The sequence below is a fragment of the Drosophila bipectinata genome, chromosome 2L (assembly GCF_030179905.1).
Source record: "Drosophila bipectinata strain 14024-0381.07 chromosome 2L, DbipHiC1v2, whole genome shotgun sequence".
NCBI classification, from domain to species: domain Eukaryota; kingdom Metazoa; phylum Arthropoda; class Insecta; order Diptera; family Drosophilidae; genus Drosophila; species Drosophila bipectinata.
Genome location: NC_091736.1, coordinates 1,135,900 through 1,409,212, shown reverse-complemented (window position 1 = coordinate 1,409,212; position 273,313 = coordinate 1,135,900). Strand labels below are relative to the sequence as shown.

At 42.4% G+C, this 273,313-nt stretch overlaps 47 protein-coding genes and 1 long non-coding RNA gene across 66 annotated transcripts; 28 read left to right on the top strand and 20 right to left on the bottom strand.

Moving 5' to 3' along the window:
• The first annotated feature begins 15,668 nt into the window (after positions 1–15,668).
• LOC108131371 (deoxyribose-phosphate aldolase) lies at positions 15,669–17,263 on the top strand. Its single transcript, XM_017250234.3, has 3 exons — positions 15,669–15,981; positions 16,041–16,624; positions 16,683–17,263. The coding sequence occupies exons 1-3, from the start codon at positions 15,939–15,941 to the stop codon at positions 17,103–17,105; spliced, it is 1,050 nt and encodes a 349-aa protein (XP_017105723.2). The 5' UTR covers positions 15,669–15,938; the 3' UTR covers positions 17,106–17,263.
• A 3,526-nt stretch (positions 17,264–20,789) lies between these two features.
• Positions 20,790–22,110, top strand: LOC122321797 (deoxyribose-phosphate aldolase-like). The gene is made up of 2 exons (XM_043212736.2): positions 20,790–21,260; positions 21,321–22,110. Exons 1-2 carry the CDS (start codon positions 20,796–20,798, stop codon positions 21,741–21,743), a joined length of 888 nt encoding a protein of 295 aa, XP_043068671.1. The 5' UTR covers positions 20,790–20,795; the 3' UTR covers positions 21,744–22,110.
• Positions 22,111–25,448: 3,338 nt separating this feature from the next.
• Positions 25,449–26,488, top strand: LOC108131372 (deoxyribose-phosphate aldolase-like). Its single transcript, XM_017250235.3, has 2 exons — positions 25,449–25,919; positions 25,981–26,488. The coding sequence occupies exons 1-2, from the start codon at positions 25,455–25,457 to the stop codon at positions 26,401–26,403; spliced, it is 888 nt and encodes a 295-aa protein (XP_017105724.2). The 5' UTR covers positions 25,449–25,454; the 3' UTR covers positions 26,404–26,488.
• Positions 26,489–26,901: 413 nt separating this feature from the next.
• On the bottom strand, positions 26,902–29,489 carry LOC108131370 (uncharacterized). Its single transcript, XM_017250232.3, has 2 exons — positions 28,382–29,489; positions 26,902–28,316 (listed from the first exon to the last, which is right to left on the bottom strand). Exons 1-2 carry the CDS (start codon positions 29,470–29,472, stop codon positions 26,906–26,908), a joined length of 2,502 nt encoding a protein of 833 aa, XP_017105721.3. The 5' UTR covers positions 29,473–29,489; the 3' UTR covers positions 26,902–26,905.
• Positions 29,490–40,534: 11,045 nt separating this feature from the next.
• Positions 40,535–41,720, top strand: LOC108131127 (uncharacterized). The gene has a single exon (XM_017249858.3). It carries the CDS (start codon positions 40,573–40,575, stop codon positions 41,593–41,595), a length of 1,023 nt encoding a protein of 340 aa, XP_017105347.2. The 5' UTR covers positions 40,535–40,572; the 3' UTR covers positions 41,596–41,720.
• Positions 41,721–43,240: 1,520 nt separating this feature from the next.
• LOC108131392 (uncharacterized) lies at positions 43,241–52,315 on the bottom strand. Its single transcript, XM_017250261.3, has 8 exons — positions 51,281–52,315; positions 48,544–48,660; positions 48,297–48,384; positions 47,696–48,114; positions 46,945–47,642; positions 46,719–46,889; positions 46,506–46,659; positions 43,241–44,416 (listed from the first exon to the last, which is right to left on the bottom strand). Exons 1-8 carry the CDS (start codon positions 51,632–51,634, stop codon positions 43,871–43,873), a joined length of 2,547 nt encoding a protein of 848 aa, XP_017105750.2. The 5' UTR covers positions 51,635–52,315; the 3' UTR covers positions 43,241–43,870.
• On the top strand, positions 50,548–51,124 carry LOC138925845 (uncharacterized). Its single transcript, XR_011442082.1, has 3 exons — positions 50,548–50,683; positions 50,749–50,933; positions 50,988–51,124. It is a non-coding gene; the product is annotated as an uncharacterized lncRNA (long non-coding RNA).
• Positions 52,316–56,527: 4,212 nt separating the features above from the next.
• LOC108131113 (phenoloxidase-activating factor 2) lies at positions 56,528–58,334 on the bottom strand. Of its 2 annotated transcripts, none has more exons than XM_017249846.3 (2): positions 58,133–58,334; positions 56,528–58,086 (listed from the first exon to the last, which is right to left on the bottom strand). In XM_017249846.3, exons 1-2 carry the CDS (start codon positions 58,289–58,291, stop codon positions 57,226–57,228), a joined length of 1,020 nt encoding a protein of 339 aa, XP_017105335.2. In that variant the 5' UTR covers positions 58,292–58,334; the 3' UTR covers positions 56,528–57,225. The 2 variants fall into 2 exon arrangements, with proteins under 2 accessions (XP_017105335.2, XP_017105336.2); XM_017249847.3 differs by having other exon boundaries at positions 56,528–58,077.
• A 1,401-nt stretch (positions 58,335–59,735) lies between these two features.
• Nnp-1 (Ribosomal RNA processing protein 1 homolog Nnp-1) lies at positions 59,736–62,331 on the bottom strand. Its single transcript, XM_017250249.3, has one exon. The coding sequence runs from the start codon at positions 62,210–62,212 to the stop codon at positions 60,218–60,220; it is 1,995 nt and encodes a 664-aa protein (XP_017105738.2). The 5' UTR covers positions 62,213–62,331; the 3' UTR covers positions 59,736–60,217.
• Positions 62,332–62,378: 47 nt separating this feature from the next.
• On the top strand, positions 62,379–63,366 carry Grx3 (Glutaredoxin 3). The gene is made up of 3 exons (XM_017250250.3): positions 62,379–62,696; positions 62,756–63,018; positions 63,079–63,366. Exons 1-3 carry the CDS (start codon positions 62,487–62,489, stop codon positions 63,254–63,256), a joined length of 651 nt encoding a protein of 216 aa, XP_017105739.2. The 5' UTR covers positions 62,379–62,486; the 3' UTR covers positions 63,257–63,366.
• Positions 63,367–63,559: 193 nt separating this feature from the next.
• On the top strand, positions 63,560–64,950 carry Tap42 (immunoglobulin binding protein Tap42). Its single transcript, XM_017249850.3, has 2 exons — positions 63,560–63,805; positions 63,859–64,950. Exons 1-2 carry the CDS (start codon positions 63,671–63,673, stop codon positions 64,870–64,872), a joined length of 1,149 nt encoding a protein of 382 aa, XP_017105339.2. The 5' UTR covers positions 63,560–63,670; the 3' UTR covers positions 64,873–64,950.
• Positions 64,951–65,104: 154 nt separating this feature from the next.
• Positions 65,105–65,800, top strand: LOC108131098 (DET1- and DDB1-associated protein 1). Its single transcript, XM_017249827.3, has 2 exons — positions 65,105–65,256; positions 65,328–65,800. The coding sequence occupies exon 2, from the start codon at positions 65,343–65,345 to the stop codon at positions 65,673–65,675; it is 333 nt and encodes a 110-aa protein (XP_017105316.1). The 5' UTR covers positions 65,105–65,256; positions 65,328–65,342; the 3' UTR covers positions 65,676–65,800.
• A 476-nt stretch (positions 65,801–66,276) lies between these two features.
• On the bottom strand, positions 66,277–67,108 carry ND-B22 (NADH dehydrogenase (ubiquinone) B22 subunit). Its single transcript, XM_017249826.3, has 3 exons — positions 66,821–67,108; positions 66,600–66,739; positions 66,277–66,543 (listed from the first exon to the last, which is right to left on the bottom strand). Exons 1-3 carry the CDS (start codon positions 66,916–66,918, stop codon positions 66,347–66,349), a joined length of 435 nt encoding a protein of 144 aa, XP_017105315.1. The 5' UTR covers positions 66,919–67,108; the 3' UTR covers positions 66,277–66,346.
• A 2,953-nt stretch (positions 67,109–70,061) lies between these two features.
• Bdp1 (transcription factor TFIIIB component B'' homolog Bdp1) lies at positions 70,062–72,685 on the bottom strand. 3 transcript variants are annotated; one of them, XM_070277552.1, is made up of 4 exons: positions 71,362–72,589; positions 70,977–71,305; positions 70,559–70,912; positions 70,062–70,504 (listed from the first exon to the last, which is right to left on the bottom strand). In XM_070277552.1, the coding sequence occupies exons 1-4, from the start codon at positions 72,335–72,337 to the stop codon at positions 70,148–70,150; spliced, it is 2,016 nt and encodes a 671-aa protein (XP_070133653.1). In that variant the 5' UTR covers positions 72,338–72,589; the 3' UTR covers positions 70,062–70,147. The 3 variants fall into 3 exon arrangements, with proteins under 3 accessions (XP_070133653.1, XP_070133652.1, XP_017105575.2); XM_070277551.1 differs by having other exon boundaries at positions 70,063–70,912; positions 71,362–72,487; positions 72,546–72,685; XM_017250086.3 differs by having other exon boundaries at positions 70,063–70,912; positions 71,362–72,580.
• A 10-nt stretch (positions 72,686–72,695) lies between these two features.
• On the top strand, positions 72,696–74,883 carry LOC108131276 (stAR-related lipid transfer protein 7, mitochondrial). The gene is made up of 2 exons (XM_017250088.3): positions 72,696–73,853; positions 73,912–74,883. Exons 1-2 carry the CDS (start codon positions 73,194–73,196, stop codon positions 74,539–74,541), a joined length of 1,290 nt encoding a protein of 429 aa, XP_017105577.1. The 5' UTR covers positions 72,696–73,193; the 3' UTR covers positions 74,542–74,883.
• Positions 74,884–75,033: 150 nt separating this feature from the next.
• Positions 75,034–77,174, bottom strand: LOC108131275 (protein disulfide-isomerase A5). The gene is made up of 3 exons (XM_017250087.3): positions 76,332–77,174; positions 75,659–76,270; positions 75,034–75,594 (listed from the first exon to the last, which is right to left on the bottom strand). The coding sequence occupies exons 1-3, from the start codon at positions 76,990–76,992 to the stop codon at positions 75,332–75,334; spliced, it is 1,536 nt and encodes a 511-aa protein (XP_017105576.2). The 5' UTR covers positions 76,993–77,174; the 3' UTR covers positions 75,034–75,331.
• Positions 77,175–77,453: 279 nt separating this feature from the next.
• Positions 77,454–80,830, top strand: beta'COP (coatomer subunit beta'). The gene is made up of 3 exons (XM_017250085.3): positions 77,454–77,940; positions 78,067–79,269; positions 79,404–80,830. Exons 1-3 carry the CDS (start codon positions 77,586–77,588, stop codon positions 80,585–80,587), a joined length of 2,742 nt encoding a protein of 913 aa, XP_017105574.2. The 5' UTR covers positions 77,454–77,585; the 3' UTR covers positions 80,588–80,830.
• A 128-nt stretch (positions 80,831–80,958) lies between these two features.
• On the top strand, positions 80,959–84,099 carry loqs (loquacious). 2 transcript variants are annotated; one of them, XM_017250040.3, is made up of 5 exons: positions 80,959–81,119; positions 81,253–82,037; positions 82,097–82,382; positions 83,070–83,207; positions 83,447–84,099. In XM_017250040.3, the coding sequence occupies exons 2-5, from the start codon at positions 81,298–81,300 to the stop codon at positions 83,693–83,695; spliced, it is 1,413 nt and encodes a 470-aa protein (XP_017105529.2). In that variant the 5' UTR covers positions 80,959–81,119; positions 81,253–81,297; the 3' UTR covers positions 83,696–84,099. The 2 variants fall into 2 exon arrangements, with proteins under 2 accessions (XP_017105529.2, XP_017105530.2); XM_017250041.3 differs by lacking the exon at positions 83,070–83,207.
• Positions 84,100–84,167: 68 nt separating this feature from the next.
• Ing5 (inhibitor of growth protein 5) lies at positions 84,168–85,663 on the bottom strand. Of its 2 annotated transcripts, none has more exons than XM_017250042.3 (5): positions 85,511–85,663; positions 85,089–85,445; positions 84,832–85,034; positions 84,431–84,586; positions 84,168–84,369 (listed from the first exon to the last, which is right to left on the bottom strand). In XM_017250042.3, exons 1-5 carry the CDS (start codon positions 85,545–85,547, stop codon positions 84,268–84,270), a joined length of 855 nt encoding a protein of 284 aa, XP_017105531.2. In that variant the 5' UTR covers positions 85,548–85,663; the 3' UTR covers positions 84,168–84,267. The 2 variants fall into 2 exon arrangements, with proteins under 2 accessions (XP_017105531.2, XP_017105532.2); XM_017250043.3 differs by having other exon boundaries at positions 84,874–85,034.
• Positions 85,664–85,907: 244 nt separating this feature from the next.
• Positions 85,908–92,401, top strand: LOC108131252 (general transcription factor 3C polypeptide 1). Its single transcript, XM_017250039.3, has 6 exons — positions 85,908–86,060; positions 86,120–86,672; positions 86,727–87,465; positions 87,522–89,549; positions 89,615–90,987; positions 91,052–92,401. Exons 1-6 carry the CDS (start codon positions 85,976–85,978, stop codon positions 92,010–92,012), a joined length of 5,739 nt encoding a protein of 1,912 aa, XP_017105528.2. The 5' UTR covers positions 85,908–85,975; the 3' UTR covers positions 92,013–92,401.
• On the bottom strand, positions 92,089–92,963 carry RpL24 (ribosomal protein L24). Its single transcript, XM_017250045.3, has 4 exons — positions 92,911–92,963; positions 92,802–92,831; positions 92,616–92,691; positions 92,089–92,551 (listed from the first exon to the last, which is right to left on the bottom strand). The coding sequence occupies exons 2-4, from the start codon at positions 92,804–92,806 to the stop codon at positions 92,165–92,167; spliced, it is 468 nt and encodes a 155-aa protein (XP_017105534.1). The 5' UTR covers positions 92,807–92,831; positions 92,911–92,963; the 3' UTR covers positions 92,089–92,164.
• A 540-nt stretch (positions 92,964–93,503) lies between these two features.
• On the bottom strand, positions 93,504–94,499 carry LOC108131159 (membrane-associated progesterone receptor component 1). The gene has a single exon (XM_017249896.3). The coding sequence runs from the start codon at positions 94,399–94,401 to the stop codon at positions 93,577–93,579; it is 825 nt and encodes a 274-aa protein (XP_017105385.2). The 5' UTR covers positions 94,402–94,499; the 3' UTR covers positions 93,504–93,576.
• Positions 94,500–94,579: 80 nt separating this feature from the next.
• On the bottom strand, positions 94,580–96,145 carry LOC108131120 (uncharacterized). Its single transcript, XM_070277327.1, has 2 exons — positions 95,165–96,145; positions 94,580–95,109 (listed from the first exon to the last, which is right to left on the bottom strand). Exons 1-2 carry the CDS (start codon positions 96,071–96,073, stop codon positions 94,714–94,716), a joined length of 1,305 nt encoding a protein of 434 aa, XP_070133428.1. The 5' UTR covers positions 96,074–96,145; the 3' UTR covers positions 94,580–94,713.
• Positions 96,146–101,900: 5,755 nt separating this feature from the next.
• On the top strand, positions 101,901–103,208 carry LOC108131114 (uncharacterized). The gene is made up of 2 exons (XM_017249848.3): positions 101,901–102,862; positions 102,918–103,208. The coding sequence occupies exons 1-2, from the start codon at positions 101,957–101,959 to the stop codon at positions 103,089–103,091; spliced, it is 1,080 nt and encodes a 359-aa protein (XP_017105337.2). The 5' UTR covers positions 101,901–101,956; the 3' UTR covers positions 103,092–103,208.
• A 1,217-nt stretch (positions 103,209–104,425) lies between these two features.
• On the top strand, positions 104,426–106,000 carry LOC108131117 (uncharacterized). Its single transcript, XM_070277407.1, has 2 exons — positions 104,426–105,383; positions 105,459–106,000. The coding sequence occupies exons 1-2, from the start codon at positions 104,475–104,477 to the stop codon at positions 105,873–105,875; spliced, it is 1,326 nt and encodes a 441-aa protein (XP_070133508.1). The 5' UTR covers positions 104,426–104,474; the 3' UTR covers positions 105,876–106,000.
• Positions 106,001–106,505: 505 nt separating this feature from the next.
• Positions 106,506–114,392, bottom strand: LOC108131126 (dynein axonemal intermediate chain 2). Its single transcript, XM_017249857.3, has 2 exons — positions 112,651–114,392; positions 106,506–106,932 (listed from the first exon to the last, which is right to left on the bottom strand). The coding sequence occupies exons 1-2, from the start codon at positions 114,217–114,219 to the stop codon at positions 106,600–106,602; spliced, it is 1,902 nt and encodes a 633-aa protein (XP_017105346.2). The 5' UTR covers positions 114,220–114,392; the 3' UTR covers positions 106,506–106,599.
• A 27-nt stretch (positions 114,393–114,419) lies between these two features.
• Positions 114,420–121,551, top strand: LOC108131388 (calponin homology domain-containing protein DDB_G0272472). The gene is made up of 7 exons (XM_017250257.3): positions 114,420–114,759; positions 114,820–115,286; positions 118,577–118,708; positions 118,828–119,246; positions 119,313–119,385; positions 119,758–121,029; positions 121,090–121,551. The coding sequence occupies exons 2-7, from the start codon at positions 114,822–114,824 to the stop codon at positions 121,216–121,218; spliced, it is 2,490 nt and encodes an 829-aa protein (XP_017105746.2). The 5' UTR covers positions 114,420–114,759; positions 114,820–114,821; the 3' UTR covers positions 121,219–121,551.
• A 75-nt stretch (positions 121,552–121,626) lies between these two features.
• On the bottom strand, positions 121,627–122,127 carry Vm34Ca (Vitelline membrane 34Ca). Its single transcript, XM_017250258.3, has one exon. The coding sequence runs from the start codon at positions 122,070–122,072 to the stop codon at positions 121,716–121,718; it is 357 nt and encodes a 118-aa protein (XP_017105747.2). The 5' UTR covers positions 122,073–122,127; the 3' UTR covers positions 121,627–121,715.
• Positions 122,128–122,873: 746 nt separating this feature from the next.
• Positions 122,874–124,259, top strand: Flad2 (Flavin adenine dinucleotide synthetase 2). The gene is made up of 2 exons (XM_017249883.3): positions 122,874–122,965; positions 123,043–124,259. The coding sequence occupies exon 2, from the start codon at positions 123,052–123,054 to the stop codon at positions 123,826–123,828; it is 777 nt and encodes a 258-aa protein (XP_017105372.2). The 5' UTR covers positions 122,874–122,965; positions 123,043–123,051; the 3' UTR covers positions 123,829–124,259.
• A 206-nt stretch (positions 124,260–124,465) lies between these two features.
• LOC108131078 (uncharacterized) lies at positions 124,466–125,188 on the bottom strand. Its single transcript, XM_017249807.3, has 2 exons — positions 125,057–125,188; positions 124,466–124,996 (listed from the first exon to the last, which is right to left on the bottom strand). The coding sequence occupies exons 1-2, from the start codon at positions 125,152–125,154 to the stop codon at positions 124,468–124,470; spliced, it is 627 nt and encodes a 208-aa protein (XP_017105296.3). The 5' UTR covers positions 125,155–125,188; the 3' UTR covers positions 124,466–124,467.
• A 9,573-nt stretch (positions 125,189–134,761) lies between these two features.
• On the top strand, positions 134,762–135,322 carry LOC108131237 (uncharacterized). The gene has a single exon (XM_017250022.3). It carries the CDS (start codon positions 135,082–135,084, stop codon positions 135,313–135,315), a length of 234 nt encoding a protein of 77 aa, XP_017105511.2. The 5' UTR covers positions 134,762–135,081; the 3' UTR covers positions 135,316–135,322.
• A 15,325-nt stretch (positions 135,323–150,647) lies between these two features.
• Tehao (tehao) lies at positions 150,648–154,841 on the top strand. Its single transcript, XM_017250016.3, has 2 exons — positions 150,648–151,787; positions 152,998–154,841. The coding sequence occupies exons 1-2, from the start codon at positions 150,733–150,735 to the stop codon at positions 154,337–154,339; spliced, it is 2,397 nt and encodes a 798-aa protein (XP_017105505.2). The 5' UTR covers positions 150,648–150,732; the 3' UTR covers positions 154,340–154,841.
• Positions 154,842–158,841: 4,000 nt separating this feature from the next.
• LOC108131231 (streptococcal hemagglutinin) lies at positions 158,842–213,308 on the top strand. 5 transcript variants are annotated; one of them, XM_043212738.1, is made up of 7 exons: positions 197,624–197,830; positions 199,564–199,626; positions 209,405–209,512; positions 210,072–210,270; positions 210,338–210,516; positions 210,583–210,742; positions 210,807–213,308. In XM_043212738.1, exons 1-7 carry the CDS (start codon positions 197,687–197,689, stop codon positions 211,928–211,930), a joined length of 1,977 nt encoding a protein of 658 aa, XP_043068673.1. In that variant the 5' UTR covers positions 197,624–197,686; the 3' UTR covers positions 211,931–213,308. The 5 variants fall into 5 exon arrangements, with proteins under 5 accessions (XP_043068672.1, XP_017105503.2, XP_017105502.2 ...); XM_043212737.2 differs by lacking the exons at positions 197,624–197,830; positions 199,564–199,626 and adding an exon at positions 158,842–159,059; XM_017250014.2 differs by lacking the exons at positions 197,624–197,830; positions 199,564–199,626 and adding an exon at positions 169,411–169,656.
• Positions 159,664–161,288, bottom strand: Hacd2 (3-hydroxyacyl-CoA dehydratase 2). Its single transcript, XM_017250018.3, has 5 exons — positions 161,124–161,288; positions 160,898–161,056; positions 160,613–160,805; positions 160,209–160,554; positions 159,664–160,151 (listed from the first exon to the last, which is right to left on the bottom strand). Exons 1-5 carry the CDS (start codon positions 161,202–161,204, stop codon positions 159,815–159,817), a joined length of 1,116 nt encoding a protein of 371 aa, XP_017105507.1. The 5' UTR covers positions 161,205–161,288; the 3' UTR covers positions 159,664–159,814.
• On the bottom strand, positions 163,515–165,501 carry Hsp60D (Heat shock protein 60D). Its single transcript, XM_017250017.3, has one exon. The coding sequence runs from the start codon at positions 165,366–165,368 to the stop codon at positions 163,686–163,688; it is 1,683 nt and encodes a 560-aa protein (XP_017105506.2). The 5' UTR covers positions 165,369–165,501; the 3' UTR covers positions 163,515–163,685.
• On the top strand, positions 171,941–172,906 carry LOC108131235 (uncharacterized). Of its 2 annotated transcripts, none has more exons than XM_070277277.1 (2): positions 171,941–172,437; positions 172,522–172,906. In XM_070277277.1, exons 1-2 carry the CDS (start codon positions 172,046–172,048, stop codon positions 172,538–172,540), a joined length of 411 nt encoding a protein of 136 aa, XP_070133378.1. In that variant the 5' UTR covers positions 171,941–172,045; the 3' UTR covers positions 172,541–172,906. The 2 variants fall into 2 exon arrangements, with proteins under 2 accessions (XP_070133378.1, XP_017105510.1); XM_017250021.3 differs by lacking the exon at positions 172,522–172,906 and having other exon boundaries at positions 171,965–172,201; positions 172,276–172,417.
• A 5,337-nt stretch (positions 213,309–218,645) lies between the features above and the next one.
• Positions 218,646–261,038, bottom strand: B4 (imaginal disc development protein B4). Of its 7 annotated transcripts, none has more exons than XM_070276857.1 (7): positions 260,854–261,038; positions 258,587–259,050; positions 245,540–245,629; positions 227,128–227,602; positions 224,669–225,015; positions 224,159–224,615; positions 218,646–222,658 (listed from the first exon to the last, which is right to left on the bottom strand). In XM_070276857.1, the coding sequence occupies exons 4-7, from the start codon at positions 227,432–227,434 to the stop codon at positions 220,473–220,475; spliced, it is 3,297 nt and encodes a 1,098-aa protein (XP_070132958.1). In that variant the 5' UTR covers positions 227,435–227,602; positions 245,540–245,629; positions 258,587–259,050; positions 260,854–261,038; the 3' UTR covers positions 218,646–220,472. The 7 variants fall into 7 exon arrangements, with proteins under 7 accessions (XP_070132958.1, XP_017105562.2, XP_070132959.1 ...); XM_017250073.3 differs by having other exon boundaries at positions 258,587–258,910; XM_070276858.1 differs by lacking the exon at positions 260,854–261,038 and adding an exon at positions 259,347–259,361 and having other exon boundaries at positions 258,587–258,910.
• Positions 237,399–238,309, top strand: LOC108131266 (uncharacterized). The gene is made up of 2 exons (XM_017250079.3): positions 237,399–238,077; positions 238,154–238,309. The coding sequence occupies exons 1-2, from the start codon at positions 237,697–237,699 to the stop codon at positions 238,307–238,309; spliced, it is 537 nt and encodes a 178-aa protein (XP_017105568.2). The 5' UTR covers positions 237,399–237,696.
• On the top strand, positions 239,527–240,196 carry LOC108131074 (uncharacterized). Its single transcript, XM_017249804.2, has 2 exons — positions 239,527–239,976; positions 240,038–240,196. The coding sequence occupies exons 1-2, from the start codon at positions 239,527–239,529 to the stop codon at positions 240,194–240,196; spliced, it is 609 nt and encodes a 202-aa protein (XP_017105293.2).
• Positions 241,352–241,887, top strand: LOC108131073 (uncharacterized). The gene is made up of 2 exons (XM_017249803.2): positions 241,352–241,645; positions 241,702–241,887. The coding sequence occupies exons 1-2, from the start codon at positions 241,352–241,354 to the stop codon at positions 241,885–241,887; spliced, it is 480 nt and encodes a 159-aa protein (XP_017105292.2).
• Positions 242,916–243,633, top strand: LOC108131265 (uncharacterized). The gene is made up of 2 exons (XM_017250078.3): positions 242,916–243,314; positions 243,368–243,633. Exons 1-2 carry the CDS (start codon positions 242,931–242,933, stop codon positions 243,518–243,520), a joined length of 537 nt encoding a protein of 178 aa, XP_017105567.2. The 5' UTR covers positions 242,916–242,930; the 3' UTR covers positions 243,521–243,633.
• On the top strand, positions 243,599–244,430 carry LOC108131072 (uncharacterized). Of its 3 annotated transcripts, none has more exons than XM_070277393.1 (3): positions 243,599–243,705; positions 243,782–244,176; positions 244,229–244,430. In XM_070277393.1, the coding sequence occupies exons 1-3, from the start codon at positions 243,621–243,623 to the stop codon at positions 244,379–244,381; spliced, it is 633 nt and encodes a 210-aa protein (XP_070133494.1). In that variant the 5' UTR covers positions 243,599–243,620; the 3' UTR covers positions 244,382–244,430. The 3 variants fall into 3 exon arrangements, with proteins under 3 accessions (XP_070133494.1, XP_070133493.1, XP_017105291.2); XM_070277392.1 differs by having other exon boundaries at positions 243,621–243,705; positions 243,776–244,176; XM_017249802.3 differs by lacking the exon at positions 243,599–243,705 and having other exon boundaries at positions 243,793–244,176.
• On the bottom strand, positions 245,731–246,364 carry LOC108131267 (uncharacterized). Its single transcript, XM_017250080.3, has one exon. The coding sequence runs from the start codon at positions 246,162–246,164 to the stop codon at positions 245,802–245,804; it is 363 nt and encodes a 120-aa protein (XP_017105569.2). The 5' UTR covers positions 246,165–246,364; the 3' UTR covers positions 245,731–245,801.
• On the top strand, positions 250,546–252,254 carry LOC108131263 (uncharacterized). The gene is made up of 2 exons (XM_017250076.3): positions 250,546–251,029; positions 251,682–252,254. The coding sequence occupies exons 1-2, from the start codon at positions 250,717–250,719 to the stop codon at positions 252,194–252,196; spliced, it is 828 nt and encodes a 275-aa protein (XP_017105565.3). The 5' UTR covers positions 250,546–250,716; the 3' UTR covers positions 252,197–252,254.
• On the bottom strand, positions 252,200–252,973 carry LOC108131264 (uncharacterized). The gene is made up of 2 exons (XM_017250077.3): positions 252,685–252,973; positions 252,200–252,633 (listed from the first exon to the last, which is right to left on the bottom strand). The coding sequence occupies exons 1-2, from the start codon at positions 252,971–252,973 to the stop codon at positions 252,293–252,295; spliced, it is 630 nt and encodes a 209-aa protein (XP_017105566.2). The 3' UTR covers positions 252,200–252,292.
• On the top strand, positions 253,140–254,329 carry LOC108131262 (uncharacterized). Its single transcript, XM_017250075.2, has one exon. It carries the CDS (start codon positions 253,140–253,142, stop codon positions 254,235–254,237), a length of 1,098 nt encoding a protein of 365 aa, XP_017105564.2. The 3' UTR covers positions 254,238–254,329.
• Positions 261,039–261,704: 666 nt separating the features above from the next.
• On the top strand, positions 261,705–265,496 carry LOC108131348 (U4/U6.U5 tri-snRNP-associated protein 1). Its single transcript, XM_070277191.1, has 6 exons — positions 261,705–262,053; positions 262,391–263,361; positions 263,419–263,966; positions 264,025–264,780; positions 264,870–265,095; positions 265,153–265,496. Exons 1-6 carry the CDS (start codon positions 261,774–261,776, stop codon positions 265,306–265,308), a joined length of 2,937 nt encoding a protein of 978 aa, XP_070133292.1. The 5' UTR covers positions 261,705–261,773; the 3' UTR covers positions 265,309–265,496.
• Positions 265,480–268,127, bottom strand: LOC108131349 (protein-glucosylgalactosylhydroxylysine glucosidase). Its single transcript, XM_043212758.2, has 6 exons — positions 268,013–268,127; positions 267,445–267,821; positions 266,697–267,387; positions 266,125–266,643; positions 265,581–266,068; positions 265,480–265,523 (listed from the first exon to the last, which is right to left on the bottom strand). The coding sequence occupies exons 1-6, from the start codon at positions 268,102–268,104 to the stop codon at positions 265,480–265,482; spliced, it is 2,211 nt and encodes a 736-aa protein (XP_043068693.1). The 5' UTR covers positions 268,105–268,127.
• Between the last annotated feature and the right edge of the window lie 5,186 nt (positions 268,128–273,313).

Genomic DNA, 273,313 nt, shown 5'->3' with positions numbered 1-273,313 from the left:
TTCCATGGCATGTGGCACTTGCCGGCTAATCAGTATGATGTGGGTGGGAGGGCATTGATTTATGGAAAATCGAAGAACAAAAATCAAATATTCGAATAAAAGATAACAAGCCAAATGCATTTATCGGAGGCTGCAGGGATTTTCTGTTTTATTTCCAACATGACAGGGAACAGGCTACACAACATTGAGTGACCCATTGTCCTAGGGCTATGCCAAAACAAAGGCCCCTAATCAAGGGATTCAAGGGAGTTGGGATTCGTTTTGCAAAAATAGTGAATTAAAGGAAACTATTTTATATGGACGGGAGTCTAATTTGACTCCTATTGTCTATTGATTTCACAACCTACTTTTTATGAAAATAGTATCATAATACCTTGTTGACGGACTTCTTGTTTTTTTTGAAAAGTTGTAGAATTTTTCTTGATTTTGCATCCCAGCAGGGAATGTATATTATTTCTGGTATTTGACCCGACCTAACCAATTCACGCCCAGCTTAACTCAAAACATACCTTGCCAAACAGCCAAGGGAGAGAGAGGTGGCCTGGCCAAAACTAAAATACAGCAAAAAAAAACACAGCAAAAAGTTGAAATTCTATGGCAAGAAACTTTTGCTAGGACTCGTGTGTATAGTAGGTATATATAGACTCATCCGTGTAGCTGTGTGTGGCCTAGTGGGTGTGTGTGCCGCCCCTATGCCGCTGCGCTTTTGCATTTTGATGCAAATATTTTTGAATGCAGCACAAGCGTAAATGCGTAGGTGTTCTCTCTTGGCTCCGGCGAGCGTGAGATTGTGCCAAAATGTGTGTGCATTTCGGCGGTATTTCATTTCGTAGCATCCCCCTGGCGGTTCGGGGCCAATTATTTGAGCTCCGACCCAAAAAAGTTTAACATTACAATTTAACTGGAAGGAGGTAGGCATACAGATTTCCACACAAACCACACACGCTCGCCCACATAATAATGAATATCCGAATGGTATTCGCAACATAATATTGCTCTTGTAAAGTTAAAATGCTTTTTAATGTCAAATAAATAAAGTGCTTTATTAAATGAAAAGTGAGTGTATTATGTATCAGAATGTGTCTGAAAGCTGGCTGGAAATTCTTTTAATTTTTATTCACTATTCAGTGAGTTTATTAAGGATTTTGGTCTTTAATATAACTCTTGATTTTCTGATAGGTCCTATCCAGGTATTGCGTTAAAAAAAGGGGATATTTCCTATTGCTATCCATTCTTTTATATTCTATTCTATTATTTGCGAGAAACTGAGCCAAATGGCAGATGACAAAAAAGACGCTTGACCTTAGGGCGCAAAAGGCAAGTCCTGAGTGCCACTCACAGGACGAAGGCGAACGGCGATGGGGTGGCGAGCATGTTTGTCGCCAAAAGAAAATTCGTTAAAGTGACACATTTGCTGTGAGATGCGAACTGCGACTGCGACTGCGACTGCTACTGTGACTGCCACGCCCCATCGCCCTTTTTTCCGTGCTCATAATGATGAGATGCTGTTTTTTTCTCCAAGGCAGTGTGCGCCTTCTGTATGGTCCTTCCTCTCGCTATCTTTTTCGCAACAACTGCGAAAATTTTCAATGTTGTACGCGAAATTGTTGACAAAGTTCGCCTCAAGGCAAACAATGGCAACTAGGCTGGATGGCAGGGCAGGAGGTGGCATGCGTCTCAGTTTCAAGGCAGTCGCCAGCGTCGCCTTCGCTGTCTACATAAAAATAAAATTACACAAGAAATTAAATTAGCGCAAATAAGAGTGAGTGCAAAAAAACCGAAAACAACAAAAAAGTGAGAGAATCTTTTGCAATAAAAACGACTGCGACACTGTTGTGACACTTGAAACGAGGGGCGGCCGGGGCGTGGCTGGCGTGGCAGCATGGCAGGCTAGCAGGCTGGCCAAGAATGGCAAACAAACAGCGGCAACAAACGAAAACAATAAATTAAATTCAGAGAAGCAGGGCCGCCCGGCCACGTCAAAGGCGACTGAGTATCCCAAGTGGCAGGCTCAAGGATCTGCAGTCCCAGGAGCCCACTCATGCCCACCTCCCCCCATCCTATCGCTTAGACGTCTCGGTATCAGCTCTCGGACTCAAGTGGCCTCATAATAAACAGACAAGTGCAACAGTGACGCATTTCAGGACTTAAGGAAAAACCACAAGAGCGATGGCTGAGAGTATTGAGGTAATTGTGTTTCCAATGGCCACCTGTGGCCTTTCAAACAGCCTCCATTTAAAGAATTAAATCAAAACTAAAATAATAAATATAAGAAGTATAAATTCAATAAGTTTCCTTATTTTGAAACAAATAGCCAACTTCTGCCTTTTGACAAAATCCATAAATAACATTTTCCAATTTGTTTCGATGACATCTGCTCACTAAGCATTTTAATTTACCAAAATTGTTCTAATTGATATTCGTTTTTGGCCAGAAAACTTCCCTGCCCGCTGGCCATTTTCAAAATCTTGACAACAATTTGGCAAATGGATTTTAGTCGGCTATTTTTGGCCAACGTTGAATACCTCCGGGAAAGTTCATTTGAAGGCCGAGAGGTAGCGTTCCCTTTCCATTACTCTGGGTGGGTTTCTGGGTTTTAGGAATAGGTATGTAATACGTACATATGTCTGTGGCAAACGTATGTCAATTTAAAATGCAATTTGCATTGCGACAGCAAACTGGTAGTTGGTAGCTGGTAACTGGCAACTGCATCTGAGGCGTGGGAGGATGGCAAATACATAGTTTATCCTTGACGCGGCATGCGGCAATGCGGTGTCAGGCTCGGTTGGGTCTGTAACTCAGTAATGAAACAGAGCATCAAATATTAGCCAATGGAGGCAAAAGTTTTTGCAATACTGCAACATCGTGGGTGTTCAGGTCCGGGGATTTATTTTTCTTAGAAAACACATTCTCTCTGCTCATTCCATTAACCATTTTTTCAATTTATTCAAGCAGACACACCAACTGCCTGTATCAGAAATGTCGATATATGAATATTTACACATTTTAAAAAACTTTAAAAAAAAATACCATCCAAAAGATTAAATGGAAATGCATTTTATTCCATTTTAAAATAAATAAACATTTGCTTATCAACTGTCTGTGGGACTTATTCAATAAAAAATGTATGAGCGTTTACAGAGCTTTCAACATCATTCAATTGTGAAATATATTTTTATTGACGCTACAATCCATAGGTTGGCCAAAAAAAAGTTCAGCTTTTGATATTCAAAATGTAAACAGAGTTTTATGGGAATGTTTACAACGCCTTTCTAAATATTTTAAGCTATTGATTAAACAACAAAGTTGTCTAAATAATAATTCAGAAAACATATAATCATTGGATTTTGTAATCCTTGAACGTCCTTGTTTGGCGAGCTGACATAGCAATCAATATCGGAACATATCCGGCGGCACACTCGCAATCCTCACGGGAAAACTAATTAAATTAACAAAAGCCCGACAGGGGGCCTGCCAGCCCGGCACACACACCAACTGGCACACAATATTAACCACAATTCAAATCCAAAACATGGCACACAAAGTATAACTCAATAAAAGTTCAATATATACTTGTTTATATATATATATACAGACATTGTGAACACTCGCACAGCAAAGCCACAAAACAGCCTGATCCCATCCAGAACTCTAAATAAAAATCAGCCTCGCAGCCATTTTCTTTTCAAAAATTCAGGGGCATATGCGAGGAAGATGAGGTTGGATTCAAATTGAAACAAAATGTAAACGAATTCCATGGCAATGGCATGACGAGAGGATGTGAAGGAATGCCGGGAAGGACGATGATGAGCCTGGGCCTGGGCGGCTGGTTTAAAGTGTTTGGAAATGTTGCCTACATTTCGGGCTGATGCGCAATCAATCATGGGCGAATTCAATTTCCAAAAGCCCGAACACAAACACATCCACATCCACACCCATACCCATACCCATACCCATACCCACAGGATGAGGCAAAGTGATGGCAATTGCGTAGTTTTTCGAATGCCATCCCGGCTTCATCGCAGTGGCCTTGGTTTTGTCTATTTTAGCAGATGCTCCAGCCTCCAGCCCGAATCGGGGCTGCAGCGACACAAACAATGCTCATTAAAATTGGCAAATCATGCGGAAAATGTGTAAATAGCAATTACAATGATACCTACACGGCACACATGGCGTATGTGTGATATTGCGACACATTGTTTTTTTTTTCAGCTGTGAGATTGGAGGAATGTTGTTGACACATCAGACCAAATTAGTGTCCAAGTGGATAATCTAAAGTCAATATAATTGAAGCCTTTTCTTATATAATTCAAAAAAGAAAGCAAATTTGGGAAGAAGTCCTTAGAAAGGTCCCGGGTTTTTAATTACTTTTATACGGATTATTGGGGGAAAATGAAAGTCAGCCTCCATGATTGATTGCCTATTAAGCGGCTTTTGTTCGGCTGGTCAAACTTTTTCAAGCATAATATGTCGGTTTATTTGCTTCTGGCTTGAATAACCAAATAAAAAAAACCACCTTATGGTATGTATGCCTGGTTTGAGGGGGAAAATGACAGAAAATTTGTTTTAAATTATAGTCAATTATATAACGGCACATTAGCTTTGAAATATTTAGGCAATTTTAACGCTCGAGTGCCGATTTTAATGGCCAGGCCGAGGTTTAGTAGCTGGGGTGTAATTAGTATTGATATTTTGATTAAGATAACAGTGTAATTTACATACGAGAGTGTATCTTTAAGAGTTTAGCTCGGAATTTAAGCCAGGGGTTAACCAATTAAGTTTTATATCCTGTCACGGTCCATTAGAGCGCCTTGTCTTTCATTTCCGCACCTATTCGGCAATTAATTGGAACACCCCACCGCCCAGCCAGCGCGCGCCAAAAGCGCAAAGGATATGGGCCAGAGAGCCTGGGCCGGAGGCAGATGGCCATAAAATCAATGCCACATGTTAAATATCGTGGGAAAAACACAAATACAAGTGGCGCTACGGGGCCAAGGGGCTGACAGTCCACAGCCCGTGGGCGTGGCAGGCAGGAGTTAAATGTTGAATGAGAGCTGCCAGCGAGTTTGCACAGCGCCGAGCATAATGAACATTGTTGTCGCTGTGTTGGGCCATAAAAGATGGAAATACTGCTGCCGCAGTAGCATTGACGAGGAGAAGTCACATCGTCCTTCGTCCTGCCTTCGTCCTGGTGTGCCCTTAAGTGTGCAATATTTATTTTGTATAAAACGCGTGCCAGGCATAACAACGGCGCGGAGACCGAATCCATTAACTGAGACGCCAAAAAGGTAGAGGCCTTGTGCCAGGAAGGGATATTTTTAAGGATACGATTGTTATCCGTTTGGTTGCCAGAAAAAAAGAACCAAAAAAATTAGACTATAGGAGCCTTATAAACCATTATCACATATTAGGTTAAAAATTGGTTTTACTTTTTAAAGAGTATCCTCTTTTCAACTTTAGTTTTAGGTCCATTTTTTGTGAAAGTCTTGTTTTCTTTTGGCATTGTTTGGAGTGGCTGTGATTCGGTCCAACATTAATTGAAATATTCATGCCTGAATTCCTGATGTGGGTTATTTTTAGCCGGGTTATGTCCCGGCTTAAGAAGAGGCAATATTTTTGTAGTAATTATTTATTTATTCAGCTCTCTGAATAATGGTTTTCGTGTTTTTTTTTTTGCGTAGGGCCCACATACATAACACAAAAGTTAGTCAACCGCGTGAGTGATTGTGGCCACTTTTTTTTTAACCATTAGTGACTGAAAAATATTGACTTTAAATATTATTTTGTTTTCAGCAAACCATTCAAGCGACTAACCGATGTAGAGATTTAATGTTGGAGTTAATTGTTGCATGATGTGACCTTAACTAAAGGTAGTTCATGTTAAGTTATATCTATATTTATTTTCTTACAATAAAGAACTTGTATATTTTCCCAAAATCTTTCCTCTCATTCAATTAACTTTGAGACCCCGGTTCGATTAATTGAAATTGCCTTAGTCCCGGGTCTTGATCGCACGCACTTTACGGTTTTCCCACCATTCAGATTGCAATTTGGATGCCATTTGTCAATATCAACAGATAATTCAATATATATTTAATTGACTCAATTGAATCAGTTGGCGGTGCCCCTCATAAATTTAAAATCAGACCAATTATGCAGACGTGATCGATATCAGGAGTGGGGCTGCATTGACTTTGACACTGGGTGGCGATCGACCCCTACTCCGAGTTGCCCCTCGGGGCAAGGCCACAAAGGTAAACCGGACAGAGCCCTGTGTGTCAATTGGAGGTGATGTGGCATGCCTGCCACACATGTGCCGCCCCTCCGCCAATTTGGGGCATGTTGATCAATCGAGCGATCGTGACGGCGATAGTTTATTTCTCGACTTGGTTCAATTAAATTGACCGTGCCGTGCCGATGACGTCGCACATGCAATAAACTCATCGGCGTGGGAGCTCAGACGCCGGCGATCTCGTTAGAGAAAGTGCCGCATAATTGAACCGTGTGGCATGGAAAGAAGCCCACACTCACCCTTACCCACCACAAGGTCGAACGGATGTCAATTGTCGAAAGGTGCGTGAGCCGGTGGCATGCAACATTTACTGAGAGGCCTGTAGCAAATTTATGCCCTACCCTCCGCTTAAATAATTCCGGCTCTCCAGCTGGCTCTCAAGGACACCGCACCACCACCGCGGTGCACCGGGTGGTTCCAAAAATAGCAGGAACCCTCCCAGAAGTATGCTGTGCGGCAAGCGGACACAGATGCACTCCCGAGCAACGAAAATAAAATGCCATTTTAATTTCATTGCACCGCGCTTCACTAATTTGTTTTGGTTTCACTTCTAGCTTTCTGTTGCATTCCTCTAGCCGCATTTTACGAGTCCTGGCAAGCACTGTCAAGGATTTCCCAGCACTGCCAAAACATTTCATTTTCATTTGTCGGCCATTAAAATGCATTAAGCGGAATGCTGTTTCTGAAGTGATGATAAAAGGGGCAAAAAAAGGAAATTTTTAGACAGAATCTTAAAGAAATGCACTACTTGAATATTAAATATTAGGAAACTGAATAAAGAACTGCTTATAATTAAATTACTTGATCAGAATTTTAAAGCAAAACGCTATTCAATTATTAATTACTGGCCTCTGGTGCCTTCTTTCAGGTAACCATTAAGATTCAGCTTTGGGAAGCAGCCTGCTTATTACCCAAAAGTTTTTTGAAGCTATGTAGTTTTATAAATTTTTAATTTATTCCTTCTTTTATTTTTGTTGGCCAACAGACTTGCAAAAAACACACAAAAAAAAACAACTTTTGGCATTTTTGGTAATTATGCGCTTATCTTTGTTGCCTGCTTGGACCGCCTTGCTCTTGCCCCGGCCCGACCACAAGAAGGACCTCCAGATTTTACCAAACCCTGGTCTAATTTCATTACGCATGCAAATCGCGCAGTTCTCGCCAGCTGCTGATTGCTGTTGAGTCTTTTAAAAGCATTCCGGCTGTTCGATTGTTGGGAAAAGTGAAACAAGGAAGAGCGTTCTGTCTGGTCTTTTGTGGAGAAACGAAAAAAGGATACCCTGCTTTGATATAAAGCTTAAAGAACTTTAAATAAGAGATTATAATATTTTAATAAAAAGTATCTCTATATTAACTGTAGTCTTTTTTGTGATTTCCATTCTTTCTTAAATAGTTGCCTTAAAAAAAACCAAAACATCCGATATCCCTTCCGATATCCTGACAAACATATACCCACTACCATCCGAGTTGAAAACAACTTGAAGCAAAAATCTCATTAAAAGTTTTCGGCATTCTTGGCTCGTCTTTGTTGTGCCTCGAATTTGGCTCACAATTATTTGGCATAATCAGCCAAGAAGTCGCGTGTTAACCTGTCCAGGACCTAAACAGGGTTTGTTTTTGCCCATTCATGCGTGCAGGGGGTTTGGGCGAGCAATGCGGGCTACAAAAAAGGTTCAGCTATAATTTGTTTTTATGTTTTTAATTCCTTATTTTTCTGTTTTTTCGACAGCCGGCAACTGGAAACTCGTGCAACACGCAATAGGCGTAAAAAATATTTTTAAAATTATATCTTTAAGATATTTTTTCTTTTTCTATATATTTTAGGATGATTTTTTTTATTAGAAATACTATAAGGATGAGTGAAATTTGCTCCCATATCCTCGACAACTGGGTGCACATGCCCCTGACATTTAAGCAGGAACAACAACGCCAGCAACCAACTTGCTACCAGCATTTGTGGCAGCCAATGTCAGAGAACGCCACTCGCTGATTGGCTGCCGCGCTGCATGCTGCAAGCCCAATTGTTTTTGTTCATATTTTCATTAGTTGTGGCATAGTGGGACGACAGTGGAAAGACACATTCCACCGTTCATCGAATTGGCATCTCGGCCCTCTTACCTGGACTTTTGGCGCTACATTTGATGGATGGCACTCGTCTGCTGATTGCTGCTAAATGGATTTTTCACTAATTTCTCACAAATAACCGAGCACTTGGCATGTTAATTATGTTCTGGTTTGTATAACAGTTTGTATTACTGAGCTTGCGAAACGCAATTACGGTGCAGGATCCTTTGGGCCAGCTAGCTGGCTAACCGTTGCAAGAATATCCTTTTTCTTTCTTTATTTTTTTTTTTGTGGGACAGGTGAGCGTTTGCGTTTGCGTTTGCATCAGTTTTCACCAAACATTTCCAAGCACAACTATGACCGCAATTTGTCCAGCTCTCGATTTTCTGTCGAGTCCAGCGTTTGCAGAGTCTGTCGCCCAACTGAGCTCACGAGCGAAGCGGCAAAGCAGAAAAAGCAGAAAAGCTGAGCCATTGCCGTGAGCTCGAGGGTGTCTGTCTTAGTGTGCGTGTGGCAGCGAGAGAGGTGCCACAAGGGGTACACTTGTCAAAAGAGTCCTGCAACTCAAAGGTCCTTTTCAGGAACATAAGATATTTTAGGACTCTAATATAAACTAACTTTTATAGATAGGTAATATTAGTATAGTTATAGTTCATGCAAGAAATTTAAGAACTACTATGTATATTATTTTCAACATAAGGTGGTATGATGTTTTATAAAATAATTATATTTTCGATTAACTTCGATTTTTCTTCAGTGCTCGGTGTGGCTGCAAGTGTATTTGTGGCAGGACCCACGTGAACGCGCGTCAGCTGTGTCGGGCGAAAGGGGGCTGGAGGCCCAGCGCTGAGGTGCGAGAGCGCCAAGCATAATTGGCTCTCTGTCTAAGCCGCTCTCAAAGCTCTGGCGCCACCAATATTACTCATTCACTCTCCCTTGCTGCCCAAGCTTCACGTCACCTGATGTGGCGTCAGTTCCTTCTATTTGTTTTCGTGTTGTTGTTTGTTGCAAAAAGCCGGTTTAGTGCCTGTGTATGGGTGATTTTAGGGATACAGGGATACAAATATAAAGGCAAGCTCCTGGCTGGAAGGGTAGGTCAAAATAAAGCGATTTTTGGCAGGTGAGGTTGCCAATATATTGAATGAATCATGGGGTTGCAATGAAAGGGTTTACATTAACAAGCAAAATCTAGTAGAGGATAAGATCTAAATTATTTTGTCCAAGTTTTTAAAAAAGATTTAAAAATCTAAAGAATATTTCCAAACAAAATCTAGTTTATTGAGGTATAAAATAGGGATAGGGATAACGGAGATGTAATTCACATTTGGGAACATCCTTTGCTGGCTGCAAGGATTCGTGTTCAACGCATTTTGTCAGACACAGCGGCGTCTCTCACCAATCCTCTCGCCAGCTTGGCTCTCCTGCTAAACCCCTCTCAGGGTCCTTTCTCCCACTCAGCGTGGCCAAAATCTCATCTCGCACTTAAGGTCTCCACTGCCAGAGCTTTTGCTTCTCGGCTGATACGAAACACCGAGTGCTTCCTGCTTTTTTGTTTGTTTTGCGGGGCGGCCTTAAAGGGGCGAGCGGTCGGCTGAAGGCCGTCGCAATCATTTTTTATTAGGAAAGGTTAGTTGTGGTTGTTGTTATGTTTGGCCCGGTTCTTCAAAGCTGTGCACTGTGCTTTTTGCGAAAGGCGTGGGCGTGGCCGTTGCAACATTCGGTTGCAACCGAGCCAGATAAAAAAGCGAAAGCCCACCCATCCCCGAAATAGTTTTAACTGTCCTCTTGTTTTTCAGTCGGCGCTTAGAAAATGTAAAAGTGAAAGTGTCCTTCCTTTTAACAAAGAGACAACTTCTCATAACTATCTGGAAATAAATAGTTAAATTTTAAAATAAATTGTAATTTAACCGCTTGTTTTTTTTTATATATTTTGTTAGATTGTTAGATTGTTTGATTTTTTCAGTTTAAAACTTCATAATATATTTATTTATTTAGTTTTATAATCAAGGACTCTATAATGGACATTCTCTTTTTATGTTTCAATAAGCTTTTTTCAATCTGTTTTTAAAATTGTATTATAAATTGTTTAGAGTCTAATCATTGTTGAATTTTTTTACTTTGCCGCCTTGGTTTTTAACCAACACTGTTGTTCACATAAGCTCTACTACCCATCAAAGGCACTTACCAAAACACGAGCTTTAATATAACGTGTTTTCGATGTTTCACACACATTTGAAAGCTTTTAAGAATCGGATAAAGGAAATGGAACTTTCAGTTTTTAAAAATTTTAACATTTTATTTTATTTTATATACAAATTATATATTTGCACAACTTATATTTTGTTTTCGAAGCTCTACTGAAATGAAAGTCGGTAAATTTAATTAAAAATCTCAAGGTCATAAGAATATACAATAATATTAGGGCCTAATATAAAAAGAGCTTCCATTTGATGTCTGGTTTTTTAAATCTGAGTCTAAATTTCAAAATAAATATTATGAGCATGACATATTTTTTATGCAAAATAAGAAACAAGCACATTTGGTAAGAAGCTTTGAATATTTTATTTATTAGTTTTAAAAAGATATCAGTTAAAAACAAAGAAATAACTAATTGTTAAAAAGAGAAAACAAGAATAATGTTGATAGTACTATAACTATTTTCTTCCGTTGCCTAGAGCTACCATTCAAGAGGGATAAGTAGTCCTGTCAATTACAAACGTACGATGTACATATTACAGCAATTAATTTTTGAATTTTTCGCAAGCGAAAATATGCTAAATATAATTAATATGAGATAGTTTTGTTGCACTAAAAAAATTAAAAAAAAAAAAATTGTATACAAAAAAATGTGTAGCAAAGTAAAATGAGTCAACAAAAAGCATTTTGATAGGCTTTTACGTCAATAAAAATGTCTAATACAATTATAATTTTTGTTTACTGCGATAGACTTTTTTTCTTGGTGCACCTTTTAAGTTTTGAGTATTTTTTGCAAACAGAAACCTTTGTTTATTTGCGTGGAAATCGTGTTTGCGGTAGTTAATTATATTTTACAGCTAATGGCGAAATGTCAAAATAATTAAAATGCCCACCGCAGCTCACAGGAAGAGCTGTCCGACGAGATACTCGTATGTAAATGTTGGCGTGGCACGTATTCGGGGCATAATGGCCGATCGGTTGTCAACTGTCGTCACCGATTAAAGTGCAAAGCCGCTTAATAATAAATTAAATTTAAATAAATACTGTTAGTCACACCACAAACAGCATTTGAATGCCAGCATATATTCCGTTTAAAGGTAGAATTTTTCGTTTGAAGCAAAAGCAAGCACAGGCGACCTTTAGAAACAATAATTTAAGTTGTAGTTGCTAAAGCATTTCAAAGCCAAAATTAAATGAAGCAATTAAGTCATGACATCCAGATCCGGTGTGAGAAATTTATTATTAATAGCCAAACACTTCATAGAGCTCGGTGCGTATTTAAAATGTTTTGTAATTAGCCGGCTGGAATAATGCAGCCACGGCAGCCAAAGCATAAAAGCCAAAGCGATAAAAATTGATAATTACACGGCATGAACGGGAAAGCGTGATTATAAATTTAAATCTAATTAAATTAGCAGTCAGGCAGACAATTGACAAACCGAATGAATAGATGGCGGGGGTGGGATGGGAGGTGGGGCTCATATGTGAATGCTTAGGGTAAAGGTCAACACATCACGCGTCAATAACGTCGAATAAAGAATTGAATTATTCAATGAATCTGCTTTGGCTGACAGGCTTTCTGCGGAGAGACATTTAATTGCACTTCACGGTTCAAGGATAATGCATCAAACCACCGATTATATAGGGAGTTTGTTTCAAGCCACCAATATACTTGTCTAATTTCCGACAAAGCTCATTACCAATGCTCTCCATCTTGCGTTTTAGGTACATACATATGTATTCCCAAATATATGTACATATCTATGCACATTTGTTTTTGCACTTATGTGAGTCTCATTAGCATAGTGATATTGATTTTCCGGCTAACCGTCAATCAACAAAACGTTGGACACACAAACCAAAGATATTGCTATGCAATTGAGGCTCCAAACCGCAGCACGCCATGCTCGGATGCCTTAAAGCGCCTGCCTGGCATGCAACAATTTATGTTGCATGCTACATCCCACTCATCCACCCACCCACACCCACACACGCATCGCAACAATAGTGTGGGTTTTCGGGATGTTTTGGATGCATCTAACAGAGGGCCTTGATAAACAATTACGGCAGCCCTTTAGGCATCCAAGAGAATTAATATCATGACAGGAACAATTAATTCGCCAATTTAAAAATAAAATAGAACTTATTCAAGAAATCAGTTTAGTAACCAATAAAAAATTCTTTTAAAGTCTATATATGTACTTACCATAGAGTTGTCATATATAAATAAATGATCTTTAAGATGTTACACAATTGTCAATAATTTTTATCACCATTTACCACCTATTGTTTAGCAAAATTGTTTAGAAAAAGTCTAAAAAATAAGTGTAACCTCCTAGCTGGTCTAACTAAGCAACCAGACTAAAATTTTCCCTTGAAATGGGAGCTGAAATATTTCTTAAAAGGGTCAAATATATTGACCCTAAAGCTGCGTCAAAAACCTTATATAAAGAGTTGTTTAACACATTTATTTTTTTGGTTTTTAAAAGCTTAATTAAAAAACAAAGAATTAAGTTTAAACACTTTGACAATCATACTTCCAAATATTGACAAAATCAAGATACTTAACAGTATCTTGGTCAAGGTATCTATCTTAGTAACATAGGGATCCCTTCTAAATGGGGGTTTCCCCTATTTTTTAGATTATTTAAATATTTTTTTGATTTTTTGTCCATTTTTCGTGATGGGACCCTTTGAAAATGGCGTTTTCCCATATAGGGCCCACAGTGATGGCTATATCTTCTCCAATTCTCATCCGATTCTCAAGCGGAGTACCTTTAACGATTTTTTGGATCGATTCTCCACCATTATGCATATAAATCCCGAGACAAAATATTTTTTAGATTTTTTGTCCATTTTTCGTGATGGGATCCCTTGAAAATGGGGTTTTCCCATATAGGGCCCACAGTATGGCTATATCTTCTTCAATTCTCATCCGATTCTCAAGCGGAGTACCTTAAACGATTTCTGGATCGATTCTCCACCATTATGCATCAAAATCCCGAAACAAAATATTTTTTAGATTTTTTGTCCATTTTTCGTGATGGGATCCCTTGAAAATGAGGTTTTCCCATATAGGGCCCACAGTGATGGCTATATCTTCTCCAATTCTCATCCGATTCTCAAGCGGAGTACCTTTAACGATTTCTGGATCGATTCTCCACCATTATGCATATAAATCCCGAGACAAAATATTTTTTAGATTTTTTGTCCATTTTTCGTGATGGGATCCCTTGAAAATGGGGTTTTCCCATATAGGGCCCACAGTATGGCTATATCTTCTTCAATTCTCATCCGATTCTCAAGCGGAGTACCTTAAACGATTTCTGGATCGATTCTCCACCATTATGCATCAAAATCCCGAGACCAAATATTTTTTAGATTTTTTGTCCATTTTTCGTGATGGGATCCCTTGAAAATGGGGTTTTCCCATATAGGGCCCACAGTGATGGCTATATCTTCTCCAATTCTCATCCGATCCTCAAGCGAAGTACCTTGAACGATTTCTACATCGATTCTCCACCATTCTGCATCAAAATCCCGAGACAAAATATTTTTTAGATTTTTTGTCCATTTTTCGTGATGGGACCCTTTGAAAATGGCGTTTTCCCCTATATGGCGCACAGTAAAGGCTAGATCTTCCCCAATTCTCATCCGATCCTCAAGCGGAGTACCTTAAACGATTTCTGGATCGATTCTTCACCATTATGCATATAAATCCCAAGACAAAATATTTTTTAGATTTTTTGTCCATTTTTCGGGATGGGATACCCTGAAAATGGGGTTTTCTCCTATATAGCCAACAGTGATGGCTATATCTTCTCCAATTCTCATCCGATCCTCAAGCGAAGTACCTTAAACGATTTCTACATCGATTCTCCACCATTCTGCATCAAAATCCCGAGACAAAATATTTTTTAGATTTTTTGTCCATTTTTCGTGATGGGATCCCTTGAAAATGGGGTTTTCCCATATAGGGCCCACAGTGATGGCTATATCTTCTCCAATTCTCATCCGATCCTCAAGCGGAGTACCTTAAACGATTTCTACATCGATTCTCCACCATTCTGCATCAAAATCCCGAGACAAAATATTTTTTAGATTTTTTGTCCATTTTTCGTGATGGGATACCTTGAAAATGGGGTTTTCCTCTATATAGCCAACAGTGATGGCTATATCTTCTCCAATTCTCATCCGATACTCAAGCGGAGTACCTTAAACGATTTCTACATCGATTCTCCACCATTCTGCATCAAAATCCCGAGACAAAATATTTTTTATTTTATTTCTCCAATATTTTATTTCTCCAATTCTCATCCGATCCTCAAGCGGAGTACCTTAAACGATTTCTACATCGATTCTCCACCATTATGCATATAAATCCCAAGACAAAATATTTTTTAGATTTTTTGTCCATTTTTCGTGATGGGATACCCTGAAAATGGGGTTTTCTCCTATATAGCCAACAGTGATGGCTATATCTTCTCCAATTCTCATCCGATGCTCAAGCGGAGTACCTTAAACGATTTCTACATCGATTCTCCACCATTCTGCATCAAAATCCCGAGACAAAATATTTTTTAGATTTTTTGTCCATTTTTCGTGATGGGATACCTTGAACGATTTCTACATCGATTCTGCACCATTCTGCATCAAAATCCCGAGACAAAATATTTGTTAGATTTTTTGTCCATTTTTCGTGATGGGATCCCTTGAAAATGGGGTTTTCCCCTATATGGCGCACAGTGAAGGCTAGATCTTCCCCAATTCTCATCCGATTCTCAAGCGGAGTACCTTAAACGATTTCTACATCGATTCTCCACCATTCTGCATCAAAATCCCGAGACAAAATATTTTTTAGATTTTTTGTCCATTTTTCGTGATGGGATCCCTTGAAAATGGGGTTTTCCCCTATATGGCGCACAGGGATGGCTATATCTTCTCCAATCCTGATCCGATTCTTAAGCGGAGTACCTTAAACGATTTCTACATTTTCTACATACCATTCTGTTAATAATTAACGAATTAATTATGTTAATTACGAAAGTAAGGAAATATTTTACTAGAATATATTTTTCACTAGGTGCCTTTGAAAGTATTTAAGCAATGCAATAAAAGTATAAAAACTCAGTAACATGCCGTCATTGTTCAACTGTTTTATTTTAAAGTAAATATTTATTATTGTTATTGTGATGAATGTATAAATGTTTGGTGATCGTGTAACGGTTTTGCACCCCTGAAATTATCAGTAAATTAAGTGGCAACACTGCGATCAGCTGTTCCATATTCAAATTGATAAGACTGCGTGTTTTCGGGTAAGACTCAGATAGAAGCAGATTGGAAGGTCAAGTTCGCTGGGGAGGAAAACAAGAAACTGATAGACAAGATGGAGACCAAGGAACTTGAAGTCAACAAAACCCTGCCATTTGGTAATTTATACATCAAAATGTATGTAAACCCCTTATTTTATTTAATGTTTATGTTTCAGACCCCTACCTGTTCACGGTCAACATTTCGTTGCGCCAGATCGAGGAGATTGCCATGACCGTTTCCCAACGCTGCCATGTGAGCGGGGTCAACGAGGTTGCGTGGGCACTCAGAGCTCTGATGCTGACCGATCTGACCACACTGGCCGGAGATGATACCGCGGCAAATGTCCGGAGACTTTGCCTGCGTGCCTGCTATCCTTTCGAGCCGCAGTTCTTTGACAAATTCTTTGACCGCGCCCTAATCTCTGAGATGCACACCGCAGCTGTCTGCGTTTATCCGGCAAGAGTGAAGGACGCCTACCAAACCCTACTGCAATACGACAAACTGGATAAGGTTGCTATTGCAGCAGTCGCCACAGGATTCCCAACTGGTCAGTACGGCCTACAGACGCGCCTCCAGGAGATAAGCCATGCCATTCTGGCCGGAGCCACCGAGATCGACATTGTGATCAACCGGCAACTAGCTTTGGTGGGAGACTGGGAAGGAGTCTACAACGAGGTGGTGCTCATGCGTAGTGCCTGCGGCCAGCAGGCTCACCTCAAGACTATCTTGGCAATTGGTGAACTGGGCACAATGGAGAATGTATGCATATCCACCACCATGTCGACTCAAAGATTTATGTTTAAATACCATTTTGCAGGTCTATAAAGCGGCCATGGCTTGCATGTTGGCCGGAGCCGATTTCATTAAGACCTCCACAGGCAAGGAGACCGTTAATGCTACTCTCCCCGTCGGCCTGGTTATGATTTTTGCCATACAGGAGTTTAAACGCCGAACCTGCCAGATTGTGGGTCTCAAGCCAGCGGGAGGAGTGAGGACAGTTCGAGATGCCATTGCCTGGATGACGCTTGTCAATGAAACGCTTGGACCCCGCTGGTTGCAACCCGAACGATTCCGCTTTGGGGCTTCCGGACTGCTGGACGATATCGAACGCGTGGTGCGCGAGGGAGTGGCCAGAATGGAGGCCGAAGAGGCCCTCAAGAACCAGGTAGTTCCTGCCGAGGTTGCTGCTGCCGAAGGCTTCTGCAAGGAACTTAAGAAGAAGCAAAAGGAGGCAAAGTAACGAGCTCTTCTGTACCCACAACTCATTGAAATTGCATATAATTGTAGCATTTTTTAAACTGACTTAACCTAGCAAAAAATACCCTAAGAGTGACGTTTTTTGGTCAAATCCTTGGTCTGCTCCTCGCCATAAATAAACTTGTGAGGTGTGGACCCGCACATAGTCGTCTTCTTGTAGGTGTTTAGCCACTTTAGATGGAGGTTTATGCGGTGGTGTCCATCGCGGTGTTGATTTTTTTTTGCATCTTTGGCTTACCACCGAACATAAACGGAAGCCTTAAAATCTCCGTCAACCGGCACCCCAGAAGCCGGGTTGGCTAAGAGAAAACGAGTTGCCCACATAAGGAAATAAACAAGAAACTAAACTAGACAGTATATTAGACATATATCGGACGGGAAATGTGGTATATATTTGGCCGATCCTTACAGAATTTCAGTATCAGACCCATTTTTATAGACACTAGACTTTTATTGTTGCCTTCAGAACACTCATCTTTTTGAGGGAAGTGTAGTGTAAGATTCTGTGACTTTTGAAGTCCCCGGGGACTTTTCCTTAACTGGGCACAAGGTGTGTAATCCTGGGGAAATCGATGATTCTGTTGTTCTTAAAGGACTTTCCTTATCAGGACATAAGCTGTCAGGTCCTCTTCTTTCCGAGGGCCTTTCCTTAACTGGGCACAAGCTGTATGCTCCTGCGGCAATTGATGTCAGATTCAAAGTCTTTTCCCTATCGGGGAATAAACTGTGCGATCTGACAGGGACTCTCATTTCGAAGCTATTTTCCTTAACTGGGCCCAAGCTGTATGCTCCTGTGGCAATTGTTGATTCTGTCAGATTCAAAGTCTTTTCCCTATCGGGGAATAAACTGTGCGATCTGACAGGGCCTCTCATTTCGAAGCTATTTTCCTTAGCTGGGCCCAAGCTGTATGATCCTGAAGCCATCGAAGATTCTTTATTATCAGGAGGTGAACTGCACGATCCAGCAAAGCCTCTGGCAATAGGAAAATGTGTCATTTCGCAATAGTTTCCTTGAACTTCATTGAAACACTTTTCCTGAGTAGAGGAGCTGTATGATCCTTTGGACACCGATTCCTTTCCATTCTGAGCTTTTTTCGGTTTGGCATTGAATTGTGATTCACTTAGTTTCCGAGCTTGGGATGTTAAAAACTCGAAATTATTGATAGCTCGCGGGGGAAATTTCCTCGGAACTGCAGTTGAATCTGGAATGGCAGTAGCTGCGGATGAAGCAGGGGGAAGGTTCGTCAGTAGGCCTTCAGGAAGCTCCACTCTGATATTAGACATTTTTTTGTATTTTCGATAGCCGAAGAAGATACATATGAGAACGATAGAAACGACAATGGGCGCCAAAGAAAGAATTATTACAGCGCCCAAAGAGTGTAATTTCGAATGGGTCCATCTAGGTCCATTCCATTGCATCCCGCCGCTGACCTGATCCTTGTACCTGGCTGCCACTGCCATATTGGACGAGGCCATTGACGTCGGAAACGAAAATTGAAGCTGGGAAGAGTTCACTGATTCCGTTTTAATGCTTTCCTTTTCGTCACAGATCTGGTAAGTGTTGGTAGAGGCGGAACACCAGTAGACAGTATAACCTTCTAGATTATTTTCGTCGCTAGGAGGCTTCCAGCTCAAAGTGGTATCCTTGTCATTATAAAGAAGGGACCTCGGCAGTCGTGTATGGGAATTGGCAAAGATCGGCAGCTTTAGTTCTCTGAAGTTCCGCGAACGACCCTCGGAGTTTTTGCTCCATATTTTGACAGTGGCTGGTTGCGTGTCATCCCAGTCCAAAAACAGCGCAGACGTGTTGTCCAAAGTAAGACCCGGTTTACTGGAAATAAATGATCCATTAAAGCTAATGGATAAGAGGTTTATAAAATATACCTTTGTTCAGTCATAGCAGTGTATCCGAAATCGGGTCCGTTCCATTGTAGTTCATTCAGATGTTTCCAGAATATGTAAACCTGTCTACTTTCGGATTCGTAAAAATATCCATTCGGCAACAGCCTAGGCGGTGTTTTGGGAAAAGAGGCCCCAGATGTACAATTTCTAATGAGTTCCCGCGAGAAAGGTGATTCGGGGGGATTGTAAAGCCGGCACGATAATCGCATTTCATAGGACTGATATTTTAAAAGGGATTTTTGACGCCGCATACAATAGTGAAGAAATGTGAATTTATTTTTTTTATATTCCAATGAGAATGATTTAACCCAATCGATGTTGGGACTCCAAAGTTTCAGAGTACCATTGCAAATTACCTTGCGCTTCAAAAATATACATGTGCAATAATTTGGAGGATAGAGAAATAATGTCTGCATGTTCGGTACAAGGATTTGATGGATTTTTAGGGCAAACTCTTGTTTCTGAATATCGCCAAGGTATTCCATTTCCATCCTGAAATATTGATCCATAACTTGCTGGTCCATCCGAATTTGATCGCACTGCATCCTCGAAGAGTTGTGTGGCATTTCAGTGCAGTTAGCTCTAGGCGTTCCATTCGCTGATATAAAATAGGTCTCCTCCTGGAAACGCCCGTTTCCCACTCTAGTGAAGCTACACCACCCAAATATTTCTTCGGGATACAAACGACACTCAAAGTCCTGGATATTTAGAAAAGGCACAATATTGATTTTTATATTCGTCCCGCCGCAAGTAAAATTTTCCGCGGATTCTAGGTCGGCCGTTATTTTAGCCCTAATAGTAATATTATTTACGATTTTTGTATCCATTTCCCTAAAGGGTTTCACTGACACTATTGACACTTTTTTAAAATACGTATCGGAAGGATAGCATTCACAGAATATGAAGTCACCCACCCGGGCAACGTCTCCTCGCTCGGACCACACCCGGCATGTTGTATCAGCGCTCCGGCAGAACATCACAAGCCACAGAATACTTGCCCACCTACAGACCATCTTCATGATAAACAAGAATCGGTCCGTTTGCTCCAAACTGATCATAGACTATGAGCTTCAATGTTTGAGGAGTTATGTTTATATATTTGAGAGATAAGACTTATTTCAAAACGGCGCTAAGTATCTTATTGTTGAACTATTGAATTATAGATTGTGCGAGAGATGCGGGACCAGCGGGAAAGTCAGATAATTATGTGACAGTCTAGGAAGCGTCTAACGCCAGAGATGATACAAATAAATAGAAATAGGCATTACAAATTACAATACAATTCAGTTTTTATTTTAAAGAAATATATATACTGGTTGTGCCACAAATTGTGGCATGCCAGAGATATTTCACACATTAAACCATGAATACTCGTCCTCGGAGGCGAATTTGCATTGATTCTGATTGATTCATTGATCCTGCACCCCAATGTAGCATTTACCACCACCCTCTAGTCACTCAAGTCGCCTGAACTTGGTATTGCATTCGTTAACTGACTTCCGCTCTATTTGCTGCGACAAAGTAATAGTAAAATTTCATACTTCCGCAAAATCTTTGTTATCCATCCGCTTGCACGCAAGCCGGGCTCACCCGGCGGGAGAAGGGAGGCTGGTCGGCGGTGCCACGCCCACATTCTACTAGCATCGTCCCTCTCGCCCCCTCCGGCTTCTGTCGCTTGTCGCATATTTTGTGCTCGCTCAATTATACGCTAAAATGAAGCTGCTTTTCAAGTCGCGCCCGGAGGCCAAAGTCAGTCCGGCTCAGAGCTCTGATGCTGACCGATCTGACCACACTGGCCGGAGACGATACCGCGGCAAATGTCCGGAGACTTTGCCTGCGTGCCTGCTATCCTTTCGAGCCGCAGTTCTTTGACAAATTCTTTGACCGCGCCCTAATCTCTGAGATGCACACCGCAGCTGTCTGCGTTTATCCGGCAAGAGTGAAGGACGCCTACCAAACCCTACAGCAATACGACAAACTGGATAAGGTTGCTATTGCAGCAGTCGCCACAGGATTCCCTACTGGTCAGTACGGCCTACAGACGCGCCTCCAGGAGATAAGCCACGCCATTCTGGCCGGAGCCACCGAGATCGACATTGTGATCAACCGGCAACTAGCTTTGGTGGGAGACTGGGAAGGAGTCTACAACGAGGTGGTGCTCATGCGTAGTGCCTGCGGCCAGCAGGCTCACCTCAAGACTATCTTGGCAATTGGTGAACTGGGCACAATGGAGAATGTATGATAATTTCCACCACCATGTCGACTCAAAGATTCATGTTTAAATACCATTTTGCAGGTCTATAAAGCTGCCATGGCATGCATGTTGGCCGGAGCCGATTTCATTAAGACCTCCACAGGCAAGGAGACCGTTAATGCTACTCTCCCCGTCGGCCTGGTTATGATTTTTGCCATACAGGAGTTTAAACGCCGAACCTGCCAGATTGTGGGTCTCAAGCCAGCGGGAGGAGTGAGGACAGTTCGAGATGCCATTGCCTGGATGACGCTTGTCAATGAAACGCTTGGACCCCGCTGGTTGCAACCCGAACGATTCCGCTTTGGGGCTTCCGGACTGCTGGACGATATCGAACGCGTGGTGCGCGAGGGAGTGGCCAGAATGGAGGCCGAAGAGGCCCTCAAGAACCAGGTAGTTCCTGCCGAGGTTGCTGCTGCCGAAGGCTTCTGCAAGGAACTTAAGAAGAAGCAAAAGGAGGCAAAGTAACGAGCTCTTCTGTACCCACAACTCATTGAAATTGCATATAATTGTAGCATTTTTTAAACTGACTTAACCTAGCAAAAAAAACCCTAAGAGTGACGTTTTTTGGTCAAATCCTTGGTCTGCTCCTCGCCATAAATAAACTTGTGAGGTGTGGACCCGCACATAGTCGTCTTCTTGTAGGTGTTTAGCCACTTTAGATGGAGGTTTATGCGGTGGTGTCCATCGCGGTGTTGATTTTTTTTTGCATCTTTGGCTTACCACCGAACATAAACGGAAGCCTTAAAATCTCCGTCAACCGGCACCCCAGAAGCCGGGTTGGCTAAGAGAAAACGAGTTGCCCACATAAGGAAATAAACAAGAAACTAAACTAGACAGTATATTAGACATATATCGGACGGGAAATGTGGTATATATTTGGCCGATCCTTACAGAATTTCAGTATCAGACCCATTTTTATAGACACTAGACTTTTATTGTTGCCTTCAGAACACTCATCTTTTTGAGGGAAGTGTAGTGTAAGATTCTGTGACTTTTGAAGTCCCCGGGGACTTTTCCTTAACTGGGCACAAGGTGTGTAATCCTGGGGAAATCGATGATTCTGTTGTTCTTAAAGGACTTTCCTTATCAGGACATAAGCTGTCAGGTCCTCTTCTTTCCGAGGGCCTTTCCTTAACTGGGCACAAGCTGTATGCTCCTGCGGCAATTGATGTCAGATTCAAAGTCTTTTCCCTATCGGGGAATAAACTGTGCGATCTGACAGGGACTCTCATTTCGAAGCTATTTTCCTTAACTGGGCCCAAGCTGTATGCTCCTGTGGCAATTGTTGATTCTGTCAGATTCAAAGTCTTTTCCCTATCGGGGAATAAACTGTGCGATCTGACAGGGCCTCTCATTTCGAAGCTATTTTCCTTAGCTGGGCCCAAGCTGTATGATCCTGAAGCCATCGAAGATTCTTCATTATCAGGAGGTGAACTGCACGATCCAGCAAAGCCTCTGGCAATAGGAAAATGTGTCGTTTCGCAATAGTTTCCTTGAACTTCATTGAAACACTTTTCCTGAGTAGAGGAGCTGTATGATCCTTTGGACACCGATTCCTTTCCATTCTGAGCTTTTTTCGGTTTGGCATTGAATTGTGATTCACTTAGTTTCCGAGCTTGGGATGTTAAAAACTCGAAATTATTGATAGCTCGCGGGGGAAATTTCCTCGGAACTGCAGTTGAATCTGGAATGGCAGTAGCTGCGGATGAAGCAGGGGGAAGGTTCGTCAGTAGGCCTTCAGGAAGCTCCACTCTGATATTAGACATTTTTTTGTATTTTCGATAGCCGAAGAAGATACATATGAGAACGATAGAAACGACAATGGGCGCCAAAGAAAGAATTATTACAGCGCCCAAAGAGTGTAATTTCGAATGGGTCCATCTAGGTCCATTCCATTGCATCCCGCCGCTGACCTGATCCTTGTACCTGGCTGCCACTGCCATATTGGACGAGGCCATTGACGTCGGAAACGAAAATTGAAGCTGGGAAGAGTTCACTGATTCCGTTTTAATGCTTTCCTTTTCGTCACAGATCTGGTAAGTGTTGGTAGAGGCGGAACACCAGTAGACAGTATAACCTTCTAGATTATTTTCGTCGCTAGGAGGCTTCCAGCTCAAAGTGGTATCCTTGTCATTATAAAGAAGGGACCTCGGCAGTCGTGTATGGGAACTGGCAAAGATCGGCAGCTTTAGTTCTGTGAAGTTCTGCGAAAGACCCACGGAGTTTTTGCTCCATATTTTGACAGTGGCTGGTTGCGTGTCATCCCAGTCCAAAAACAGCGCAGACGTGTTGTCCAAAGTAAGACCCGCTTTACTGGAAATAAATGATCCATTATAGCTAATGGAAAAGTGGTTACCTTTGTGAAAATTAACATATACCTTTGTTCAGTCATAGCCGTATATCCGAATTCGGGTCCGTTCCATTGTAATTCACGCAGATGTTTCCAGAATATGTAAACCCCTCTTATTTCGGGTTCGTAAAAATATCCATTCGGCAACAGCCTAGGCGGTGTTTTGGGAAAAGAGACCTCAGATGTACAATTTCTAATGAGTTCCCGCGAGAAAGGTGATTCGGGGGGATTGTAAAGCCGGCACGATAATCGCATTTCATAGGACTGATAGTTTAAAAGGGATTTTTGAAACAGCATACAATAGTAAAGAATTGTGTATTTATTTTTTGTTAATTCCAATGAGAATGGTCTAACCAAATCGATGTTGGGACTCCAAAGTTTTAGAGTACCATTGCAAATTAACTTGGGGTATTTGCGCTTGAAAAACATACATGTGCAATAATTTGGAGGATAGGGATATAATATCTGCAGGTTCGGTACAAGGATTTGATGGATTTTTAGGGCAAACTCTTGTTTCTGAATATCGCCAAGGTATTCCATTTCCATCCTGAAATATTGATCCATAACTTGCTGGTCCATCCGAATTTGATCGCACTGCATCCTCGAAGAGTTGTGTGGCATTTTAGTGCAGTTAGCTCTAGGCGTTCCATTCACTGATATAAAATAGGTCTCCTCCTGGAAACGCCCGTTTCCCACTCTAGTGAAGCTACACCACCCAAATATTTCTTCGGGATACAAACGACACTCAAAGTCCTGAATATTTAGAAGAGGCACAATATTGATTTTTGTATTCGTCCCGCCGCAAGTAAAATTTTCCGCGGATTCTAGGTCGGTCGTTATTTTAGCTCTAATAGTAATATTATTTACGATTTCTGTATCCAATTCCCTAAAGGGTTTCACTGACACTATTGGCACTTTTCTTAAATACATATCGGAAGTATAGCATTCACAGAATATGAAGTCACCCACCCGGGCAACGTCTCCTCGCTTGGACCACACCCGGCATGTTGTATCAGCGCTCCGGCAGAACATCACAAGCCACAGAAGACTTGCCCACCTACAGACCATCTTCATGATAGACAAGAATCGGTTCGTTTGCTCCAAACTGATCATAGACTATGAGCTTCAATGTTTGAGGAGTTATGTTTATATATTTGAGAGATAAGACTTATTTCAAAACGGCGCTAAGTATCTTATTGTTGAACTATTGAATTATAGATTGTGCGATAGATGCGGGACCAGCGGGATAGTCAGATAATTATGTGACAGTCTAGGAAGCGTCTAACGCCAGAGATGATACAAATAAATAGAAATAGGTATTACAAATTACAATACAATTCAGTTTTTATTTTAAAGAAATATATATACTGGTTGTGCCACAAATTGTGGCATGCCAGAGATATTTCACACATTAAACCATGAATACTCGTCCTCGGAGGCGAATTTGCATTGATTGTAATTGATTCATTGATCCTGCACCCCAATGTAGCATTTACCACCACCCTCTAGTCACTCAAGTCGCCTGAACTTGGTATTGCATTCGTTGACTGACTTCCGCTCTATTTGCTGGAACAAAGTAATAGTAAAATTTCATACTTCCGCAAAATCTTTGTTATCCATCCGCTTGCACGCAAGCCGGGCTCACCCGGCGGGAGAAGGGAGGCTGGTCGGCGGTGCCACGCCCACATTCTACTAGCATCGTCCCTCTCGCCCCCTCCGTCTTCTATCGCTTGTCGCATATTTTGTGCTCGCTCAATTATACGCTAAAATGAAGCTGCTTTTCAAGTCGCACCCGGAGGCCAACGTCAGTCCGGCTCAGAGCTCTGATGCTTACCGATCTGACCACACTGGCCGGAGATGATACCGCGGCAAATGTCCGGAGACTTTGCCTGCGTGCCTGCTATCCTTTCGAGCCGCAGTTCTTTGACAAATTCTTTGACCGCGCCCTAATCTCTGAGATGCACACCGCAGCTGGCTGCGTTTATCCGGCAAGAGTGAAGGACGCCTACCAAACCCTACAGCAATACGACAAACTGGATAAGGTTGCTATTGCAGCAGTCGCCACAGGATTCCCTACTGGTCAGTACGGCCTACAGACGCGCCTCCAGGAGATAAGCCACGCCATTCTGGCCGGAGCCACCGAGATCGACATTGTGATCAACCGGCAACTAGCTTTGGTGGGAGACTGGGAAGGAGTCTACAACGAGGTGGTGCTCATGCGTAGTGCCTGCGGCCAGCAGGCTCACCTCAAGACTATCTTGGCAATTGGTGAACTGGGCACAATGGAGAATGTAAGATAAATTTCTCCACCCTCTCGACTCAAAGAATTCATGTTTAAATATAATTTTTCAGGTCTATAAAGCGGCCATGGCTTGCATGTTGGCTGGAGCAGATTTCATTAAGACCTCCACAGGCAAGGAGACCGTTAATGCTACTCTCCCCGTCGGCCTGGTTATGATTTTTGCCATACAGGAGTTCAAACGCCGCACTTGCCAGATTGTTGGTCTCAAGCCAGCGGGAGGAGTGAGGACAGTTCGAGATGCCATTGCCTGGATGACGCTTGTCAATGAAACTCTTGGACCTCGCTGGTTGCAACCCGAACGATTCCGCTTTGGGGCTTCCGGACTGCTGGACGATATCGAACGCGTGGTGCGCGAGGGAGTGGCCAGAATGGAGGCCGAAGAGGCCCTCAAGAACCAGGTAGTTCCTGCCGAGGTTGCTGCTGCCGAAGGCTTCTGCAAGGAACTTAAGAAGAAGCAAAAGGAGGCAAAGTAACGAGCTCTTCTGTACCCACAACTCATTGAAATTGCATATAATTGTAGCATTTTTTTAAACCGACTTAACCTAGCAAAAAATAAACTAAGTGTGACGTTTTTTGGTCAAATCCTTGGTCTGCTCCTCGCCATAAATAAACTTGTGAGGTGTGGACCCGCACATAGTCGTCTTCTTGTAGGTGTTTAGCCACTGTAGATGGAGGTTTATGCGGTGGTGTCCATCGGGGTGTTGTTTTTTTGTATCTTCGGTTTATCAGCCATCATACACAAAAGCCCTAAAATCTCCGTCAACTGGCAGCCCAGAAGCCAAGATGGCTAAGAAAAAACGATATTCCCACATGAGGAAATAAACAAAATAAACTAGGCATGTGCAGTAGACAGTATATTTAACATATATAGGACTGGAAATGTGGTATATATTTGGTCGATCCTTATAGAATTTCAGTATCAGACCAATTTTTATATGTCTACTATACCAAAACTTTTTTTTGCCTTCAGAACACTCATCTTTTTGAGGGAAGTGTAGTGTAAGATCCTGTGTCTATTGAAGTGCCCGACGACTTTTCCTTATCAGGACATAAGCTGTCAGGTCCTCTTCTTTCCGAGGGCCTTTCCTTAACTGGGCACAAGCTGTATGCTCCCGCGGCAATTGATGTCAGATTCAAAGTCTTTTCCCTATCGGGGAATAAACTGTGGGATCTGACAGGGACTCTCATTTCGAAGCTATTTTCCTTAACTGGGCACAAGCTGTATGCTCCTGCGGCAATTGATGTCAGATTCAAAGTCTTTTCCCTATCGGGGAATAAACTGTGCGATCTGACAGGGACTCTCATTTCGAAGCTATTTTCCTTAACTGGGCCCAAGCTGTATGCTCCTGTGGCAATTGTTGATTCTGTCAGATTCAAAGTCTTTTCCCTATCGGGGAATAAACTGTGCGATCTGACAGGGCCTCTCATTTCGAAGCTATTTTCCTTAGCTGGGCCCAAGCTGTATGATCCTGAAGCCATCGAAGATTCTTCATTATCAGGAGGTGAACTGCACGATCCAGCAGAGCCCCTCGCAATAGGAAAATGTGTCATTTCGCAATAGTTTCCTTGAACTTCATTGAAACACTTTTCCTGAGTAGAGGAGCTGTATGATCCTTTGGACACCGATTCCTTTCCATTCTGAGCTTTTTTCGGCTTGGCATTGATTTGTGATTCACTTAGTTTCCGAGCTTGGGATGTTAAAAACTCGAAATTATTGATAGCTCGCGGGGGAAATTTCCTCGGAACTGCAGTTGAATCAGAAATGGCAGTAGCTGCGGATGAAGCAGGCGGAAGGTTCGTCAGTAGGCCTTCAGGAAGCTCCACTCTGATATTAGACATTTTTTTGTATTTTCGATAGCCCAAGAAGATACATATAAGAACGATTGAAACGACAATGGGCGCCAAAGAAAGAATTATTACAGCGTCCAAAGAGTGTAATTTCGAATGGGTCCACCTAGGTCCATTCCATTGCATCCCGCCGCTGACCTGATCCTTGTACCTGGCTGCCACTGCCACATTGGACGAGGCCATTGACGTCGGAAACGAAAATTGAAGCTGGGAAGAGTTCACTGATTCCGTTTTAATGCTTTCCTTTTCGTCACAGATCTGGTAAGTGTTGGTAGAGGCGGAACACCAGTAGACAGTATAACCTTCTAGATTATTTTCGTCGCTAGGAGGCTTCCAGCTCAAAGTGGTATCCTTGTCATTATAAAGAAGGGACCTCGGCAGTCGTGTATGGGAACTGGCAAAGATCGGCAGCTTTAGTTCTGTGAAGTTCTGCGAAAGACCCACGGAGTTTTTGCTCCATATTTTGACAGTGGCTGGTTGCGTGTCATCCCAGTCCAAAAACACCGCAGACGTGTTGTCCAAAGTAAGACCCGCTTTACTGGAAATAAATGATCCATTATAGCTAATGGAAAAGTGGTTACCTTTGTAAAAGTGAACATATACCTTTGTTCAGTATACCTCATAGCCGTATATCCGAATTCGGGTCCGTTCCATTGTAATTCATGCAGATGTTTCCAGAATATGTAAACCCTTCTTATTTCGGGTTCGTAAAAATATCCATTCGGCAACAGCCTAGGCGGTGTTTTGGGAAAAGAGGCCTCAGATGTACAATTTCTAATGAGTTCCCGCGAGAAAGGTGATTCGGGGGGATTGTAAAGCCGGCACGATAATCGCATTTCATAGGACTGATAGTTTAAAAGGGATTTTTGAAGCTGAATACAATAGTAAAGAAATATGTATTTCTTTATTTTATATTCCAATAAGAATGGTTTAACCCAATCGATGTTGGGACTCCAAAGTTTCAGAGTACCATTGCAAATTAACTCAGGGTAATTGCGCGTTAAAAACATACATGTGCAATAATTTGGAGACAAGGGTTCTAATATCTGCACGTTCGGTACAAGGATTTGATGGATTTTTAGGGCAAACTCTTGTTTCTGAATATCGCCAAGGTATTCCATTTCCATCCTGAAATATTGATCCATAACTTGCTGGTCCATCCGAATTTGATCGCACTGCATCCTCGAAGAGTCGAATGGCATTTTAGTGCAGTTAGCTCTAGGCGTTCCATTCGCTGATATAAAATAGGTCTCCTCCTGGAAACGCCCGTTTCCCACTCCAGTGAAGCTACACCACCCAAATATTTCTTCGGGATACAAACGACACTCAAAGTCCTGAATATTTAGAAGAGGCACAATATTGATTTTTGTATTCGTCCCGCCGCAAGTAAAATTTTCCGCGGATTCTAGGTCGGCCGTTATTTTAGCCCTAATAGTAATATTATTTACGATTTTTGTATCCATTTCCCTAAAGGGTTTCACTGACACTATTGACACTTTTTTAAAATACGTATCGGAAGGATAGCATTCACAGAATATGAAGTCACCCACCCGGGCAACGTCTCCTCGCTCGGACCACACCCGGCATGTTGTATCAGCGCTCCGGCAGAACATCACAAGCCACAGAATACTTGCCCACCTACAGACCATCTTCATGATAGACAAGAATCGGTCCGTTTGCTCCAAACTGATCATAGACTATGAGCTTCAATGTTTGAAGAATAATGCTTATATTTTGGAAAGCTAAGACTTATTTGGAGACGGCGCTAAGTAGCTTATTGTTGAACTATTGAATTCTAGATTGTGCGAGAGATGCGGGACCAGCGAGATAGTCAGATTATTATGTCACAGTCTATCAAGCGTCTAACGCCAGAGATGATACAAATAAATAGAAATAGCCATTACAAATTACAATACAATTCAGTTTTTATTTTAAAGAAATATATATACTGGTTGTGCCACAAATTGTGGCATGCCAGAGATATTTCACACATTAAACCACAAATACTCGTCCTCGGAGGCGAACTTGCATTGATTTCCACCCAGCACCCCAATGTGGCATTTGGCACTTTGCCACCACCCTCTAGTCTCCCTCTACACCACACCAACTTGCTTTCGGCGCCTCAAAGACACAATCAAGTCGCCTGAACTTGGTATTGCATTCGTTGACTGACTTCCGCTCTATTTGCTGCGACAAAGTAATAGTAAAATTTCATACTTCCGCAAAATCTTTGTTATCCATCCGCTTGCACGCAAGCCGGGCTCACCCGGCGGGAGAAGGGAGGCTAGTCGGTGGTTCCACGCCCACATTCTACTAGCATCGTCCCTCTCGCCCCCTCCGGCTTCTGTCGCTTGTCGCATATTTTGTGCTCGCTCAATTATACGCTAAAATGAAGCTGCTTTTCAAGTCGCGCCCGGAGGCCAACGTCAGTCCGGCCCAGAGCCAGCAATCCCGGCAGCCACCTCCCTAGTTTTCGACCTCCCGAGCTTCCGAGCTGCCGAGCTCCTTCGTCCCGAATATCCCTCCAGATATCCAACAGTCGCATTCCAGTCGCAGCCCTCACCCAAGCGATTTAACTGTTTGGTTTTGTTGGCATTTCATTTAAGCACAGCAGCATATTTTGCTGCCATTGTTTGCAATGCGTCCGCATCCGCATTCGCATTTGGTCCTGCCAGTTTTCCCATTTTCCCAGCGGTGCAGGATCGCCGTGGAGCAGGGCAGGAGCAGCTTATTTGGTGTAGATATCTCGGCATGTAAATCAGTTATTGATAGCCAGAACGATTTGTCTTTTCGTTGACTTCTAGATGATCGATCTTAAAATGGATGGAAAAGGTTAATGCTTTTATAGTTTAGTTCTCTGAAATGCTTTGCAAGAAAGTTTCCTATCCTACATCTCATTATGAAAGCAGCTTAGTGGCAAGTTGCAACTGCAAGTGCAACATCAAAGAAATGTGTCAGTCGGGACGCATGGGGTGTCCATGAAAAAGCGCCAGCGAAAGTGTACCAAAAAAATGCAGTAAATCACCATATGATGTACACACGGTGTGTTCTCCGATGCAGAATGACAAAAACAGCGAAGGCAGACCCTTGACACCTGGACAGGTGTGGCGTGGGGCAACTTCGGGGGCAACTGACATTGAGTGTAATATGCCAAACACAAGCCAAAGCCCCACCGAAAAAAAAAACAAAACAGAAAACTGCTACTACGTCGACCGCGTGAATCGTTGCTTATGCGCACAAGTGACTCTGGCAAGGTGTTTCTGGACGAGAGCAAAAACTTTAACTACTTTTTCAATTGTTTGTAAAATGCAAATGTGTCACCAACTACCAGCTACCCACTGCCAGCTCCTGCTCCTCTCCAAGCATGGTGGATTATACACGTTATTCATACAATATTCGTTGATTTTTTTGTCAACTGGCTGCTTTCTAGGACAGTGCTTTTTGTAATTCTTGTATTTAGCAGAACGATAAGAGCGAGTCATACATGTTTTTTTTCCATTCCTGATTAGAAAAGGTCACAAAAAATGAATAGAAATGTTTTTAATTCATTGGCACAGCTTTAAAGTAATTAAAAAATGTTATAATAAATAAAATATAAAAGTAGTCTAGTTAGTGAAAGGACCTTGTAGCTAAAAATTAGAATAGTAAGCTCTTAAAAGTCTGTCTAATGACCAAGCCTCTAAAAAGTATCGGCACATAATTAAGATCAAACCCAGACATGATGGCTCATCATTGAAGCCATTTTGTTCGACGGGAAACATCAATCAGGCGCGAGGCACTGAACCAAGTAGGCAGCTATTTGGAGGCACAAGGATATACATATTGATACCCACATTTGACTAGTTTCGTTCGGCGGGGCAATTATGGCAGCTTTGATCATCAATCAAGGAGCACAGAAGCAGACGCCAACCGGTTGACCCCACAGAACCAGCGGCCTCGGTCTCCAACTAATAAACCAAAGGCTCAAGGACTTTAAGGATCCCTCAGCTCTTTGGCAATCAAGCGCCTCTAGGAGTCGCAGCAGCCTCCCTCTGCCCCGCTCTGTGTGGGCGAGTGTGTGCAAATTTTTGACAGCTGCCAAACAAACGTTGCACATTAACAGCAATTGCTTTTAAATTGATTGATTTGCTCAGGCAAGGCGATAAGCTCCAGTATCTGAGAGTGTGCCGGTTGGGTGTGGGGGTGTGTGTGCTTATGCAAACACAAGCAGAACGTGCAGGCTGGCACTGCACGTCCTGGCACTGACAGAACCACCACCTGATTGCATCCCAGCAACCACCGGAGCCGCCAAACTGCACCACCACCCATGGCTGCGCTTCACTCAAGCAGCCGCCTAGTCCTGCTTTTGGCAAACAAAATATGATTGCCCGCAATTAGGTGCCACGATTTTGGCAAGCTTTCGAAACCAGTCCACCCAGCCAGCCATCCAGCCAGCCAGCCCGCCATCCGTCCATCCAGTCAGCCACACATTGGCTCCGCTAGCCAGTCTATTAAATAAGAAATTTTCAAAAATTGCCCCGCAACACGCCAAAAACTAATTACCCGCGCTGCCCACACGGTTGCACTTTCATCTGCAGCCGAATGCTAATAAGGATTGGTGGGAGGTTCGATGTGGATGTGGTTCTTTGTTTGAGTTTCATCGAAAGTCAAAAAAAGCTGTGCCACAAAAACAAAGCCAAATTGATGCGATAGCCCCCAATAGACCTAATAATAAAACAATGACCAAACCCAGCAACAATGTATCTTGATTGGCAACGTAATTAAGTGTCTCCATCAAAGGTGAGTCTAAAAATAACGGAAAACTTTTATTAAACCAATATTTTGTGGTTTATTTTTCCAAATTAGCCTTCCACATCAATAAAATTCGTATTAAGGATTAGCATGTGAGCCCTTCGAGTGGCTTACTGGAAACTTAAAACGTTGCGAGCCGTCCCACCTTTTTTTTGGATGCGGAGCTCACTTTTAATCAACAATCTGTTGATGCAGCATCGGCAGTGCCACTCGTTTTGGTCAGAGGCGAACGCCTACCTTTGCCACGCCCACAAGGGGCAGTGCCCAATGCAGCAGGGCATCTGAAATTGGCAATTTTGCCGTATCGACAGTTTTGTGAGCAATCAATTTCGATGCAAATGCACTTGTACTTGACTGCTCACTGAATGAGGCGAGACTCTGTGGTCGTGGTGCAACGTGGCGTATGAGTGATGTTGAATGCACCGAAGCTGCAACGCCGGGGCGGGATAAAAGGGCGGCTGCATACATCATCGATGCTCAAAACAATGAAAGGATCCTGCATTCAGCCATCATTACCATAGGCCTATTAGAAAAGGGTTACAGGACCCAGAAAGTACATACTGCATGTTCCCTACAAATATTTATACAAAATTGAAGCCTATTTAAAAACACTAAATAATATATATTTAAGCCTTTTATGAAAGGAAAGCTTAACAAAAACCGTATCATTAATTTGAGTCATATTTATTTTTAATTGTGCATTGGTTTTCCGGCAAAAAAAAAAACGCCAGTTTTCTGCTGCGTTCGTGTGAATTGCATCAAACTTATGCGCCGGTATTTCCACTCCCCACCATGCCTGGCATTTAAATCGTGCTTTAACTTAATTTTTATTGTTGTCGTGATTTTCCCGGTCTCGTTCTGGTCATCATCTCTGCCAGCAGCCGCCAGCCTCATCGTCAGCCTCATCATCCCTGGTATGTGTGGATTGCATTTTTATTTTAATTAAAAAGTCGCCATCACAAAGCGAATCGGTCGAGTCCATTTCTGCATCGATTCAAGTGGCCATCGTCTGATGCCAAATGTATTTACGGCTTCATTTTGTTTGCTTGTTTATTTCCCCCAGTACTTTTGAGATACTCTCCAGTGCGTTAGTCAATCGTCACGGAAAATTGCGGAAAATGTTCTTGTTTTTTTTTTTAAATGGCTTAATACTGGAGTGTGTGGAGTATTTTGAAATAAAATTAATCATAAATATTATATTGTTATACTATTATTAATATGTACAATCAATAAAGACATATTTTTACTAATTTGAGTTGAGATTTGAATTTGAAAGAGATTAGAAACCATATTCTAAAGGTTTTAATTTGATTTTAATGATTTTCATCATTAAAAGTCAGAAGCAACCACAATTTTACACTAGGGATAAAATTTAAGTTTCTTATAACGCTACGAATGCGTTAGAGCTTAGTCTATAAAAGTTACTAAGAGATGAATACGAGAACCACTAATATGAACAATATAAATACTATTTGGTAAACAAGGTATATTTGGTACATTTGGCGTATTGGTCTATTTAAAAAATTTAAATATAGTAATTTTTAACATCACTAAAAACTTTAGCATTGAGATTTATGAACACTTTCAAGGACCTCTGTTAAAAAAAGGACTCCTCCTTTTAACTCACATTTAAAAGCACTCATTCAGAGTCTCAATTTCTCTTAGCATAGTTTAAGAGTACAAGAATAAACATTTCGACTCAAATAAGGACTCTGAGTCCTGTTAAATACAATCGCTCATTTAAGGACTCTGAGTCCTGTGAGTCCTGTTAAATTCAATCGCTCACTCATTTTCAAGAGTCTTTACTTAAAACTCAAGTTATCCTTTCCATTTGCACTCACTGCACATTTCCATAGCATACATTTCAGCGCCACATTGCGAACATTTCAGCACCGCATGTATTGAGAAATGATGGCGCCCACGCACATGCACACGCACACATCTCCACGATGCGATGCATACGTGAATGCAGGTGAATAAAGAATTGCAGCAATTTGCAATGATTTATGATTTTGATAAATTTTCTTCGTGAGACTTTATTATTTTTCCTAATAATGATCAATGGCGAACGAAGATGATAATCATTTTGCAAGTGATGACAATAAAAAATGTGCAAAAATGTCAAACCGAAAAGAGATTCATTATCATTTGAATCAGTCATATGCAATAAAAGAAACAATTTCTACCGTTTAATCATTAAATTGGTTAAAAAAAGAACATATATTTGAAAGAAACTTTCAATTTTTAGGTTCACTATCATGATTTTCACACATTGAACAAAAAAATAAATACAATGTTAGCAATAAAATATGAATTTTCATGTAATTGGGTAGTAGTCGCAGGCCAACCGATGCCACCCACTTGCCAAAAATATCAAAACTTTATTGAGGCAAAAAGTTTGGCTTGTCAGCAAAAAGTGTTCGAGGGCAAATAACTACAACTGCAATAATAACAAAAACGCCATACAACCGCCATACTATGAAGCATAAATAATGAAACATTTGAACTATGGCCCCAAAAACAAGAACAACTTCCGACCAACAAAAAAAATAAGGAGGAAAAAACAACAACAGGACGATGTAGGAAAACTTGCCTAGTCAGAGCGACAAATTACGGCGAAAATAGAGCAACGAAAGGCCAAAATAAAGCCCAAAACAAACACATCCGCAAAAACATGCGAAAATCCACATGAAACCATTAAAAAACAACAAACAAGTGGCCTAAACGCAAAAATTTAGTAGCACTCATGATGGATTCGAAATATATCGAATTCAAAGCGGAAATAAAATTGACGCAGACTTTATGAAAGTGAAATTCTAACAATTAGTACCGAGTTAGTGTGCTGAGTTAGTAACAAAAATTGCAAATTGTTCAGGCTTGCCCGGTTGACACTTAATTTTCTAAATAAAACCCAATGATTCGACCCTGGGCTGCTGCCAACAGGCTGAGAGCCCCGACTTGGCCCACCACCAGGATGCCAGAGACCAGGATATTTGGCATGTCAACATAATTGCCACGAATTAACTTTTCGTTTTTGTCCAGAAACAAACAGCCAGCAACAGGGAAATGCTGTCCAAAAGCGCTGTTTTTGTTTGGTGCGAGCCGAAGCATTTTACATGCGAAAAATAATTTGGCTCCGACAAAAGTTTGATCACATTTTCGGGCCAAAAATGTTGTGTCACTCGTTGTTCTGGTTTGCCTTCTGTTTTTTGGTTTGGATTTCGTCCTTTTTTGTTGCGTTGATTTATGCTGCACAATTAAATGCGAACGCAGTTGCTGGGGCTTACTAATTTAATTAGCGACTTTTATGAAGATCCTCTAAACAAACGCCACGGCTATTTAGTGTAATTATACCCAGTACTCGTGGACTACAAGGATAACACACACCTTCGTGTAAGTAATTTCTACGCAAAGGATACATCGATTTTCTGAAGCTCCTGCTAAAGATCATTGTAGATCCTTAAAGATCCTTATTTTACCTTTAAATCATAAAATTACAGAAACAACTTTAAAATAATATCCATAAACATGAAGCATGCATAAAAATGTCCTTATTAAGACAGTGCTTAACCAGGATATTATCGATTGACTTTCCTTGCCATCGGTATGTGTGTCCAACTTTCCATATTCAGATCTTTAATGAACGAATTTCAATATACACAGGCATACACAGAAATTCATTTATTGGTCAGATTTTCGTTTTTATTTTTTTTTTAATAAAGCGCCATGCATACAGAATGCGTTTGCTTATGTCATACAAGCAGACACAGAAGAGCACCCGCAGGCCCCAATATTCGCACAAAAACTCATACATATACATACAAGGCCTATCGAGCATCCAGCATTCAGGATTCAGGTTCCAGCATCCAGCAGGACACGACAGCGACAACGACATTCGGCTCAGCTGCCCGGCTCGTGGGCTGATTAAAACTGATTTATTGCTTTAAATGCAATTTACATAAAAATCAGACAATAAGTTCGCCTGAAAATCGACGAAAACTGTACGTTTTTGGCTCAGTAAGTTGTAAATATTCAACACTGTGTATGTGGGTGGTAATTCTACTTTGAAAAGAGGTATTAATCGTACCTTTAATTAAAACTCAAATACTGTCTTATTTGCATTAGTAACTTGATTATTTTTTTGGAGAAACATTTAATTAAATTAATGACCAGGATTTCCGATTGCTACTTTTTTCCATTTCCATTATAAACCAATTAAGTTTCTCGGTTACTCCATAAAAGCCAGCAGATTGCGTTCCAGCGAAATTTTTGGGTAATTTAGGAGGAGAAGCTCCGCAAAATAAAGTGATGGGTCCTGCGGCTGGCCGCATATGTGGGCCAACTTAGTGGCAATAAGTTAAATTAGCATAAACTTAATTAGCATAAGAGTGCCGGGCCAACTGGGAGACAGATAGAGGCCAGGTGGATGCCGGTGGTGCCCGGGTGGGTGGTCGAGTTCAGCCCCCTATGCATATTTCAGAGCAAATCCGCAGCGCATTAAAAGAAAATACGTGGCAAAAAAAAAGAGCGAGTGCAAAAAATAAAATAAAATGCACAGCAAAACAATGAAAACGTGGCAAGCAGCAGCTAGAGCACCGAGTCAAGGGGATTGTTGCCAATGAAGTAACGACCGCACACAATGTTGCCGAGGTTGGAGATTCGAGGTTGCCGGTTCCCAGTTCCCAGCCTCCCAGCTCCCAGCTCCCGGCTCTCAGTATTCAGTTCGCTAAGTGACTGCTGTTACACATTTAGCCGGGACTGATGGGATTGCCCGAGTGCGAAATGGAGAAACAGATACGGCCGGTCCGGAGATACAGATACGTTTACACTAAAAGAGCTGGTGGGAATGGTTGCCCCGCCCGGTTGGCACTTTCATATGAACAAATGTACACAGGACTACCTGTTCTGGCATGTCCTGGCCTGGTCCTGGTCCTGGATCGAGACCGAGCCAGGTCTGCTCCCCAGACGATAGCCAAGCGAATGCGACTAGATAAAAGCTGCCGCACTAAATCTGTTGTATGTGCGCCAAGGGGATCCCAGTTCTGGCATCGCATCTTTGGCAACGCTGCGTATGAGCAACGCTCTTAGAGTGCCGTGTTACGCGTGAATCTCCTCCTGGATTTGGCAACTGCTCCTGCACATGCAAAATAATGCGTTCGCGATTTTTACGCTCGTTGAGTCTACTCAGGCCGAATGTATTTTTAAAAAAACATGTTAGTGGAATCCTCTTATCCAAGAGCTAAGACTTATTGGTTGAGACCTCACTGAGAACTGAAAAGCCTCTTGGGGCTTCACAGGTTGCTTGTCACTAAAGATCCTCCCCCCATTTTTACATCCATTTTTATATCAATTTTTTCATCCGCCGTAAAGGTAGAAGGCCATCATTAATGCAACCATTATTTCACAATTTATTATTGCTTTTTTTTGCTTATCTTTGGCAGGCCTGGTGTGGGCCAAGTTAATTTCAGAGACCATTTTACGTGGCGCTATTGGATAGAGTTGCAGTTGCACTCGGACCCCGGCCAGCAACACATTTGGTAAGCAATAAATTGGCCAAGCAGCCAACGTGGCCATCATCTACTTTAAAAGCATTTGTTGCCGTACCGCCACCCAAACCGGCACACCGCCCTCCGCCTCCAATCAGGAGCACTTTCAGGAATCGCCTCCGCCCTGCCGCCTCTTGCCGCAACACTCGAAGCGGCGACGCTAAAAAGATACCGGAAATGTTACAGGAAACAAAATGACTTAATGGCCGCGATTGCAATGGCAACGGCACGGCATCGTTTCCAGGCACAGTGCCCTGGTCCTTACTCTTGCCGTGGTCCATGGCCTGCTCCTGGCAGTCCAAGCCATTCATGGCAGTTGCCGAGGTCAGCACGAAGCATAAAGGAAAGGTTATCATCTGTATGTGATGCCCGCAATGCCCTTTCGCAGATCGATGTACGGTTTATGGCCTCATTTTTTATGTTTTTTTAACAAGTAATGTTCTGTTAAGTGATTGATTATATAAATTTACAAATTTTCTGAGAAATGTCCTCTATTGTTAGTATATGCTTAAAATTAACTTATCTTATAGGTAACTATTAATTAAAATGTAGTCACATTTTTAAGAATATTAAAAGAAACTCCTACATTTTACAGTAGAATTGTACATATTAGTATTTCTGTTAATATTTTTTCATAATCATTATTATCATTAATCATAAATATTATTATATCTTTATCCATAAGACTTTAATACGACTTTAATTTTATAAGACTTTATTTGGTTTAAGACTTTAAATACTAATTTCGAAAAAAAAGCAATCAATAAAATAACATGCCGCAGAAAAATACAAAGTTTCCTTGCAAAAAAAAAGTTTCTATATAAAAGTCAATTATTTGAGAAAGTAAATTAAAGAATACGCAATCTGAGCTCCAGAAGCTTATTGAAAAGCTGGAAAATTGTGATGCAACTTCTGCCGCCCTGTCAGATTCAATATGCTCCTTTGGCAGCTCATGTGAATTTCTGCCATTTCTGCCGTTCAATAAAGCACAGACGCCAGCACAAGTTATCCTTTTGAATCGGGCCGATGATGAGCCACAAAATGAACAAGGTGCCGCCCATCCGGTCTATCCCCTACGCCCACTCCACGGCCTTCATCCGTGCCACCTGATCCACCCTTTTCCGCCCCCTTTGGCGACCATGTCGACGTAATTGCAATGGCCGCATAATTATCATAAGCTTAACGGGTCTGCTGGATATTGGAACGGTTTTGAGGTTTGGATTTTCTTTTGTGCCGGAACATATTTCTAATTAAATTAATTAAGCGAAACGAGAATGTGGCAAGTATGCAAGCCAATTAGTTGAAAATGCAAAATTAAATGTCTGCGCTGCCCGACTGCACAAAATAGGAGTGTGATAGAGATAGGAGACAGGAGAGAAAAAAGAGAAAGGAATAGAGCGAAGAGGGGGAGCGCCAACTTATTGTCCCTGGAGCACCACGTTTGTGTCCTTCGTCCTTCGAGGCTCTTTGTTGGACGCTCCGACAATAATTACGTTGAGACATGTAAGCTTTTGTCCGTTTTTGCAGAAATGCGTGTGTCTGTGTGCGGCAAAGTTAATGACAGCATAATTAAACAAAACTAACAGCAGACTAATAAAATGTTTATACTGCATGTCGCTCAAGGCCTCGCCACATCGCCACGTCGCCACATTGCCCCATGCCTCGCCCCTGCCTCACCTCCTGCCTCAGATTGTACCTGCCGCCCAAACATTTGTCAAGCGGCAATTAAAGCCATCATAAAAGCAAGCACAAGACAATCACTACACTTTCCCCGCCCTGGGATGACTTTTGCATCCTTTGAGATGGGGCATGCCACAAACTACACCCACCACACCCACACCTTTTGTATGCCAGCCTGGCGGGCTTCGAAATACCATATACATTTCAGATTTACTATACAGCAAAGTTTAACCTTTGCTTTGTGACCCAATATGTGGGTGAGTGTATTTATGATTTTGAAAATGCATGAATTCCAGGAATGTGCTTATCTTCCGCATAGTGGGCCACAATATTATTCAGACGCTTGCCAACGAGATAATATGAGTTTCAGGAACTCTTTAGGTCATATTTGAGGTCAAATAATAGGAATTAATCTCTAGATGACGACTCTAAAAATTCTTAGAAAGTATAAGTATGTTTAATATTAAAAAAAATTACATCACAGCCGGACATTCACTTTACTCTCCAAATATACATATTTGCATTTTGAAGAAATGTTTCATTCGATTACTTTGATGGACCGTTATCCAACCCGCATACACTATTCGTCGACAGGCGTGACGTTAATCGCGGAAAGCGGCTGTTTAAATATTAACTAATTTAATAAAATGCAGCTACTGGCCAATATTTAATTAGGTGGACCACCTGCATAGATACATAAATGGAATGTACCCGGGGCGGAGCGTATAAAATGGAACTCCAAGCTCGGGGGGTGATTAGGCTTTCCGTGGATCGACAATGCACTCGACCAAGCCAGCACTGATACTGCTCGTTCTGGCCATTGGCGCCAGCTGCGTGGTGGCCACCCCTCGGCCAGGCCTCCTCGACGGCGTCTGGCAGGAGCTGGGCCACGCTGGCCAGACCATCGTCAACGGTCTGGTTGAGGCCGCCACGAACGGATCAGAGATTGCCGGCGATTTCTTTGGCCAGGTGAAGAACTCCACCTCCGAGTACCTGGAGCAGTCGGCGCATTACGCCCAGAAGATCGCCGATGCCCTGCACAATGCCGTTATCCAGAGTCTGGGCGACTTCTCCGACGCTGTTAAGGATGCCGCCGCTGCTCTGCAACGCGGCATCAGTTCCTTGGCCGATAAGGCCAAGCGCCAGGCCCTTCAAGATGCCCTGAGAACCGTGCTGGCCCTTCAGAATGCCACCTCGGATCTGGAGTCTACTCTGGACAACATCACTGCCCAGCTGGAGGAGCAGAAGCAGAAGCACGCAAAGGAGATCGATGTTGCCTGGAATCAATGGGCCGAGGCCCAGTTGGATCGCGTCGATGAGCAGACCAACGGCCAGGGCAACGACGATGCCGAGGATGTCCTCAACGAGTTCCAGAACCGCTACTCCGGCTACATCCACGACTGCCTCCAGCATCTGCAGATCCACGTGGCCCTCTACGAGCAGAGCGTCCACCAGACCGTCTCCGGATACCACAACGCCACCGACGAGCTGATCGTCCAGATCCAGCTGTGCCTGGAGTCCAACTCCGGACGCGGCACCTGCCGTCGTAACATCAACAAGGCCGTGCACAAGCTGCAAGCGGCTCCTAGGGATCTGCGCAGCCTGAAGCTGAAGGGTCTCGGCCTCCTGGCCGTCGGTCTGGATGCCAGCGGCTGTGTGGGCCAGACCCTGGCCGAGCACGAACTGGAGAAGGGCAGTGTGGAGCGCAAGCTGAACGAAATCATCAAACGCAATCAGGCATCAGGAACCACTGAAGCTGATGAGACCACAGCCGACGACTCTGAGTCAGAAGAGGACTAGGAGCACTCCAAGATGAAGATCACAAAAATCGCGACACTATATTAGCCTAGTTATATTTTACTTTATTCGGTGTGGGGTTAAAAGGGAGTAGAATAAAAAATCTTTTTTCAATGCAACAAATCAAAGGTGTTTAACAAAAGAGGTTCTCCTCAATCAAAGTTCAAGATCTGCTGGAAGAAATATACAATTTTAATGATTAAACAACAAGCACACCTATGAGGGAAATAAGGTCCTCGTTCAGCTTACTGAAACCGATTAACTTCGTCAATGAAAGGACACATTTTATGCGGTTTGCTAACGCATTCAGTTTCAATTCAGTTTCAATGCAATTACGGCCATAATGGACACGAGTTGTGCAATTTTTTGGGCTGACCCAAGCACAACGTGCATTGACTGACCAAATGGCTGAAAGCCTTCGATTTCTGGTGCCATTACGATTCAAAAGGCCTTCTGAATAAGAGGGTTAAATACTAATATTACGAAAAAGAGGAACTGGACTTCCCTATACTACATGTTTGGAATTAGTTTTCGTAGTTTTCTTGGAAAAATGTTTATAATGTCAGTAAGTTTCGGACGTGTTATATTCATTTACATTTAATTGATTTATTTTAACCCATATTCAAATATTTGTATGTATGAATTTTTTTTTAAATAACCAAAAACATAAAAACGCACTTGGATAGAAAGACCAGACAACACTGCGTATGAGTGATAATTTTGAGCTTGGAGTTCTGACTATTGAAAGTTTTTAATAAACTTTTTATACATGGGAGTAGCACAAAAGGTAGCACATTGCCTATATTTTTTTATTTTTAATTTTTTTAAATCAAGAATTATAAAAAAAACTACAAGCCAGACTTTTGAAGTCGTTAGCTCTAAAATCGCTAAGAAAAATGGTATAAAAAATACACTCAAGGACGTTCTCCTTTTTATGAACACAATGAATGAACTCTCTAAGGGGATTCCCCTTAATATAAAAGTTACAAGCTTTGCTATAATAAACGGTACAGTTTCAAAGCTTGTACATTTAAGCAAAAGCTTCCTAAGCTCTTTCCAGCAAACTGACATATTTTTTAAGTACTGGAATAAATATACAAGCTTATAACAGACTTGGAACCATTATAATTTTGGCATACTTGTATATGAAATAACTTGCTATAGATTTAGCAAGGATTTAGCACAGTTATACAATTTTTAACCATAAAAAAAGGTCCTTAAAGCTTACGACTTTTGCCAGAAAAAACCATAGTATGTCCTGTTAAAAAAAGTTGTACCTTTATATTATACCTTGTTATAAAAGGTTGAATAAAAGCTTTAAAGTAATTACAAGAAATATCCATCCGCTTCTGATATCCCTTTAATTCAAGAAAAAACAAAATTTCAGTTTGCTTAATTTTAATTGTATTTATTTCTTCAATGTTAGCATCTTACGAACTACTGACCCAGTATGAGGTTATTTTTACTCTTTTTAATGTGGTATTTGATACTCTTTGCGCGCTAAGCCAAACAAATCAGTATTCAAGTTCGAAGCATTGAAAATTCGTTTCAGTTATTTTGTGTGGCGTCTTAACTAATTTATAGTTATATTAATTTATTATTGCCAGACTAGCGATGAGGCCTAAACTATCATTAGCCCACTGATGCATAGCTCGGAGGACCTATTTTTCCCAAACTAAGAGGCAATGATTTGCGATCGAAAGCGTTTTAAAACTAACAGTTCACCGGGAAAATGTGGCATCTTAATTATTCTGTGTAATTTTTATTGCTGCCTTTTCAGTTTTAATTGCTTAGACTACAACACGAAACAATGGCTTATCTTATATATATAAATATACATACATATATAGATGCGTGTTTTGATTTTTAGGAATATTTTGAATTTAGTATAGGAATAATTTTGCATTACGACCACCGAAAACATTCAAAATATAGTCTCCAAATGAAGCTCACAACGCTAAAGAAATTTAAGGATGTGCTTAAATAATTAATACTGTTGGCAATAACGAATAACACAGATGGTATCAATTGCTCCACTTTCGGGGATATCGTTGCTAAAATGTTGCTTTGCTAGTTTCTTATTCTATTGCTTTGGCTTTTCTTGTATTTTGTTTTCAGTGCAGTATGGCCCTTGTTGGTAAAACTTAAAAATGAGCAAATATTCATATATTTTGAAATAGTTTTTGAGCATCGGGGCAATGGACAAATTAAATCGCACAACCTAAACATTTTTACCAAACTAATTGGTAAACTAAATATTGCCAACCATGTCCCACACTCATTGATACTCAACCCGGGCCACGGGCACTCCAAAGTCGTTGATCTCGAAGACGATCAGCTTCCGTTTCTTCCGGACATTGGCCGATGGCTGGGATTGCTTGGGATTCGCCATCGGCTTTGTCGTTGTGTTTGGATTCGATTTCTCCTCCTTCGTTGTTGCCTTGGTTGTCGTCGTTGTCGTCGCAGTAGTTGCTTTTGTGGCTTTCACAGGGTCTTCTGGCTTCAATCCTTCCTTCATATCAGTTTTTATCGTTGTTGGCTTTAGGTTTTCCTTTTTGGGCTGATCCTGTACCTGCCCCTCCGGGGATTTTTGTGGCTGCCCCTCGGCGGACTTCTGAGGCTGCACCTCGGGTGACTTCTGAGGCGGTTCCTCGGGTGCCTTCTGTGGCTTGGGCAGCGGTGGCAGAGACGGCAGGTCACAACGCTGGCGAAGATGCCGATACACGGCATCCACCCGCTGGACCAGGCGGTTCACATACTTCGTAGTCGTGCGATCCACAATCGAGGGCGCCTTAATGCAGTCGTTGCCTCCGAATTCACACACCTGAAGAGAGTATTTTCAAATATATTACCATATTATTAAAAGCAAGAAAAGAAAGCAAGCTTCAAGCGGAGCCGAAGTTAATAAACCCTTGCGGCTAAGATCGGATATTAATCGCAAATATTGCATATAGAAGGCCAGTCGTTTTTAGAAATTTATTATAAAACCTGTTTATTAGAATATGATACCTGAGCTTGGTAAAGCTTTACCAAATACCATTCGATTTTTCATGGCAGCTATAAAATAAAGTCGACTTATCCTTTGAAATTTGGTAGGTCGAATGAAATGACACAAAATAAAATATGTAGGAACTTCCAAAATTCATATCGTTCCCGAAAGTTCAGTTATAGGGCAGCTATAGCATATGGCCCACAGTGATGGCTATATCTTCCCCAATTCTCATCCGATTCTCAAGCGAAGTTCCTTAAACGATTTCTAGATCGATTCTCCACCATTCTGCATCAAAATCCTGAGACAAAATATTTTTTAGATTTTTCGTCCATTTTTCGTGATGGGATCCCTTAAAAATGGTGTTTTCCCCTATATGGCGCACAGGGATGGCTATATCTTCCCCAATTCTCATCCGATTCTCAAGCGGAGTACCTTAAACGATTTCTAGATCGATTCTCCACCATTCTGCATCAAAATCCTAAGACAAAATATTTTTTAAATTTTTTGTCCATTTTTCGCGATGGGATCCCTTGAAAATGGTGTTTTTCCCTATATGGCGCACAGGGATGGCTATATCTTCCCCAATTCTCATCCGATTCTCAAGCGGAGTACCTTAAACGATTTCTAGATCGATTCTCCACCATTCTGCATCAAAATCCTAAGACAAAATATTTTGTAGATTTTTTGTTCATTTTTCGTAAGGGATCCCTTGAAAATGGTGTTTTTCCCTATATGGCGCACAGGGATGGCTATATCTTCCCCAATTCTCATCCGATTCTCAAGCGAAGTACCTTAAACGATTTCTAGATCGATTTGCCACCATTCTGCATCAAAATCCTGAGACAAAATATTTTTTAGATTTTTCGTCCATTTTTCGTGATGGGATTCCTTAAAAATGGTGTTTTCCCCTATAGGGCCCACAGAGATGGCTATATCTTCTCCAATCCTGATCCGATTCCCAAGCGGAGTACCTTAAACGATTTCTAGATCGATTCTCCACCATTCTGCATCAAAATCCTGAGACAAAATATTTTTTAAATTTTTGGTCCATTTTTCGCGATGGGATCCCTTGAAAATGGTGTTTTCCCTATATGGCGCACAGGGATGGCTATATCTTCCCCAATTCTCATCCGATTCTCAAGCGGAGTACCTTAAACGATTTCTAGATCGATTCTCCACCATTCTACATCAAAATCCTAAGACAAAATATTTTTTAAATTTTTTGTCCATTTTTCGTGCTGGGATCCCTTGAAAATGGGGTTTTCCCCTATAGGGCCCACAGAGATGGCTATATCTTCTCCAATCCTGATCCGATTCTCAAGCGGAGTACCTTAAACGATTTCTAGATCGATTCTCCACCATTCTGCATCAAAATCCTGAGACAAAATATTTTTTAGATTTTTTGTTCATTTTTCGTGAGGGATCCCTTGAAAATGGGGTTTTCCCCTATAGGGCCCACAGAGATGGCTATATCTTCCCCAATTCTGATCCGATTCTCAAGCGGAGTACCTTCAACGATTTCTATATCGATTCACCACCATTCTGCATCAAAATCCAGAGACAAAATATTTTTTAAATTTTTCGTCCATTTTTCGTGATGAGGTCTCTTGAAAATGGAGTTTTCCCCTATGTGGCCCACAGCGATGACTATATCTTTCCCAATTCTCATCCGATTCTCAAGCGGATTACCTTAAAAGATTTCTAGATCTCACCCGATTCTTTGACTAGTTCGCGAAGAAACAGACAGACAGACGCACATGCTCATATAACATTATACATAACGCACATTATATAAACTCAGGAGCTGATCCTGATCAAGAATATACTTTATAGGGTCGGAGATGTCTCCTTCACTGCATTGCACACTTAAAAAAAATTATAAGGAGCAATAAGGGTATAAAAATCATTAATATCCTCTTACTCGATAGTGCTGCAATATGGCCTCCTTGGGGGGAACATTCAGAGATCCCTTTCCAGGAGCGAATTCCCAAACAAAGTGATTTCCCGCCTCGACCACTGCCTCCGGTTTGCAAATGTACTTGGATCTCTGCTTCTGGGGATGTAACTTATAACGCCTAGATAGAGGAAAGATGAGTACAAGTTTAATATTAAAAGTTATGTAAGAAATAGCCACCTTCGGGTTTTCCTCTGGGTCACCAGGGATGCACGAACACTGGCCAACTGGTCGCCGCCGCCTTGTATTCCGGAACTGGCCAGCGGGTCGTCCGCAAACTGGAGATAGTAGAAGGCATTCTGGAAGGAGTAGGCTCCAGTATTGCGGTTCCTGAAGCGCTGATTCAGGGAGCTACAAGAAAATAGGGTCTAAGTTAAAGCCAAAACTCTTTTACGGAAAAACTCACCCGATAAGGTCGTTAAGGGTGTCCGTGTACCGTGGAACAATAAACTCATCCAGATCGACCAGGGCCAGATACTTGTAGCGATACATGGTCCGGTAGAGGCAGTCGTTGAGGGCCGCAAAGAGTCCTTCGGTGCGAATCTCCTTCTGGCTGCGCATCCGAAGGTTCCACGGCAGGATACTAACAGTGGGGCGTTGGTAATGTGCCGACTGGAGGATGCGAGGTGTAGCATTGATTGCCGCCTCTGCCGGAAGCAGGGGCTCCAGATCAAAGGCCGTCAGGGAGCCAGGCACCAGGCCCTTCTGGTAGCTCTCCAACACACAGGAGGCATGGGGACCCAGGGTGTGGTTATAAAACGTGAAGTGAGAGACGCCCAGCAAAGCGTAGAACTCCAGGTACTCCATTAGATACAGTGCCTGGTCATAGTTGAAGTGGAAGGGCTTTACGCAGACGGCAATGCGGTCGGGAATATTCTCGCCACTGGGAATCGACCGGGCCGAGGGGGGAACTTTTGGATTACTCGCATTCCGGGGGGCAAAGTCCGGGTCCTGGTCTGTGTTGCGCAACGTGAGGAGGTTTCCCGGCGGCGCCCGAAGACGCGAGACCACACTGACGTACTGGGGCACAGCCAGGGGCGGGGTACGAACCGGGCACAGGATGAAGCAGGCGCTGTACTTAAGGTTCCAGTTCTCACGTATGATCTGCAATGATTCCATTTCAGATTGCCGCTAGATGGAAGATTAACAGAACCTACCTTCACGCGGGCCATGACTGTAGCAGAACTGTATTTGGCACGTGCTGAGGAGCCCGTCTCGGTGGCGTTGGACGGAGCCGGACCATACCAGAACCGGCACCACACCCGCTCCGGACCCCTGGTCTTGGTGGCGCCCACCACTCGCACCAGGCGTGCTCCCTCCCGCCGATCAAAGTAGGCGGAGTAGACAAAAAACTTGAACCTGGTGCCGTTGACAACCTGCCAGGCACCGTCTGTGGGCCGAGTGCCAAATGGGAAGTGTGGCAGCGTCTCCTCCACCTTGCCGGGCAGCACCTGGCCCCAGGGTATTAGCGGTACATTCACACCAAACGGCCCCGCCGCCGCTCCGCCTCCTCCCGCGCCGCCTCCTCCATTGAGCAGCATCCCCGCCAAGCGCTGACCATCGGCGCCTGCGGCTTCTGTGGAAATTGGGAAACGGATGAGACATGCGGCGTATACGTAATGTGCCATTGTCATCGACATCTCCTTTGTTAGCAGCGGAGCACAGGAGCAGCGGAGCATCGAAGCTCCCCAAATTGAATTACTTTGGCTCATTGTGCGCCGCTGATTGCACTGGAGATGATGTGGCGACGCTACTCACCTTGAATTTTTAGTTTATTGTCACGGAGCTGTATAAAACCTAATTTATTATCACTCAAAATGCTGGCATCCAATAGATCATAATCTTCCTGAAATGGAAGGAAATTGTATCTTAAGTTTGCCTTAAAAAACAACTAAAAAATCAAAAAAAAATTAACAATTCTATGGCTTCAACAGAAGGACATCCTTTCCTTTCTCACCGGTATTTGCAAACAGAAAGTAGCCCAAATTTGCATAAAAAATCTTACCTTCACATTATCATAATCCGGCATCGAGTCGCCCATCCGTCCGGCCAGACTGCCGCCTCCGCCGCCCGCCCGCATGGACAGCATGCCGCTGTGGGTTCGCTCGTCGATCATAAAGACCTGCGGGAAAACGAAGGCAGACCATTTTAAAATTCAAGCTAATTCCTCCTGGCTTTTCATCCTTGCTGGCCTTCATTAGAAGCCGACCAACTGACTTTATAATTCTTTTTAATTAAGATACGAACGGTGCACTGTTTTGATTTTATTAACATTTTTTACCAAAAAGTCGAACGGAAAAAGTGACGCAAATTTTTAATTGGAAAAAAGGTAATCTCTTTTGTTTGATTCCTCTTCATAATTAACATTTCAAAAATTATTAAAAACGGTGTAACACATCAAAGAATATGTAAAAAAAATTAACTCAGCTTTTACAATAAGATATGATCATCTGTAGACCATATAGGGAAAAAGACCATTTTCAAGAACAAAGGAAAAAGGACAAAAAAACTAAAAAAATATTTGTCTCAGGACTTTCATGCAGAATGGTGGGGAATCGATCTAGAAATCGTTTAAGATACTCCGCTTGATAATCGGATGAGAATTGGGGAAGATATAGCCATCTCTGTGGGCCCTATAGGGGACTTTATGTTTAGTAAATGACTAATCACCGATTATATAGAAAACACTTGTAGTAAGTATGTATATGTATCTTGTATGTATATTAATAAATATTCCAAACTTTCAGCTAAGATCAATATTTAAAACAAAACCCGAAATTAATCTAACGAATGCATTCGAATGTGACCTTTAATACCCTTGCGAAATTCCGAAAATGTTCTTTTCATAAACGATTACGTGGACATACATAAGCTGTGAGTCACTGTACTTTTCGTTGTTAGACAAGCGCGGATTATTTTTTATTTAAACTTTGCCCAGAGGCCTGGAAGCACGCAATGGATCCGCGAAATTTAGTAGTGATTTTATCCGTTTTAGTCCTGAGTGACTTAATTGTTGGCGATGTACAGTATCCTGAAAATAGTTTAACTGACCAACTGGTTAAGGGTTTGAAGTGCAGTGGGACTTGTTTGGAAGTAGTAAAGCCTGTACTAAATCACTTTCGAGAATTAAAAATGGCTGCCGAAAATAATTATGAATATAAAACCGAGATTATAAAATTGCAAAACAAAGTTGAAATAAAAGATCAGCTAATAAATACATTGAACGCGACGATTCAAATTAAAAATAACCAAATGCAAATATTAAACGATTTATTCAAAAGCAAAGATGATCAAAAAGAAACAATAAACGCTCTGATCAGAAGCAACGAAGCCCTTACAAAAGCAAAAAGTGAAAGTGAAGAGCTGATAAGCTTCAAAAATAATGTTATTAATATTAAAGACAACCTTATAATTTCATTAAAAAAACAAATAGAGGAAAAACATGAAGAACTACAAAAACATCGTAAAGACAAAGACGAAGATAAGAAGAAATTACAAAGCTGTTTGGAAAATGTTATTAAAAACAAACGTACTTTGATTGAAAAGGATCAAGAAATACAGGAGACGACTGACCAAAATAGTCTCATGACCAGTCGAATAAATGATTTATCCCAAAACTTAACTAAAGCAAATAAAAGACTGTTCGAATTTAATGAACAAGTAAACGCCTGTACCACCGCTGAAAAAGGAATTCACAACATAAAGCTTCCGGGAGTTAGTGCATTCGCGGCTCCTTGCAATGGGTCAGGATGGACGGTGATTCAACGACGAATCGATGGAAGCGTGGATTTTAACCGGAGTTGGACCGAATACAGAGATGGGTTCGGCTATTTAACGGGAGAATTCTTCATCGGCCTAGAGAAGTTGTACCAAATAACGCAATCGAGTCAGTACGAACTTCTCATCAGTCTAGGAAAAGTCAATGGGTCCAGAGATTTTGTCAAGTATGATAACTTCAAGATTGGCAGTGAGGAGAATTCCTATCGATTGGAATCGGTTGGAAATCCCACAGGAAAGGCAGGCGATTCATTCATATACCATTTGAACATGAAATTCTCGACATATGATAGGGATAATGACTTAGGGGATGGAAGTTGCGTTAGTAACCATGGTGGTGGCTGGTGGTTTAATAAATGTGGATTTAGGTATACCGTAAAATATACATTTTTTTATATAGTTAAAATATTAAGCTACATTCTTACATTTACAGCTCCCTAAACGGAAGGTTCTACAAAGATGGCAAAATGAAGGATAACATATTCGGCATATATTGGGGCAGTTGGCAGAGTTACGACTATAGCGTTTCACTGACATTTGCCGAAATGATGATAAGACCCAAACCCCTTTGAGAAGATATCGGAATGTGGAATTTCGGAGCTCTCATCGCAATAGCAGGCAAGCCAATCGTAAAAGTGTCTATAACTTTTCTTAAAAAATCGTACATTTCAGGAATATTTATAGGATCGAAGGCCAACTTGTTACCTTGAAACTTGCCTTGAAAAAATGTTTATTTTCTTTATAACGTTGTTTTGTTCAATTTGTCATTTTAATGGCTGCTGATGGTCAATAAAAACAATATAAATGCATTTATTTTTTTTTATTTTTAATGCCAAATTACAGAACCATGCAGCCTATTATATTCCTATTCCTAAATTATGGTCGCATAGGTAAGGTTCTTCAATTCGAGAGTGTAATGTTTGGTTTAACAAGTTAAATTAAGACCCCTGGATTCGGACACTTACCTCGGTCAGGATAATCAACCCGAACACGGCAAAGAAGGTGATGACTATCAGGAAGCTCATTCCGGATCTCTCCCGGGTGCCCCACTGTTTCTTGCCGCGCTTCATGGTCGGAGTGAGCGTAGTGCGTCCTCCGTGGTGGTGTGCCGGTTGGTGGTGATGTTGATGCTGCTGATGTTGCAAGTGGTGCTGGTAACAGGCGTGGGAGTGCCCCTGCTGCCCGTAGGCTGACTGGTAGTGCCCCAGCAAATGGCTGGAGGAGCTGGCGGAGTTCAGGGAGGAGACTGAGCCGATGGAGCCGGCGGAGCCCCCCGTGGATTGCTGTTTATTTCGAGGGGGGCTCCGGCTATATGGCATTTTTTTTGGGGAGGGGGTGCAGGTATCTCAATATTAGTTTCTGGACTCAAGATGACACGATATCCTTTGATTATTTTTGTTGTTTTTATTTTTATGCAACAAATTTTTTAATGATTTTATTTTATTTATTTACATTTTTTATGATTTTTTTGGAAGTGATTTGTTTATTTGCGAATGAGCTTAGCAAAACAAGGAGTAAAAGGAGAGAGAGAGCTGTGATTTGTGATAAAACAACTCGAAAGAGCGCAGGAGAGAGTACTATCTCTCTCGCAGGACACTTTTTCTTGCTGGCCAATTATTGAGGAAAAATCAATAAAATCTGTGCAAAGTTTTGACTGGATTATATCGTGGAAAGCTGATATGTTAAATGATTATCTTCCAGATTACATGTCCGTTGACTCAATTCCAACTTCAAGCGATGCATTTTCAATTATTTTCACTTGGTACTTGTGCTCTTTTCAATGTAATCACCTTTTGGACACAAGCACAAGTTTTCCCGACGACTTCAAATTTCATTGGGCTTTCCCGATCATTTATTGCTTCACTTTTTTTGAAAATAACAACCTTAGAGTTGTGTTTTTAGAATAATTTTATTTAGACTTGTAAATTTTTGGCATTGGTGCGGCACTTGAACAAATTTTATTTGCTTCGGCAACAGCAGGAAAACAATGCGGCACAGCTGGGCAGCTCAAGGCGAAGGACATGCGCACAGGACATGAGGACATAGAAAAGCCAAAGCAGCTGATGCCAGACATTGCCGTACTTTTATGTTATTTAAATTATTCCACAAGTTAATTGATTTTAATTTTTCTGGTTATCTAAAAGGCTTATTAAAAGTACAAAAGAATTCGGGAGAAAAATATATGCTAATAGGTATTGCTTTCTTTACACTTTCTTCTGTAAAAATTCTATTTTAGGATGAACTTTTCGAGAAATCTATATCCAATATAATCTATATTTCAGCTTAATCCTTGGTACTTAGTTTTACTTAGGGGTTTTCTCCCTCAAATAATAGTAGGTATTAGAAAAATGATATATTATATTACATCTATTACATCTAGTATATAATATATAGGAAGTATTCAGTTTCTTTTAGAAATATATTAAATAACCGAAGTGTATTTAAATATTTGGGTATTTTTTTACTCTTTATGTAGTTATAACGTATAACACACATACCTTAAACTATAAATAATGTTTTATATAATATGATATCTTTGTTCTTAACCCAAAATATTAAATATAAAATATTATGACTCCAACTTAAACGCTTAAAATGAAACTAAATAGTTGACGAAAGGACTAATCCACCGACAAGTTACAGTAGCTAGATTGACTGCTTTTGGTATGTTTTGATTAAATATTAAATTATCCCTTACATCTAATATTAACCATACTCTACATAATCATCACTTAAAGTAAAGAAAAAAGTGATGCGAACATCTAAACCCAATGGCCACATGAAGGCAACGTTCCATTCAATGGCTCCCATTTCCGGGCCAACTTTTTGGCCAAGAAAGGCTCTCAGACTGGGTATTCCCACAAAGCATATCATTGCCGGTAGCTGGGTTTTAGCCCCCGCCCCCTCGGCTGGACAAAAGGAATTAGCGGAAACAATAAAATTTGGCAAACTTTTGAAAACCAATAAATTCCAAGTGTTTGGAAATCAATTGGGAACAAATTGCAACAGGCAGACAAAAAGGGGTGTAAGAAAATTGATATGGATGTGGGAATATACACTCCTATGGTGGTATGTGTGCTTTTCTGGCCAACAGACTTTCATATATTCATATATATGTATACGTTTCAGGGCATTTTCCAGGGAAAATGTTCGCCCAGCAATCGCAAAGTTGGCAGAACAAATATTCAAAGAAAAAGGTGCTCCAGCCGTGGGGGAAACAAATACTTTAGTTCTTCCAACTTTTGTCATTCAATGCCTTTGGAATGTACTTGGCTAGTCCCAACAATAGCCGAGTAATCACCAGATCTTGGTATAGAATTATTTCTTTATCTGTCAATCTTCAGGACTTTCATAAGGACTTCCCCCTGCCTTAAAAGCCTCATATTTTGTGGCTTAGAAATAAACAAAATTTTTGGGATGAAATTAATGCATTGCAAATAAACACAACCTGACCAGAATAGACAAATTAATTAAGGTAAAATTGAAATATGGAAACTGAGTAAATATTGTTGGAAGAGTTGCCAAATGATTGCCCAGAAGATACACAGCCCGACATAATTGATTTCATTGAAGGCACTTGATTGCAATCGGTCCAATAGTAAATATCAGTAGATGTTGGCTTCTATTAGGGCTATTTCACCGAAATGCTGCAGCATGTGGTGGGAAAATAACGAAAATAAGGTAAATTTGAGTAAAGACAACCGTACCGAGGATGTGGAGCAACTCATCCCAGGGCTAAGCCCACAAAAACCCACAAACTCTAGTACATCCGAGGCTGCACCTCAAGTGAGATTAAATAAAATTGCAAGAAAATTGAAATGAAAATGCGGCAAGGCAAACACAAATTCGAGACAAGTTATAGCAGCATCTATGCGATACTTGCCCCTGCCACCGCAACTCGGTGGCGAACCGTTTCTGCTTCCCCAAAAATATTTCATTTATACAGATAGAGAGACCTACTTACATATATTTGCTGGCAACTTTCACGTTGAAGTACCGGTGTGGCAGCTTAAGTTAGTGCCACACCACCCTGCTACCATTCCACCTCTCTTCCGATATTGCCCGGGCATAGGCAACTTAACTTTGATGAGTTTGCAAAGTAAAATCCTATCCAGGTGAAGGTACAAGGACCTGCGGACTTCCCTCCACCAACGACTTCCCGCGCCGGTGCTGTGTGCAGTCGAGTGTGTTTGAAATTATGATTAAAATAACGAAAATGATGAGCCTCAGTGGCAAACAAGTGCGAGATATTACCTCGATGGCCAAAATATGAATCCCAACGTGCATTTGGTAGCAGAACCACAAAGCCAAACTAAAACTTTTCCAAACTTTAAAAACCTTGCAATCACTTTTAAGAAAACCAATACATAACCGCCAAGAAACCCACATAGCATGCTTCGAGGCATTTCATTAATTTCACTTCATTTTGATGCTTTCGTTATCCTGCGAGGGAGGGGCAGGATGAGGACAATGATGTCTGGAAATGGCTTACAGGACTGCGGGCGCACATTCGCCGGATGCGCGGGTTGTTTGGTAATTTCCTTAACGGAAGTGCATGGATCTGGTGCAGGATCTGGTGCATTGGGTATCCTGGTCTGGGTCTGGGTCTGGTGATGGCAAGCCCCCAGCTTGGATAGCTGGTCAGTTGGGTATGTTTCGTTTGTCAGACTATGCTGAAATTTGTTAAAAAAAAAAATTTCCTACACAAGTTTCCGTTGCAATAAAAATCCGACTAATCTCGATCCAATGGCCGGTGAACTTTAAGCATTTATTTTCCAATAAATTTTCAATTGATTCGATATTTGTAGACAGTCTACTCAGGGTGAAAATTCAGAAAACTCACAGAAGTGGAAGATTTTGGACTTTAAAGAAAAAGCTTTATAATATTAAATTATATACAAATTTACAAATAAACAGTTTGTTCCTACATGGACTACTATCCCCAGGGATAGAAACAATATTGAATAAGGGCCCATAAATGCCTAAAAAAAAAGGCTGTTAAGTCAAATGAGCAGAATGAGACATAAACTTCATATACATATTTCTATAATATCTTTAACCATACGCTTAGTCTTGTACCTACGCTTAATACAAGTACAAAGTTTATATAAATAAATTAAAATAATACACCCCACAACTTATCAGAAGTCCAATTGGGCCAAGAGCCAAAACTCTACCATAGGCTAAAAGAAAAAATAAAAAAAAAATACAGAAAATCGAGAACAAAAATTAGTAAGTGAGTGGGCGGTTGTCCTCTGGGGGGAAAAAAGCATCAAACGCAGAGGCCACCAGTTCGAGACGATTCCGACATAAATTCAATGGCAACGACGGCAATAAGTGCATTAGCAGCATATTTCACAGATTGGCAGACACGTCGCTAGATGTGGTCCCGTGGCCAGGACCGAACGGGCCAGAACCGAACCGAACGGTCCAGACAGTTGCCAAGACCAGGCAGTAAGCCACAAATTGCATGAGATCATAAATATTTCAAGCATAAAGTACAAAATATGCAAAAGTTTTCCATTTTCCTTTTGGCCCTAAGTTCGCTTATGCTTATGGTTTTCCTGTTGCTTTTTCTCTTCTTTTCCATTTCCATTTGCATCGGTCCATTTTGGCCAGCTTTTACTATTGCCAATGCCAATGGCACTGCCCGACTTGGCTCTGGGATGCTGGATGTTGCCCGGTTACTGTTGGCCAGATAGGGCAAAGGACGTCAAACGGAGTAAGAAAAATATATTGCTAAATTCTCGCACACAGGAAACGGCAACAGCAGTGTAGCAGTGGCAGTGGCAGCATCAGTGAAGCAGTGGCACAGCCAGCGGGTGGACAGCGGACAGGAGCCGATGTCCGTGTCCGTGTCCGAGGTCCTCTGTCCGGCACGTGCATCCACTACTACGCCAAAATGGCAAGCGGAAGTTCAAAAGAGCAAAGAGCATGTAACGGTGGCTCTTCTCCTTTTTGGCCCTTTCCCGGTCCCCGGGTATGGCCAGGCGATTGCGGCCAACAAATTTGCAATAAGCAATTTTTCAATTTTCAATTTAGGCACCAAGGACAACGGCGGCCAGTGGGTGTGGGTGGGACAAGGATATGCAAAACAGCGGCTTCGTATCGCCGGGCCATAACTCAACAGGAGTTGCCAAAATCCGATTGTGACCAAAAAGGACAAACGGGAATCCTGCAATTGACCCAAACCGTCACTCAACCATACCGCGTTATTAATTGAAAATTCTTCTAAAAACTAGAAAATAATTAATTTAATGCCAATCATGGAATTAGTTGATTAAATTTTATGCCAGCGGCGACACATTAATATTTATATTTTAATTTCAATTATTTCTTATATTTTATTTGCCGCCAGCGCTGGACAATCACCAGAAAAGCCAGGAGGAGCCACATGATGGCCGCCACATAGGGATATGCAGAGGCAGCCGCCTCCTCCGCGGTCTCTGAACTTTTCAGGATAAAGACAAAGTTTTTGTACCTCTTCTCGCACTCGATGCAGCCCCCAAAGTCCACGTCCACGAAGTCATCCTCGAACGGCTCGTCCCACGAGAGCATTTTGGACAGAACGGGATCCGGCAAGAGGCCCGTCAAGTGCATCAAAAGGGAAATAAGTGGCAATGCCATGGGAGCCCAGACTAGGTACTATATGAAAGTTCGAAGGAGACTGCATCCGCACAACTGCCATTCGGTTGGGGCCTCACGGTGGCTTTTATATTACGCCAGAGAAGATATGTTTAGAGAATGGCCACCTGGTCAGGTGGTCAGCTGGTCAGGTGGCCAGGTATACCAGCGTATTCCAAGTATTCCCTTTAAAATAAATAAACAATTAAATGCCCTGGAACGGCATTGGTTTTAGGAGTGGCTTTCATTAGGGCTTAGATGTCTGGTAAATAATTTCAGGTTCAGGTTACACCATATATGGCCTTATGTCGAGATCGCGTTCCCTCAGCCTCAGGTCGATCCACTGCCGGTAGAACTGGACGTTTGTGAAAATGGCCAGCAGCTGGGGGCCATCGCACTTTGTCGGCCTGGCCAGCAGTCCCGCCAACACGAACCGATCTCCGTCGCCAGGTAGTGGACACATCAGCGGCACTCCGCTCATGTCCACGTCCTGGCAGATGAAGTCGCCCTTGTCCCCGCCGGCGCACAGGAGGCTGTCGTTGAGGGCGTGGCGTCGGCCCAGGTAGCTCAACCTTAGCTTGGCTCGGCACTGATCGCTGGGCAGGGCGTAGAGTGTCCAGCGTTTGGGCAGGATGGCCGATGCTCCAAAGTCGCGACGCTGCCATCCGGACACATAGCACTGACTGAAGTCGTAGACCATCTGGGGTGGCGGCAGGCAAATCAACTGAATGTTGGGGCTTAGCTGAAAGGGGGAGTCCTTGTCCACCAGCAGCAGGGCAATGTTGTTGACGATCGGAGTGGTTGTGTAGTTGACATGGAGGAGCACCTCAACCACCGTTCGCTCTTGGCGGGGCAGGGGCTCCAGTTCCACGGCTGCGTCCCACTCTCCCGCCACCAGGCGAAGATTCGGGAGGGTCTCGTTCTGCACACAGGACGCTGTCGTGATCATGGCTAGAGGCGTGATGAGGGCACCACTGCACAGGTAGCCTCCAGCTCCAAAGACGGCCACGGTCCACGGAAACTCTCCGAACCTGGCCTCCTGCTGCTTGTAGCCCAGGGGCCGGAGGTAATACCAGAGATCCTGCCGCCCGCCGCAGGACCAAAAGCTTAAATTGACTGGGACTTCTGGGGTGTCCAGCTGTGAATCCTTACCGAGCCTTTCAAAATATTAGTCACATACTTTTATAACTCACTGTGTCATTTTGATTGCAGCACTTTTCCATGTAGTGACACTCCTCGTCCAGCTGTGTCCTGCTGCGATCCGGGTAGAGTATCCCGTCCAGCACCAAGCCCTCCTTGCACTGCTCGTAGGGCACACACTGTCTATCCAATCCGCAGTCCTTAAAGGCCATTACGAAGCCCAGGAAGGGCACAACCACGACGGGAGCGACCCACATATCACCGGATTCTGTCTCACCCTGCACTTGAATTGTGGTATTTATAGGCCCGCCATAGGTCAAGCCGTGGGCCTCAGTCTAATTGGGTTAAATATAGACTAAAGTGCAGCCAGTGTAATAGTGCCGTGCATTAAGGTGCTAAAAATAGCCATCACTTGGGAAAAAAGGGGCTGGACCGGGAGCAATCAAATTTAGTTTCCGACGACAATTGCGAAAAAGAATAAAACAGAATACCTCTGAGAATATGTACTCTCCCCTGAAGGTATAAGGAATATTATAAACTTTTTGAATTTCCAGAAATTTAATAAATAAACACTCAAGATATAAAGATTTAAAGAGCATCTGCTTTATGCTCGATTTCTTGGATGTATCTTTCACAACAACACGTATCCGTATCTATTGCCGAGAAATATATTGGGGACGGGGCAGGACGGAGGTGGATCAGCTGGACACTGGATCAACTTTTGCGTCACATCTTATGTTAATGCACAATCGTCGCCTTAGTGCACGTAAATTGAATAAAATTACGACAAGTTTTAATACACAAAACTTGTTCTTAGACAGAAGTGGCTTCCATTCAGTTCGATAGACATACAACTCAAGTGGAGTACTAAGAGACACATTGTACATGTGTTGCAATTGTAATTTGTTGCAATGTCTTTTGTTTGGCCGAGATTTACCTAACTTGTACAGGTTTCTGAAAGGAGTTATAAAGGATATTGAGGCGGTGGGGCTAGGACACTCGTCAGAACGTGTAGAAAGTTAACGTGTCCTGTGCCTGGACTTAATTTGTTCAATCGTGTAGCAACACAACCGAACAGATGTTATCTTTTAGGAAATGAATACTCTTGTTGTCCACCCACGCAATCATGTTGCATGCAATATTTTTGCAAGGATTTATGTACATTTCGCGCCTCATCCCTGACCACAATTTTGCGGTGAAATACATTCAATTATTATGAAAATTTATTATACGACCGAGTCTATTGTCGGAATCGGATGTTCATTTAACATCCTCGCCAAGAAGCTAGTTTATAATTTGAATAAAAAAATATTTTAATGGAATTTCCGCATCAAAGCTATACAAATTTAAATTTAAATTGAATTAAGAATTATTTAACAAAAAATAACTGCATTGAGTGAGTATCTTTTGCCAGGAAAGTATCTTCAAATAACATTCTGAGCAGGACACTGGTGTCTCTTTGGTGTAATGTAACTCGAGTGAAAGCGTTGAAGAGAGCGCCGAAGAGAGAAAACTGCACTTGCATAGCACTCGTTCTCTCTTAAATGCATTTTATATAAAACTCGACCAACTAGTAACATCACTCGGCAAACTAAAATGAGTGGAGCCACTGGATGGAGCCACATTTTTCATTTTCCCAAACTTGAAACTCGAGTGTTTTCATTACATATACTACTTTTGCTTTTATTTTAATATCAACTCAGAGGATAGCTGGAACATAAAATGGCTTACAAGCAATAGTACATTTAAATGTAATTGAGTCTACTAAATATTTAGGGTTACATCCGGATCCGGTTCGGATCTGTGCAAATATTTAAAATTCATGATATCCTTAAACAAAACACAGCTGCAACCAAACACCAGAATGCAGATTAAGGTAACAAAAAATATGGAAGCGTCGAGTAGATTGCGTAAGACCAACAAAAGACATGATCTAACATATACATTATCCGAGCTGCCCACTCCGCCTCCAGTGCTCCAACCAGGAATGATTTGTAGCGTGGGTCTTCCTTGGTGATTGGCGTGCTTTGGCGGAGAAGTTGGGTGCAGTTGCGGCGTGAATACATTTTTAAAGGATGCAGTTGCCCTTAATGTTCGCGATCCTGTCCCAATCCCAGTCCTAGCCACTCGACGCAACGTCACAGGGTGTCGTTGAAAAGTCGCTTGGCGCCCTTGTAGTTCGGATGAATCGGTCCCGGCAGGACGTGGGGCTTGAGGGCGCTCTTGCCCGGTTGTCGGTCCGCGTCGTAGGGTAGTTGCGGGGACAGCTTCAGCTGGCGGTAGTAGTCGCTCTTGGGGTAGGCGCTGTTGCATTTGGTTACGATCCGGACTCGCTTCGCACCACCCGGCTGAGGGGTGCTGAACTGCGCCCGCGCCGCCGGCTTTGGTGTGCTCTTCTGGATCTTGCTGTTGGCCTGCTTCAGCTGCTGCTTGCGTGACGGAACGAAGATTTCCTCCTCTCCAGGCTCGAGGGGGGCATCCCAACCATTGGATGGTTTCGACTCGGCGGATTTCTCCTCCCCTGTTTCTGATACTTGGACATCCACCTTGGCTTCGTTCTGTTCCTTCACGTCGCTCTTGGGTTGCTCATCCTTCTTATTCTTTGATTGCTCTTCCTTTTTCGCTTTGATCTCCTTCTTGGGCTTGGGCTGGTCTTGTTTCTTGGGTTTCTTCGCCTTCGGCTTGGGCTCAGAGTCCTCTTTGATTTCTGCTGCAACGGCCGCCTCATCGGCCTCGTTGACTTCCTCGACGACCCAGGCATTGTTGATGCTAGAACGCACCTTGGCGTTGTGCTTGACCTTCTTCTGAAGCTCCGGAGGCAGGGCCTTCCCAATGACCTCGTCGTAGTTGTGCTCATCTACTTCCTCAAAGTTAATGGACTGAAGAAGACGTTTGCGCTTGGACTTGTTCAGTTTTTTGAGCTTCCTCCCAGTGCCGAATACCTCATCTTCCATCTCCTCGATGTCGGCGACCTTCTGCTCCACCATCTCCGCCAGGGTTTGCCCCTCTACCTTTGGCATTGTGCGCACTCCCAAAGGAAACTCTCCGCCCTTGTACGTCTCAAAGATCTGGATAAGTTTTCGCAGACTCTTTCGCTTCTTGCTGTTGTATTCATTAGTTCGAATCAAGGTCTGGAGCTCGTCCAGCACGCAGTCCGCATTGAGGGGCAGCTCTGGCATGTGAACGTCCACGTTTCCTGCGCGTGGATCAAGAGAAGTAGGACGCGCGGGTTCCTCCTCAGTGTTTCCCTCATCGTCCTCCTCATCGAAGCCAGAGTCAAGCTTCTCTATGTCATCAATGGAGGCAGTAGGAAATCCCATCAGTTTCCAGGCGTTGTACTTATCGCTGTACTCGCGGCCCAGATCGCTTTGGTAGAGCAGGTGATACAGCACCCTGGTCCGGCATTGAGCTACCAGCTTAACATCCCGCTGAGTGGCCAGATACGTGACGAATGGACGCAAGAAGAGATTAACCTGTGCGGCGGTTATCTCGCCATCGGCCGCCTTTGCCAGTTCCTCAAAGAAAATGTCCAGATAGTGCATAGTGAGTCCTCGGCTCTTAGGCTGCTCGGCCAAGACGGACTGCTGCATGCTGGTGTTGAATTTTTCAATCAGGTCCGCCGACCACTTGTTTTGCTTGAGGAGGCGCAGGACGTAGCGCAGCATTCGACGAACAAGCATCAAGAACTTGTCCACGCGCCACTGGTCGATTCCGAAGAATTCCTGGCACATGGTGCGCATAAAAGCACTGAAGTAAGCCAAGCTACAACTGGTGTTTCCGTCAAAGCTGTCCACCATCTGGGCTAACTGCTCAGCCAGCTCTTCCTGGACGAGCGGCTTGTCTGACATCCACATGTTGTAGTACAGGCCCTTCCAGATCCTCATGAAATCCTCCTCTGTGAATGGAAATGAGCTGCTGGCACGCAGCTTGAACCACTTGCGCAGCTTCCTGATCTGACGGTTACGCTTAACCACATCGTTGCAGGCCAGGGCACGTACAATCTTCACCTCCTGGGCAATAACCAGCACCTCCTTGGGTACCTTGGCTTGGGTCGCCTGCTGCTCATCCTCCTCATCTTTATCGATAGCCGCCACCTCAGCAGTGCGCTTTACTGGCTTTTTGCGTGTCACCATTCTCTGCCTAATTCAACTTTTGCTCAGAAAAAACAAATTTGCTGTGTGTATTATAATGCGGCAGCACGTGTTGAAATAAATTGATTTGTCGGGCCGCCGCGAAAATATGGCAACCTTTTTCGTCAAATTTAGTGTTGCAAAACTAGCAAAAAACAGTGCTCTAAAGTTTGCATAAAACGGCTGTACTCTTTCCAGCTGATCGGCATAAAACATTCGACCTGCTTTTATTCAATTTAAACAGTTTTCTGTAAATTCCAAACAAATATATATCACAATGCCAGTGGTAACCGTAGAAAATGCTGAGGAGTACCAAAAGTTCATCAATGCGGACAAGACCACGGTGGCGCTGTTTGAAGCCGACTGGGCCGAGCAATGTGCTCAGGTGAAAGATGTGCTGGGGGACCTCTCCAAGATATTAGGAGACAAACTGCAATTCATCAACTTGAATGCGGAGAAGTTTCCAGAAATATCAATGAAGCACCAGGTGAGCCTGCTGGAAAGCACCGAAAAACAAAGATCTAAACACTAATTATTCGTTTTCAGATTGAAGCCGTCCCAACGGTCATATTCTTCACTAAGGGTTCGGCAGTAGATCGCGTCGACGGTGTGGATATTGCTTCTATAAGCAGTAAGTCCAAAAAGTTGGCCGAAAGCGCAAGTAGCGCTGCTGCCACCGGCCAAACTCTTGAGGACCGCCTTAAAGCCCTCATCAACAAGGCACCACTTATGATTTTTATGAAAGGCGATCGAAATGCTCCACGGTGTGGCTTTTCCAAGCAACTGATTGCCATTGTCAACGATACAAAGTAAGCCCCAATATCCATTCTCCAATTCTCTTACCGTAATTCACATTTATCTTTAAACAGTTTGCCGTATGAAACCTTTGACATCCTAGGGGATGAAGAAGTCCGTCAGGGCTTGAAGACTTACTCCGATTGGCCCACGTACCCGCAGGTCTATGTCAAGGGAGAGCTTATCGGCGGACTAGACATCATCAAGGAACTTCTGGCCAACAAAGAGTTGGAAGCTACACTCAAGGCCTAATGTTTTCTATTGACCAACTTACCAATACGCACCTCAAGCCCGAAACAAACCAGTCTTCTAAGCCGCAACATTTTTAACGAATAAATAAAGAGAGTTTAGCGAACAATTTATTTATTTGTTTGAATATAATTTTAATAGACTTTCAAAGCAATAAAAGAAGTTTCAGCTTGATTTTTACATTAACGTTGGTTAAATAATTCCAAGTAGTTTCATTTTGATTTTCTATAGTTTGAAAATTTCAATTAATACCATTAAATACCAAATACCATGTAAATGAAATTTCCAACACTTATTTCTCTGTTGGGCATTGACCAACACTTTTTAAACAGCTGTTTGCTTAGCGGCTTGTGTTATTCGCAAATCTTTTGTTTCCCAGATAAAGAATTAAGAAAAAAATTAAATCCCTAGTTATTTATGGCCGAATCAAGTAGTGCTGCTGCCGAGGCTGGTGGCGAGGATAAAAAGCTGTCCGACATCTTTTTGAGTGGCTGGAATCTTCTCGATGAACTCGAAGTTTCGGAGTTGCCTTTCAATGGCACCGAATTTCAGGTGAGACAGCTTACACTGAAAAAAAAAACTTTAAATAACATATTTTACATCAGAACAAGGTAAAGACTGCCATGGGGTTTTTCGAAGAGGCAACCGTAATCGTTAACCAAGTGAGCATGTTCAGTCCTAACGAGCTGATCGACGAGGTCTCAACGGACTCGCTGCCTTTTATGCTGCTTCCCTACTTCCTTGGCAAGCTGAACACCAAGATCAATAATCCGCACAGCACTGAGGCCCTAGACCTCGGTGAAATATATTTTAAAGACCACCTACAGCGATGCCAGGAGTATGAGCTCTGTGAGGCCCCTAAATCTAAAGTAGCTGCGCCCGATAGCCAAGCGGCCGGGAAGAGCGAACAGCGGGAACTCATGGAAGCAGCATTCAATCGGAATGACAAAATCGCTCAGTATCGTAAAATGAAGGAGATAGATGAGTACATGGCCAAGATGCGGGAGGCTGTAAAGAACAAAACGGCTGATGACGAAGTCAGACGAGAGTTCTTCCTTAAATATTTAGATAAGAGCATCATGGACTCTAAGCAGGAGCTGGAGTCTTTACATATGATGAAGGAACTGGCTAAAATGCGTTTAGCCCGTCTGGCCGGCGGAGAAGCAGATACCGCAGTTGCACCCTCACGTCGCTTTACCAATCCCTCCTCACCATCCACTTCTCATGGTCATGGACATAGCCATGGACCCGGACATCATCACCATCATCAAGCCCCTAAACCTAAGCCCCTGCAGCCATTTATCATTACCCGAAATGCAACACAGAAGGCTGTATTCGGTCTGGGCTATCCCAGTTTGCCCATCATGACCGTGGACGAGTTTTACCAGCAGCGCGTGGACGAAGGAATATTCCCCGACGAAGAAAAGGTGGCCAAAATGAACCAGGCACAGGCAATAGCTGCAGCCCGTGATCCAAACGAGCAAGAGGACGAAGAAAAGGCTGCCGAGGAGCAGCAGGTGGAAGAGGATGACCCAGAGTATTTGGCCCGTATGAGGCGAATGGACGAGTACAAGGATGTGGTTCGTCGCGGAGATGGAAACCGTCATAATCGTAGCTAAGAAACTCACTTATACATTTTGTACGCAATCAAAAAAAATAAACTCGATGCTCCATAGGAGTGATTTTTATTAATATAACCATTCAAGACAAATTTTAAAGTTAGCTTAGCTGGTTTCAGAACTAGACTTATTTGGGAAATACATTTTTGAATTTCGGGAGTGCATATTAGAATTTTACGGAAGCTTTCCAACACTGCATCCCAATCGCACATTTCTAGTGCTAGAAAACGCCTACTAGCTATTTCGTCTTTTGCAGCACATTCCATTTCAACCACCAGCAACAACAAAAGATCCAAGGCCTCAGGGCACATAGAAAATTGTCGAAATAATTCGCTAACAAGCAATAATCCAGCATTAAATAACTTTAAATCCATCAAGGTCACAGTAAGTCACAATCGGGCAATATAAATTTTCATTTTAACCCAACGGCTTTATTAATTTTATGCACTCCGCAGTAACTCGGTCGAAGCATGTCTGTGAGCGATTTTATTAAGGGTTTACCCATCCACGACTCAAACAACTTCGCCCACCTAAGCAACGAGCATGGAATAAGGACATCCCAGAAACGAGCTTCCGTTTACCTGCCCACCGAGGATGTTGCCTCGGAGCAGTTGATCGTTATGGACAAGCGATGCGTCCTGCTGCGCTATCTCACACAGCAATGGGACAAAAAGACGCTGCAGCGTAAGCGCGAGCACGGTGGCGACGGAAACGGTAATGGAAACGGCCACGGCAGCAGCTCGACTACAAACGGAAACAATAGCAAAAAGCGTCCGCGGCTGGAGCCCAACGATCTGAACTGAGCGGCAGGCCCGAGCAGTCGGACAATCCCACAGAACCTCGACTCCAGCTCCCCATTCATTGCCAGCTAAAATTATCCCTTCATTTACATGCACATACTTAAATAAATACATTTAGTACAAAAGGATTGATTTGCAGTCGAATATACCCCAAAGGCTAAACAAAATTATAATTTCTTGCAGGCACCAATGTAGGAAACACGTTATTCATTCTTTATCAACTAAAATACTCTCGTTTCATACTAACCTATAATAGTTAAGTGTTTTAATTTCAGAATAAGATAGACATTCTTAATGTGTCAAAGAAATTTTCTAATTAACCCCTTTTAATCGATTAGTTTAATATTTTCATAAATATAAAGCTTTACATAAAAAAAATTGAAAGTTTTTGGAAATTTTCTGTTTTGCACATTAGCTTTTAAGAACCCTACAAATATTAACTTTAAAATAAAATAATTTTTTGAAAAATTAAAACAAGAAATACATATTTAAGGATTAAGGAGTGTTCCTTCTATCTTTTCCACAAAGTTTGGTAATCCAATTAATGTGTAGCACCTTGGGCCAACTTTGACTTTCCCATTGAGAATTTATGAAAACATATATATTGAGGAGCTCCAATTGATTTACTTTCAAAGACAATGATTTGATTTGACTATGGTACTTTAAAGGCTAAATTAGTGGTGCCCCAGGTCCTTGGGGTCCGGCTTGCCGTATTGCTTTTCCCACCAGGTCACGTACTCCTTCTTTCGCTGTTCTCGCTTGGCAAAGTATTCCGGGTACTGAGCCTTCTCCAGAGGGTGCCAGTAGTCCAGGAGCCAGTCGGGAGGGATCACCTCTCGCTCGTAGGCACAGCCACCAGAGCTGTTGGCAACTAAAAAAGAAATACAATATTTATAAACAGTATTCTCGATAGAGTCCTCTGCTTACAGTTTCTCGGTTGGAAGTGCTTCGTCTCGAAGAGTTCTCGTTGCCCGCAGGCTAATAGACGAATGCCTTCGCCCAAGTCCTTGCAGCGATTTTCGTCGAACCGGGCTCGCAACTGCACAGCACGGTAGCGGTAAACATTGCTGGAAAGGGAAAAATGGTCAGGATGCACTTCATCATTATATAATCTATGGTTTCTGCGGGGCAGACTTGCGTGCACTCACCGACGGTCATACCAGGCCTCAAGGTTGCGCAAGGCCCGTTTGTAGAGGCTGCACACCTGGCGCTTGTGCGAAGCAATTGCCAAGGGGACTTGGGCCATCGTTTTGCACTCCTAAATAGTCAAAATCTTTCAATTAGATGCTCTTCTTCGCAGCAACAACAGCTGTTAACGACCAGTGTGCGCAAGACCCTCTGTATGTCCAGTGCTGGATAATGTATAATGACAACAATGTGGCAGCACTGTTCCCATGTATAATTTTCAAAAATGTAAATAAATTTTACAGGATCCAGAAATTAGTTTAGCCTGCCGGTCGTATAATTAAAAAAAAACAGACTACTTTTATATGTTTCATATTTTTTTATATAATAAGAAGATTCAATTTCCTTTTCTAAAAAATGCACCACTACATTGACGGTCCAAAGTGATGAAGGACCTGTGATTGCTATATATTCCTCAATTCTGATCCGATTCTCAAGCGGAGTACCTTAAACGATTTCTAGATCGATTTTGCGCCATTCAGCATTAAAATCCTGAGACAACATATTTTTTAGTTTTTTTGTCAATTTTTTGGGATGGGATCCCTTGAAAATGAGGTTTTCCCCTATAGGGCCCACGGCGATGGCTATATCTTACCCAATTCTCATCCGATTCTCAAGCAGAGTACCTTAAACGATTTCTAGATCGATTCTGCACCATTCTGCATTAAAATCCTGAGACAAAATATTTTTTAGATTTTTCGTCCATTTTTTGGGATGGGATCCCTTGAAAATGAGGTTTTCCCCTATAGGGCCCACGGCGATGGGTATATCTTACCCAATTCTCATCCGATTCTCAAGCGGAGTACCTTAAACGATTTCTAGATCGATTCTGCACCATTCTGCATTAAAATCCTGAGACAAAATATTTTTTAGATTTTTCGTCCATTTTTTGGGATGGGATCCCTTGAAAATGAGGTTTTCCCCTATAGGGCCCACGGCGATGGCTATATCTTACCCAATTCTCATCCGATTCTCAAGCAGAGTACCTTAAACGATTTCTAGATCGATTCTACACCATTCTGCATTAAAATCCTGAGACAAAATATTTTTTAGATTTTTCGTCCATTTTTTGGGATGGGATCCCTTGAAAATGAGGTTTTCCCCTATAGGGTCCACAGTGATGACTATATCTTACCCAATTCTCATCCGATTCTCAAGCGGAGTACCTTAAACGATTTCTAGATCGATTCTGCGCCATTCTGCATTAAAATCCTGAGACAAAGTATTTTTTAGATTTTTTGTCCATTTTTTGGGATGGGATCCCTTGAAAATGAGGTTTTCCCCTATAGGGCCCACGGCGATGGCTATATCTTACCCAATTCTCATCCGATTCTCAAGCAGAGTACCTTAAACGATTTCTAGATCGATTCTGCACCATTCTGCATTAAAATCCTGAGACAAAATATTTTTTAGATTTTTCGTCCATTTTTTGGGATGGGATCCCTTGAAAATGAGGTTTTCCCCTATAGGGTCCACAGTGATGACTATATCTTACCCAATTCTCATCCGATTCTCAAGCGGAGTACCTTAAACGATTTCTAGATCGATTCTGCGCCATTCTGCATTAAAATCCTGAGACAAAGTATTTTTTAGATTTTTTGTCCATTTTTTGGGATGGGATCCCATGAAAATGAGGTTTTCCCCTATAGGGCCCACGGCGATGGCTATATCTTACCCAATTCTCGTCCGATTCTCAAGCAGAGTACCTGAAACGATTTCTAGATCGATTTTGCGCCATTCTGCATTAAAATCCTGAGACAAAATATTTTTTAGTTTTTTTGTCCATTTTTTGGGATGGGATCCCTTGAAAATGAGGTTTTTCCCTATAGGGCCCACGGCGATGGCTATATCTTACCCAATTCTCATCCGATTCTCAAGCGGAGTACCTTAAACGATTTCTAGATCGATTCTGCGCCATTCTGCATTAAAATCCTGAGACAAAATATTTTTTAGATTTTTTGTCCATTTTTTGGGATGGGATCCCTTGAAAATGAGGTTTTCCCCTATAGGGCCCACGGCGATGGCTATATCTTACCCAATTCTCATCCGATTCTCAAGCGGAGTACCTTAAACGATTTCTAGATCGATTCTGCACCATTCTGCATAAAAAACCTGAGACAAAATATTTTTTAAATTTTTTGTCCATTTTTCGTGATGGGGTTCCATGAAAATGGGTTTTTCCCCTATAGGGTCCACAGTGATGACTATATCTTCCTCAATTCTGATCCGATTCTTAAGCGGAGTACCTTAAACGATTTCTAGATCGATTCTGCGCCATTCTGCATTAAAATCCTGAGACAAAATATTTTTTAGATTTTTTGTCCATTTTTTGGGATGGGATCCCTTGAAAATGAGGTTTTCCCCTATAGGGTCCACAGTGATGACTATATCTTCCTCAATTCTGATCCGATTCTCAAGCGGAGTACCTTAAACGATTTCTAGATCGATTCTGCATCATTCTACATTAATATCCTGAGACGAAATTTTTTTTAGATTTTTTGTCCTTTTTTCGTGAGGGGATCCCTTGAAAATGGGGTTTTTCCCTATGGGGTCCACAGTGATGGCTATATCTTCCCCAATTCTCATCCGATTCTCAAGCGGAGTACCTTAAACGATTTATGGATCGATTTGCCACCATTCTGCAGAATATTGAGAAATATACTCTCTAACTGTAAAAATACTGAAGTTATGGCATTTAAGGTTACGGGCATGCTTATATCAACTCAGGAGGTGATGCTGATCTAGATATTCTTGATTACTTCATAGGGTCGCAGATGTCTCTTTCCCTGCGTTGCACACTTCTGACCAAAATTAAAATACTGCAAGGGTATAACAAGTCAAGCTAGACCATAGACTATACTTCTTAAGTTTGCCTTTTCCCATTTTTCCTTCTTATGTGCTAAATAGAAATATCCTTTGACCAAAAAAAATTATTTTAAACGCAAAAAAGCACTATTTAAATGACCATATGTTCTTTAAGTCAAATTTGTTTCAAAATTATTCAATTTACCCATTCTCCCTTTACCTATATTGTACGAAAATCAAACATAATTTTATGAAATGGTACAATTTTTTTAATAAAAAAAACTTTCAATAATTTTGATAAAAAAAATAAAAATAACAGAAAGGTAGAATAACTAAAAAAAGGTTAAGAGTTTCAATAAGAAATTGGAACACTTCCCGTTTTGGTTATATTTTTTAAATAATACAAATAAAAACTTAAATCTATTAACTTGCTTTAATAACTTATATTTAGCAACAAATAATTTGATGTCATATACATAATGCTGTTAGTCCTCCAATTGCATAACTTTCATGATGCACTGTACTATATGTTCGGGTATATTCAGCGGCGTTTCACACAACTCGCCCGTCTTTTTATCCAGCATATAGATTTCGTTGAGTACCCGATCCTCATGCTGCGGATCTAGCGAGGAGACCAGAGCCAAAGATCCCTCCGCCAGTTCGGCGATAATTTGTTCAATGTCCGGCTCAGCAGCCAGTGGCGGAATGGGATCATCTGGCGTTATTATTTCGGCCTGATCTTCATCCGGTTCATCAATAAAGTTAATGTAATAGGTCTCTGATCCCCGGTTGGGCACCTCGTTCCCAGGATTGACTGGATTAACATATGTCGCAGCACTATCCTGTAAGTTGACTACCGTTTTATCACTGGACTTGCCTATAGCTTCTACTTCTACCTCCTCGGGGTCCTCTAAAAGCCCATTGAGCTCGGCTGTCAGAACTTCCTTTGTTGGTAGTTGGCTTAAAATTTGTTCGGTTTTAACCACATCTTCTTGTTTGATAGGCTTAATGGTCGTTGAATCCGGATTAGATTCCACTGGCTTAGGTGTATTCGCGGGCTTCCGACGGGCTTCCCTGGGTTTTCGTTTGGCAGGAATACTTCCGTCGTTTTCGCTTGCTTCCAAGTCCTTGCGTCGTTTCGCCCAGGTCCGCTTTCCGAGCTTCTGCTTGGTTATGTGCTCATTCTCGTAGACGACATCTCCATCGGTCATAGATCGGGAGGCCTTGCTGTTATGCTGGGATCGCGATCGCTGCAAAAAAAAGTATACATTTCAGTTATGCAAGAAAACACAGAGTTTCAACACAGCGTACAACCTTCTTGGAGTTTTCAGGGTTGGCACTGGCTATCTCCTTCCACTGTCGCTCGTTTTCTTCACGTTCGCGATCCTCCTGCGCCAGCTGATCCTTTAGTTCCTGAATGTTGAATGCCTTGGGATAAAGCAGAGCTTTGTTGATCAACTGGCCGTTGGTGCGCTCCTCTTTCTTGTACTTTAGTTTTAGGTCGCGGCGCGATCGTGTCGGGAACATTTGGCACATAAGCGAGAAGTCCGTGCCAATAATCTGCAAGCTACGATAGAAACGGACTGTCTCTTCAGATGTCCAGAATGGCGTCCGCTTATGGCGTTTATAGAAACCGTTATCGCCTGTTGAAATCATTAAATGAATATTAATTCTACTTGAATAGAAATCGCATTCCAACCTGTAGTCTCATCCATTAATATAAGCGACGAATTTGCCAGCACTTTGCGCGCCTCTACCTCAGCTGTGGTCTCAATTTCCAGGGTCTTCTCATCGATAATCATTTCTCCATTGGCGTCCAGCTTCAATTGGGGTACAGGCATGGCAGATGTCGATTCTGTCTTGGCCTCCAGCAACTGATCCGTCGTGGGCTTGGCTTCTTCCCCGTTGGTCTCGTTCTTAATTGTCGTAATAGCCTGCTTTGGCTTCATAGGGTTGTTTCCAGGATTGTAGAAGATCATATCCAACATCTTGAAGGTGGATTTATCGGGCACGCCCTTGTGAAACCGCGTCTCAAAGTCTCGCCTAGCGTTGACCCGTTGGCCGGATTGCGCTGCCTTGTCGTCGCCCTTACGTTTTCCGCCTCCCTCCGAGTAGGTGGAGCAGGTAGACTCGGTACGGATACGTCCCATCCCAGGACTCATCACGGGTGGAAAATATTTGTAGGGAGATGGCGGCATGGGCGATGAAACCTGTTGCAGGGGCGTTCCCGATGATGAACCGCTGAGGTAGCGCTCCCTCCGTGTGGGTGTGGCCGGGGACTGGTACTCGCCGTCATAGTCTGAGGCCATTGGAGAGCCCACAAAGCTGTTGCGCCGCTGGCCAAACACTGGGGTGGGGCGCACACGCTGTCGTGCCTGGGCTTTGCTTGGCGACATGGGAAAACCTCCTGAGGTCTTTTGCAAGTCCATCTGTATTACATTGTCCTCCAGATCCGAGTGAAAGACTTCCTCTAGCTGCCCGACGGAGCTGACAGGCATCTTAAAGGCCGTTGCATCAGCAACCTCCGGCTCGGCCGTCTGCTGCTCCGGCGCCGCCGCCTCCCCATTCTTCACCTCAGGCTCTTCTAGGGGAACAGCCGATTCTTCCTTGCGAGGCTTGCGCTTTATGAGCGACAAATTGGCCGGAGCCTTAATGCGCTGGCGTCGCATTGACATGGTGCCTGCGTTCCGTGAGACACTTTCCAGCCACAGGTGAACTTTCTCACATCAAATCGAAACAAAGATTAGCGCAACAAAAACAATTAGTCGGGCACCACGAGTTTGTGGGGTTCAGTGCTGGGTAACGTAAAAGTAATGCACACTGGGCTAATAATATGAAGTTCGGTCATCAAAGTTTAAGGTATTTATTAAGCAAATTGCTTACATTAAAATGTTCTTATTATTAATTTTATATACTTTTTTTTAGGATAAACATAGATGCCTTTTCGGTATTTTAATATTCAAAATTCGAGTCCCTTACAGAGCTACCCTAGGGTTTTAAATAAACTGAATAATCTGCTTGTGTGTTTCATGAAGCAACAAATGTGGTTTTGGTTTTCATATTTTGTAATTATTGTAATATTTTTAGTAATATTGGTCTGCAGAATTTTATCAAGAAAGCAGCTGTCAAAGCTCAGCAGGCGGCCGCCTCCGTTTCGCAACACTGCTCCCCTGTAACGACACAACCTACAACAACACCATCCACAACAACAAAGGCAATAACATACCCGAAGACAAATTGCAAGTTGCACGTTTTTTCTAATCGGCCAAAGATGATAAGCCGGACAACGGCAACATAACCCCAGTCGCCAGTCGCCGTGCATCGAGGCATCTTTTCTCTCAAACCGATAGCCGATAGGCCGAAAGTACAAAATTCTCCAAAATTTCAAAGGAAGCCAATGTGACAAGTGTGTGAGCTGAAAGTAATAGCGGAGGAACATAAATATCGCCGCTGCCTCTGCTGCCGCTGTCGCTGCCACTGAGTTGTTATGCAAGCGGGCGGCAGACAGCTACCCAAATTGAATTAGCCGGCATGCTTCTCAATCGATTTGTGTCAGCAATTAAAAACCAGTCGAAGGAGACCCTGCGCGCCTGGAGCTACCAGTGCGAGTCGATCTTCGCGCAGCGCTCGCGGCGCATCCAGCAGCTGCTGAGCTTCTACCAGTCGGTCTACGGGACCCAGGGCCTGAAGCAACTATGGCGAGCCTACTACCGCCGGGAGCTGCAGCCGCCTTTGCGGGGCATGATTATGAGTGCGGTGGGCCTGATGGGTCTGAACATCAAGCGCCTTGGCAGCGATGGCTTTGACTGGAACAAGGAGCGTCTGTCGCTGGCCAACTTCGATCTGTGCCATCGGGACATTGAGTTTATCAACACTCTGACCCAGAACCAACTATGCGACCGATGCCAGGCCAAGAAAATGAAATACTGCTACTGCCAGCTGGGAAACCAGCGTTGTCGCAAGTCCCAGTCCGCTAAGAGCCCATCCACATCTACGTCGCCGTCGACCAGCAAGGAGACCGATGAAAGCATCGGCTACTGCCAGAAGTCGATGGACTTGGACGTGCGCGGTGCCCCGGCTGGATCAGTTCGCATCCAGGCCCAGGATGACCATTCGTGGGAACCGTACTTCAGCAAGAACGAGTTCAGCATATGGCGGCGGGAGGAGCGCTCGTCCCTTTACTCATACAAGGTTGAATATACCTATAATCTCTCCAATTTCAATTATAATTAGTGGATTTAATTTCCAGGTTTATGCTCGATTCGACGACATTACGGCCGACGATTTCCTCCATGTGCAAACTGACCTGGACTACCGCCGTCAGTGGGACGACACTGCTCTTAGACTAGAGCTCATCAGCGAGGACCCTGTGCCGGGAAGCAACTCTCACCTAATCTATTGGGAGATGCAGTGGCCGCGGTTGTTTGCCAACCGTGATTATGTTTATTGTCGGCGCTACATTAGGGATGACAACAAGAAGCTCATTTTCATCTGCAACCGCGGCGCCAAACACAACACTTATCCAGCCTTGTCTGGAAAAGTGCGGGTCACTGACTATTGGAGCCTCATGGTCATCAAACCCTTCCGAGGGTTTCACGAGCCAGGCTTGCACTTTGTGCTCACCTACTACGATGATCCCGGCGTACCCATTCCCCAAAACATAAAATCGTGGGTGACGCAAAAGCAGATGCCCGAGTTTCTTACCAAAATGTACGTGGCCACCAAGAACTATGCATGCTCCAGGGCCATCAAGATGAAGGACATGTTCAATGGCTTTTCCCTGATCAACGAAGACTACACAGCCAATGCTCAGCGAGGCAGCTGGCTGGGCAGCTTGGGCCGGCGCAAGGTGAACCGCGGCAGCGAAGCAGAGCGCTGATAAGTGCTTCCTTTCCAAACCCCATCCTTATTAAACCCTTCCCACACACTCCCAAGTTTCATCTTCGGTTCCATTCACCTGCGACTCTATAAACAACTATTCAGGAGAGAATACCACTTCTAGCATTAGAAACTATCAAATCGAACCACAGAACTACAGAGCAAGTGTGCAATAGCTGTTGGCATTTCGCGCTCATAGAATGTGTGCCACACGGATGGGATACCTTAAATATACTGATTGTATCTAACTATTAAATACATAATATCTTAAGTTTAGAAATTGTTTTAAAAGCAAATAGAAAATATGGAAATTACTTGTACAATAAAGGAAATTCAGAATATATACATCACGGTGAGGCATTAAAATGATTCAGTTTATCTACATAGGTCAGTCACTATATACTAAAATTAGTATGTTATATAAGATTCTAATCAAACCATGTTATGCCACAGGTTATCAGTGTCCATACACTCACGAGTGAAGATTATAAAATCATATTTTAAAATGCTTTTATTGGTAAGTCGATAATACAAAGCATTTATTTATTGGATTAGCTACAATTATAACCCAAATAAACACTTGGGTGTATGCTATCGTTTGTATTCTTCAAAGATTGAGAAGAGTTTCTTAAAAGATTCCTTTCTAGCTGAATACCATTTTTAGATTAGTTTTATAATAAAATAATTCAGAATTTGACGACTAATAGGTTGATTAGTAACGATATCAGTATAATACACAATTAATACAAAATTAGAGATTGCCGAGATTCAAGTATAGATATCTAGTCTTGTCACAGTTCACTACGATCTACCGCACTCGGCGGGTTGTTCACGAACGCGATAAAGTCCTTGCTGGTGCGCCCACCGTTGTAGTCCAGCCTGGTTTTAAGGTAAGAGAAGTATAAAATGGTGGGATAGCCGCGAACACTGTACTTGGCGCAGAGAGCAGCCTGCTTCGTACAGTCCACGGCCGCAAACGCCACGCGAGGATCATCCTGCAAAGCAGTGGCGGCTGCAGTGAACTCCGGCTTAGTGCTCTTGCAGTGGCCACACCCTAAAATGCACAAAGATATATCGTTGGTTAGGTACATTATGAGTATTTATACAAATATACTTACAGGGAGCATAGAACATCACCAGTGCGTGCTTCTTTCGCTTCAGGGTCGTGCTGAAAGTTTCTTCATCAAGGAACAGTACCTCCTTGCTGTCCTCCTCCTCCTCCCAGTTCTTCTCTGGCGGTGGCGGTGGTGGCGGCTCTTTCGGATTCCGCATAAACTCGACAATTTTCGATGCGTCTCGAACATTAACTTCGAACTTGAAGACCCCGTACGAGAAAAACTTCACTGTGGGGTAGCCCTTCACCTTGTATTTCTCAGCCACAGATTGCTCCTTCGTGGCGTCCAGGGCAGCCAACAGTCCAGGAATCTTCTGCTGCTTCATTTCCAGAGCGGCCTTTTCATACTCAGGCTTCATGCGCTTGCAGTGCCCGCACCAGGGAGCATAGAACATGACCAGAGCCGACTTCTCATCCTTCAGCGCAGGCTCAAAGCCCTGGTTGGTAAGGTGCACTATTTCGGAGTTTGTATCTGCCGACCATTCCGGCTCCTTAGGCTTCGGCGTGGGCTTGGCATTTGGGTTTAGCATAAAAGCGACAAGGGCATCCTTTGTGTTGTCCCCTTCGTAGGTGAAGCGCAGCTTGCCATTTTCAAAGTAAATAAGAGTAGGGAAGCCTGTAAAATTATATTTTTATATTAGTTGAGATCGTGGTTAATAGCATTAGACATGGCTTACCAGTTATGTTGAACAACTTGCGAATGGGAGCGTTTTCCTGCCGCTCAACGTTCATCGCCGCCAACAAATACCCTCCCTTGGCCTTTAGTTCCGTTGCTGCCTTGCCATAATCTGGCTTCATTTTCTTGCAGAAACCACACCACGGCACATGAAACATGACCAGCATGGGGCGGATGTCCTTCCGCAGGTGTTTCGTAAACGAGCCTGCGTCGCTAAAGTGCAGGACATCATCACCGGCGGGGTCCTCCTCCCAGGGCAAATCTCCAGAGGGATCCCGCATGAACGTAACCATTGAAGCTACACTTAGTTGCCGGTCGTAGTCCTTGTGGTAGTCCCCGTCCTTGTAGTGCTTAATAGCATAGGGATCTGGGGATACCTTGAGCTTTTTGCACAGCTTCTTGCGATCCGCTTGACCACAGTCTAAAAGTAGCATCGTCCCCGTTCCTCGTATCGCCTCCGCAGCTTCCCGAAATACTTTCAGTTCGGCAGCAGCAGCCTTGGCACTGGTCACGTACAGTGCCAGGACATTGTTCTTGGTGCGTAGCAGCTTCTTGAAGTCCTTGTACTCGGCAATGTCGTCCTGGACCGGTGATGTTTTTGTCTTAGCGGCAACAAGTGCCGTCAACAGGAGGAGCACAACAAGCTGGGTTGAGATCCCCATGGTGGTCTCACAAACTATCGACTTACTGGACTAACTTTGTGTACTTGAAGCTATTATTTCCAGTGGGCTCTGCGAGATTGCAGGTTTCATACAGATTCAATGCAGCATTTTTATTTTTCCGGAAAACTACAGGTAGAAGACGTGGAACGGAGAGGCGAGTCTATCGATAGGTGGCTTGGAAGAGAAGTTAAGTTCAGCGACTTCCAAAGAGCCGGCTGCAAGAAATACCTTAATGTCATCACTAGCCATAATACGAAACGGCTTTTATTTTATATTATGTATAATGGCTTTTGTAAGATTTATCTAAAATGGTTGGATTAACTTAAGTAAAATTAATTTAAAATAAAAATTAAAAAAAAAAATTTGGCAAGAAAATTTTTAATATTTCAAAAAAATTCCGTTTTTCCATCTCTTTTCGATAATAAAACTCCGCAGCCGTACGTGGCAGGCGACAACCCTAGACCATCGCTGACACATTAGCAATAGGGGAAGAAGAAGAGCGCCTAGGCAGCAAAAGAGTTTTCCTCAAATTGCCGCAATTCAAAATAATTGTTTTCGCATAGATTCCTTGTGGAGAGCCAGAGCCGTGAAAGATGCCCCTTAAACTGGACATCAAGCGCCGCCTGACGTCGCGCTCCGACCGAGTCAAGTGCGTCGACCTGCATCCGGCGGAGCCGTGGATGTTGTGCGCTTTGTACAATGGCCACGTACACATCATGAATTACGAGAACCAGCAGATGGTGAAGGACTTCGAGGTATGCGATGTCCCTGTACGCTCCGCACGATTCGTGGCGCGGAAGAACTGGATCCTTACCGGATCGGATGACATGCAGATCCGCGTCTTCAACTACAACACCCTGGAGAAGGTGCACATGTTCGAGGCCCACTCGGATTACCTGCGATGCATCGCCGTGCATCCCACACAACCCCTTGTGCTGACCAGCAGTGGTAAGTGATATAGGGTCCTGTCCCCCACCTTCCTCCCCCCATTCTCTGTTTACTTTATAAATTGCCTACATATCCCGCTGGGAAGTATGCTTTAGATTTTTCACCTGCAATTTCACATATTCTCAGACGATATGCTCATTAAGCTGTGGAACTGGGAGAAAATGTGGGCCTGCCAGCGCGTCTTCGAAGGCCACACCCACTACGTCATGCAGATCGTATTCAATCCAAAGGACAACAACACCTTCGCATCCGCCTCTCTCGACCGCACGGTCAAGGTGTGGCAGCTGGGCTCCAACTTTGCCAACTTCACCCTAGAGGGCCACGAGAAAGGAGTCAACTGCGTGGACTATTACCATGGCGGAGACAAGCCGTACTTGATTTCCGGCGCCGATGATCGTCTTGTGAAGATCTGGGACTACCAGAACAAGACCTGCGTTCAGACCCTCGAGGGTCACGCCCAGAATATATCCGCCGTGTGTTTCCACCCCGAATTGCCGATCGTACTGACTGGTTCTGAGGACGGCACAGTCAGGATCTGGCACTCCGGAACCTACCGCCTGGAGACATGCCTCAACTATGGATTTGAGCGCGTCTGGACCATTTCCAGTATGCGTGGCACCAATAACGTTGCCCTGGGCTACGACGAGGGCTCCATTATCATCAAGGTGGGTCGCGAGGAGCCAGCCATGTCCATGGATGTCGTCGGCGGCAAGATCATCTGGGCCAAACATTCCGAAATGCAACAAGTTAATTTGAAAACCATCGCTGATGGTACGGAAATAAAGGATGGCGAACGCCTTCCGGTCGCAGTGAAAGACATGGGTGCCTGCGAGATCTATCCGCAGACTATTGCCCACAATCCCAATGGTCGGTTTGTGGTGGTCTGCGGCGATGGCGAGTACATCATTTACACTTCGATGGCTCTCCGAAACAAGGCCTTCGGATCCGCACAGGAGTTCGTTTGGGCTCTGGAGAGCAACGAGTACGCCATCCGGGAGAACAACGGAACTGTGCGTCTCTTCCGCAACTTTAAGGAGCGCAAGAGTTTTACGCCCGAATACGGGGCGGAGAGCATTTACGGTGGATACTACTTCGGCGTGAAGACCTCCTCCGGGCTGGCCTTCTACGACTGGGAAACCCTGCAGCTGGTTCGCCGCATCGAGGTGCAGCCAAAGAACGTCTTCTGGAACGAAAGCGGCAGTCTCGTCTGCCTGGCCACCGACGACTCATACTTTGTGCTCGGCGTGGATACTGCTCTGGTGGCGAACGCAGTGGAAACCAAGGAAGGCCTGGAGGATGATGGAGTCGAGAGTGCCTTCAATGTATTAGGTGAGTTCTTAGGAAAGCTCTTATCTTTGAAGATAAACGAAGAACACAATCATGTGTTGTCACAGTTTCACTTTCAAACAAAGAATCGATTGCTTTTGATAACGATTTTGTTATTGGTATTTTTTCTGTTGCAGGCGAGACATCTGAATCTGTGAAGACGGGCCTCTGGGTGGGCGACTGCTTCATCTACACAAACTCAGTGAATCGGATAAACTACTATGTGGGCGGCGAGATTGTTACAGTGTCCCACCTGGACCGCACCATGTATCTCCTCGGATATGTTCCCAAGGATAACCGCCTGTACCTGGGTGACAAAGAGCTGAACGTAATTAGCTTCTGCCTGCAACTATCTGTGCTGGAGTACCAGACAGCCGTAATGCGGCGCGATTTTGAGCGGGCTGACTTGGTGTTGCCCACCATTCCGAAGGAGCACCGCACCCGCGTCGCGCACTTCTTGGAGAAGCAGGGCTTCAAGTCACAGGCCCTGCAAGTATCGACGGACGGCGACCACAAGTTCGACCTAGCCTTGCAGATAGGAGAGTTGGAGATCGCAGTGAAGCTGGCTCGCGAGGCAGAGAACTCACAGAAATGGACGCAGCTGGCTGACGTGGCTGCGCGCAAGAACAACATGGCCCTGGTCAAGGAGTGCATGCAGAAGGCTAATGATTTCAGTGGCTTGCTACTGCTCTCCACCGCATCGGGCGATGCCCAGATGCTGGAGGATGTGGGCACCGCTGGCTCGGCTCAGGGCCGCCACAACATTGCCTTCCTGGCTGCTTTTCTGCGCTCAGACGTACAGCGCTGTCTGGATATCCTCATTGAAACGAACCGTCTGCCGGAGGCGGCCTTCTTTGCCAGAACTTACCTGCCCAGCCAGATGTCCCGAGTTGTGGAGCTGTGGCGCGAAGAGCTGGGCAAGGTCAACGAAAAAGCTGGCCAATCGCTGGCGGATCCGGCACAGTATACAAATCTCTTCCCCGGCCTAGCCGACGCGCTGCGTGTGGAGCAGCATTTGCAAGCGGAGCGGTCTCGCAAAGCGCCCGCCCTCATAGCCGCCCAGCTGCCTCTGAACAGCGAGCGAAATCCCCTCGAGGAGCTGCATGCCGCTGAGCAGGGCGGACCAGGACTGGAGGAGAAGGCAAAGCCGGTCTTTGTTCCTGCTCACGATACCGCCGTTAGCACCAACCAGGTGGCCAAGCCTACTTCTGCCGTTGATGATGACGATGATCTGGACCTGGAGATCGATGGCATCACGCTAGACGACAACATCGACACGACGGATGTCAACTTGGATGATGACTTCTTGAGCGACGATTAGGGTGGGCCGAGATCACAGCCAGATCTAGATTACCATATACACCTTTGTTTACTGCTAAGGGAGTCCCACATTTCGAGCACTTCGAGCCACACAATTCCGCGCATACATTCGCATTTGATTTGATTGAATGTTATTTCCCGTGCATTACCTATAAAAGTCTAAAATTATAAATATATTTCTAATAATTATATGTACAACAGTAATGGATCAAGAGAAATGCAATAAATACTTATTAAAAATGAAGGTTTGTGTCAATTTGGTATCATTTCATTGTTGAGCGTATTTAAAACAGTTTTTTTAAAACCAAATTAGAAAAGTCGTTATTTCAGTGTTGGAAATAGTGTTTGAAATATCATCCGCTGAGTAGGCTAGTCGTCAACAGTCTGGCCACACTGTACCGCTGAATACATACATATTTATCATTCGTGTGTGCGTCTGGATTTTGCTGTATTTTTTATTTAAGAATGAATTATTAACTAACCATTAATAAATTATTATTAAATAAAAAACAGTTAAAAACCGCAAGTCTACCGTAAGTATTCAAATCACTTCCCATTATCTATATATTTTTAAATTCTGGTTCGATTACCATTTGAAAAGCTCCGCCGGTTCTAATTATTGATTTTTCAACCGAACCACATTTAAATCTTTTCCGTAAATCGTAGATACACACCGCGATCTCCTTGAAGACAGAAACACCAAGAACAGCAATGGAGCAGGAGAACTTCCCCGGCCATCGGTTGCCCCCGCAGCACCAGCACCTGCAACACCTCCAGCAGCAGCCCGTCCAGACGGGATTCGCTCCGAGGCGGCAATATGACAGTCTAGGTGGCCCATCGGCAGCGGTGATGGCCGCCGCCTGTTTGGGTAATGGCACCGCCCAGGCTGGGAGTGGAGGACCATCTGGGGGCAGTCCGGGAAAGAGCGTTCCAATGTTGCAGCGCCCCATAAAGATCAAGAAGGAGAAGATATCGGCGAGCCAGCAGCTGGCCCAACCGACACAGCTCTTGGAGCTTAGTGAGTCGGGAACAGGAGGGGGCGGGGGTGTTGGCCTCCTGCCCAACGACGAAGCCCTTAAATTCGTTAGCGAGACGGATGCCAATGGGCTGGCCATGAAAACTCCCGTCAGCGTTCTGCAGGAGCTGCTCAGCCGACGTGGCATCACGCCGGGCTATGAGCTTGTCCAAATCGAGGGCGCTATCCATGAGCCAACGTTCCGGTTTCGTGTGTCCTTTAAAGACAAGGACACGCCGTTTACGGCCATGGGTGCCGGGCGTTCCAAAAAAGAGGCTAAGCATGCAGCAGCACGGGCACTTATCGACAAACTGACCGGTGTACAGCTGCCAGAATCGCCCAACAGCGGTGCTGCTGGGAGCAGTGCAGCTGCTGCGGGACTCACTTCTGTTGGTAGCGGAGGAGACGGTAGTGCCGGTGCAGCGGGAGGTGGAGAGTAAGATTATATGACTCCAGAATTATTCTGATCCCTTTGTAACATGTTGTATTTCTCAGTGCCGGCGACAGGATCGTGGGTAATCCCATAGGCTGGCTGCAGGAGATGTGCATGCAACGCCGCTGGCCACCGCCATCCTATGAAACCGAGACCGAGGTGGGACTGCCACATGAGCGTCTGTTTACGATTGCCTGCTCGATTCTTAACTACCGGGAGATGGGCAAGGGCAAGAGCAAGAAGATAGCCAAACGCCTGGCAGCCCACCGGATGTGGGTGCGCCTGCAGGAGACGCCTATCGATTCGGCCAAGATCAGTGACAGCATCTGTGGCGAGCTGGAGGGCGAAGTGAGTAGAACCACCACAACTATGAGCAATCATTATGAGCGTCTACCGGCTGCGTTTGAGTTGTTGGAGATCTAATCCTTCTATCTTGATACTTACCCCGCAATATCCCTGCATGTCTTAATCTATCTAGCCAATATTTTACAAGCTTTACGACCGAATTTACCAGACATGTTAATTGTTGTTCTGTTATCTGTTATGCAGTTCTTGGAATATATATATTACAAAATATATTTTTTTCCATTTTCTGTAAGTGTCTTCCGTCGTGTCAAAAAATAGTAGCATCTTGTTTTTTAGATTTTATTTCAAACTAACCATAAAAAAGAATACTTTTTGTAAAAAGATTTTACTTAGAATCGAATATATATTAGGCAATTTTATCTTTACTAACCAATCTTTTCTAACCCGAAATTCTGTGCAATTATACAAATGTTTTTTTGAAAATATTAAAACGCTGTTTTATTAATGAAGAATTTTGATTTTTAGGCTTTGTTGGTTATGGCTTATGTTGGTTTTGGTAGCTCTTTGGTTTTGGTAGCCGAACATTTGTATTATATTGAGCACCCATTATCCCAGCACCCATTGTCATGCATCCCTTCACCGCACCTACAACATAAGTGATATGTTTCAACTCACCATTTGGCGTGGGTTTTTCAAAAAAACACACACACTTTGCGCTCTTATTTACAGCCCCGCAGTAGCGATAATTATTATGGTGAATTGAAAGATATCTCTGTGCCGACACTGACCACGCAGCACAGTAACAAAGTCTCCCAGTTCCATAAGACCCTGAAAAATGCAACGGGCAAAAAACTTCTCAAATTACAGGTAAATGACAATGACCTCAAGGATAGAAAGCCTTTGGAATCAAAATTTGAATTTCAAAATTATAACTGGCATGTACTCATCCACTTCTATTAAGAATTTCAAATATTTTCTAATTATTTCAAACTAATTTTCCCATTATCAGGCAGTTTAAGACAAATTATTCGAGATATCAGGTCCATTTTCGTATCTATTTCATTGAAAGCCCCATATAATGTGACTATCGGAATTTGTAATTTCAGAAAACATGCCTGAAGAGCGCCAAGATGGACTACATCAAGCTGCTGGGCGAGATCGCAACCGAAAATCAGTTTGAGGTCACCTACGTGGACATCGAGGAGAAGACCTATACCGGCCAGTTTCAGTGCCTGGTGCAGCTTTCCACGCTACCCGTAGGTGTCTGTCACGGTACCGGTCCGACGGCAGTCGACGCCCAGCGGCATGCCGCCCAGAATGCACTCGAGTATCTGAAGATCATGACCAAGAAATAGGGGCAGCCAACTGGATAGCAAAATCTGAACGCACACCACGACCACGACGATAAGCCGACGATGCCAATTCCAATTCAATACCGATCGTGAATGCAACCCAAAGAGTCGAGTGCGAAACCTGAGCCTTCGCAAGAGGAGCAGCAAAACACCATCATCATCATGTGGAAATATTGTGTTTATTTGTTTTCTTAACGATTCCTTCGATTAGACAGTTGACTTTATCCACTATATATGTAAATGTTCATATACGTCCACCAATGTGCGCGTATATGGTTATATCCACACTTGCATATACAGACAAGTGTGTAATATGTTCGGGAATCTTAGAATCGCTTTATAACTGTGAAAAACTCCAAAAAAAAACCTTAAGAAATACAAAAAATAAATAGCTATCTATGCTTAAAGGATTGTTTCCTTCGGTGGGATGGGTCGAGGCTGGAAAATCATTACTTAAATATGACACAAGTCCAGGTTATTGAAAAAACATGCACGCCTAGGCGTGCTATAATAGTATTTATTTTAGTTCTTATTCTAGTTTATGAATATTTTACAAACAATATGGACAATTGAGTCTACTTCTTTTTGCGGTCTTGGGTACACTTGGGGCAGAACCACTTTCCTTTGGGTTTCGTGGTGAGCCCGACGCACGCAAAGTGGAACCACTCGATGGGACACTGCAATGTGGTCGATTTTTTAATACTACCTCTTTAGTATAAGATTATATGTTCTACTTACATCGGGATTGTCGCAGCCAATCATTTCGCCATAGGATACCTGGTGGCAGAGGCAGTAAGTGGGCTCGTTTGGATCCACGGGCATGTCCATAACATCGCTCGGTACGGCGGCCGCGTGACTCGATTCCTTCTCGGAGTCTTCCACATCGGCGGTTTTCTGCTCGAATTACACAGATGGCATGAGTAATAGGCTTGACTTGGTTCTAGCATGCAGGTACAATAGTGAAAATCAAATGAAGGGGTGAAGCGAATGGAAAATGCACAGTCGAAGGGGGAAGGAGTATATATTACCGGGAATATAAACATTACGCTACAAGGGTACAACGAAAAAGCAGTAAAGTAATTCGAACTAAAATCAAACAGTCTCACAGGCAAAATGTTATGATAATGATGATGGTTTACCTTTTGAACGCCCCCCTTGCGTGTATCTTTTTCTTGATTTACCTTGGACTTTTTCTTTTTGGTACCTTGTCCCGTATTGCTACTTGAATTGAGGGTTACGCTGCTGTTGTTTTGGTTGCTGCCACGCCCAGTTTCCTCGTCCGACGAAGCTGACTTTTTCTTTTTACCCGTGGTCTTGCTGTCCTTTGTCTTCTTGCGACCCTCTGAAAAACGGAGACGGGCTTAGCGAAACAGCTATCACAAGAGGCTTCACTTACTCTTGGCCACAACTTCCTCGGACTTGGCCCGAGTGGAGGACGCTTTCTCCTGAATCTCGCCCTCAAACCGGGCCAAATCGTTGTCGAGACGGCGAATTTGTTTGTCGACCAGCTCGTACGTCTGGATAGCTAGTTGCACCTTGTCGTCGCTATACTCCTTGGCTTTTCCGAACAAAGCCTTTATGTCCTCCAGTCGTTCCTTGCGCTCCTCGTCCCCCATGGCTCCACTGTCGGCCAGCTTGCGCATAAAGTCCTTGGCGTGGCTGTCGATGCTCTTCATGGCCGTTTGGGCACGATCGTCCAGTTTTCGCATCAGCTTAAAGTTCCTCTCCAGCTCAGTGGGAAGGCTTTCCAAGCCTGCATTTATGGTTTTAAAATATTGTTACAGAAATATTGTTATCTCTGCGTGTTTATACGCTTACCGTCCAGGTAGTTCTCCAAATAAATGGCTGAGGACATTTTCGTACTCCGCCCTATCCTTTAAATTAAAATATTTCACTTGTAGCCGACCAACAAGCGTCTATTTACGGTCTAGCCAAACATTTAGAGTTGTCACCCTTCTGGAAATCACAAAGAAATCGAAATGGATGGAAGCGTGAGATACCTATCGCTAAAATAGGAATATGTTGTTATTAAAAAGTTGTTTTAAGGTAAAAGCAATAGCTTAAGATTAAATTTGGGAGAAATAAAATTAAGACTTTAATATAATACCTGCCTGCGGAGTTATTAATGTATTTGTAAAATTGAAATTGAAATAGGAATAACAAAAATGTCATCCCTAACATAAGAAGCATACCATCACTAAGGATGGTTACAACAACAACAAGTTTAAACCATTGTTTTGATTTTGTTAGTGAAACGTTTCTGTTTATAATTGCATATTAAAAATGTGCTCGACATCAGGAGGATCTTGGATCAATGCTGTCTTCGACGAGATCGCCCTGGAGGGCTTGGAAGGAGTGACATTGCCCTGTAGGAGAATGATAGATTGTTTTATGAATTCCATTAACTTTTTAATAATTTCTTTGAAGATCTCTGGGACTTGTTGGCACGGCGTCTTAATTTCGCACCGAATCCATTGCCTGATCGAATTCTAAGCCAGGTGTGGACGTTGCTTGTACGGTCATCTCCGCAGAAAGTTCAATTTTTCGAATTGCCCACGCCGCGTTCTACCCTGCCTTATTATGATCGCCAGAATGATCTGGACAAGGATGTGGGTTATCCAGTGGTGCCGGAAAAATGCCCCTTTCAGTTTCTCACCAATGCACCAGTGCAGGAAGGCGGCGTCATGGGTAGTTGTGTAGACTTCAAGACCAGGAAAGTGATTCCGGCTAGCGATCTCATGAAGCTGAACTGCTCCCAGGCCACCGAGCAGTGGGACGGACGATTGGTGGTAGTCGCTTCACAAGACCTGCGGAATGCAGCCCTGTCGCCCAGGCACATGTTGTTGCCAAAGGAAATGTCGCTGCGCAACTACGTCTACCTGGAGGCGATCGGGCGCACCCGGAACAGCGGACATACGACGGCAGGGCCGTGGTCGTTAATTCACTACTGCCGGGATCCTGGATTTGTGTTCTTCATCAAGTAGGTCGAATAAGGGACTTTTAAGTAAAATGTTCATGTTTATTGCCGTTTAAGGAACAAGCTACTGAACTTGCAACTGATTACCGCCCAGACGTATGTGGAGCAAAACAAGGGCCGTCTCCTGACATCATCGCTGTTGATCTTACCTCGTTTTCATCGCATCTACAAAAACAGAACCCAGGAGAATCTGGAAAACCTATATTTCGAAATAATGCGCACCAGTGAACGGTACATTCCCGTCTCCGAGATATGCGCCCGCCTCGGCAATCCCCCCCACTTGAAGACCAAGAAGTTGCTTGTTACGCATGTGTTCCGAAAGTTTTTCGAAACCAAACAGGTAGAACGGCCACCCACTCTAACCAAATCGGGAAAGGTGTCCAAGTCAACTAACCGCAAGGTGACTGTTGTGCATCTGCGAAATCCTGACATGCAGGTGATGGATCTATATCAAAGCAACAGCGACGTCGGCGAGGAAAGGACGATACCGGAGTTCCTCGACCTGGGTCACTGCCTTCTGGATATACCGCCGGAGGAGGAGATAAGACGGGCAGTATCTCGGTTTGGCCAACGCGGACTCACTGCCTCTGAAATATCCCAGTACACAGGCATTAACTTCAACACCATGCGCCACTTTATTAAGCATTTACAGAGCTCCAACATGGCCAAGGTTTACTCGGAGCACGCCGGCAAGAGCCGTCAGTATCGTTTCGTCGCCATAGAGCATGTCGCTGAATCCGAGAAAAAAAAGGAACTCAAGCAAAAAGAAGAGGAGATCAAGTGTAAGGACGAGCCGGTAAGTGAAGGACATTTAAATATGAATTCCATGGTCATATCCGGGTCTGTTTACAGAATGTTCCGGAAAACGTGTCCATTCCCATTCGGGACCTGCCGGAGATTGTGGCGAATATTCGACCCGCTGAGTTTAAGGTGAAACTGACGAGAGTGACCAACCAAACTCAGCGGCTCATTGACCGCCAGAAGCTGATTGTAAACCTGCTCGACGAACTGTGCCTTGTACACCTGCACGCCCTGACGAAGCGCATCCAGCAGATAGAAAGCACTGCTGGCTTCAAGGACGCTATTTGTCGGCGCTCCTTACACCGCCTACTGCTTCCCATGATCAAGGACAAGAAGGTGAACTCGTATGACCTCACGCTGCAGTATAACCAGCGAGTCCGCCTCTACCGGTTCGCCACCCACCCGAAAATTGGAATTGACCACCTGGTAGTGAAACGTGAAATTCTCAAGCTGAAGAGCAACTTCCATCTCATGACCGAAGAGCAGTTGAGGCGGCCCTCCCAGCTACTCCCAAAGGAACGCAAAGAGGTGCTGGCGCGGCGCAAGCAGATGCCCAGTCTGCCGGTGTCCAAAGCGCGGGCCCCGAAGCTGCTGCTGGCCAGGACACTGCACGAGTTCCTCTACTATCTTCAGAACGAGCTGGCGAGGGATCAGAAACCTTTGGACATGTCTGCCGATCTAGTCCAGCAGTGGCAGAAGACGGAACCGTCGCTGCAGCCTCGACAGTTTCTCGAGGAATGGGCGGCGGAGGAGAATGGAAGAGTCCTGCCCTACACCTCTGACATCAGCTGGCGCACATTCATTCCGCCTCTTCCACGTTACGAGGACAAGCCGCCGGGGTGGCTTTACTTTATGGACGCCATGGAGCGAATGCCGCTATCGCTGTTTCTACGCATCTGCCGCATCGATCGGGAGGCCAACGACCAGCTGCGTCTGCAGCTGCAGCACCCTGTCCGGCAACACTATCTGCTCCATCAGTTGCGATTGGAGGCCATTGTGCCTCGCCTGAAGCTGCAGCAGCTGTATGTGGCAACGCTGCGGCTATTGAGCAACATGGGCCTCATCCAGGTCAGCGAGTGCAAGGTGGGGCGGGATTACTTGCATCGCTGGGTGTTCCTCAACCGGCGCAGCCGCCTGCTGGACACCACTGCCAGTACCGAGCACAACTACAAGAAGGTCAGCTCAGATCGGTCCTACACGCAGCTGGACTTTGAGTTCGTCGACAAGGAACAGGTGGCCCAATACTGGGCCAAGTTGCAGCACATCTGCATCTACACAAAGCTTGGCTATCGGAACCATCTGAAAGTTCCCAACCGAATGCCAGCTCCCCGCCTGGAGAATCTTGCCTTTACACCGGCCGTGGAATTCGACCAGGCGGTGGCGCTGGACAACGGATCAGTGCCGGGGGACAACCTGGGCGCCGCTGGTCTAGGCTCCCACTTGTACGCCCACCAGTTTCGACACTGGTCCTGGGTGCAACGGCAGAACGGGCCAGTGCGCCCGGTGATTGGCACGAAGAAACCAAAGAAGCTGTTGACCAACAGACGGACCACCGTGCGAATAAAGGTGAGCAACCGGGCCGGGGTTCGCAAGCAGATCGGTGGTCTGTCTGGCACCAAGTATCCCAAGAAAAAGAGCGGGCCCAGGGACGACATCGACCGGGATGCGTTGCGCAATATGCGCACTCTTCGTGTCAAGTGGTCGCCCGAGGAAGATCGTCTGCTGTGGATAGGCCGAGCAGTCTATACCTTCTTCGATGCGCCCGTCTTGGCTCTGGCCCTGTGCGACGTCGGTTTGGTGTGCCGGGACTTGATCCGACGATACCTAGGCATCTGCAACAAGACCACTCAGGCTGTCGTGAGGCGCATTCAGTTCATGATGAAGACGAAGCGCGACGCCCCGGACATGGCCGGTTGGATCTACATGATGCAAACGCAGCCGCAGTTCAGGGATGTCTACAACGAAAGCTTTCTCACCGAGCTGAAGCGGGAGTACCCCAACAAATCCGAATTCCATGATGTCCTGATTGTACATTTTGTCCTTGTGATGACCAAGCTCCACCGCATTGTGTCCAAATCGGTAAGTCCACCCTGTAACCATGTCTCCAAATGTAATTTAATGATAGATGTCCATATCCAAACTAGCAACGATCCATGCGGACTCAGTTCCTGCTGCCGGACACGCTAGACTCCATTCAAAGCCGCTGCCGTCCAGCCGTGGAGGAGACGCAACTGTACCATCAAGATCCCACCACCGAGACAGAACTGCAGGTGGCAGTGGCTCACGGGGTGCTCCACAGTACTGTGTGTTGTGCGAAGGACAAGACCCTGTTGAACCTGCAGACTTTCGAGATCTACAAGCACTTCTCCGAGGAGGTGCTGAACGAGGCGTTCAACAAAGCCCGGGCCGACTCCCTGATCGTGGCGGTGAAGCGGCGCAATATCCAGTGCGCTTCCAGCCGCCAGATCACCGGCCCGGGCCATCTGCTCAGCTCGAAGTACAAGTACCGCTTTATGTACACCAAGCTCCCGCACACCGTTTACGAGGGATACTTCGATCTGGATCGAAAGCTGCAAACGGAGGGGGAACTGCAACTATCCTCACCGCACTTTGCCCAGCTCCTGCTCATCGGCGAGTGGTCGGCGCGCAAAAGACTGGTCCTGTCGCTACAACTGCCCACCAATATCCTCACAGTCGACACTAGCACGATAGCGCGGCAAAGCGTCTCCTCCTCAGACCGCATCCTGGATCACTTTAGCTGCATTTTCGACAACGCCCCTCAGACAGAGTACTCCAAGCGATTGGAGAGCGAGTGCAGCACCCGTCCCCTGTCCCGGGTACGCTTCCATCCGGCAAACCTGAGCTACCGACTGCCCGCCAGTGCCTACAACCAACTATCCAAGCTGCCGCTGCGCGCCATGCACTTTTTTTGTGCCCTGGATGCCTTGGGCGAGTCGGTTACCATTAACGTGGCCCGTTTGGATGTGGGGGAGTGCCCCTTTGTCAACTGCATCATGCGTAGCAGTAACTACCTCAACGCCGTGGAGCGGATAGCCCACGAACAGCGGCCGGTTCTGCGCCAGCTGGTGGCCGATGCCCTGGCCTCCTCCCAGCCCTTGAAACTGGAGACTCTTACGGCGGATAACTCCCTAACGATGACCATCACGAATTTCATGCCCTTCACCCAGCAGTTGGAAATGCACTGGCGGCAGCAACAGCAGCCCTTGGAGATCAAGGACCTGGGTCGTGCTCTGGCTGAACAAAATCGGAGCAAACTCACAGACTGGCGAGCCATTTGCGCAGAACTGCTTGAGGACGAGACCCATGCCTGGGATACGGACAGGGTGCAGGAGTACGAGCCAACTCTAAACAAGGAGGAACGCGCCCGTGCCCAGGATGTTTTCGTGGTCCACCTACCTACAATTGGAATTCGGGTTGCGGAAAGCTCGGAGCAGCAACAGCTTGCCAAGCAGGAGATGGATGCTCTGGGATCCGCGGTGCTAGACAAGGTCCTGAAGTAAGTTTTGAAGGAGAACCAGTTCCTTGGGCTTTTCTTACTGGTTTTCTTTCTGTTTCGGCAGGGCTTCTTACTGGCAGTACACAGAGAACACCTTCGACACGTTGCGACCCATCCTGCTGGACAAGGGATACAACACCAGTGCCACTCAGCATATGGAGGACATTCTCCACTGCATCGATCAGCATCCACTGGGTGTGCAAGGCTTGGAGCTGCGGAGGATCTTCCCTCTTGGCGATTTCCTGCTCGAAGCTTTGCATCTTCTGGCCGATCACGGCCTGGTGAAGAGGGTGGGCGTAGTCAGCCACATGTATGTCCATAAGAACCACATCCGCAACTGGGTGGTGCACACGTTCCACATCAAGCGGCTGGAAAGGGAGCGAGTTCAACCACTGGTGGCGGCTGCACCGGCCACTCTGCAAGCAATCGTTGGCCACAAACGTAAGCTAGAGGCGATGGAAGCTTCCAGTAGCGCTGTGCCCGAAAAGAAGTCAAAGCTGGAGGAGCCCAACAGTACTGACAGTGAGAGCGACGAAGTTGAAGATCCAGTCCCAAAGCGTCCCAGGAGAAACACGAGAAAAAAGGATCCCCCGCCAGATCTAGTTAATCGTCCCCTGGAAGCGCAGCGCGACGCGATAGCTATGCGGCCGCAGCCATGGATCCGGGTGAATGCATCTCTCAACCGCCGCGTCCTCGATCGCTGGCTAAGCACAATCCTGGGTGATTGCCTCTTACGCTTCGGATGCACCGTCCAGTCGGTCTTCTTTCGATTTCCGCACTTGGTGCCAGTGGACACAATGTTCTTGCTGGAGCTGCTTGGCCAAATCGGCTGCGTACATCTAATGGAAATAAGACAGCACAAGGTGCACGTGGAGGCTCTGCTGGACGACGACGGGCCAGACGAGGAGCAGCTCGTTACGGAGTTGTATGACCCGAATCAGACATACATTCAAGTGCACGGCGATGCCATCGGTCGGCTTACTAGCTTCATAGGTCTCAAAAAATACAGCACCGAGTTCGTATAAGAGGCAGAATGGATAAAATCAAGAAATTAAAAGCACGCGCAACTTTTTTTCTTAACCGCAAAGCAACTTTGTGGCGTTTATTTAAATTTTTGTGTCACTTCTGTTCCTTAATCCTGTTAAGCTTTAGCACTTCACTACACGAAGGGTTTTGTTTACCGCTTTCCACCGACGCGGGGAGCAGCCTTCTGCGTCACCTTGGCGGCCTTCTGCTTGGGCGCAGCCTTCTTGGCGGGGGCGGGGGCAGCAGCCTTCTTGGCAGCCTTGGCGGCGCGCTTCTGCTCCTTGGCCACCTTGATGGCTTGATCGCGCTGAGCCTTACGGACCTCAGGCTTCATGTTACGCTTGGCCAAGATTTCGGCCAGCGAGGCACCAACGATGGCGCGCTGGAACTTCTGGGTGCGGCGGGTGCGCTTCTTGGAGGCCTCCTCCTCGATACCCTTGCGGTGCTTCCTGCGGTACAGCACGGTCCAGGTGACCTTGCGGGGGTTGCGCTTCATCAGGTACGAGCGCTCGCACTTCTTGTCCAGGAAGGTGAAGGTCTGCAAAGAAGGCATCCAAGATTAGCTTGCGCATCATTGTAAGGAGTTTCAAGAGCACACTTACCTTGCCGTCAACCTTAACCATGGTCTTGCCATGGCCGGGGTAGATTTTGTACCCACTGAACGAACACAAACCGATTCTGGAAAAGAAAACACCCAATTAACAGTCTTATCGGACAAAGCATACACGACAAATCCGCTGCAGTTTTTCATGCCTCAGATCCTGGCGCGCTCGGTTTGGGTGACTTACTTCATCTTGCAGGGACCACGTTTGCGTCTGCTGTTAAAAAGAAGAAAAAAGAGAGCTAAATTCTATCGGTTTTGGCAAATAAAAGCAGGGCCACGTGGAGCGCACATACCTTGGTAGTAAGAGAGGTTAAAAAGAAAGGAAAATGGCTGGCTGGTTTGAGAGGAGAGAAAACTAGAGGTGGGATACTGCCAAAATATCGATTTCGGGCCAAGCGATATCGGCGACTATCGATCTGCTAAGTTTTGCATTTTTACAACTGGTATTTTAGCAGATAGATAGCAAACCATAGACACTCGTCCTCTTAAGTGTACTACACAAATGTTTTACCAAATTTACACAAACAACAGATAAATGTCTCAACACTATCGCACATAACATCACTATTGTGAATAGCTATCGATTTTTGGTAACTTACATTTTGCCATCTCTATAACAGTATGAACATATTGTGGTTTTTTTTACCACCGCCTTAAGTGTTGTAAAACTTCATAAAGAAATTGTAATTTAGTAAACTTTAAAAAAGTTTTCATGTTTTTAGCCATTTTCAGCCAAAATTTAATCTTTGATTGCCGACTTCAAATTGTACAGGACCATTACATCGTATAAAAAGAAATAAAATTTTAATATCACAATTTCCTTTACACTTTGCCGTTAAACTATTATATACGAAAAATTAAATGATTTTTTTTATAGTTTGACGTGTAAACATTTGAATTTAGCTTTTAATTTTCACACAAAAAAAATATACATAAGTTAACCTAAGTAATGGAGCTTATTATATGTTTTGGTTTTCTTCATGAGTATTTTCGTTGTCCATCTCCCCGTTCTCGTTGGTATTGGAATCCTCCTTTTCTTCGTTAACATTAATGTTTTCATCAACGAAATTTTGTACGATATCCTCTACATTATCCACATTATTTTCTTTATTATTTACTTCATCCTTCTCGTTATCCAGCGCAGTAACATCCATTTTGTAGTCCTCGTTATCCTCTATTTTGTCTTCCTCGTCATACTCGTCAGTCTCCTCGTCTGCATAATTTGTGTGAGGGATGCCATCACGTAAAAGTTTGCCAACATAAGGATACTTTTCACTGTACTGTTGATCCCACTCCCGTAGTATATTCATTTGGCCAATTGAAAGGTCACTTAAATCGTCAAAATCCGCACTTTCGTTAGACTCTACGGAAAAATTGATCAAGTTTCGTGAAATATCTCTACCGGCGTAGTTGGGATAGACGCCATGGGGGCCATAGTAGTGCGGGGAATTGGAGACATCGTACACGTTGAAGTTGATAGCCACCAGAATGCGACCGTCGTGTCGTGATCCATCGAATTCTCTTAGCTCGCCCACCGTAAAGTCGCTATGCAGCGCAGGAAGTCCACAATCCCGGTTTGATTTAATATCAGAGCTAATCGGATTCGAGCCGAGTGCTTTCTGATCCCGAGGAAGACGTCGCCGCCGGGTCAGACTCACCACCTTGTAGAAGACAATTGCCGACACAACCAGGAGGGTCACATTTGTGGGAGTCTGCTTAATCGAGTTGTAGAAGCTGGAGTACCATGGAGAGGCCTGCTCATCCATCTTGGCTCTGACCGCCATTTGGGCTCTGAAGGTTTTATTTTTGACCTAAGAACACAAAATAATGCTGCCAAGTCTACTTAATACATTCTAAACACGAATATGTCAGGGTCAGACGCCTACTGTTTTAAATCATTTATACAACCAAGATTACTTAAAAGTTTACTACGTCAGTTGATTTGAAATAAAATAATGTAAATTCATAAATGCTCATTTTGCGCGGGCTGCGAATTTTATTGCAACTAAAGGAAAGCTAAGCTTTAAGATATATGTACATAATTCAATTTTTAAAATCGTACAAAAGGATAAAGTGTTTAAATCTTCAAATTTCCACTAAACAAATTTGATATGTTTTACAACTAAATCCATGTTCATGGATTTTAAAAGTGGAGTAGCCCGGGTGGTTATTTCCTCATTTGCGATTTCGGATGCAGTAGGTCCATTTTCTACAGGGGAATCACAATTCACTTCGCTCATCACTTGAGAAACAGCGGAAACCACCATATTGAAATTGTAATTTTCCGGTAGGGATTTGAGTAATCGCCTTATCCTTCCCGTTTCGCAAGATTCGGGTGCTTGACGTTTGGTCCTAACTTGGTTGTAAAGATAGTTCTTTGAACCATGCCCGTGCCAAATAACGTACTCATAGCACTGGTGACCCATATCATTCAGTTTGGGAATTATCTGAGCTCGGAGATTTGGATCCGCAAGGAGCAGCAATTGATTGTTCTAAAAAATAAAGTTATTTTAATAAAAATTATTTATTTTTTCACGGTTTACTAACCTGGTTTGCGATATCAATTAAGGTAGCCAGAGAATCCAAGTTCTTATGATCCTCTTTTAGAGCCGCGTCGACTTCCAGAGCTATTTTCTTAGCATAGGTTATCTTTTCAGTCAGCGTTTTGAAGAAAACTTCAATTGCCTTCAGTTGTTGATCAATGGTAGCCTTCTCCCGGAGCTGCATCACGACTCCCAATCCTTGATCCACAAATGTCGGCAACATAGTCAAGGCCTCACCAATATTGCCTGTCACAACACGGACGACTGTCTCGAAAATTGATGTAATAAGTTTGGCAATGGCCTTGGCGACAACAGTGCCTTTACCATCCAAAGCCTCCTGCAGGGACTGTTTCTGCTTTCCATAATATCCTTCAGGGGCGAAATCATTGTCCAGCTCCCGCATAATAACATCCAGCAACTGTTTCAAATTTTCAACTTTGCTCTGCACCAGCTCCAATAATTCCAATGAGACGCTCGTCTTGCTGAGCCCTGAAGCTAGAGCAGTCACAGTCATGTTCCACAGCATATCCCTGTCCTCGGCCGTCGACTTCGGGTCAGTAATATATGGTGTGATAGATACCAGTGTACTATTGATGGCAACGCACCACTCGTAGACAGGGCCTACACACTTTTTATATGTGAGATGGGCATCTGTATTCAACTGACGTACTTCATCCAGATGCTTTTTAGCTTCTCCTTGGTAGCCAAACATAGCTTTATCGATTGCATCGATGGCTTCCTGCAGGACATCAAATTTGACTTTCTTGTCAAATTCAGCGTTGTATGTGCCAACAACATTGGACAAACTACTGACTGCCTTCTCCAGGGCCACGTACTCCTCCTGGGTTGCACTGCACAGGACGAGCAAAGTGCAAGAAATAATCCCGAAGAAAAGGGATGTTTTATTTTCCATTATGAAATCGATTGATTGAAGTCCTTAGATGATAGAAGTCCTTAGAAAGAACTGGTACTATTGCTGGCAGCGGTCAAAATTAAACTGATCTTACTTAAAAAAATTACTGAACCATGTAAACTTTTACTGCATTAGTTTTTGTGCATATTACAGAAATAAGTATATACACATAAACGATTTTCACAAGATTAGGAGCAGGAAATGATTTACATTTTTCGGCGAACTAGTCTTATCTCATATGAACACCTAGTCATTTGAAACATTTCCTATCATTTGATTTTAAAATCTATTTTACACAGTAATAAATTAATTTTGAATAATGGATGTCTGTATGTGCTATGCACCACCATATATATGTATCTAAATATACATTAAACACATTAATATATTGTTATTTAAACTATTTTAAATAAGTTCCCATAAAAACAAATATTGCATGAGAAACTCAGGAATTACGGAAGAAAATATTTTCTGTGTAGGATTAAAAATATTCAAGAAGACCTTGTCAAGGTTATCTTTGACAGGTAGTACTGGCACAACTAATTTAATGCTAACCCCATCCTTTTTCGTATAAACTTATATGTATATGTACATATAAATGTATAACAACTTAATACAAAGATTTGTAAATATTTTTCAAAAGTGTGAATTAAAAAAAATGAGAGCAGTGTAAGGTTTTTTCATGAAAAATAAGAAAGATTTTTTTAATTTCTTTACAAAAATAGCTTACTGTTGCATTCTGTGAAAAATATTTTCTTGGAAGTACTCGAATGAAAATTCATAGTATTCTCGGAAATAGGTCATTTATAATATGAATATTTTCTGTCTTATCTGAAAAATTAAAGCAGGACGAAACGAATACCTTTATTGGAGTGGGCGGAAAAACTATTATATTAACGGTCCCATAGGATATGTAAGAATACTTTAAGATACAGACATTCGACTTTTATCGACTTTTTTATTTCTGGGCGTTCACAGTAGGTATTAAAATTTTGGTCAAAAAGTGAAATGCGGGCATCTCCGACACTATGAAGGATATATATTCATATATACATTCTTAATCATGAAGTATTGACCTTCAACCTTCGAATAATATGAAAAATATAAATACGTTTGTGATAAAGTGTATCTATGGATCTATAATGTATCTATAGTTATAATTTATTTAAGCATATTGTAAAATTCTACAAAAATTAACTAGAAAACTAATGTAGAAAATAAAGTACCCGGTACAATATTAGGATGATGCAATGCACGCTTGTATGGTCCTAAGAAATAGAGAATAAGAAAATTATGTATAACAACTTTTTCATTTTTCTTTCGCTACATTTGTCAGTCACAAATAAAGTTCCGAAGCATACACACGGTTTTCTGATTTTGGTGGCTTCGAATTCTGCCGCTCAATAGGTTATGGGCCCAGGCACTAGAGAGTTCAAGTTATTCGGTGTGTGACTCAAGATTAAGAACAATGAGTGCTCTTTATCAAATTGATAAGTTAGAGGAGACAAACTATGATACATGGAAAATACAGATGCGATCTGTATTAGTGCATTCCGGTCTGTGGAGTGTTACGTCTGGAGAGCTAACTGAAACGAATGTTCCGGAAGGACAACAGTTTGCGGCCTTGGACAGTAAGGCGTTGGCGACAATAACATTGAGTGTCAAGACATCTCAATTGGCCTACATCAAGAATTGCTTAACGGCTGTGGAGGCATGGACCAAGTTGAAGGAAGTTCATCAACCAAGCGGACCTGTACGAAAAGTACAGTTATACAAGAAACTGCTCAATAAACGGATGGAGCAAGGGCAGAGCATAACGACCTACATAAGTGAATTTGTGGAAATTCTGGATTGTCTAACTGGAGTTGGAATAGACATAAACGACGAACTTCGCACTATCGTTTTGCTATCAAGTCTTCCAGAGCAATTTGAACATTTCGTGGTCGCTATGGAAACACGAGATCAGTTACCTTCGTTCGAAATTCTCACCATAAAGTTAAAGGAGGAGAGCGAAAGAAAAGGAATAACAGAGGAACGAGTCGACACTAAAGCATTTGCTGCAATACACAAGCACAACTCACAGACAAAAACGTATGGACAGAAGAAACGAAAAAATATCGTTTGTTTCAAGTGTGGTGAGCAAGGGCACATTAAGTCCCAGTGTCGAAGAGAGGGTGAGGGAGATCATCGTATGGAATCAAGAAGTATGGTGAATCGACAAAGCAGCCTGTTGCACGCCTGTGACGTCAACAAAATTGACAATTCAACATGGTGCTTAGATAGTGGCGCAACAAGCCATATGTGTTGCGCAAGAGAGCTATTCACAAAGTTTGAGAAGCACACTGAACAGATCGGACTGGCCGATGCTGGTTTCCTTCAAGCAGAAGGTATAGGTGACGTCAAGATACAGACAGGCCAGTGCATGTTGACACTAAAAGATGTTCTCTACGTTCCGAAGATGACCGGAAATTTCTATTCCGTGAGCAGTGCTGTCCAGAACAGGTGCAAGGTGACCTTTGACATAGAGAATGCCAAGGTGATGCAAGATGGAGAATGCATAGTGAAAGCCAAAAAGATTGGCAACTTGTACTTATTTGAAGGTGGCCGAAGTAAATGTTTTGCCATGTCAGCTGTTGATGGAATTTTGCTACACAAGAGATACGGACATATTAATTTCTCTAGCTTGAAAGAGATGGTATCCAAAGGGATAGTTCGAGGAATAGAAAATATTCGGTTGCCAGAGAATATTAATTGCAAAACGTGTATGGTTAGCAAAATCCATGTTCAACCTTTTCCATCTGCAACGAGTAATCGGGCTAAGGAGCTTTTGGAGCTGATACACGCAGATGTTTGTGGACCTTTTCCAACACCATCCCTCGGAGGTTCCAAGTATTTTCTGACGTTCATTGACGATAAGTCCAGGAGGATTTTTGTTTATTTCCTGCATGGAAAGAACGAGGTGCTATCTAAATTCATCGAATTCAAGAATCTGGTGGAACGGCAGACAGGAAAAAGATTGAAATGCCTGCGGAGTGATAATGGCGGAGAATTTGTCAATAAACAGTTTGACGAATGTCTAAAGCAGCATGGAATCGACAGACAGCTAACAATAGCATATACTCCCCAGCAAAATGGAGTTGCGGAACGGGCAAATCGTACGCTAGTGGAGATGTCAAGATGCCTTCTGGTCCAGGCGGGACTGGGAGATCGTTTTTGGGCAGAAGCTGTCAACACTTCGGTTTATCTGCGAAATCGTTCCCCTACCAGCGCATTAGAGAGTATGACTCCTATGGAAGCGTGGACGGGTAAGAGACCTTATGCAAAACATCTAAAGGTTTTTGGATCTCTTGCAGTTGCTCTGGACAAGGGTCCGAGGAAGGGCAGCAAATTTCAACCTAAGGGAAAGGAGTACATTATGGTTGGGTATTCTGTTGCAGCCAAAGGTTATCGACTGTATGACCCATCAACTGGACAATTGGTCGAAAAACGGGATGTATTATTTGATGAACATCATGACGTGGCATCCAAGGATGATACTGTGACGATCGAGCTGGAGGACCTGGAGGAGGACCGTCAGCAGCAGGGACTCGGAGATGCAGAAGTCGTTTCTGACTCATCCATCGACGCCGACAGCTCCGATGATAGCACGGATCAGTACGAGAGTGCTGAAGAAAAGGGTGAGCATGTCGAGGAGGAGGCACGCAGGGGCCCCGGCCGCCCTAAGATCATTCGGACTGGAAAACCTGGACGTCCAAAGAAGCAGTACAATATCCTAGGCGCCCTTATTTCGGAAAATGTTCCGATTCCGTTAACTTGCAAAGAGGCGCTGGAGAGTAATAATGCAAAGGAGTGGCGTGAAGCCATGGAAAGAGAATATGATTCTCTGGTTTCCAACCAGACTTGGCAAGTCACTGATTTACCCAAAGATCAGCGAGCCATTGGATGCAAGTGGGTGTTCAACGTGAAGCGTGATAAAAATGGCCAAATAGAACGTTTCAAGGCTCGACTGGTAGCAAAAGGATGCGCTCAGCAGTTTGGCGTAAATTACCAAGAAACATTTTCGCCAGTATGCCGATTGGAGAGTGTTCGCTTTATTATAGCACTGGCGGCGGAGCTTAAGCTACATCTTCATCAAATGGATGTATGCACCGCGTATCTCAACAGCAATCTGAGTGAGACGGTCTACATGAAGCAGCCGGAAGGGTACTCAGATGAATCGAATCCTGACAAAGTATTGCTTTTGAAGAGAGCAATATATGGCTTGAAACAATCAGGAAGGGCCTGGAACGAGAAGCTAAATGGCGTATTGGTCAATATGGGATTCGTTGCCTGTGATAACGAACCATGTTTGTACAAACATTGTGGCGAAGGTAATCTTGTACTAATCCTTGTATATGTTGACGATATAATTATAGCTTGCCAATCGCACGAGGATTTGCTGAAAATCAAGAGCAGCATTTCACAATCATTCGAGTGTGTTGACAAGGGTCAACTTAACCATTTCCTGGGCATGGAAATCGAACGAGACGGTGATCTTGGAGCAATTACTTTGGGACATACGCAATATATCAAGGATCTTTTGCATACCCATGGAAGTGATTTTTGCAAGTCGGCGAAGACACCTTTGGATCCTGGTTTCCAAGTAGACTGTACAAGCCCTCAATGCAAAAAGGTGGATCCCACTACGTATCAGTCCATAGTAGGAGAGCTTATGTGGCTAGCTCTTACAACAAGGCCAGACATATTGCATTCGGTGTCAAAATTGGCACAGCGGAATCAAAACCCGCATGCTGAACACATGGCTGGCATAAAGCACATCTTTAGATACCTCTCATCTACGATTGACATGAAACTACACTATCGGCAATGTGGTCAGTCGTTCTGTGGATACGTGGATGCGGATTGGGCAGGCGATAGGCTTGACAGGAAATCATATACTGGTTTCATCTACTTGTTAGCAGGTGGTCCGATTTCTTGGCGTTCGGAAAAGCAGCGAAGTGTGGCGTTAAGCAGTACCGAGGCGGAATACATGGCACTTTCGGCGGCATTTAAGGAGGCGATAGTCATGCGAAGGCTGATTATGGAGATCGGTTGCGGAGACAACGACACCCCGATCGTCGTGTATGGGGATAATCTGAGTGCGCAGGCGTTAACCAAGAATCCTGTTCATCATTCCAAAACTAAGCACATTGATATACGTTATCATTTTGTTAGAGAAGTTGTAAAGAAAGGGCAAGTTTTGTTGAAATACAAATGTACAACTGAAATGATTGCAGATATTTTGACAAAAAAATCTTCCTAAAACAAAACACGAAGAGTTTACAAAAATGTTTAATTTGTTTTGATAATAATTTTTTGTAAACAAGCTTGCATTGAGGAAGGGTGTAGAAAATAAAGTACCCGGTACAATATTAGGATGATGCAATGCACGCTTGTATGGTCCTAAGAAATAGAGAATAAGAAAATTATGTATAACAACTTTTTCATTTTTCTTTCGCTACATTTGTCAGTCACAAATAAAGTTCCGAAGCATACACACGGTTTTCTGATTTTGGTGGCTTCGAATTCTGCCGCTCAATAACTAACAGATTAAAGATTTAAATTTTCGTAGGTACGCAACAGTTTAAATTCGTGTGAAAACCTTTTGAGTCTTTTGGAAAATATTGGCTAGGTAACACCAAAAAGCTTGTATTTCTTTATATAAATAAGATTTTCTTAGTAAATAAAATTTCATTGCATATAAAAGATTAGGTAGCTGCCTATCAATGATTTACATTATCGGCAAGCTTCGTGAAACTTCCAGCTTCCATGCAATGAAATATCAAGCTCAGTTTAATCCGAACAGTCTACGGAGCATAACAACCTCCACTGTGAACCATTATCATGAAGAGAAAAATAAACTTGATATTTTTAATGGTGTCATGTACATTGTTTGCGGCGTATAACGCGGAGGAAAATGAGGAATTCGAAACTGTTAAGAACTTGACTCAAAGTTTAGCCAAACTTGTCAGAAAGTACAACAACGAGTTTGAATCAAATGGCAACTTGGATGAGTTGAAAGCAGTGGTTTCAACCATTGACCAGTCGATGCTTGATTACCAGGGATTGGCCAAAAACCAATTGGATTCGTTGCGTACATCGTACAGTGCGGCGCAAATCACTTACCGGGAAACTGTCGATCCGGTGTTTGAGTGGTGTGTAGCCATCAACAGCACCCTTGACCTGTTCATATCCCAAATAGACAATATAAGCTTGTCACAGTCGGATCGCAATACAATTTGGAAAATTATGGCCCAAGGAGTACTTGTCAGCGGCATCAATAAAGCTGGTAGCTCCTTAAAGGAGCTGAATTACTTGCAAAGTAAAACGAAAACCCTCAACGAAATATTGGGCGAAATGCTGAAAAATATTGAAGCCGATTTCCGCCCAAATGGCTACTATGAAAAGCGGAGACAGGAGATATTGGATAGAACTACACCGAAACCATGGGACCCCGCATCTAAAGTTGTGGACGTCATTTCTCGTTTCTTTAATGCCATCATCGCTTTCTTGAAGGCCCCTCACAGAGGAGTGGCACCTTTTAAAGAGGAATTTTGTCGGAAAGGACTAGATGATGTCGTGGATGAACGCCGTAATCCAACGTACCAGGAGGAACTTGCTGCTATTCAACTGTTTTTCAAAGTTCTGGGTGATGAGATCAAGAATGCAGTCTTAATTTCCGAGAAGGTATCTGGCGATTTTGAGAAAGACAAAAGAAACTTGGAACAGCTTTCGCAGATCAATAAGGAAGTAAGTTGAATATTGGGACAATGAATATCAATTATAAACCTAAATATTTTTGCAGAACATTTCAAAGTGGCTGGAAAGCAATCCTGAACTCAGAGGTCGACTTATTCCAAGCTTCCAGGAATTGGGAAAAGTCTGCGCAGATTATCAAATTCTACGTTCAAACCCAGGACCTCGGAGGCCCCAAACGACACCCACACCGCCACAGCGGCTTAACGCATTTAAATACTAACAATATCAGCAAATTTATATAAAATTTTAAATTTTTCTAATATTTCTTCAATTATTTTAGTTTTCAAAATGTTTTGATTTTAAATAAATATGAAATAACGAATGGTAAATAAAGAAATATTTTTGTTTTATTAGCGATTTTGTAGGTCATTTTAAGCGACTTTTTAATTTTGGTATTGTATAAAAAAAATTGTACAGGGAACTTCTTTGTTTTTCCCAGTTATATAAATTTGATTAAAATTTTAAATTTTATATAAAGACTCAATATATCCGCATTTTGGTTTACTTTGTTCTTTTTAAGAAGTTGCCTTGGTGGATTTCCCAAATCTTTGATGACAAATCTTATAAGCATATTTTATTTTTAAATCTTATATATTTTTACTGACAAAAATATGTATATAATACGACAATATAATGGTTTTGTTTTAATCTGTGGGAGAACCCAAATACAAATTCACATAATACATGTGTGAACTCAAGTGACCCATAGAACATACGCGAGCTTTCTGAGGAGGACATGATTATTAGAAGGAATATAAATTATTTGCTTAGTCTTAAAATCTTCAAAGGTTTAAAGAAAATACTTTAGCTTTTTACTATTAAGAAAGGTTTAATATTCAAATTTTTGTTTTAAAATGGGTAATATATTTTATATTTTGTGATATTTTAAATAGAAAAACATATATAGGATATACGAATATAAAATATAAATAGTTGTACTTAGATCATAATTTTGAATAAAGTGTTTTTAAAAACTGGGCTCCTCTCTGATGTTTAAGGTAGAACTAGCTTGCATATATACAATTCCTAGAAGCAACAAACAGTTGCATTCAATGGAAAACAATAAAATTCAGGAGAAAACCCAAAGGCAATTCTTCCTATATGAGCTATTAATGTGAGATTAGATTAAGACATTAAGATTAGACTGGTCGACATGTATTTCCATACTTACGACCCAAGGTCATGAGGACTTTTAAAAATCTAAATATGTATGTATAAAAACCTTAATTTGTATATATATTTTACAGTGGCTTTGACTTTTGTATTTTTGTCATTTAAGGTAAAAGACTTAAGATTAAAAATATATTTGTATTAGGGGAAAAAATTGGTGGATTTTAGTTAGGATCAATTTAATGTATATATTTTGTATACCTCTATGTTGATATAATACTCGGCCCACGGTAACTAAACCATAATGAGTACTTATGTATACTATAAAAAGCTTTTGATTTTTTTTGATAAACAAATACATGCATTGCATTAGTACAAAAGTCCGTAAAGCTAGGTATTATCTCTGAATGCTAGCTTACGTTGAGAAGTGAATTCTCAATCAAGCTCAGTTAAACTTGGACTTTCTGAAGGTTAACATCAAGTGATTTGCACCATGGAAACTAAAGTATCCCTTTTTCTGGGGATTATTTCCTGCACTCTGCTCGTCCTGTGCAGTGCCAGCCCGGAAGAGTACGTCACGCTGGAGAAGGCAGTCAGTAGTTTGTCCAACGTTGTTGGCACATACAATGCTGAATTTGACAAGAAAGTCAAATTCGAGGTCCTGCAGGATGCCATCGAGGCAATTGACAAAGCTATGTTCGGGTACCATGGAGAAGCTAAAAATCATCTGGATGAAGTACGTCAGTTGAATACAGATGCCCATCTCACATATAAAAAGTGTGTGGGTCCTGTCTACGAGTGGTGCGTTGCCATTAATAGTACACTGGAAACCATCACACCATATATCACTGACCCGAAGGCGACTGCCGAGGATAGGGATATGCTGTGGAACATGACTGTGAAGGCTCTGGCTGCAGGACTCAGCAAGACGAGTGTATCATTAGAATTATTGGAGCAGGTGCAAAGTAAAGTGGAAAATTTGAGACGATTGCTGGACGTCATTCTCGGCGAAATGCACAACGATTTCAGCCCGGAGGGTTATTATGGTAAGCAGAAGCAGTCCCTGCAGGAGGCGTTGGAGGGTAAAGGAAGTGTTGTCGCTAAGGCCATAGCCGATGTTATTGGCACTATCTTTCGTACCGTCGTGACTATAGTAACTGGCAATATAGGTATGGCCTTAACCATGTTACCCACATTCGTTGATCAAGGATTAGCTGCCGTGATGCATCTGCGCGAGCAGGCTACCATTGGGCAACAACTGAAGGCTATTGAAGTGTTCTTCCAGACCCTGGAGGATAAGATTAACTATGCCAAGAAAATAGCTGTGGAAGTCGACGCGGCTCTAGAAGAGGATCATAGGAACCTGCATTCCCTGGCTACCTTAATTGATATTGCAAACAGGGTGAGTTCAAGCAAGGGTGAAGGCATCCTCCAATTCAATTTATTTCAAAATTTTAATAAATTTATTTTTTTGCAGAACAATCAATTGCTGCTTCTTGCGAATCCGAATCTTCGGGCTCAGATAATTCCGAAACTGAACGATATGGGCCACCAGTGCTACGAGTACGTTATATGGCACGGCTATGGATCGTCGGCATACGTTCGAAATCAAGTAAGGACGAAACGTCAGGCAACCAATTCTTTCGGAATGGAAAGGATTTCGCGTCTAATCCGATCACTGCCGGAAAATTACAATTTCAAAACGCTGGTTTCGGCTGCTTCTCAAATTATGAGCGACGACAGTCTGATTGATTCTCATCAGATTTCCTCATCAGAATACGAGAATTTCCCATTGAACGATGAAAACTTAAGTGAGAAACTATCCAACCTCGGTTCCCCACTGGTAAAATCCATGAATATGGATTCAATTTTAAAACATTTAAAATACGTTTAATTGGCGATTTTATTTATAAGGGATTAACTTTTAAGTTTCCCTGAATTTAAAATTTTTCAATAAAATCGGGCCCAATTTAATTTCTTTAATAAATAAAAATATGTATGTAAATTCATAATAAAAAATGGGTAAATAAAATTATTCTTGGCGTTTAGCTTGGGGAAATTTCCAAACGAAAGCAATTAGAATTTATACATTCCCTAGCAGAGGGTATTACTATTTTGGACAAAAATATGCAACGCAGTGGAGACATAGCCGAATATACTTTATATTTCTTCTTGATCAGGATCATCATAGGTTTCCTTTCTTGTCCAATAAAATTTAATGGGACAGTTAATACATTTTCTTTGGAACAGTGACTCATTCTATAATCAGCTTGACCTCTGCTAATCAGCTTGACCTAATCATTTAAATCTATATAAAAGTCGTGCAAAAAAAAGTTAAAAAATCCCTGCCTTTTTTAAGCTTTTATTCTAAAAGCCTTCTTATCAAGAAGCCATACATTATCTCCGGGGAATTCACGGAACCTTAACATATTTATGATGAATGTTAGTATATAAGTCGAGTATTCTCGGGAATTTTAATATTTAGCTGCTTTCTAGCTAAAAAATAAGTAGGGGAAAATGAAATTTCCATAACGATTATATTTAAATGCATATTCAAGATACAATGTAGACATATCCGTGCGAAAATGCTTGCCAAAAATGTAAACTATAGTCTATTATTAATAATAAATATCTCTCTCAAATAAGGTACGTTCCATTGAATTGATCCTCTTGGACCGTTTGGCCGTAACGATGTCCACAATCTCGTTAAAGTCCATCATGGCCTTGCTGAACTCCTCGTCGCCCTCAATGAGTCGCAGGAGTAATGTGGCTTCGTCTTCGACTTGAGGAGCAGCCTCTTTCTTGGCCTGCATCTTCTTCTTCTTGGCTTCCAGTTTGGCCAGGGTTTTGCGGGTCTCTTCCTCTTGAAGAATGGTTAGACGCTTCTTCAACTTCATCTCCTCCTCTCGGGCCTCCAAGAGCTTGCATCGTGTAATTTCCCGTTCAAACATCTACATTATATAAAAAAAAGTATATTTTATAAAACAATCATTAATCAAAAGTTTTTATGCTTAAATCTGATTTTTAGGCGCCCTCAAATATGAGTGTTTAGATTTATAACTTATAAACAATCATGTTTTCCTTTACAAATTATAGATTATTTATGTTAATTAGGGATATACATATAGGGAATAAATGTATAAATTTAGGATATAGTACTATAGCTTAGCATTTATTTGAATTTAAGATAAAGACGGTCTTAGTATTATGGCCCAATGAATATTTTGGGTCTCTGTACTTTTAAAATTTAAGATTTAAAATTTAAAAGTTTAATAAGCTATTTATAATTCAAAAGATTTAAAGCGAACCTAATAAATATGCTCATATGTATATGTTGATAATTATTAATCTGTTCTTTCTTTCGGTGATAAGCCGAAATAAGCCAAAAATTATTCAGTTTTTTTAAGTCTTCTGAATAATCTTCTATTTTGCTTCGTCTGGAATTATGAATTAGTCGTTTCTTGGATTTCATTTGTGAAAGTGTGTATTTTTCTACGAGCAAGTGCTTTGATTTTGTTTCGCTATGGCGAGAATAATGAACTTATCGCTCCTGATGTGGCTTTGCATACTATTAGCTGCAACAAGTGCTAGAAGAACTCGTCCCACCAAATATCCTTCAAATGTTGAAAATGAATACCAGACTATACAAAATTTGTCAAACAGTTTGACAAAAATTGTCAAGAGGTTCAAAGGAAAATTTTTGTCCGAAGCCAACCTGCCAGAGTTACAAGTCGTCTTTGCAACAATAGACTCTTCAATGGTTGACTATCAAGGATTAGCAAGAAACCATTTGGATTCCTTGCGTTCAGAGTACAATTCAGCCCGCGTAACATACCAGCAAGTGGTCGATCCAGTGTTCGAATGGTGTGATTCTATCGAGGACCCCCTTCACGACTTTATACAAGACTTAAACGATCCAGCGCTGAGTCAGTCGGACCTCATCATAAATTGGAATATTACAGCCGATGCCGTACTGATAGAAGGAATAATCACCGCTTTTAATTCCTTCGAAAATATGAATCTTTTGAAATCAAAAGTGCCTTAGTAAGACATTGAACGGAATGCTGGAAAGTGTTCAGACGGATTTTGGGGCGAACGGTTTCTATTTTAGAGAGCAACAGCCTTCAGAGGCACACTGTCGAAAAAAACCATGTGTCAGCACCATTACGCGATTCTTCAATGAGATCCTAGAGTTTCACAAATCATATCCCAATTATTTCTTGGAGCCACTTTTTCAGAAGTTCAATAGCCTTGGCCTAAGGGGAGTTATAGATAAACATCGACTCCCGTCTTACAAAGATCAACTTGATACCGTGAGATTCTTTTTCGAAGTCCTAAATGATAAAATACAAAGGGCTGATATAATCAATGGACAGGTTATCGAAGATTTGGAGAATGAATATTTCTTGAAAAGCCCTACCCAGTTAAGATCCAAGGTATGTTTTGACCTACACTGTATACCCCCAAAATGTGTATAATAATTATAATTTTAAATATCTTCAGAATATTGGATTGATAACCAGAAATCGTGATCATATACTCCACCTTGCGCCCAAATTCCGGGCTTTGCGAAAGGCCTGCGTTGATTTCAAAAGTCTGCGAGATAGCAAGTCGGATAATCCTGATGATCAGATGAGCGCTTATGGGACTACAACCACACCATCTACACCCGAGACCCAACCTTTCGCTTCATCCGAACATAGTAATGATAATTCGATAAGTCCTCATTCAACCGAGATCCAACCTTCGCATTTACCTAACGATGGTAGATATATTCCGAAGAAAAACTATGGGATTCAAACTGAGGCTTCTAATGTAACTGAGAGTCAACCTTTAAATCAATTTGGAAATATAACTAAGGAACTTCATCCAATCTCAAAAGATACTCAAACCATCACCTTTCTTCCAGTCACAAAGCCTTTCCAGTCTATTAACGATTTGACCAACAGCTTGACCAAAGTTGTCAGTAAGCTCACAAGTAAATTTGAGCCCAAAGCTAACATGAGAGAGTTACAAGTCGTCATTTCAACAATTGACAGAACAATGGTGGACTATCAAGGATCAGCAAAAATTCATTTGGATCCCATGCGAAACGAGTACAGTTCGGCGCGCCTCACATATCAGCAAGTGGTCGATCCGGTGTTCGAATGGTGTGTTTCCATTAACAGCACCCTTCACGACTTTATTCAAGACTTAGATGATCCATCGCTGAAACAGTCTGACCCCAACATAACTTGGTACAATAGAGCCGATGCCGTACTGATCAAAGGAATAAAGACCGCTATAAATTCTTTGGAAAAGATGAATCTTTTGGAATCCGAAGTGAGCAGCCTTAGTACGACATTGGACAGAATGCTAGAAAGTGTTCAGGCGGATTTTGGGGCGAATGGTTTGTATTTTAGAGAGCAACATCCTTCAGAAGCACACTGTCAAGGAGAACCATGTGTCAACACCATCACGCGATTCTTCAATGAGATCCTAGAGTTTCACAAATCATATCCCAATTATTTCTTGGAGCCACTTCTTCAGAAGTTAAACAGCCTTGGCCTAAGAGGAGTTATAAATAAAAGTCGACGCCCGTCTTACAAAGATCAACTTGATACCGTGAGATCCTTTTTCGAAGTCCTAAATGATAAAATTCATTATGCAGCAGTGACCAATGGCCAGGTTATCGCAGATTTGGAGCAGGACCAGCATAGCTTGGAAAAATTTCCCCAGCTAGGAACCGAGGTGGGTTTTGAGCCACACTTTAGAAAAATATTTTCATACAATTTTAATTAAACATTTTCAGAATATGGCGTCGTTATTAAGCATAAGTAGTCATCTTAGACCCCAACTTGTGGCCCAATTCCAGAATTTGCGAAAAGCCTGTGATGAGTATAAAAGTTTGCGTGCACCAAGAAATATCCCAATAGACTATACGAGTCCTGAGCAACCAAGTCATCTATCTCCGGCCGATCCTACGATCCGGCCGAATCCTCAAACCGGACATCCTCCACCTGTTAATAATGAGTACCAGACCGTTGAAAATGTGACTAACAGCTTGACCAAAGTAGTCAGGAGGTTCACAACCGAATTTGAGTCCGAAAGTAACCTGGAAAAGTTACAAGGCGTCCTTGCAACAATAGATATGTCCTTGCAACATACAAATTGCAACTATCAAGGACCAGCAAAGATCTATTTGGATTCCTTGCGCATAGATTATAGTTCGGCGCGCCTCACATACCAGCAAGTGGTCGATCCGGTGTTCGAATGGTGCGTTTCCATCAACAGCACCCTTGACAACTTCATAAATGACACAGACGATCCAAAGCTGATACAGTCGGACAGTGAAATAATTTGGAGTATTACAGCCAACGCCGTGCTGATCGAAGGAATAAGGACGGCTAGTAGTTCCTTAGAAAAGCTTCATCACTTAAAATCCATAATAAAAAGCCTAGATATGACATTGGAACGAATGCTGCTAATTGTTTATACCGGTTTTAGTAGGAATACAATCTCGAGATTCTTCAATAACATCCTAACTTTGTCCAAAACCAATCTAACCGACTTCTTGGAGCCTTTTTTCCAAAAGTTGGATCTTCTTAGATTGAGAGATGTTGTAAATGAACGGCGAAAGCCGTATTTCCAAGAGAAACTGGATACCGTGAGATCGTTTTTCGAAGTTCTGAAGGATAAAATAAAAAGTGATGCTGAGACCAATTCCCTGGTTAGTGAAGAACTAGAGCAGGACCAACATTACTTGGATAGCCTTTCCCAGCAAGGAACCAAGGTATGATCGAATTCACGCAATAGTAAAATAATTCTACAAAATAATTGTTATTATTTTCAGAATGTCCAGTCGTTGTTGAGAAGCAATCCTGGGGATACACTTCACCTTGTGCCGAAAATGCAAGATTTGCAAAAAGCGTGTGATGATTATAAAAGTTGGCGAGAACCAAGAAGTTTCCAAGAAGGCAAATCGACTCCTGAGCAGCAAGCACCTCATTCAACTAAAGTCAACACACAACCTTTGTATTCCCCTAACGATAGAACAGATATTTCGATTAACTCTTATGGGGGGGACTCTTCGTCTTCATCTAACTTAAGACGTTATGAAAGTAATTCGTTGAACTCTTATGTGACACCAACCAGACCTTCTTATGTATCCGAGACACAGCCTTCGTCTTCAACTAACCATAGAAGTCAAATGGTGATTAACCCTTATGAGACCTTTATTAGACCTTCTAATTTAGACAGTGCTTGGCCTTGGCATTCATCAGTCCCAAATGGTGACATTTTAATGTACCCTTTTGGGACTCTACCTATGGACTCATCTGACACCTATGGTTATATATCCGAGACCCAACCTTCATCTTCATCAAACAGTAGAAGTCATAATTCATGGAACCCTTATGTGACACCAACTAGACCTTCTTATGTATCCGAGACACAGCCTTCGTCTTCAACTAACCATAGAAGTCAAATGGTGATTAACCCTTATGAGACCTTTATTAGACCTTCTAATTTAGACAGTGCTTGGCCTTGGCATTCATCAATCCCAAATGGTGATATTTTAATGTACCCTTTTGGGACTCTACCTATGGACTCATCTGACACCTATGGTTATATATCCGAGACCCAACCTTCATCTTCATCTTGGTATTCATCAAACCCAAATGATATTTTAATGAACCTTTTTGGGACTCTGCCTATGGACTCATCTGACACCTATGGAACATACAAATAGACCTTTCAATTTACATTAGACATTATCCTTGTATCTAATTATTAGATATTTATATTCCGCAGAAAACTTTTGAATCTATGTATCGAACTTTTAAAGCAATAAAATATAAAAAGAATAACGTTTGAATTTTCAACCATGTTTTTTTTAAACCTAAGACAATGTTTGGGATAAAATCTGGAATGGGATCTGGATCTGTATCTGATAAACTTCTACTCGAAGTGAACGAGACGTAACCTCGAGAGATTATCCTAATTTAAAATAGAAGTACTATATGTACTGAGCGGAGATGTTTCTTGGCCGTGTTTCTTATTTTTTTAACAAACTTATGATCTATGAAAAACGAATTTCGAAGAGTTTAAAGATAGTATATGCGATTATTTGAATTTATAAAATATTCGGCAGATATCTTTTCAGGCTCAGCTCAACTACAATTACCTAACCTTAACAACTAACCTAAAGATCTTCAGGAGAGTCTATTTTTTTGAGAATAGAAAATTGTAATTTATAATATAGTATAATTTATAGTAGTAATTTAAGTTTAATTTAAGTAATAATATAGTATAATTTATAATGTCTAATACTTTAACTCTGCCTAACGACAGCTTTTATTTTATGGTTTATTATGAATTTAATTTTTTATATAGTTGTTAATTCTGCTGAACTTATGATATGTATTTATTTCCTATGTATGAACTACATTTTTTACAATAGAAACTAGAGCTACAGAGAGCACTGAAGAAAAAATAAAAATATTTCTAAATCTGTATTTGCTGCTAATAAGGGAATTTTTATGGCAGTCGTTAGGGGACTAAAGAATGAACCAGAAGAACTCTTCTTAAGAACCTTAAGAACTTAAGTTAATCATTCTTAATCATTCTTACATATACATGTATAATGATATTAAAAATATTACGATTATATTATGTGACCAGTCACTTACCGCCATCATGAGAGATTTTTCCTTGACGGTGGCTGAGCGCATGCCCTCCTCCATCCGCAACATTATACAATCCCCATTGCCAAGGCCCACGGAGAGGACGTGGCCATCTGGACGAAAAATTAGATGGACCACCGGATACTTAAACTTCATGGCGAATATGGGTCTGCTATGCAACATGATTAGGTCCCAGAACTCGAGGTTTCCACAAATATCGCCGAGGACGAAAAGAGAGCAGCGGCCAGTGCTCCAGGCACCGCTTATGATTTGGTGGCGCCGCCGGAAATAGAAAGTGCTTGGTGCGTTCTTTACTTCCTCCGACCAGACACGCATCCGCCAGTCGCCGATGAGCATAAAGTTTTTCACGAAGAACGGATTCCGCATAATGGTGCGAATAGGACCACAGAACATCGGGTAACATGCAGCGATTGTTTCCGAGGCGGTGGTGCCTTTGCGGTTGCAGGCAAACACCCATCCCATGTCGCTGCCAATGATGTATCGAATGGGGATAGTGTACTCAAACTCCAGCACGGTGACGCCGTGTGAATTCTTTCGGATTTGCACATCTTCAGGATATGGCTCGCAAAGAAGCTCATGAACAGGCATCTTTAGATCCCGAGTGTCCCAGTACTTTACAGAACCATCGAGCGAACCCGAATAGAACTCGGTGTTTAACTTGGAGTGAACCCAGCAGACGGCGGTGGTTGCCTCGCGGTGTGAGGCCTCGAGGGGACATATTTTTTTTGGCGGACCATTCTCGTCGGAGTTCCAGTAACACACCTGGCCGCTATTGAAGCCGCCGACCATGTAGTTTTCCTCCCTCATGCAGACCTTGACTATAAGCACCATCGTATTCAACATGCCATATGTGGGCGAAGAGCGGTAGTGGGCTATCGGCCGGATGGGATCGTCCAAGTCCCATTTGAAGAACTCATTGGGATTGTCGTTGCCAAAGTCAGGCATCTGGTTCTCGGGCGGCACGTAGTCGAGTTTCATGCTGCGCGGCTCGCAGAAGGTAAGATTGAACGACCAAGGTTCTGTGGTGCTCCATTCGCAGGCAATTAGTTTCCGGGCCGGAAACCACAAATCGTGAAAGACACTGATGATCTTGGCAGAAATTTTAATTTTTATGCCACGACCCAAATCCTCCGGCAAATCAATAAAAAACTCTTGATAAATGTTGATTGAGTTGTTCTGCGAACTAATGGTCATCACGTCGCGAAGTAGCTGGTTAACCTCTATGCCCCAGGTGTCGTCGCGCTCGACTTTCTTGCGGTAGCGCAGCGTGGCCTCCTCGTCCATAACGTTCACCTCCTTGACGTTCCAGCCACCTTCATAGTGGTTTAATCCGTGGTTGTCCAAGGTTACGTTCTGGGTGATTGCTGTGGACAGTGCATACTGTGGAGAGAGCTGAGTCCGCTCGTCAATTGGATTCCGGAGAATGTACTTGAGGCGCAGCCGTCCGCTCGGCTGGACACTGAGGATCATCTCGTTGCGGTCGGTGAAGAGGCACTGGCGTCCAAAGCGACGCCGCTCCCGCGACAGGATAAATTGATTGCCCAATGTACCCATTTTGGTGAAGGTTACTCAATGGATCGTGATTGTGACCGGTGGGCTTAAAAAATGTGCTTGTTTGGTGTGGAACAAATATCTTTGAAATTGTAAGCGTGTCAGTCGGATACACATATATCTGTGACTGCTGAAATTTTTCACTATAAGTGCGATGAATAAAAACTAAAACTGAACCCAGCCCTGAATTCTGACAAGTTTCTGTTGTTTTAACAGTTAAACATTTAAACAGTTCCATAGTATTAATTTAAGTAGCATATTATAAATAACAAGCCAAAAGAGAGTTGGTTTGAAAATTTAAAGTTCCCGCCTTTCTCTCAAGTGTTTACCAGCACTGTTCAACAAAAGTCACGTTTTTTATATGAACTTACCAAAACTATAATTTTGGCTAAACCGCTACACTAACAAAAGGTCACACTAAACGCGGAAAACATTCAACACTTTCGAACCGACGCCAATTAAATAGAATAAAGAAAAATAAACGTTTGTACATACTTGTTGCGTTGGCAATAAGCAAAAACCCCCTTCATTATCTGCAATATGGTATGATTGTATAAATGGTCGATGGACTAGGAACTAAGCGCACATCATTCACTATTCCAGAAATGGACCTACAACAATTCCTTTCCCTGGAGCGCCAGCAATTGCAAAAGGAGCGCGAACGTCTTTCCAACCACAAAAATGGCACGGCTGCTTGCCCTGCGGCGGTGCTGATGCATTCCCCCAACCTTAAAGTGCAATGTCGCCGGGCGAAGCCGTCCAATGAACCCGAACCCGCTAAGGAGTCGACTTCCTTGGCAACCAGCGACCAAAACGCAAGCACAACAATCGAAGAACTTCACTTGGACTTGGACTTAAGCAACCTCAATTCAGTTGACGAGGAGTTGGGGGAGGAAGCGGAGGAGTTCGGCTCCGGCAGCAGTCCATCGAAATCGACCAAGGAATTCGCCAACCAGCGCCAACTGCTCGTAGGCAGCGCCCGTCAGTACAAGTCCCCTAATGAGTCGCTGCGACGCAATTTGGATAGCGGGCGACCGCTAAGCGAGAATCGCTTGCCAATCCGGCGGAAGGTGAGTAGATTCGATCCATATATCCAATGAATACGTGCGTTGCGCTTCACTGACTGACGCATCACAACGCATCGGATTGCCAATTTTTTGGGCGGTTTGCCATAAATGCGAAAAATTAGTTTCTCTACGCCTCGTTGAATCTATTGGATATTTGAACCGTTTCAAAATCTTAAGAAATTTTTATATCAGTTGCCTCTCAGCTTTAATAGTGTTCTTTACTTCAGCTTGCGGCATGCAGTTGGGTGAGTTGCGATATAGTACATGGAAATATAGTACTTCACATAGCAATGATGGCAGTTCTAATATAAAATTTATTACTATAAGTGTACTGGTCCTATTCATTAGGTTTTAATTAAAAAAGACTGTAAATAGGTTCATATATAGGCTTGATAAATGAAAAATGTTGTCTAAACATCATAATAGGGTTATTATTAAGTTTTATTGTTAAGTTATATGCTATCTACTTGGATCATTGAATTGCAAACATCGTGATTGAGGATTCAGCGATTGCCAATTCCCGTTTTCACTTTTCAGTTTGCATTATTTATTTGATTTGAGTGGCTCTAAGGGTTACCGGTCATAGCAGCTGGTTTGTAAATAATTGCCTGTCTGGCTAACACCCTACGGCTGAGATGGCAGGGCTTATGGATTCGACGTGGGTAGCTCGAGCGCAGCAAAATTAGTTGGGCATTTTAATTATTCAGATTATTTCTTTTCGCTTTTCCGTGTTTCGTTGCGTTTTCAGCGGAGTGGCCTCGTTTCCTTCCGCTATCAATGTTGCATGGGCCATTGTTGGAGCCGTCATCGATGTTGGTGTTGTTATAGCCACTACTGTTGCTATAACTGGTGTAAGTCCGACCATTCCGTGCTCCAGTTACCATTCTGGCCCGGCTGTGAGCGACTCATTGGTTTAATGAATTTGCTGGCACCGCTCTCAGTTGTAATTTGAAGCTCGTTTGTTGCGTTGGCTTTTGTTTGGCCTGAACTTGAAATTACTTTGCATACATTTCGTTATTCCATTATATATATATACCACCAAAAAATACCTATATGAGGTGAGCAAAATGTGGGGGTGTGTTCCTGATTGCCGGCGAATCGAACCCAGCGAACGGAACGGACCAAGGGAACCATTCTAATTGACTTAATTTGGCCAACCGGCAAACGTTAGCTAGTTAACCCAAAAATCAGAGTGACGTAAACTAAATATTGAACGAATTCTAAATATATATGCTCTAGCTGCCTTAAATTGATTGACCTCAAAAGAGTGTAACATTTTAAATTGTTTGTTATTTTAATAACACAATAATTCCCAAAGTTTTATAGAGAAAAGTATCTCTATCTTTATTCAATTGAAAACTATAAAACTATAAACTATATATACTTTCTTCTTGATAAATTTGAAATTGGGGCTTTCGATTATTCACTTCCATATTTAATGGCCAGCTTTGTGAAGGTGGCATGTATGGGACACGCCCAAGTGTCAACTCCGCCTTCTGATGCCTTTTGTGAGTCGCTAATGATAATGCTCAGCTTGTAGGTAGGCTCCCAACCTTGCAGGTATTTATAGGAATTTATTTTCTCTAAAATTTTTACTCTTATTCTAAAAAATGTATGCCCTTACAAGAGCTTTTGTTTCCGGGTTGGTGTATTACAAATGAAAGTCATGACCTAGGCAAAGGTTGAAAGCAGACAAGTAGTAATTAAACAGCCTGTCGGGAATAGGACTAATGACTGAACTAATCGGACCTCGTGAGTCCAACAATGTGACAGTTTATTGGATAAGTGAGGTCATGCCTATGGTTTTCTATCACTTGACCATCTCTGCATTGGAATTAACATTTTGGCCTGCCCTTGAACTTATGAATGGCAGGGACAACAAAGACTTCCAAACCCATTCAGCTTTCACACGCATTTTCATTAAATTTCGCACTTTCCGCACACCTGCTAGCTGGCACTTAGTTAACCCAATTTTGATATCACACGCAAGCGAGTCCAATGAATGGGCGTAGTAAACAACCCCTGGAACAGTTAACTTACAGTGGGTGTAACATGCTCTCAAATATTTGAATTATAAGATGGCTTAAAATTAATCACAAAAGTATGTTGTCATCTAATAAGAAAAGCTGCTAAATATCTTAAAAAAAATCCCATAATAAGAAGTATTAAAAAAATCCCATTGTATTGAGTCCCTCGTAGGACTGCGTAAGAATAATTAACGCCAGACTTTCCACCCTTCCCCACCTGAGATGAACTGCGTGACCCCGTACTTAAGTCCCCTTGCCCGTCTGTTTCGTAGTCTTCATTTTGATAGTTTCCTTGACCTGAATTACTGGCAAGTTATGGTTTTTGCGCCTTCGTTTTGTGACAGAACACTTCAGTAACTATTAACAAACTGCTACTTAATAGCAAATTGCACTTAATTATGCAAAGTTAAAACATTTACTCAGATGTCCTCGCTCGCCACTGAAGCCACTCCGTTTGAATGATGGAAACGTTAAAACCGTTCTTAATTAAGGCGCCCATCCTCAGGACTAATAAAGAGTGAAGCGTAATGCATGCAGCTAATAAATGGAAGTGCAGGTTCAGGCTCTTCAGGCCTCGGGTAGCGTAGTAGGCCGAAACAGCTGGGCCAGGTTGATAAAATGGTAGGGAGGAACGTCTCAGCCGAGTGGCAAAGGCGCCTTCATCAGTCGTGCTACGAAGCGTCTCGTCCTTTATATTATTATATTTGTTACCCTTTGTGTATAGGAGTTGTTTAGGCAGATGGTCATGAAACGAGAAGGTTTCAGCTACTATAACTTTCTTGTTTTGTACTTTAAGGCTCAAGGCTTCTGCTACTTTTGACTTCTCAAGAGGGGGTATTGGCCAGTTCGAACCCTTGTCTTCAAGAGATTGTTTGGAATATATATAATTTTGTTGATGCCATCGGTGCACGCGATTTTCCCCGTCGACGGCATAAAAATTATGTGCAAAAATGGCAGTAGGCATTGTGGAGTGTTCGCTGGAGCAGCTCCTGCTTCGCGAAGCGCTGGTGCTACGGTGCTACTGACCCCAAAAAAGCGAACCGAGAACAGAACGGAGCTGGAATAATTTGTTGCCTTACTCAGTCCCACGTCTAAAAATGTATACAAGCTTCTTGCTGGTGGTTAGTGTCGCCAAAGGAAACAGGCGGGCGGGGTATTAGAAAAAAGGAGTCCAGCGATAAGGAATATATAATAAATATATACATGCAAGCATACGCCAAGGCATAGAGGACGAATGTTAACAAAGGCTTTCTCTTTTCCACACAGGATGATATGGAGCAATGGGTTACGGACACATTTTATTCGTACTTCCCCGGCTTTAACAATGAAAATCAGAAGCGGCAGAATTATTTGCGTGAGCGCCAGCGCGAGAACCAGCAGAACTTTCTTAAGCACCAGGTGAGCGCCTCGATATTACCATAAAAAATATTCCAATTATGTGCGAAATCTCGTTACACTAAGCAGTGTGAAATTTATGGCCAGATAGTAAATATTTGTTTTATTTTCACCATCGACAGATGCTCCATCCAGCGGTCACCAAGCACCAGAGACCGGGACAAGTGAGGAAGCCATCGCAGTTGGCGGCGGCGGCTCCAGTGGAGAAACGTTCCAGCCAATCCAGCACCAGCCCCTCAAACCACAGCACAACGGATAAGACTGACTTAGAGTTAATTGTAAATAGCAATCCCAACTATGTGCCGCCCAAAATTAGGCCAGGCACGACGCGACACAGGCTGCTCCAGGACCTGGGACATGTTGAGCTATCGAATATTGTAACCGGTGACGGCATTATGGAGCGAAATCTACGCAGTGCTGAGCTGGAAACGGCGCGGAAAAAGGACTACCAGCGGGATCTCATGCAACAGATTGAGGAGAAGCGTCGGTCCATAGAGCTGCTGAGGGAAAAGGAGCGACGCCAGGAGGAGGCCCTGACCAGGTAGTACTCCATTTTCTACTCTATTACCCTTTAAATGCTCAAATTTTTGTTTATTTTTGTCAACAGACGTCTCGAGGCCCAGCTGAAGACCATAAAACTGGAGGAACAGTTGGAGAAAGAACGTTTACGGGCTGAAAAGGTGATACTTGACACCTAAACAAGTTATAATTGGGGCTTATTATTAGCTAAGAGTTTGAATTTCACTTTTATTTTGGATTTTATCTACTTGAATCAATTGTTTAGACAGCTTATTAATTACTGCTAGTAACACTACGGAACCTTGAGTTTATTTTTACGACTAAGTGTTGATCTGATTAGTCCTAATTGCCTCTGATTGGCATTGCCATTCGATTTATGAACTGGGTCTCCACCAAGAACCATTCGACAGGGAAAATTAATTGTAATTGAGAGTAATATTGATAGTATTATTAGGTGATTTAGATTTCCCACGCAATGGCACTATGTTGTAATTGAATTAAAATTCTCCCAACTTTGTTCATTGTGTTGGCAGGCTCGCATCGACTCGGAACAAAATCGCTTGATGCGGGAACAGTTGCTGGCTAAGCTGGAACAGGACGCCCAGTTGCTGCACGCCAAGGAGACCAATAATCTCGCTGAATCGCGCACTAAAACCAAAAGCAACCAGAACATCAACATCAGCACAGAACCCAACGCCAATAGGGTGTACAAGTACTTCAGTAACTCCGCACATCACGAGTATAGACGTGGTCAGCCCTTGCCGCCAGCAGTGGAGCTGGACTTTGAGGTGCCCCAAATGGCTAAGATCGAGCGCGAGTGCTTCCATCTGTGCGAGAAGATCTGTCCCCTTTGCGATGAACCGCTTAAGAGCTACGAGAGCTGTTGTCTGCGATGCCAGCGGAAGCTCGCACTGAAAATGAAACAAAAGGAGCCGCGCCGCGACGGGGAAAATGGAGGAAAAAATAGTGATGACTCAGCTAGGAGCAAGGAGGATGCCGACCAAGACGAAATGGATGCCGAAGATGATGGGAATGCCAGCCATCGTTGCCAGAGCAGCTACGCCCTGGTGTGTCACAAATGTGAGCGTCTGTACGCCATGTGCGCCCAGTGCTTGGCCAAGAGCGATGTGTGTCGGGCATGTCAACGGGAGCGTAATGTCTGCATGAACTGTCGCCGCAACCTGTGCTCGTTTTGCCTGGAGGAGATCGCTTGCGGCAGGGACGCTGAACGTGCCCACATCAATGACAAGGAACCGCCCTCGGATAATGCTTTTCAAGTGCTCGAACTCAACTATGCTGTGCCGGCAGCCAAGGATTCTACGGACAGTAATCATGCGGAAGTCTCTCCGCCGTATTCCCTCAACATTGCGCGCAATTCCGTGTTCCATGCCGACTACAAGCCCACTCCAGTCAAACCGTCAATTGTCGAAGAACTGCCCGCGGCCTCGGGAAGTGCCAATACCAGTTTTGAGCTGGATAGTGCCGATGAGCAAACCGTGGAACGAGTGCGTCGCCAGACAGACCAGCGTTTGTCGCGCTACCTTAAGAACTACGGTGATCTGGCGGCCAAGCAGCAGCACCAACAACAGCAGCTGGAGCGTAGCAAAAGCGAATCTCGTAACCGGGGCACTCAGACCCAGCCGCAGAGCTTGGCCAGAAGAGATGTGGTTCTCAGAGAGGCCGCAGGCCATAATCTGTCCATGCCCCTACTTCGAGAAATGCCTAAAATGACTCGCCAGGAGACGGGAACAACGCTGGCGGGGAATGGCCAGCGGAAGATGGATAACCTCAAAAAGCGATGGGAGGTAAGGACTTGATATTACATTATTTTTGTTTAATAGCATTTAATAATGATCCTTTCACAGGTTCCCGCTGTGCAGAAGTTCACTGTTTCCACAACATCACCCAAAATCCTGACCCAGGTGGGAGCCATTCGAAAGCAACTGCAAGCTGCGCGGTTCTTTGACGAGGTGGCGGAGCCAGAAGATTATTAGGAGGAAATCAATGACACTTTTTCTTAAAAAGTTAAAAAATGTTTAAATTGATTTCCCTTTAACACTTCTTTTTAAATCAAAGCAAAAACGAATTTACTTCTCTCGGAAGTCTTCACATTTTTAAACAATTACCATTCTTGTTTTACTTTGATTTGTTTCGAAACTCATAGTTACATTATTATAGTAAGCTGATTCCAAGTGCTTCGGCTGTATCGTGCAGCGATTTTAATACATAAGCCATAAAGTTTGTTAACGTTAATTTTTCTTATTTTTTTTACAAATGTATATTAACGGCAACGATGTTAATTAGAACAATAAAGGGCAGCTGTCCTAAACTAACTCAATCTTAAGAAATGTTTTTTTTTTCCCCACTTTACTATCTTCCCAATTTTAAAAAAGAAAGCATAATTTGTTTATGTTTTAACATAATTTTTTTGTATTTTTATTTTCTGATAGTGGTTGTCTGTATCTGCGATCAGTGGAATCCTTTGATCAGATTACCATTGGGCGGCCTGGTGGGCGTAGACGGGGGCGTACTGCGAGTAGGCACCGGCGGATCCGTAGCTGGGAGCTGGGGCGCTGCATGGGACTGGGGCCAGGTTGGGCTGGCAGCTGAACAGGTAGTTCTTGGGGCAGGGTGGGGCTGGGATGGAGACTGGAGCCGAGTAGGCGGGGGCGGCCGGGGCAGCGGGGGCAGCCGAGTAAGCGGGAGCTGCAGGGGCGGCGTAGGCCGGAGCAGCGGCGGGCTTGCCGTATCCACCACCGTAGGAGGAGCCCAGCATCTTGTCTTCCTTGTCGGCGGCGACGTAAGCGGCCAGCAGGCAGAAGGTGGCGACGACGGCGATGCACTTCATGTTGATTGATTGATGGTTTCTTAGACTGGTTGGAAGCAGACTGTGATGCTTTCCACTTGGCTCCGTGGGCTTTATATACACCGATAGCTCCGACATCTGCATCGAAAACTGCCGATCCAAGCACTGACCAAGTTTTCAGTTCACCCAACGACGACCCCCCAGTCCAATGGGTGTGTGCACTGAGGCTTTTTGCATGGCCAACAGAAAGTGAAAAGAACAAACATTTCCTCCACTTTTTTGGGCCACTGAACTTGTTGAGTAAACAAATTGTCATATGCCAAATTTATAAACTGAATATGATGAATTATGGAAATAGCGGAACCAAACTTTCGGTGGAAATGCCAACTTTTTACTTAGGTGGAAAAAAGTTGAAGAGCGTCTAAAATAATTTTGTCCATTATTATGGACAAAATATTTTTTTATGTTAATTTTTTTTTTTTAAATTTTTTTTTTTTTATTTTAATGTTGAATATAATGCATTAAAATATACAATATATATATTTAAAAAAAAAAAAAATAAAATAAAATGAATTAGAATTATATTATAAATATTTATGTTCCATGTCTATCAGTGTCTTTTTTAATATAATCCACGATGTCATAAATATGTTGAAATAAATATTTATTTTGGGGCTTAATAGTTTAAAGGTATTTAAAAACGCTTTAATACATTTATACTAAATATAAACCGCGAAGAATTAGTTTAAATGTTAAATAAAGTTTGCTTCTTTTTGTAAAAAATATAAAAATTATTATTGAAAAGGATGAAAAGTTCCTTTCCCACAGTTTCATTTTGCTATAGTTAGTTGCTATTTACTATTCAATGTATTTATAAAATTGTATTAGTAAATATTTAACATTAAAATAAAGTTCTCGAAGAAAACTTATCCAAAGTAAGCTGAGCGAAAATATCTTAAACTTATCCAAACTTTCGGTAAATGTAATGTCTATAACACCAAACCCACTCTAGATTATTGAAATGAAATTGGCTTCGCAGTTGGGGCATAGCGTCTTCAACTTCTACCTAAAGCACCGACGGTTTCACGTTCCGCCAGCGGAAAGCGTTATGGAGAAGACCAATCTGAATGTGGAGCTCCAAGACAAGCTGAACCGCACCAGGGGATTGATAAAGCGGGCACTGGACCTGTACAGTCCCAGCGAGTGGATAGTTAGCTTCAACGGTGGCAAGGATTGCACGGTGCTGCTGGACATTGTGTCCAAGATGAAGCCCCCTGCTGTGACACTGCGGGCCGTTTATGTAAGGTCACTGGATCCCTTCGAGGAAATGGAGAGTTTCATCGATGCCAGTTCCCAGCGCTATGGAATCCAGCTGTGGCGCTACAATGGAATTATCAAGCTGGCCATTGAGCAACTGGTGGCTGAGGAGCCGCAGTTGAAAGCGGTCTTCCTCGGGTGTCGGCACAGCGATCCCGGTTGCTCCGATCTGCCGGAGATGATACCTTGTGATAATGGCTGGCCGCCATTGATGCGGATTTTCCCCCTGCTGGAGTGGAGCTACCACGACATCTGGAGCTATTTGCGGGCCAATAGCCTGCCCTACTGCACTCTCTACGACCAGGGTTACACGTCACTGGGGGACCGCCATTCGACACACCTCAATCCCAGTCTGTTGGTTTACGACAAGAAGCAGGACAAGCTCACCTATCGGGCAGCTTACGAGCTGGAGGACTCTCGCCTGGAACGGGCCAACAGGATTGAGGCGGGCCAGGTGGCGGCGAAGTCCGAAAAAAAGTAGTTTTCTTTGTCGAGGTCAAGCTCAAAGCGCTTTCATCCATTGCTCTTGACTTTATGTTATTTTTAAACTTTTTTGATGCAATTTTTTACTTAAAACCAAATGCCAATGTGAGCCAGAAGTGGCATAGCAAGCACCAGCTAACTGGGCCGCCAACTTTTGGCAAGACCTCATTTGACTTGGCCACGTTTCGCTTATCAGGCAGTATGCTCAAAATCCAACCATCCGGCTTATAATCCCTTATAAAAAATACCATTTGCTTATAAGAGAAAGTTTGGTGAAAGTAACCGGCGTTTGGTGAATTTTGTGAAAAGCTTTTAGGACTAACTTGGCGGCGAAAGCTTTCCAGAAACCTCTTCAAATTCTTTGTTCTATATTTTATGTTATTTAAATTTCTAATGAAAATGAAAACGAATAATAAACTGTTAAGAATGTATATGCACTCTTCAGGTTCCAGTTTATAAAAAGTATAATATTAATCTTCAAAACTATCTTATGACTGAAGTGAAGTTTGACCTAACGTAGGTAAAAGACAAATCTACTTGAAAATCCACTTTAATAATATTTAATAAAAACTTGAATTTAACATATCTTAATTAATTTTAAAGTTTTTTTTGCCAAAACGAAAATAATTTTATCAAGTCACTTAAGTCCTTTAATGAAATAAACAAAATTATTGGCTGTCTTGGATGAATCGTCATTTGGTGGCTGTGATGTGGAAGTGGTTGTATCCGTTGCCTCATCTCCCACCAACAGAAGTTGCTGATTCTGATCCGGACATGGTGGCTTTCTTGTGATTTGTTCTTGATTTTCAATCTTTTTGGCACCGGGAAGGTGTTCTGTTGAAGGGCCTAAAAGGTCCCTGTATACTTTCCACAGACTTTGATCTTCGGCACGGTCGAGCCAGTTGAGTAGATCCTGAATGGTTTTGTCGTGTCGGTGAGCCATTTCCTGATCGAAAGGAGGATGCTTCCGGGTGGCAAACTGTGCTCGGTATCCAGTTTTGTTAGTCTTCGGGGTGAGACTTACTCGATACCAGTCCTGATCTTTTGGATCCTGACCCAGCAAGGCATACTCGAAATCGGGCACCACTGAAGTGGACTCCTTTGGGTATCCCAGTTGGAGGTTGGCAGCCGCAAAACTGTTGTTCAAAGCAGCAGGCGGTCCTTGCCTATTAAGTTATGAAGTTTTTAATATTTATGTTAAAATAAATAAAGTCTTTTATTAATACCCCAATTGATTGTATCTGGGTAAGCCAGCTGGTATGCAATTTCCACTGCTTGCCAGCACACAAAACAGAAATACTCCCAGATACGATTTGCTCCACATTTCAACAATTTTCGCTGAGTGCTACGAAGTTTTCAAATTTTCTGGGTTATATACTCCATCCATAGTTTCTACTTTTCTTTTGTCTTATTCACCACTTGCCCGAGTTTCGTTTTCGGCGTAGAAACCGTCATGTAAATGTATCTACGAGTATAATGATTTTATTTCCCCAAGCGGAACTTCTCAAATAACCAATGTTCGCGATAGACGGTCACGTTTATGCTTTGAATTGCAGTTTGTAGAAAGGTTCTAATATAGAGTAAATTTTCAAATAATGTAATTTATATATATTTAAATGAATATATACTTAAAATTTAAATTTTGATTACAACCTCAGTAAGAGCAACTTAACTTATTATATAGAATGAAATAACTTTTCTAACAATATCTCAGCTGTTTCTTAGATTTCATGTCAGTATCGGATCAGTATTGGGGAAGCTATAAGGATCCCATCACGAAAAATGGACAAAGCTGTTGGGATCCCATCACAAAAAAATGGACAAAAACTCTAACAAATATTTTGTCTTGGGATTTTGACGCAGAAAGGTGGAGAATCGATCCAGAAATGCTTAAAGGTACTCCGCTTGAGAATCGGATCAGTATTGGGGATGATGATATAGCTATCGCCGTGGACCATATAGGGGAAAGCCGCATTTCCAAGGGATCCCATCACGAAAAATGGACAAAAAATCTAAAAAATATTTTGGCTTGGGATTTTGATGCAGAATGGTGCAGAATCGATCTATAAATCGTTTAAGGTACTCCGCTTGAGAATTGGATCAATGTTGGGGAAGATATAGCCATCGCCGTGGGCCCTATAGGGGAAAACCGCATCTTCAAGGGATCCCATCACGAAAAATGGACAAAAAATCTAAAAAATATTTTGGCTTGGGATTTTGATGCAGAATGGTGCAGAATCGATCTATAAATCGTTTAAGGTACTCCGCTTGAGAATCGGATAAGTATTGGGGAAGATATAGCCATCGCCGAGGGCCCTATGGTGGAAACCGCATTTCCAAGGGATCCCATCACGAAAAATGGACAAAAAATGTAAAAAATATTTTGTCTCGAGATTTTAATGCAGAATGGTGCAGAATCGATCTAGAAATCGTTTAAGGTACTCCGCTTGAGAATTGGATCAATGTTGGGGAAGATATAGCCATCGCCGTGGGCCCTATAGGGGAAAACCGCATCTTCAAGGGATCCCATCACGAAAAATGGACAAAAAATCTAAAAAATATTTTGGATTGGGATTTTGATGCAGAATGGTGCAGAATCGATCTAGAAATCGTTTAAGGTAATCCGCTTGAGAATCGGATCAGTATTGGGGAAGATAAAGCCATCGCCGTGGGCCCTATAGGGGAAAACCGCATCTTCAAGGGATCCCATCACGAAAAATGGACAAAAAATCTAAAATATATTTTGGCTTGGGATTTTGATGCAGAATGGTGCAGAATCGATCTATAAATCGTTTAAGGTACTCCGCTTGAGAATCGGATAAGTATTGGGGAAGATATAGCCATCGCCGAGGGCCCTATGGGGGAAACCGCATTTCCAAGGGATCCCATCACGAAAAATGGACAAAAAATGTAAAAAATATTTTGTCTTGGGATTTTGATGCAGAATGGTGCAGAATCAATCTAGAAATCGTTTAAAGTACTCCGCTTGAGAATCGGATCAATGTTGGGGAAGATATAGCCATCGCCGAGGGCCCTATAGGGGAAACCGCATTTCCAAGGGATCCCATCACGAAAAATGGACAAAAAATCTAAAAAATATTTTGGCTTGGGATTTTGATGCAGAATGGTGCAGAATCAATCTAGAAATCGTTTAAGGTACTCCGCTTGAGAATCGGATCAGTATTGGGGAAGATATAGCCATCGCCGTGGGCCCTATAGGGGAAACCGCATTTCCAAGGGATCCCATCACGAAAAATGGACAAAAAATGTAAAAAATATTTTGTCTCGAGATTTTAATGCAGAATGGTGCAGAATCGATCTAGAAATCGTTTAAGGTACTCCGCTTGAGAATTGGATCAATGTTGGGGAAGATATAGCCATCGCCGTGGGCCCTATAGGGGAAAACCGCATCTTCAAGGGATCCCATCACGAAAAATGGACAAAAAATCTAAAAAATATTTTGGCTTGGGATTTTGATGCAGAATGGTGCAGAATCGATCTATAAATCGTTTAAGGTACTCCGCTTGAGAATTGGATCAATGTTGGGGAAGATATAGCCATCGCCGTGGGCCCTATAGGGGAAAACCGCATCTTCAAGGGATCCCATCACGAAAAATGGACAAAAAATCTAAAAAATATTTTGGCTTGGGATTTTGATGCAGAATGGTGCAGAATCGATCTATAAATCGTTTAAGGTACTCCGCTTGAGAATCGGATAAGTATTGGGGAAGATATAGCCATCGCCGAGGGCCCTATGGTGGAAACCGCATTTCCAAGGGATCCCATCACGAAAAATGGACAAAAAATGTAAAAAATATTTTGTCTCGAGATTTTAATGCAGAATGGTGCAGAATCGATCTAGAAATCGTTTAAGGTACTCCGCTTGAGAATTGGATCAATGTTGGGGAAGATATAGCCATCGCCGTGGGCCCTATAGGGGAAAACCGCATCTTCAAGGGATCCCATCACGAAAAATGGACAAAAAATGTAAAAAATATTTTGTCTCGAGATTTTAATGCAGAATGGTGCAGAATCGATCTAGAAATCGTTTAAGGTACTCCGCTTGAGAATTGGATCAATGTTGGGGAAGATATAGCCATCGCCGTGGGCCCTATAGGGGAAAACCGCATCTTCAAGGGATCCCATCACGAAAAATGGACAAAAAATCTAAAAAATATTTTGGCTTGGGATTTTGATGCAGAATGGTGCAGAATCGATCTATAAATCGTTTAAGGTACTCCGCTTGAGAATTGGATCAATGTTGGGGAAGATATAGCCATCGCCGTGGGCCCTATAGGGGAAAACCGCATCTTCAAGGGATCCCATCACGAAAAATGGACAAAAAATCTAAAATATATTTTGGCTTGGGATTTTGATGCAGAATGGTGCAGAATCGATCTATAAATCGTTTAAGGTACTCCGCTTGAGAATCGGATAAGTATTGGGGAAGATATAGCCATCGCCGAGGGCCCTATAGGGGAAAACCGCATCTTCAAGGGATCCCATCACGAAAAATGGACAAAAAATCTAAAAAATATTTTGTCTTGGGATTTTGATGCAGAATGGTGCAGAATCGATCTAGAAATCGTTTAAGGTACTCCGCTTGGGAATCGGATAAGTATTGGGGAAGATATAGCCATCGCCGTGGGCCCTATAGGGAAAACCCCATTTTCAAGGGATCCCATCAGGAAAAATGGACGAAAAATCTAAAAAATATTTTGGATTGGGATTTTGATGCAGAATGGTGCAGAATCGATCTAGAAATCGTTTAAGGTACTCTGCTTGAGAATCGGATAAGTATTGGGGAAGATATAGCCATCGCCGTGGGCCCTATAGGGGAAAACCGCATCTTCAAGGGATCCCATCACGAAAAATGGACAAAAAATCTAAAAAATATTTTGGATTGGGATTTTGATGCAGAATGGTGCAGAATTGATCTAGAAATCGTTTAGGGTACTCCGCTTGAGAATTGGATCAATGTTGGGGAAGATATAGCCATCGCCGTGGGCCCTATAGGGGAAAACCGCATCTTCAAGGGATCCCATCACGAAAAATGGACAAAAAATCTAAAAAATATTTTGTCTTGGGATTTTGATGCAGAATGGTGCAGAATCGATCTAGAAATCGTTTAAGGTACTCCGCTTGGGAATCGGATAAGTATTGGGGAAGATATAGCCATCGCCGTGGGCCCTATAGGGAAAACCCCATTTTCAAGGGATCCCATCAGGAAAAATGGACGAAAAATCTAAAAAATATTTTGGATTGGGATTTTGATGCAGAATGGTGCAGAATCGATCTAGAAATCGTTTAAGGTACTCTGCTTGAGAATCGGATAAGTATTGGGGAAGATATAGCCATCGCCGTGGGCCCTATAGGGGAAAACCGCATCTTCAAGGGATCCCATCACGAAAAATGGACAAAAAATCTAAAAAATATTTTGGATTGGGATTTTGATGCAGAATGGTGCAGAATCGATCTAGAAATCGTTTAGGGTACTCCGCTTGAGAATCGGATCAGTATTGGGGAAGATATAGCCATCGCCGTGAGCCTTATAGGGGAAAAGCCCATTTCCGAGGGATCCCATCAGGAAAAATGGACAAAAAACCCTAGCTAAAACATCTTCGCTAATACAATCTAATACAATATAATATAATATACATATATATCTTTTGACTAGTTTTTTAATAGGCTCCACCATGAAATTTGAGTTCCCACTTTCTTTCTTTCCCAATATTCCCGAACCATATGGAATAATGTCTAATTTGTACTATTGTAAATCGTAAATCGTTTCTTTGCAAAAGAATTTTCCCGTTTCTAAAATTAAAGTAAAATATAAATATTTTCTAATGGGAAATGCCACTTACTCAACTTCCGGTCACTTCCGGTCTGCTTCGCTCTCCTAGTTTCTCTCGTAACAGCTGTTGCAGCATTGCCAGGTCGGAGAAATGTTATTATCAGTGAAATTGGCGACCTTACCAATGTGGGTAAACTCTGAAGGATGTTAATCAACAAGACTACTTTCACTTTAACATCCACACACATACTTACTGGCCCACACACATGTACACATTATCATCGCGTCGGTGAGCGTGCGCCCGAATCGCCACTTTCTCTCGGCTTTCTCCATTTCTCTCTCTCGGCAGCAGCTGAGACATCACAGCTGTTGTGTTGCCTTGGCCGTTGTTGTTGGACGTTGGCTGTTGGCATTTTGCGCGCGCACTTTCCCTAAACAAAAAAAAAAAACCGAAAAAGGACCAGAAAGAAGCAGATGGAAACACGAAACGCATATCACACATACGCACGGTTGTACGGCGAAGGCAACTCTCTGGTCCTTTTGGGTCGTCGGGACTCGGACAACTTTTGCACACTCAGTAGACAATCTTTCCTCATTTCGTTAACACACTCACAGCACTTTTAACCGAACCAATAATATACAGAAGAATTTCCCCAAAGCAACAAACAGCAACAGTAGCTAAAATACATATACTATAACCAACAACAAAATCAGAAATATATAAATGTACATATATTATATATCTAATTTATCACTAACATACAAAATAAACATCTAATTTAAAGAGCTTGTCTATCTATATCCGTGTGTGTTGTTCGCCGATTGATAAAATCCTTAGAAATTCATTTAAAAAAGACTCAAAATTAAATTAAATTTAAACGTGCGTGTCTAGTGGAAATATCTAAATCGTAAACCCACTCCTTCGAATTCATCTTGTTGTTGTGGCTGTCGTCGCTAGAGCTTTAACCGAAAGTATGTAAAAAAAAATGTATCTCTTATCAGGCAGCTTCGTTTATGCGTGGCACTTTAATGGCAAAAGTGGCAGAAAGCCAGAAATGGCCTGATAAAAATGCCTCTGGTCTCTGGCCCTGCTTGAAACACGGCCAAATTGCTTCTATTTAACAATTTTATTTCCTGAGCTGTACTTTGAATAAATGGCCATTTATCTGTTGAAAAAAAATTGGCTACTATGGGTAATAGTTTGTTTGCAAAGTAATTGCAGTGTTCGGTGTCTGATAACAATCAATTCTTGCGATTGAAAAGTAATTGCCATTATAATTGATGGGTTGTCATCGTCGGTTAGATGGGAAAGTATATACTTCGGTCAGATACATTCTACGTAGCCATTTCTTAGTGACTTTAACTTAATTTATTTTAGTTCTTTTGTATTATCTGTTATTTTTAATTTAATTAAATTCCTTGCGATTGTCGGTTAGCTTGTTCACTGCCTGCGTGCTCAAGTGGCATGTAAAGTAATTTACCAAACCCACAAACAAACTTTTCGTGGCCGCTTAATTTTTAGCGTAAAACAAATAAGCAATTGCAAAAGGGCAGAAGCCAAACAAAACCAAAAACCCAAAAAAAAAAAACGAGAAAAAGATGAAATAAAAGCGAGAAAATGCGGACCAAAAGTCCTTCAGAATGAGCTGAGCAGAGTAGAGTTTTAGTCGAGTTAGTTAAGCGAAGAAAAAGTTTTCAGCCTGCCCATTACTTTCACTTTCTCCGCCTTGCCCATCCTGCTCCGGCCACTCTCACCACTGCAGTATTCGCCTGTTTCTGCCACTTTCTAAGGCATGTCGGAGCTTCACCTTAGGTGTGTCTACAGCAAGGATCCTAGTCCTGTTTTTATGTATGTGCGTTTGAGTTTGTGTGAGGTGCGCGAATGCGTCCTTCAATAATTCTGCCGTTAGCAATTCTCATTCACATCCTCTTCAAAGGTTTTTGCGCAATGTTTTTTTTATTTATCTTTATATAAGGATTATTCCCCATTAAAAAATAATTGGTAAAAAATTCTATACTTAAGAGTAAAGTTACATTTGTAAAGTCGTCTTTTAGGCAAGGCTTTTCTTTAAATTTTATATATTTTTGTAAAAAGTATTTCTAACATTTTTATTAAACGTTTTTAGCTTGAAAGCGGTGTGTTCTAATATCCTTTATTTTAAAGATTTAATCACTATATACTTTTCTTTTATGTTTTGGTTATTTTTTTTATTTTTAAAGCTATCGGCTTGCGGCCATTTTGTACGATATCAAGGAGAAAGTGGAGAAAGAGGTGCCTTTTGTGTGAGGTGAGCTGTGGCAACCATAAAAAACTCGACCTACTCGGTTTGGAATCGTAAATTGTTGATGTTGCTGCTTGCTGGCTGTTGTGGCTGGTTGTTGTTTGTTGTGGTAGTTTCTGTTGCCGTTGGCTGTTGTTGTTTCTTCTCCTGCAGCCTGACTCGTAATGAATATAAAACTGCCTTTTAACTGCCTTAGTACAACTGTTCTCCTTCCCCTTTCCCCAAAGCCAAATGGTCAGTTTTTATGCATGTACCAGAGTATTGCAAATTCCTTTTTCCGAATTGTTTTATGACCACTTCCTAAGGAGACCCACAGGCTTACAGCTAGCCAGGCCAAAAGCCAGTCTCCCACGTGGTACTTGTTGAAGCAAAAGTCACAGCAAACAATTGAAAAAAACTAAACACAAAAGTAGGAAAATCTAGAAAAAAAACTAGGATTTTGGCACGCCATAAACTTGTATATAATTTCTATGAATTTATTTTTCCTTCTCGCCTTTGAATAGCAAAGATTTCGACATTTCACTTTTGCAATTTTTTGCTCCAATTCCTGTTTGGCAAGTCTCGTCGTTTTCTTTTTCAAAAAGCAACCAGTGTTTTGTGTGAGATAAGCAGCTTGACCATGGGCAGGGGGTTGCGAGTGGTAGTGGGTGTGGCATGGAGCATCGGCTATGGGGAATGGGGCCCCGTCCAAGGCGCAAGGACGCACAACAGCTCGAGCTATCCTGGCGACGGCACGTACGGAGCCGAAGCGTGCACAGCGAGATGATAATTTCGATGAATACCCCATCCAGCCTCGACTCTATGCATTTGAAAACAGAATGGGGTGTTGGGGGGTGTCTAGGGTGTCCGGGGGCTGTCGGGTGGTTGGGGGCTTTGGGAGTGCTAAGTGCTGAGCTGATATGCAAAACAGCTATACGAGTGTGTATTGCTTTTGCAAAATCCACACTAAACCGCAAAGTCTATAAGTTCAGGCATCGGCACATTCATGAGTTGCAGCAAAGACGTTTTTGGGATTTTTCAAGGACGAGCCCACAAAAGAAATTTTTGTTCAACTTGCAAGGGAATTCGATCTCAAAGAAAGAGAAAACTTTTCTTTTATTTTGAAAATTTAATTTAAACTTAGGGTAAGGTGTATTTTGTATTCTCAAACATTTTAGTATGATTTAATAGGAATACAATGTGTAGAAGAAATTTTAGTCTAACTTTCTTTCAAGAATAAAAAACACAATCAACACTATATACATAAAAGGCTCCATCATAAGCTATTAGTTTCTTTTTCCCCTAACACTTGTAGACCGATTTTGGTCTCATCTCTGAGCCTTTCGACATTTGTTTTGTGGCTTTATTAAGGAGCCATTTGACGGACACTAAGCTGAAAGCATCAAATTAGTCAACTTGATGGGCTGAATGTCTTGGATATATATTTGCAAAATTTCATTCGGCGAGTATGTGCCAAACAAGACTATAACTTCTGGCATTAATGAGACTGGCCAATGCCAAAGCCAAAGGCCAACGTGAATTTGTTTCAAAGTCGTTTCGTGGGCGTGTGAGGACGCGCAAGGATGTGGCTGAGGAGCCACACCAGCCACATATGGGTGTGTGCCATTGTGTGTTGGTGGAGTGGGGTGTTTTTGGCCTGGCGGCCAACGCCTGAATGTCTCAGCATGAAGTGAAATCTTTTCCAAAATTCCTTGAAGTTGTCCGCTGCCAACTTTTCGACAAGCAAGCTCCAAAAGTTCAAGTTAAGTGCAGTAAGCAATAGCAACAGCATACCAGCAGCAGCTCGCAAAACAAAAACTAAAAATAAAAAACATGGCCAAGCCAGGCAACAACAATAGGCACTTTCGACGATATACTCCCTAGTCCTTGTTGTTGGCTCCTACAGTTGTTGTTATAAACAAAAAAGCCAAGCGAACTGGCCAACTTGGCAGCTCCAGCTCTCCCGACACTCCTGCGCGCGCAACTGACAGAAACCACAGGCTGAAGCCGAACAGAGAGTGAGAGCGAGGCTCTCTTCCCGCAGGACTCGAGGACGCAGCTGCTCGGCATCCAGTGTTCGCCGCCTTCAGGCCGTGTCCGTGTCCTTTAGTATACAAAACGGCTGCAAAGGGAGCGTGTGGCACACGGACTTGGGTCACCAGCTGGCTGATTGAGCAACAATATCAGCGCCAAAAGTTCGCGTCAAATGAAGTGAAAAGTGAAAGTGGCAAACTCGTCCGAAATCATTCCCCACTCCCGTTTCTTGCCCAGGTGGGCCCACGTGGCGTATGTGTGATATTTCCCAATGAGATTGAAATAAACGCGTTTGTCTTTGCCAAAGCCCAAAGGAGTCCCTGGAGCATCCTTGCTCTTGGCCATATAAAACTTTTAATGTCCCATCGTTCTATTGGATAGATGGATAGATTGAATCGTGTGTGTGATTAAGTTAACAGCTTAAGGCCAAACAATGAAGCTTTAAGACTAGAAATATTATACGACCTTAGTTTGCAGTTTAAATTTTTAAGAACGATAGATATAGATATGTAGTAGAACAGATGGTTGTTTTATTTTAATTATTTTCTTCCAATGTTTTGTCTTAACGTATTATCCGATAATTAAATAAGATAATCCGTAAAGTGAAATTCTAAAAGAAAATATCCGATTATCTGCTCAAGGAAGATAACCCATTAAAATCCTTGAAAACTTTCAAGCATGCCATTACCCAAAGAACCTGTTTGGACTACACACCCATCATCTTAATCCGCAGTTCAAATATTTTCCCTCTGAAATCCAATACGCAAAATGTCCGAAAAAGTAGGCTCCTTCACCCCAAGAAATGTGCTTCCCTTGGCAGTCGCTTCCTCGATGAGCCGTCATTGTATTTCTATTCACTTTGAGTTTGTGCTTCCGTTTTATGTTTATTAACCTCTTAGATGTTTGATCAACTGACTTTAACTGGAGTTCTTCTTTTAGCGTTTTTTTTTCATACACATATTTTATGGAACTGCTACAAGCAAAGTTTCAAAGCCATGAAAACCCCTGACTTTGATAACAAACGGCCCCATATAAACTGCAAAGGGAAATGAGCTCACAGGGAAGCAAAGCCATTCGTGAAACTGTGAAAGTGTAATCAAATAAATTCGCCAGCACAATAATACCACTGACTGCCGAGGAGTACAAAGGTCATCCGTAGAAAATGTGCATAAAAAACTGCGAAAACATCAAATTCGGGGACAGTAACGATGGAGACAACTGCGAAGGTGGAAAGAATAACGTCATCCATACTTCCGGTCCGGGCTACGAGTATTTTCAATTGCAATTGCAACTGCAGTCCAAGCTAAACAAACAAAACAAAAAGGGTTCGAAATTGCCCAACTTAAAGATTCTAATGTGTTGTTGCTACTTCATAATAATAGTATTGATGATTTAAATAGAACTCAAAAAACTTAAAATAATTTAATGTAAAACGGCAAACTCATCAAACAATAGTGAATAAAGAAAACTAAAACTGGAGTTCAATAACAAGGTAAACAAAACATTGCCTACTTTTAGGTACAAGATAGTGTTTAGCTCTAATATCATTTACCTAATTGTCTAAAATTAGTCCCTTCGTGCTAATCCCGACGGCCGACAGCCGACGGCAAGGTCATTTGAAAATAGTTATAGCCAATAAACTGGCTAGCCACTTGTTTTAACGGCAATCTTTTCTACTTATCGAATTATATCATTGGTGCTTTTTATAGGCCTGTTCGGTTTATTGAAATTAGCGCTAAATTGATTTATATCGCAATATGTTACCGCCATCCAATACACGAATGCCACACATATGTACGTACTACGTACTCCTATTTGTGATGGGGCTCTTTGTCTGGGCCAGGCTTTGTTTGTTTGGCTTGTCCCCGCTGATTACTCATACGACGCATGGCACATTTCATGAAAATTGATTTTACACTGCGGCACAAAACACAAAGTACACACACTCATTTCCCTCCCGCCCGACATGTGTGAGTTTTGTTGTTTTTCTTCTGATTTTCAATTCACATTGCTGACCTACATTTTCACTTTGCGTGGGTGAGGTTTCTGATATTTTTTTATGGTTTTCCATTTTTTTATTTTGGGCCACAGGTTTCTGGCCGACTGGCCGAATGGTCGAGCACCAGAAAATATGACCAGAGACTATTATTTATTTGCCATGCAAATTCGTTTACAGCCAAGAAATTAATTAATCCGGCAAGCCACACATTTTTAAATATTTTCCCTGAATAATTCAAGATGCGCTTAAACTTTGACAACAAGGGTTAAAACGATTGCACAAATAATTCAGTTCGTTTTGGGGACGCAAAGGATGCACGTGTTTTCTGGCATCCTGCGAAAAAATATAACGACCAAAAAAGAAATTGGAATTGGTGAATTTCTGAATTTATTTCCTTTTATTTTCGGTCATAAGAAGCGACACTCGTAAATGTTAAAAACCTTATTTCGCTGATATTGTCGTCTTTGAGTTTTTATATTTTTGGACTTTATGGCAGGAGCAGCAGTAAATATGCAGTTTGCGTGCTTTCTCCAGCTTTCGGTGCTTTTATGAGACTTTTTAAATCCTTAAAGGACATGTAAGGTCCCTAGGTTTTGGTAATTTAATGCACATTTTTATGTAAATCGCTCTAGCCAGAAGGCATAACGCAAACCAAACCAAATTCACTCCGAATTCGTTAAATATGTCGGGAACGTGCATTAAATATAAAAGGGGATCTCAATCGAAGGACCTCAATCTCAGCTGAAGCTGGTCGACAGGCGATGTCACATCTGTGCCCGCAAAACAAGGCGAAATGGAATAAAAGTATTACAAAGGGCAAAAAAAAGGGAGTGAGCGGCCAAAGGACCTTTACAGTGTGGGCACAGTGCCACATTAACAATGAAAGGAGATGTGAGAATAAGGAGCAGAGAAATGGTTTTCATTTGGTTGGCGTTCAAGTAGCAGTTTATTAAAGCCCTGTAGATTTTTTTCAAGCGGCTTATAAATAATAGAAAGTTTACTTATTATTTTTTCTTCTATATCTTAGTTATTGGCCCTTAAATAAGGTTTAGTGACCAATATACCTTTAAAATAACTTTGTGAAATTATAATACACTTTATTATACTTTATAAACAGCCATTATACGAAGTAATATTATTTATTTATTTTATTATTTATTATTTATTATCCATGTACTGACATATTTTGTATTAAACGCTCTGATAATTTCCTAATTAAATAATTTAGGAAGAAACAAAATCATAAGGTAGTACACATTACACAGAGAAAGGCTTGTAGCTCTGATAAATATCACATTACAATTAGACGTCAAAATTATATTTTCTAGACTCAACCACTGTGCATCACGAAACTTTTCACCCAAAAATTGTAGCTCACAGACCCATAAGAGTAGACACGTGTGAATATGTATTCGTTGTCGTTTGTATGCGCAACTAAACCCTTTATTAGCCTTCATGTTTTTTGTACAATATTCACGCACTCATCCAATGCCAGGCATATCCTTTCAAAATATTTTTGTTGCCCCTGTCTAGCCATTGTGCAATCAAATTGGTTGATGGGCGTTGCTTTTGGGCCAGAGCCGCTTACGCATGCATTTACAACAAATTATATGTGGGAGAATTGTTATTAATGCTTTTGGCAAGGTCGTGGAATTGCTTTTTGGGAAATTAGATAAAGGGTTAGAGCCCGTTGGTATACGTTGGTCACGTATGTGACTAAAATGTTTATGAGATTACTTTGTTCCTCTGGGGTATTGCATAAGCTAATACATTATCCTTTCTTTCTTTTTCCTTTCAGTCCTTTCGATTCTATTGGTGTCTATAATATAATCCATCAGTTATACATATACATAAGGTGGCATATCCTAACGTGTGTCCAAAAATACAAATTCCATATTCTTCCTGCAAAGAAAAGTGTGTGTGCAAAGTGAAATATTTTACCCACCATAATCGATAGGCTAAACTGCAATGCTTAAATACCAATCACGCCTATGCTAATGAAATGAAAACGTCGAATTAAAAACCAACAATTTGATGGCCACGCCGAATGCAGCGATTTGGAAAAGTAACACAGACCTAAAGTGAGTAAATTGATTTTAATTTTAACATTCACATATAGTGTGTATAAATTATTTTCTAATATTGGTTTTGGTAGGTTTTATGATAAATATTCTGTAATATTATAAAGTGAACTTCAACTGGGTTTGAGTGGAATTTGATTTATTACACAACCAGTGAAAAATAAATCAACTTTATTGGCAAAAATTGAACCAAAATCAAACCTTGTTGGAGGGCTTTCGGAAGCGTAGTATTTTTAGAATAAAAAACCTATAGAATTTTTTGATTAAAAACTTTTAAAGACAAATCATACGTATGTTCCATTGTATATTTAGTAAATCATTTAAAAATAGTCAAACCTTTTAGAAAAACTTGTACAAATTCGAAGTAGCGATACTTGAGTAATGTGTTTAAATACCTAATAAATCAAAAATGTACTATTATCAAATTATACTCTTTGCTCCATTGGGTTTTTAGTACAATAAATTATTCAAAACCTTTTAAAAAACATATGTAAAATCTCGGTAAAGCGACACACAAGGCGTATGAGTAATATGTTCAAACGATAATCCATATTACGCATACGCCTAGTGGTACTGGGAAGTATGAACCACTCGAGTCAACATGGCTCGACTAAAAATGTTTGACAAACAACAATATTGAATGACAGAGTATATTTGTGAATTGTGTTGACAGACATGCGAGAATTGGCCCAGGGCTGTGCAAACCGAATGCTTCGAACGGAAAATCAGAGGCACATCCATTTCAGTGATTGAGTTTGTGTGAACGTCCTGTGTCCAGTTTGCCATTTCCAGCTTGCCTCTTGTCAATATCAAATACGGTTTTAAGCAGGTCCTGGTAATTGTTTTATTGCACTCCAAGGAGTCACAAACAAAATCAAACTGAATAACAAAAAAACAACCCAGACTCCTGTGGCAAAGATTTATGGGAGGATTGCCTCAGTGCGCTGAGCGGGCATTATAAAGTCATAAAGAATGTAAGGCAGAAAAGACCACACTTGGCAATTTGGCTTATCAAAAAGCCAATAAATAATAAGCCAAAGAGCTCGTTGCACGGCTACATGAAAAGCAGATGAAGATTATGACGGAGGAAACTTGTTTTTTCGCTTTTCTTCCACGTCGAACGGTACGTCCTTACGTACGTGGAATGGAATTAAAGTGTATATGCGTACATGTGACATGTTGACACTTTTTATGGCCTATTTGCTGGCTACACAAAAAATTCCTCTAATTGGCAATGTCTGCATATTTGATCGCCCTAATGGAGGCCTGTCAATTTCGGCCACAAAGTTCCACGATTTCTGATTCTGTTGCTGACAGAACCTGTGCGTGGCTTTGTTTCTATTTCCAATTCTGGTTCCAATTGATTTTTCCACAAAAAAAAATAACAAAAGTTTAAACTGCCGAATGACGATATCGGCGAGGTCAAGAGGTCAAGTTGTCACCGAAATGCCAATCTCGTTGACATTTACACACAATTCAGGCAGTTCTTGGCTAGTTTTTTCAACAAGGTCGAGGTCTCCGAATGCAGAACACTTTTTGACACAAACTTGACTGACGGAGAGCAAGTTTGCCTTTGTCGGAGAAGTGCGTTAATTAAGTAATTTACCTGGTCACGCTCTCCTGTCCTTAGTAGAATAGAACACACCTTTAATGACCGGCGTGGTTGGTCAAAAATCGATTTGCGTCCTTTTTTTCCGTTCGTGTCGAGGCAACGAAATAAACGTTGGCTTTTCTCAAAATCGATGGTGTTTTTTTGGGGCGCGTATCCATTTAACAATTGCTATAATTTGTCCAGGGATATCTATGTATTTAATATTTTTAAAACTAGTCACGCCAAGCCTTTATATTCTATAATATATTAAAGCTCTCCTATATGGTTATACCTTTTTAAGAATTTCATTTCAGCAAAGCTATTATTTTCTACAACGAAGAGAAAAAATTGCCTGTTTTATCAACATCACATTTTTTGATTGGATTTTATCCTGATTCTATGTTTTTGCACAAAAGTGTCTGTTTGAAGAGCAATTTCTATTTTTCAGAAACTTTTTTTGTTTCAGCCATTTTGCATTTTATGCTGAAAACTACTTTGCCTTTTAGCTCCAGCCCCAAAAAAATTTGCAAGACAAATTAATTTGCTTTAGAAATTTGAATTCTGTATGAATAAAAAATGGTTGAAAAAGTGAACTCGGACTTTTTCTGCCTTGACTCCGGCTCATTGCATTCATTTGCGGGTCGTACTTTTGGGTGGCTGCCCCAGGACATACCTCTTTGACCCTGTCAGGAGGAGAAAGTGCAGTGGAAAATACCATGGCGTCCTTTCACTTTTCACCCAGCAAATGGCACATTTTTCGCATTTTCCCCTGACACAATTTTACCTTTTGCCGATTTCGTCCTATTTTATTGCATTCCTTCTTGCATTTGCCACTTGAGCTAAAATGTTTTTCTTTAATTAAAATTGGCTTATTGGTTAGAAGGTGACTTGTGGCTGCTTGTGGTTTGGGGCACATTCTTGTTCATAAATCAGACGCTATGCCACACAACACACACACTCGCAACTCGCACACTCGAAGCGACATCGAAAACGCTTACATAATTTGTTAGGCGCGACCAAGTAGCAGCCACTAAAAGCAATTTTGTGTTAAAGTAAATACGAAATCGTATTTCATTCCATGTTCCGACAGCCGAAAGACATATGCAAATCATTACTCTAGTGCCTGCTTAGAAATGTTTGCTTCTAAGCGAGGTTAGGAGCTTTTTAGGAGCCGCAGGAGTTCGGGCTCTGTAATGGCAAATTAGCTAAATAAAAATGCCTAAGAAGTTGGTCTAGAAAACATAATGTAGATATAACTTAATGTTTGGTGTATACATTTTTTAAAGAATCTGTTAGTAAAGATCTCTGTAAAATTTGTTTTAAATTCCGAAAATACCTATTCTCTTTATATATTTTTCGATTAAAAAAAATGTTTGGTAGCTGGTTGTAATTTTCATAATCATAAATAAGAAACACCGGTAGTGGCAAAAAATTGTTCTCTCTGTTTTTTTAAATGGTAATTGATGGGATGTTTTTGTGTTTCGATTGTATAACAGTTTTCAATGTATACAAAAAATTGCATTGCTTTTGATTATTTTAAGTTTTTTCTTGTATTTTTAATCCATAATTTGTGGCATTCATTGGCTCTTTAAAACAACAGACCAAAATTTATGGAACTTTAATAGATTATCATTTTAAAGATTTTAATTCCCTGGTTAAAAATGTCTAGGTGGCAAGCTTTTCATTAATTTCCTTTTTCAAAAAATTCACTTTCGAGGCAACCTCTCCGTAAAATTAAAAATACTTTAGATTTGAAGTTGATGTTTTGCTAGTGTCGCATTTTCAGGATTTCCCAACTCGAGGCCCATGGCCGGAAACGGAAGTGTGCACATTGAAGAATGGCGTCGGACGAAGAAAGACTTTGAATGGGCCAAAGTAAGTAGTTGGCTTAGGGAATTTTGCCAACTTGCCAGGCCAAAGAAGAGGCCACTTAAATACCTGCAAAAGTTTTTCGCGCTTCCGCCGGAAATTGCTGTGGGTGGGAGATATACTAAGAAATAGAGAGAGCCAAGTAGTTTGTAGTTGTGTAGTTTTTAGTTGAGAGCTTGTGTGCGTTTCACATCAAATCTTCTATAAATGCACAGCGAGACAGTCCTGCCAGGAAACGCTGAAGGAAATTCATTTTCTTTTGAGACAGGACGAGCGCTACTAAAAAACAGTCGAAAGGAAACTGGCTGGAAAAAAACACGAGCAAAAAACAAAACATTGAATGTGTATAGAGGAAAGGCCTTTGAGCTGGTAGCTGCTAGCTTCTTGCATCATGTCGCGCTTGCTGCAAATATTGCACAAGTGCCCGACACTCGTCGAGCTGCACAAACAGTAAGCAAAATAGCAAGAGCAGGAGCAGGAGCCGGAGCAAAACAAAAAACAAAGCACGGACAGGGCCAAAAGCAAGCTCGTTAAAATTACAAATAGAAGGCAAGTGGCAGAAAAGTGCGCTCAAGGACGCGTTGGCGTCTCGTGGCGCCCAGTCAGCCATGTGGTCCTTCCGCCCACCAACCGCCCGTCACTCTGCCAGTCCCTTCCCTTCAACCCTTTCTGATCTGCCCATGTGTGTGGCATTGTGTGGCAGTCATGCGAGGCGTTCAGGCAAGACGAAGCTGCATTTGAACTTATCATGCCATCAAAAACTTGCGCCTCAATTACGAAATGTTATGCTCCTCGTTGCGAGTCCTGCTGCCTGCCTGCTAGCCTGCCATCCTGCCAGCCTTCTTGCTAGTGGGCGTGGCACTTTGTGCATGCGTGTTTACCCTTGCATTAGCAAAAACAGAAACTTTTTGTTTCGGTAACTGGTTTTTTTTTTTTTTGCTAGCTCTTGTTTGAACTGTTGCATTTGATACGGTTCTTCGGTTGGCATTTGAAGGTCACTCCTGCCATTGACAGGACCTCATGGGCAGCAAAGACGAGGAGGTAGAGGCGGCTCCTTGCCCATTTGAAAGTCAAGTCAGCTTTCAAATTCCATCTGGCCTTGCTGCAGCCATGCAATTGCAATGAGAAATTAAAATGTAAATTGAAGATTTCGCAGAAACTTTTAAGTTAACTAGAAATGGCAAGCAAGGCTTCAAGGCGCTGCCACTTTTAAGGTTAAAAGTTGAGTTAAAAACTTGCAGATCCCTTCGACTGTTCCTCGATACAAATTCCTCGAGTAATTCGCTCAATTAGGCAGCAAATTAACGACAGCGAAGCCACAAAACCAAGCCCCCCCCGATTCAATCCAATCGCAACCAAGTCTGGAAAACCCAATCCGACCGGCAGACGCCGAGGATTTATGTCGACAAATTATGCACATTTATTTCAGCATAAAAGCCAATGGCAAATGATGCAGCCCCCCAGTGAAGAGGAGAAGTCCCTGCAAGGACTACCATCGCGAATGGAGTGCACCGAGGCCAAAAGAGCACATAATAAACTTATAATGCGTGACAGGATGCGTGTCAGCCAGTGGAAAGTGAGTGCCGAATCCGGGCGAAAGCCATAAGTGGTTGCGCCTCATTTGGCACTCCATGCATCTTTATTTCCGTCGCAGGACAACCGGGAAGCTGGCAGGACAAACTGGTTGCCCTTTAGTCCACTCGCATCGTTTCGATAGGGATTTATGAGCATTGCGTTTTTATTCAAATTTAATTGATATTTGTTTATGGCAATAATAACGATGTCGGCCCTAATTTAATGACATTGCGTATATGTCACTACTTAGCATAAGCGAATTTATAGCCGCGGGCTGTTGCCAGCAACTCGACCGACACTCCAAATGGCCTCCAATCGAGTGGCGTCAACAATGCTGCCACGCCACCAGACAATGGCGGACATAAAATCGTATTAATTTTTCTCAGCGAAAAATGAGCAATTTCTGTTTGCAAAATGCGGGTACTGGGTATGATTTTAATTGGAAATTAAAGTTTGAGTTTATTATTTTTGGAATTTTAGTTGGGTATTAGGGTAGAACAATTAGGAAAATAATAATTTTTAATAATTATTAAAAATTAAAAGAAGAAGAATATCGTTCTAGAATCTAGATCATGAAAGTTAAATACTAACTAAGAATTTACAATTGTAAGAAATTGTCTATGTAAGCGTTCATACATAGAGTACATACATAGTTTAGCTTATAGCCCTTTTTAGCTAATCTTTTAATTTAATAACTTAAAGCTTACAAGTATGTATTTGCTTTTATAAAATACGAAATTATTATAATTAATTTTATTCCCCTTCAGAGGCTTTCAAGAAACCCCAGAAAACATTTCATTGCAAAATATAGTACTTTAAAGGTCTAAGAATAACAAATAAATAAGATCATTTTCGATGATATTGGTACCTCCTAATGGTACCTTTTTAGTGGCATGATTATTTTGTGTAAATTATGGAGCTTCCCGTTTTGTCACGTTAATGAAGTTGTAAACACAGGGAATATTTGAACTTAACACCTCCAGCTTGCCTTCACTGGCGTGTACTTTAGAGTTTATAACAAGGCTAACAAGCCAGGGCTAACAGAGAAACAGAATACATGTTGCGTGTTGCTGGCGGGGTGGCTCTGGTGTTGTCGATGCGGCAGATAAGACATGCATTATGGCGATATAACAAATATGGGCAATGGGTTGGGGCTCCAATGACATAATCGACGCTGCAGTTTCCGCACTCTCGACAGACTGGGTCCTGCTCCAGGATACTGGATGTGGATGAGGATGTGGATGCTGTGCCGTTGCTGTCGGTTGGCTTCCTGTTATGATGACATGTCACACAAGTCCCAGCTGATGACAGTTATGCTGTCGGCAGTTTCTCCCATTATATAACACGTAACATGAACAAATATACATATATATTTTATGATTATATATGTGTATGCTGGCATCATGGAAAAGTTCCTAATTAGGCAGTCGAGTGTGTGAGTGGGTGGGTGGCAACCAAATTAAAGCTGCAAAGTTTTTCCTTGTCGCAGCTAATTGCATTTGAAGCTGATGCTGCTGCCTTTGCTGCGGATGATAATGATAATTATGATGATTAGCTTTTATTTGGTTTCAGCCAACTTATTGTTGTCTATTTATTGGCTAAAAGTTATCAGGCCCGAAGACATAAAACTGGAAAATAAGTTGAAGGCGATGAAACCGAATAATGAACTTTAATATTTGCCTTTAATCTATTGATTTGGATGATATTGTAAATACTTGAAATCAATTAGAAATTCAGCAAATAAAATAGTGCAGCTTCAGTAGGTTTCACAGTTCACCGGATTTCGACTAATATTTCGCCTAATTCGTATTCCCAAAAGTTATTACTGCTGCAGGCCAATTTACAGAGATAGGCAATTCTCACGAAAGTCCTGGGAAAAGTCAAATGCAACGAGAATTTTTCAGCTCGCTGAATCGAATAATGTTGCAGCTAAACTGCAGAACTTGAAGCATTTTGTGGAGCGCACCTTTCCATCACGTCTCATTAATTTCCACTGGCATTGCAATGGCAGTGTGTGTGGGCGGTGTGCTCTTATAATTTATTGTATGTTTACTTTACACTCGAGCGCATCCGAAATGTGGTATGCAAAATGCCCAACTGCCAGAATGCCAGATGCCGGGGTGGGCATGAGTCTACGGCATGAGTGACGTTCCCCAGGATTGGGGCACGCACCGATTTTCGAGGCAACTTTCGCCGAGGCTTATGCAAATACCCGTAAGAGTGCAAAAAGATGCAGATGCACACGCTAGTTGCCGAGTTTGCATAATTTATGCGCTGCAGTTGTTTTGGGCATCAGGCAAAAAGTAATCTTTGCGTGCTTGAGAAAGCAACTTCCTATGTTAATGTACAGTGGAATAGAACTTTATAGACTAAAATATTTGTTCATAAATTTTAGGTAAATTTTATTATTCATACGCAAACACATTAGTAGATTAATAAAACGGGCGCATAAATTACCACATTTTTAATGGAGCCCTCATGTTTTTTGCCACAAACATTATTCTAATCAGTATATTGGTTTTTCGTAAATTAAAGTAAGATTAGACCCCCTTTTAAAAGAGTAGTTTTGACTAATTAATTGGCTTAAAAATTTTGCTTCTTTTTTTTTAACTAAACCTCGGAATAAGTCAAGACAACTTGTAGTAACTTGTAGTAAAAATATTGCATATATTTTCTTTAATATTTTGAAGATCTACTCATATTTTTTTCTATAAAGGGCTTTAAAACGGACCTTACTTTTTACAAAATTGTATCTCTGTTGTTGGATTCAAGACAACAGAGAAAAGGACAGCCCTTCAACCATAATGGCACCATTTTTTTAATTTCCCTAATTATATTTCGCTGACCATTGTCCCGAACATCTGGAAAGTGTTTCCACCTGCAAGTTTCAGGGGTCGTGCCTCTCAGCAGTTGGAGCTTAAGCACAATATTATTATTATTATTTTCCGCCTGTCGAATTTTAAGTAAAAAGTTTATCCTTCGCATCGGATGAGATGGCCGAAGAGCTTGTCCGTGCAGTTGTTTAAACTTGGCCCCGAATTGCGAGGGAAAAAGTGCTCTGGCTCTGGGAGAAGAGCAGAGTAAAGAACTGCACCGGCGGATGGACCACGAGGATGGCGGATGAGGGAGAACTCGGCTGGCAGGCACTTGAAAAAGTTGCAGATCCCCTCGTTTTCGTTTCGAGCATCTCTGGGCCATCTCGTCAGCGCCATATAGCCACAGGTAGGGGAGCGAGATACAGAGATACAAAGATACAAATGTGTATGCGAATATATAAAATGTTCGCTACATAGAGCTGCCTGCTCGCCACCCAGCAGGCAGGCGCTGTGTGCTGTTTGCTGAACTCAACTTGCAACTTTGTTGCCCTGGCATCTCGTAGTATTTTTTCTCTATTTTTATTGTTCACATTTTTTTTTTGTTCGTCTTTTCTTTTCATGCAGGCTACTGTCGAATTTCCTTTTTTTTTATTTTTTGCCGTAGTTGCTTCATGCTCCGATGCATTCGAACACTTGCAATGTCGCCTGGCCTGCATCTGCATCTAAAAATAAGAAGAAAAGTTGACATCCAGTTTATACGGGTAAGGGATACATGGGTTGGCTCAACAGCATCTGTTTAATTTCTGTAGAAAGTTGAAATACGTTTCGAATACTTTTTTACAAAAAAAACCTTTCATTGGCACGTGTGCCTTTCATGTCCCAGAGGTACATGTTCCATCTTATCAGAACTCAAGTAGAAAGAGTTTCTCAGGGACACAATTTTAAATTGATTTATGTTTTGTGGAGTAATACTTCCCCCAAAGTATGTCCCATATTCGTCAAAGCTCTAAAGAAACGCCAAATGTAGCGAAAAATAAATAACAAAATGCAATTCTTCGTGCTCCTTTTGCCAAAAAGATAAAAGGACGAAGTCTAAGACAAAGGACCACACATGCGGCTGGCCACAAGAAATGCTGACAATAATGTTGACGACATTTTCTGCTGTTGCACACAACAATGGCGGAGCAATGCGAGCAGCAACACCAGCAAACAAACTGGAACGACAATCGCCAACGGGCGATCCACACACGGATGCAGTGGCACATGCCACACCACATCCTCCTCCCCTTCCACACACGCTACTTTTCTTTCTATTTTTCAGCATTTAGACAGTGCCACACCTACAACAAAGAGGCGGCTGCTTTACGAAGCAACAAAAAAAATACACAGAAATATAAAGAAAATGTTGCAAATAACAAGACAACACAAACAAAAACACCGGACGTGCCACGGTCGCCATTTGTTGCGGCATTTTGACAATTTTGCCATTTAATGTGGCGCAAGTAGTAGATTGTGGGTGGCAGGGTTTTGGGGGCAGGCTGGATGGCATGGGGGTGCTGCAAAATAATGATGATGGGATGACTCGCGCATGTGGTGTAGGATGGCGGTTGGGCAGACGTGGCGTATGCTTAATACATAACCCTGGGCCACAATGAAAAATGAGTTGTCTGGATTGTAGCATAGAAGGAAAGTGGTTTGACCCCAAGAAACTGATGGTTAATTTTACTAGATTGGGGGTTTCTAGAAAATAACATATATTTTGTATGTAGGGGCACCCTTTGCAGATGCAATGGCTTAAGTTTAAAGAGCTTACTTCCACGATAAATAAATCCCAAAAAACTCTTGGAAAATTGTAAGCCCTTACTAGAGAAACCAATTTCCTAAAAAAAAAAAATAAGTACTGATAAGTTTCAAGAAAATCTACTAATCTCGACAAATTTTCGCTCATGTTCCGAGAACTCGCTTGGCCTTTTTGCTTTTCCAATTACCACCCCAAAGCAACTGAGTTAAGTGCATTTTGTACTGAATCCAGATGTAAATTCCTAGTAACAAAACAAATTGCACTTACCCAGTTGTTTGCTCCTCCGCCCTGGCCCAGATTGCGTATACGCAACGTTGCCCATTTCGATGAGCTGCCAAGATGCCTCCCAGTCAGTAGTCAGTAGCCAGCAGCCAGCCAGAAGCAATCTGCTAACAAAACACAAAACTTTATTGATTTGTTGCTAAAAGTTGATCTTGTTCACTATTCTTATTGCATTCTATTCGAGGGATTCTTTTCGGATGGGATTTGATTTGATTTTTCGAGTACACCCAGGCACACACACACAAAGTAAAGCCACTCATCTGTGGAATGGAAAAGGAAAATGTATTTGCGGTTGGAAAAGTGCAAGCAAGCACAATTTGGACGATGTTTATACTGATGTTGTTGCCATTCGTTTATTTATCCACAGAACTAAGCTGTTGTCGGGGGGTTTCTGTGTGTTTATTTTGATTTAATTCGCAATGTGCTACTCAAAATGCATTTCCTTTTTTGGCTGGCTGGATGGCATGGCATGCAATTTGCCAAACGTCAAATAGGTTAGGACCAATCTGAGCTACATGCCTGCCAACACAATGGTCGGGCTTGACAGTTGACAGAGGATGGCAAATCCTGTTTCGGTCGTCCCTGAACATAATTTAGCAGCCAGCCTTTTGCTTGTGCGAGTTTTGTGTTAATTTAGTGTTGACATTTATGAGATACGACCCTTTAAATGCTACTACCCAGTCTGGCCCTGATTGATGGGCCTTCAGGCTTCTAATTACCATTTCCAGCACCAGTCCTGCACCCCATTGTGGCGCTGAAAAGTCAAAAGTCAAGTGCCCTTTGGTTTCCCACTGCCGTTTACCAGAATCCAAATTGCCGGTTAGATGAGAGCAGCTGCAGTGCATTTGTGGTATTGAAAGGGAGAGTGTTTTGGAAAAGATAAGGGTGCAGTTCAGAGTAGCTACATTAGACCATGGGGGCAGCCTCATTTCAGGCCTCGATATAAATGAAACAAAAGCATACAATTGGAGTTTAAAACAAGGAATACTTCCAAAAATATATGCATATATCTCTGAAACGTTTTCGTCATCACTGCCAGGATATGTATGTTAGCCTATAAACACACAAGTGACGAAGGGATATGCGGGTCTGGGCGCACAAAAAGGTGCACTACCCAGCCCATGCGTAATGCGAACAACGGTGCGTATACGTGATGGGGGACAGGACCTTGGTACTTGGGTAATTGGGCGTGTAATTGTGTTTGCCTTTTCACATTTAGCCAGCCAAAAAGGTCACTTCTGATGTGTGTCCTGTGGCGATGCTGCACTGCATGAGTAGGTCGACCTCACCCAATTAAAATGTCGTTCCAAACTTTTCGGCAACGGCACTGGAACAAAGTTTTTTTTGGCGGTGTGGGGTGGCTGGAGAAAAACTGTTAATTGAGTTGGTACCGCCAACGCGAAATGAATTATGGCCAATGTATAATGAAGACGGCTCAATGAAGAACGTGGCCCGATTGACAAGCTGCCTATGTGCCAGAGTCCATAACGATGTCTGAGTATGTCCTTGACGCGTTCAAGGCCATTTAAGTGATTGACTTGGCCCTTATTTATTTTTGAGCGTTGTGTGGCTCTTGTCTGGACCCACACCCGGATCACCCAGAGGGCCCCAGGAGCGTGGCTGCCACACACCTGTCAACCTGCCAGGATGTGTTCCATGCGTGACAGTTCGAGGCGCGGCTTAGCCTAAATATTGCTCGCTCTCATCGGATATTCATGGCCGGGCCCCTCTTTAATAGATGATATTTATTTTAAACTTCCATCAGTTATTTATTTCCCGGTTGATAGCGATTCAAAAGTGATTCCCAATTCAATAAATAAACAAACGGAAATGCCTGAAAATATGCAAAGGTGCTTGGAAGCTAAATCGCGTGTGACTCCCAGGTTATTTTCCTCTTGTTGACTCACCGCAAATGTTTATTAACGTACAAACACTTGAAAGTAACCGCTTTCTTTGATAAAAAAAAAATTGCCAAATGTCTGTACGAGGGCCAAGAAATATATAAACAATTCTTATCAACAACTACACAGCCACGAACAAGCCAAGAGCATGAGCGCGCAATTAACATTATGGCATTTCGGCATAAATAAATTCCTTCTGATAGCCAAAGCCCAAGGCATTAAAAAACATTATCTGAACAGTGATGTGTGTTTTTTAAAAAACTGGGATGAATGATAAATTATATTATCCATTTTTAAGAAATACAAATCAGACATAAAGTTAAACATGAATCATATTTTTTTTTTTGAAGAGGAGCTCGTAAATTTTAAATCGTAGAGTCGATTGAGTGTGGTGTTGGGTGAAATTTATAAAAAATGGACTTTAACTTCTGTTTGAAAAATATAGACCCAAGGTAGTTATTTCATTATAATTATTTTAGAAATTAAAGATATTTGAAGCTTCTATAGAAAAACTAAGCTTTTAAACCAAGCAAAGTGGCTCTAAAAAGATTAAAAAAATGTCTGAACTTTATTTAAATGAAATCACTTTCTAAATAAACCAAATATTTAAATTAATGTTAGTTTTCTACTTGCCACCTCTAATATTTTGATAAGTGCGCCTCACATGGCTCTCATGTCGACCACTCCGATACGGCTAAAAGGCTGATAAGAAATACAAAATACAACCAAACCAAAAACGTCTGCAGACCTGGCCTATGGGCCGTAGCTACTACCCCAAAAAACAGCTGTGATTTAGTCACTGTCGGAGCGTTGCCGTGTTAACTTGCCGGCTCGTGTCGCGTCTAAAATATAAAAAAATAACAGAATAGATAATAAATGCCCAGAAAGTGCCTACAAAATGCTTTGCTACTCGGCGATAGTGTGGCTCGTGTGGGCCCTTTCGGGAGTCGTGATGCCATCGTCGGTTATTGGCCAAATCATTCCGTTGAACACCTTCTGCTACGGCCTGAGTGACCCGTGCACCTGTGCCGCTGAGGGCAACGTGGTTCGGTTCCACTGCCCGGACGAGTACGCTATGCTCCTGGAGGTCTCCGAGTCGGGACCGTCGGTCTACATGAGCTACTACGCCCAAGGAGACATCCACTGGCTGCCGCGCTTCAACATCAGCGATGTGGTGAAGCTCGAGTTCGACGCCTACACCTTCTGGCCGGAGGTCTTCCTCAGCAACCTGCTGCAGGAGATCGGAGTACTGAATGTGAAGACGATTCTGTTCAGGGACCGCACCTCGGAGACGGTGGTTACCCGGGACAGCTACAATGTGGATGGCATCTATGAGGGATCAGGTAGTCTTCTAAACATAACCACTTGGCATTTTGGCTCTGTGCCGGGCCTGAAGAAATTCCGCTTCTTCAGCGACGTGAAGGAGCTGCAGGAGAACATCTTCTTGGGCTTCGACAGCCTCACAGACCTGCAGCTGAACGTGGATGTGGAAATGCTGCCAGGCAACTTGCTCTCCTCCGTAACGGGCACCTTGGAAACGCTGATCATTGAGACCCCGGGCATGGTCAGCTTCGGATATCCGTTGCTCCGGGAACTACAGCAGTTACGGAACTTGAGTCTGACCCTCACGGATCCGCTCCGGGGTCGACACAGCGAGCTGCAGCCCCATCTGTTCGGGGCCATGAAGCAGCTGGTGGAAGTGCGTCTGGCCCAGGCCACCACCCAGGTGACCCCCAAGATGTTTCAGGGCTCCAGGAAGCTGCAGCTCATCAAGATCAATGGAAACGATGATCTGACTATGCTACCGCCAAGGATATTCCTGGATCAAGGCGAGCTCTCGACTCTGGATCTATCCTGCAATGCCATCAGTCAGGTGGCCGACGAAGCCTTCAGGGGGCTGTTCAACCTAACCCTTTTGGATCTGAGCAAAAACAAGCTCACGGATATATCGAGGTTCGTTGCTCGCCCCTTTGTTGCTATTTTTTTTGCGCCTTGCTATTGTTGATTAAAAGATGGCCCACGGTGCGATAAGGTCAGAGTCAAGAAGTTCGAAACGAAATAATTAGTCGGTTTCGCGGAACAGAGGAGTCTCCGCCTTATCGCCCGGCTGCTGTTGCTTCGACTTATCAGCCCTCCTCCGGCACGGGCGATAGCTCCGTAGGTGTTCCGTGTCTCCTCCGACAGCTAAGTGGGGCTATCAGAGTGCTATCATCAGGTTACCATTTAATAATAATAATGTTAGATAATTCTAGAAAGGGTCCACCCAAAAGTATGCCAAATAATAATAGTTTTTTTATCAAACTTACTTTTTTTTTAACTTTATCTAAGGTAAGGTGTTAGGGACCTTTACTTTCTTTGAACAAACTCTACAAAATATAGTTTGTTAATTTATTACTAATCAGACTCTGATAAGATGCAGGATTAAGAAAATTAATTACTTATTTTGTACTTGCCAGATTGTAAATATAAATAAATAAAGCCGTTTTCCTGGCAGATACTTAGAGAGCTCTTATAAAAGTCAACTGACATAGTATTTATAAAAATGTTGATAAAAAAGATTGTGAAATAGTTTTTATTAGAGATTTAATGGTATACTAAATAATCTTTTTATTTGACTAAAAATGTAAAAACAAACTAAGAGTATCGTTGTTTATAATATGTTTCTAAGATAGATAGATATTTCAGTACAAGTTTTAAAAGCATATTGGTATAATATTTGTACTATATTTATAAGAAAAGCTTTCGTATTTAAAGATTAAATATTTCTTCACTAGATTCCACTATATTTAAATGAATTATTTTATAGTTGCTTGGTTTTGCTTATTTTGGTTCCTACTTTCCTAATTATACAACAATGTTATAAGATAGCCACTACAAGACAGCAACTGGAAGTAATCTATCTTAGTTCTTTATAATCCATACACAACCTAGTCTTGTCATCATAATAGTCTTAATTAAAAACCACATAGCAACAAAAATATTTCATTTCCTAAATAGAATTTTTAGAGATTTTAGATGATTTTAGACTTTACTTTAAATCACAATATACCTATAATGTACAGCATAGTGAGTAATAGCTTTGATAGCCCCACTGAGCTTCGTAGAACCACCTAGTCCCGATTAATGACAATCTAATCCTCCTGAGATCTCCTCCATTCTGCAGCAAAATATTCGAGCCACTCGTCAAGCTGAATGTCCTGCGGCTGAACAAAAACTCTCTGACCGCCATGTCGCCCCGGGTGTTCGAGAACGTTATCAGCCTGAACTACATCGAAATGGTGAACACCCAGTTCTACGGGGCCACCCTGAACATGTCCTACGAGGCGGTTGTGTGCACCAACGACGAGTCCTGCCAGTACAAGTCCGCCGACTGGCAGTGCAACCAGCGCTGCATCTGCTGGGTGCAGCGGAGCATGGGTAGTCTGATCGTGGATTGTCGCGGCACCGACCTAAACGAGCTGCCCCTCCTGCCACGAACCACGCTGGTGCAAACGGTGCTGAAAGTGGGCAACAATAGCCTCACCGAACTACCCGGGGTGGGTGAGCATCCGGGCTACGCGAATGTGAGTGGCCTCTTCCTGTCGGACAACAAGCTGACCGACTTGGGAACCGGAGACCAGCTGCCCGACAATCTCACCTATTTGGACGTGAGTCGCAATAGTATTTCGGCCATCAGCGAACAGTTTGTAGAGTTCCTCCAAATGGAGAACAACACGATGACGATGTCCCTATCGGGTAATCCTCTGGCCTGCGACTGTGATGCCCTGTCCCTGCTGTTCTTCGTTCGATCCAATCCGCAGCGAGTGAAAGACATCGGTGACGTGATGTGCCCACGCCAGAAGAAGCCCCTCCAGCAGATGGAGGCCTTTGAGCTGTGTCCGTCTTACGTCCTGCTGGTCAGCTGCGTGATTGGCGGCCTCGTGATAGTTGCCTGCCTGATCACAGTCTTCTATCTGATGTTCCAAAAGGAGCTCAAGATCTGGCTGTACAACAACAACCTCTGTCTGTGGTGGGTCTCCGAGGAGGAGCTGGACAAGGACAAGACCTACGACGCCTTCATATCGTACTCGCACAAGGACGAGGAGCTAATCAGCAAGATGCTGCCCAAGCTGGAAAGTGGTCCGCATCCCTTCCGCATTTGTTTGCACGACCGGGACTGGCTGGTGGGTGACTGCATTCCAGAGCAGATAGTCCGGACTGTGGACGACTCCAAGCGGGTGATCATCGTGCTCTCGCAGCACTTTATCGACTCGGTGTGGGCGCGAATGGAGTTCCGTATCGCTTACCAGGCCACCTTGCAGGACAAGCGCAAGCGCATCATCATCATCCTGTACAAGGAGCTGGAGCACATGAACGGCATCGACAGCGAACTGAAGGCGTACCTCAAACTGAACACCTACCTGAAGTGGGGAGACCCGCTCTTCTGGAGCAAGCTCTGCTACGCCATGCCCCACAACCGACGAGTCCTCAAGGGCCAAAAGAAACACGCGGGTCCTCTCATCTGAGTCCTTGTTAGGACTCTGGATATAGAAATATACTCATCCTCTTCCGCAGCCTCAATATATTCTAAAATAGTATTTATTTTACCCAAAACATAGATAGGATTTAGTTATTAAGTCAACATTCGGATGAGCTTTATTTCGAATTTAAATCTTAACAATTTCAACGAAATTATTCCAGTGATTGGAGTACAACTTAAAGTGATAATTTTTCAAATAATTTTAATAAAATTAGGCAATTTTAATGTATTAATGTAACTAGACAACTGCGTCACACTTAGGTACTTATTCATAATCAAAATTACACTAATTGAACTGAGAACTATAGATAAAAGTCGCTATTACGTCGCAGGCAATAAAAAAATTAATTTTGTTCATATCTATGATAAGGAATATTGGCCACAAAAATCATAGATTGTGGCTATTATTTGAGCACTGATATGTTGTTTATTATACCTACATATTACCAGAGATTATGCAATAAAATCAAGTGTAGTTGAAACCAAAATCAAGACACATTTATATTCAAATCCAACCTGCCAGGAAATTAATAGAATCTTTTAAAAGCTGCCAAGCCGACCAACAAAAGCTGGAGGGACAAAGAATTTAAAATTCATCATTTTAAAAATGTTTCTGAGTCGCGTTGAATAATTAAACCTCCAAGGGGACTATCCAAATGGACACTGTTGGCACCCAGGACTAAATATCCCAGCTGGCCAGGTCCTTGGATAAGCTGGGATTTGGGACTCTTGCCTTTGTCTCCTTGGCCTTCGAAACTTTTGCCTTCGGGATGATTGTGTCATTTTTGCCATGAAATTTTAATTAAATTTTAAATTTCAAAGCATTCCTTAGTCATAAATTTTGTTTGTTCGTTTTGGTGAGCTAAAGTTTGGACAGATGCCATTTAATCCTGGCATCCTGGGAGCAAACATGGAATGCATCCACAAGTGATAATTAATTGCTGTCATTTCCCAGGACTGCAAATTAATAAACAAACGCCGGTAATTGTTATTTTGCATTAATGTTTGCTAACATCATAATTATCTGGACCAGGCATATTTGCCATTCATATGGACCAGGCCCGAAACCGCTTTCCGTTCAATAAAGTTGGCTAAATATTTATTCAGGCACATGCTTTAATTTCGCAAAGTTCGCGTCAAACTCAAATTATCCAGTTCAGTAATTGTATTGGCCCAAGTTGAGTATTTTGGGCCGGGACCTTGGATCGGTCTAGGCCTAAAGTGGTGGCCAGGCCAATTTCCAGCCAGAAATAAGTGAAAATATATGTATTAAAAAAATAAAAGAGGGGAAGGCATTTGGCCAAGTTACGCTCTTTACGCTGTCAGCCCTTTTTCGCCACACGATTGCCTTGCCACTTTTAATGTGGGTTGTGGGTGGTTGAGGGTGGTTGGGTGGCCTGGTTTGGCCCTGGGTCGTCGGCGGAGGGTCTTTGAAGATTCATGGCCTGCCCGCCGGCCAACGCTTTGTGGGCGAGGCGCCTGAAAAAGCGAGTGTCATAAGGCAAACGGCATTGGAGCGGGGCCAGTTTAGAGAAGTGAACTGTTTTAAAAACTTTAAGTATTCCAGTTAAGCAAAATCTCAATTAAGTGGTTTCTGTTGGCCAAGAAGAGAATGATAACTATCAGGTCATAAAGAGTTAATTGGTTTCTGCTACTTAAGTCTGGGAAACATCTGCCAGTTGGATTGCACTTTCTCATTCAACTCCTATCCTAAGCCTTTGGATATTATTTAAAACGAAAAATAAACCCACAAATAATAATTTAACTTCTCGGTTTAAATAAATGGCTTTTTCTCTGCAAACTGAAAGTCTGAAATTCAATCTATTGGCAATTTCTGAATAGAATTGATTCCGTGCTCTATATCCAGTTCAGTTTCAATTGTAGTTTCTTTGTATCTTCCTGAATTGTATGGATTTCTATTTCCACTCGGCTTTTGTGCCCTTTTGTGTAGTTTTGTAAGTAATGACACTTGATTGCCGGCCGAACACTTTGCAGCTGCCATCGAATAATCATCTTGGCTCATTTTTCATAAACTTGGAAGCCAGAGTCCCAAGTCCAGAGCCCCAGCCTTGGATGCTGGGTGTGAGTAGTTATCACAAACATCTGTTTGCAACTGCCCGACCATCTATCATAACTTTTGTGAGAAGGAGCTATAAAAATCAGTTTGTAGCCGCCGGAAGTTACTGCCCTGAGACTTTCGGCTACGTGACCCGATGCTCCTGATAGTTTCCTTTCCGGCTGAAGCCGAAATTCAAACTAGGAAGCTCCCTACTTAGCAGCCATAAAATAAGGATATGTGTGGCTCACAAGGGGCTAAGACGGGCTTAAGGACTTCAGGGGGTGGGGTGGCTGGACACCAATGGATTCTGGCCTGGCGCCATCACCAGCCCGGATCGAAAGCGGATGCAAAGATTGTTGCTGGCCCTGAGTCAGATTTGGCGGCTCCATTGACGATGTCTCCAGCCATTTGGGTACACAAATCATGGCACATCTACACACATGAAGTACGTACTCCCAATATACGTATTTCTTAGATGCAGTGTTTGCTGATGCTTGGCTTTCACTCGTACATATTATAGAGTTGTTGGCTTTTATTACATTGCATTTTATGGGTTTGCATTCGCCAGCTCTTTCCGCACTTTCACGATATGTATTTCAGAAAGTTTGATTCAGTCTCTATATCTGGATCTCCGATGAATTTATACAAATTAGCATCTTTAAGTTTTGCTTCGATTTAAGGTCATCCTTCAAGTCTTTCAAGAGGACTTGACATTTTCCGGATATTTGATTTTAATTGTTTTGGCTGCATTTTGTTACTCGGTTGCTTTTCAATCACCTTACATCCTGGGCCAGGAGTGGAAGTCTGTCCACCTCACCACCGACCACATGAATTTGGGCAATCAATCACAATCGATTTTGCTTACTGACCTACATGAACAGGGCCTCCAGCCGGTATTCCTTAATATATAGACTTTAATTGGTATCTCACCCGCTCGACCAAACCTGAGTGTTATTGGATTTTTCGTACACTGACATTATAGTCATTATAAGTTTCTAGTTTGAATTTCTGACCATGTAAGTTCTTTTCATAAAGAAAAAGTTTGTAGGAAACCTTTAAGAAAACCCCCATTAAATCCTTTTGTAATTCAGCATGTTATATAAATTACAGCTTTCGGCACCTTTAGTATCCTCTTTGCGGGCTTGTCCTGCAATTAGTGTAAATTTTATAGCATACTTTCGTGGCGTGTGGCAGGCTCGGAGAATGCATTTCGATGTCGGACACAAAGAGGTCATTAACAAGTGCAGAGTTGGTTGGTTTGCGGTTTCCCTTTTCTTCGGTTTTGCTCTCGTCTCCAGCGGCAGTGGAAATGGAAGTCCCTCACCCATATATCGACAGGAAATCACACATTTGCCAAGGATATCGACATCCTGAAATGCAATAAAAGAAAGGATTTTTATATGGTTATTCCTCAAGCTATTCGACCTAGATGGAATGAAAGTTCAGACTCTTCAATCTTAATTTAAATCAAGTTTACAGATTCTTTAGTTCTTTTGGCAGCAGACTATCCACCCTCTAATTAAGGATTTTCCACTAGCCCCTATTTAAGCTGCTGACAAATATTTGAATTAATTTTTCTTTGATGTTTTTTTAACACGGATATGATTTGGAGTCCCTGTAATTTTTTGTCCTTTGTTGGGTTAGGACCTGGGTGCCTGGCAACCAGCTTACTTATCTGTGATTGCGTGCAATTCCTGGGGACCTGGGGCACTTGGGCTACTTTCTGACCTCTGACAGCACCAGTCCAGTGCCTGTTCGGTTGATAAATCACCTATCCAACAGGGGGTGTCCGATGAGAAACTATAACTGGCTGTAAATCATGACGGCGAACAGTTGCTGATGCCTGCACTTTTTGGCTGCATCTCCAGATGCACCCGAGACCGCTCTCCATCTGGCATAAATCCGGATATTTTTCCAGCCAGAAGGAGGCCAGAAACCGCCAGTGGCCAGTGCTCTGGTGGCCGAAAATCAATCGCGGTCGGCATTAATCAAAAACTCATTTATCAGCAAGTGGGCAGGCCTGTGTCGGTGCTTTATTAGCTGCCAGCTGGCCATGGTCGGTGATTAGTTGAGCGTTAACCCCGGCTCGGGTCAGTTCCATGCCAGCACCAGCCCCAGTGCCGGTGCCAGTATCCGTTCAAAAAAAAGAAGGACAAAAAAAGACCACCTATCCAAACCGAATGAGAGTGCAAATTGCAATGAATATTTCACGCGAAACGGTGCTTGATGGGGATAAATTTCGCTGGCTTGTTGGACGAATTGCTGGCCCGGCCGGGAGTCATTAATCTCGGCCTCAGCAGGTGACAATTGCCGGCTGCACTATCGTCGAAACCATTAGGACTCCACTTTGTCCCATGTCGGTTCACGAATCTAATTAAAGTTCTATTCCACGCGATATTGCTTATAAATAATAAGTGGCCTGCATGTGAAAGACACTCACGCGGAAATGACAGCGTCAGAAGTCCCGGGCCCTAACGAGCTCCATTCAGAAATCGAATCCAGTTTCGGGTCGAGTGGATCACCAATAACTTGTGCAACGTCCTCGAGTGCAAATTGGATTACCACCCATCATCAAATGGCAAAGGAGCCCGAGGGCGAGGAGTCAAAGCCTGACAGGATGTTAACGCTCAATGCACGCGGTCTTTTGGTATGTTGGCTAGGAAATACATCCATGATACATATCTATGTAATACTTTATAAATCCCTTTGATAAGAGTGCTTACTTTGTGGTGATGTAATTTTCACAAAAAGGAATAAATCCGTACAGGTTACCTGCAACATTGCACTGAGAAAACAATGTATTTCAACGTTAAACAATAATAGAATTATTCTCATAAATATTCAGTGAAAATCATAGGAAAAAGTGGCATTAATATTCAATTGAGTTAAACAGGTTTGAATGGAAGATTTTCACATAAATAATTCCCTTAAAATTCTCATCAAAATATAATTGAAAAGGTTTATTAGTTATAGTAATTTATACGGGTGATTTAACCTATTGTTATTCTTATATAATGGCATTATTTAGCCTCAAAAAGGATTAATTAATAATAATCCATTTCAGATGATATGTGAAGTTCCAAAATGGATGGCAGTTATCTATTATAAATATTCAAATCTTACAAAACCCTTGAATTTAAGAAATGCATACAAAAATCTCAGTTAAGGTTTAGGTCTACAATAACACCATTCTAAACCACGAAACTACACCTACACTACGTATCCTTAAAATGAAATGAAAACAATTTACATTTGCAATATGATAAAAATGTTTAATGAACGTCAAAAGTTGAATAGTTTGGTGGATCTCTAGAGTTCTTTGGACTGTTTGCTTATGCTAAACGAAAATAGGAAATAGGTACTGCCACAGTGCGAACGAACCTGCTCCGGGCAGTGGGTCGATTAGTCGGCGTGAAGGTGCTGCCGGCGCTTGGCACGCCCTCGTCCCAGCTTCTTAGCCCGCAACTTGGCCATGTGCGACATGACAAGGTAGCTGCCAGGCAGGATCAGTAGCAGGAGGTAGATTTTCAGGAAAAGAACCATGTCGAAAGTGATGTTCCAGCGGTTGGGCATGTCGACGCAAAACCGTTTCGTCTCCTCAATGAAGGGAATATTGCGGAGAACAATGATTCCCTCACACAGAATGCCCATGGGGTAAAGCGGTATCCAGATGGTGTAGCGTAGCCAGGTGAGCAAGCCCACTTCGCGACCCAGCAGCTGACTTAGATAGAAAGGATAGCTGGCGGAGAAAGGACTCATTAGAAGATACATAATCTCATGCAATAAGCTGACTTACCGAACGAGTTCCACTAGAGACCAAATGATAAACACATAGAATACCACTGGCTTGGTGTACATGCGCGGTTCCATTTCAATCATTAGAAAGAGCACAAAGTTGCGGCCCGATACCTGGAAAAATGGTACCAGCGGACTGCCCTTCGTGTAGCCGAACAGCGGATGCATCACCTCAAGATACTGCAGCAATTGCACAAACTTGAAGGCGTTGCCCACGTTGGCGTATGTCTTGGCAATGCTCTCAGCCCCATCGCGGTAGTAGAGCACTCCCATGACGGCCACTATGTACAGGTATCCTATAAACATGGCCAGATTGTAGAATATCATGTAGACTTTCTTCGTTTTCTCTAAAAGTAAAGAGTTAAGAGTTATATACTGTTCTAAAATATCACAGAGAGATCTTACCCTTAATGTAGCCCAGCTCGCGCTTCTGCAGGTCTGCGTACTCCTGCTGATAGTCCTGGCGCACGTCCCGCGGCTTCTCCTCCAGTTCGGCATCGTCCTCGGTGCGCCAGCGATCGAAGTCTATCTTCAGCCAGTGTGGTTTCTGAGGAGTGGCCACTAGCCGGGGCCACCATTCCGGTTCTAGTTTTCTAATCTGCGCAGGCGAAAGATATTCAAACGATTAGATAGCGACGTCTTGGTTTTTATCCAATATTGATTCAATTTTATCCAATATGATTCCCTTACCTGTAATTCGATTTTGTTGTCGCTGACCACAAATGTGGCGTTCTCGTCGTCTATCAAGGCATAGAAGTGCAATTGAAACTTGTAGGCATTCATGCCCCGGGCTCCGTGGCCATTGGCACTAAAATTCACCGCAACCGGCGAAAAGTCTGCGATAGCGCCCTATAAAAATTTTGATTATTGATTTTTCGTTTCGGAAGAGTTGGCTTTTAACACCATTCCTACATACCTTGGCATCTTTGAGGTCGACTTTAAGTAAGAGTGTCTGTTTGGTCTGCGACCAGAAAACAAACGGGCTGAGGCTTTCCATTTAATTAGCTAAAAATTAAAACATCTCTGTATACTTTTAGAGGGGCTTGTTATCAATGGGAGATAGTGGCAAGGATTTTCTGTGTGACCAGTCTGGGAACATACTTTTTCCCAGATGGAACATAGTTGCCAGATGACCAGCAACATTGTTGACAGACCATAAATAAATTCAAAATTTACCAAAATTAAAAATTTGTTGCTTGTTTATTTAAAAAAACTTGACGTCAGTGACTTAAATAATTTCTGTTGGATATAAAACAAATATATAAACGAATGCTTAAGAAGCTTTACAAAGTAAGGGAAGTACCATTAATTTTTTAATATTATAGCATCTATGAATATTTTCAAAAAAATAAAGGATTATGCATTTGGGATTACGTAAAAGTTCTCGTCAAGAGAGCTTTATTCATTTTTAAAAAATATGTAACGTCAGCTATTATCTTTTCCACCACGTGGTGGAAATATATTTGAATGCTGTCAGACACCAAATGCTGACTGCTATGGCACTTGGTTGCTTAAAGGTGAAAGTTTGAAGGACCTCTATGGCGCGAGCTTAAAAAACTTAAATTAGAGTGAGGATTTGTAAGTAAAAAGAACACTCTTAACAAAAAAACGGTTTCAAAATGAAAAAACTCCAAGGGGAAATGCAATTTATATGAAGACAAGGCTAATAAATATCGCATAAAAAGCTTAAAAATACGTTAATCACAGTCTTAACTGCACAAATTACTCAAATTCTTCTGGACTGGGACAGGATAATTGTGATCAACTTTTTGTTGGCGATTTCTCTTTGCAACGCCTTACCGTTTCGTGGCGCGTTTTGGGTCATTTTGATTTATGAGCCGCCACCGCAAAAGTCGGAAGTTGTCAGACAACAGGGAAAAAACAGGAGCAAAAACCGACAAAAAAAATCCTTCGGCACAGTCGAGGACCTTGGCTTGGTGTGAGTGCTTATGGGTTGTCTCTGTGTAAATGTGTGTGCTGGGGGTGTGTGTATCCTTGTTCTATGACCAGACATGACAATGTGATGTTTACGCTGTTGTTGTCCTTTTTAGCTTCCTTCCTTTCAGCTTTTTTTTCAGTTTCGGGTGGGGTATCGAGGGGGTTTCGTTGCTAAAACAAGAGGCGACAACTTGTCAGGCTTGTTTTGCCATTGGATTTGATATTTTGTATTTACGAACAATAAACCCCAGCAACCGAAAACAGAACCAAAAACAAAACCAACAATGGAGCATACGTGTTGTCGTGAGAGTCTAGGGCTTGAGAAATCACAACTGCTAATCCAGATGAGTATTTTCCGAATCTCTTTCACAGCCAGCACGATTCCATATCATTTTGCACACAACATAACCGACATTGCTACAAAACTGGGCGCCGCAAAATGCTGCGCTTCCTCAAGAACCGTTAGAGCCCCGGCTCTGGTATCGTACCGCCCATCTATGTATCTATATAGTAAATGTATGTGTATGCTTAGCTATATCTTCGCCTCAAGGTAAGTACTAATTTTAAGCGAATATAGAACCAGAAACATCGTTTAAATTGCAAAGTTCTCAGGCAACTCAGGCCACGCCGTATACATTATCCTGATTTCCGCCTTTAAGTAACTCTGTTGCATTATTCAGATTGCAATTTTGTGGGCCTGCAAAAACGAACAACGACCCTCGAAGGTGGCAGTGACCCATAAAAATAACCAATGGCAGTTAATTATGCATGCGTTAAGGGCTTGACCCTCTTAATAAACAGATGTTTCTGTTTGTGCGGCCAACGTGACGTATACGTGTTGCCAGCTCCCCTCTGGCTTTTTCCCTTCATTTAATTGCCCCTAACCACCGTTAATGACATCGCTACATGCTTACATAACTGACATACACGACTCCAATATATAACGCATATATATCAAGATAAATAGAATTGCGCTCGCTGACATTACCCCCTCCACGCCGCCGCCAGGACTCCCTTTTTGTGTAACATTATTTGAGGTCTCTTTCCTTGTTTGTGTTGCCGGCGCCCAAACAAAGCGCAGCAAATGGTTAAGGTCAAGTCGAAATGAGTGAACAGGAGCAGGAGCATGTACAAGGACATGTGGGTGTTTGGATGGATGGGGGCAGGACGCCGAGGGACGAGCGATAGGAATTTCCATTCTGTCTATTGAAAGCGGTACGGCATGCGTGCCTCTACGAGCTTAAATTATGGTTTCCACTGGAAAAACAAGGATACCCTTAAGTGCACTGTGGAAATTTTTAGCAAGGAGTAGAATTTAACAATTAATTAATAAATAATTGAAATAAATACAATTAATTAAAGAAAACAATTTATTTGAGCTATATATGCTATAATTTTGTTTTATTCGCTTTAATTTTAATAATAATTCCTTGCTATCCAAATATTTTTCAAGTCACATAAGTCAAAGAAATTTAGATATTGAAATAATTTGTAATCGCACATGCACGTCTCAAAAAAAAATGGAAGGAAACATACTGGTCTACATGCCAACCAGACTTGCCAAATCCCTCGTGACCTGGTTTTGGGGAACCTTTGGCTTGACCGGCTCCTCTGTGATCACCACCTCTGTGGTGGCCATCATGGCGGCAATACCGGTGGCACAGACTACGGCATGCCGCATCACATCTGTGGGGTCCATGATTTCGCGTTCGATCAGATCTCCGTACTCCCCGGCGGCGGCATCGTAACCGAAGTTGCCACTGCCTTGCAGGACGTTGCGAGTGACCTCGTCGGGATCAACGCCTGCATTGCGAGCGATGGTGTAGCAGGGCAGGCGCAGTGCATCCCGCACGATCTCCCTGCCCATTTGCTGCTCCTTCGTTTTCGCAGGCTTAAGCTTATCCAGGATCGGAATGCAACGCAGGTAGGCAGTACCACCGCCAGGCAGGACACCATCGCTCATGGCCTTGCGCACGGCGTTAATGGAGTCCTTGAGGCGCTCCTTACGTTCCGTTATTTCCATTTCGCTGACCCCGCCCACCCGGACAACGGCCAGTCGTCCCAGCAGCCTGCCCTCCCGCTGATGCAGTCGCTCCATTTCCTCGTCGGTGAAGGCCTTCTTCTTGAGCTCTGCGATTTCAAAGAAGCGGCGTTTCTTCAGTTTCTTGTCCACGTTCAGCGGCTTCAGAAGGTGCGTCTCTTTGGAATTCACAAAGACTTCCTCCACTTCGCCCAATTGGTCCTCTTCAAGGTTGGCCAGCCAGCTCTCATCCTCCAGGAGGGTGGCTCCCATGCATATAGCCAGATCCTCCATATCGTCGCGCCTATTATCCACGCATCCTGGAGCATTAATGGCGCACACCTGGACGCACCCTTTCAGCTGATTCAGAACCAATGCCTTCAGAACATCGTTCGAGAACTCCTTGGCAATGATCACCAGGGGCTGACCCTTGGCCTTGGCCAACTCCAAGGCGGGTAATACTTGGGAAACCTCTTGAATCCTGGCCAGGGTGATCAACAGCAGGCAGTCGTGAAACTCCAGGAGGCCGTCTTCCTTATCCAATGCAAAGAATGGAGAGGCATAGCTCGAATCTATGTGCACGCCCTCCTGGAAAGTAACCTCGTCCTTTCCGCTGGATGAATCCTTGACCAGGATAACTCCACTCTCGCCCAGCTCCATTATTATGTCCCCTATCAGGCCGGAAAGGCTTTCGTCCCCGTTGAGTGCCACCTTGGCCACAGCCTCCACCTCGCCGATGGTGTCGATCGATTGGGACATGTCCTGGAGGGCGTCGCTCACCACCTGCGCCGCACTCAGCATTCCCTCCCGCAGTAGCTGGACATTGATGTTCGGCTGGCGGAGAGTGTGCATGCCTTGGCAGGTCATGGCCCGAGCAAGGATCGTGGCCGTCGTGGTGCCATCTCCGATCTCGTTGTTGGTTTTGTTGGTGGCCTGGCGAATGAGCTGGACGCCCAGGTTGCGGCGTCGATCGTGCATCTCGACATTATTGGCCACCGTGATGCCGTCCTTGGTGATCTTCGGTGACACCAGCAGCTGCTCGATCAGCACGTTCCGGCCCTTCGGTCCCAGAGTGGTGGCCACTGCATTGGCCATCACATTTACTCCCTGCAGAAGCAGATTGCGAGCCTCGGACCCAAAGCGAATGTCCTTGGCATAGGTGCGGACTAGGGCACAGCTTTTAAGACCAAATCGGCGCATCATCTTTCTTCTTGATCCTAACTATTTAATTTTGCAGCTTTCGATCCGAACCAAGGAATTTGTGTGTATTTTCGAGCAATAAAATGAGGCCCCAAAAAATGAGGAATTTATGTGATTGTGTGCCTACATGAAAGGAAATAAAAAGAAGGGTATTTTTTAATTTTTGTATGTTTGATATAAGGGCCATATGGGAAAAACCCCATTTCCAAGGGATCTCATCACGAAAATTCGACAAAAAATCTAAAAAATATTTTGTCTTGGGATTTTGATGCAGAATGGTGGAGAATCGATCTAGAAATCGTTTAAGGTACTCCGCTTGAGAATCGGATGAGAATTGGGGAAGATAGAGCCATCACTGTGGGCCATATAGGGGAAAACCCCATTTTCAAGGGATCCCACCACGAAGAATGGACAAAAAATTTAAAAAATATTTTGTCTCAAGATTTTGATGCAGAATAGTGGAGAATCGATCTAGAAATGGTTTAAGGTACTCCGCTTGAGAATCGGATCAGGATTGAGGAAGATATAGCCATCACCGTGGGCCATATAGGGGAAAACCCCATTTCCAAGGGATCCCATCACGAAAAATGGACAAAAAATTAAAAAAATATTTTGTCTCAGGGTTTTGATGCAGAATAGTGGAGAATCGATCTAGAAATCGTTTAAGGTACTCCGCTTGTGAATCGGATCAGGATTGAGGAAGATATAGCCATCACCGTGGGCCATATAGGGGAAAATCCCCATTTTCAAGGGATTCCATCACAAAAAATGGACAAAAAATTTCAAAAATATTTTCTCTTAGGATTTTGATGCAGAGTGGTGGAGAATCGATCTAGAAATCGTTTAAGGTACTCCGCTTGAGAATCGGATGAGAATTGAGGAAGATATAGCCATCACCGTGGGCCATATAGGGGAAAACCGCATTTTCAAGGGATCCCATCACGAAAAATGGACAAACAATGTAAAAAATATTTTGTCTCAGGATTTTGATGCAGAGTGGTGGAGAATCGATCTAGAAATCGTTTAAGGTGCTCCGCTTGAGAATCGGATCAGGATTGAGGAAGATATAGCCATCACCGTGGGCCATATAGGGGAAAACCCCATTTTCAAGGGATCCACCACGAAAAATGGACAAAAAATTTAAAAAATATTTTGTCTCAGGATTTTGATGCAGAGTGGTGGAGAATCGATCTAGAAATCGTTTAAGGTACTCCGCTTGAGAATCGGATCAGGATTGAGGAAGATATAGCCATCACTATGGGCCATATATGGGAAACCGCATTTTCAAGGGATCCCATCACGAAAAATGGACAAAAAATTTAAAAAATATTTTGTCTCAGGATTTTGATGAAGAATAGTAGAGAATCGATCTAGAAATCGTTTAAGGTACTCCGCTTGTGAATCGGATCAGGATTGAGGAAGATATAGCCATCACCGTGGGCCATATAGGGGAAAACCCCATTTTCAAGGGATCCCACCACGAAAAATGGACAAAAAATTTAAAAAATATTTTGTCTCAGGATTTTGATGCAGAGTGGTGGAGAATCGATCTAGAAATCGTTTAAGGTACTCCGCTTGAGAATCGGATCAAGATTGAGGAAGATATAGCCATCACTATGGGCCATATAGGGGAAACCCCATTTTCAAAGGATCCCATCACGAAAAATGGACAAAAAATTTAAAAAATATTTTGTCTCAGGATTTTGATGCAGAATAGTGGAGAATCGATCTAGAAATCGTTTAAGGTACTCCGCTTGAGAATCGGATCAGGATTGAGGAAGATATAGCCATCACTATGGGCCATATAGGGGAAACCCCATTTTCAAAGGATCCCATCACGAAAAATGGACAAAAAATTTAAAAAATATTTTGTCTCAGGATTTTGATGCAGAATAGTGGAGAATCGATCTAGAAATCGTTTAAGGTACTCCGCTTGAGAATCGGATCAGGATTGAGGAAGATATAGCCATCACCGTGGGCCATATAGGGGAAAACCGCATTTTCAAGGGATCCCATCACGAAAAATGGACAAAAAATTTAAAAAATATTTTGTCTCAGGATTTTAATGCAGAATAGTGGAGAATCGATCTAGAAATCGTTTAAGGTACTCCGCTTGAGAATCGGATCAGGATTGAGGAAGATATAGCCATCACCGTGGGCCATATAGGGGACTATATCCTATAGCCATATGATCAACCTACCAAATTTTATAACGCTCGGTCGACTATATCCTTTAGCTGCCGTATAACTGAACAATCGAAAAAAGAGTTTAATATTTGGGACAAATACTTATTTTTAAAGATAGAATGATATTCAATACAATTAAAAATTTTGTAAGGATATGGCCTGTAAGGATATAGATTCTAGTTTATTTTCTAATATATAGTTTTTCAGATATTACCCGATTTCCAATACTTTTACCCAAGCTATACGAAGGGTGTTATGAAGTCGCGCATGTCAATATCGCTTTTTATTATGTTACAACTTGTTTTCCTTTTCGTCATTTTATTTTAACAACAAATAATACATTTGCGCCATGTTTCCTGCTTGTTTTTCGGCATTCGTTTATTAAATGTGGCGTGCACGTGTTGGTAAACTAACACACACACAGAGCCAGATACTCTCACAACCACGGCGGCACACAGACACTGGCAGACACGACAGTCGCCGAGACATTCCACTATAGGAAATTTGACCACTTTTTCTGGCCAAAAACCATTTTTTGAAAGTTAAAGGATTTAAATAATTTTAACTGCATATCATTCACAATAGATTAATTTTTAATGTTGCATACCAGAAATTTTCATAGATGGCGCCACTGCGAAGAAAACAGCTGTTAAAAACAGCTGTTGATGTTAACATTTACATGAGAATTTACGATTTTTTGGTGCGATTTTAAAAACACGAATACTTAAAATTTTATGGACAAAATAAAAAGTTTTGAAATAAATACTTTTTTAAGTGGTTTGTATTGTGTGTTTGTGTATGTGAAGTGTCCAAAAAACTTGTGTTGTCTTTTTAATAAAGTGAAAATGTAAGCAGTCTAGCATTAGAAATTTTTAGAAATAAATCACATTTTTAAAAAGAGATTTAAACCAAGTCTGGCGGAGTCGGACAATGTAATTTAGTCCATGTTGTAGATTGTTTAATTTTCTTCAAATGAGTGAAATATGAATATGCATAAAAATGCACTTTCGAAGAAATTTATAATTTAAGGAGGCAACCTCAACACCTTTAATGTGAATCTGTTAGCTGTGAGACTAGTGCAAAACCGAACAGTTAGAATGTTATTTTTAAATAGGGGGCGGTGCCACGCCCACAATTTTTTCATTTCTGAGTTCTTTTGACCATATAAACTCAAATCAAAAATCAAAATTTAAATATCTTGCTTAGTTTTTGAGTTAGAATGTGTTTCTTAAAAAGTGGGCGGTGCCACGCCCACATTTTTTTAAAATATTGAATCTATTGACCATGTGAACTCAAATCAAAAATCAGAACTTAAATATCTTGTTTCGTTCTTGAGATATTATTTTTGGCCAGAAAAAGTGGTCATATTTCCTATAGTGCATTCACTGCCACACACACACTCACCCGAACAAGGATACACTCGAAGCAGACAATGTGATTCCTACATTAATATTAACGTTAAAGGAGCAACAACAAAAACGTTCATCAAACATGCGGCGTTTAGTACGCAAACACACACACACACAGACACACACCCACCGACCGACCCACTGACGAGCTCCAAATGGCGGAAAATGAGTGCGAGCGAGAGGGCGGACGGCCATTTCCTTTCGCCTCTTTCCGGTGCGTTGAAAGTTTCGCTTTCGTTTTTCGTTCGCCGCTGGTTTTCCTCCATTTTTTTTTAGCTTTTTTGGTTGTCTTTCAGTTGGCGGCGAGCATTTCCTTAAGGCAAACGCGGCATTGATTTGTCCTCCGCAGGATATTCGTTCCGTTGCCCCAAAAAATCCCCAAAAAAAAGTGCAGTGTGTGCTATTTAGTGAGATAACGGTATATCCATCCGACCCTCGGAGCTCCGATCATGGCTCTGGTCGCCCACCGAATGATGCTGCCCTCGCGGCACCGCCGCTCCACCACCCAACAGCAGGTAGCCCGCAACAAGGTGGGTGTCCTGCTGGTGCCCAGCGTGGCGGATTATTGTGCCGGCGGCGGCGAGCAGCTCTCCACGCCCCAGCCCACGCCGGCCGCCTCCCAGCAGAACCTTAACCTGCAAGTGGAGCCGCCACCGGAGCCCGGCGACAGCAACAATAGCAGCGGCAACCTCAAAGTGAGTGCAACAGGTGTTGGTTGCAAGTGCAACGGCCCAGATTCGGATTGTGTTGCATGCAACGTTGAATTGAAGTTCCTCGTGGAAGTCCTTCTAGTGTTTGCTTTCTCGCTTTAGCACTATTGCTTTCTCGCTTTGGCAGCTCAGCTTTTTTTGCCTCAACTGGCGCCAAGTTTATGGCTCGGTTGAGGTTGTTGTTCTTGGTCATGGTTTTGCTGGGATATTGGATATTGGAACTGGGGACTGGGATTGGAGAAGTCGGTTGAGTTTATTAAGTATACGACATGTGGCAGTCAAGCTGTGAGGAATATTAAAGTGTCTGGTTAGCTGGATAGGGCTTTTTCATGTAAATACTTTTTCCAATAACTTTGATTTTAATTTAAGTTAAATGCTATTATTTTGTGTATATTATATTTTGTAAAATACATTATATTTCATTCTGAAAATAATAGAAAAGAATGAGAGTTGAAATATTTGTGATAAATTTATGATAAAAGGGAATCCCTGATTTAATTATATTTGAATTATATTTTAAAAAAGAAAGCATAGTTTGAAAAGCTTACCATATTTTAGTAGTACTACCTAAATTCTCAATAAAAACAAATAAAAAAGCCATCCGGAATAATCCATTTTTAAATATAACCTGTTGTTCAAATGCCTGCATGTCATTGCTTCGAATGTCATTATTTCTCATATCCGCCCACAAAATTTCAGTAAACCTATTATATAGAACTGATTTTGATTGGTTTTCCTTTTGTTTTTATTGTCACCGCCAAGGTGCGTGTCATGTCAGTCTTAATACCTAGGATGTTTAACGCGTACCTTGTCACGACCTTTGGAAACAAATGGAATTTTTAATCCCTATTGTTAAATGGATCGGTGTTGGCCATAATTGAATAGGTTTCGACTGTTTTTGTTTTGGTTTCCCAACTCAATGACACCTGCAATTATTGCGATGTTACGATGCGTGACGAACTTGACGCTGACCGATTGTAATCGCTGAAGCCCATAATTTATTTAATGCAGCAACCGGTTCGGGGTGTTGGGTCCTGCCAACGGCTATACTAATCAATAAGTCCTAATGCGTGTCCTTGACATGTTATAAATAGCCAGAAGGTGCTTAATTTGGCGCAATTTAAATGCAGGCTGTGCAATTTAGTTTTAACTTGAGACTTGTTCAGTGGTAATTAGCAATAGGTTCGAATGCTTAATAGGTTCAATGGCTTAGATATTTGCTACGATTTTAAAAACTCTAATTAATTAAGAACTTAGAGTAATAACTACTTAACTACTAATAGAGCTACTTAGAGTAATAAGCTAAGCGTTTTTTTACTTCGAAGTTATTTTTCTCATTCAAAACCTATCCCAACATGCAGGACTAAAAGAGAAACTCACCTCACTACAGACAAAAACCTTAAAAGCTTTGTTCTCTGGAAAGCTTTCCAACCTTTACCTTCTAAAAAAAAGGTTTGTGTCTCGTCTAGGTTATTAATAAATTTTAAAAAACATTAAATGTTTTTAAACATTGTTTTAAATTTTTTCGAATATCCTTATAAAAAGACTGTCATCGGAATACATATATAGTATTTACAAAGCTATTTAATAGCGACTTGTTGATTTTTGGCTGAGTTCCTTACTTGTACTTTAAGCTTATGCTTAAAACAATTGTGGACTTTGTTTTTTACCAAACTATTTAGTTATTTACAAAAATTTTTAAGATACCTTTAAATATTATTCACAAACAATTATCCATCACAAACAAAAGCAGTTCCAAATTAAACAAAGTGTGAATGCGTTTCGGTATAGGCATATTTTTTCGAGGTGAATTAAGGCAATTTCTATAACTTAATCGAAATTTCAAAATAATAATTTTTTTAAACAGGGCTTTCATGCGCTTGTTACAATTATTATAATTAATATGATTCTACTTCATGATTCTACTTGTAAAAGCGGGGGACTTTTTTCAAAACTATATATTTGAAGAAATTGGTCTGATACCAAAACTCCATAACTCCATACTCCATAAGGATCGGTACATTATATCCGATACTTATGCATGGATTTAATTTCTGAAATTTCAATTTTGGATTAAGTATGGTGCAGTAACCGTAGAACGCCCATTTGATAAAAAGCTAAATGTTGGAATAATGGAAATGAAACATAGGAACTTTGGACCCGTTAAAATCACATTTGTTGCTCCGCTTTATATAAAAAAAATATTTTAGAAGATATCCCAAACACACTTCTCACTCTTTGTTCGATAACTAAAGAGGAATGAAATTATTAATCGATAAATTATGAAAGAAGCCATCAGTAGTTTGACATCTTTCATTCGAGTCGCAAAGAGCTAAGTTGTTAGACGTTTTTTGTACTGCTCCTGAGAACAAAAATGAGTGACGGTTATTCGATTGAAGATGTGGCTGCCTATGAGGAGGTAGATGATGCTCCGGAGAGAGTTCTTACTTTGGAGGAGCAGAACGAACTAGCCGTGCAGATGATTATCAAATTGGCACAAAAGGAGCACGAGGACAAGTCCCAAGATCAAGTAATTTCCGAAATAAAGAAGCGCAAAGAGGAAGATTCAGCGAGGCTATGTGATATTAACAAATTCCATTCAAGTTTTATCAGGGACAATGACCAGACCGAGTATGGCTTCAAGGAACTTATGGAGGATCTTAATGTTTCTTCTTCGGATGAGAGCGATGATGATGACTATGATGATTATTATGCATATGTTAAAAACCAAAAAGGTGTTAGAGGGTTATTTTTTCACAAACTTCTGTAAGTGCATTCGTATTTATTGTAAGGTTTTATGGACTATACTAGGTATACATATGTACATATTTTAATAATCATTTTTTTTAGGAGTGATGACTTATTATAATTTAAAGTGTGTGAAAAATTCATACATGAATATATGTATATAATATTTTAATGGTAATGAATCGAGGAAACAATGAGGCATTTTATGAATTTTAGCTACATAATGATCTCTATGAATTGCCAAATATTATGATTAAGACTTAATTCAAATGACAATCTAATCAAATAAATGTGATATGATAATCTGGCGCATTACAAAAAATAATGTCAAATGTGGGAACAACTTTATGAGCGATATGACTGATTTTAATCTGCGTGAATCGAGGCATTAATGAAGACATTTGAGCGATTTAACAGCAAAATAATCTCCTTGGATTTTCAAATATTTAGATGAAGCTTTTATTTTTAATATTTTTTATTAAATGGAATGCAAACTCAGCATGGTGTTGAAATTTGGGGGATTACTAACCAATCACACAGAAACACTTGAAGGGGATTATACACCTTTCGTTTTCCTGACCAATCTCTTGGGCAAAACCAGAGCATTCTCATTAATAAGAGACTTACAGGGATTTATGCCTAAACGAGAAGAAGGGTGGTATAAATATTACACTAACTACTACAGCTGGCAAATTACCATGATGATAATGATAATAAGGGAAAATAAGCAAGGTCTCGGGTGCATCTTGTAAGCCGCATGGCCAATTGTCATAATTTATGCAACGAGCAGCCCAAAAAACCAGCAGTCACCGTTTTGTCCCTTTTTGAAACTTTAATTAAGTTGAACTTATCTATGCCTTACACATGAGACTTGAGCGTATGCGATGCGATGCGGTCTCTCTCTTTCCCTCTCTCATTCATACACACCCACACAACCATACACTTCACGCATAAGCCAGAAAAGGCTCTCAAATATGCAAATGAATGTGGCACTGGCACGTCAAATGTGGCTTTACACCCGCACATACTGCCACACACACACCCACACGAACACCCAGCCACCTTGGGGAACATGCATTTTGGTCATGTTTACAATGTCAGCTAGGATAACAGGCAGCCGATTGCACTCCCAAATGTAGGAGACTGCGAGCTTTAACACTGTACAAAATAAGAGGTTATATTTTTATTTTATAAGTAATAATTTTAGTCAAGGGTTAGCGTCTTCAGTACCGGAAGTCGATCTTCTCCGATATAAAAGCTGTTAAAACAGCTGATTCGATAATCGAAGCAACCCTGTGCTTAACAGCTCTATGCAGTGCCTAACAGCACTCTGTAATGGCTTTGCGATCACGTTTTTTTTTTTACGACAAGTTTATCTCGCCTCTTTTATTTTTTTGCAAAAGGTAAATATCAATATTAAATTGTATATTACATTTTTTATTTTATTTTAATTTTTTTGAAGCATTCTTCAATATTCAATATTTTTCTGATTGTGCACTAAAGCAATGTCATCAAATTAGGCCAAAGGAGAGCCATCAGCTGTTTGCAACGCCCACGCACAGCTGAGCGGGCGAGAGAGAGCTTTTGGCGGGAGCACCGCTCTCAGCAAGGAGCAGGACATTGTTGGCTCGGCTTTTGCGATTCGGGTCCTGCTCCTTGGCCGCACCTGGCCAAGCTTCGGCTTCGACTTGGCTTTTGTTTACATGCCAGGCAGCAGAGCCCAACATATCGGCAGATCCTGCTCCCGCTCACGAGCTGAGCTCCTGCTGCAATGCAGGGCGAAGGACGAGCGACGAAGCACGCGCCAGCGAGCGACCCACTTCGGGCGGCGGCCGCTTTCAATTTCGTTCAACCTGAAATGTGAAACCTGAAAACTGAAAGCCAAGCCGAAAACGAGTCCGATTCGCAATCGGTTGGAGCGCTCGCTTTCAATTTCGCCTCGTTATTCGTTGGTGGCCGTTGGGCGGCCTCAGTCGTGTTTTTGTTGTGCCCGTTCGCGCGTCTCCTGGCTGGCAGAGTTCGTCCTCGCGTCCTCTCGTCCTCGCCGCTCGACAGACCAGCAAATTACACCAGCAGCAGCAAAAAGGACAAAAACGGCAGCCTGGGCGCTGCAGTTCGCAGTTCGCGACGCGTCCGCGCCTATTAAATAGGGAATTTCTACCATTTTTCTACAACTAATACTCGTCCACTTTCCTTTCCACTTTCCAAACCGAACTTGGCCCATTTTTTGTAAAGAAAAAAATAAAAGAATTCTGAAGGAGAAGTTTAAGTTTAACGCCTACCAGAAAGATAGTTATGTGCGCAAAAGAACGTCGTTAATAATTGATTTGGTTCCCAACTGGCGTGGCGATGGGAGTTCCGTGCCGAATAAATAATGCAAAAATTGCAGTGCAAATGTAATATGGAATTGCAATCACAACCGTATCAAGGTGACCACAACAGCCCGAGTCCACAACAGCCGTAATTGTCACTCGGACGTCGCCGTTGGCCAAGAACCGTGTGTGTGTCCCAGCAGGTAAGCGATCCCAGGACCTGGTCACGGCACGGTACCCGGACACGGTGCACTCGTCCTGCCAAATGGCGACGCATGAGTGACAACTGAAAATATGCAAAACTAACGTAAACAAAAACACAAACAACAACCGAAATCAAATCAATCAATAATGAGATAGAAAGCGACTGCCGATGCGACTGCAAGCAGATCCTTTCAAGTTCCACCTTCAATTACTTTGATTGCTTCGAGTGCATTCTAAAGCGATATCCAAAGGCCAAAAAAATTAAATATTTAAAAAGCATAAACAATAATCGTGACCCAATTGCATTGAAAATGTAATGAGAAATAAATGAAAAGATAATAAAATGTAAAAGCAATCAAATAAAAAGGTAAAGAGTGAAATGAATAAATCAGAATAATAACATCATCAATTTTTGAAGAAAATCCCTCGTTGGGCTAACAAATATATACAAAAATAATTAAGAAATACAAGAAATTGATTTATTAATTCAAAGCCAACAAAAGAGTCGTCCAAAATGCCTCACTTATATAATCAAAATAATTCATAACGAATAAATAATGATAAATTGAATTACGGATATGTAATAATAAAGGGAAACCTGAGACTGCAAAAACCAAGTCTGCCAACAAAACAGGCAAACAAACGGGCCAAAAAGAAAATGTTTATATATATAAGGGAGGATATATATATTATATACGTTTATAGGAGATGGCAGCTGCTAACAATAAGCAGAAAAGCAACAAAAATTCAGCCAGACAGCATGAAAAATGATAATGACAGTCGCCGCAAAGCAAACGTGAAAAGTGATTATAAACACATACTCATACCTACAAGCCATTTGCATACAATATGGCCATAATCGATGGCTGATTCATTGATGCAATCGGACGATTTATTCAAGCTGAAATGTTAATTGAAATTGGATTTTTGATTGTATCTCGTATTAGGTATTAGTATCCATCCCCTTTAGTCGGTTGTCAGTTGAAGTTGAATGGCAAATCGTTCGTTACGTATACGCAGTGTGGGCCCGTTGTTTACCTGTAATGTGCTGCTAATTTGTTGCCACAAGAGCGTTACTCATTTCCGAGCAATTACATTAACACCACAATCGTTTTAATTAGGCCAGGCACTCCGGGCACTGGTAGAGGCGATGGTGAGGAGGGACCGGCACATGCGGGACAAGTTGGTAACGAAAGTATCTCGCCTCGCATCTTGAAAAATATGAAAAAATGCAAATGAAAAGTTTTCATGCGAAAGTTTTCCCCTTTTTCGCTTTTGGCATTGGCGTCGCCGTCGTCCGCCCAGTCTGCCAGTCGAGACAACTTTGTTCAGGTGTTGTTGGTTGTTTGCCACACGGGTTTTCCGTGTATTTTTTCAAGTGCTGAGGGTTGCTCAAGGCGGTCCTACCTCTGACCTTTTGCATTTTGTTTTTGGCAGCCGCTAGTGATATGATATAATTTTGAAAATATTAAATTTGGACATTTTCCCAGAGAGTGTAATAGTTTTGTAAGGAATTTTGTGCTTGGAAATGGGAAATTAAAAGGTCCTCAAAGGTATTCCATAAATTATATGTATGGTATATGCTTATCAAACGTAACTCTACCTTATGATTTAATGATCATTTTCTTGAGGCCTCATTAGGATATGCTAATATGTTGGCCAAAGGACTGACCTTCAGGGAGCGTTCGCTGGTTGCGTTTCGTGTCTGGGAACAATTTTTCAAAATTGAATTTCCAGGCAAGCCAAGGAAGCGAATGTAGTGCAAAGTGGCCAACAAGCAAACGCATAGGAATTAAATGTTTGCAAAAACGAGGCCCAAACGCGCCTGGTTGTTGGCCTGGCTTAGAACCACATCCCATCGCACAGGCTGCCTGCCATCAGCGAACGTGGCCATAATTCAAACGACGCGCAAACTACTTAATGTTATTAGATATGTCTTCTTTCCCGTCACGCCCACACTGCAGCTGTGTGGGCCAATGGTGGGCTGGGGGCTGAAATAAAACTTTTGCACGGATTTTCTAACACTGTCTGTGTCGGCCAAGTTTATGCTGATGTTGTTGATTACAGCTGCCGCTTCTTGTTGGCTAGGCTCCTGTGGTTCCTCGGCACTTTGTCCTTTTTCTTTTAATTTTTTTCTATTTTTTTGGTGTGTGTCCTTAACTTTCCATCGTTGACATTTCGTTTCAGCATTTTCCATGTGTGCGTAGTTGGCTTTTTCTTCGTAGTCCTGGCCAGTCCTGGGCCGCCTGTCTGCCTGCAGGTGCTGCATTTAAAATGAAATATGGCAGACATTTTTGCGGTTGAGATAAATGCGACACAGTTTGTTTGCTTTTGCGTTTTCTGCTGGCTAACTTATTAGATTTGTTTCCCTGCCCTGCCGGCTGACTGCTCGTTTACTTTACTTACTCTTTTCCTGACAGTTGACGTTTGTTTTCGTGGCCTTACTGCTGGTCTGGCTAAAAAAAGAATTATATCTGGGATCAGACAATAAGGTGAACAAAAATATATATATTCGACGAGAGTTAAGGCAGGAGCCAGCAAAACAATTACTTAAAAAACAATCTTGCCATGTTAACAAGTTCTTGAAAAGAAAATATTAAAATTTACAGCCGCACTCACACTCGATTTGTTCTCCGCACTCCTGAAGCCTACTCCTGAAAATTTCAAGACGCAATTAGCTTAAATCAGAAGCAGCCAATCAGGCAATGTGCGCCACTTGAAAACTTTTAGCCAACTTTGAGGAGGGTCAGTGGAGTGGCGCCTCCGGCAGGCTCTTGTTGCTCGAGCCCCGAGGCGATTTAAATAGCCGGATAGCCCAATGGGCCTCCTCGTTGGGAACCAGGCCCCGGAACGCAGTCTCAGACATTTTGGCAGCCGAATGCAATTTCTGTTATTCGCTGAAATCCATTTTTTTATACGAGCCGTGAATAAATCGAGCAGAATATCCAGCCTCTGTTCTCTGAATATGTAAAAATGTTTGAATGGTGTATTTGTCAGGTTTCTGTTGAGATTTTAAGACTGCCAGATTAAAGCGAGAGCCGAAACAAAAAAGATTATTTGTATTTGGCAAATTTACGCTTATTGACAGGCGAGGAGGGACTGGAGGCGGAGGGTGCTCGAGCCATCTGCTCTTGGCCCGGTTTAAGGTTGTTTATGGCCTCAGCTTGTGTGGCGATAGGCCTGTCATTTATTAACTTGAATTTGCATTTAAGCTGTTTGCCGGGCCGGGAAGGACCCGAACCCGCTTCTCGTCCTCCCCGCCTTCCGGGCTAGGACAACAAATTAAGCATGGCAATCTTAAAGATTTTTAAACACTCGAATTTATCAAGATCCAGGCCCATTTGGCCCAACTAACCCTTAACTCAGTCTCTGGCAGGCCGGGAAAACAGGCAAACAGGCCCCTCACCGGGCTGAGTAGCTAATTTGCAGAGTGAAGGGGACGAATTTTCATTTTCATACTTTATGATTTGCCAGGACGACGACGGCACGCTTTCCATTTGCTTTAACATTTAAGTGTTGCTTTGTTTTTCGTACCCGACTCGGTTCTCAGCCGGTCTCGGTTCTCTAGGCCATAAACTGTAGCCTACTTGTGAGCGACTTGGCTCAGACTCGGCTCAGAGCTGTTGACATTGTGTGCGGTGGGGTGCGGTGCGGTTGCTTTCGAGCATTGTTGTTAGCCGTGCTTAGATGTGCGCCAGGAAGCAAACACTCTACGCCCACTTGGGCAGCTTTTTCGCTTTGTTTCCCCCAAAACTGCAAAGGCAGTAGTCCCAAGAAGGCAGCAGCCTCCGGCTCGAGTGTTTCGAATGTCCTCGAGCACTGCCTGCCAGGGTCATTTGTTCATTTGCATTCGCAAAGACTGGTCTTGTCTTTCGGCTATTATGCATTTAGTCTCTCTCCCCCCTTAAAAAAGGGGATTGTGAATGCCGCTTTAAAATAATTAAAAAATGTGACGCAAATGCAAATAGAAATGGAAAGGCGTCAAAGGAGCAGGGCGGTGGAACTCCCACAAGTAGCGGCCATGTCAAATGAATTGGCATGTGTCGTGGCAAAAGTCTAAAACTAATTGGGTTATGTCCTCCCCAGATGCTCGTTGTCAGCTCACCTCGGCTCAGCTCAGTAAAGTCCGGCAGCAGAGCATTTCCGTTGTCCTCAAACAATCCCACTCATGGCCCATGACGTTGATGGCTCTTAAACTGCACTTCATTTGCACCACCACCATCCCTGGCAGACCCAGTATCACTGTGCCACTGCCACACCACCACACCAAACCACTCACAGTCATGGAGACGAGTGGCAAGCACCAACAATGGGATACAAATCTAAGCCAGAACAATTGCATTCGACTGTTTATGGGGCTTTGTATCTACAAGATACTGAGATACTCTCGTACTGAGATACCTGTGCCTGCCCAGTTGCTTGCATAATTTACTAAGCTCTTAGTGCTAACCGGGTTGGCCAGGCCAGGCCAGGCTGGGCCAGAACTCTTGTTGCCAATGTTTTTTTGTGGTCAGCAATAAGCAGCATAGAATCCGAATGCGATGTGTGTCATGTTTTCAATTTTAGTTAATGCGGTTTGTTGGATTTACAGATTCGGGCAAGAGACTTTAATGCTTTTAATAAACAATTAATGTTGTATTGTTATTATTCGATTTTAGAGATCTTTTATAGCTTAGACTCTCATTAATTTAAATATATCTTTTATAAGAAAGAAGCCTCTGTGGTTAATGCCTCTATGGTTCTGCCTTGGTAAAATATCTTTAAAATGAAAATTAAAACCCTATCTCTGCACCTGTTATGTTCCAATTCAATGGCTAACCAGTCATTTGATCAAACCGCTTCTCCCAGCGAGGTGCGATGTCAACAATGCATTTTGTGAATGTAACATTTCCCATTTCCCATTTGCAGGTTGCAGCTTGCATTTGCATAACGCGTGGCACTTCCGATTTCCACCTGGTCGACTGGCGACCTGTCACTTCCAACAGTCATTGTCAGACAGTGGTGACGAGGGGCGGAAGGTCGTTTGGGTGGCGAATCCGAAAAGGGGAGAGGGGCGACAAGCTGAGCAGATAACAACAAAAATTACAGCACAAGAGTGACGGGTTCGAGTCCTGTTTGCTCTTTTGTTGTTGTCGTGTGGCATTCGATGTGTATTTACACAGTCATATTTGTATATCACAGAAGTGACTCTATCTTTCTGCCACCACCTCCCCTGCCTCCCCTCAGCTGCCGCACAAAAACATGGCCAACTCAATAAACAACAACAATCAGGAGGCAGTTATCAAAGGGGGGGCGGTGCTTTTGTTTTGTGTGATTTGTTGTTACACGATTCAGAACGCCCCCTGCGGTGCGTTGAATCAACAAGTCCAGAGGTCCACCCCCTGTGAGCCCATTAGTTATTTGCCAGGATAATGAAAAGGGTTTGGGGGGGGTGGATTGGATGTATAGTGGCCCAAGGCGAAGAAAATCAATCATACGCCAAGTGTGTCAATATGTCAGGCATTTTATGCTGACCCCAACTATTGTCTTTGGGGGGAAATTTAATATTAGTTTTTATATAGATTTTGTACAGCCTGGTATTTGGTATTTGGCCTTTGGGTCAGGTTGTCTAAACACAACTAACCTCATTTGTTTTTTGCTCTTTTTTTTGTCCGCCTTTTGTTTGCCACTCTTGCTGGTTTTTTTTTTTGTTTGTTGTTTTGAGGATATTCTGGGGGACACCCGAAAGGGGCTGGGCTGGCCAACAAAGTGACCCCAATACAGAGAAAACAATAAATTGCAAAATCGTTGAGAACGCTAAGGAAGAGATGCAAAAATAAATTCACAGACTTCGACACCCGCACACAAAGGGGTCAGTTGCAAGTTGAGTAACAAATGCAGGCGGTGCACAAGAGACAATGGCAACAAAATAGCAAATGGCTGGGCAAGTTTCAAGTGGGGCTGGCCAGAGGGCGTGGTCACTGTGGATGCAAACAAACTTCCTCGGCTTGAACCTGGACTGGCCCGGCCAAGCGTGATATTTTATGGCCTTCGAGGACGAGCAGAGCGAGTAAATAAAAAGTTGCCATTACAAATTTTGAATAGCGCAGAAAAAAAGGGGAATAAAGTGAGATAAATAATCTAAAATGGGGAAGTCAAGTTGCAACATTTTAAAGATCAATCCTACTGAGTAAGGTCACAATAAAGTGCAGCAACTATTTGGTTTGGCCAAAACCTATCATCAAATTCCTTTAAAGACTTGAAGCTAGCACAAGGCATTCCCGACAAGCACATGGCTGCCGCAAATGACTTTCCACTCGTGCCACCGCCTCCTCCAATCCTGCCCCACGGGCCAGTGCAACCTCTATGCGAATGCGAATGCAGTCATTAAGCGCCACCATAAAAAGCCATAAACACGACGGCTTCACTCGCAGTTTATGTCATTTGCCACGGACTCCATGTGTGCTTAAAGCCAACCCGATGGTCTCGACTTGGCCGCTCCCGTCCCTTGCCCATTCCACACACTATTGCATTTTTTTTTGTTAGCCATTTCCTGGGCTAGCGTAATAGCCAACGACCAGGGCCCTGGGCAACTCCAGCTCAGCCACTGGGCCACTTTATTGAAGTTTTTCCCAGCCATTACATTTCCCCTCAATTTTCCGTTTTTTTTTTCTAGCAGCTCTTTGTAATTTATGAGGCAGAGAGGTAGCAGGAGAAGGGCCGGACGATGGGGCTTTATGGCCAGGGGCCTGTTGCCTCTGGTGCATCGGCTCGCATGGGTGCTTTGTCTTAATCTGAGGCTCATTCTACGCAACATTGCGCTCGTCTGGCTTTTATGACAACAATTAGGTAGGAATTATGCCACACGGCCATACTCCAGGTTGCACTCAGATAAGGGCTAATAGGGATTGGGTTTTATGTTTATGGGAACTTGTTTTTTAGGATCTCACCCATATGCATCAATCAATTAATTGAACCTTATGAACTTTTAAGGCATTTTTTGTAAACATTATCCTATGAAAACTTTGTCTATAACTAAACTGAAATCTAAATCATTTCTCAAGCCCACTTTACTGAAATGATATCCTTTCATTCTTATCTTGAATTCAACGAGTTAGCAGTTCAAGTTCATCGTTTTTAACTGACAACCGGGCCGTTTCGAGTGTCGGAGGACTCCCTGAACTTAGGCTGACGTGCAATTCCTGCAACGAACGGTATTCAGACATTTTTGGGCGGTGTCTGATGCCAAGGCAGCCAAGGCAGCGACCCCTGCACGTCAGTCCGTCAGTCAAATAGTCAGAGAGTCAGGCTCACGGGCCTGGTGTCAGTTTGTTCGGCTAACACTTTAATTAAAATTCCGAACCAAAGGGAAAAATCAAAAGTTATGAATTCCCCGCCAGAGCCCGGCTCTCGAACTGAAAGTGTCGAGAAAGCAGAACTAGACAGCCGGTTAGGAATAAAGGACGAGGCAGCCGGATGTTCGAGGAACTTGATGGGCGGGATTTAGGATTCGCAACTCAAATGCGAATGCGAATGAAATTCCACAAAAAAAAAAGATTGAAAAGAACGACCTACTTATGTAAGAAATGAAGCCACGGCTTGTTGCCAAAAATAGGATATTTAAATAGATATTGAGAGCAGAGGCTATCAAATAAAAATATTTTTCCGCTGCACAGCCAACGCGCCAGAAAAATATTCTGCATAATATCCAAATAGAAATCGAAATAGAATAATGAATGGATATGAACGTTTATTGGCATTTGCTCTTGCGATAATCAATAATATTTCCGGTTGTGTCGACCGACCTCCCGACACAAGACACCGACATATCCAATTCAATATCGAATCGAATATACGAGTGGAGTGTGGAGTGTCATTGTATTCGTGTCAGTGCCAAATTATTTTATTGGAAAATTTGCATGACAATGGCACTGAAGTTATGGGAACTGATACTTTATGGAGGCACTCAAATTACGAATATATTTGGCAGGTGCGTGGAGAGCACTTTCGGCCTAAATGAATTATATATGCCAGTGCCTATATACATACATACATATATCTCTATTCTATAAAGCAGCTTTGCAGCATTATGCGGGAGGCCTGCGGGACTCATGCACTTTGGGTTCGTTTAATTAGCAATAAAATTAGTCATTATCCTGCACAGGCACTGTGGCAGTGACCGAAAATAAAAGGAATCAGGGCGTGGCAATGCTGCCATAAAACGCGAAACAAACGAAACAAGCCAGCTAGCCGCTGGCACCACAAAAGTCAACTTCAAATAAATTTAAATTTTAATTTCAATCTCAGTCTGACTCGTTCAACAGTGCCGCACAAAAGCCGTCTGTGGCAGCTACCTTACCCTTTTCCCCCCTCCCTCCATTCCCCAGGCACCTCTTCCACTCCCGAACATCCTGTTCCCTCGCTCCTCCATTATCCTTGCCACCGCTGCGTAGACAACTTCCACTGGCGCAGCTGCCATTTTGTGTGTGTCCGTGTGCAAGTGAGTGCGGTCTGATGGAAGCCATTGGCAGGTCCCTGGGCTAACGGGCCAGCTCTTTACGAGTGTGAGGGTGTGTGGCAAGTGCACAAGTGTGTGTGTGCACATTGCACACGAGGGTGAACCGTAGCATAAATGACTTAATCGCAAATTTGTCGGAAATCCATTACAACTGAATTTCGCTGGCTTTTGGGGGAGCTTTATGGATATTTTCAGTTTTAATGCAGCAAGTACCCCAGATTCGCTGGCTCATAACTCACCAAAAGCCAATAAAAATATCATTAAGGAAAATCGATGATATTAATGATGGTTTTTCTATATTTAAGGTTTTTAAATATTTAGGGATATTTTAGCTTAAATAAAACTTTAAATACACTTTAAAAAGTATAAAGAAATTGGTGGTATATTCGGAATGTTTGCACTTAAATTGGGAAGAGCTGATGTTCTAATACCTTTTCTAGATATATATTTTTTGTTAATATTTTAAGAGTCGAGAAGTGAAGTACTAAGTCTTCAAAAATATTTATATCTAGCCTACTTAATAGGTTTAAGTCTAGATTCTAAAACATATACATAAAATGGAACAAAATAGGTAACGTTTCTAGAGTATTTCAAAGTTCCTGAACATAAAACATCTGCTTTTCTCTTAATTAGATCTTCAGCTTTATGGCATTTCTCTTTTACTTAAAAATATACCTATATAATTATAAAAGTAAATAAACTTTTTTTTTAAAACTTTTCCAATCTTACCCAAAAGTAATGATAGAAAATGTTGAAAATTTCGGCCATAATATTAAAAGCAAACGCTTCCCAGAACATCCACGCCAGAAATTAAGCGCCTAGGGTGTATTCGAGTGGTTTCTATATAATGTATGTATGCATTCCCCATGAATAATTAAAGTACGAGGCTTTGCTCCAGTTCATTTTTACCTTTTGCCTTTTTGCCTTTTGGCTGCTGTGGCTGGTGGCTGCTGGGATGCTCGGATGCTCAGCAGGCTCGCCAGGACAGCAGCTGCCAGCCCCCGCACGATATGACGTATACGCCGCGTTGGCTGTCTGACACTAAATGGCAGTCTTTTGATGCAATGTCTCCTGTGGCCAGTCGGGCCGCACGATTTGCGTAACTAGGCACATGTTGAGTCATCATGGCCTTTGTGTGCGAGTGTGTATGAGTGTTTGTGGATTTGCTCGTTTGTGGGCGTGCTTGCCACAAAACAATTGCGGTCTTTTATAAATATAATGGCGTACGGTTGTGCGGCACTAGACTGTAATTACCAAACTTGCATAATTTAGCAGCTTAGGGCCTTGGACAACGCCTTGGACACGGGACGTGGGACAGGATGGAAAACAGAAGAGTGGCTAGAAAATGTTATTATTTTGCAATCATATTGATTTTCTTGGGGACCACCAACACCGTCAACAAGGCATTAATTGGTATCATATAAATTCATATTTCCTGGCCCAGTTTAATTTGCGGTCTGCATGCGAAATCGACGTGCAGGCGTGTGTTGACCTTTTTGCTTACAAATGGCCAATATGTAAATAGGCTGGCAATTAAAAATGCTGCCTGAATGAATTTCTGTTAATTAGCAAAAAAGAAAAGCCGCTGGCTAAAAGCATTTTACAATGGTCTGATATTGGGGAAAGTTTCTCTTGCGATTTTAAAATAAATTTGAAGGTTTTTTAGATAAATATAAGGATTTCTTTTATTACAAAACTGATTCAAACGAAGGCTAAAATAGTGAAATGTAAACAAACTGGTTGGTTATCTAAAAATCCATTCTTGCCATAAACGAGCCTCTTGGTATATTGTTTGGGCCTAAAAATAATATGAAAACCAGAGTACGGCAACACGTCAGCGTCAGCACTATCGGCCCAACTCTTAACTACACTTGACAAAAACGAAAAACAAAAAAATGTATATACTGGCTCCATTATAGCCAAAGTGCTGGTACCTGGCCTTTTGGCCATTGTTGGTGGCTATGTGCCTGCTAGTTTTTGCGCTTTTTTGTGCTGCTATTTTCGTTTTTTGGGGCGTTGCCGTGGCAGAGTTTTAATTAGCCTTGAGTGCGTGCTGGGCTGAGCCAAAAGCCGTACAAATTGTTATATAAACACATACCCTCTCATACGCCCAACAAAGTGTTTTAAGAGCCTAAAACATTGTCGCCGCCAAGTGTAGTTCGGCCAACATGAAAACTACGCAGGTCACGAGGAAAATAGTTGCCCAAGGTGCTGGGAGCCGTTCAACAAACAAACTACCAAACAAACAAAAAAAACTAAAAAAAAATTGGGGGGAAAAAAAGGGAAAGGAAAACGAAATCCGGCACAGAAGCAACAGCCAAGTGTAAAGTGTTGAAATGGCAACGGAAATGAAATTAGGGGAATGTGGCAGAAGTTGCTTGAAAGGACGTGCCCCGGATCGAGCTCCTTGCAACCCTGAATTTTTGCTGGCCCCAAAATAGTATCCCCAGCCCCTGCCTGCTTTGCTTTGCCGTCAATGCAGGCATAGTCGCCATGGCAAATGTTAAGGTTACATGCCCTTAGAAACAAAGCCCTACAAAAGAACTAACATTATAATAGCGAAATGCGGGCGATGGCCTGCCCTTCTGATTCTGCATTTTAATATTTCCTTTTGTTTTTCTTAATTTGCGTGTTTACGGCGAAATTGCATGCCGGCCGTAAAAATGAAAGCAAAGGTTTAATTTCTTGCTCGATAGCATTTAAAACAGCATTTATTAAAAGGGGTAGTATTAAAAAAAGGAAGCTACCGATTCATAGGACCCTGACGTCCTGCCATGTTAATGGCAGGAACATGTAAGCGGAAATGAAAAAAGTATAAACCTTTCTATAAAATATCCCGAATTTTAGAGGTGCCATTGAGAACTTTGCAATAACGATGTTTATAACTATAAGTAACATTTATTTATTAAATAATTTAAACACTTTTCAGGGCTGCAATTTAAAAACAATGTACATTAATATTAAGTCCGTTTACGCATAATATGTTATTCACATGTTCCTTGCAGTAAATCCGTCTCTTTATCTAAACCTAGATAAGTCCAAAACATATTCGATAATGCAAAAGACAACGAGATAGGCAAAAAAATAAAAATAAAAACTAAAAATCAATTGTAAAATGTAGCAGCGCTAATATGGAAACCTGATTTATCTGACAAATGTGTGCTTGTAACTGTTGTGCATGTTAGGTAATAAAATAGTAAATATTGCAAATTAATACTGTATCTATTGGAAATAGAGTTCACTTCCAAAGCTTCGATAAAATACCAATGTTTATATGGATGTGTGTGTCTAGGAATTAGGTGCTTTTTGATATCCCCCCAGACGCTAGCTAGGCAAAAGGAAAAATATGCATTGCAACAATTTTATAAATAAGAAGGCAGCTTAAGCAGAATGTGCGTAGATTTGGAAATAATCTCATTTATCAGAAAGAGGAAAACAAAGCTCAGCTCCAACTAAAACATGTCGATGGATACACACAGACAATACGCCCAAATGTATGCAATTTGATTGTGGAGATAGAATATTTTTTAATAAAAGTTTATAAGCAGAGATTGAAATATTTGTGAAACATATTTTAATAGACACCGAAAACCGAAAAACAAACAGAAAAAGTATAACTAGAGCAAAACTCTAAAGAGCGATAGCAAAAGAAAGATTTTTTGAAGAATATTTTTTTATATACAAAACCAGATGATAACGAAAAGTTGAAAACACTGCGAACAAATGCACAAAACATATATGTCTCGGATAACCCTAGCCTAAGTTGTTGGATTTGTAACCACATTTTTCGGTTAGACGTTTGTATATCGACAAGTTTACTTTTGATGGTTTCACCGAAATTATTTTGAGCCAATTTGTACAGTTATTCGTTTGAAGCTTAAGCAAGTAATCCAAAGTACAATCATTTATGTCAAACAGGACACTACCACAACACACCCAGAACTGGCCACAGGCGATTCTGGGCTAGAGCTAAACAAGACAAGGGGGTACGGTTACAGGGACAGCACAAAAGTATCTTTTGCTAAAATTGTTGTAAGCTTCATTTAATGAGAAACTACTTTGAGAAAATACTGAGCATTAAGAACAGAGTTTTGTTAAAAACTTAAATATTTATTTCCTGCAAAAAGTAAGAAACCCAAACTATTAGATCAAAGAAGACGGAGGACTTGCTAAACCGAATGTAATCCCCAAACACACCTCCTTAGCTTGATTTGTAATTAGCTGTACAGCTGACCCTATTCCCCTCCCATCCCCGTAATCTCACCCAAAACCAAAGATGTATGCAGCTGCTGGAGGCGCCTCGCTGGCCTCGCGCCAAGCCCGCCAGCGCCAGCGGCAGCAGAAGAAGAACCAACAACTACAGGCGAAACTACATCCACCGAAGGCGGCCGGGGCGGCGGGCTCCGGGGGGTCCGGCGATCTTGGCGCCTCCACGCCCACCCGCGGCCAGTCCCGGCAGTTCCACCAACTGCCGACCAACTACCTGCGGGCGCCCCAGGCCCAGGGCCGCAAGCTGAGCGCCACCTATACGACGCAATCGAAGCTCCTACTGCCAATCGACGAGGGCGACACCCAGTCGGTGCTGCAGCTGCGCATGCACTCCCACTCGCACGCCCATGCCCACGCCCACTCGCACTCACACGGGCCCGCCGCGCACGCCCACGGATTCCACAGTCATGCGGTAGTGCAGACGCCCTACCAGCAGTTCGCCTCGTCACACGGACGCGCCTCACCGAAGCTGGTGCATCGGCACTCCGGCAGCAGCAGCGCCGGATTCCATCCGGCATCCTCAGCCGCCGGTGGACAGCTGCACAAATCCGCCACGGCCACCCTGCCGCTGGTCTCCCAAATGGAGGACGGGGATGCGGATGCAGAAGCATCGACGTCGCCATCGGCTGTGGCCGGCGTTAAAACGACAGTGACCTCGTTGGAGTCAGCCACGCCTACGTCTCCCCCGCTGGCCAGCACTTCTGCTGCCGCTGCCGCCGCTCTAGCAGCCGAAGCCGCGGCGGAGGGAGAGTTTGCTGGCGCCGCCGCCATGTTTGTGCCCCACCATGATGCCATCATTGTAACGCCGGCCACGCCCATGGCCTCGCCGGGCCACGTGGCCAAGCTCCGGCGACCGGGACCGGAGGAGCTGCTGGAGACGTCTACCGCCGAACGCCAGCCCCTGACCGCCGGCCATTTGGACGATGACGAGGAGGAGGAGCCCCTACATCCGGCACCTGGACAATTGGAGCGCAAGTGCAGCGTCTATCGGATGCGCCGGAGTGACGCCTTCGAGCAGGATGCTGGCGGCGTGCTGAAAAGGCAGCTCCGGGAACTCCAGTTCAGCACAGGAGTCCAGCAGACGCAGTACGAGCCACTCCTGGCCGACGAGCCGCAGCTTCTCTTCAAGGGACTGGGCGGGCGGAAGATGCAGATCTGCGGCTACTGCGAGGAGGGCATCTGTGTGTGCGAGCACCTCGAGGTAATTTCGATCTGGCCAAGAACTCTAAATGGATTTTATTTCTGGGTCCTCTACTTATTTCTATATGTCCTACGCATGTCCTTGAATTGGTTTTAGTTCTGTGTGTTTTCAAGTCTCGGTGTGCGAATGCTCTTAAAATAATAGGGATTTTATTTATTATTTATTTATAATTAATATTATCTCTAATAATAATTCTTATAAGATAAGTTTTGGTTCAAGCCTACAGGTCGTATGAGTTATGTGGGTTATGCTGGGAGAGACTCATCCTATGAGGGTTTCTATATTTACAATATACAATTTAATATTCAATATTTTTAATATTCAAGAATGGGTACCTACGACTTCGGATAAAATAATTCTTTTAAGTGTTAAATCAATCACTGGGGGCGGGCATACAGGTCGTATGATTTATTTGGAAGAGTTACATAAGATTTACGTAAAATAATCCTCATAAGTCGAGATCTAAGGTTCGATACACAGGTCGTATGAGCTATGTCGCATGCTTGACTATCGTGTTTTTGTATATTTATATCCATATATTTGCTTAAAAGGTCAACCTTGCTAAACACTGCATAAAATAACTTTTTAATAACTTTCTGGTCTTATGGGTAATTTTGCTTCATATATTTATGTGGATATGTGTAAATATGTGTGTCCTCTATTAGGGATTCTAATACCCTTGATGTTTTACTCATTTTTCTATAAATATTAAATTTGTCTCAACATGAATACGCTTTAAATGGCATGAATTATAGCTGTCTCAGGGTGTTGTGTTAATATTAATATGTGTGTTAACCCATAATCTATGTATGTTTTCGAAAAAAGAATACTTCAAGTGCCTCAAAAGATTATTGGGAGACAGAGAAGATACTATTATTTTGTATGAAAGGACTTTAATAACAAGTGTTAAATTATTATATTTATTTTTCTGGAAAAATATTCCTCCAAAACTGCAGAGCTTTATACCAATGCCATCTTCTAAACTATATATGCAAGTCCTTGCAGTTGCCTTATATAAACAATATTTATATGTACATACACCTTACATAAAATGTTGAAAACTAGAACATTTTTATCACACATCGATTCTCACACATTAAAAACACTCGATTGAAGCTTTGAAGGCTCCGGCTCCCCCGCGTTCGTACATTTATTCGTACGGCATCTCTAATAAGGACAAGTTGCTCTTGGCAGGAGTCAACTGGCTCGATTTGTCCAACTTTGTGCAACTTGGCTCTCTCCCTCGGCCAGCCCCATTTTTGAGGCGATGCCATAACGGCGGCAGCGCCGACAAGAAAACGGGCCAGAGCCAGAGCCAGAACCGGAGCAGAGGAAGCACCGACGATGGCAAGTGCATGCATAACAACAATTCGAGATTCGGAAGCGCATAATGTGCCTTTGTATCGGCCTGATAATGTGCTGGCCGACGAGCAGCAAAAAAGTGCTTGGCAGACACATGCCACCTCCGCATGCCACAGGACTGCCGCCTCCTGCCTTTCGACTGGCGCCGTTTGCCAAATGTTGTGTAAAAGGCTAATGGCGGACACGGAATGTGTGTCATAAAAGTGCAAGGTGGTAGTGGTGGTGGTAGCGGTGGCGAGTCTTAAAGTTTCCTCCTTTAAGTTGACACTAACTGAGCTCAGCCGAACTCGGCTCACAACTCACTTAACAAGCTTCTCGGGCCAAGAGGCGGTAAATTAAAAAACTTAGCGCTTCGCAATTATTTGGCTTGCATAAGCACCGCATCAACTACGTATATAAATGTCTTTATGCAAAAAAAAACAGAAAACTTGCACAAATTAAACAAAACGTGCGCACAAAAGAAAATCTCTGTAAGACCCGGCTAAAGACTGAATAAAATAGAGAACCAGATCCACAAAACAATAGAAATGCTTGGGGTCGACACAATATTTCTCATTGAGTTTTAACTTGATACTATGTTTATACATATATCATACTTTGAGAGAGATTTGGTTTATGATGTTCTCTACTAAATTATTACAATAAAACATCAATATTATAGCAAATTTTGTCTACTCTTTTTTAGACAAAATAATCGCGCCTTGGGAAGTTTAGTAGAAGCTTACATTTCACAATAACTCCGAGTACCTCGTGCACTCAACAAGGACTGGGCGTTAAAAAAAAATAATGGCTAAAAGGGGCAAAGACTGGCGGTAGAGAAAGGCGAAAAGAAAAAAACGGAAGAAAGCAAACAGCAAAAGCGAATGACGGCGGCTGAAATTTATTATATTCCCTTGGAACCCACGCCAGCGTCATTTCTAGTCGCGCTTCTCGCTTTTCCTTCCCGGGCCACTCGAATCCCTAAAAGAGACATGGATTTGTCGGTGTATGCGTTTCCGTGTCTATGTGTTGCAAGTTGCGAGTGCCTCTCGCCTCCCTCACTGCCCTCACACAAAAACAACAGCTAGTAAATTAGCTGGAAAATAGAGAAAAAAAAGTATGCGGCAAAATGGCGGACGCCAGAAATGCGAAAAAATATCATCATCACTGTATCACCCACCCATCCTACCATCCGCCGCCCACGCCCATATACCCGTGCCAACGCCCAACTCCCCCCTCAAAAGTCGCGGAATGAAAACGGCGAAAAACTTGTAATAAAGGTGGAAATAAACGCGGCAGAATGTCCGCCACCTGGGAGGACGAGGCAGGAAATTTCAGAATTTATGAATAAGCAAAATGGCGACATTGGGATAAATAACTGCATTAGCATTAATTGCCCAATGCACATTCTTTAGTAGAGATTTAGTGAGATTTCTGATTTCGGGACAAGCGCCAAGAGTTCTCAAATGGTTACTCAAAGCAAACATCCTGAAAAGTTGGCTGAAGGTTCTAAGACTTTAAAGTCTATGATATCCATGAGACTATGAGAGTCTATAAGTCTAAAATATCTTAAACTTTTACTCTTCTGAGTCTTGGATCTAGATTCTACACCCAATTCCAAACAAAAGACAAACCAATTATAAATCTTTAATGAAAATAGTATTATCCACAGCCATTAATCGTTCATCCTGTCTTATCGTCCTCGCATAACTCAAGATTCCAATTTCCAAAGGCTGTGAATCAGCTCTCTTGTGCAATCCAGAGCTCGAGGTCATTCCATTGTGATTATTTCTGTTTGATGAATCAAATCGCTTACGCTCAAATGAACAAGATGCCTTGATTTGCAGGGACATCGGAATTTAATTTGCAATTACACAAGATGTCTGCCGAAAAGTGCGGCGGTAGCGATTGCTGGCTGCCTCCGAATGCAGCCCCAATAATTACTCAAACTGTCGCCCGTAGATGGCGCCAGCCCACCACTGTTCCCCTCATCATAGCCACGCCCTCTTTTCAGAGACTTTATTTCGGTGAAGCTGCAGCCTTGTGGCCCAATTTTTCCCAGGATTCGACAGCCTGCTGGTAATTGTTTGTCAGGCACGTCGGTCTGGGCTTGTACTCGTAATTGTAACTGACACATTGCATTGGCAGTCGGCGTGCCTTCCAGCCAGGCCCTCCATTCAAGCCATCTCGCAAATAAAGTGGTAATCAGACTTCTGCCCAAAAAAAAAAACCCAAGCCGATCAACGACAGTTTCTTGTTTATTGGATACTTTGCGGCAGCTTCATTGAATTATTGTTGCATAATTCATTCACTGGCACTGGGAAAAGGATAAAAACCAGCAGAGGAGCTGGAAACTCCTCTCGTTTATTGCAAAGCCACATTTAAATTAATTTTCGATTTTGGCTCGATGCTTTTTCTCTGTTTGCTTATTCCGCTTGTGCCAACATTTATCTTCGATGTTTGGCCAGCGTGCGAACGAGGCAAGTGGCGAGGCGAGAGTGGCAAGTGGCAAGTCTGCCAGTGTGTTTGGATATGTGCAGCTTGATTGTTGTCGCATGGCAGCCATGGGCAGTAAAAATCATTTAAAAAGACACAAATTACTCTGGGCCGTGGTCGGGACCTAAATTGCTTGGGCAATTTCATCGGAACGCAATTACAAAACTGCATTCCCTAGTATTGGAATTTGGTAATTGAGATACTATACATACTAAAGGGGTTTTTCAATATACTATAGTGGATATTCTACTATAAATACTATAAATCTGCATTTAATAAATGGAACAAATAACTTGACTTTCTCGACTATACAATACCCGGTACTTCTCTCGATTACTACCTAAAGCCTGTTAAGGTAAATGAATTGTACTACAAGGAAATAATTTATGGAATTTAAATAGATTACACTAAGCTCTGTACTATACTAAATTGTGGCAAAGATACTTATCCTCTGCATAATACCTGGTACTATTCAATTATTTCTTTTAGTTCTTCTAGTTAATAAAACAATCTTAAAAATTACAAGGAAATATGAATATTAAACAGAGACATAAAAGCTTATTCTTAGTACATATACTTTCTATATCGGTTCCTATAGCTTATATCTTATAAACTCATCTTTCTCGACAAACTTTCAAGTCAAAAAGTCTACCCTACGATAGGATTAAGCAATTTATCAATTTAGTAGAACCCAATAATTTTAGCTCAATTAGCGCTGGTTAGTGGTTTGGTTTGGCCAGGGCAAATTTGCGCAACAGACATCATTGAACAAACAACAACCACAAGTGCTACGCAAACACACTCACACACACATGGCCCATGCACATGTGTAGATCCTTAAACTCACACAGCGGCAGTTGACTCGATTGTTGTCAACAATCAAATAACACGACTTCCAACGAGGACAGTTGCCATTTCTCACGGCATGTGGGGGCGGCATATGCAAATTCCCGTCGAGGGGCGCCCAGTATGTGCCTTTAATTACCTGCAGACAAGGCGCCCGTCGAGAGACAGGTGAACAAGTCAGCGGGCGATGTGCCAAAAATTGGCCCGAACAAAAGCCATGAAAATGGAAAAGGGCCTAAGACTGGCTCTTACTCTGGGCCCCTTTTTTCCATTCACATTAATTAACCTGAGATATGCACTCCCCCAGAGCCGAGGGCCGATTTGAGCAACAGTCGATTGGGGTTATGTGGTGTGGTATTTTTTTGCGGTTTTAATGGCTATTTGCCATACATTATATTTTTTTTTTGCCATAATATTGATTTCATGGCTTGGCAGTGGCGATGTGAAATGTGAAAGGTGAAGTTCCATAAATAACGTTAAAAATTGGGCAAGAGTTGAAAGGTAAAATGTCACTAAAGATGTATTTAAATTTCAGATACCAATAGTTATAACCATTAAGGGATTAAATTTAATTAAATGAATCAAAATAAACGATAATCCACTTATGGATCATTGAAATGCTGATGAAATGCAAAAGCCCTTGGGATAAATCTTTTGAATTTCCACTTAACTTTACGCCAAAAACTGTATAAATTTGCGTGTAATGCACTCGACACAATTGGCCATAAAATGCATGCTACCCGACCTACAATTTCTCACAAAAGAATAGGGCAATTCAGTGTTAATGAAATTTACAGCGAAATGTCATATATTATCCTGCACTTGTCCCTCTTGGTTCCTCTTTTCCTCCCTCCTATGTATGAGTGTGTCTCTTTCTTTGGCGAAAATCATGGCGCACAAATTAATTTTCATAGTATACTTTTATGCGCTTATGTTGTCAGCATGACATTGTTGTTGTCGCTGTTGGCGACTAGCTGCCAAATAGCAACATGTGTAGCCACGCACACACAGACAAAGGACACACACGAGGAAAAAACAGGATAAAACACAAAGTCAGTGCCAACGCATCCGCATCCGCGTGCGCTTGAGTGTGTGTGCGTGTGTGTTTAATTGCAAAAATGTTGCAATCTTTTAGGCGTTGCAACCAGTCAGTCGGAGGTAGAGCGATAGTCAGACAGCGGCCTTTTGTTATGTCAGCTGCACTGTCTGTTCGAAAACCATGTTTTTCTCTATTAACGACCCTGAATCCTGCACATGGCTACAGCTGCGGCAGAAACTATAGAACAAATATGTACTTTGAGCACTACTTGAAAAGTTGGTCCTTAAAACAAACTAGAGATAAAACTTTAAAGTTGGCTTTAATAAGAATTAATCGGAGAAACACCTTATAAAAGCCTTTATGTCCTTAAATGTATCATTTTACAACTACTACTATTTTCATTCCGACTGTATGCATGGACGATTGCATCGGGGAGCGTGTGTGTGGTTTTTGCATGAATCTGTATTTCATTAAAATTTCATCTGCATCGTTCAACGAGTGACTTTTTCCGCTTTGCGCTGTTGAATTATTGAAATTTTCGGTTCGCAGTTGCCAGTTCTGCTTAGGTTGCTGTTCCACTTGCCTAACAAAAGCTACCCCGATGCGACGTAGGCTGCTGCCTCCAATGCAGCATATTTGCATATGAATTCCAGTCGCAGCCTCGGCTCCGGCTCCGGCACTGGGCTGCTGTAACTTTTTCGACGGCCCCGGTTTCCATTTCGCTTAGAAGTATGTATTCCCTGTCCCTGTCCATGGCCCAGGCTCACATCGTTCCACAGCCATTTGAATTATGGCATTGCAGGGCAGCAACATGGCTTATATGCCATAAATATTTTCTCTGTTTGCATTACTCACCAGATTTTTGCAAGTGATTTGCAACGGCCTGGAAACTTTGCAGTCGACTTGCCTTAACTTTTCACTCAACCCGACGAAGCCCGGGCTTCGTTGGGGCGCTACGGGCGACGGGAGTCGATTCATCTCAAAGATGTGCATTGAATGCGTTCAGGAGCAGCTCTATCCTGGTTCATAAATGAATAATTTGGTTTATTGACATGGCCTGTCATTGTTTGCAGAGCGGATTCTCTCGCAATTTGCATTCATGACGCATGTGAAACTTAATCCAATTACATTATAAATCCATTGAAATGTAACCATTGTTGTACATTCAATTGAACTGAAACAATCACATTTAAATCAACACTTAAATTATATAATAAAATAAATGAATAACAATAACATGTGATTTTTTGGCCTATAACTTAAAAATGCATAGATGCACAAAGTAATGAAGCGGAAGTCTTCAATTAAAAGTTTTATTTACCCAACAGCCGATTTTCTGCAGCAAAGAAACACAAAAGTTACTAACAATGTGCAAAGCTAATGTGAAAGAGAAAGCCAAGCGGAAACCATAAATTGAGAAACTGCAACCAATGTGATATAATCAACTAATAAAATATAAAAATCCTTTTAAGCATATTTCTAACAAAAAAGAAACATAATTTAAACGACGGAAATGGCAAAAGGAAGCTGGCAACAAGAAATCAAAAATAAATTACATTGTGTGGAATTAAATTTTATATAGTTAGCGATATATTACATCATAATGACTATTAGTGCTACAGTAAAAACTACAACAAAATAAAAACAAAAATAAACAACAAAAGCTTTAAATATTTTTTCTACTTACTAACAAAAAACTAAATTAAATGCACCAAATGTGATCGAACTGAAATAATTTATTGAACAACCAATACGAGTTACTTCAACAATAAAATTCGACAACGACATTGCCTTCTCTCATTGTAGCCTAAAAACCAAGTTAATTCTAAAAGCTAAAATCTTAACTACGTAGACACTAAATATAATGAACTCTTAGCATTAGTCATTAGAAAAATAAAAACTAAATCGAAAGGAATCAGTGACTAGCTAATAATTCAATCTAGAAGACTTTTCTACGTGCAATTCAAATTGATATTATTAGGCGATGAATAGACTAAGGAGAGCAATCACTTACCTTTACGACACAGTGCGCTTACGTTAACGCTACACTAACGGCAACGGTCAATTCATAGATATTAATAAATGTTTATAGCTTTCAATGCCAAAATTCAAACGAAAATGAAATCGCCAACGAATACAATGCTGCGTGACGTGAACGCTACGTAGCAGAAGGCCAGGCGTTTCGTTACGCTCCGCTACGTAACGATAGATCCATAAAAGATCCGACACAAACACAAACAAAACACATATACACACACGTAACACGTAACAACATCCGTAAGATCCGTAAGATTTCCGTTTTAAACTACGTCAAAAGTCGTTTATGTGTCGCCAGTTGCGGTATTCGCGCGCGAAATTACGTCATCGAGAGTCGCAGCAGCGTTGCAGCAGGACGGGACGTCGGCGCAGCCAGAAGCATCATCGTTGGAAAACCAACAACAATGAAAACAGCAACAACAACCACAACAACAACAGCAACATCAGCAACAACACCAACCAAAAACAACAACGACTTAACGGAGCTAGAATAAGCAGCCGACCACTGGCGATCAACGCAGCCCATCCTCAGCCCGCCACTCAACTGCGCCAGTCACTTCCGGCTGACGCAGTTTTCCAACAGCCAGGCTACAGAAAGAAAACCCAAGAACCACCCCAAAATAATCAACAGCACCACACATAGAAATCTCTGTTTTTAACTTTAAAACAAAACAGAAAAAAAAACATTACAGTAAAAAAAAATATTACTCTTTGCTTCTATTTCTATACTCCTCCTCTTTGTGCCTATCGAAACTCCGTACGCCCAGTACGTTCGCGTAGTTCTTGAGAAAGTTGAGAAAAACTTAACGCCTCTCGACTTGACTGACAGCGACATCTAGTTTTGACGTTTTTTAAGCTCCTAAACGTAACCTGTGTCATCCCATTGATTTCGAACTGTTTGACGTTACATTTGACCGCTCCCGATAACGGCTACGTAACTAACGTAACGTAAACGGACCGATACCGATACCGAAACAGAAACTAAGTACAGTTTAACCAAAAAGTAAAAAAAAAACAACACCAAGATGCAGGCCGCATTGATGCTAAGATCGAAATCTCGGGTGGCGAGAAGAAGAAAGCTACGAAAATTAGGTGGAAGACTTGAGTTGCCTAGTAATGTAGCAACTAAAGAAATAGCTCCATTTCCTCGTTATCCACCTGAGTCATGGGTAATAATATAAAATACCAAACAAAATGCCTAATTAAATTTAAACCACATTCTCTCAATCTTCCTCTCTATCTCTCTCTGTCTATCCGTCTCCTTCTGAATTAAAGAAGAAGCGCCCCCCCCCCCCCCATCCCACAAAGAAAAATGATAAATTAAAAATTCAGTAAAGCAAAAGTATAATCTCAGACCCCTAAAAGCAAAGAGCGCAATGTCTTTAAAAAAAATATACAAAAATGTCATCAAATGAAAATCATCAGCTAAAATGAAATTCTAATTATTCTAAAACCCTGTCCAACCCGAAAGCCCAACCCAGTACTTACAAACCCGCTATCTGACTATCTTTTCAATCTATAATTCTATCTCTATCTCTGTATCTGTATCTGTCCCCTTATTCCCCCAGCCTATCTCTATTCGAGTCCCTCGTTTCGAGCCCAAGACACAAACTCTATTTTGATTTACGAAAACGCCCCAGAGTTAACTAGAAACAGAGCATACGTTTTTTCCTTAAGTAGTGTGGCAACTCTTTGCTAGGTTTGCTTATATAACTAATAGAATTCAACTTTTTCTCCAACTCTTTCATGGATCTTGCAGTTAATCTAGCGTGTGCTATACCCAACTATACCCTACGTACCACATATATAAACTTATATATATTAAAAACGTTAACTCTGTAGTAAAAGTTAATAATATACCTATAGATACTATATATTTCTCCAGTCTAAGAGCTCTGCCAGCCAACAACTAAATGCGCTGTACAATTAGCTTAACCACCTTTTTTCAATTCTCAGCAAACTTTTAGTGCTTTTGCTCAAATCTCTACCTCTATCTCTATCTACCTACCCCTTTCTATCTCTTTCTATAGCTAACTCTTTGTCTAGCTCTCTGCCTCTACTTCTGTCTCTATCCCACTTACTGTAACTCTCTATAAACGCTCTAACCAATCTAAGCCCTTCACACACTTAGCTTCAACTGTAGTTGAAACATTGCACAGACCCCACTTCAACCCCACCGTCACGTCCTGCCCTACAACCCCCAACCCCGAGATCACCTAACCCTAGTAAACTCAACCACTTTCGCCTACTTTGCACTTGCTTAAAGTCTATGTAAAGTATAAATAAAACTCAATATAATCCAAGACGTGTGTAGTTCTTCACCCACAATACCACTAAAAATAAAATCAGACATAACTAGTGCGCTCTTCCCCACACACACGTTGCACCCTGCTAAACTAGTCGAATAGTACTCAAATGTATTCAAAGCAAACGCTTCTAATAACGCCCCACTAAACCTAACTCAGATAAACCAAAAACGAGCTATGAAATATCAAATACAAATACCTTCATAACAAATAGAAAGCACATCTTTTGAGTTTCAAACACACATTATTTGTAATTATTTTAGCAAACATTTACACAGATTTTAGTCCTTATTTTCTAGCGACTGGTCTATGGACTATTTCTTGGCTAAAAGGTCCATGGATCAATCAGATTTTAGATATTTAGTTACGCCAAACTATCACCACACACTCTGTTTACGTCTTTGTCACTCACTGCGTCATCCTGTCTAACTCTTTCGTCCTGTAACCCACACACGCACACGTTTTACACACAAAAAACACACAGCAGAATATATTCAGTCTTGAATCTTACATTTTTGATTTTCAATTTTCGCCTCTATTGATGTAATGGCGTAATTCGCTAACGAAATATTATCGTCCACCATTTGCGTAACTAGAAAAACACATACGTGACAACGCCACCGGCGCCGCCGCCGCAACCGCCTACGCCACCGCCGGAAGTAAGTGCCAAAGCATCCGTTTCGTAAGCACACATTTCCTTACGTATTACGTAACGGCAAGCAAAAAACAAAAAATATGAACGTAAAAACTCAAAACTGTTATTCTGTTCTATCGTTCGTTCATCACGTGCAAGTGTCTCACGTGTTTCTTTGTATATGTGTAACGTAATGATCACCTGCGTGGTTGCCGCAATGCAATGGCGTAGTGTCGCTTACGTTACCGTCTTGCAGTTGGTTGTAATTTGAAAGTACAATGAAAATGCTTGTAAATAATTCTCTTGCTTTGCATCTGATCTATCTATCCTCTTGAATAAACTATCCCTCCCACTATCCAGCATCTCTTTTTAATATTTACGTTTTCTGTGTCATTTGGTGAATCAAATTTTCATTTTTAATCTTTCCTGGTTTTTTCAATTTCGTTCTAAGCCCCGAACGCATTTGCACATGAAATATTTAAAATATTTTTCTTGGTGTTCATTGGTGTGTTTTTTGGCCCGCCTTCAGCATTATGCCGATGCCAGTAAAATATTTTAAATATTTTATTAACTGCAAAGCAGGGCCAGCAAGGGAAAAGGTCCCTTGGACCCCACAACGAATATAAAAAAATACAAAAATTGCATTGAATATTTACAAGCATTTTCATTGCTTTGATTTGAACAACCCCGCCATGCCATTTGTGTAGAGAGCCAGCGACTGTACTGCAAGAACTGCCAGCTGAACTTGAGTAAACGTGTGAACCAAGTGCCCATTAAAACCATAATATACACACCACCCACCCATGGGCGGAGGACGAGTGCCTACAAATGTATATAGTATATAGGTAGTGCGAGCATAAAACTTTAATTCAATCAAATACAGTGGTTGCATATTACCGGGCCGTATGGCCCTCCACATAAATTAACGCAATTATACCTCACCATGTAAATTTGCAGCTGTTTAATTAACATAGCATCGGGTCAGTGATTAGCATAAATCAGTTTGGAAACTCAACAAGTTTGGTGGAAGCCGCAAAACTCGACTTAATTTGCATAGAAAATACATTCTGTTCGCCCTCCTTCTCCCCCCATACATCGTATATCAATTAGTCATTAGTTCAGCAAATTTTCAGTTGATTTTTAAATCGCTTCAGTTGCCTTAACTCTTAATTTGTAGTCATCAAACAAGTCCTCAAACAACAAACCAAGAAAAAAGAACAATAGACATATGAAACAATCAAACGATAAACTAAAAGAAAGTATGCAACATTAACTAACAACCAAAAACAAACCACCAGCAACAAACAAAAGACAAACTAAACATTCAAACTCCAACAACAAACAAACACTCAAGCAAAAAATGCATTAATATATAAAATAAACAAAATGGTATCAAGTTTTCCCAAAAAGATTCTGTAAAGCTTACTTGCCTCTCATTCCCGTTTTCGATCTAGGAGCTCAACTTGATTCAATTGCGAAATTTGTTCCACAAAGTTAAACCAATTAAGAAGTAAACAAAAAACGTTTTTCCTACCAAAAATGAAAAAAAAACCATACAAGGAAATCAATTCAAGAGAAAATAAAAGGAAAAAAAATCAAATTGAATGTTTTACAAAAACGGCAAAATGAAAGTGAAACAAATTTTCCCTTTGACAATGCCGACCGTTTCCAGTCGTGTCGGCTGCCAAAGTGAAAACTTTGCCTCAAATTGAAATGCACATTTTAATTTCGGCCCGAAACCAATTTTTTGTGGAACATTCACATGTTGAAGCAAGCGCTAAAAACTAAAAAAAAAATATATATATACAACTAGAGAATAAAAAACCAATAAAGGGCATCAGGAAAGTAACAACGCAGCTTACATAGCCAAAAAATTAAGCTGTGAGTTGAAAGGCTTCTTGGGTGGGAGAATTGTTGTCGTTTAGATTTTGGTTCTGTAAGTCACTATCAAAAAAATAAAGAACATTTCCAGCGGTATGGGTAAGTCAGAGTTGGCGTGTTATCTATACCAAATATTAAATATATAAATATGATAAGGAAATGTTTTTCCGTAGATTAGAAAGCCTTTCAGTTTAGCTAAGCCGGCCAAAAACACCCAACCAATAATGACCATTATAACATAAATATCAAACTTAATCCCTCCCAGCCAAGCCAATGAAGCGCATTTCTTCGCATTTTGAAAAAAAGAGAAAATCCATTGAAAATATAATCGAAACCAAAGCATTTATTTGTTTTATGCATACTTTTGGTGAATAATTGGGCTTAAGAATGTCGAATATCGTATGTCTCAAAGACCCTAAAAAGTATGCTTCAAAGGATAATCTTTAGGGATACATTGCAAAACTCATTTATATTCTCATTTGAGTTTTTTGTTTCATTATTTGATCAATGTTGACATAAGTGGCACTATTCGGGGAATATTTGCGCTGTGAGCTTCAATCGTCGCTTTCAATATTCATTTTAGCGCAACTTTAAGCCTTTCTTTTTCACACACACACACACACATGAGACAAGTTGCGTATCTTTTACTACTTTCTCTTCTACTTTCTCTTACTCAATGCCAAGCACGCACTAAATTTACAAAATGACCGACACAATAAACACACACACTCACACTCGTACTCCCTTTTTGAACACAATTTTTCCATTAATTTGTTTCAATTTTAAAAGCAGGTACGCGACATTTAATTGCAATTTTATCATGCTCTCTGTCTCTTTCACCCTCAAAAAAAAAAAAAAAGAAAACGGTACAGCCCAAAAGTATGCAACGCTTGCTAAAATGATAAACCGAAAATCGAAAAAATTCTGATCGAAAATTAGGTACAGTCTAAATTTAATGATTCAAATTATTGCGATCCACGCCATTTTACCAACTCTATTCCTATATTGGTGTCTATAAAATTGTAACCACAATGCTCTCTCTCTCTCTCTGTCTCTCATTATATATCTCTCTCTCTCTCGTTGTGCTGTGGCCCGTGCTCTATGTGACTAATAAACTTAGTAGCGTGCTAGGTTTAGTAGCTTAAATATACATATATATATAAATAACTATATTTATTGTAAATTTGTGCCTTTGTGAGTGAGTGTGTGTATGTGTGTGCGTGCGTGTAAAAGTGTATGTGTATGGGTGTATGTGTGTCCGCCATAATGCCAAATTGAACTCTAGCATATTGGGACTTAAAAACAACCGGAATTTGAACAGCAAACAAAAGCTATCGTATAATTTTCAACATTTTTTACTTGCATGTTTGCATTGCCTTGCTCGTCATTTTTTTATTGTATATCCTTTCCCTTTCTATCTCTCTTACTGTCTCTCTCTCTCTCTCTCTCTCTCTTACTGTATCTTTATATTTCCATCTCTATTTTCGGTTTGCCTGTAAAAGATACTGCTGGAATGCTAGGAATCGTTGTTCCACTGCGTGCATTTTAATTGACTTGTCGGTCTCGCTCTAATTTTGCTCAGTCTATCTCTTTCTCTTGGATATGTTTATCCTGCAGCCTGTGCGTTTCTCGCATGTGCCTAATTACTGAAAAGAAATTCATTTGATTTTATTCAGTTTCCACATTTTTTACATTTATTCCTTTAGTTTTTACATGTGGGACCGAAAAGCAATTGCATGTTATTTACAATTACAATATTGCAGCGTCATCAGGACAGTTCTGGTTTCATCATGATTTTAATGGTTTAATTTTTTATTTGATTTAATGTAAATCTTCTCTACACCCACTAAAATATTTGCTTTGTGTAATCAAAAAGCTAATCGCTCTGACTAACCGTAAAGCCAACAAAGCACACGAGTGAGTTCATTCAAATGTATCTATAAAATAAAAGCACTGCAACAAAGCCTCGTTGACTAACCGACACAATGCCTTAATATAATCTAATACTACTTTTTCCTACATGTATTTAATGGCTTGTGGTGTTGGCAAAGTTTCTTGGAATCTGTCCTCTAGGGATTACTATTTCGTTTAGAGAACAGCGGGTTCTAGTCAGATCTACAAAGCCAGGCTTTTAAGTTACAAGTATAATAAAAGCTCCAGTCTTCCATCAACAAAAATCTATACAACTTTCCCTTGAGACTCCAACTTTTCGATGTCATTCTTCTCGCTCGCAACCTGTTTACATTCGTGTGGTAGTCCAACTTAGCCCAGAAAGGTCGCAGTAAGTAATCTTTGGTAATAAAACGCTCTCGACGCTCACGACCAGGACATAATCAATTTTTAGTGGCTAATGAACGCCCTGGAAGCCGAGAATGAAAGCCGAGAATTGCACAATTTGCGGCTAGGACACACTGGAAGAGACCGAGCTTAAACTTGGTTGGCTTCTTCTGTCAAGTTGACTTAGTGCCATTTGTGGCCAAAAAGTTTCAGCTGCCATTGACTATTTCCGCTATGCCAGCCAAAAACAACAAGGCGACGGATGGGTCGTAAGAGCTCCGGAAAGCCAAAACTTTGCAATGCAATGAAATGCAATCGAACGGAACCAAAACCCAGCGACATGCATTTTCCTTTCGCCCCGTCTTCAGGGCTAGCCCCATTGTTTTTTATTCACCCCCCAGTACCACCCGGCCCCTCGAAGAGCCTGAGTGCGCTGTCGAGGGTCGAGTGCTTTTGGCGCACTTTAAAAAAATTTTATTGCGAACAAATTATGTAGCACATTTCTCAGCGCTTTCCTCACATCCCTGTGCCAGGCACTTGCCAGGACTTGATTTATGGTGCCATCTCCAAATGTGAAATTGAGCGAAAAGCAGTCCTGATCGATGGCTTCTGCCATCCAGCGTTCTCAACCGACGACATGCGTTCAATTAATTCGCGACTGTGGCCGACCGTTTGACATTTTCATTAGGAAAACAAAAACACAAAAAAAAAAAAATGGGAAAATATTGAGAAAAACTGGGCGACTGCGACGTTTACATTTCATGGCCGGATATCCTGCTGAAAAAAAAAGGAAAAGCTGAAAACGAAACAGAAACTGAAACTAAAAGAAATGTCTGTTTCCGTTTGAAGTCCACGGAACCGGTATTCGCTGCCACACCACACACACACACACAAACACTGAGACCGCCAAACAGACACACACATATATCCTAGAAGTTCGCATTTAGCCGCAAAACGACTTTAATTTGCGGTGCCGATGGCGCTACTTCCCGCTGACCCGCCCACCCCACCGGCTTCACCTCTTCCCTCGAGAAGACTCTGGATGGTCTGATTTCATTACACAATCTGCGCTTAAATGCTAACTTTTTTTGCCTCCTTGGGTTCCGTTTGGGAAACTTGGCCACTTTTCTTTGTGGCTTTGCCTTTAAATTGTTTTGTTGGCCAGTCGGGCAGATCTCTCCGGTTTGGTTTTCTTGGTCCTTGAATGGGGATTTTTCGCTTGTGCGCTCCGTATCCTGATGCCCGATGCCTGGTGCTTGGTGCCTTGTGCCTGTGCGAATTCCTTGCCCCATGTGTTGCATGTGCTCCTATCGATTGGTGCGTCTTACGCGAATTGAATTTAAAATCAAAGCCTTTTGGTTAGGAGTGCGATAAAGGATTTGAGCTGAACACTGCCAAATGAATTATTTAGAATGTGGAGCAAGGCTTAGACTGCAAGGAACTATCGAGCCTGAAGAGCTTTAATGCCAAGTCGATTCTTAAAATTCTTGTTCAAGTTGTGATATTTATACTTGAAAGTTTCTTTTAAAGTGACCCAAGAAATGCCTTTGCCCTGGGCGTTATGCGGCCTAATGAACTGTTTTAAGGCTCAGTTCGAGACCTGACCGTTTAATGCTGATTTGTGTACCAAAAAATATACTGCAAAGCTGTTCCACATTTGCCCCGTGGCCCTGGCCATGTGCCAGTTTCAAAGGCTCGCACATATAGACCGCTCCGCCGATTCGCCGCATAGGCTCTTGGAGCACCTTGAGCCTCCGGCTGCCTCTGGATTCGTTCTTGGAGATGGCGAAGCAGAAGGCCTGGGTGGCTGGCTGGCTGGCTGGCTGGCCTTTCAGTGTCATTTAGTGAAATTGCCTGTAATGTCTCTGTCCCTGCCCCTGTCCCTGAATCTTCAACGACTGTTGGCTGCTGCATTGTCTAACCACAGCAAAGCATTAGCTTTTCTCTCGTACTTTACGACTTGGTCGTGTGTCAGCTCCAGCTGCGGCTGCTTTTGCATTTTTCATTAGCCTGCGCACATTCGGCTGGCTGCCTGTCCTGGCTGGCTGCTCTCGACCCACCTGTCCGAACATCCTGGCGTCCCACCGGCAGCCACTCGAGATGCCAGCCCCACCCCGGATAGCCCCGACTGGCCCCGGCGTGGTCGTGGTGTTGATTTTACAAGTGCATTTTGCACTTGATTCTGCGCAACTCGGCTCAAGTCGCATAATAAAATTGTACACGGGCCAAGTATCCTGGGCTGTCGGCATCTGCCTCCTCAGCCATGTATGCTCAAATGCGACTACACAAGTAGTCTCACAGATTTGTTTTCAATTGCCCGCAGAAAGATAGAGATGTGGGTGCAGCCCGGAAACCTAAGCACTCACTCAGCAAGAACTGTGTGATTATCTGCAGTTTCTCCGTCCAAATGTCATGGTCAAGTGGGAAAAAGATCGAACCATATGATTGTCTCGTTAACTCCAGTCCATGTCAGGCCAGAATGAAAAAGAACCCCTAAATCGATAAATATGTTTTAATTGTTTCGTCACATTATCGAAGTAGTCACCGCAATTTAACAGCCTGCCCGAGGCCTGAAAACCAAACCAGATTCAGCACTTGAACAAACAACAAGCAATCGGCAATCGGTGGCGGGGCAAACAATCAATGAGCCCGAATAAATTGCTGTCATTAATGGCCTACACTTCCTGTGTGCCGCTGGGACGACGTGTCGTCGGCGGCGAGTACATGTTAATTTTCGACGCCGGCAGGCAATTGCGGCAAAACAATTTATTGTTATACAATGGCCGCAGAAATCTATGGCGTTAATCAGAATGAAAAGAGGTAACCACCTCTTTAGTGGCCACTACCCAGGCCCGCCACCCGTAATTATCGTTAATTAAAAGTACATTATTTCAGCCGAGACATGCTTAATAAGAGAACAATTTCGAACGAAAAAAAATATAACAATTCCAAGAATCGATAAATCGTAATTTAGTTTCACTCCGGCTTAGAACAAGCTGTTTTTTAGCTGACTTTCTGCAGGGTTTCGATTTGCCATTAAGCTCTTTACACACAACATAAAAATTTGTTGCCTACTTTCAGGGGCTGGGGTGGCAGTTCCTTGGTTTGGCTTCCGTGTGCGGTGTTCATTAGCGTTTTGTCGCCTCCATGCGGCAGACTGAGCCCGATTGAAAGCATTTTTTCGACGCTTTGTTGTAATTTTTACAACATTTCTATTTTTCCCATTGCGTGCACCAGTCGAGCTAGTTAGCGGGGGCTAGGTGGGGGCTTCGCTTCGTAAAAATAGGAAATCCATCGAATGGCCACAGATATATTGGCAAAGTCGATGATTAGAGCTTGTGCGAAAAGGTGAAAGTTTAATGAACACATGGCGTGTGCGTATTCGCAATGATGAAGCAAATATTTGCTGAAAAAAAAATTAATAATAAATATCAAAAGTCCACGTGGCCAACCAGGCGTATGAGCAATATGAATAATTTGCCAGACCATTTTAAGTGGAACAAAGGGTAAAATTATCGTATAATTGTCACCTTAGTCCTGGAATCCGTCAGCTGTTTCGAAAAAGAAAATATTGTTTTGCCAATCCCTTGATTTTTGCGTACGTGCGTTGGCTTTGACTCTTTGTTGGCCTTTTGGCGGATAATTCGTCTCCCTTACGGGCTCCTCGCTGTTTGTCAATCAGCGTCGCAAATTGTTGATTACACCTACATTAAGTCAAGGGCAGGACAACAGTTACAGTTACAGTTATGTGGAGCAGCCGATCGATACTTTCTCCCACTTCCACTTTTACTTCCCTTTCCCTTTCGCCTTTTCTGGTGTTTTTTTTCTGTGTTCTATGGCCCTCTTGCTTTGTGTGACTGCGATTTTGCACACGAAAAGCAAACGAAACCAGAAAACGTGGCTCTACATACCGAGTCCATCATGCTCACATCTATATACCGCAACTATATAGTCATATATACACGTATATATCTGTTGGCGTTTCTTCCTTCTTGTCGCGACTAGTATATAGGCCAACCAGTTTGTGCCAGTGTGAGTGAGTCGTTTTATTTGCCTTATTACTGACACGCAGCATATTTAGTAGCTGGCTTAGTGACATTGCCTTGTTTATAGTCGCTCCTCCACGGAGCATGGAGCTGAGCTGGATGGCTCTGGAATAGGGGCTAACTGGCGGGGGGCTGGGCCGGGTAGCCCTCAGGTCGGGTCGACTCGCTCATTAGCCTGTCTACGTGCTGGCCAGTGCACGTGTATGCAAATATGCGAGTGTGCATGCTTGTGGGTGTCAGTGGGTCTATACCTCAGTATAGTATGTCTGACATTGACTTGTGTTTGTTTGCTCAGTGGCAAGTCGAGGAGAAATAAAAGTTTCCTTAAAAACACAAACAACTAGGCACGAATATTACGTATACGTCATGTTGATGGATTGGTCATTGTTTAACTTTTTTAACTTTGTTATTTCATATTCTGGCTAGTTGTAAGTTTAATGTTTTTTAAAGAGTTTCACTTTGAAATTTTAAAAGTTTTCCTGAAAAAGCCGTAAACAAGGAAGTAAGTTAAAATAAATATTACGTATAATATACGTACGAAAATTCTACGTTGGGGTATATTTATAGTTTTTTAATATGTAAATCCAAACTAAAACTTACTTTAATTAAACTGTTTAATACCTTAAATTCAATTTAAAAACATTGGGAAGTATCATTGAGTTCAATTCTTGCAAATATTACGTATACGACTGAGCCAAAAATTATATTTTTTATGTTCTACAATGGGTTTGCTTAAGTTTGTATTCATTTAAAGTCAATTTTTTATTTTCAAGTGGTTTATTTATTTAAAAATACAATATTGCATGGGTTATGAGGAAGAATATTGCTGTATTTTTAGCTGTTTGAGATCGCATTTTTTTCAGCGCTTCGAAGTCTGAATTCTACCGAGGCATGTTTTTTCATAAAAACTAACTTGTGTCTTGAAGTGTGCTCTCCCTCTACCAACTAAGTGTTCAACTCCTTTCAGTGTCTTTTTTTAATGTTTTCAGTTCATGTTTCACAATTCTCTGTTTTTTACCCTCCTTTCTAAATACTTACCTTCCTCTACTATTTGAGATTTAATTGTTTTATGTTTCATATTCTATCTGTTAAGTGTTTCCGATGTGCGTCTATGCCTTTGCGTCTTTTACTCAGAAATTCAATCCAATTGGCTGACAATTATATTTTCCATTGATGTTGTAATTGATGACGAAGAGACAAATTTAAGAATTCTTGAGACCTATCAAAAAATTCAATATTCAGTTCTATATCCGAATTCGATTGCTTTTGCATTAGACGTTAATCTTGTCATGAGTTGTATTGTATGCTTTTGATGAAAAACAATTAATAATAAATGTATTTTTCCCCTTTAACCACTATCGAGAGACGATCTCACACGGCCCAAAACTAATCACAGAACTGTATATATTTTCTATGCATCTGCCCCACCATCACCGCCAAAACAATCAAACCCAAAACGCAACCGCCACCGCAACCGCAATCTCCAACCACAACCACTGTGTGTGTGTTGTTATCGTCGTCGCTTGGTGTTGGTCTTCGTGCTATCGTGCTATCGTTGTGCTATCGGTTCCGATATCCATATCGATCTTGCGCCCAAAGTGCGCCCAGGGACGAGCCGCCAGGTTGGAGCGCGGCCGACGCTGCAGCGTCCAGGATCAGCAACAACAGCAGGCCACCTGCCACCGACGCTGGGTGAAGCGCAACCGAGTAAGTGCCACAACATAGGGCCAGGTACGACGGAAGCTGCAGATCCTCGTAATACTTATTAGCCCAGCAGTCTGGCATTTTCACCCTGTCACCTTAATATTTCAAAATTCCCATCACTGTGTCACTCTTTCCCGCCCCTCACTCTTCTTTCACGCACCATTTTATCGATGTTCAGCGCATTATCGGTTAGGTGAAGCAGACATAAATATATCGATAAGATAATGGAGTCATCGGAAAAGCTCCCTCTATTTTCAAACTTCTTTCATAAGACATTTTCATTAAATCGAGAGAGTTTTGTTAAGGGCAAAGTTTTTTTTATAAATATTTTATAAAAAGTTATGTGAAATAAATTGTTTTCCAAAATAAAACACAGTTGGATTAAATTCTTATTCTGAATTTTTATATATCTTATTTCTGTCAATAATTTCATTACTAAATACTTAATTATTAAATTACAACAATCTTTGGGACAACAAACTATTTCACTTTAACTTTTTCCAAATAAAACTGAAAAAACTTCAAAAAATGTTAAGCTAACGATGACCTTTTACCTCGGCAGATACAAGACGCCTCCTTGGGCGGCTCTTCGGACGATGAGGACTTTCTGGGCGTTCTGCGCGGTCCCAGCACCTTTGCAAATGCCTTTCTCTACGTAGGCCTGGGCACTGTGGCACTGGGCCTGGTCATCGCATTCGTTGGCACCGGCGAGAAGGGCTTCAAAACCGTGGAACTAAGACTTATAGGCCCATCTCTTATAGGCAATATTATAGTTTTTCTCCCCCTATCTCTAACTATTTCGATCTAACGTGTTTGATATTTATTTAGGATTGGGCCTGATCTGTTGCATTTTACGCATTCTTTTCTGCATCTGTCCATCGCACTGCATCTCATCCAGCAAGAAGACGCACAAGAAAAATGGCAACAAAATAGATGCGGACCACACAACATCGCTGCTCCGGAAGGAAAGCAAGAGAGTGTTCATAGCCAGAGAACCCAGTATACAGGTTGGTATATAGTAGCTGGGAATATTGAATATTAGAGAGAGACCCATTACTTTCCTATACTTTTAGCCGAAATATCCCATAGCGCACAAACGGAGCCAAAGCAAAATGCTCAACGAGGGCATGGAGGCACTGCGTCAAATAGCCACCACATCGCTGTTCATGCAGAATGAGCAGAAAACCGCCATAAATCGGGTGGTGCCGATCATCAATGAGCCGGAGAGCGGTGGTAAGTTTAAACATCGAAAAAAAGCTAAGTCATCCTTTTTAATTTAAAACTAATATTATTTTAGATGCTCCACTGGAGATGAAGAAACTGCAGACGGCTCTGAATGCCTGCGAAATGAGCGATGAGGAGCAGGATAAGGAGCAGGATCAGGAGCAGCAGCAGCAACAGCAGATTGCCAAACATACAACCACAACAACAACAGCAACAAAAGCCACAACTGCCGTTACGAGTAGTACCACCAAAGACCCAACAGCCATCTCGAGAGTAACGAGGGCAACCACATTGAGCACCGTGGACGAGAAGCCCGACAGCAAACTGGTGCGGCAACGTGTGGCCCTGCAACAGCAACGCCAGCAACAACAGCAGATGCAACTGGAGTCGCAGGTCTCAAAATCACAGTCGCTGTCCTCCTCCTCGACGGTGAAGGACTCCCTGGATGGCGGCGTTGTGGAGGTGGAGGAGACCTCCCTTGTGGATGCCACTGCCTCGGTACCATCGACCACGTTGCCGAGTAGCTGCAGTACTGGAGCCATACCAAGGATCTCGCGGCCGGGCATCTCGACGGGAGCCACGCCCAAAACGACAACGACAACGCCCACCACCAGCACCCGACTGCCCACATCCCAGTCGCATCCCACGAGCTACGACCTGCCGCCGGCCCTGCCGCACACGTACTCCGCTACAGCAACGGTACGTGGACCACTGGGCATGTCGATGAGTAGCTCCGCCTATGCCATGCCAGCCAGTGCCAGAATAGGAACACCGTTAGGATCAGGATCGGGATCGACTGGAGCGGGAACGACAGCAGGAACGCAGCCTCCCACCACCACAACGATCAGTTTGCTGCCGCTACCGGCGCCGCCGACAATGGCCACCGCCACTGTGGCCACTATACCCGGCCAGGTGCTGGAGGCCTCTGGGGCCACGAGTCTGAGTCTGAGCTTAATGCAACCCATGTCGACAATGCGACCGGCCACGGCGTCGGGCCTAACCACCTCGTCGTTCACCACCAGCGCCGCCCTGGATCCCCACAGATCACACCCGTCATCCGCCGGATCGGTAATGGGGCGTGGCAGCCTACTCCTGGCCCCGCCGAAATCGTCCGCGGGGGCGGCGACGGGTTCGGTGGCGTCGTCGAGCAAATTCGAGCCAGAACTGGTGCTCAGTCCGGCTAAACTTGGCCAGTAGGATAATAAATGTATGGGATTTAGTTACGATTTTAGTTAGCCAGCAGGTCTATGTATATGTCTAGGTTCTAGGCTCGAGTGTGTGTGTGTGATTTTATGCGTGTGTGTCAGTGTGTATCCAGGTGAATGGTAAAGGATGTGAGTGTTAAATTATGAAAGATATTGAAAATTAAAACCGAGAAAAAAATAGAGATCAGAATTTAGTTACATATATGTACCCTAAAACTATCTTTTGAATGTGCCACATAACTAACTAATACAAAAACACTAAATAATATACCCATAAATGTCATGTTTTGAGCTTGAAACTTTCAAAATTATGGATTTTTTTCCAGTTGAAGGCATAATTGGCATTTCTGATTAAATCTATTCGTTCAAAACATGACTTTTGATACCATATGTAACTTCTTTTCCACCACAAACTGCTTTCAGTGTCTAGTCCTTTGTCTACTTCCCAAAGCTTTCCTGCATTATAATTCGCCAATTCCTTTCGTTTTCTGTTCCTATATTTTCCTATAACTTGTGGACTATCCAACCTACAGATAGCTAGCATCTCTATATATTCCCGTGTCTGATCTGTTCCTGAAAAACGTTTGCCAACCTGCGCTGTTCTAAGCTATCGAGAAAACCAAAAAAACATAGCCAGGGTATTATGAAGTTTGTATACCAAACATATCGTTAATTAAATAACAATAAACACTAAAAATAATATTAAAAAAAAGCATGAAAATAAGCTTGGTATGAAGGCAAACGCTAATAAAAAAACTCATTATAACATAAATAAGAGAAAACCCATTAGATATTGTATCTCGAAATACCAACCAAAATTCGGAGAGTTCAAAAAGTATTAGTCAAATGTGTCAGCGCTCTAAAATCAATCGTCGGAAGAGCCATACCAAACAAATAAAAACTAGGAAATAATTAAATGAAGTTACAGTCAACGCAATAAACAAAGAAAGTTCTGCCATTGTTTGAATTCGTTTTTAAATTCACTCGTTTCCAGTTCACCGTAATTTTTGAAAAATTTTAAGGCACTTTTCGAAGCTATTGCTAAATTCGATATGATATAAAGTCTTTGCTTGCTCCTTCAAACGGTAAGCCCAAGCTTTGTGGGCCGAGGGAATAGAAAGAAATAAATAGAAACTAAAATAAACCGACTCCAATAGAATCGAATGTGGCCGCACAATGTCAGAAACAAACCGAAAACGAAAAAAATGTAACAACTCTTAACAGAACAAATGTGTAAGATGCGTGTACAGAAACTAAAGCTGCAGCCAGACATAGAAAATTATAAAAAGAAAATTATGAATTAGTATGTATGAGTATGTAAACTAAATGTGCAGAAATTAAAAAATATAAAAGATGCATTGTTGTTTAATGCTGGGTATGTGTTATGCAAATGGTGGAAAATTGGACAAAAAGTCTTTTACGGTAGCCCGTTCAGGAATAAAATGAATATAAGCTTCCCAAGAATTTTCTCATCTTGTTAAGCTATTGAAGGGGATCGTCCAGAAAATTTGACAAAAAATCTGAAAAATAATTTGATGCTGGGTTTTGATGCAGATTTAAAGAAAATCCCTCCACAAATCGTTTAAGGTATTCCGCTTATGAATCGGATGATTATTGCCAAAGATATAGCCATCGGAGTGCGCCATATAGAGCCCTCATGCATTTTCCCCATTTTTGAAGGGGATCATCCAGAAAATTTGACAAAAAATCTGAAAAATATTTTGATGCTGGGTTTTGATGCAGATTTAAAGGAAATCCCTGCACAAATCGTTTAAGGTATTCTGCTTATGAATCGGATGATTATTGCCAAAGATATAGCCATCGGAGTGGGCCATATAGTGCCCTCATGCATTTTCCCCATTTTTGAAGGGGATCATCCAGAAAATTTGACAAAAAATCTGAAAAATAATTTTATTCTGGATTTTGATGCAGATTCAAAGGAAATCCCTGCACAAATCGTTTAAGGTATTCCGCTTATGAATCGGATGATTATTGCCAAAGATATAGCCATCGGAGTGGGCCATATAGTGATTTCATGCATTTTCCCCATTTTTGAAGGGGATCATCCAGAAAATTTGACAAAAAATCTGAAAAATAATTTTATTCTGGGTTTTGATGCAGATTTAAAGAAAATCCCTCCACAAATCGTTTAAGGTATTCCGCTTATGAATCGGATGATTATTGCCAAAGATATAGCCATCGGAGTGCGCCATATAGAGCCCTCATGCATTTTCCCCATTTTTGAAGGGAATCATCCAGAAAATTTGACAAAAAATCTGAAAAATATTTTGATGCTGGGGTTTGATGCAGATTTAAAGAAAATCCCTCCACAAATCGTTTAAGGTATTCCGCTTATGAATCGGATGATTATTGCCAAAGATATAGCCATCGGAGTGCGCCATATAGAGCCCTCATGCATTTTCCCCATTTTTGAAGGGAATCATCCAGAAAATTTGACAAAAAATCTGAAAAATATTTTGATGCTGGGTTTTGATGCAGATTTAAAGAAAATCCCTGCACAAATCGTTTAAGGTATTCCGCTTATGAATCGGATGATTATTGCCAAAGATATAGCCATCGGAGTGGGCCATATAGTGCCCTCATGCATTTTCCCCATTTTTGAAGGGGATCGTCCAGAAAATTTGACAAAAAATCTGAAAAATATTTTGATGCTGGGTTTTGATGCAGATTTAAAGAAAATCCCTCCACAAATCGTTTAAGGTACTCCGCTTATGAATCGGATGATTATTGCCAAAGATATAGCCATCGGAATGGGCCATATAGTGATTTCATGCATTTTCCCCATTTTTGAAGGGGATCATCCAGAAAATTTGACAAAAAATCTGAAAAATAATTTTATTCTGGATTTTGATGCAGATTCAAAGGAAATCCCTGCACAAATCGTTTAAGGTATTCCGCTTATGAATCGGATGATTATTGCCAAAGATATAGCCATCGGAGTGGGCCATATAGTGCCCTCATGCATTTTCCCCATTTTTGAAGGGGATACTCCAGAAAATTTGACAAAAAATCTGAAAAATATTTTGATGTGGGTTTTGATGCAGATTTAAAGAAAATCCCTCCACAAATCGTTTAAGGTATTCCGCTTATGAATCGGATGATTATTGCCAAAGATATAGCCATCGGAGTGGGCCATATAGGGCCCTCATGCATTTTCCCCATTTTTGAAGGGAATCATCCAAAAAATTTGACAAAAAATCTGAAAAATATTTTGATGCTGGGTTTTGATGCAGATTTAAAGGAAATCCCTGCACAAATCGTTTAAGGTACTCCGCTTATGAATCGGATGATTATTGCCAAAGATATAGCCATCGGAATGGGCCATATAGTGACCTCATGCATTTTCCCCATTTTTGAAGGGGATCGTCCAGAAAATTTGACAAAAAATCTGAAAAATATTTTGATGCTGGGTTTTGATGCAGATTTAAAGAAAATCCCTCCACAAATCGTTTAAGGTATTCCGCTTATGAATCGGATGATTATTGCCAAAGATATAGCCACCGGAGTGGGCTATATAGTGCCCTCATGCATTTTTCCCATTTTTGAAGGGGCCATCCAGAAAATTTGACAAAAAATATGAAAAATATTTTGATGCTGGGTTTTGATGCAGATTTAAAGGAAATCCCTGCACAAATCGTTTAAGGTATTCCGCTTATGAATCGGATGATTATTGAAAAAGATATAGCCACGGCAGTGCGTGATATTGGCTTCCCAATCGTTTCATGTAGATAATTGTGTAAGTACCTTATACACAAACTCTACATACTCACAGGAAGTCGTCTAGCGCCCTCTGGCTGTATTTTACAGTACCAACAAAGCTTACATACATTTAAGTTTCTGTAATAAATTATTGCCAAGACCACGTTGCGTATGCGTAACCAAAGAGATGTAAAATGTTTGAACAAAATATCCGATTTAAGAAGTTTCCTTAAATATTTTACATTTAGGAAAAGGTTAATAGAGCCTAGAGTCACTTTTCATGGAAATTGGGGCTAAAATAAAAATCATATGTTGGTTTCAAAAGGAAAAACTTGTACACGAATCTAAAAATTATTTAGGGAGTAAATGTGTTGATAAGCTACGCTGATTTATCATTAAGCTATTTTCTGCTAATTAACTTCTCTAATGGAACATAAATACAACATTAATCAACAATTGCTATTACTGCTTCATTTGCTACATTTCATTGGTGATTTTACTTGTATTTTAACAATGGGTTTATTAAGGCTGTTTCTTTGGCGCTTCGGTCTAGTTTTTTATTTAGTTGGAGTAAGATCAGGTAAGAAGGGTTTAATTCAATGATATCGATTTTTTCTTTTCCTAGGTGCTTGCAAAATTCGAGTACACAAATATCAAGTGCAGCCTTGCAGACGTCGAATTTGGGAACTTCGAGATATGCCATCTGAAGTCAGTGAATCGAACCTACAAATACATGGAAATGAAACTAAACCTAAACAAACCTGTCACTAAAGTCAAGGTAGTATTTAAACTACATAAACTTAAAAATATTATAACTGGTAGTTCTGTTTCAACAATTTAGGCCAATATTGCAATTTACAAAAAGTTAAATGGCTACAAACCTTTCCTTTACAACATTACCGTGGACGGCTGCCGTTTTCTCAACAATCCCAAATCATATCCTGTTTTCAGCTATTTGTTTCGGTTTATTAGTACTTACTCAAATATGAATCACACCTGTCCCTTTCATGTGAGTGCATGATATACTTTTGGTTTCATATGAAAGAAGATGTATTCACAGGACTACGTTTGGGTTGATAAACTACCTGGGAGTTTCGTAAATGAACTTGTCACGAAAGTTCTTCCAGTTCCGGATGGAGAATATATGTTTGATACAAACTGGTACACTGACGAAGTTCTTCGTGCTACAATTTCGGTTTACGGGAAAATTTTTTAATATTTATTAATATTATATTTATATAATCTAAAATAAAAGAATGGCCCAAACACTACAATTCAAGAATTATCTTATATCCATAATGAATAAGACTTGTGAAAATTTGAAAATGTATTGTTTCAGTTTATTTCTTTTGTTCCGGCTTAAACATTTTATCCAAAGAGTTCTGTGTGAGTTGGTTATTTCTTTTTTATCTAATTAAATATAAGTACAACGTGAAATATAAATTTGTATGCTAGAGTTCATTGGGTGGCCTCAGTTTAGAGTTAAAGTTAATCCGTTGAAATGAGCTGCCTTTGCTGAGGTCAGTAAGCTGCTGTAAAAAGCAGAGACTTTTCGATTTACTTCTCATACACATACACTATGGTCAGCACTTATTGTTAGAAAGAGATCTACTATAACAATAATTATATATCAGTTTTCCTTATACGGTACTATGTGTATTTCTGTGTATGTTTTCGTGTGTCTAAGCGTGTACCCAATACCAAACTGTTCTTTAGATTTCGATTCTTTTCAATTTAGTTGTCACCTTATCAATTCAGTCATGCCAAGCTCAGAGCAGGGCTCTTCTAAAATATCGATCAGCGATCAGTTCCCAAAGTCATAATCTTTACTCGTGAATACCTGAAGTTGGGTCATTGTTTCATTTTTTTGGATCTAAAAGTGCTACAAGGTTATATTTTGTTTTTCAATTGTTTTGAATACATATTTATTAAGTATTTAAGTATCTATATTTGCTGTGTTTGAGTGTGTGTGGGCTCTACTACGGTTTGACATTGAGTTCTAATTGATTAATCGTCTGTGAAGTTCTAAGGATTAACATAGACACCAAAAAACATGAGTAACTAGTTGGCTGTTTTTAGATTCTCCGTGTTTTACAATCATCCGGTTAAATTCATTTTTTGAAATTTTGTATTCCATCAAAGGCCTGAACGGGCGGCATCTTGGGGATCGGATGAGATCCATTCCCTTCTCAGTATTATCTTATGTTTGTTCTGCCTGACAATGTGCGATTTTTGATTTCCATTTTCTTTAGAAAGTGGTTTTTAATATTATAAGCTACTAAAATTAAAACAAGTGACTCCCATGTTGTTAATTAAATTTAAAATCTAACATATTTTCTTTTTGCTGCTCAATGGCAAGTTCCAAACTGACCTTTAATTTGAATTTTCACATTGTTTTCTGTTACACATTTGTATCACACCAATATTTATGCTGGCGGGTAGTTGCTCGTTAAGTAAACTTTCCATTAATCCTGGTTACCGCCATTCAAAATACAAAACCGATAACTTTTTGTTAATCACCAAGGGTCTGAGGGATAGATAGATGGATGTTTTGTGTCAACATACGAGTATTATCACCCTTGCGCTTCAGCGAAGCCTGTCTTACATGTCTACCAACTATGAAATGCATTGTAACCGCGCCAGTGGGTACTCCTAGTACCCAATACATACAGTATGCCGGGGGCTGGTCTCTAAATATGTACAAAACATCAATATTCAGATAGTAAGTACCCTCGTTACTTAGCTACTATCACACACACTGACCGAACCTGTTGCTCTCGCATTGTTGCATTGTCAGAGAGGTTTTACAACTAGTATCATAGCTATTTTGTGAGTATTGCTTCAGTTTTATACAGGGTTTCTGGTTAATCTATAGCGTATTCCTTAGCTTTATTAATTCAATTCTTTTTTTTTCCAAAATTGATTGTTTGCCGTTGGGGGATCAAGGATCAAGAGAGAGAGACAGAGGTTGGAATAAAAAGCAAAAGTACGTTTCAAATCAAATATTATTTTCTGTATTGATTACAATAACAAACGAAATAAAATAAAAATCATAAATTCATGCTAAATATTTATTTAAGTAGTACCCAATTGAAAGTGTATATATATATTGAAGAATCCTCCGGACAGCCGGAGTCATTCGATACAAAGTAAAAGTTCGGCATGTCGATTGAAAAGAATTACAGGCGTATTCGCCTTCAAATTAAGACTAGAAACAACTGGATCTTAATGACTAAGCTCTACTTTGAGACTGCATTTAATATATGGCTCGAGTCGGCTCGATATATGTTTAGTTTCCTACGAATATTTATTGGTATATCATAATATTGTGGGTTATTTGGGGGGCAAGCACTCCGAGTGCTTTCAGCGACGCGGACAAACAGACACGTTAAAATATTTACAATGTGTTGTGGACATGCCCGCACTTTAATGTAATCGGTGTGTTTGCTCAACTTAGAATTGCCGGGCGGGTACAACAAACAACTGAAGTGAACCCAACAAAACCAAGTCAATGGGGTTTGTTTTTTCCAAAAAAGAACGACAAATTACGAGAGATCGTGTAAAAGTTTGGCATACTGCCCTAAAAGTTGATGCTATGTTACAAATATACAGTATATATGCATATAAAGATGTATATCGCTTATGATTTGATTTGACTTGTTGATTGCCTACGAGCTAATAATACCTTAGGTTTGCACTAAGATTTCCAAATCGTAATCGTATGTATAAGTAAGTATATGTGTGTATAAGTATAGCTATATAATATATATATATAATGTATACAATTGTATAATATTGCAATTTCCAAATGTTTCAGTTTAATTATGTATTGATTTTGTATTGTTTTCGTATTGGGATTTGGGTCAGGGGTCGGGTAATGGGGATTGGGGATGGAGAATTGGTGGCGCAATAGATCCACCTAAATATAGATTATGTACAATACACATTGCTTGTCTTCACTTGGTTAATATTACAATTTCAGTTGTCATTTCTAGGGGTTTTTCGTCGCCCACAGGGACGTCTTCATTTACAACGCCGTTTCCTAAACTTAACACTACTCGCTACAAATATATATGTGTTTGAATTTGTTATGTTATTACAGAGATTTGTAATTCCGTTTATTTATTTAAGCGTTTGTTAACCAGATTCAAATTCTCTTCGAGTTATTCGTAGATTTATGTTTGGTAACGAAATGAAATAGAAAATAGTCGTTAGTCGTCTCTACGTTTGTGTTGTCTGCATTTGTGCACCAGCGCCACATGATATATCGTAAATTGTATTTGAATCGCTAAACTTTTCGCCAAGCTCCAGTCAGTCAAGGTCAAAGGGCAAAGGAGCCTGGACAGGCCCTATCTTACACGCTTCTCTCTTAAAATTAGAAACATAAATTCATTTAATTTTCGCGTCGGCAGCTTCCTGCCCAGTGTAATGTTTAGTAAGACTAGCCACGAATTTGTAACCTAAATCTAATCCCGCCTAGGAGAATATTTATGTATTTTTCTCTTCTTTCTTAGTCGTATTTATGAAAATAAATGGACGAATGCGTTAGCAATCAAATGGTGATTAAATGTTTCCAAATTTCCCATCGATTGCCATCGACACACTTTCTAAAATAATTGTTATACTGCTTTGGCTAAATGATAGCAGATTAAAAATACATGTTTTGATACAATTGACAAAAAAAAAAGGGTTTTGCACTGACTCTCATCCTGATTGATCTTCCTGGCCTGCCCTTGCCCTTGACCCATGACCAGTGATACCTAAAACAGGCCCTTGGCACCGGCTAACTTGCGTCGCCGAAATCACATGAGTCATCATTTGAGCGTATTGTATATGTTATCCTCCCCGGCCAGCTCCACAGTGGTGATGTGGGCAGCATGCCTCTCGCCCAGCGGCTCCTCTCCCAGGTACACGGTGTGGTAGCTGATAGCGCTGTTCTTTCCCGTCGCTGCTCCGTTCACCTCGATGCGGCTAACCGACTGGGGCCCGCTGGCCGGATACTTGAGAGATGCGTAGTCACCGTCGTCGTCCACCACATGAGTGAGTTGCGTGGCACCCGAGAAAGTGTCGACGGTGTGCGAAGGACATATCTCCGCGTAGATGTTCTCCTTCGTGTAGTCCACAGCGTTGACGGGTTGGGCGGCTTCCTCCGATCGCAAGCATCCATCGCCAGAGATCACCAGCGAGTCGCGTACACTCGAATAAGGCAAGTCGTCCTCGCCCAGAAGGAAGGATGAAGCAACTGGGGTCTGATGGGTCAGCCCACCCGCCAACAGGCAGACTCCGCCGGCTGCTCGTCGCCCAGTAACCGGCTGCTTAGCCTGCGACTGCTGCTGGGCCTTGAGCTCCATCAGATGGCGCTTCTCCTTTTCCGCTTCGTGGAGCTGCAGCTTCTGCGGCAAGGAAAAATGCCTCAACTGGTGCAGGCTTGAGGAGGACTTGCTGTACTGACGAGTCTTCACGTGGAACTCGTTGTAGAGCTTCTCCGTGATGAACGACTGCGGCGGCGGCGTCTGATTCTCCACGTCCTCCAGCTCAGTGCCCGCCTCGCTGATGGCATCCGAGTGGTTATGGCTCGCCAGCAGATCCGGACGAGGCTTGCGCTGCCCGTTCAGCAGTTCAATGTCCTGCAGGGACATTGATTTTTGCAGTAAAGTGTCCAGCGACTTGGGCTCCATGGTAGTCAGGGTTGTGGTCTCGGTATCCGACGCTCCAGTGCTGTTCAGCGAGACACCGTCCTGCTCTGGCTGCTCCGGATCCGCACCGAATCGCTCCTGCAACAGCTTCGACATGTCGGTGTAACGCTCCATGCTCATCCGCTTGGCCTGCTCGTCGAGGTCCAGATCGGTGGCCGCCTTTTCCGCCGGCACCTGCTGCTGGTGGTGCTTTCCGAACCACTTCTTCTTCGTGGACTGAAACACCTTCATACGGTCTGAGATGCGGTTGGCCCCGGTATCCGAATGAGCGGCAGCTGCCGCCGCTGTGGCTGCAGCCTCTTTAGCTTCCATGTTCTCCAGATCCGTTTTGCTCAGAAAGATGATGGAGTCCTCCTTCTCATGGGCAGCTGCCATGCTGCTCTTCTCGCGCCTCAGAATCTTAGGCAGATGCAATGGTTTCAGGATTCTCAAACCCTCACGGCTTTTGCTGCCCGAGCGCTCCGGACGCTGGACCAGCTCGATCTCCACCAGCTTCAGGAACTGGTCGCAGTTGAACTGGCAAAACTTGAGCATGTTCTGGACATTGGTGTTGGCCAGCATCCGCTGCTCGGAGTCGAAGCCCAGATTGCTCTTGACCAGCTGCATGTCCCGGCTGGGGTAGAACTTCCTCAGCTGCAACGGGGTTTGGTTGTCGATGTCCTCGATGGAGCAGCCCACTACCACGTCCTCTTTGCTCACTTGGCTGACGCACAACTGCTCGGGAATGTCGGAGCCGCCGGGGCCGGAGATGTAGCGCAGAGTCAGCGGCAGCTGCTTGGCCGCCGCCACCAGTGCACCCAGTCGGTGAACGCACTCGGGATTCAGCTTGCGCTGCGTCTCACCCAGCTTTTGCAGCAGCTGTGGCACGCCTGGCTCGATTTCGTAAAACTTTCCCTTGGTGGACAGGGGCACGTACAGTACCTGCCGGTTCTCGTTGAGCAGCTGGGCATATCGATTCTTCTCCTTCTCCCGGCCCATGTAGCCCCCCGACTTGGACACATTCACGTTTCCGTGCTGCGACATGTGAATCTGGCCGGGCTCCTGCTTGCCATCCTCGAACACGGCCAGCAGTCGGAACACCTGACCGCCCCGGGCGGTCGTCTTCACGTACTGGGGCCGACCCTTGGCCACTGGTAGACATCCCTCGTGGGTGGGACTGCTGGCGCTGCTGGGCGATGATTCCGTGAACGCCGGCATGTTGTCTACCGACACGAACTTGTAGACGCGCTCGCGGACCAGTTGCATCAAGGAACCGTACTGGGTGGCCGTGGGCATACCCTTTTCGTTCAGCAGCGAAAAGTAACCTAGAAATGGAAAGTATTAGTCACTTGTTCAGATAGTATACTATTAGTTATTGAATATTCTTCGAGAACAGCTTGCAGATGCGCAAAAGATTCAAAAGCCAAATCTATTTTTGGCCTGGACCCAGTTTTGTTTAAAAATCAATAAAAAGAAATATTTTTGAAAATTCATAAATAACGACACATATTCTGGCATTCTTCTGGCAGAACAAATCTTTTGTTTGTTCGCCGAAATCCTAAATTCGTTTTTCGACAGCTGACAGCTTTTCAGCGAAAATGTACATGGTATAGCCCCCCAATGACAAGTAGCATGACGTAGGGCGGGAAAATAAGACCAAAGGACTCGGAATCGGACTCGTACTCGAACTTGGACGATTTCCATTTAAAACAGAATTTAATTCTTTACGAATTGGCTGATGGTTCGCGCCGCTCGTAAACTAATTTGCGCAACTGAGTGTTAAATAATGAAAACACTGCAAATCAACAGGCTAATTCAATCAATTGCACTGCGAATAATTGAGTTAGCACAAGGAGAGTCCAATATGGACGAACAAATTGAATCTCTTCAATTGGAGGCCCAGCCAGGGGAACCAGCTGCAAGTTTAATGAATCAAATGATAATACCCCCAAGGGAGGGGGTCTATGGATTGCATAATATTTGCACACATTGGTTTACTTTGCGCCTTCAACGAAATGCCTGTGAAAAGTCACAGGCGGCGACGCGTTGAAACAATGGCTGACCGCAATGCGGGGGGCTGTCGGAATCAGTGGGTGGAAGCCATCCGCACCCGAAGAAGTCATCACTGGGCCAACATCAGCACTCCGAATAAAATCCATTGCATAATGGCTGATGAGCAATAGTTGCGATTACTTTTCATTGTTGAACTGTGACTGTGTCACGCAAGTCGCCACATGTGGCATATAGAGTCACCTAATAGGTAGCCCGCGTAACCCCTGGAGTTTGCTCGGATGAGTCACTGGGTCGGGGCTGGACCATGTAATGAGCCCCAATCATGTGCTAAAATGCATTCGTCATGAGAACCCTTCAATGAGCCTCTAGCTGGATTATATAAATGGGGAATTGTGACTGTAATCCACCGTGATCGTGTCAAATTGGTGGTCAGGCTCTTAACTTCACCCCCAGCTACTGCCAATCAGCGTGGCAATCAGTGGGTTATTCAAGTTCATCTACTGTGACCGATAAGTTAACCCTTGTCGATGGAACGACAACTTGTATGGTGCCGCCCTCGCCAGCGCCGACTTGTAATTAGTAATTGCCGGCGGCAGGTGAAGCTCCTCATTGGGAAAATTCCTCTCTGATCTCAGCACCCAATCGGATTTAATTACTCGCCACATTGTTGAGTAATTAAATAAACTTTTTAATGAATAATTGAACCCGATACAATCAGGTTTCCATCCAATAACTATACTTAACCCTGGCCTAATGGAATTATTATTGAAATAGCTATCATCCACACCCACTATTGATTCCCAAACACTCACCCGGAAACTCCTGCGGTATGAGGACGCTCTTCTTTCGCTGCGACGCCTGCGACTTGGCATTGTGTCCATGGTAGATGCTCCGCTGCCGCACCTGCCTGTACAGCAGAAAGAGCTCCTCGTGGCCGGGTGGTGTGCCTCCGCCATTGCTGCTGCTGGGCCTGGTGCTGTTCATTTGCTGGCCGGGAGCAAAGCCAGAGCCAGTTCCGGTTCCGGAGGCGCTTCCTCCGCTGGACGATGAATGGGTGCCGGTGCCGGTGTCCGTGTTGCCACTGGAGGGGGTGGTGCCCGCCGGCTTGGTTCCCGTGGACGAGCTGCTCGAGGCGGCCGTGGAGGAGCCGTGCGACGAGCTGGACTGCAGGGTTTCGTTGGAGCTCTTGCTGGTGTGCCAGATGCGCACGACCCGGGGCAGGGAGTACCGCTCGAGGAATACATCGGCGGGCAGAGCTTCCTGCTGCGACTGCAAGGGAACGGTTAGTTTTATGCATTTCAAGATAGATAGGGTGATCTCACCTCGCTGCTGCCCTTGGAGGCCTTGCTGTCACCGGTGGAGTAGTCTCCGCTGCCGTTGAGGCCGCTGCTGAAGCCGGAATAGCCGCCCAGACCAGAGCCGCCGCCTCCAGTGCCTACCCCGCCAGAGCCCGAGCCCAGGCCGTAGCAGCTGCTGTTGGCAAAGTTGCGCAGGCGTCGTGCCAGCCGCTGGTTCTCGATCTCGTTGCGGCGGGCCAGGCGGGCGTTCTCGAACTCCGCCACCGAGAACATGTTGGAGCTGGTGTCGTGGGAGTTGAAGCGCCGCAGCTTGGGCTTGCGCGCCCCGGCCGCCAGGTGGTGGCCGTGATGGGCGCCCGCCGGTGCTCCACCTGCAAACAGAAGCGGAGTGCGCATTGTGCATCAGTGAGGTAATCGCATAAATATAATTTTACACGCTTGCACATGTGAGTGTCTAATTGCCGATCTTGTCTGCAGTGGGAAAACCCACACACTATCGTATCAGCTTCAACTGAAGGCTTCTATGTACATTGTACCTCTACAGCCCCCCCCATCCTCACCTCTTTTGGGGAATTTCAGTTGGCGTGACGCAACGGAAGGCAAGTGGTTCAAAACTGTTGCTAAGCGCAGCTAATTTTCAGTCAACGGTCAGCGATTCGATGACACACAGTGGGCGAACATGGCCGCAAAGCGTAACCGCGAAATTAACAAGAATTTCCGCAATAGAATGAATGGCGAAAGATCCCCCTCCCCTCCCCCTGGCTGACTATATAAAATTGGGAAATCGAAAATTAAAATAGCTTCAACAGATCTTACGATGTGTGTTTGGAAATCCTAAAAGTGTCTGGAGGTTTCGTAACAATGGCTGTTTTTTTTAAGATAATGGGAGGGAAAAGTATAAAGAAATCGACTCACAAAAGTCGAATTTAAAACGTCGCATTTATAGGAGATAACCATGTCACTAATCGACGTCTATTAATCAATATTTGCCGCCACTACTAGCCACATTTATGCAAACAGTTTACTTCCTAATGAATTCGTGCATTGAAGAAATGTAGTGTTTGCCAGCTAATTGATACTCAATCGTGGCTATTGACGTATTTATACGGTTCATAAATTGCACAACCACATTAAAAATAAACCACAACTAGCTAAGGGGTTGAGGTTTAATCAGCTCTAATGGGCTTTACTAAATTTAACAAAAATCTTGTGGGCTTCTTATCAGGAGCTCCTTCTCATTAAAGCCCCAAAATCACATTCATCACTCGACTAGATTATTAAGTTTCTTAATACTTCCGCTTTTCAGATTACCCCACTCGACTGTATTTAGTTAGTTATTGTAATTAGCTGCTTGGCAACAGGACTTGCACTGCGGTAAGTGCACCTTATTGAGGAAGAACCCTTGAAGTCTATGACTCCCGGGGTCTATGACTCGACAATATTAAAGCCAAATGGCATTGAAAGCACAACAGATCGGATCGGATATCGCAGCAATAATAAAAGCGTCAACAACTGGAAGCGATTAACTCGAACAGCTATTTTTTCCCGCTAGACACACACAACAAAAAAAATCATAATAAAATAAAGATAACACCTCCAAAAAAAAAAAAACCAATTGTCTGTCATTTTCTATTAGAAACGAACTTGAAGCTCTGCAATTAAAAAGAGATATCGAGATATCGCGATTTTTTGATTGCGCATTGTTCGATAGCGGCCCATGGTGGGGTCGATTTGGATCGGAGGCGCATTACTCACTTTAATTGCGCACATTTGGCTTAATTTTTTGCCCCATTCACAAATACACGCACATGCACATGCACACACAATTAATAAAAGACCAGTGCAGATGTACGGGAGTGCAGCATAACACTAGGGAGGAGCTAAAACGTTTTGTGAAATTGCGATTATCGTTTGTGAAATATCAATTGGGGGAGACCGCGAGTTAGACAGAGATGGCTATAGTTGGGGGCCAACGGGCAGGGGCGGTGTGTCATCGTCACGTTTCGTGAGAAATTACGCGATGAGACGCGCAAACAACAACAACAACCACTAACTAACAAATATGGAAATGAGCTACAGTGACGAAGATCTATGCTAATTTCAAAAATATAACTCATACATTTTAAACTTTATTGGCCATAAAAACATTCAACACTGTTTAATTAGAAGCTCATTGAAAACCAAATATTTTTTCAAAGAATTTTCAGATTGTTGTGAAATTTTAACTGGAATTATTATTTTTTATAGGATTCTCCTTAAATGACTATTATTTTTTGCAAGCTCCTGTTAAAAGTGACTGTACCCTTTCCAAAGGGTGTGCAAAAAAAAAAAGCTAACACGACGTCAATGAGCAAACAAAAAACTCTCTCGCTCGCCCGCCCGTCCGCTCTCCCCCTCCCACTTTTGAGCTTGTTTGGAGCGCGTGCCTGGCCTAGCGTACGACCTCTTCCTCCCATTCTTCGTTCCTCTCCCACTGAGCTTACCGTTACATGCAGCTGCCGTTGCAGCTGCGACGCTGTTGCTGGGTGCTGTTGTTGTTGCTGTCGTAGTTGCTGCCCCTGCTGCTGGTGTGGCTCCACCACCTCCCCCTCCGGTGGAGTTTGAATGCCCCGTGGTCGTTGTCACTGCTGCTGCTGACGATGATGCTGTTGTAGTGGGTGTTGCTGCTGCGCCCGCCGCTGCGGCTGCCATGTGGGGACTGCTCCTGACCAGCCAATTGGCCAGGTGCCGTTGGCGCTCGAAGTCAATGTTGGTGCGCTGCATTCGGGACAGCTTGAAGGTCTCGTTCATAATCACAATCAATCAAAACCGAAAATTTGCAGGCGACTGCAACGCAACGGCAAGTCGACGAGTTGCGTTGAGCTTTACCAACTGCCGTGCGCGCCCGAGCGTCTCGCGACGTCAATTTTCAGAGCCGGAATGAGCGGAGGGTTGCAGCGCCCGCGATGATCGCTGCTGCTGTAACGAGAGAACCAGAGAGTGAAAAAGCGTTGAGAGAGAGTGCTTGGAGAGTGGCGAGCGAGTGGGAAGCGTTTACATAAGTTGGAGACTTGCCGGAGCTTTGGCCGACACCTGGACACTCTCACAATTATCGGTTGTCCGATTTTGTTTGTGCAATGTTTTTGTTTACGTATCCATTACCCAAATTATATATCGATTTTTTATCGAGCTTTTGTGGGTTACTAAAAGGGAAAGTTGGCGGTTTTAACGGTATAAAATAAATTGTTGGTATTAAAAGAGAACGTTTATATGAAAGTTTATCCATCACCAACAAATAAAGAGTAAATTTTAAGACCTAAAGTTCCTTTGGATAAAAAGCTTCCAACTTGATAAAGAAGTCATTATACCCCCAAGTGAGAGTGTAACAATAACAACAATGGCGAAAAGTGCAAAAGCGAAATGTGTAAAAAAGATGTTGAGCTTTACAAAAAAAAAAGAAAAAGACCCAGTGGCAGAGCAATTGAGACTTGATTGTTGCTAGTGAGAGTGTGTGTGTGCGTCAGCTGTGCGTGTGTTGTGCATAAATTAAATTGCTCAGCGCAACGATGACGACGTTATCAGAAAGGCAAACGTGCGGCTCTCGCACTCTCTCTCGCTCGCTCACCCGTTCGGTCGTTCGTTCGTTGGCTTATTCAATGTCGCCGCACCTTTTCTGTTGTTGCCCGGACCGTACCCCCACCACCCGTCACCCGCCATCACCCACTGCCCCTGCCACACCCCCTTTAAAAGTGTAGAAAGCAAAGCAGAGCCAGTACGTCTGGCAGTGGCAGCAAAAACGACAAGCTCGCGCGTCATCTTCAAACGTTATGCGACAACGTAATCGGCGCGATTGTTAGAAGGAGCGAACTAGTGGGTGGGATGGGGTCGGCGGTGGGGTGGCGGCAACCTATTCACTCACACATCGCACTTATTGTTCTGCATGCTTTCGTTTTTGGTTTTTTGGCTTTGTTTTAGCTTTTTTTCTTGCTGTTTTGTTTTCGTTTCGTTGCCTGGCTTTTTTTATGCTCCTTCCCAGGAAAGAGTATCATAACTTTGTCATAATGTTGGCACACCATTCGAGCGACGGCGGCAAATGCCAGAAGGCAGCCAGCCAAAAACCTTAAAAAAAAATGTTGCAAATGTTGGGGCATGTGCTTCCCCAGGCACTTGAAAAAAATTTGCTAACAAAATGTAAAATTAAATTCAAATAAATATAGTTCAGTATTTTATTTGATTTTATTTAGTTTCTCTAGAGTTTTATTATGTTATTTTAAAAGAAAAACCTATATTTAATTTTTTAAAGTGTATTTACATACGTACTTCTGCCATATGTATGTATATTTATGTACATATGCCACAGTTTTTTGATCAGCGTGACGAGGCATAACCAACGATCTACATACAATGTACCATTTTGCGGGGTTGCTATGCCAAGCATTTCTATTGAAACTATCAAAAATTAAGTTGAACGATCTGCAAAATGCTCAAAATACATACATACATATACACATATGTTCATGGGACATATTTACATAGATACATTCTACATCTATATTTTTGTATGTAGATACAGATACTTGTGTGCTCTATATAATTACTAATAGTCGGAAGCAGATGTGCACATGATATGAAATAAGAGTGCACATCTATTATTTGCTTCCCCATTTCAAGCACTTAGGGAGCTATTAGCTCTTTATAGAGACAACTTAATTTTAAAAGCTTTTCAAAGGGTATTCGGCTATCGAGTTTCCAGCTGAGTAATTCGTTCTCCAATAAGAACTGCAGTTGGTTACGACCTTGAATGCATGTTATCGACAAAATGAAATAAAACAAGAAAGGAAAGCTAACTTCGGGCGGAGCCGAAGTTTATATACCCTTGCAGTTAAAACCGGATATATATCGTAAACATCGGATATAGTTGGCCGATCCTTATGGGAATAGGAATATATACTCCAATTTATTACAATACAAAATCTAAAAAAAGTCCCAAGCTTCTATCTTCAAAAATACGAAAGTTGATATTTCTACCAAATACCATTTCCGATCGTTCAGTTATATGGCAGCTATAGGATATAGTCGACCGATCCTAATGAAATTTGGTAGGTTGGATCAACTGACCAAAAATAGAGTCTGTACTAAATTCCAGCTTTCTATCTTCAAAAACACGAAAGTTGGGTCATTTCCGATCGTTCAGTTATATGACAGCTATAGGATATAGTCGGCCGATCCTTATGAAATTTGGCATATCGTATTAATTTGTCAAAAATAGCGCTCATGTAAAATTTGAACTCTCTAACACTAAAAACACCGAAGTTATACCATTTCCGATCAATCAGTTATATGGCAGCTATAGGATATAGTCGGCCGATCCCGGCCGTTCCGACTTATATACTGCGTGCAAAGGAAAGAAGGGTGTGTGCAAAGTTTCAAGACGATAGCTTTAAAACTGAGAGACTAGTTTGCGTAGAAACAGACAGACGGACAGACGGACATGCTCATATCAACTCAGGAGGTGATCCTGATCAAGAATATATATACTTTATAGGGTCGGAGATGTCTCCTTCACTGCGTTGCACACTTTTGGACAAAATTATAATACCCTCTGCAAGGGTTTAATAATAATTACTCTTCGAAAGTCATCCAAAGTAAGTATTTTTTAGAGATTCCGATTAGAATAGTATCTTAGTATCTAAGTATCTAATTAATAGAATAGTAAGATAAGTATCTTTGAGTTCTAGTCTTGGAAAGTCATTAGTTCTTTCTAGAAACAACTGTATTTCAAAGAGTATTCTCTTGTCGAATATCCCTAAAATATCCTTTCTTCTTTCGACCTTGAAAGTGATAATTGCTCTTCGAAACTCCTCCGATTAAAAGTTTTTCAAAGCTTCCAGATTAGAACAAAGTTTTAAGGCAAAAATTAGCATGTGATTAAGGTCTGATTAAGTGAACCCCGTATTCGGTGCGCTATTAAGATTACTATCTCCCAGTTCTAGACTCATACATATGTATTCTTCGGCTAGCTTTTGTCATCTGATTCGTGGGTTCAGCTAATAAACAATAATCGTAGGCAATTTCGCTTGGACGACGCGTCGTCATTGCCGCCGACAGCGACGGCTACGGCGACGCCGCCTCAGCCGCAGGTGTTTCCCCAAGGGGTGGGGCGGCCACTAGGGTTGCGGGGCCGCTCCAGAGGCGCAGGGGCCTATTACGGGCCATTGTCTATCTAGTTTTTGTATAATTCATTTCTATGCGTAGCTATCGGCCTGTCAGCTGTCGCCGCTCTTTTGATGAATCACAGACCTGCCCATCGGCGGAGTGCCAGAGACCCAGCTAAAAATACCAGCGAACTGAAAATGCAAAATTCATGGCCGTTCTCCACAGTTTGTGTGTGTTTTTTTTCCAATCCGTCCATCGTCAGAACGCCGGTTCACCAGTTCGTCGCATGGAATGCGGTGAAGGCGCTCCTTCGACGGCGATACCAAATGAGCAATTGCCTGGCTAGTTTGGAGCTTAGAGGTGATGGAGCGCGGCGGCGGCGATGGTGGTGGTGTTCCCAAAAGCCGCTTCGGTTACGCAAATATTGGGAATCCGTTGCCGGGTAACGAGCAACGTCCCATGTGGTCCCACCTCCTCCGATGCCGCCCAGTTGACAGGCGACATTGTGCCAATAGGGCTTTGCCGGGTCAAAGCCATAGGTTAACGGTATAACGTGTTTCCCCCCAGGGGATACAAACCTAACACCTGGGTCTGGTAAAAATTAGCAACATCATTGGTCGACTTTATTCAGGTAATTTGGCAATTAGTGCAGTTCTGTGAATTAAATTAGCTCTCTTTAAATAAATTATTCTGATTAAAATAATATTCCAACTAAGCCCCTAGTAAGGTAGTCTAGGGTTAAACCTGAAATTCCTTTGAATTCGATGACCCCCACCGGCGGGTTTGGGTGGCAAAATTAACATATGTCACCATAGATGCCACCAGGCAGTCGTTATAGCCTTAAGCTTCTTAAGACGTGGCTCTGTCTTGGCAGCCAGTCTTGCCCCTCGGGCAATGAAGCTGGAAGGTGATGCCTCTCACCACCACCATCCACTGACCAATACCAGAGCCAGTCCCAATCCCACCCAGACCTGATGTTGCCGCATTCATGTGCAACTAATCGACGTGTGCTGGTTTATTGGTTTCAGCTTTCCGTCTCTCGAGTGGCAAGCGGTGGCAATTACGTCGCTTCTGCATTTCGAATTTCGCATTTTGCATTTTGTATTCGATGATGTGGTCTGGTCTGGCCTGGTCAGGGCTCTATGTGATGTGCTCTATTGCGCGAACCGAACCGGCCAAAGTGCCTGGCCCAGCTTGGCTATGCGGTTACCCGAAGCCGTTAGCCAAAAGCGGCCCAGAGGACGGGGGATCACAGCATGTGGTCACCGCGCCGGTTCCGACACAAGAATATACAATGTGCTCTTAACTTTGCATGTTTATGGCCAGTACCTCCACTAAACGACCAACAATTATTTATCAAACAAGTGCCAAAGAGAATAACAATGGGCGAGAATCATCAGAGACGAGGAGGAGCTCTCGAGGAGGACCACTGCTCTGGAATTGATTCGGGTTGGGTGAGGAGGTAACGATTCCAACGATTACATCGGAATCATGATGATTGCAAATGAGAAAGGGACAGCCGGGGAGGAAGTGAAAGAATCAAATGCAATTTGCAAAATGTATCTCAAAGAGGGACTCGAGGAGGCGACAATAAGAGGAAAGTAAGCGTTAGTTGGCGACATTCACAGATTATTGGTAGATGAGAGGGCTCGTGCTGGGGTTTATTGATCAAACGGGGACTCTTTTCTAAAGAGGGGTTTCTCAGGGCTAAAGATGATATCAGAGGCACCATATATATTACACCCTGCACGATTGTATTATATCTTTAAGTTTTATAATGCACTCAGCTGCTAGCAAATGGCGATAAGGTTTATTTATAGAATACAAAAATATATAAACTACAAGCCGATATAAGTACATTATTTAATAAAAGTCCTACCCCCGATAAGAAAAGGTTACACTTTAGGAACTTTAGAAACTTTAGTATTTAAGTTCTCTATTGGCGACCGATGTCTGAACGAAAGAGCAACCGAAAATAAAACAAAAACTTTTAATACGAAATTGATGAAAGCGCTTGAGTAATGTGAAAATTTACAGCTTGGCTGAGCCACTGAGTGGGGCCGCCTCCCTCCTCCCAGGGGCCGAAGACCAGTGGCAGATGGAGCTCTAGCTCCCGGATTCCGCAGTCGGAAACTATGTACATACTGTATGTATTCTTAGTTCGTTTCTTTTTGGCTGTCCATTATATTTTTGGGAGTTTTATGTTAATGCTTTATAGCCCTGGCCTGGCCACGCCTCACCTTCAAGTTAAAGTTCGTTTCGGGGGTAAAGCCCCGAACTTTTATGCGTCTGCTGTGGTGGGCTGGACTGGGGGGAGGAGCTGGGGCGGGCGCCACATCAGCAGCTGCTTTTGGCCCAGAACTGTGCTAACTGTTTGCTGATATCTGGCACTGCGATTTATTAACAGTTAGGCTAAAGCCTCAGTACCTTCAACTACTACAATTATTGTAGTTCTTCTTCTTTATGCCCCCGTGGCTCTACTCTTGTTGTTTTTGTTGTTGTTTTGGTGTTGCACTTGGAAGCGAGCCGAAAATTTATTGCCTGCAGCCACATGATGAATGATTTTGATAATAATATTTTGTTATTGCTTTTTTTGCCTTGGGCGAATTTTTCTTATGCCCCCAATTTTTCTCGTAGTTCTTCTGCTTTGGCTTTATATTTTTTTTCGCCGTTGCAGCAACTTTTAGCTGCGTTTTGTTGCCAAAAAATTGAAGTCACCATGGAGCCGGGGCCAAAAAGACCTTGCCACAAAAAGCCCTTAACTTTGTGGCATGAACGGTGGTAGGCGGTGGGGCGTTGGGTGGTGTAGGGGGTGTGCGATTTTGGAAGTTGCCTCCTGCTGTGGCGACCGTCTCTAAACTAAAACATTCGACCAACTGACGAAAACATAAACCAAAAGTAATAAACTAAAGGTCTTCAAGAAAAGCTCATTTGTCTTGAAGAAGTTTTTGCTTTGGTTGGTGCGGCAAGTCTGTAAAGCATTTTTCGTAAATTTAATACACAACTAAAAAAATGCGGTTTTTAAAAATAGTTAAGATATTAAGCAAGGGGTTTTTCAAGAATATTTAAATAGTATTTATTTTAAGGGGTCTAGGAGCTAGACTCAAACTTGTAAGTTTTTCTATAAGAAGAGAACTATTCTCGAGAACTAGCCAACTGATCTTCATGAAATTTGGAGAATTTGAAGACTGGTCTTTACACTTCTAACCTTCTAAGATCAATGAGACAAAGGTTTAAGGATTGAACTTTAAATGATGAAATTTAATTTTTCTATAAAAGACATCCCTTTTATTAAAAAAGTCTGGGTACACCGACAAAAGAGCAAGTTTTTCCCCAAAGAAACCTTAACTTTCCTGTGACCTTGGAGTGCAAAAAACACAGAAGTCGCATTTTGGGGTACGCAAAATAACATCCATTGTCAGTTGGTTGGAAAACTAATCCCAAAATAAGAGGGAGAGTGTGTGATAGTAGACAAAAGACAGCATCAATGCCGACACGTTAAAGCTTCGCTCCGAAGCGACTGAATTTTTTGACAAATTTATGATGATGGAATTTTAAGTGATTTTTAACGAGTGTTTCCAGACAAGAAGACACGGGGGATTTTCGTTAAGGGGCTACACATATAGTAGTACTGCTACTGATGAAGCTTTGGAGCTGGATTTGGAGTCTCAGACACAAAATAATAGAACTCTGTGTGAAGACAATTACTCAAATAAATATGGTAAAGGGTTGTTCTCCACTCCGAGTTGTTGCAAATGAGCGGAAAATGGTCGGAAATGTTTAACAAAGTTCCGTCTCTCGAACAGGTCTTCGTTGGTTCCACTCCCAATCCCTGGTACTGGCACTGGCACTGGCAATCCCCAACTGCAGCAGCCGACGCCCACCAAATGCGTAATTTGTTGATGGCAGCACCTGTGCATTCGACTGGAAAATTTATTGATTGCCCGAATAGGCCCAGCCAGCCAGCCATTTGCAGTGAGGCAGTGAAGGCAGGCATCGATATAGACACTGAAACCGGTGGCTATTTCGGGGCTCGGGCTTACTACATATATATAAAGTCGGAGATGCTATATAACCAATTTAGCACGTTTAGGTGCGGTTATTTACGCTACCTAGGGTGATGTGCAATATTTTTAGATTTTCACAGCTATTCGAGTGTCAATTAAGTAGAAAGGGTTTATTGGGCTTAACGTGGTCTAGGCAGCTTAAAAGCCTAATAAAAACTTTTCATTTCCCTCGAAAATAAATCATTTGAAATTAGGTAACAAAAAGAAAAGTCATGGCATCTGTGGAATTAAAAGGAAAATGTCCACACGCACTCACTTAAATTTAATTACACAGTTTTGGTAATTTAGTATTGGGATTAATTACTATCCTGGGCACTGGCCAGAGTTCGGGGCCAATAGCTTGGGATTGCAACCGCACCTTCGATACAGAAAACCGCAATGTCTAATATCAAATTCTCGATATCTTGGCTCCGGTGTCTGCATTTCGCGTGGGCCGGCTCGGTGGGCGAATGGGTGCGTGCATGTGATTGACATGAATTCTCATTGAATTATTAATTATGTAATGCGAAACCAATCGACTACAATTTGCATACGAAATGAGCCTCACACGCTCTCAAAGGCTAATTAAGGTCCGGCTATCACACACACACACTTCCTTATATAAGCCATATATACTACCAGAGGCATGAATGAAAATTGCACAAATTTGCATAATATATTGCATATATACAAGTGGCTAGTTATTTAAAATGCAGGAGCAACAAAGTTTTCAGTCTAGTTACCAGGTACACGTGGTCTTTTTTTGCCAGGATCGGTTGTGTTAATTGCATTCGAAACAAATTGGTCACTTAGGGAAATCGCTGTATGAAAATGGGAAAATTAGGTTGTTTTCTTCGTCAGGACAATGGCTTGATGTGAAAATAGGTGTCATTCTGATTTAAGTAGAACAGGTGCGTTGGTTTTTAGTTGGTATAGTAGTAGTTCAGTAGTATTTTTAAATTGTTTTTAAACTAAACTAGTCTAAAGATTAATTTTTATCTATACAACAAAATTCAGCCAAATCATATAATCTTAAGATGAGTTATGTTCTGATTTCCTATTGGATCCTTTAAATGGTTTTTTCCAAAGCACCCAAAAGTATGCAAGAACTCGTTTGCCTCATCAGAAGAGTACCAGGTATCATACAGTCTAGAAACTATAACCATCCTTTCCTCAAAAAGGGCATTTTCCCACACTTGTTCAAGTTGTTTGTTGATCTTTTGGTCGGAGTCGTACGGGTATTTTGATTCTTTTAATTAAAACTTGTAAATTTACACAAATAATTAATTCATTTCATAAATAAAGCCCTTTGATTACACGTTATGTTTGCGAAACTCCTTGCAAAAAATACAAAGAAAAAAAACTACTACGCCAGTAGTGTTTGTGTTTGCGCTTCTGGCGTTTTATGCAAAAACTTGAACACGTTTTCGATTGAAAGCCCTGACTCAGGAATCCATAAAAGCCGGCTACCGAAATATACACCTACACTAACACCCACCTATCTACCAGCAGGAGGAAAAGGCCGAGAAAACACGGCAAGAGCAAAAAATAAAGATTGAAGCCCGGCAAATGTTTACATAATATGGACCGCACAGCTCCATTCGCAGACGAGTCGAGACTCTCCAGATCCCAGACGGTAGGTGTGATGTTTGAACTGCACTCGACTGGGCCGCCTTTGCGTTACGTTGCGTTGCGTTGCGTGGCGTGGCGTATCGTTGTTGCATTGCTTTACTTTTCTTTACTTTCCGTACCTTTACTTAACTCCACTCCGGTGCGCATTGCCTTTCTGTTTTACGGCCACTGTTTTTGCTTCAGTCGGTAGCCAGGCAACCGTCTCCAACCATCTCCATCATCATCATCAGTCTCATCCTCAGCTGGAACCTCATCTTCATCCCATTTTCATATCCATCCAATCCCGGGCGCTGCAGTTTGTGGGCAGAGTCGGCGTCGGCGTTGGTGTTATTAACATTTCTGTTGACATCCTTTGGGTCGCGTTCGGTGCACTGAGTAGGACAGGATACTGGCGGGTGTATTCGGTATCCTAGCATCTAGCTAAGGTACGATTTTTAACCTTAAACCATCATTGTCACTATTTTAATGGAGTATAAATCAAAATTACATTGAAAATGGGACCTGAATTTCATTCAAGGTAAACCATAGATCATTTTTGAATTATTATAATGACTATAATTATTATAATTGTGGTTATATTATTTTATTTTTGTTTAATTGTTTAATCTCTTCAAAATAATTGACTTCGATAAGGTTGAATATTTTAGAAATTATTGAAAAATTATTCCAAATTTGTGGAAATATCCTTTTCTTGAAAATAATTCTTTAATAATATTAAGGATCCTTTAGGAATTTTATTCATTGCTTCTTTCGTAATTTTTAGGTTTATCTTGTGCGACATTTTCAATCAGTACTAAGTACTAACACTGTCGACTAGTCCCTAACCATATAAATCCCTTTGCTAAAATTCCCTTTTTTACTTTCTTTTTAGTCCTTTTATTTTACATTTTGTCATATATTCCCGCACATGTGTACGTACTTAGCCGCCTTCTCAACTCAATCTTTCCAAACGTGAAACATTTTCATTTTACTTTTGTATGCAAGTATACACTTTTTTTTGCGTTTTTGAAAGCGACTCAAAGACCCAAAAAAAAGGGGAAAAAACTTACGAAAAAAATTATTCATGTATGTATGAATAACGTGTATTGTTGACATATTGAGAGATTGTGGCAATTTAGACCAGACGACACCATTTAAAAAGCCATTAGGGCTTACGCCGCCGCCTCATAATTGTCGGCGCAACGGCATCCCGCATTAGTAGTTGGCCCGTAGTCCGTATCCAAGTTAACCGTCTTCCAAATGACTCGGCTCAAGCTGAAACTCTTTGTGCTCAGTTTGTTGGTTGAAAGCTATATCTGTCTTCAGGTTGTGAGGCTGGATCGGTTCACGTTCGATGCCGATGATCCCAGCCTGTTTGTCTCCCATCTTGCTCTTCTCGATCAGGGCTACAACAGGAGCTATTTAACGGGGCATGTGGTATTAACTCGCGATTTGAATGAACTTTTGATCACTTCCTCAATGGACATCATCCGGCCCCATCGCCCGGAAATGCGCCTCTACAAGGTCACATTGAATTTCTGCTCCATCCTCACCAACGCCTATAAGAACAAGTTCATCAAAACAATGTATCATGGCTTTGCGACTTTTCTGGATGTCAGACCCAAGTGTCCACTTAAGGCAGTGAGTGGAAATCCTCAAGAATTAGCATACATTTCGGAGCATAAAAGATCATCATATTATTGATATTTCTTTCTAGAACTTGAACTATTCCTATGCTCGGGCCTATATCGATGAGAAGCTTATACCCAATCTAATACCAGATTGCACTTATCGGCTCAAGATGAGTTTTCAGCAAAAATCGAAGCAACTAGCTCACATGCAACTAGACGGGCGATTGATTACCAAATTCTGATACTAATTTTCTAGGAAAATCTTGGTTCTGTTTTGATTTAAAAGCTCTCCAGCCATCTAATAGTGATACAAAATAAAATAAGGACTTTAACAAAATAAAGAAACCTAAAAACGATACTGCGGTTCACTGATCCATTGTCATTGAGATTGATTTTGGGGAAAAAATTAAAAATTGTTTATGATTAGCCACTATCTGGATGAGCCATCTTAAATGGAATGATTACAGACTAGTCAAAACGATTAAAACAGACAGTCATTGGATAATTTAAGCAGTATTATAATATAAGCTCCAGCTATGAACACTTGGTTTTGGGTCTGGGGCTTGTATGTCCTCATGGACGTGACTCTGGGCGACGAGAGGAAGTTCCGGATTTACTTTGAAGAATTCACGATTAAATACAGGGATCCGGATCTCTTTCAAAAGTTGGAATCGTCTCTCGAGCAAAGAAACAACCGGAGCTTTGTCACCGCCGAGATAATACTCACCCGGAATGTCACTGATGTGGGTGTTCATACGGTCATGGATTTTTGGAAACCCAACAGCAATCAGAAGAAAAAGATGTACGACATCCGAGTGGATGTCTGTCCCATCCTCAGAAATGTTCAAAGCAATAAGTTTTTCAACCTCTACATAAAGAGTTTCAAGAGACATATTAATTTTAATCTAGCCTGTCCGTTTAAATCTGTAAGTTTATGTTTTTAAAATTTAAACATTTTTTAAATATTTTTGTTACTTCAGAACTACAGCTACAAATTAACGGATTGGTTTATGGATGAAATGGATTTTCCTTCTTTCACTCCCATTGGAGTATTTCGGACTGTAACTGAGTACTTTACGATGAAGAAAATGGTTATACGAATTGTAGCCCAAGGACAGTGCATTTTAAAGGTCTAGAGGAGCTTATATTGAATTAAAATGTATTATAATGTATTATTCGTTTGTATAAGTTATAAATATATGTGGTTCCATTAGAAGCCCCTGATTTGGTTCAATGATTGTGTTTATATGGTCATAACTTAATGGGTTGCTTCTAATTGACCTAAAAATTATTTACCTTTCTGATCAAACCTTAAACTATATGGCCACTTGTTTGGGATTAAAAATGATCTAAATATTTCTGGTTTGAAGCTAACCACGAGCTATAAATTGATATTTTGATGATAGTGACCGCCGTTTCTTCCCATTGGCTTTGATTCGCTAGTTATGTTTATGGCTCAATGGCCAGAAGCGTACTTTATTCTAAAATCAGTCCGATCACTATAACGGAAGCATTAGCCATGAATACCTTGTTCTGGATATTGTGGTTTGGCATAATCATCCAAGTAACGTCTTCCGAACGAACCTTTCGCGTAAAATTGACGGAATTTTCAGTCAAATACAGGGATACCAACATTGTTAGGAACGCTGACTTTCGAATAACTCTAATGAATAATCGCACCTATGTGAACGGTGAGATGTCATTGAAGAGTGACGTTCCCGAAATTGATCTGCGAACTACCATGGACTTTTGGAAACACAATAATACCAAAAGAAAATTCAAGCTCTATGATGTTCGAGTAGACGCTTGTCTTTTTCTCAGAACAGTTCATCGCAATAGTCTATTTAACATTTACGTTAAGAGCTTTAAAAAACACACAAATGCCAATCTCGTGTGTCCTCTGAAGAAGGTAAGAAATAAAAGATCCTTTAGGATTCTATATAATGGCTTAATATTTTGATTTATTGAAGAACTTTAACTACACTCTGAACAATTGGTATATGGAAGAAAATGATCTACCAGGCTTTATTCCTCTCGGTGTTTTTAGGACGATAACCGATTACTTTTTTCTTCAAAAAAAGTTGGGCTTGCGGATTGAAACATGGGGCCAGGTATATCCCTATCCCTAGATTCCAAATGGAAGAAATTAGATAATTATTGAATAACGAAATGTACTAATATACTTGATTGGAAGGAAATTAGCAAAGTGGAAAATCATGTAATTGTTTTCCAATTGATTTTTAAGTGATTTTTAAGAGGAAATAAATAATATCTGTCCACCGAAATGACTTATTTAACTCATCTGAAAATTCGCGTGGAGCACTTCAAGTAGAGTTCTCACCATGAAGACTTGGTTCTGGATCTGGTGGATTGTTTTTTTCGGTTCCTTGAGCTCTGCCCATCGGAATTTTGAAATAATTACCGATGAGGTTAGCGCTAAAGTTTTCGATACGACTCTATTAAAAAAGTTCGATTGCCAGACGACTAAAATAAATAATCGGACCTACGTTGATTGTCAGATACTATTAAATCAGAAAGTTGAACAGTTCTACGTAAGAGTCTCCTTGGATCTTTCGAAGTTAAACGGGCCAGTTATGAAACTATACGATGTCAAATTAGAGGCATGCTCCTTTTTAACAACTCTCCATAAAAACCGATTTTTTAATATTTATTCCAAATACTTGAAGAAGTTTTCCAATATAGAGTGTCCCTTGAAAGCGGTAAGTTTTCATGTCACAGGACTATTTATGGTTTGGATTATTATTTATTTATTTATTCTAGAATTTTCTTTACAAACTGGAGAAGTTATATTTGGATGAAGAGGATTTTCCTTCCTTTGTGCCTGCTGGATCGTTTCGCTCTTTACTTCAATTCTATCTAAACGAAAGCGATGTAACTGCCAGAGTCAAAGCACGTGGAAGAGTAGTTGCCCGACATTAAGATGGGAGATATGCGGGTTTTAAAAATCGAAAATCATAAAATAAACGTGTCTATTTTTAGATGGAGTAATTACTTAATAACTTGATCAGACAATTTAACAGATATCAAAATTCGATTCATTTTCGATTAGATTCATTTTCGAAATATATTATATTATGGTATGATGTCTCATTTAGTCGAGAACTAGAAAGCCACTGATATGAACGCTACGAGGCTGGCAGTCCTTGTTTTCATAATTTTGAGGATAAATATTTTAAAAAGCGCCAGATCAAAGGTTAGTAACATTTTCAGAAATCTTTTCTTCATTCCTGACTAAACATATTTTTCTTAAGGTGGAAATTAGAATGTCAAGAATCGAGTGTCCAACCCATCTACCAGAACTAGTAAGGAATCTTAGCTGCAGTATAAATAGTTCCTCGTCCTTTTCCGCAGAGTTTGCCTTGGCCCACGATGTCTGGAACACCAGGGGCAGCTACACTTTTAAAATAAGGCTAGGCTCGTTTATGAGCAATCGCACTTCTGTGGATCTGGATTTGTGTCAGGCCCTGGAAACTTTGCAATCGGAACACTTTCTTCGATTAATTGCAGATGAGTTCCGGCGAGTGGCCAACTTTCCAGTGAGTTGTCCATTTAAAAAGGTACGAACTAAAACATTTTAAAAATATTCCTTCTAATATTTGAATTCATTTTATAGAACACTCGCTATCATATTGATGGATTTGCAATCAGCGCCAAGTTTATACCAAGTTATGCTCCGGAACTGAGCTTCATATCGGACTGCATGATTTTTATAAATCGGAAACAAGCTTTCCAATTGACAATTTATGGAAGCCTTAATCGCACACGATCTAATAAAAAAAATCTGTCTACATTGGGATAACGAATAACTAGAATATTTTATTACTTGTTTTTGTATATTTAAAATTAATAGATTTAGAAAGTCTTATTAAAAAATCATTAAAAATCAATTACAAAACTGGACTCGTTATTGAAAAAATATCTATGTCAAAGGTAGTTATAATTTGTTAGTTAACGAGGAGAGATATGAAAGCTAAAATATTCCTAAAAGGAGTAATACTTTTTTTAAGGATATCTATCTTGTTAAGTGCGAGATCCAAGGTCTGTAAAATCCCTAAAAAAGAAACAAAATTTTCTAAAATATATAGTTTTTATTAAGATGGAAGTCATTATGACAACGGTCGAGTGCAAAAATTACTTGCCCGACATAGCCCAAAATGTGAGTTGTCAAGTGAATCGAGAGTATAACAAAAGTGGCCTATTCTCAGCCGAGTTCACTTTGACTGAAGATGTCAATAATTCGACAGGAATTTATTCATTTTCCTTAATAAGAGGATCGACAATTACCAATTACCTGAAACTAGACGTTGACTTTTGTCACGACTTGGAAGCTATACAAACACAGTTCCTACTCAAGTTAATTGCCGATGAGTTGCGACGTGTGTCTAACTTTCCACTTCGATGCCCCTTCAAAAAGGTAAGTAAACTAGTTTTCGACTCATTTTGACTTTGAATAACACATGCCATATTCTGTTTTAAGAATACCCGATATCACTTGGATAATTTCACAGTTGATACCAGCCTGATACCGATGTATGCGCCGGAAATGAAATTCAAGTCAGATTGCTTGATATTTATTAATAAAAGGAGGGCTCTGCAAACGATTATTTTTGGAAAGGTACATCGTCCTCGACAGGGTCGCTGAAAATTTATTTAAAAATCCTAAACAATAAAAATCAGTTTACTGAAAAAAGCAAATTAAAACCAGACGCTTTGATTAAACAGTTAAATTACATCCTATTTATTTAATTATTTAATATTAATCTAATCATTTCCGAACCAAAGTTTTTGGTAATTTTTATGAAAATAGATGAACTTCGATCTAGTGGGTCGAGAGCTACAGCCATGATCAAGTGGTTTTGTATCTGCGGCGTTTTCATTTTCGTAAATGCCTTTATGGATGAACGCAACTATCGAATCGTGCTCGATGAAGTCAATATTACTAATATTGATCCAGAGGTTTTCGTGAGGTTTGATTGTCAACTCCACCAGATTAACAACCGCAGCTACTATGACTCTACCCGTATCTTTAAATACGACATCGATGACTTTTGGATCCACACCGAGTTGGCGTTTTGGAAGTTAAACAATCAGAAAATGAGAATATTTGATGTGAAGTTTGATGTTTGTAATTTTCTAAACAATATTCAAAAAAATCGATTGCTCAATATCTTTGTAAAGAACGTAAAGGCACATTCCAACACCGAAATGAAGTGCCCTTTTAAAGCAGTAAGTAGTTATTTAAGAAAACTATAATAAGTTTAAAAAATATGTTTTTGCAGAACGAAAGTTACAGCCTGGAGAAAATGTTCTTTGATGAAAAGGATTTTCCAGCTAATGTTCCATTGGGAAAGTTTCGAAACCTTATCGAGTTCCTCATTAACCAGAAACTGAGTGCCCGCCTGGTCATCAAAGGCAGAATCGTTCCACATTGAGATACAACTTGGACATCAGTAAATATGGATAAATATTTTTGAACTTTCAGTTAATCATAGAGTCTGCCCTTTGGAATAAATATTTTTGCGCATTTAGTGAATGTTATTAATTACGAAATGGTTTATTAATTTAATGCCTTTAATCAGTTTTATGGACGTGCAATGTAAAAGCAGACAAATTAGAGGTAAATGCTTTTAAAGTCCATTCTCTTTTTTGTATAAAAACAATAGCGAATGTGGAATACTGACTGCAAGTTCCAGTTTCTACCACCATGCGCCTTTGGTTTTGGATCTGTTTTTTAAGCCTTCTCCAAATCGCATTCTCCGAAGAACGCAACTTCCAAATAGTCATCGATGAAATCAAAATGAGGAATATCGATCCGGAGGTGTTTGAGAAGTTGGACTGCGACTTGTTCCAGGTTAACAACCGCAGCTACTACAACTCGAGTCAGATCTTCAAGAACCCTGTGAACGACTTCTCGGTGCACGCTATTCTGGACTTTTGGAAGCCGAACAGTAAGAAAATTCAGGTCTACGATGGCACCTTCGATATGTGCTATTTTTTGGCCAACGTTCAGACCAATCGACTCTTCAAAATCTACGCCAAAGGTGTTAAGAAACACTCGAGCGTCAACTTCAAGTGCCCCTTCGAGCCGGTTAGTATGTCTGCTGCATGTTTAAATTATTATTAAGATAGCTGCTTTCCAGAACGTAGACTACGCTCTGAATAATATGAGCTTTGATGAAGAGGACTTTCCAAAGTTCATACCCCTGGGCAAGTTTCGGTGCACTCTGGAGTACTTGATAAACAAACAACTAAGCGCCAGAGTGTTCGTAAATGGAAAAGTTATCGCCCGCTAACACACCATATTGTGTTAACGTACCAGATTTTCAATAAAAATAAAACAATGGGAGCATATTACGCGGTAAAGGCCAGTTCTTAGATTAGGGGGCATGTGTTTGCATTTTCCGGAGCCACTTGTCCAATATTTTATCAACTTTATAAAAGAGAGCATGTGCTGTAAATATATCCAAGTGCAATGTACACATGGTATCTATTTTGGGAGCTCTATATGGGATAATAGAGCTTCTATAAGTTGAAAAGGTCATAGGAAAGATTTGAAAAGAAATTAAAGTAAAAGACTGTCTCTTGGAAAGTCTCTTTAAAGTCACTTGGCCAAACAATTCATATGATTGGAATGATTTATTATCCTGCTTGAACTTTTCCAGCTTGGCAAAATATGTTATCCGAGGGGACATCAATTACTTTACTTTAAACATCCTGACGACCCAGCCAGTCGAGGGGACAGCAGTTAATGGATGGGAGTTGGGGGAGCTCCGAGCTCCCAGCTCCGACCTGTGTGTGTGTACCAACTGGAGGAGCAAAAGGAAGTCCCCACAAGCTTCTGTGTACATTTTCTTTATTTTTTTTCATTTTTTTTTTCGTTGTTTTCAGCGAAAAGAACTTGATTACACGTGCGCTAATTTAGTTGCACGCGAAAACATGCGAGTAATCAAAACGGTTGCTGAAGAGCCCGACCGACAGACCGCCAGGACGGCAGGATGTCAGACCCTTAACTCAGCAGAGCGAGCACCCACCACCCGCCAGCTCCTTGCTGGCTTTCGGCGAGGCGAAGCCCTCGGGGCAGGACATCCTTAACCCGTTGGCGCTGCAAATTTGAGTTCATGGCATGTTCATGCATGTTGCCGGTTGTTAGCCCGGGGCGACTTCGCAAGCGTTCACAAATTTAATTTATACACACACATGCACACATGCCGGTATGTACATTGTACCTGTATTCATTTAAATATACACATATGCATATTTTTACCCCATTCCCCCCGACTGCCAATCTGCAGCGGTGGGCGGACGCAAAAAAATATGCAATAAATTTTTAATTTAAATCAAGCCATCACGCGCCAAAGGGACTCGGGGTCGGGTCATTAAGAGAAGGAATTGCGGATTTATTAATGCAGGTGTGTCTGCAGGTATACTATATGTATTTAAAATATATGTACCTGTCTGTCCCAGTGATTTATGCGGATCAGCAGAGGAATGATTTTTGGTGGCTGTAGGTCGGAGATTCCAAGATGAAATTGGCATGGGGTCTGGAAAATATCAGAAAATAATTTAAAGCTTTGAACTAATATTAAAGGGCTTAAATATAAAGATTACTAAATCCCCCCTTTAAATCTATCTCTTATACTAGTTCTTTTAGACGATTCTATATGATTTATTTATCCACAAACAAGAGCTCTGTAACTGAAATCCCAAGGAATATCACTCGGCATCCACGTCCACTTTCAGAATCTTGGCCAGGTCCCGCAGCGTCTTGCTGGACGCCTCCATCTCGGTGCGTAGCTGGGAGAGGCTGATCTGCATCCGGGCCATTCGCATGTCGCCGGCCTTCAGCGTCACCTCCTGTCTGGTCGTAAGGCCGCCGGCATTGCGATGGCCTTGGGCCGGGAGCTGGCCCTGGTTGCCATTATTGGGATGGTGGGAGTGGGAGTGGCGGGGCCTGGACCGGGACTCTTGACGTGGGCGGGTCACAAGTCGATTGGTGGCGGCATTGATGTCGTCCTCTTCCAAATCGTCGAGAGCAGGGCTGGGGCTGCAGAGCGTCTTGGTTTTCGTTTCCGGCATTGTTTCGGGCGGGGGTGGGGGTAATCGTATTAAATTATCGTAACAGGAATTTGGTTTGCCGAAATTAGACGGAGACAGGTCGACAGACAACTGGAGGGTGTCGGGGTGCTTTCGAGGAGACTCCTTACTATATATGTTTGTCTGTGAGTCGGTTTGGCGTATCGAATTGTTTCAAATTGTTTGCTTTACTTGTGACATAATGAACACGGAATGCTGAGCTCGCACAGGATGTTCTGCCCTGCCTGGTGGTGGTGGTGTGGTGTCTGTGGTTCCGATATGACCGGGATTGGGGTGGGGAGGTGGAGGGCAACATGTGTGCGTTGGAGCATACCACTGAACTTTAATTACAATTAACCACAAATGATGTAGCGCTGCTGGTGACGGCGGTGGCGGCGGCATCGGCTTGCGGTCAGATCGGGGCCAACACAATGGGTACAACAAGTCGGAATTTCATTCAATCCCACCGACAATGGAACACCCTTACCAAGCCAGTCAATCAAAAGATTCTTTACATTCCAGCAAGTTGCAATATCGATGCTATAACTCTAGAACTTTTTTTTAAAAAAAGAGTGGGAAGTACATACTCTTTCTTAAAGCTAGTAGCCTTCCCCTACAGGATGAGGTATACCCTCCAGAGAAAAAATTATAAACATCAACCCATACAAGTATCAGAGAACAGGAGCAACAAGGACTCGAACTCGGACCACTCGGCCACATGGGAGGACATGGCATGCAACGGCCGAGGCAGCAACTCAGCTCCTGCCACTCATCTGGTCTCGGTCCCGGGCCCAGGGGGGTAGGAGGCAGCTTGGGGCACGCAATTAATTAAAAATACATGCCCCGTGAACGGGTTCCAGACATCCTGGCAGTCCGGTCCGGTCCTGTCCCGCCCTCCTCGTTCCTCATACCTCGCAAAGGTCCTGTCTCCTGGTCCTGCTCCTGCTGCATTAATTTGACCGCAAAATAAGCAAAGTATCCGGTACGAGGCATGACAGGACCATGGTGAATATTTTCTCAACGAGAAACGCTAAATGCATTACACTCGAGCTCGAGTTTCTCTATTTTTTTGTGTATTTATTCTGTAGGTTCTATTTTTTTTTCCTCCTATATTTTTATTTTTTGTCCTAGTTGGAGTGGTCAACATGTACTGGCTACTGGCTGGGGCTGGACGAAGTCCTTGTATCCTGTTATTCGTGCTGCTGACTGCTGCGTAAACTGCGTTCATTTGTAAACAACATAGTCATCGCTGGAAAACAAATACCAAGTCCAGCAGAAAAAAGCAAGACACCCAAAAGTTAGATACCCTTTCTCGTAGAATAAAAATACTAAAAAACCAACTAAATAAAATTATTTTAAAGTATAATAAAATATAACAAGAAAGGATATTGACAAAGGTCTGAAATTTTGATGAAATTGCAAATTAAAGTCCTTAGGGAAAGTCCTTATGTATGCAGGGAAAATAAGCAAGATAAGGCAAGGCAAGGACATCAAATAAAGTTAAGCAAACAAAGGCATTAAGTGCATTGATGTTGTTATTGTTGTTGTCTGCGAGTCCTGCTCCTCACTTCCATTCCGTGTCCTTTCGATGCCTTGCCCATTTAAGGGAAACAACTTCATTAGGCAAGTGCTCGACCGGCTCCATGCAGCCTGGTGCCCCTTCTAAGCCACTTTCTATCGATTTTCCAACCAATATTTCTCCAACCATTACGTCTCCAGAGTCCTTTTTATACGTTTTTGCGCTGTTTTGTGTATTTGCTGCTGCTCCTGGTGATGGTGCTGCTCCTGCTGGTGATGTTTTTGTAGCCCGTGTCTTGTCCGGACACCGTCGAGAGTGTCAAATGCCATTAAATGCCAACTAACCAGCAGCGGGCCGTGTCTGAGCGCAAAGTGGCTAGGTGAGAAAATACCCAGCCACTGATTGCCACAAGTGCAACCTGGATGGAGGATGGGAGATGGGGATTCACCCGGAAATTTCACTTACCTCTTACCTCGTGGCAAGACAAGAGTGGCAGGAGCGTTTTGACAGCGCTTTGACGACTCCGACTCCGACTCCGGCAGGTGTAAGCGAGTGTGACACAAACTTACACTTTGTTTGTTTAACAGAAAGGAGCTTTCTTCGTCCTTCGTCTCGAGAGCTAACCACTTCCGACAACAATCAGAATTTATTCTTCTCCGTTAAATTAGTTTTTTCCCTCAAGAAAGTGCCACAGACATCCTTTAAACTAAGATACCCCCAGCAACCTAAATCTGAGAGCCAGATTAATGTGATATATAACCAGGAATAGCATCTGGCAATCTGGCAGAGCATTCTACCAGAAAACAGACTGCAAAATTATGAGCATAATGATAATAGGGCTGATGATGAAAATCCCAATTCTTGCCAGGCGCTAATTGAATGCATGCTGCGCCATTCCTGCGCCGCAAGTCCTGCAGATCCTGCAGCTCCTGCAACCAACTAGATGATAAACGAGCCGGCCGAGAGTAATAGGAAACAAACAAGCATTAAGGCAAAAATATCTCTAAACAAATATTATTTACGAGCTGCTGGTCCAAAGTCCGAACCGGCGACTGGCAACTTTTGGCAACGGCAACGGCCAGGACGCCTACTCCATTTGCTTCCAAGTTTTGGTCCTCTTGGGGTATCCTTTCGGGATATATATTCGAATATTTACTGTGTGCCGGCGAGAATAATCAGCAACACCTCGTAAATCTACAAAAGGAGGCCGCGCGACAACATTTTTAGCCAAAAATAATCAGGAAGATTGCCAAAAAAAGGGGAGAAACCAGAAGGTTGCCCAGAAAGGACTGCCCAACGATGGAATTTAAATTAATTTCACTTAAAGGTGGGTAGATTTTTCATTAATTGGGATTTTTATAAAATTCATTTGCGAAATAGGCTTCGGAGCCAGTCTATCTGAAAAGCACAGCGCGAGCTGGAAGCTGGGGAGCGCCTCAAAGTAGGCAACACAAATAGGGCTTAACATACAGGCCGGCGGGCGAGAGCCGGAGGATGAAGGATGGCGGATGGCGGCCACTCAATCCCAGTTGTTCTGCTTCAACACTTTCGCACAAATACCAATCAACTGGCAGATGAATCAAGCGCAGGCGTTGGGCTGCCCAGTTAAGCCATTCCGACCCGACTCCCCATTTTTTGGACAGGCGACAAAACTGCGCCACAAAGCGCACGGCATGGGGCATGGGGGATGGGGCATGGAGTGTCCGGGGTGCACAGGACACAAGGGACAAGGGGGAGAAAACGCAGTGGATGTGGATGGCCTGGCAACAGCATCCAAAGGCAAACAACACACGAGAGGAAAATCAATAAAGTGTACGTTTATCTTATTTTCTCGTTGCATGGACCGAGATTCCCCCCCTATACCCCCCTTGATGTTGCCACTGCCACTTGCCACAGCTACTGGCTGGGCTATGTTGTCGTTTTATTCCTTCCCTTTCAAATATAAATATAAATCTTCGGCGCACTTAAGCCTTTTAAATGATAACAATGGCCGGGCCAAAAGATGGATCCCAGACCCGATCCCAGAGCAGCAGGTGCTCGCAGTGGACACCACCCACTCCCCAAAAAAAAAGTCCATGTTCCAGAGATATTCCATGAATTTATTATGCCTCCGCTTTAATAGAGTTTCATCGAAAAGTTTCCCTCCGAACAAATTATGAAATATACGGAGACAGCCTTTCGCAATTGAACGGAAATTGTGGTTGAAGTTCCAGGGAAGGAGTCGTGGAGTAGTGGAGTTCTGCAGCCAAAATGGGGAAAAAACCATCTGATAATAAAATGCCAATTTATGGGTTGGGGGGCAAGAACCAAAAAGTTTCAGTTTCGTTTTGTTTTTGTGTTTGGCCATCCAACAAGTTTGGGAAACTATTTAAAATGTTTCCAGATGTCTGGGAAAATAATTTGCTGCTCTGGAAGCTGATTAAATCAAAGTTAATTAAATATTTTCTAAAAGGTGTATTAAAGAGTTCTCTATAGGACATATTCTTGACTTCCATAACCGTTTTTCCGGTTCTTTTATCCCCTTTGTATGCTCCGAGGCCATTCAAACCCCATTTACCTGGCCTCTGACCCTTTGGATTCAAGTTGGCAAAAAGAAATGCATTTATGCAAAATAACATCAGTGCACTAGACCGTTATAATTGTCATATTAGACAGGAAAATCCATCGACGAGCTCCTGTCCTGCCAGAGGAAGTGTTGACGGCCAGAGAATTCTAGTCCGGTCGGCAGCCGCCAGCCACCTGCCGGCCTGGCCGACCTGGCAATGTAGAAAATTGCTTAATTTAGCGCAAAAATTATCCACTGGCCAAACGGGGGACTCAATTGCTCCTGGCTGGGCTTGGCCGGGCTAACAAGCAACCCCTTGCCAGATAGTCAAACGAACAAAATTCTCGAATGACACGACCGGGTTGGGAGTAACTTCATTCCATTTTGTACACAGGTTTCCTCCGGAAGTATTCGCACTTTCACACATTTATGATTTACATTTGAAAACACACACCCAAAGACCAAAATCCGATTGCAGTTCCGCACCCGTCATGTTGAATCCAACGAGCCAGAGTCCCCCAGATGGTAGCGCCACCCAGGAGGTTGGGCAGACGGAGCAGCGCCAGGTGGAGGCATCTGAAGCTCAGCACTTGGGCTGGAGCTCCGACCAACAAGCCGATCTGCAGGATCTGCAGGTGTCGCAGGAGCAAGTATTCGGCTACCTCACCGAGATTCACCTGAGCCACAAACAAATCACCAAGCGCTTCGTCGAGCTGCTCAACCTCTTCGAGGACTACAACAAGATCCTGGAGACTGGGAGCGAGCACTATGGCGGCAGCCCGGAACAGTTTACCGGGAAGGAAGGTAGGTCTACTCTTTAGTTTTAAAGATTATCTGGAAACTGGCTGTTTTTTTGGTTGGCCGGAAACTGAGCCTAGACTCTAGGGTTGTCAGTCTTAATTAACCAAATTAAGATTAATTAACTTTAATTATTTACATGAAAGTACTCTTAGCTCTTTGCTAGTGCAGTTTTTATGTTTCAAAATAATTAAAATCCAATAAAGTTTGTAAGTAGTGATATAGGCCCAAAAAAGGACTTACTGCGAACTATCTAGTTAGTTTTAAAATTGAAAGCTTAATATTTATTGCACATTTGCACATTTAAAGCAGAATTTTAGTAGAAATATTTCATGATTTATTGGGAATTAAATACTATATAGTATTCCACAGTTAATACCTTCCTACTACGTATAGTGAATAGTACTGGATATCATATACTATATAGTACTTCAAACTATATTATTCATTTTATAAATAATATATTTTATTTTACACCACCTATGCAAACTATGGTATAAATAGTGCTACCTTTATTGATAAATTGTATAGTTTCCAAACTCATAGATACTTTTCAGTAAAATAGAGATAGCTATACCTTCAAAAAGAGTACCGGTTATTATATAGCTTTTACTATTTCTAAAATATATTAAATAATAATTTTTAAATTTCATTTTAGCCGGCGACCAGAATTTATATAAAACATCTTTATCGAGCCTAATGCAATTATCTGAGTGCACGATCAAGCCCTATGCGGACTCCAGCCAGGCGGTGACCTGCGAGGTGAGCAGCCAGACCTCCTGGAGCGCCCTGGAGCAGCGGCAGGCGGACGTGAAGGAGCTGGAGGCTAGGCTGGCCCAGGCGGGCGTGGGCGATTCCGTTCAGGTGGACATCGACAAGCCGAGCAAGCTGCAGCAGCACACGATCCACATCGAGGTGGAGTCGGTGACATCGGCAACGGCAATGCAGAGGCCTCCGCTGCGCCAGAGGATGTGGCAGGTGGTCGTCCAGACGGCAGACACGATAATGGCCTGCGCCTATATGATTGGCGAGAACTTCACCTACGTGCTCTTCATTGTCCTGTGCCTGTGGTGCCTCTATCTGTTGATGGGCCACTACTACACCTTCCTGCAGACGAACGTCAGCCAGCAGATCGACCTGAAGCGCGACCTGGTGAAGGCCCATCCCCAGTAGATATTTGCATTAAGATTGGTTTAGTTTCACTCTCAAATAAATGACAAAACAAGTAGAAGTAACCCGGCAGAGCAGAGAACTGGGTAACGGCGGGGTTTATCGCAACATATTGGGGGTGCAACAACACATGATGGCGAGACTACAGTAGAGCGCCGAGGCAAAGTCCGTCAGCATGTAGCAGAAGCGATCGGCCAGCGGCGCCCGACCCAGCACATTGGGAATGGGAACGGCCACGGCATCGATGAAGATCGTTTGGCGGGTCAGCTCGCAAGGTGCTGGTCCCGATCCCGATCCCGGTTGGCCTTCGCTGGCGTTCACAGGCACTGCTTCCGGCTCCTGTCTCCTAAGCCGCGGCTGCTCCGTCTGCACGCCGGTTGTCTCGAGCACCTTGGGCCGATACGGCTTCTTGAATACCTCAACCTCATCGTCCGAACTCCCTACAGACTACAGATTAGATTTCAGATCCTATCAGTAGTAGTGGATCTCACCTTCCGCCAATGCCTTCGTCATCCAACTGTGCCAGTTCCTCTGCTTGAGAGCAGGATTCGGTGTGTTCTGTAGAGTACACGAACTGGACTTGGCCATCACACTGCCGGTAGCGGGATCCTCGTCGTCCTCGAACTCATCCGCCGGCTGGAAGCCGAGTATGTCGAAGAGCCGCCGGCAGGTGGACGGCTGTTCGGAGAGCTTGAGCGGCTCGTTGACGGCATCCTGAACCAAGTCGCCAATCAGCGAGTTAACAACAACCGCCGTCTGTGGTGGCCCTCTGCCCGCCATCAAACTTAACGCGTCCACAGATGAAATTTTGAAATGTTTCCAATGTTTCCTTATACCAAACCGAAATCAACATTATTCCGGTGACGTGTCTGTTTGGCAACTGTCACAACGATTGGTACAAACAATCGCCCAAAATTTTCAGTTTCTTTCAAAAGCCGACACATTAATGGACAAACGGAACGATGATCAGAACCAGGAACAGGATCACTCGTCGTCCAAAACTGATCTAGAGGATCATGTGCCAATATGTGTGGACGTGGAGGGAGGAGGAGGAGGATCTGCATCAAGGGATGACGATCGCCCCAGCCACTCTTGTGTGGTGTATCTGCCAGATGTTAATGTGGAGTCCACAGAAACAGAGTCACAGCATTCAGGTTCGTGCCTTACCCTAAAGGATCTTCCGCAGGGTAATCATTCTGAACCAGAAACTGGACCAGATGCTGCGGTGGACCAGCCACCAGATGGGGACTCGGCCCAAATACGACATCTGGCGGCTGCGAACGGCGGTCCGGGCATGGATGTTGTGGTCTACATACCGGGCAAGGGTCCCGACCTCTCCAGGCATGTCACCTTCAACATTGACGACGTCCCCGGCACCAGTCACGAATTGGAGGCCAAGGAGGAGAAGTCCTCCGCAGAAACGACCTCCAACAGGCGGCTGCACAACATCCTGGAGATGCTTTACCGCTTCGGTAACAACATGGACTCCATGGCCCTCCAGGAGGCGAACAGGAAACATCGACGCCGATCGTCGAGAAGCCCGGCGAGGCCGACGGTGATTCTGCAAATGCCCCAACTGAGCCACCTGGGCACCCAGACCACGGAGCTGATTCCCCACCACCACCTCGGCAGGCTGAGGCTGGACGTGACCACCGTGCAGGGCGAGAACCTGCCGCCCTGCGAACGCATCCAGCACACGATCATCATCAGTGGCAACAACATGCCCCCGAATCCGCCCCTGGTCCAGCAAACGTTGTGGGCCCGAATCAAGCGGACCATCGGCGACTTTGCCGCCGCCTTCTGCCTCTGCCTCCAGGTGAACAAGGACTGTGTCTTCTGCCTGGGATTCTTTGTGGCGTTTGTGATCAGTGCCAGCTTCCTCACCGCCTTCTTCTATCGCACCCTCAACTTTACCACGTCCCCGGTGCGATTTGTCTCGGTGGAGCCCTCTATGGCCGGCACCATGCACTACAATCTGGCCACCTTGCGGTTCAATGGCGGATACTACTACATATACAACAACAACCAGCGTAAATTTCTTTGATGTTTCTGCTCCAAGCCATGTCCTCCTCCATGTCCCGACCCATTAAAAAGGCAAGGTGTCTTGTGGAATAAAATAGTTTTGGGTATTTAAAATTAATAGTTTAAGGTCTTGTAGTTATACCCGGTACTTGTAGGGGTTAAGCTTAGTTTATATCCAAGATATAGGGAAAATCGGGCTATTAGAGAAGTTATAGTAAGCTTAGAAGCACCCAAAAGTATGCCATTTTAAGTAAACTTCATAGAAGGAAGGCTGTTGAGCGGTAGACATGAGTACCGGGTATCATATCCGTTGGTACTTCCTTTAGGTCTATAAAGTCCTCGTTCCTATAGGACAGTCGGACATCTAATCGAACAAATCTGGCTATTAGAAGAGTTATAGTAAGTGGCTTGTTTGAAAGCACCCAAAAGTATCCTATTTTATGAGTGCTAGTCAAGAGTACCGGGTATCATAGCGTTGGGAAACCATACCCTTCCGTACTTCTTTTAAGTCCCTATAGGTCAGTGAGTTTTGAAAGCCTCACCGAAATCCCTCAATCAAAGAGCTTCCAGTCGCTTTGCTTGTTGTTTTCCAGGCTTGAAAGTTTGTGACTTTTCCCTGGCTCCCCATCACCCATCCCCCAGCCCCCATGCCCAGCCAGTGCCCCATTTGTTTTCTACTGTTTTCTCGGGCATTCTGCAAACTTTTGCATTTAAACTCTAGACAAAACGTCATAGGGCCCAGGACCGGGCCCGAGACCGGACCCAGCGGGCGGAGAGCGAGTGTAGGCCTTGTGTCCGGCTTGACTTTGCCTGACAATGGGTCACACACACAAAAAGTCGGCCTTTGGGTACGGGAAATTGGCCACAAAACGTTCGTCGCCTGCTGTGCAGGAGCAGGCGGTAACCGAACTTTTTGGCAAGATGCCCGGGCACAAAGGAATTATTGTTAATATAGGCAATGCCCGGCCCAGGCCAGGCCAGGCCCGAAGCCGAGCCGGACCAGCTACAAGCCGGGGGTCGTCTTTTGGAATATAATTTATTTATGCGAAATATGGCAAAAGTATATATTTTTTTTTGAGAGGCCATACCAAAGTAAACAGAATTCTGCATACACTTTTGTAAATTATTTGTTTAGGTTCTTGAAGTTAACAATATTTTCCAGGAATCTATAATCAGATTTCCAGACTCGGGGCTTAAGAGCTCAGATAAGCTTAAAATTTATCGAAAACATTAGGTCTTGAAATAGGGGAATACCATCGGATGGTCTTGGCTTGACTTTCAAGTGAAAGAAGCCATATCCGCCAGGGAATTAACTTAAATTGTATTGACCCGTCGGATGTCGGAGATGGCGAATTCAGCTAAATTGAATCGGACATGGTGCTATATATTTATGTTCTTGGCTTTTGCCAAATCAACATACATACATTTCTGGCACTGTATGCTCAACGAACTATGGTTTGGGGACAATTAAAGTTCCCCAAAAATATATCCATATTTTAAAACATACTAAAGTGGGTTTTTGGGGGAGTTCTGGCTGTGTGGAGGAGACCGAGACTTGGGACCGGGAATGGCTGTTTGACTTCAATGGGTGAACAGAGCGACACGGGCTTCCGCTGGCAGGAAATTGAATTGCACGAACACGCGAAATTACATCATTTTGGAACCACGGTAAACAATTTCCCGTTTACACCTAACCGTTTTTTTATACCATTTCTCTTACTTTATGCAGAGGACGTATGTATATATATTCTGGTGCAACCAAATTTTGACAGGGAAATTTTTCGTTGCCTAGGTTTTTCCTCCTCTGACTCTGACTCCAATCCTTGTTAACGGCAATTTGTGCGAAAATATCAATTTCACTTTTTTCCATTTTCATGCCATTCTTTATTATTATGTGTGGGTGTTTTGGGTGTTTGGGTTGTTTGGGATTTTGGGTAACAAGGCACCCACTACCCGTGTGTGTTGGCTTGTTTGTTTGTGTAAAGAAAAATGGCGGAATTGCAAAAAAAAAAAAAAAATACTAGCATTTGATAACAACAAAGGCAGCCAAAATGTCTGCAGAACCAAAAAGACTGACAGCCAGCATATAGAGATCCAGATACATAGATACATTGATACCCATGCTATGGTATGCTAGGTTTAAAAAAAAAAAAAAAAGAAACATCTAGAAGAGAAGAGTAGAGAATCGAATCGGTGGAGGGCCAAGTGCCACTCCCACTTCGGGAGGGCCCTTAGCGTTCCACTACGAACATGGCAGCCCTGTCAAGTTTGAAAGGATTATTGCCACTTGCCGCTTACGGCGAACGTTCTTAAAATGTAACACGTTTCAAACAAGTTTAGATACGTGTGTGTTTTGTGTCTGTTAGTTGACTCTGGCTGGCCATCCAGCCATCCAACCATCCAACCATCCAGCTATCCAGCTAGCTCTCTGTATCTCAGTCGGTATCTCTTCGGGCCAACGGCTATGTAAAAAGTCATCAACGGGGGCCAGTTTGCCGAGGCCTAGGAAAGAGCAAAAAAAACAGAAAACGCCGACTGGTTTGACGGGCTTTTTTCAATGGGGGCTCAGGCTCAGGCTCATTCGCTCGCGACCAAAACCAAAACTAAAACCCAAAACCAAAACCAAAAACAAAAACAACAAATTAAAACGATGGTCGGATTGCTGCCCTCCAGTTGCCGACCAGGTCCAAGTCCGAGCTCGGCTCCGAATCCGAATCCAATTCCAATTCCAATTCCTACTCCAAGCGGTCATAAAAATTCGCGCTTACCCTCAAAGATTTCGGTGCTTCGGTGCAAAAAAAATAAAGAAATGTTAGACTTTGAGATGCTCTAAGCACGCAAGCCCCCAAAAAAAGACAACCAGAGTCGCCAAATATCAAAGAATTTCTGGCAAATACGCCCTGGCCAGAGGACGGGGGGAAATTGTGTAAGATTGATGGGAATGCTGAGGTCATTCATCATGCGATTCTCTTGATTGGACATTTCACGGGCTTGATAGACGGAGGTTTCAAAATACATACATTTGCCCATGCATATATATTTGTTTGGGGATTATCCCCCCCAGTAGCAGCTCAGGGAGGGGTGTGAGTGAAAGGATTTAACAACAAAAAATGTCTCATAATCATTAGGTATTACAGAAAATAAATCCAAAGCTTACAGTTCGATTCAATTCGGAAGTGACATGTTCAGACATGCTCAGGTTTTCAATGAAGCAAGGTGAATTTTAAATTTCCCGGGTACTTAGCCGTGTTTTAAACCTTTTCTTATCAAGAAAGGGGTTGACTCCCTTTGAAATTCTTACATTGAGTTCCTTATGTGAGAACTATATTTTCTCAACGATATACATATATTTAAAAACAAAGCTTTAAGATCAACTCATTTAAAAACAATCACGATCAAACACGCTCTAATTTTTAATTCCCAAAGTGAATTTTTAATTTCCCTGAGATTTATTCGTGTTTCAAACCTTTTCTTATCGGAAAAGGGGTTGCCTCCTAAGTTTTAAAATAGCTCTTAGTAGTCATATTAAAAATAATTCTTCTAAGAATTTCCTTTTAAAATTCTTACATTAAGTTTATGAATTAAAATTTTAAAGTTTAATTCATTTCGAAACAGACATGTTCAAACAAGCTCGGGTTTCCCTTTCAAAAAGTGCATTTATCAAAGTTTCCAACCTTTTTTCCTAATTCCAACCTAGTCTCTTAAGAACCACCTCTTAAAACTAGTTAGTACGTTCACTTTAAGTAGATTATGTGACCACTTTTTTATCGCAGGACACATGGGACACGATATCAGATGCACTCGGTAACCAAATTCCCATTTAATTAAAAGAAAATTCAATTAATTTCCCTTGGCAATCGCCAGCGCTGAAAACAAATTATCTGGTGTTGGTTCCAGGCACTAAATGACCTTGCAAAATGGCGCTGTTTTGAAAGCTATTATATGGAATGACGTACGGATTCCATATCTGAAGCCTTTCGATAATTACATTGACACTTGAATCATTTCAAGCACCGAGAACTGATGGGTTTTCTACAAAAATAAAAATACGTTTGAAATGAATTCCTTTTCAGGACGAACTGGGTGTCGGAATGTATTAAATTATTCAATTTATGAATAATTGAATCTTATTTAATTCGTTTTAAAATCGCCACACAAAAAGGCAAAAAGTTCACCGTCGTAAAGGAGAGAGGGATCATTAATTTTGCAAACTTTTCGCACTCATTTCGTGCCACTGCTACCTGCTACCTGGTACCTGCAGACGGTGCTGCACAGGAAATTCGAACGACCCTCGGTTCACCCAATTTTACGACTGCAGGGTATTTAAAATTTAAAAAACTTTAAAGTACGCGGCGGGGAAGCACTACTCACCTTTAAGAGTGGCTGCTTGCATTTGTGTGCGAGCGTCTGGCTGTCAGCTGCATCGGTGTGTGTGGTGGGTGTATGGGTTGGTGTGTATCTGTGTGAGAGCTCGGCGAATGCAGGCAGGCAAGGCAGCTAGATGATGGAAGCGACTGCACAAGCGATGCTGCACATCCTGGCGGCCATCTTTTCGAGGGGCAGAGCTAACATTTCAACTTGCCTGCTGCCTCACATGTTGTAGTTGCCAGCTTTTTTCCCCGTTCTAGTTGTTGTTGTTGTAGCTTCGGCTGTTTGTTCATCAACTTTATTGTTTTCTTTCGATTAACACTTCAGCTGCATGGATATATGGATATATGGATATTTATGGATAAATTCATTTATTTATGTGTTTTTTTTTCAAACGGTTTTTACGAGCGAGTTGATATTGTTAAATTGATTTACGGCTGGCCGTGCGCACAAAATCAGGTTTTTGGCTTTATGATTTGGACAACGAAAAACGCAATAAATAAATAAATAAAAATAATAAAAATAAAAACAGCAACGGAAGCCCCCCATATACTCGGGGGGCAAAAAAAAAAAAGCTTTTGAAAGTGGCCCACGCAGGCGGCAAATAGCAATAGTTGAGAAATGAGATGAATAATAGCGAAAAAAAAAAAAAAAAAAAAAAAGACAAATTAAAGTGTAATAAAAAAAAAGAGGTCTAACCACTTTTTTTCTACTCTTGGTCGGCAAACAGCTGAAAAAACAAAAAAAAAAACTGTCGACGAACCTTTTGGCGAGCCGGTTTCCACTGCCAGCGAGAACCCAGCGTAATAGAGCCACCGAAAAACTAACTGAAAATCCGGTGGAAAAACCAATGGAAAAGTCAGGAAAAACCAAAAAGCCAATGCCGAACAAGTTGCGCCAGCAGCTGATACCCGGAACAAGGAGAACGGAGAACGCGCCTCAAAAGGACAACCTGAGCAAAGGACCTGCAGCCGGGCACTGAATCAGGACGTAAGCTTATGTAAAGCCGACTGCCAGCTGCCACGAACGGCTGTAGCAGTGGCAGAGGCAGAGCTCAGACCATTTTCCGGCATTACTGCCAAAGTAAGTGCGTGCGAGCGGGACGCCAGCAATGCAATTTTTCGGGCCAAAGTCAGGCAGTTAACCAGCCTGCTGCTGCTGGTGCCTGTAGCTCCTCCAGCTCCTAGCTTCCAGCTCCCAGCTCCCAGCCCCCAGATCCAGGCAGTGTGCGTGTGCTGGTGTTCGGCGGCCGATGTACCACGTTCGTGTGTGGCGCCTGCGCACTGCCCGCACAGCTGACGGCGGAGAGCACAGGAGCGGAGTTTTTAGAGAGAAGTGAAAAAAGTAATTTTCAAGAATTGGAAAATATTTAATTGATTTTAGCCAATTTTAGCTTAAATAAGGTAACAAAATCTATAATTTTGAGGAATATATTATAACGTAATTACGAAAATAGTAATTAAATAAATCGTATTTTTTTTACATTTATTTTCTGTACAGTTTTTATTTAAGGACCTTCTCTATAATATATAAATTTCATGTCTAGGGCCCTTGTGTACCCTTAGTCCGCACCTGACTCGAGAGGTAAACTGCTGTTGCTAGGCGCTCGACGCTGCTGTCGTCGCTGTCGCCACCTCTGCCGGCGTCGACTGCAGAGCCAGCTGATTATTGTTGGCCCGTGTGGGAAGCTCTCAGTGGGGTTGGGGTTGGGGCTGGGGTGGGGGTAAATATTTCCCGAAAAGTAACGGCTCATTCGGGCAAGAGCAAACCGTTTGAGTTTCCCTATTGATTTTAGGCGCTGCATGCAAGATCTATGCATTCTGGGGAGACTCTGGGAAGTGGAAAGGGTATCCGAAGCTCAAGAAGAAGAGGCAGGTGAAGCGCAAACAAGTTCTGGGGCGGCACAGTGGGGCAAGTCGGTGACCACTGTGCGTCAGCACAAACGATTCCTGCAGTTAAGAATCTAAATTCGCATTTGCAGTAAATGTTTGCACACCTCCACCGCCCCCCCTCCCGCGATCTACATATGTACTTCTCAAAAACCTGTTTTTCTTGAGAATTATGTTGTTGTTTCTTTTTCTTTTTTTTTATCGCCGATGCCACTTGCCACCAGTTCAAAACTATTTCGAAACTTTTGCTTGCTAACCGCTGTTGTTGTTGTTTTTGTTGTTTAAGCTGTTTTTGTTTCTTTTTCTGTTTATCGCACAGGGATGTTGCTACCGTTTGGATTGTTTGGGTTTTGGTGTTGTTGTTGTTGTTGTCGCGTTTACCTTTTACATGTCACGCGACTAACACCTACACACACATACACACGCACGCACTCGGAGGACGGAGAACTCGGACCGACACGGAACTAACTAGAATTGTTGATTGCAAATATCGCCGAAAGGATATTTGTTTTTTTTTAGTTATTGTTAAATTTCTTGCCGATTTTAGTGAATTCAGTCGCAAGCAAGTCACTGGGCGACTAAAAAAAATACGAGCTTCGTTTTTGTTGGAAGCCATCCAACCTTGTCCGAGTTGGCTTGCAACCAGATTTGGTTCGTCCCTCGCCAGTGTTGCCATCTACCCGAAAAAAGGACAAATATTAAAAGTTAAAATTAATAGATTGACTACACGCTAAAAATGACAACAAAAAAAAATACATTTTTTAAATCATTTTCCAGCAATACAATTTTTTATATTTAATTTTTATTCAAAAATCCACAAGCTTTTGCCGGTCACTTTTCAAGGTGCCCGTCTCTACTTTTTATCGATTATACCATAAACTTAATACTAGATTTTATAAAAATTTTACATTAGCATTTCAAACAATTATTGCCGGACAATACAATACAAGTCAAGTTTTTCTAAAAAATTCCCTTTTATGGGAAAATAAAACTATTGGTTCATGGGCAACCGTTAGAGGAATCCGAAAAATACCAAATTTTCTTTTGGTATTTACTTTTTTTCTATATATTGCGCCAAATTAGATTTCTTGCCTATCAAATTTGAATCTATTTTTAATTACGACATAATTTTAAATATTAAAAGAAGCTCTAATAATATTTTGTAGCTAAACCTAAATAGAAAGCTGGTCCCTTATAAAGGTTAATGGAATTTTCACTTCTGGTATTTCCCACTTGCGTTTACGGTCACACTGGCGTCCCCTCGATTTATTTTGTGAAATTATCAATATTTTGTGAAAAAAATGGGATCCTCGTCGACTGGAAAAAAACACAAAAAGGACAAGAAGAGCAGGCACCGGTCGCGCTCGCAGGAAGAGGAAGATGCAACCCTCGACCTCACCGACGACTCGGGGTCGACGCGTCACAGACACCACAAGCATAAGAAGCACAAGGACAAAGATAAGGAGCTCCGGGACTCCTACGAACACAGGGAGCACCGCGAGCATCGCCACAAGCACCACAAGCACAAGGAGCGCGAGCGTCCAAGCGAAGTCATCTCTTTGGAGGAATCGGACTCGGACAGTAAGTGTTTGACCTTTTTGGTTACGCGACTAGTGCAGGCCTTGACCACGGGCGATTGCCTCTTGGCGGCGGATCCGGCGGAAAAGCGATTAAACTGATCAATTTCGGACCGCCTGGGCCCGGCAATCGCCTTGGCGCTGCACTCTCCCAGTTCTGGATGTACTAAACCGATCGTTGCGTTCTCCGCCCCCTTCTCCCTCTTTTTCTTGCAGGTGTCGCGCAGCTACTGCTGGAGCAGATTGTGAGTGGGAGTGGCCAGGCGGCACATGCGTTATATATAAGAAGCGATGCAGCAACTTTCCGATAGACAGCTCTAACCTGTGATTCTTCTTTGCAGGTTCGGATTGTGTGGAGGTCCCGGTGCAGGGTGAACAGACCAGGCTGAAGGAGTCGTCCAACCGCGACAGGGAACGTGAATCTGCTCGAGAACGGGAGCAACTGAAGGAACGGGAGCTCAGAGAGCGGGAGAAGGAGCGCGACAGGGAGCGGGAGCGGGAGCGTGAGGACCGTGAACGCGAGAAGGAGCGCCTCAGGGAGCGCGAAAGGCAACTAGATCGCGAAAGAGAACGTGAACGGGATCGCGATCGCGATAGGGAGAGGGAACGGGAACGAGAACGAGACCGGGACCGAGAGAAGGAGCGCCTCAAGGAGCGGGAAAAGGAACGTGAACGAGAGCGTGATCGAGGAGAACCTACTGCTCCACCTCCGCCCCAAATCTCCAGGCATGCTGACTACGAGTCCCGGCGAGAGCGAGAGATCGAGCGGGACCGAGAGGCCCGTAAGCGGTCTGGAAGGGAAAGGGAGCGGGAGCGGAACCGCGAACGTTCGCGTTCAAAGTCTCCGCCGTCAGCGGCTCGCAAGCCCTCAACCTCTTCTCGTTCCTTCTCGCCCATACCCGAAAATGGTGCTGGCGATGTCCTGTCCATCGAGGAGACCAACAAACTCCGTGCCAAGCTGGGTTTGAAGCCGCTGGAGGTAGATAGTGGGCCCAGCAAGGTGACGCCTTCCGCCGGAAGCAGCAACAGTCAGCAGGAGGCCAAGAAGGCTTCTGGCGAAACGGCTGATCTCTCCTCCTACAAAGACGAGTGGGGCGAGTTCCTGCACAAGCCGGCCGACAACCTGAAGGAGAAAAAGGAGGCAGAGAAGCTGCGCGAAAAGCTGAACCAGCGCAAGGAGAAGCGATTCCTAGAGGAGCGTTTGGCTCGCATAAAGACACTTGGGGAATCCGACGAGGAAACCGACAATGTGTCCAAGTGGGTGGACAGGAATAAGAGGGTGGTTGATGCTCGTGAAGAAGCCAAGCGTAAGGTGGGTATATAATCTTTGTTTACTTTATTTTGGGGTTTAATGTATACCCTTCCACAGGCCAAAGAATTGGAGGAACTGGATGAAGCCTTTGGAGTATCTGAGCTTCTGGAGCAGGAGAAACGGAAGGCTCGTCAACAGGCTTATGGCGATAGGAATTTGAAGGGTCTGCGGGTGGACCACGACATGGATGACTTCGGCGAAGGACGAACAGTCATCCTTACTCTAAAAGATCAGGATGTTCTCAACGAGGAGGAGGGCGACACTCTGGTCAATGTCAACATGCTCGACGAAGAGCGCTACAAGAAGAACGTGGCCAACAAAAAGCTGAATCCTCTCAGTTACGGCTACGATGTGTACGAGGAGCAGTACGACGAGCTGGGCAATCCTATCGAGCGTTCGGTTCTGGAAAAGTACGATGACGAGATCGAGGGGCAGCCGAAGAAGCGCAAGAACTTTGTGATTGGCGAGAACGTAGAAGAGGAGAAGGAACACAGACGGAAGCTGTTGGAGATAAAAACTAAGCTGGCTGGAAAACGTTTGGAAACCTTGGAGGACACCAACTTGCAACTGGCATCGGATACTTACAGCACAGAAGAATTGGCCAAGTAAGGGGATATACTATTCCTTTATATCTTATATCTAATAATTGCTTTAATCTTTAAGGTTTAAGAAGCCCAAGAAGAAGGTGAAGAAACTGCGCCAGAAACTTAAAGCTGAGGACCTTGAGCCTTTGCCGGAGGCTGGAACTTCATCCAACTTTGGCAGTCGCCATGGACGCTATCGGGATCAAGAGGATGCTGAGATGGAGGACGTGAAGCCAGAGATCAAACTAGAACTGGAAGATGACGACTTGGAGCGGGTTCTGTCCAAGGCTCGCAAACTTAAGCAGAAGGAGAACATTATTAAGAAGCCGCTGCCCATTGACATTGAGGCCATTCAACGGGAAATAAAGCCCGAGCCTGTGGAGGAGCCCAGTTCCGGGGTCATTCTCACCGGTGTGGATGGCAACATTGTCCTGAACGCCACGGCCGAGTTTTGTCGCACTCTGGGCGACATTCCCACCTACGGCATGGCGGGTAATCGTAACGAGGACTCCAACGATATGATGGACTTTGAGAAGACCGAGCAATCGGAGGAGCACATGGACACGAATGACGAGCCTACTCATAGTCATGGAACTTGGAATTCCGTAAATCCCGATGAAGTCATGCAGCCCGCCGATTTGGATAATCTGGGTGAGGACCTAGAGGATCGTGCCATTCTGGACGAGGAGCCGGATGTGGGCGCTGGTGTGGCAAATGCCTTGCGCCTGGCCCTGTCCAAGGGCTACCTGGAGAAGGAGGAGAAGAACCGGCCAAGCAATACCAAAATGGCCCATTTGCAGGCCAAGAACTATTCCATCGAGGACAAGGCAGCTGGGTAAGTGTAGACCTTTAGACCTGTAGACCTTAGTGGTAGACCTTTCGAGATCTTGAAGGGATTCGTTTTTATATTCATTGCTATTCCAGTGAGGACGACAAGGTTAACCGGCGCGATCGCTTCCACTCCGGGCCCATTATGGAGTTCAAGGACAAGGACGCCTTCAAGCCCAACGTCAAGCTGGACTACATCGACGACAATGGTCGCATCTTAAATCTGAAGGAGGCGTTCCGCTACTTGTCGCACAAGTTCCATGGCAAGGGTCCGGGCAAAAACAAGATTGAGAAGCGTCTCAAGAAAATGGAACAGGATGGGGTAGGTTAACCTTCATACAAAGTTAAGACTTTAAATTAATATTATTCCCTTTTTTAGTTAATGAAAACCATGAGCTCCACCGACACCCCACTGGGCACTCTTACTATGTTGCAGCAGAAGCAAAAGGAGACCAAAACCGCCTACGTTGTGCTCAGTGGAAGCAACAAAAATGGGGTCGGAGTCAGTGGCTCTTCGATAGCGAAATTTAAGTAGAAAGGCACCAAGGAATGCGACTTCATTTACCCAGATAACCATAACCAAATGCAATAGATACTTCCAAAATCCGCGTACTAATTAAATACCTAACTATGTCTTAACTCTCCAGCCAAGCATACAGCCCAAATATGTAATTCTCTTCATATTTATTCAAATACACTTATGGATTTATCTCAAAATATGAACATGGATGGGTGGATCTCCTTTGGTAACTGAAACTAAACACAGAAGATTAGAGATATTTCAGATATGAGGATGTCATAACTTACAATTGAAGGAGGACCCCATTAATGTCCTCTTTCCACCCTGAACCATCTCGAACCTCTGCAAAGACTTGCCACAATTCATTGTGTTGTGGGTATTGGAGAATATCCACTGACAGTTACTTGCTCCATATCGTATAAAGTTGACCTCCACCTCGTCCACATTGGGTGGGGTCATGGAACCATACATAATCATGTTAGTCTTGTTGCCATCTCGAACAAAGTCTAAGCCACCGTACCCGAATATTAGGGCTTGCAGAAAACCTCCGATTCCGGTTAGGAAATTGGCCGATCCCTCGTATCCGATGGGGGTTTCACTCCACACCTTGAACTCCGGACGCACATAGCTCTTGTAGCCCCGCTCAAAGTACTCATGGGCCCGCGTATATTCAACGGTGCGCAGGTAGTTGGCGGCGAACATGGACCAGGTCATGGCAGGTCCGGATTCTCGGGTCACATTGGCATACATTTTGAGGTCATTGAGGTGGGTGGAGCTGAGGGGGAGACGTGAATGAATTAAGGGATGGGCTTTGGGGTTAGGTACCCTCACCTCGTATCAAATTTCAGAGGAAATCCTAAAAGAATGGTATCTGCTTGCTTTACAGTCGTGTTTGGAACATAACCCAGATGCTGGGGATGGTAGTTTAGTTCCTCATCCCGCAGGATTACCAGGCGGTTGCTGACCCGGGTCCACTTTTCGAAGAGTTCCGTGCTCGTATTTCCACACATCTGACCAGCCCATGCGGCAAAGTCCAAGGCAATCTTGGCCACAGCGTTGGTGTAAACATTGTCATCAACATCGGGATGGTCCTCGTCGGGTCCCATCACTCCCAGGAAGTGGCAGACCTCCTTGAGCTCCTCGCAGGCTGCTCGGCTCACGAGGAACTCGGCCACCTCAGCGGCAATGGGCCAGGCCTTGTCGCAGGTCCAATCGAAATCCGCCGATTGGGCAAAGAACTTTTGCAGGGCGAAGGATATGTCCGGGGAGATGTGGATCTCATGACGAGCCACCTCGGGACAACAGGGATTCGTTACTTCAGTGCCAGTGTAGGCACTCTCCCAGGGAAATCTTCAAGATTAGATTAGTAGGTTTTAAAACTTAAGTAGGATTGTGGTTCTCACCTGGCTCCCTTGTATCCTGAAGCATAGGCATGATACTTGGCTGCTTCGAGTTTCCGGGTGCGGTAGTCCAGCACCTGTTTCCCATACTCGTATCCGAATTGTATGACCACTGGCAGCATCCAGATCTCTGTATCCCAGAAGTTGTGACCCTGATAGTCGGCCTCCAGATTGCCACGCCCCAAGCCCGTGGGACTGAGGCCGAAGAAGGGCTCGTTCTCCTGGTTGGTCTCCAGCGATGGCAGGGAACTTGCCAAATAGAAAATTCCGGCATTCACAATCTGTGACAGCTCCAGGACATCATCGCCTCTCAGTTGGATGGAGAATTCGGAGTCCCAGAACTTGTTCCATGATTCGGTGTGTTTCAGAAGAAGGCTCTTGGCGCTCAATTGCAGCACATCCTGGAGCTCCTTTTGGGCCATACTCTGCTGTCGGTCCATGGTGATGATAATGCGGTGAGACAACTGATCTTGCCAGGTAGGCCACTCCAGCTGCTGAGGCTGCTCCAAAGATTCACTAAAGAAGACAAAGATCTCATGTGGTTTCGGCTGGAATTTCTCAAACTCCAGGATCTCTGTTTGGCCACGAAGGATTCGATAATCTTCGCTAGAAGCACTGCCATCGTTAACCACCACAAACTGGAAGGCATCACTGGAGCTGCCGGGGTATTGAGTTAGTTTTAAATATTGAGGGGCTGTAAGGGAATATAATTTAAATTTTCTTAAAAATTAATTAAAGAGAAAATACTTACAATTTACTCTCGCCTTTCTGTTGGTTAGTCTGGTAGCCACCACTTCGTAGACCAAAGCTCTATTGTAAAACTTGTGCGGATAGGTCCTCTGCTCCAATGTGATTCCCAGGCTTCTGAAAGTGGTCAGGGATCGGAAGTAACCATCGCGGAGGTTCATGTCGTAGCTGGTTCCATTGATGGCCACATCCTCATCCGTGGTGCAGCCAAATCTATCACAGACTTGGGTAGTGATATTCAGCCAGTTGGGGATCCTGGCTCGTTTGCTATTTCCTCCGGCTCCATTGTAAACCCCATTCATGAAGATGGCATCGCCATAGACAGTATAGCCCAAGTGGCCATTGCCCAATGTGGGCATAAAATTCAAGTCTGAGGGAAGGCTGTAATATATTATTGGAAGAGTTTAAAATATACCATATATATACTAAAGAACCCAAGGAATCTGTTTTTAAAAATAGTTTTTCTTTTTAAAAACCACATTGTTCAGAAGTGTGTTCTATTAATAGTATTATCCTTCTTCGTAAAATAAAATAAAAATAAATAAATAAAATAAAATATTTGTAACCCTCACCTGTAAGTTTGAAGCAAATATGGTGCCGGTACTTCAGCCAAATAACCCCTTAAGATTAATAAATTAACGACAAAAACAAGTATTTTCCTCATAGTTTCGCGATCCGCTCTATGCAAAAGTCCAAGGGGTACTGATTCCACATCTCTCTTTGGCAAGTTGCAATCCACTTTTCTATGATAAGACCATTGATAATGGCACTTAATCTCGCAGCAGGGGATTCCGGGTGGTTGAGCTGAGAATTGCAATCAGTGGAATTTGAATTTTCGCAGCAAACTTTCCTCACTCAATCTTCTAAAGTGTTTCTTATCATTCTAACTTACTTGAAAATTAGTCTTATAAAAATATTAATTAAGTGGGATTTCATTATCTAATCGATTAGAATGATTAGTTGGCATATCAGCATAAGAAATAATATGATTGATTGCAATTCTTCAAGCGATTGAGCAATACATTAAGATAATTACACCCTTGCAGAGGCAACACCTTGCAGGTACATTTTGACACACCAATTTTCACTACGATCGTAAAACAACATTTTCAAGGGATCCCCTTACGAAAAATGGACAAAAAATCTAAAAAATATTTTGTCTCAGGATTTTGATGCAGAATGATGGAGAATCGATCCAGAAATCGTTTAAAACACTCCGCTTAAGAATCGGATGAGAATTGGGGAAAGATATAGTCATCGCAGAGGGCCCTATAGGGGAAAACCCCATTTCCAGGCATCCCATCAGGAAAAATGGACAAAAAATTGAAAAAAATATTTTGTCTCAGGATTTTGATGCAGAATGGTGGAGAATCGATCCAGAAATCGTTTAAAACACTCCGCTTGAGAATCGGATGAGAATTGGGGAAGATATAGTCATCGCAGTGGGCCCTTTAGGGGAAAACCCCATTTCCAGGGATCCCATCAGGAAAAATGGACAAAAAAATGAAAAAATATTTTGTCTCAGGATTTTGATGCAGAATGGTGGAGAATTGATCCAGAAATCGTTTAAAACACTCCGCTTGAGAATCGGATGAGAATTGGGGAAGATATAGTCATCGCAGAGGGCCCTATAGGGGAAAACCCCATTTCCAGGGATCCCATCAGGAAAAATGGACAAAAAATTGAAAAAATATTTTGTCTCAGGATTTTGATGCAGAATGGTGGAGAATCGATCCAGAAATCGTTTAAAACACTCCGCTTGAGAATCGGATGAGAATTGGAAAAGATATAGTCATCGCAGTGGGCCCTATAGGGGAAAACCCCATTTCCAGGGATCCCATCAGGAAAAATGGACAAAAAATTGAAAAAATATTTTGTCTCAGGATTTTGATGCAGAATGGTGGAGAATCGATCCAGAAATCGTTTAAAACACTCCGCTTGAGAATCGGATGAGAATTGGGAAAGATATAGTCATCGCAGTGGGCCCTATAGGGGAAAACCCCATTTCCAGGGATCCCATCAGGAAAAATGGACAAAAAATTAAAAAAATATTTTGTCTCAGGATTTGAATGCAGAATGGTGGAGAATCGATCCAGAAATCGTTTAAAACACTCCGCTTGAGAATCGGATGAGAATTGGGGAAGATATAGTCATCGCAGAGGGCCCTATAGGGGAAAACCCCATTTCCAGGGATCCCATCAGGAAAAATGGACAAAAAATTGAAAAAATATTTTGTCTCAGGATTTTAATGCAGAATGGTGGAGAATCGATCTAGAAATCGTTTAAAACTTTCCCCTTAAGAATCGGATAAGAATTGCGGAAGATATAGCCATCGCAGTGGGCCCTGTAGGGGAAAACCCCATTTCCAGGGATCCCATCAGGAAAAATGGACAAAAAATTGAAAAAATATTTTGTCTCAGGATTTTGATGCAGAATGGTGGAGAATCGATCCAGAAATCGTTTAAAACACTTCGCTTGAGAATCGGATGAGAATTGGAAAAGATATAGTCATCGCAGTGGGCCCTATAGGGGAAAACCCCATTTCCAGGGATCCCATCAGGAAAAATGGACAAAAAATTGAAAAAATATTTTGTCTCAGGATTTTGATGCAGAATGGTGGAGAATCGATCCAGAAATCGTTTAAAACACTCCGCTTGAGAATCGGATGAGAATTGGGAAAGATGTAGTCATCGCAGTGGGCCCTATAGGGGAAAACCCCATTTCCAGGGATCCCATCAGGAAAAATGGACAAAAAATTAAAAAAATATTTTGTCTCAGGATTTTGATGCAGAATGGTGGAGAATCGATCCAGAAATCGTTTAAAACACTCCGCTTGAGAATCGGATGAGAATTGGGGAAGATATAGTCATCGCAGTGGGCCCTATAGGGGAAAACGCCATTTCCAGGGATCCCATCAGGAAAAATGCACAAAAAATTGAAAAAATATTTTGTCTCAGGATTTTAATGCAGAATGGTGGAGAATCGATCCAGAAATCGTTTAAAACACTCCGCTTGAGAATCGGATGAGAATTGGGGAAGATATAGTAATCGCAGTGGACCCTATAGGGAAAAACGCCATTTTCAAGGGGTCCCATCAGGAAAAATGGACAAAAAATTGAAAAAATATTTTGTCTCAGGATTTTGATGCAGAATGGTGGAGAATCGATCCAGAAATCGTTTAAAACACTTCGCTTGAGAATCGGATGAGAATTGGAAAAGATATAGTCATCGCAGTGGGCCCTATAGGGGAAAACCCCATTTCCAGGGATCCCATCAGGAAAAATGGACAAAAAATTGAAAAAATATTTTGTCTCAGGATTTTGATGCAGAATGGTGGAGAATCGATCCAGAAATCGTTTAAAACACTCCGCTTGAGAATCGGATGAGAATTGGGAAAGATGTAGTCATCGCAGTGGGCCCTATAGGGGAAAACCCCATTTCCAGGGATCCCATCAGGAAAAATGGACAAAAAATTAAAAAAATATTTTGTCTCAGGATTTTGATGCAGAATGGTGGAGAATCGATCCAGAAATCGTTTAAAACACTCCGCTTGAGAATCGGATGAGAATTGGGGAAGATATAGTCATCGCAGTGGGCCCTATAGGGGAAAACGCCATTTCCAGGGATCCCATCAGGAAAAATGCACAAAAAATTGAAAAAATATTTTGTCTCAGGATTTTAATGCAGAATGGTGGAGAATCGATCCAGAAATCGTTTAAAACACTCCGCTTGAGAATCGGATGAGAATTGGGGAAGATATAGCCCTCGCAGTGGGCCCTATAGGGGAAAACCCCAGGGATCCCATCAGGAAAAATGGACAAACAATTTTTAAAATATTTTGTCTCAATTTTTAAAATATTTTGTTTAAGGTACTCCGATTGAGAATCGGATAAGAATTGCGGAAGATATAGCTATTACTGTGGATCCTATAGAGAAAAACCCCATCTTCCGCCACTTCCGCCCTAACTTAGTTTTCTTGTTTTGTTTTTATTTTAATAAGAATTTATCAGAACTGTACTACAATGTATTATTATGTATCATTCTCGAAGACTAACTATTGTGAAGGAAAGTCTTCATAAAATCAAAATAAAAAATTTTTCCAAGAGGAGTAAACTGTTTTTTGCCTCAATGCCGATAATATTGTCCAGTAACCAAGGGCGATTGGAATTCTTCCCAAGCAAAGAAAACTAAAAAAAAATTTATGTAAAAAAGACAAGAAAGGAATTTAGACACCCTGCCATAGTTTTTATTGCCTCGCACTTAGAGATCTAAATGGCAGACAAGAAATCAGCATGGATGGGACAAGATTATCAAGACAAAGATTAGGCCTGACCCAGAGAGTAGTGATGCGAGTACTGAATGGAGACACAATCATGGGAAATCGTCTAATGCGAGTGCCAGGGAAGGTACTCAAATATAAAACAAGAATAAAAGTCATTAAAGATTGACTACTGTCAGGTGGCTCGGGTCTGATCTTGGTGGCTGGGTGGCCCTAGACTACATTCTTTTCACTGTTTTTCCAGAGTGTCTCTCTTTTTTATTATTATATTTTCATAATTCCTAGTTACAGGGTAATTATGGCCTTTGTGTCGACTCTAATTACCTGGGAGTCATCGTCTGCCCTTTCCCACATTGGATGTTTGGATGAAGCTCTTGTTGAGCTTTAACTCCAGCTGGCATCATACCTCCCACCCCGATCCGGAGTTCGGACAACATATCCGAAATATTCAACGCCATCTTAGCATCTGACAACGAAGCGTAACCAGGAAAGAACCGACTGGCAATAACCGATATGCGTTCGTGACTAGAAGAACCCCATTTGGCGGTTCGGTTGCCCCAATATCCATACATATGTACTTAGTGTGTTGCTTTCCTTATTTTTACACCAAAACTAAATTTTCGTTTTTTATAAATAGCGTTTATAGCTTTTTATAAATAATATAACATTTTAAAATTTTTCTTAAAAATAATTTGGGATTTTTAAAGATAGGACAACAGTCCCCGAGAATTAAAATATATCTATATTTTATCGTCATTTTCAAAGAATTATCCTATACTTTTTTTTATAAAGACAACTATTTTAGAGACTATTTTTTCCAGAGTGCATCTGTATCTGTCCCAGTATCTTACTATAGCTCTTCTCTTTCCGTCTGTAAGACTCCGAACTTCGGTTCAGCTGAGCTCTGCACTAATTTTAATGACGTTACGCCGCGATAGGTTTTCTGCTCAAGATCCATAAAGAAATGCTCAGGTGTTCGTTCTCCAGTTGGTCGGATCCGTACCGCCTGGTACAGTCTTCTGTGCTATTACTTGTGGTCTGGGTTGGCACGAGATCTCCATCACAGGGCGTTACAAAGAGGGTCTCCTCTGTGATTTACCCTTTTTTTCCATTGAATCATCCCCCGCCACATGTGTGTGCTATATAGTTTACCGAACTTTTCAAGAAGTTAAAGTCAGAGTTGTATCGCGATGTTGTCGCTTGCCGGAGCGTAACTGAAATATTAAAACATTTTTTTCCTTTTTTTTTTACCTTTTGTTATTTTCAGCCATTTTGTTAGTGGTTTTGAGGCAGATTTTTTTGTTTTTCTAGGTTTATTTGACGTGTTTTTGGTTGTTATTTGGTTGTTGTTTATTTTTGCCAACCTGTTGGCCGAAAAGTCGCGTCGAGAAATTTACGCAACGAAGCGTTACCAATGAGTTTCCGCTTTTGGAGGCATTGGGCTTAGTTTTTTGCCATCAAAAGTTGGTAATACCATACCTTTGGCCAAACAATAGAAAATTTCTATATGTTTGTAGGTATATTTGGGAGTAGAGTTAGAAAGAGCTAGAAAAATTAAAGTTTAGGCCATTTTTTTATAGGGAATTTAAGGTTT

Excerpts from the sequence above, each read along its gene's own strand:
- LOC108131371 (XM_017250234.3), top strand. The coding sequence starts at position 15,939 with ATGGAGACCAAGGAACTTGAAGTCAACAAAACCCTGCCATTTG. Across the intron at positions 15,982-16,040 it reads CAACAAAACCCTGCCATTTG|ACCCCTACCTGTTCACGGTC; the intron begins GTAATTTATACA and ends TTTATGTTTCAG. Across the intron at positions 16,625-16,682 it reads AACTGGGCACAATGGAGAAT|GTCTATAAAGCGGCCATGGC; the intron begins GTATGCATATCC and ends ACCATTTTGCAG.
- LOC122321797 (XM_043212736.2), top strand. The coding sequence starts at position 20,796 with ATGCTGACCGATCTGACCACACTGGCCGGAGACGATACCGCGGCAAAT. Across the intron at positions 21,261-21,320 it reads AACTGGGCACAATGGAGAAT|GTCTATAAAGCTGCCATGGC; the intron begins GTATGATAATTT and ends ACCATTTTGCAG.
- LOC108131372 (XM_017250235.3), top strand. The coding sequence starts at position 25,455 with ATGCTTACCGATCTGACCACACTGGCCGGAGATGATACCGCGGCAAAT. Across the intron at positions 25,920-25,980 it reads AACTGGGCACAATGGAGAAT|GTCTATAAAGCGGCCATGGC; the intron begins GTAAGATAAATT and ends ATAATTTTTCAG.
- LOC108131370 (XM_017250232.3), bottom strand. The coding sequence starts at position 29,472 with ATGATCAGTTTGGAGCAAACGGACCGATTCTTGTCTATCATGAAGATG. Across the intron at positions 28,317-28,381 it reads ATGAGGTATACTGAACAAAG|TAAAGCGGGTCTTACTTTGG; the intron begins GTATATGTTCAC and ends ATTTATTTCCAG.
- LOC108131127 (XM_017249858.3), top strand. The coding sequence starts at position 40,573 with ATGCACTCGACCAAGCCAGCACTGATACTGCTCGTTCTGGCCATTGGC.
- LOC108131392 (XM_017250261.3), bottom strand. The coding sequence starts at position 51,634 with ATGCCATATAGCCGGAGCCCCCCTCGAAATAAACAGCAATCCACGGGG. Across the intron at positions 48,661-51,280 it reads GGTTGATTATCCTGACCGAG|GTCTTTATGATCGACGAGCG; the intron begins GTAAGTGTCCGA and ends GTTTTCCCGCAG. Across the intron at positions 44,417-46,505 it reads CCATATTGCAGCACTATCGA|GTGTGTGAATTCGGAGGCAA; the intron begins GTAAGAGGATAT and ends TACTCTCTTCAG.
- LOC108131113 (XM_017249846.3), bottom strand. The coding sequence starts at position 58,291 with ATGGCCTTTAAGGACTGCGGATTGGATAGACAGTGTGTGCCCTACGAG. Across the intron at positions 58,087-58,132 it reads GCTGCAATCAAAATGACACA|GATTCACAGCTGGACACCCC; the intron begins GTGAGTTATAAA and ends AGGCTCGGTAAG.
- Nnp-1 (XM_017250249.3), bottom strand. The coding sequence starts at position 62,212 with ATGGTGACACGCAAAAAGCCAGTAAAGCGCACTGCTGAGGTGGCGGCT.
- Grx3 (XM_017250250.3), top strand. The coding sequence starts at position 62,487 with ATGCCAGTGGTAACCGTAGAAAATGCTGAGGAGTACCAAAAGTTCATC. Across the intron at positions 62,697-62,755 it reads AAATATCAATGAAGCACCAG|ATTGAAGCCGTCCCAACGGT; the intron begins GTGAGCCTGCTG and ends ATTCGTTTTCAG. Across the intron at positions 63,019-63,078 it reads GCCATTGTCAACGATACAAA|TTTGCCGTATGAAACCTTTG; the intron begins GTAAGCCCCAAT and ends ATCTTTAAACAG.
- Tap42 (XM_017249850.3), top strand. The coding sequence starts at position 63,671 with ATGGCCGAATCAAGTAGTGCTGCTGCCGAGGCTGGTGGCGAGGATAAA. Across the intron at positions 63,806-63,858 it reads TCAATGGCACCGAATTTCAG|AACAAGGTAAAGACTGCCAT; the intron begins GTGAGACAGCTT and ends ATTTTACATCAG.
- LOC108131098 (XM_017249827.3), top strand. The coding sequence starts at position 65,343 with ATGTCTGTGAGCGATTTTATTAAGGGTTTACCCATCCACGACTCAAAC.
- ND-B22 (XM_017249826.3), bottom strand. The coding sequence starts at position 66,918 with ATGGCCCAAGTCCCCTTGGCAATTGCTTCGCACAAGCGCCAGGTGTGC. Across the intron at positions 66,740-66,820 it reads GAGGCCTGGTATGACCGTCG|CAATGTTTACCGCTACCGTG; the intron begins GTGAGTGCACGC and ends TTCCCTTTCCAG. Across the intron at positions 66,544-66,599 it reads GCACTTCCAACCGAGAAACT|TTGCCAACAGCTCTGGTGGC; the intron begins GTAAGCAGAGGA and ends TTTCTTTTTTAG.
- Bdp1 (XM_070277551.1), bottom strand. The coding sequence starts at position 72,337 with ATGTCAATGCGACGCCAGCGCATTAAGGCTCCGGCCAATTTGTCGCTC. Across the intron at positions 71,306-71,361 it reads ATTAATGGATGAGACTACAG|GCGATAACGGTTTCTATAAA; the intron begins GTTGGAATGCGA and ends TGATTTCAACAG. Across the intron at positions 70,913-70,976 it reads ACCCTGAAAACTCCAAGAAG|CGATCGCGATCCCAGCATAA; the intron begins GTTGTACGCTGT and ends TTTTTTTTGCAG.
- LOC108131276 (XM_017250088.3), top strand. The coding sequence starts at position 73,194 with ATGCTTCTCAATCGATTTGTGTCAGCAATTAAAAACCAGTCGAAGGAG. Across the intron at positions 73,854-73,911 it reads CGTCCCTTTACTCATACAAG|GTTTATGCTCGATTCGACGA; the intron begins GTTGAATATACC and ends TTTAATTTCCAG.
- LOC108131275 (XM_017250087.3), bottom strand. The coding sequence starts at position 76,992 with ATGGGGATCTCAACCCAGCTTGTTGTGCTCCTCCTGTTGACGGCACTT. Across the intron at positions 76,271-76,331 it reads CAAGTTGTTCAACATAACTG|GCTTCCCTACTCTTATTTAC; the intron begins GTAAGCCATGTC and ends ATAATTTTACAG. Across the intron at positions 75,595-75,658 it reads GGTGATGTTCTATGCTCCCT|GGTGTGGCCACTGCAAGAGC; the intron begins GTAAGTATATTT and ends TGTGCATTTTAG.
- beta'COP (XM_017250085.3), top strand. The coding sequence starts at position 77,586 with ATGCCCCTTAAACTGGACATCAAGCGCCGCCTGACGTCGCGCTCCGAC. Across the intron at positions 77,941-78,066 it reads CCTTGTGCTGACCAGCAGTG|ACGATATGCTCATTAAGCTG; the intron begins GTAAGTGATATA and ends ACATATTCTCAG. Across the intron at positions 79,270-79,403 it reads GAGTGCCTTCAATGTATTAG|GCGAGACATCTGAATCTGTG; the intron begins GTGAGTTCTTAG and ends TTTCTGTTGCAG.
- loqs (XM_017250040.3), top strand. The coding sequence starts at position 81,298 with ATGGAGCAGGAGAACTTCCCCGGCCATCGGTTGCCCCCGCAGCACCAG. Across the intron at positions 82,038-82,096 it reads GGTGCAGCGGGAGGTGGAGA|TGCCGGCGACAGGATCGTGG; the intron begins GTAAGATTATAT and ends TGTATTTCTCAG. Across the intron at positions 82,383-83,069 it reads GTGGCGAGCTGGAGGGCGAA|CCCCGCAGTAGCGATAATTA; the intron begins GTGAGTAGAACC and ends TCTTATTTACAG.
- Ing5 (XM_017250042.3), bottom strand. The coding sequence starts at position 85,547 with ATGTCCTCAGCCATTTATTTGGAGAACTACCTGGACG. Across the intron at positions 85,446-85,510 it reads TTTGGAGAACTACCTGGACG|GCTTGGAAAGCCTTCCCACT; the intron begins GTAAGCGTATAA and ends CCATAAATGCAG. Across the intron at positions 84,370-84,430 it reads TTGGCTGCGACAATCCCGAT|TGTCCCATCGAGTGGTTCCA; the intron begins GTAAGTAGAACA and ends ACCACATTGCAG.
- LOC108131252 (XM_017250039.3), top strand. The coding sequence starts at position 85,976 with ATGTGCTCGACATCAGGAGGATCTTGGATCAATGCTGTCTTCGACGAG. Across the intron at positions 86,673-86,726 it reads GGATTTGTGTTCTTCATCAA|GAACAAGCTACTGAACTTGC; the intron begins GTAGGTCGAATA and ends TTGCCGTTTAAG. Across the intron at positions 87,466-87,521 it reads TCAAGTGTAAGGACGAGCCG|AATGTTCCGGAAAACGTGTC; the intron begins GTAAGTGAAGGA and ends GTCTGTTTACAG.
- RpL24 (XM_017250045.3), bottom strand. Across the intron at positions 92,552-92,615 it reads TGGTTAAGGTTGACGGCAAG|ACCTTCACCTTCCTGGACAA; the intron begins GTAAGTGTGCTC and ends CCTTCTTTGCAG.
- LOC108131159 (XM_017249896.3), bottom strand. The coding sequence starts at position 94,401 with ATGGCGGTCAGAGCCAAGATGGATGAGCAGGCCTCTCCATGGTACTCC.
- LOC108131120 (XM_070277327.1), bottom strand. The coding sequence starts at position 96,073 with ATGGAAAATAAAACATCCCTTTTCTTCGGGATTATTTCTTGCACTTTG. Across the intron at positions 95,110-95,164 it reads TAATTGATATCGCAAACCAG|AACAATCAATTGCTGCTCCT; the intron begins GTTAGTAAACCG and ends TTTATTTTTTAG.
- LOC108131114 (XM_017249848.3), top strand. The coding sequence starts at position 101,957 with ATGAAGAGAAAAATAAACTTGATATTTTTAATGGTGTCATGTACATTG. Across the intron at positions 102,863-102,917 it reads TTTCGCAGATCAATAAGGAA|AACATTTCAAAGTGGCTGGA; the intron begins GTAAGTTGAATA and ends ATATTTTTGCAG.
- LOC108131117 (XM_070277407.1), top strand. The coding sequence starts at position 104,475 with ATGGAAACTAAAGTATCCCTTTTTCTGGGGATTATTTCCTGCACTCTG. Across the intron at positions 105,384-105,458 it reads TAATTGATATTGCAAACAGG|AACAATCAATTGCTGCTTCT; the intron begins GTGAGTTCAAGC and ends ATTTTTTTGCAG.
- LOC108131126 (XM_017249857.3), bottom strand. The coding sequence starts at position 114,219 with ATGGGTACATTGGGCAATCAATTTATCCTGTCGCGGGAGCGGCGTCGC. Across the intron at positions 106,933-112,650 it reads AAAAATCTCTCATGATGGCG|ATGTTTGAACGGGAAATTAC; the intron begins GTAAGTGACTGG and ends TATATAATGTAG.
- LOC108131388 (XM_017250257.3), top strand. The coding sequence starts at position 114,822 with ATGGACCTACAACAATTCCTTTCCCTGGAGCGCCAGCAATTGCAAAAG. Across the intron at positions 115,287-118,576 it reads GCTTGCCAATCCGGCGGAAG|GATGATATGGAGCAATGGGT; the intron begins GTGAGTAGATTC and ends TTTTCCACACAG. Across the intron at positions 121,030-121,089 it reads ACCTCAAAAAGCGATGGGAG|GTTCCCGCTGTGCAGAAGTT; the intron begins GTAAGGACTTGA and ends ATCCTTTCACAG.
- Vm34Ca (XM_017250258.3), bottom strand. The coding sequence starts at position 122,072 with ATGAAGTGCATCGCCGTCGTCGCCACCTTCTGCCTGCTGGCCGCTTAC.
- Flad2 (XM_017249883.3), top strand. The coding sequence starts at position 123,052 with ATGAAATTGGCTTCGCAGTTGGGGCATAGCGTCTTCAACTTCTACCTA.
- LOC108131078 (XM_017249807.3), bottom strand. The coding sequence starts at position 125,154 with ATGTGGAGCAAATCGTATCTGGGAGTATTTCTGTTTTGTGTGCTGGCA. Across the intron at positions 124,997-125,056 it reads CCCAGATACAATCAATTGGG|GCAAGGACCGCCTGCTGCTT; the intron begins GTATTAATAAAA and ends ATAACTTAATAG.
- LOC108131237 (XM_017250022.3), top strand. The coding sequence starts at position 135,082 with ATGTGCATAAAAAACTGCGAAAACATCAAATTCGGGGACAGTAACGAT.
- Tehao (XM_017250016.3), top strand. The coding sequence starts at position 150,733 with ATGCTTTGCTACTCGGCGATAGTGTGGCTCGTGTGGGCCCTTTCGGGA. Across the intron at positions 151,788-152,997 it reads AAGCTCACGGATATATCGAG|CAAAATATTCGAGCCACTCG; the intron begins GTTCGTTGCTCG and ends TCCATTCTGCAG.
- Hacd2 (XM_017250018.3), bottom strand. The coding sequence starts at position 161,204 with ATGGAAAGCCTCAGCCCGTTTGTTTTCTGGTCGCAGACCAAACAGACA. Across the intron at positions 160,806-160,897 it reads ACAACAAAATCGAATTACAG|ATTAGAAAACTAGAACCGGA; the intron begins GTAAGGGAATCA and ends TCGCCTGCGCAG. Across the intron at positions 160,152-160,208 it reads TCTCTAGTGGAACTCGTTCG|CTATCCTTTCTATCTAAGTC; the intron begins GTAAGTCAGCTT and ends TTTCTCCGCCAG.
- Hsp60D (XM_017250017.3), bottom strand. The coding sequence starts at position 165,368 with ATGATGCGCCGATTTGGTCTTAAAAGCTGTGCCCTAGTCCGCACCTAT.
- LOC108131235 (XM_070277277.1), top strand. The coding sequence starts at position 172,046 with ATGAGTGACGGTTATTCGATTGAAGATGTGGCTGCCTATGAGGAGGTA.
- LOC108131231 (XM_017250013.3), top strand. The coding sequence starts at position 187,709 with ATGTATGCAGCTGCTGGAGGCGCCTCGCTGGCCTCGCGCCAAGCCCGC. Across the intron at positions 209,513-210,071 it reads GCTGGGTGAAGCGCAACCGA|ATACAAGACGCCTCCTTGGG; the intron begins GTAAGTGCCACA and ends TTACCTCGGCAG. Across the intron at positions 210,271-210,337 it reads TATAGGCCCATCTCTTATAG|GATTGGGCCTGATCTGTTGC; the intron begins GCAATATTATAG and ends ATATTTATTTAG.
- B4 (XM_070276857.1), bottom strand. The coding sequence starts at position 227,434 with ATGAACGAGACCTTCAAGCTGTCCCGAATGCAGCGCACCAACATTGAC. Across the intron at positions 225,016-227,127 it reads AACGGCAGCTGCATGTAACG|GTGGAGCACCGGCGGGCGCC; the intron begins GTAAGCTCAGTG and ends TTCTGTTTGCAG. Across the intron at positions 222,659-224,158 it reads CATACCGCAGGAGTTTCCGG|GTTACTTTTCGCTGCTGAAC; the intron begins GTGAGTGTTTGG and ends TTCCATTTCTAG.
- LOC108131266 (XM_017250079.3), top strand. The coding sequence starts at position 237,697 with ATGACTCGGCTCAAGCTGAAACTCTTTGTGCTCAGTTTGTTGGTTGAA. Across the intron at positions 238,078-238,153 it reads CCAAGTGTCCACTTAAGGCA|AACTTGAACTATTCCTATGC; the intron begins GTGAGTGGAAAT and ends ATTTCTTTCTAG.
- LOC108131074 (XM_017249804.2), top strand. The coding sequence starts at position 239,527 with ATGGCCAGAAGCGTACTTTATTCTAAAATCAGTCCGATCACTATAACG. Across the intron at positions 239,977-240,037 it reads TCGTGTGTCCTCTGAAGAAG|AACTTTAACTACACTCTGAA; the intron begins GTAAGAAATAAA and ends GATTTATTGAAG.
- LOC108131073 (XM_017249803.2), top strand. The coding sequence starts at position 241,352 with ATGTCAAGAATCGAGTGTCCAACCCATCTACCAGAACTAGTAAGGAAT. Across the intron at positions 241,646-241,701 it reads TGAGTTGTCCATTTAAAAAG|AACACTCGCTATCATATTGA; the intron begins GTACGAACTAAA and ends TTCATTTTATAG.
- LOC108131265 (XM_017250078.3), top strand. The coding sequence starts at position 242,931 with ATGATCAAGTGGTTTTGTATCTGCGGCGTTTTCATTTTCGTAAATGCC. Across the intron at positions 243,315-243,367 it reads TGAAGTGCCCTTTTAAAGCA|AACGAAAGTTACAGCCTGGA; the intron begins GTAAGTAGTTAT and ends ATGTTTTTGCAG.
- LOC108131072 (XM_070277392.1), top strand. The coding sequence starts at position 243,621 with ATGTTATTAATTACGAAATGGTTTATTAATTTAATGCCTTTAATCAGT. Across the intron at positions 243,706-243,775 it reads TAAAAGCAGACAAATTAGAG|TTCCAGTTTCTACCACCATG; the intron begins GTAAATGCTTTT and ends ACTGACTGCAAG. Across the intron at positions 244,177-244,228 it reads TCAAGTGCCCCTTCGAGCCG|AACGTAGACTACGCTCTGAA; the intron begins GTTAGTATGTCT and ends GCTGCTTTCCAG.
- LOC108131267 (XM_017250080.3), bottom strand. The coding sequence starts at position 246,164 with ATGCCGGAAACGAAAACCAAGACGCTCTGCAGCCCCAGCCCTGCTCTC.
- LOC108131263 (XM_017250076.3), top strand. The coding sequence starts at position 250,717 with ATGTTGAATCCAACGAGCCAGAGTCCCCCAGATGGTAGCGCCACCCAG. Across the intron at positions 251,030-251,681 it reads ACAGTTTACCGGGAAGGAAG|CCGGCGACCAGAATTTATAT; the intron begins GTAGGTCTACTC and ends ATTTCATTTTAG.
- LOC108131264 (XM_017250077.3), bottom strand. The coding sequence starts at position 252,973 with ATGGCGGGCAGAGGGCCACCACAGACGGCGGTTGTTGTTAACTCGCTG. Across the intron at positions 252,634-252,684 it reads GACGAAGGCATTGGCGGAAG|GGAGTTCGGACGATGAGGTT; the intron begins GTGAGATCCACT and ends TGTAGTCTGTAG.
- LOC108131262 (XM_017250075.2), top strand. The coding sequence starts at position 253,140 with ATGGACAAACGGAACGATGATCAGAACCAGGAACAGGATCACTCGTCG.
- LOC108131348 (XM_070277191.1), top strand. The coding sequence starts at position 261,774 with ATGGGATCCTCGTCGACTGGAAAAAAACACAAAAAGGACAAGAAGAGC. Across the intron at positions 263,362-263,418 it reads GTGAAGAAGCCAAGCGTAAG|GCCAAAGAATTGGAGGAACT; the intron begins GTGGGTATATAA and ends ACCCTTCCACAG. Across the intron at positions 263,967-264,024 it reads AGCACAGAAGAATTGGCCAA|GTTTAAGAAGCCCAAGAAGA; the intron begins GTAAGGGGATAT and ends TTAATCTTTAAG.
- LOC108131349 (XM_043212758.2), bottom strand. The coding sequence starts at position 268,104 with ATGAGGAAAATACTTGTTTTTGTCGTTAATTTATTAATCTTAAGGGGT. Across the intron at positions 267,822-268,012 it reads TATTTGCTTCAAACTTACAG|CCTTCCCTCAGACTTGAATT; the intron begins GTGAGGGTTACA and ends AATATATTACAG. Across the intron at positions 265,524-265,580 it reads AATGGGGTCCTCCTTCAATT|TTACCAAAGGAGATCCACCC; the intron begins GTAAGTTATGAC and ends GTTTAGTTTCAG.